We start from the raw sequence: 275,646 nt of genomic DNA on the forward strand, positions 1-275,646 counted from the left end.
TAATGGCGCACAAGCTCGGCCAGCGTGCCGTGGCTGCACGTGTCCCCCGAGACGAGGTAGCGCCGGTCGGGGAGCTGGTTGATGACAAAGTGCAGACAGCGGTCACTGCCCCTGCAACACAAGCACATGTGACCTGGGGCTGTGGGCCGGGAGGGCGCGGGGTGGGGGCTTCAGGGCAGGGACTCAGGGCCCCCGAGGGTGCGGGGCGGGGGCTCCAGCACAGACCGCCCAGCCTGGCAGGTGGCCTGCAGGGTCTGCACCCCTGGAGAGTGCCTGAGCCTGCTCCAGCAGCGGGGGGGGGGGGGGGGGGGGGGGCACTCACTGGGGTGCAGAATTTGAAGAGTCACCACAAAGCTCCGTAATCAAAATAACCAGTAAGGCAATATTCTAGAAAATTAAAATCAATACCAGAAGTTCTGTGATGGACAAAGTCTTAAAACAAGACAAGGTCCGATACTGGGCACACACACACTCAGCCTCACTTGTCCGTCCCCCCCCCTCCCATCCCCGCTGTAAAGATGGGGCTCCGGCCCCACCCCCAATCCAGCCTGTAAAACCCTGGCCCCCTCCTGTCCTCTTTCATGGAAGGATAATTCTACAGCGACACACACCCATGTCCCAACCGTGGGCAGCGACGGATTTCCACACATGAACACGCCCAAGGGACCGGCACCCAGAGCAAAACCGGAAACACGCCCAGCTCCCCAGAGACCCCCTCCTGCCCCCTTCCAGCCTGGGCCCCGACCCCGCCGTCAGAGATCAGTTTGCGGGTCGTAGAACTTCACATAAATGGAATCAGTTTTTCTTCTTTGACTCAACATGGTATCTTTGAGATTGATTCATGTCCGGGTGGAATTAGCTTCCTTCCTCCCCCACCGATGTGTAGTATTCCATTTAATGAAAAGATCCACAATCTACCCATTATGCTGGTGGACGTTTGGGTCCTTTCCAGATTGGGGGTGCTATACATACAGCTGCCGTGGACGTTGTTTTACGTGTGTTTTGGCGAACGTGTGCGCTCACTTATGCTGGGAACACACCAAGGAGTATGCTGGTGGGGCCAGCACCCCTGTCCTTCCCTTGTAGCCCTTCGTTGTGGGTTCCATTTGTATCTCCCTGTCACTGATGCTGCTGAATGCCGACACATTATGGTCCTTGGCGTATCCTCTTTTGTGAAGCGCCTGTCAAGTCTTTTGCCTTTATCATATTGTCTTCGTCTTATTGATTTGCGGGAGCTCTTGATATATTCCGGTACGAGTCCTTTGTTAGATACATGTAATACGATACATAACTTCTCCAACACCCTGGTTTGTCCCTTATTCACTTAACGACATCTTTTGATTAACAAAAGACTCAGTTTTAAAGAAATCTGATTTATCAACCTTCTCTTTTATGGTTAGTAGCTTTGTGTCTTAAGAATTGTTTGCCTTTCTCCAAGTCTTGAAAAAGTTTCCCGTTTTCTTTTAGGATCGTACTGTTTTGGGGCACCTGGGTGGCTCAGTCGGGTGAGCGTCCAACTCATGATTTGGGCTCAGGTCATGATCTCATGGTTTGTGAGTTTGAGCCCCATGTTGGGCTCTGTGTTGAAATCATGGAGCCTGCTTGGGATTCTCTCTCTCTCTCTCTCTGTCTCCCTCTCCCTCTGCCCCTCCCCTGCTCGCTCACACAAGCTCTTTCTCTCAAAATAAATAAATAAACTTACAAAAAAGAGAAGTGTACTATTTTGCTTTTCTCACCGGGATCTGTGATCCGTCTAGAATTAGTTTTTTGCATGCAGTGTGGGATGGGCGGGCCCTTGCTTTCTGGCTGGATATCTAGTTGCTTCCCCACCACTTACTGCCTTCCCCACAGAACTGCTGTACATCAGGTGACTGAATGTGTGGGACTGTTTCTGGACCGTGTGGTGCTCCGCGGATCGATCCATTCCCAGAGCTGAGTCCACCAAAGATCATGTTTGGAAAAAAGAGCCTTGATGCTAAAAAGACATTTGAAAACTGCTGAGCTCACGTGTTTCAAAGTACTTAGCGTAGTACTGGGCACGTAGAATAATAGTGTCTTAATAATGACTGATGTTTATTTAGTCCTTACGATGTTCCAAGCACTGTTCAACGTATAAACTCATCCAACACGTTCGGCAATCCTACAAAGAAGATACTACAATGTTCCCATTTTACAGATGAAGAAACAGAGGCGCAGAGGCAAGGTTAGGATCTGAGGTGCAGCGGTCTGAGCAGGCGATAATTTTGAATCTGATCCCAGGCCTCTGAGGTTGGCCCTGGAGCCCTGGCCCCCCTTCCTGACCGGGGGAGGGGACTTCTCTCTTCCTGCCTTCCCCCACCCAACCTCCTCTCCGGACCGGGTCTGATGTCACCATCTCCGCTCCATCCTGGCTGTCCTACCCCCTCTCCTGTACCGTAGCCCAGCCCTCATCATCTCACAGGGCGCTTGGGCCTCCCCGCGCAGGCTGGCCGGAGAGCCCTCGAACCGTGCGAGCCCCCCTCCACAGGAGCCTGCGCCCTGCCACCCCGGCCACCGCGCCTCCCCCAAGCCCGCAGTCTCCCCTGCCCCTGTACCTTTGCACGTGTGGCCCCATCGGCTGGAAAGGCCCTCCTGGACTCCCATCGTACCCTCTTTCATCCCTGGCAGATGGCTCAAGCTTCACTTCCGGGAAGCCCCCCAGCCCCCCCCCAGGGGACGCTCTCTCCTGCTCCCAGTCCGCTCCCTTTGAAGGCCGGGGCTGCCTCCTAGGGCCAGTGCTGCTCAGGAAACGTCCGCTGAGCCTGTGATCGGCGGACAGGGTGGGAGACCCGCGCCCAGGGAAAGCCGAGCCCTGTGGCCTGTCGGACCCCTGTGATTATCTGCATGGCCGCGTTGCGGGGGCCTCACAGACGGCTCCTCTCCTACCTGTAGGACAATATGTAGCTGGTGGCCCGGTCGCTGAGGCGGATGAGGAAGGAGCCCAGAGCTTTGTCCCCAAGCAGCTTCTCCGTCTGCCTGGGCAGAGGATGTGCAGTTAACCGGGGCCTGTGCCCTTCCGGCTGGCTGGCCCCGGGCCTGCCTCAGAGTCCCTGCTGGCCATGCCCTTGGGCTCCAGACCCAGCGCACACCCCTCCAACCCTCTGAAGAAGGCTCTCCCAGACCTTCGGCTGGGACTGAGCTCTGTCCCGGCTCAGTCAGGCAAACTCAAGACTTACTCTTGGGCTGGGTTGGAGTTCCGCCCCCACCGCCCCCACCGCCATGCACCACCCTCCACTGCAGCCTCACTGGCAGGCACAATAGCCGCTGACCCTGGCCACCCACTCTGCACCTGAATGGCTCTGTGGTAAGAATGAATCCATATAGCTAGAGATCTTTAGTTTCGGGGAGCTCCCTGCCACGGGACCACTCTGTACCGTTGTGCACGTTGTGCACTGCACAAGAAGTTTCTGCAGGGAGGAGGTGCTATTATGTCTGGAGCCTGGTCACAACAGCAACCCCTAGGTCCTCGTCTCCCCTGCATGTCCCTTCCAGCCCTAGGCAGCTCTGGGTATTCCTGAACGGTGCCAAGTATTTTGGAGACGTGGTGGAAAATTCCAGCTATCTTCTGTCTTGGCAGTAGGTAGACCATTGCTCCCCAGATACCGAGTACCTACTCTGTGAAGGCCTACTGCAGGTTTTACCCAGCCCAGCGCTGAAGGAAAATGCGGAGCCCCGGGGTGCCTGGGGGCTCCGTCAGTTAAGCATCCGACGTGCGCTCAGGTCACGATCTCGCGGTCCGTGAGTTCGAGCCCCGCGTCGGGCTCTGTGCGGACAGCTCGGAGCCTGGAGCCTGTTTCAGGTTCTGTGTCTCCCTCTCTCTGACCCTCCCCTGTTCATGCTCTGTCTCTCTCTCAAAAAATAAACGTTTAAAAAAATTAAAAAAGAGGGGCGCCTGGGTGGCGCAGTCGGTTAAGCGTCCGACTTCAGCCAGGTCACGATCTCGCGGTCCGTGAGTTCGAGCCCCGCGTCAGGCTCTGGGCTGATGGCTCGGAGCCTGGAGCCTGTTTCCGATTCTGTGTCTCCCTCTCTCTCAGACCCTCCCCCGTTCATGCTCTGTCTCTCTCTGTCTCAAAAATAAATAAACGTTAAAAAAAAAAAAAAAAAAAAAAAAAAAAAATTAAAAAAGAAAGCGTGGGTCCCCTTGCTCAAAAAGTAAGCATTTCAAGACGGGGACCGCAGAGGACTAAGTTGAGTCGGGACCCCCGAGGGCTGCTGCTGGCCGGTGTGTGCTGTGGGACGGCCAGGCTGGACTGCTGTCCCTCCTTTCCTGCTCTGGCAGCTTGCAGATCCCACACCGCAGCCTTTATTCCAGAGTGAGGGCACGTCCAGGTTTGCCCGGGACGACCCCCACCCCAGATGGCTCTGTCGGCCTCCTTATGAGCAGTGTTCTGGTTGGGGGACGGGTGACACGGCCCCCGGTCACTCACCCGGTTCTCTGGGCCCGGTCTGCACTCACCCTGCGCCTGCCTCTCGGTCAGAGTGGGGGCCGGCGTGCCCCCCGCCCTGCCCCCAGGAGCGGACCCAGGACCCAGGCTTGTCCCAGGGCCCCCAGACCACTCTAGTGGCCCCAAGCGCCTGTGGGTCTTGCTGGGCATGTGGACGGGGCAGCCTTACTTGCGGGTGACGAATCCGTGAAACCAGGGGGGCAGGGCTCCGTCGTGCAGCATGAGGGGTGCCTGCGTCTCCGTGAACCGCGTCCAGGCCAGCTCCTGCAGCTTGGCCAGGGCCTGGCTGTCCCCCACCTCTTTGGGCCCCTTCCCCTGGCCGGGCTGCTTCAGGCCGCCCTGCATCGTGGCCAGCACCCCCTGGGAGCAGAGTGCGGACCGCCCACACGCCCCTATGTCCGCGCGCCCCGCTCGTTTGCCTGAGTCCCTGCCCTCCCCGCCGCCCGCCGCACAGGAGCCCTACTGCCGCCTCTGGCCGGCTGTCCTTCCTGACTCTGGGGCGGACACCTGGTCGCATTAGTAGTGAGCGGGGGGGGGGGGGGGGGGGGGGGGGGGGTGGTGGATAGGGGAGGAGACCTCAGACTTCCCGGCCCCTCGCCCCCAACCTCCAGTCTCTGCCCTGGCCGACGTCCTCAGCCCAGCCACCATTATTAGCTGGGCAGTGGAACTAAATGTTAGTTCCCTCTCCCTCATGGAGGCCACTTGTGTTTTGGTGAAGTTCTGTGCTGATTAATCTCCTTCCACTCAAGATTTATTGAGTGTCTGCCGTGTGCACGAACCCTGGGCTGTGGGCATAAAGTCGTGCCCCAAACAGCATTTCACCCTCCTGGCACGTACGTTCTAGCAGGGGCGGGAGGGTGGGACGGAGACCTGAGGGGTCCACATAGAGAATGTGCTGCGGGGGGATAGTGTGCATTCCGACGACGAGGGAGAGGGAGGAGGGGCTCGCACTACTCAGATGGGGGTAGGGACAGGGGCGGGGGCCGCAGGAGCCTTGCCCGGGGGAGGCCCCGGAGCGGGCAGGTGCCCGGGGAGAGACGCTGCTCGCCAGCAGAGGGATGAGGAGGGTCTTTGCCGGAGGCTCATGTCAGGGAGCCGAGGGGCCTCTGGTGTAGACGGGCCCCCTGGAAGGGCCAGGAGGAGGTCAGGGTACAGGATACCTGCTCATCCGAGAATCCCTCGTGTGATCCTGAGCCCCACGGCGGAAACCCAGGCCTGGTCGACATCCGGGCAGCAGGTGCACAGGGCCAGCCCCAGGGAGAGGCTCCAGGTTGGGGGTCCTACCTCCACGAGACCCCAGGCCCTTCGCGACTACGTTGCTGCAGGGAGGGAGCTCCATTTCGTCGCGTGTAAAATGCGAGCAGAAGCAGCAGCCGCTCTTTGACTGCGGGGTCGTGAGGACAGACGGTTAAGGTGACACACGTGGACATTCAAATCCAGACGGCGCTGCAAGGTGGTGGCAGACGCGGGGACAGCGGCTGCCTGGGGGAGCTCGTGGCCAGGAGGCGCAAGGAGTGGCCAGGAGCCACTGGCATCCTTCCCTGGGTCTGGGCGCCGCGTGACCGCAACGTGTCCCCCTGTGGTTCCTGGAGCTCTGCACCCCGGGTCTGGCCCTCTGCCGTTTATGTTCCGGCCGTGGGACCCCGAGCAAGGGATTGACCTTCGCTGGGCTGCAGCGTTGCCTCTGCAGCAGGGCCAACGCTCCCGTGGCGGGAAGGTGGACGAGCAAAGTCCCAGTGATGGTGCTGGGAGTCTCGGAAAGAGACGGAACCAGCCGCTGCTTTGACCGTGAGCGTGCCCTGACCTCACGGCTCTGAATCGCGGTTGTTAGAGCTCCACGTGCTTATCCCAAGTCAAGATCAAAAGCCTCTGGCGGCCGTGTGACGCACACAGTCGTGAAACTCCCCACCCCCCCCATCTCGGAGTCTCCGTTTCCACGTCCACAGAAAGGGTGCCAGGCGGTCCAGTCGCCCCCCCAGGGACAGAGAGACATCCACAGGGCGTGTCCTCTTCCCAGGGACAGGCGCACCGGCCCCACCAAGTGCTTCCGGAGGGTCAGCTACTGGGCACATCGCCTTCAGGAACAGTTAATTTCCAGCCTTGATAGCGAGGCTCCAGCCAGGGGGCCCGGGACCGACACAGGCACGCAGGTAGTTCTAACCGGTCCTCCTGCCACAGATACAAGCCTGGAAAATACTGGGCTCAGAATGGAAATCCCAAGGACGAAAATTTTCTACATGGGGACGGGGGGCGGGGGGGGGGGGGCGGTGTGTGGATTATATCTTTATTTTCCCTAATCTCTAACTGAAATTCAGCAATTTCTCCCATGACTAGTGCAGAGAACAAGGCTCATTCGTGCTCACATCACCTGTGACTTTGTCACCAACAGAAATGACGAGACATTTGCATGTCCAGCTACTGCAGACATCTGGAGATGCTGGATTTTTCTCCTCGTTACGTCAAAATGATAGTAGTCGGACCCGACACCGGATCTTGTGTTTTAACACGCTAATAAAGAAACACGTCGTTTCTACACCACAGATATTTCACCAACCCTATTCCAGGGTAATTGATCTCCACCCTAATGCTACGTGTTTTACTACGCGTGTTTGAAGACACTTTTCCGAGAAGAAGCGTGCGGCCTTCACCGGACACCAAGGGGGCCCGGGGCTCAGCAAAGGTGAAGGAAGCTGGGGTTTACCGCCGGAGTGGACCCCTGCAAGTATTCAAATGCAAAGAAATGTGCCTCTATAATTTTCCATCAGGTTCTGTCTTCCCACCTCCCTTTCAGGCGGGACATCCTGGTGAGCAGAACCTGGTCGTTTGCATGAGAAGACAAAGGCGGTTTGTGACAGAGGGGCCGGGGCCAGGGTTCTCAAGTCAGGCAAACAGCTGGGAGCCTGTGTCTGTGCTCAGAGGAACCCCAGGCCCAGGTCTGGCGGCATCAGGAGCCCCCCCCGAAGGACTGGGGTGGGTGATCTCTGATGGTGCTTCGCACCCCACTGCTCAGCCTTGCCCCCCCCCCCCCACCCCGCCCTGACCTGTGCTTACCTTTGGGCCGGGCCAGGCACAGAGGTGACCCTGGCGTGGCCCTGCCCCTTACAGTCCCCCTCCCCGGGGTGCCCTGAGGGGCACAGGCTCTAGGGTCACAATGACGAGCCTAGAACCCTGGCCCCTTGCTGCCTCTGCGGCTTTGAGGGGGTGCTTAACCTCCCCGCTCGGCATCTCTATCAACGACGGAGGGGAGAAGCCCACCCAGCAGGGTTTGGGGACTCAGAAGCCGATCCAGGTGATAGGGCAGCAGGAAGGCAGCTGCATCTGTCGGCTGGGGAGTCTTCCAAAGCCACGTCTGTCTGTCTGATCAAAACCTCCCCGTGCTGGGCTCTCCTCCCCGGGTCATGCTCCTCCCATAGGACCCAGGGATGCTCATGGGCCATCCAGGAAGTGACTCCTGCCTGCGGGGGCCTAGCTCACCCTCCTGGGAGGCTACCCCCAGGTCTGCCCGGCCGTTCCACCTGAGGACCCCACACCAACCCTCCGTGAGTCCACGTACTGGGAACGGGATGCCAGCGAGGCCTTTCAGGGAATCCTCATCATGCGTGTGGCCGTTTTCACACCCTTGATATCCTGGCAGTGGGCACAGATTTGCTCCCTAACACGAGGGGGTGGAGAACAAACAGGCCGTTTTCTTTCTTCTCAAATTGTCCGCCTAAGTCTCCACTCTCCTCTGTGCCGAGAACGGGCCTGGCTACGGTTAGACGCTCAACGGGCATGTTTTTTTTTTTTTTTTTTTTTTAAATTTTTTTTTTCAACGCTTTTTATTTATTTTTGGGACAGAGAGAGACAGAGCATGAACGGGGGAGGGGCAGAGAGAGAGGGAGACACAGAATCGGAAACAGGCTCCGGCTCCGAGCTATCAGCCCAGGGCCTGACGCGGGGCTCGAACTCACGGGCCGTGAGATCGTGACCTGGCTGAAGTCGGACGCTTAACCGACTGCGCCACCCAGGCGCCCCTCAACGGGCATGTTTTAAATTATTATTCCGATGCATGATACACCCACATGCCTTTAAAAAATAAAAAAAATATTAAAAAGTTGGCATGCCTGGGTGGCTCAGGCGGTCGAGTGTCTGACTTCGGCTCGGGTTATGAGCCGGGGGCTCAGCTAGTCGGTTCGAGCCCCGCATCGGGTCCTGTGCTGACAGCTCGGAGCCTGGAGCCTGCTTCGGATTCTGTGTCTCCCTCTGTCTCTGCCCCTCCCCCTACTCACACTCTGTCTCTCACTGTCTCAAATATAAACATTGAAAAAAAATTTTTTTAAATATATTAAAAAGTATCCATAAAAACATTTCCCCCCCTAGCATTAAATGCCGTTGTGCCCGGGTCCTCCTCGACCCCAAAGGCGCTACCCTTTCCTGACCGTCCTTCCTGGGTTTCTCTGTGCGCGACCAAGTCTGTATGTATGTCTCCTCTCTTACATAAAGGGCAGGGTGTACACGGTGCTTAGTGTATGTCCAGAGGTTTGCTTTGTAAAACATGTTAATTCTGTACCTGGGAGCTTGGCTGCAAGAGGACTCGTGGGGCAGCTACAGTTTCCTCGCACTATAAGTTTTGTAACCCGCCCCCACAGGAGGCCATCTGGTGGTTTCTAAGGTGCTCCTATTTGCAGCACGGATGCCTTCCCGCCAGTGGGGTCCCTCCGTTCAGAGGGCGCTTGCATTTGGAGTGCTGATAGATGTCGCCAACTCGATTGCCTTCTTTGAGGGCTGGATTCGTTAACGCTTGGTAACGCTGAATGAACGGGTAGATGAATGGGTAATATTTTCAAGCTTAGTCATTGCGTGGCTGCTGGCTTGCAAGGAAAATTGGGGGAGGGGCTGCTGTGGATCCGGAGGGATCGCCACTGTCACTACGAGTTTTTCCGGCCCCTCGGTGCAGCTGAGCAAATTTCTTTCTGCACAGCTACTGGGGTGTGTGGGGGGGTACCCAGAGATGCCATTCCGGCCACTCTCCCACCCCACACGGGCAGCTCGGCTGTACCCACAGCACGCTGGCCGAGCACTGGGAACCTGACAAGGGCCTATAAAAACATCTGTAACCTGGGCGCCTGGGTGGCTCAGTCGGTTGAGCGTCCGACTGCGGCTCAGGTCATGATCTCACAGCTTGTGGGTTTGAGCCCCGTGTCAGGCTCTGTGCTGACAGCTGGGAGTCTGGAGCTGCTTCAGATTCTGTGTCTCCCTTTCTCTCTGCCCCTCCCCTGCTCATGCTCTGTCTCTCCCTGTCTCTCAAAAATGAATAAATGTTAAAAAAAATTTTTTTTAATTAAAACAAATTAAAAAAAAAAAAGCAAAAAAACCAAAAACGTCTGTGACCTGAATGAGGAAACACCTCTAACCCAAAACAGGCTCTGAAGTCCCAAGAGAAAGTTGTAAAGTCACAATGAATACGTGTGTGAGTAAATGTCTATGCGATGGAATATTCATGGAAGGTTCATCGCATTCGATGATGGTTTGGGGGTCAGATTATCTGACCCCACCAGAGTCCCCGAGTGTGTGGGAAAACTGCCAAGACATCATCACCAGTTGTCAGTTCAATGAATTCTCAAAGCCAAATCATTCCAAAGCAAATTCATAAACATAATATTTTCCCAAAAGCTCAAAGCAAAAGAAATATGTGTATATGTTTACACACAGTTTATCATGTAAAATGTGACTGCCATTACAAAATTAGACACATTTGCCATGAAGTGATATGAGGATTCCAAAGAGCGCCTTGGGCCTCCCACGGTCTTAAGGGCACGGCCAGCGCACCTGCTCCACAAGCCCCTGCTGTGGGCTCCTGACCACCGAGCTGTGGCCTCCTGACCACCCAGAGGGAAGGGAAACCCCCTCAGACCAGCGGGCTTCCCCGTCGACTGTCAGTTTTCACGGCAAAGACGAGTTAATTTCTCTATAGATTATCTGGCCTCCCCAGTGAGGAGTTGTGAGCCCGGCACAAAAATGAAAATCTGCAGGATTTGCATGCTGTGTGCTCGTGAGGCCTGAGTAAGGGACAGCCAGTGCGAGGCCAGCTTAGGGCCCACCGGCAAGAGCAGGGCTCTAAGAGCACATGTTAAGAACACTTGTTGGGGCGCCTGGGTGGCTCAGTCGGTTAGGCGTCTGACTTCAGCCCAGGTCACGATCTCGCAGTTCATGGGTTCAAGCCCTGCGTTGGGCTCTGTGCTGACAGCTCAGAGCCTGGAGCCTGCTTTGGATTCTGTGTCTCCCTTTCCGTCTGCACCTCCCCCTTTTATGTTCTGTCTCTCTCTCTCTAAAATAATTAAAACATTAAAAAAAAAAAAAAAACGATGGTGGGGCATCTGGGTGGCTCGGTCAGTTAAGCGTCTGACTTCGGCTCAGGTCATGATCTCGCAGTCCGTGAGTTCGAGCCCCACGTCGGGCTCTGTGCCGACAGCTCGGAGCCTGGAGCCTGCTTCGGATTCTGTGTGTCTCTCTCTCTCTCTGCCCCTTCACGCTCTGTCTGTTCTCTGTCTCAAAAATAAAAATAAAAACATTAAAAAAAAAAAAAAAGAACACTTGTGCTACTGCCTCGGAGGCCAGATGGCTGCCCTGGGGCCTGGCATACAGGACACCTGCCCCCTCCCCCACAGCTGGGACAACAGCCCGACAGTGGGTCTGTAAGGATGCTTGAGTCCCTACTGTGCGGCAGTCACGTCAAATACAAGCACACACGATTTCACGTTTGCCTCAGGCACTAGACGTGGACGACGGAGCCTGCTTGTCCCCACTGTGAAGACAGGAAACTGAGACCCGGGACTAGAGACAGACACGCTGCATCCGCCTGCCCACGCCCCCCCCCTTGCTCCCACCACTGCCCCCGCCCGGGGCTCTTGCCCTGCTGCTCAAATTCTGTGCGCACCTCAACAATGCATCGAATCAAAATTAATAGATATTTAGCCAATATTTCAAACTTCAAAATACAAAAGAAAGTCCAGATAGGCTCTTTCGGGGTCTCCTTACTGCCTGTCATCACACCCTGTCTTCAGGGGGCTCCCTCCCAGCTCCTGGCTCCTCAGTGCTTGGCTTGCGTGAGCATCTCTTAAACTCCTTTTGGAGGCCCCTTCACTGAATCAGGGCGGTGTCTGAACTCTGTTCGAACAGCCCCTCTTCGAGTGGTCACTTGAAATGCCCCCACCGCCCAGGCGGGCCTCACAGGCAGAGAATTCGGTGCCTAGAAGTTGTGTGAGGAGTGGGGTGGAATCTGAGGGCAGGGGGCCTGGGGAGAGGAGCCCCGAAGGCAGGTGGGCCCGGGTCCCGAGCACAGAGCCAGGCTGAGGAGCAGGACAGGAAACAGGAAGGACCCAGGGCCTCTGCCGGCAAGGCCTCCCTCCCTGCCCCACCGGGGTCCAGTCCTCACCTGCTCCCTGGGCTGTGTGACTCCCCCTAACTCCTGTGCAGGCCCCAGCCCCTGCCAACCCTCTGCCCTCCACGGGCTCCCGGGCCTCCGCCTGTCTGAGCCCTGGTGCCCTGGCCCCCCCGGGGGCTGGGAGGGTGGCCAGCGCCCCAGGTGCCCGCCCTCCGGGAAAGGGAACCACAATGTGTGGAGATTTGCCTGCCCATTTGGTAGGGAAACGAGGCCTCCTGGAAGCCAGAGTCTGCAAATCCGGGCTCAGAGGGTCCCTGGCGGGGCTTCTGTCTCTGCGACTCCCCCACCCGCCCCGGGGCCAGCACCCGTGGGAGGTGGAGGCAAGGAGCCGGGGCTGGAGACTTGTTGAAGTAGCCACCACCCTGGGGACTCACTGAGCACTGGATGCTGTGCCAAGCACTCCACGTTTGTTAACTTAAGCTGTACGACAGCTCTAGGAGGTAAACGCCACAGCTGGCCCCATCCTGCAGATGAGGAAACCAAGGCACAGGCAGGCGGGTGATACGCCCGGAGTCACACGGCCCCTCCCTTACTTTGGCCCCCTCCCACTGGCCCTATCAGGGCAGGAGGCACGAGACCTAGTGGGAGCATGTGGACAGCGGCCTTCTTCCCAGCGGGGGTGGGCTTCCCCACTTCCCTGTGGGGTGGGGAGGGGGCTGTTCCCTGGTCACTGCAGCCTCTGCTCTGCCGCCTGCCTGCCCCGTTCTTCCTGTTCCCTCTCCGGCACCGCCCCCTGGCCTGTGAGCTCCAGTCCCCTCCCCGACCAGGACAGCTTCCTCCAGACATGCTCTGGGGTTAACAAGGCCCTACAGAGACAGTGCCTGACCTCCAAATAATAGACCCATCTCTGTGCTCTATGCCTCAGGGACAGGGGTGCCCCATCTGTGCCGTCTGGCCCGGGGGGCTACGGGAGGAAGACCGCAGGCCTCACGGCTGTGCCTCGGGCCACCGATCATTTCCTAGCAGGCAGGACAGGGCCCCTCGTGGTACGGGTGGGAAACGTACCCGCAGCCCAGAGAGGGCACACACGTGTCTAAGGACACACAGCATGCCAGGTGGTGAAGCCTACTTTCCTTTCTGGACTCCCCACTGGACCACAAGCTCCTCCTGTGGCTGGCTGGCATCTCTGGGGTCTGAGAGGCGCAGAGGCTCTGCGTGGCTGGGCCTCTCACCCCATCCCTCTCGAAGGAAACGGGCCCAGGATGAATCACTGGCTGTGTGTTCTCCCGGGGCTTGCCCAGAGGCTGGCCATGTGGGAGCAAGTTCACTGCCCAAATTTCCCCTTTTCGGTAAACAGCAGCCACTTCCTCCTGGGCTGGCCACTTCCTCTGGTCACTGGGCTCCAAGAGGCACCAAGCACGCCTGTCCTACACACAGGGGAGGGATGCAGGCCGCGTAAGGCTGCCCCCTGCCCAACAGGACATTGATATGCAATCTCAGAGACTCTGGGAACTGCAAAATGTCCTTTCAAAAAAGGGCTCCAAGGGAGAAATCAGGAGCCAGCAGAGGTGAGGGGTGGGGGGTTTGGTGGTTAGAAAAGAAGGGAACTGGCCCCAGAGTCTCCGTGTAGGAAGGCCTTCGGAGGGGGGAGGGTCTGGTTCAGCATTTTACATAAACTGTAAAAACTGTGCACGTGGAGGGTGGGGGAGGTGCCGCGGGACGCGGGAGGGGCTCCATCCTGCAGCCCTTCAGCTTGAGGCCCTCAGGAACGAGGCCTGACACAACGCGGGGTTTGTTTGTGGAAAACCAGCATGGTAGAGGGGCCGTGAGACAGTGTGCAGGGCCAGTGGCCTGGGAAAGGTCTGGAGGGGGGGGACGTCGAGAGCGTGTTGGGGTTGGTCCTGGAGGCTCCGGCCACTTCCCCAGGGACTCTGCTGAGATGTTGTGGCCACTTGGCCCCTCAAGGGGATTCAGGGTGAGGCTGAGCACTCCCCACTCCCCGCACAGGGCCACATTCTGGGCCTGGACAGGGCACTTTGCTCCCTAGACTCTGCAGGCCCAGTGCCCGGCTCTGTGGCTTTCAAGGGGCCCACGAACTGTCTGTAGCCGAGGACAAATAAACCCGAGCTCCAAAACCCAAGAGGAGCAAAATCCAAATTAATAAACACTTCATTAGATGTCTACAAAGCGTGACATTATGTCAGCATCACAGTAATCATAAAAACGTCACTCCTGGGGCGCCTGGCCAGCTCAGCCGGTGGAGCGAGTCATTGTTGATCTTGGGGTCGTGAGTTTGAGCCCCGGGTTGGGTGTAGAGATGACTTAAAAAACTTTAAAAAATGTCATCCCCTTGGAAAACCATGTGTAGGCTGGATTTCTCTCACTCGCCAGGGTGCCCACACAGACACCACGATCGCCAAGAAATTGTTGGTCAAACATAAACTAAAATGGATTCCTCACGGTCAGACAACATCAAGATCACAATTATAAAAATTCCTTCAAAGGTTTTTAGAGCAAAGTTTATTATAGGACGTGGGGCATTTGAACATGTTCGCTGCGGTATGGGGTGTGGCCCCGCACAAGGAACAGGGCACCACTGCTCCCCCACGGGTGACGTGGGAGGGAGTGGAGGCTCTGGTGCGGGACGGTCACGCTCCGCGGGTCACAGAGGCCGACCGGGTCGGGTCCCGTCTGTCCGGCTGGGGGCTCAGCCCTGTTCCTGGGAGGGGGCCTTCCTCATGCTTCGCAGAACTCTGTCTCTGCCACAGGCCACGGCCACCCCACATTTGCAGAATTGGCCCACAGGGCTGAGGACAGTGGCTGTCCCCTGCTCTTCCCTGTGCCTCCTGCAGCCACACGGATCTAGTAGGATCCAGCACTCCCAGCTGGTCCCTTTCCCATAGGATTTCCTGGTCGCATCCCACACTGCCGCCTCACCCTGCAAGCCCATCAGTCACTGCCCCTCTCACCCATAGGGCGAGGCCCAGATGGAACTTGGTTCCCCGACTCCACAGTGTGGCCCATCCCACTCCTGCTCTCTCACCTCCCCCATGCTGGCTGGTCTGCTGCAGGACTGCCCTCTCAGACGCTGCTTAGGACAGTCGTGTTCACTATACAACGATAGTAATGACAGCTGGGACCTATGGAGGGCCTACTATGTGCTAGGCATGTGCTGAGCACTTTGCTGTGCATTTCTCCTGTAACCCTCACAAGGACAGTAGTACGAACTGTATTATCCCCATTCCCTGGGTGAAGAAGCTGAGACTCAGAGAGGTTAAGTAACTTGCCCAAGGTCACACCTCTGGTTAGTAGCAGAGCTAGAAGACGGATCCCATCAGTCTGGCTCCAGAGATCACCCTCAACACCTGTGTTTTGTGCTCAAAGAGAACCCAGGGCATGAAGGTGGGGGCCACGCCAGGCAGATCCTTGGGGTGGGGGTGGGGGGTGCCCACCAAAGCTATGTCCCGGAACAGTGAAGGTAGGGGGCATGTCTGGCTGGCTGAGCTCTCTCTTCCCGGAAACTGGTGGCGCCCTGCCCATCTCAGAAGGGTCAGCAGTCCGCCTTTTACTGAGTCTGTTAACGGACCTATGTAAAAAAACGCGGAAGGAAGACGGCGCGGTATTTGCTTTGAGTTGGCCCTTTCAGAAACTCGGCTATTACCTTCCTCTTTAAGCGGAAGTGCACTTGGCACACGTGCTCCACTGGTCTCAGGTGCACGACAGTGACCCGCCGGTGTCGCTACTACATCAGCACCGACTGTTCCCTGAGCTGCACCTGGAAGCCTGGACACCCCCATCCCCGCCCCCCTCCGGCGAGCGCCAGATTCTTCTCTGCTCCGACGTTGTGTCTCTGTGTGTTTTTCAGTTTGTACACGAGGGCCTTGGGTCCACGTTGTCGCCACCGGCAGGGTCTCGTCGTTTCTCACGCTTCCTCTCTTCTGGCGGCGGCCGGTCTGCACGGTCGTGGCCTCTGCCGGGCCGCCCCGCCTTCCGCGACCGTTCCCCAGGGCGCCCCCCCCCCCCCCCCCGCCCCAACTCCCGCGTCGGCCGCCTCCCCGCACCCCGGCCCCTCCCGCAGGTGCTGCGGGCCCTGGGCGAATGGCGCGCACAGGCGGCCCGGGGCAGGTGCCGCGGCCCTCGTGCCCCCGCGCAAGACGCGAGCTCCCCACAGGGCCGGGTCGGGGACCGCCACGCTCGCTGGGGCGGGAACGGAGTCGGCGGGGGCGGCGGGGGCGGCGAACTACAAGTCCCAGGCGGCCTTGCGCGCCCGCGGGCCGTGCGCAGCGGCGGGGCGGGGCGCGCGGGGGCGGCGCGGGGGCGCGCTGACGGGGGCGCGCGAAGCCGGGGCGGCGGCGGCGGCGGCGGCTGGGCGGCGATGCCGGGGCCCGGGGCGCGGGCCGAGGAGGAGGAGCGGGAGGGCGCGGCGGCGGGGCCGGCGCGGCTGTGCGGCTACCTGCAGAAGCTGTCGGGCAAGGGCCCGCTGCGCGGCTACCGCAGCCGCTGGTTCGTGTTCGACGCGCGCCGCTGCTACCTCTATTACTTCAAGAGCCCGCAGGACGCGCTGCCCCTCGGCCACCTAGACATCGCGGACGCCTGCTTCAGCTACCAGGGCCCCGACGACGCGGCCGAACCCGGCGCCGAGCCGCCCGCGCACTTCCAGGTGCACAGCGCGGGCGCCGTCACGGTGCTCAAGGTGGGAGTGCGCCCCCGCCCCTCCGGCACCCCGGTCGCTTCCCGGCCCCCGCCCCCGGCGTCCCCGTCCCTCCCTGGCGACCCCGGCGCGGGCGCCCCCGCCCCTCCCCTACGCCCGCCCGTCCCTGGAGTCCCCTCCCCTACCGCCCCCGTCCCGGGCGTCCCCGGCCCTCCCCGCCCCTGGCGCCCACGTCCCTCCCTTCCCCGCCCGCCCCGGGGCCCAGCGGACCCGGGCTTGGGGCTGCGGGCTGCGCAGTGCCCGGACCCGTCCTTCGCCCCCGCCGCTCTCTTGGGCTCCCCGCGCCCTCCCGGGAGTTCGCGACTGAGGGCTCCTTGACTGGCCTGGGTTACGACCCCTTTGTGCCTCCGCTGCCTCTCTTGTAACGTGGGGGTAACGGTGCGTCTCCCTCGTGGGGCGTGGGGTTGAGTGGGATCCGCCGGTTGCCCTCGCGCGGCACACAGTCGGGGGCGGCGGGGCCCCTAGAGGTCACTCACTGCAGCCCCTCCTGGCGGGCAGGGGCGCTCTGTCGGGCTCGCGCAGCCCGAAAGTGGCGGAGCCTGTTTTCTGGGGAGAGGTGGGAAGGGGTTGCTTTAACCGGGTCCGCCCGAGCAAGGTTTCTTTAATCTTGTAGCCGAGACGGGGTGGGAGACACACAGGCCTCCCCGCCCTCAGGTCCCGGGGGCCCTCCTGCTGAAGCCCGCATCTCCTTCCTGGCCTCGGCCCCCGCCCCCGCCCCCGAGCCCCCACCCTCAACCGGCTTCCGTGTCGCGGAGCAGCAGGGCTGCGCCCGGCCGGCCAAGTGCAGAGCGGCGGGGGCCTTGCGAGTCCCTGGGCCCGGTGAGCGCACAGCTGTTGCCGGACCTCCGAGCCGAGCCGGCAGCCGCTGGAGCCGGAGCTGGAGCCATTCTCAGAGCCGCCTCAGCTCAGCTGTTGCGGTTCAAGCAAGACTCTGCGTCCTGGGTTCTTCCAGGCCCTTCCACACCGCTCCAAGTGGGTGCAGACGGCCTGTTCCTCCAGAGGAAGCCAGGCAGGGCTGCAGTTCAGCTCAGGCTGACTTAGAAACCGTTTGTATAAACTTGGGAATGACTCCAGGAGCACCCGGACTTGTGCCAGAGAAAGGCTTGTCCTCACTGCGTGTGGACGGCCCTGCGTCAGATGCATTTACTGTGGGCTTGTTTGTTGAAGAACGAAATAGAGCATCCTCTTTCAGATTGTCTTAGAGGACTTCCGAGTCCTCTATGAGGTTTGTCATTTAGAAAAATGCGAATAAACGTTGGTGTGGACCTGAGTGGGGCTTTGAGGTTGAGCCTGAAGACTGTGGTGGGAGAGGTGAGTGGTCTGGAACTCGCCCGGGACTGCCGAGCGCTTGTGCTGGGCGGCTTACGCCACCCGTCTGTCCCAGTGTCCTTTTCAGTCCAGCGAGAGTCTCCCCTTCCTCGAGTTGTGAGCGTTCAGGAAATGTCGTGGGAAATGGCCGGCGCAGAGCGGGCACCACGCGGCCGCCACGTGAAACGAGCAGTGTCCGTGGCCAAATACGTGGTATGGTCATGAAACAGAGTATTATGCAGCAGTGAACGTAAAGAAACAGCTGTCGACACGCTTGGCTCGTGAAACTGAGCACGAAAGGGTTACAGAATGGTTGCACACAGACGGTACCGTTTACGGACTGGTTGAAAAGGTCACGCAGATGTCTGTGTGGTGAGTGGGGAGCCGCGTGGGGTGATGAGCCCCGGGCGCAGGATGGAGTTTACCCCTTGCCGTGCTTATGTCTAGGACGGGTGGTGGGTGCACCGTGCTTCTTACGGTATTCTGTCCACCTTTGTGTGCATTCAGAGTATTTTAAAGAAGGAAATGAGTTTTGATGTGGATTTCGTGTGGATCACCGACTGTGACGAATCTGTAGAGCTGAGGGTCTGCCTTACAAAACCAGTGGGAACGGAGACACAGGCAAGGCCGGGTTCCAGAGCAGGGGCTCACTTGGAGGAGGAATTTTGTTGTATAGTGATAACTTTTGAGCTGCGGGCGTAAGACTTCTGTGGTGGTAAAAGTGGAAATTAGTAATTTATGTTCCTCCCACTTTTCAGGTCCGAGAACTGACTCCTGTAAGTGCTGATGCTTCGTTTCAGGGTCCTCGGCCATGGGGGAGCCTCTGACTTGCAGAGGGGAGCCTCAGGTTAGTGAGGAGGCTTTGGCTTCGGCTGGTTGGGTATCATTGTACAGATACCATTTCTTTTGACAGATGAGTTGAGGAAAAGAAAAAATCAGCAGTTTGCTTACTGTGTTATCATGTGTTTCTTGTTCTAAAGCATCTGTCAGCCCTCTCTGGCAAAGCTGTGGTTTCACTGGCTTTTTCAGAATGTTTTACTGCTTGAGTCTTAATGAAAGCTGATACTGGAATTTCTTGCTAAACTTCTCTATTCCTGAATTCAGGGATCTGATCCAGCGGCTTATTTTACAGATTTTACAGGGAATGGAGGCCAGAGAGGGGCTGTGATTTGCCTGAGATTGGAAGCTAGACTCAGACCCTCTTTGAAAGTAGAGACTCCGGGCATAGTTGAGTGTTCAAAATGCAGAATATCTCATTGTGTTAACTGTTCTGACAAGTGTACCTTCTTTGACTTTGAATACCAGTCGTTCGGGATTAGATAAGGTGTCGTGGTTTTCCCTTTACCGCATTTGATTTCTGCCTTTTTCATGTAGTAAAAAGGCACCGGGAGCATTCTGCACTTGGAAGTTGGTACAGTGGTCAGGCAGAGGCCGATGCTTCTGGGGCCGGCGAGTCTGGTGTGCTGGAGGCTTCTCCCCGGTGCAGGGGACAGTTGTGGAGCGAGCTGGCGCGCAGGGAGGACTGACTGCGGGTAAAACAGCAGGAGCCCCTCTCCTCCGCCAGGTCTCTGCAGCCTGGGGCGCTCCGGGCATCACCAGACTGTCAGCAGATGCATCCCCTCCCTGGGCCCCTTTCTTGGAGCTATTTGGTGCTCAAACGGACGTGGTGTCGGTTTCTGAATCACACGCAACTACACAGGCATGCGTCCTTATTCTTAACCCACTTTTGTGGGAAGGATGCACATTTCTCTGGTGTTGAAACCGCTCTCAGCTTAATGACAGGCATGCGTTAGCTCGGGGGAGCCTGGTGTGTCCCACACAGAATGGAGGCGCTGAACCGGCCTTCTGGGCTGAATGGTTCTGCTCGGCTGTCGGGCCCTAGAGGTCCACTCGGCGGTCTTAAAGTGTCATTTAGCTGTTTTATCAAGACCTGACTTCTCATGGGTTCGTCTCGGTCTCCCAGTTAATAAGCTCCTAAGAAGCAGGTGCTGTGTCATCGTGTGATGTCACCGTAGCTTCCTCTGACCCACCGCCCACGGCGTGGCCTGCACCCCATTTCCTGATGTTTGTATCCTCACCTCGCGGACGCTGCCCGCAGAGTAGGTGCCCCGGCAGACGTCTGTGGAGTGAAAGCATAGAAGGGGATCACCTTCTGGTTTGGGGGCAGGCCTTGGCCCTCTGGAAGGGTGAGCCAGACCCCTCAGGCGAGCTGACTGTCGTGGCGTGCAGCACCCACGAATACAACAGGCGTCCGCTCTTCGGAGAGCCTCACCCCCGATTCCGGCTGGTCCCGATTTTCGGTCTGTTGTGTTTCATGTCCGTGGCTGGACTCTGAGGAGCTGGTGTAGTTGGAGGGGGAAGGTTTTAATGACAACGCCACAGAGTAAATATTTTAGGTCTCATAACCATGCTGTTTCTCTGACTGCTTCACTCTCATGGGACAGAAACAACCAAAAAGCAAGCATGGCAGCATTTCTATAATTTTTATCTGTGGACTGAGATTTGAATTTCATGTGATTTTCACATGTCGCAAAATATGTTCTTTCTGTCTTTTTCCCCAACCATTTAAAAGTGTAAAAACCATTCCCGGCTCATAGGTGTATGAAAATAGGCGGTGGGCTGGGGGTGGCCCTGGGCTGGGGTTGCTTGAACCTCCTGTTTTAGGAGGGCCTGGGGCACTTCTCGTCCACTCACTCGTTCCCTCTGCTTAGGCCCTGGGGGCTCAGCTCAACAAAACAAGTCCTGTCCCCGTGGGGCTTTCTGGATGGTGGGGAGATATGGATAACACCAACCAGTGCTGCACACTGTGGAGGGGACAGGGGTCCCAGTGTGTGTTTGGGGGGCGCTGGGAAAGACTTGCAGGGGTGGAGGGGGAAGGTAATGACGGGGGAATGCCAACGAGGGCCAGGTGTCAGCCAGGGAGATGGGGGGCACAGCTTTTGGCAGGGGAGGCCTTTGGGGCCGAGGCCACAGGAACCGGCAGTTTTCAGCAGGGGTTCAACCTTGTTTTTTCCTCTTCCACACTGGTGGTTGGGTCGTGTCTGATATTTTCATCTAGGTACGTTGGACGATTATCTAGTCTGCGTAGTAAGGGTTGAAGCGTTTATGTCCCACGCTGGCAGGAAGGTTTGAATTGTGAGGCTGGAGATACGGTTGCCCTGTGCTTCTTAAGCACCGCATTTTGGGGGCAGCGGGGTCTGGGAAGCTGCCCCACCCCGTGGACTGCCTTTGCTAGAACATTCCCAAATCCACCTTCACCAAATTCTCTCCTGTTCCACTTTATCTGCTCGTATGCACGTTACCAGTTTCCTTCCCCTTTGGACGTGGCCGTTTCCCCGAGAAGAGGAGGGCCGAACGCGTCCGGGGTTGAGGTGTGGACACCAAGTGCTCACGGAGGCTTCGGAGGGGCGGACAGGTGTCCTTGTTCGGGCGCCTTTACCCATCAGCCGCTGGGTTTCAGTCTTCCTGTCTGATCAGAGCGAAATCCCTCCAAGGAAAGCAAAGAACCCTGTTATTGTAGAAATGACTCTCGAAGTGGGGCTTAATTAGGAACCATCATTTCTCTTAGAGGTTTATGCGGTAGGGCCTGGGTGACACCGGGGTGGGCATCTGCCTACATCCCCGAGGTCCAGTCCTCAGCTGTCACAGAGTGAGCTCAGTATGGATGGCGACGCTTCTAACTCGCGCCCCTTAAGCCCCTAAATACTCGGCCTGCAGCGGTCGGTGACGTGCGAGGCCCCCTGGGTGGGAAGAGGCCAGGACCATCCCTGGGGAGCCTGCGGATCCCACAATTTCCCAGATAAGCTGTAGCTCACCGGGCCGCTCCGGAAACCCTGAGCAGACAGAGGTTCGGTGCTGTCGCTCCTGGAGGTGGGTATTGGAGTTCAGGTATTGGAGTGCCGATGCTGCGTCGGGTATTGGAGTGCCGATGCTGTGTCCTACCAGGGTACGTGGCCGTGGGCAGAGACTGTCTGGGAGCACTGCCTCCCCAGCATTCAGGGGAGTGAGGCGTGTCGCAGATGCTCAGTGTGACCGGATGCTCCTGTCGGAGTGTCTGTGTGGTCATCAGCGAGTATCTCAAGAGCATCTGCTGTACTATAAGGTTATGCTTTTCCTGCAGATGTGGCGATAGTTTTTCCATGCATTTAAGAAACTATAGTATCGGGACTTGAAAAATAGTCTAGCACCTGATGCCTTTGGAAAACCTTTGCAGAGAAGCCGTGTTTGGCTGCAGGATTCAGCACTGGGCGTGAAGGTGGGATGCCTGCCGGTGTCTTGATTCTGGGGGACGGGGGTGGCATCTTCCCAGAGTAAGCGAACAGGAGGGGTCCTGTATGTGCAGGACCGATTTGCATGTGGCCCGGAGCCCGACGTCTGTGGTCTGTGTGATAATCCTGTGACTACTGCAGCATTGGGGAGACCTTGTGACAGTCATTGAGGGCTCCCCGCAGGAGGTCGGCTGGGCAGTGGTTGGGTTTTGGTACGATGCGTAGCTGCTCACAGACGGAACTCTTCTTGGGCCAGCGGGACGTGTTCCCAGTCATTTGCTTACCTTTCCCAGGCTGATTTTGTGGGAGAACCGGAATCTGGTGGGGAGGGGTCCAGAGCCGAGTCCTTCAGACTTCTGGCCCTTCCCAGGCCCCCCAGAAGGGAGCAGTGCTCCGTGTGCGCTCGGTCCGCCCCTCAGAACGGGTCTGAGTGTCGGATGGCAGGCCTGGTGGTGGATGGGGGTGGGCAAGGCCGTGCCATCAGAGGTGTTCACCTTGCATTATAGGAATTATTTGTAGGCAGTGGGCCCGATTTTCCTGTCCCTTCAGCTCTGTCATGTCGAGGAAAGACTGTGCTTGCAGACAAGGTGGCCTGACTTTCCAGGAGTGACGCGGTCAGTCAGCCTTTCGCCTAACGGATCTTGTCGAGCGAGGCCACGATGGGCGCCTGGTGAGAGTCAGGCGCTGTCTCTGGCCTCGGGGAGCTTGTCCTGTCCTGTTCTGAGGTGTGATTGGGGCATTGTCCTCAGTGGCTCTGTGGGTCGGAGGAAGTCATGACGTGCTTTTGCTCTAAGGGTCATTTATCCCCGAGTCAGGATTGCTCGGGCCCTCAGAGGGCAGCGTGCCCTGACCCCGGGGGCCGAGTGAGGGATTGGGGTCCTGTAGGGGGGCGGCAGCCGCTTGGCCGCTAGAGTCTTCCCCAGACACACGAGGGATGCGTCATTATCTGAACCTAGCAGTTTGTGGCACTTGCTTCGTATTTCGACTTTAGTCCATTGGGAGGAAGTTAGGCTCACGTGTAGCGGGTGGTGCACAGACACCTGAACCGCCCTGTACCCAGTCCGTGCTGCAGCCTAGGCTTAAGAGGATCAGCCACGGGAGATTTGGAAGTGGACGGTGTGGACGATAAGCTTCCCCATGGGGCTGCCTTAGCAGTGAGTGAGGCGGTGGTGTCTCCCGGCAGGGACGAGGCGTGTGCCAGAGGGGGACAGACCTCTGCTGCCTGGGAGCCGTGCCCGGCGCCCCCGCGGACCCTGTCCCAGTGGTCTTTCTTTCAAGTCTGCTGTTTAAAGGAACCATCTTTTTCGGAACCGTGGTTCTCAAACTGCATGTAGGAAAGGAGCCTCCCGGGATCCTGTTCCTGCACACTGTCGGTCCTGCCCCAGCTATCCCGACTCGGTTGGTAGGCCGGAGTGCACCTCGGGAATCCGCATGTTTGTCCGTCACCCCGGCCCTCCCGCTGCAGCTCTGGGGGCCTCTCTTCGGGAACCACTGCCGTCCTCCAGATCATGCCTGAGCCTTCCCCCTGGCTGTGAAGTCCAGAGGGGCCGGGCTGCCGATGGTTTTCTGGAAGCAGTTGTGTGGACGGAGACCAGTGAGGCGTGAGCCCCTTACCCTCAGGTTGACGCCCTGCGGTTTCTGCCTGCACATCTGCTTTGCATTCTGAGTTTCTATGAGCAGTGGTTTGGGGCCTGGCACCCCGCCCCAATTCCCCCAGGCCCTGAGGTTTGTGTCTCCTGGGCCGGTAGTGCTGCCCAGCGTCCTGGGGGTATTTCTGGGGGGTGCGGTTTAGTGACCGACTCCACTGAGGAGCTCATAAGGACTTGTAGAGCCCCCAGATTCTCACCCAGCAAAGGGTGAGTAACAGAGTGACCTAGGGGAGCCATCCAACACTTTCCTGAGACACCAGCTCTGCCCAGAAGACTGTTAGAAATCATCATGCCTCCCAGATGGCTCGCAAACTCGCTTCAAGGGTAGGATCTCTGGTGCCACGTTCCCCTGACCGCCCCGGGTCTCTGGTGTGTGGGGCCTGGAGCCTCCCCTTCCCAAGCCCCAGTTCCTAAAACTTCATATTAAGTCATTCATTCCTGTGTCCTATTTTTTTTTTTTTAAGTTTATTTATTTTGAGAGAGAGCGTGGGGAGGGGGAGAGAGAGAATCCCAAGCAGGCTCTGTGCTGTCAGGACAGAACCAGATGCGGGGCTTGATCCCAAGAACCGTGAGATCAAGAGTCTGACTCTTGCGGCGCCTGGGTGGCTCAGTCGGTTAAGCGTTTGACTTCAGCTTAGGTCACGATCTCGCAGTCTGTGAGTTCGAGCCCCACATCAGGCTCTGTGCCGACAGCTCGGAACCTGGAGCCTGCTTTGGATTCTGTCTTCCTCTGTCTCTGCCCCTCCCCTGCTCATGCTCTGGTCTTTCTCTCTCAAAAATAAATAACCATTAAAAAAAAATTTTATAAAAAAGAGTCCGACACTTAACCGACTGAACCACTCATGTGCCCCTCCCGTGTCCTACTTTTAAGTTAAAAACTGAAGGCGGAACAGCGCAGTGCTGTGTGGTGTGTGGAAACATCATAGGCAGGGTGGTGCGGGGTTGTCCACGGGCTGCTGGCTGTGGCTGCAGTCTGCATTTCTCCTGAGTCCATAAAACCCTGGCTCTCCCTGATTGTGCAATAGCAGAGCTGATAGGGAGCCACAGGAATGCAACCCTGTGGCCACTGGGAGGCCACGTGCCCCTTTCTCTCTGAAACAGAAAGCGCCTTGGCGGGCTTCCGTACTTCCTGCGGGGAGAGCAGACTCAGAGAGTGGCCTTGCCCTTTTCTTGGCGAAGTCCATCACCTGGCCCGGCCCCCCACGATCCCTTATCTGTGGTGCCGCCTCGTCTGTGAGCGTGCATTTGCTTTGCCGCGTTCCTTGTCTGGGCCCTCCTTCCCTGACCTTTGCCCTCGGTTGCTCATCTCTGTGACATCGTTGAAGCTGGAAAGATGTCAGCTGACAGGTGGGTTTGTCTCAGGGGATTTGCTCTTTGAAAGAGGGTGCTCGAGTGGTGAAGGGGGAACCCTTCTGGTGTCTGTGTCCCCGAGTGGGTGGGAGGTGGGGTCTGGGTTCTTGCCCAGCCTTTGAACAGGATGGAGACCACAACTCATGTAAGTCTTTTCATAGCTAACGTGAAAATGCTCATTTCGAGTTAGCAAGTTTGAAAAGGTAGGAGGTATGTGCTCGTGGCACCCACCAGAGGACGAAGGTCGGTGCAGATGCGTCCGCTTTCCGGGGGCCGGAGGACCCGCACGGACGCCCTTCTCCGTGTCTGCCACTGGTGTGGACACAGGCTTCAGCACCCTCCCAGGGAACAACTACATCTGTTTCATTGGTACGGGGCCAGATGTCCTGAGATCCTGGCCAGGCTCGTGATTTCGAAACATTCAGAAGAAGATTTGGAACCTAAAGTTATTTATCAGATTTGGATTGTCGGTTTTTCCTCTGAGTCTTATATCATCAGACCACTCACAATATTCTTGTGCTTTTTATTCCTTATGGAAGAATTACCTTAGATGCGCCTTGGGGATCTAGGTCTTTTCCAGACTTAAGAAACAAGATTCCCTCGTGACAAAAAGACATCGTGTCCTTTTAAGCAACGTGGCCGGAGAGGTGCAGACCGAGTCCGTCCCTCTGGGCACCCTCCTTTCTGTGGCTCTTCGGAGACTGGTGATCACGCCGATTCTCCCCGCCCTGCAGACGTGGGTGGGCCCCGACCTTCTGGTGAGGAGCCCAGGGCCTGCACTCTGAGCGCGCGACCGACATGCTGTGTTGTCACATAGGGCAAGACGGGTTCTGCCAAGGACGGCAGGTGGGATGTCTGGACCGGGGCTTGAGGCGTGCATCGGAGTTCGCAGGTGGTTGGTGGGGCAGGCGGAGCGCGGGCTGTGGAAGCCGACTTGGGCTCTGCTTGCCTGTGGTGTGGGGAGGGCTGCCGTTCCGCGGAGTGGGGTGAGGCGTGGGCCGGTTAGCGTGTGCACTGCACGGGCCCGCGGAAGCCAGCAGAGTCTTGAAGCTTGGGGTGCGTGTGACCTCACCGGGTGGGCGTGAGAAGAGGCTTTGGGGCACGCTGCTGCCGCGGGGGGCCGAGGCGGATGAGCCAGGAGAATGCCAGGGAGCGCGAGCCGGGACCTGGACAGACCTTGACCTTGGAGAGCTGGCGACACCCTCAGGCTGGAGACTGGCTTCTGTCTTCCGCACCTCGTGCGTCGCGCACGGCGCTCCCGTCGTTCCCCGCAGTGGGTCCGCAAGTCGCGTGCTCAGCTCAGAGTCGTGGCTGAGAGCGTCCAGTAGACCCTGCGGACCGACGGCCGTGCTCCCTGGGACCCCGCTCTGTGTCGCCCCTGGCGCGGAAGCTACCTTTGGCGCGAACCGCTCCGGATTTTACGTTCACCGTGTCAGTATTCGGGAGGAGCCGCGGGGAGATGCGGAGATGGGCGCGGTCGTCCTCCTCCTCTTCGAGGGACAGACGTGGGGACAGACGCGGGCTGGAGCTCTGGCGGGGCCAGCCAGCGAGGTCTTGGGTGGCAGAGGGGACGCGGGTCGTGGCTGCCCAGGGAGCTTCTTGTGGGGCCCCGTTCTGAGCCGGGCGTGCGCGACCTCCTGTGACCCTCAGAGCCGGCTCAGCAGGTCGGTTCCTCCCTTCCCCGTCCCATCCGCCGGCCGGTTGCACACGTTGCCTAACAGCACACGGCACGGGGGTAGGAGGGGGTGGGGGGTGGGTGGACAGTGAGACTCCAGGCACCGTGCGCGAGCCCGGGCTCAGCGGGTGATACCGCCCTGGCCGCATGTGCCCAGGGTTCAGGTTGATGTCTGTCACGTGGCCCGTGCTCACGTGACAGCGCACCCCCCCCCCCCCCGTCACCCACGTGCACGTCACGTGGAGGTCCAACGTGTTCTTCCGGCGTTTGTTTACGCACGAGGAGCACGTGAGAGGACGCACCCCGCAAGGTCAAGTTCGTTTCCCTCTTTCTCTTCCTTTCCCACATTTTGCACAGCAAATGCGGATTGTTACTATTCTTTGAAATAAAAGTCTAGAAAGACAGATACCATATGTTTTCACTCTTATATGGATCCTGAGAAACTTAACAGAAGACCAGGGGGGAGGGGAAGGGGAAAAAAGGGAGGCAGGGAGCCAAACCGTAAGAGACTCTTGAAAACTGAGAACAATCTGAGGGTCGATGGGGGGTGGGAGGGAGGGGGGGGTGGGTGATGGGCATTGAGGAGGACACCTGTTGGGATGAGCACTGGGTGTTGTATGGAAACCAATTTGACAAATTTCATATTTAAAAAAATGAAAGTCTAAAGTACAATGTTTTTTTTAAATGTTTATTTTTGGGAGAGAGCATGAGTGGGGGAGGGGACGCGTAGCCGTTTCCTCTGCCTGCCTTCTCGGGACTAGAAAGGTCTCTGCGGTCCACGATTACGGGCATGTTGCAGTAGCCACGGCTCCTTTGTTGCCTGGACAGGAATCAGCCCCGTGACGCGCTCCGCCCGGGCGTCCGTCTGTCCCTGTGGCTCGCAGTCCGGGGCTCTTCCCTGGCGCGCAGGGCCCTCGGGGCCTCCCGGACACTTCGGGGGCGCGGCTCATGGCTCGGCAGGAACCTTCCCCGAATTCTTGCCGACGCTTGGTGGAGCCAAGTCAGCCCTTGCATCTACGAGGTTCCTGTCGCCAGAGGCAGAAAGAAACAAACTTGATTTTAATCCTTTAGGCATTTCCTGGTGACTTAAATGACTTTTGTTGTACATTCAAATCGTGAATCAAATTTGAATCCATTTTCTTCTCTTCCAAACTTTTAACCGGTTGTTTGTCCTGATGCCATCGCTCAATAACTAAGGTCTTTTCCCTGCTGATTTTCCTTGAAGTGCGACATTTGGTATCTGCTCTGTGTTCGATTTGCTGGCCGCGCGGGCCTTTGTCACGTGCTTCCCAGCCTCGTAGGGCACAGCCCCAGGCCTTGTGTTTTTTGTTCAGAATCTTGCAGGTTAAACTGCAGATGAATTTCAGAATTTCTGTGCTGTGCTTTGAAGAGCTCCTTTAGAATTTTGACCGGATTTTTGGGAAGTTTCTGTGATGCATGAGGATTTCTTCAACCAGGTATTTCGTAGTTTGATCGTAATTGTGAATCTGACTCTAGCTGGTTGTCGCTGCTGTAAAGGAGACAGCTCACTGGGAGTGTCTCGGGAGACCACGTCTCCCCCAGTTGTGTGCAAACGGCGACACCTGGCCCACGTTGGCGCTCGGTAACTATTTGTCAAGGGAATGAACAAACATTTGTGTGTGCGTGGCATCGTTCCCTTTTCCTTTTTTTGGATGGATAAGTCGAGATAGGTCTCCAGGAAGGTCGCGGAGTCCAAGCAGGTGAGGGTGTGCTTTGATGGGCAGGGACCCTTTACCAGGGAGCGAAGGGCTGGGATCCGGGGGTAGGGGAATGTGGCTGGGGGACAAGGCCTGAGACCCGCCCCTCCCCCAGTAGCACGCCCCCTGCCAGGAGCGTGGGCCCTGAGTGAGCACGTGTTGAAATGAATTCACTTGGACCGATTAATGCAGGACAGTTCTGAGCCCTGGGGACAGAGACAGGCTTGGTGGGGAGTGTCCCGGGGTCCAGGGGAAGGGACAGGTGGGGCCCTGCTCCGTCAGGCGTGGGGGCTTCTGGGTTTGGGGCTGGTGGAGGTCTGGGGACAGAGGCCCGCGGGAGCAGCTAGGGCAGACTAACGAGGGACACGAAAGGAGTGCGCCCGCCTCCGTGGGAAGCTCACCTCGGGTGCGTGCTGGTGTGAGCTCTGGAGGTAGCGTTTGCGCTGGGCTTTGAGGGACGTGTAGGAGTCACAGAGACCGGTGTTCTGGGAGACTCGGTGTGGCTCCCGTGAGTCTTCAGACAGATGGCGGTCACATGTCTCACACAGGCACCTTCTGTGTGCTGAGCCGAGCCTGGGCTCTGCCCCTTGCGGCATGATTGGAATGCCCGTGTGGCTCTCCAGAATTTGGGATCAGAGCATTTAAATTGGGGGTGGTGTGGGGCAGATACCCACTCTCTCCCAGTCCTGCTCCCCACCGCTCTGGCCGGTGGGTGCTTGGCAGATGTGGTGGTGATAGGCTTTAGCACCGACTGGCTCGTTTGTTACCAGCGGGGCTGGAGCTCGGCGGTGAGCTCCTGGTGACAGACTCGCTGGGGTGTTCTGTGACACCACGTCACTTGGGAGTCCTGCTGCCCCATCCAGGAAGGGCATCTGTGAGACAGCTGAGCCAGGCCTGTTGTTGTGGTCCCTGAAGAGTGTTGGCACCTCTGTAGGTAAAGAACTGAGAAGCCTTCTCAAGTCATAGTGTCCTCGGGAGGAGCAGTGGTGGCTGCCCCACACCCAGGAACCCACTGCCTTTGGCCTGCGTTTCAGTCCTTGAGGCCACTGCCCACCCCCTGGGTTTCTGCCAACCTTGGCTCTCAAAACGGACTGAATTTACTGTTACCTCTAGACCAGTGCTGTCAACACGAATACGGTACGAGCCATAACAGATGCTCGTACGTTTTCGGATACAGATGAGGTAGCTTTAATATGTTATTTAATCCACCGTGTCCAAAATTTTCAGTCGTGTGGCACCGGCCGCATTTCGCATGCTCAGCGGCCACTGTGCTGGACCTGGCCGATCGGGACCAACGTTACGTGTCAGACCCAGACTGGACCCGGGCGCCTGAGAGATTTCGTTTGGGATTCTGATTCAATCCGGGCTGAGTCAGGTCGGATCTCCGTTCAGTCCTCCGTGCGGGGAGACCAGAGGGAGGACACGGAGGCTGTGCTTCGACTGACGGGGCCGCCCTGCCTGCCAGCCTGCGCTTCTGTCTCTGGTCTGAGCGCCTGACGGCGGGGCCCTCGCAGTCTCCTGTCTCCCTGGTGGCAGCACGCGGGATCGAAGTCGGGGTGCTTTCAGTGATTTCTGGATCCTCTTGACGTATTTATGCTTGCTTGTTCATTATTTTGAGCGAGGGTGCGTGAGTGAGGGAGGGGCAGAGAGGGGGAGAGAGAGAATCCCAAGCAGGTTCCTCACAGTGCAGAGCCCGATGCGGGGCTCAAACCCACAGACTGTGAGACGATGACCTGAGCTGAAACCAAGAGTTAGATGCTCCCTGGCTGAGCCTCCCGGGCGCCCCAAAAGGGAAGGAGCCCCAGTCAGTCATTGCCTCGAGGTGGTTTTGCGTGCCTTCCCGACCAGGTTTTTGTAACACGAGTAGTAAGTCAGACGTTGAAAACATGTGACTTTAACGTTTGTTTTTGCCCAGGAATTTAGTGAGAGATACTCACGAGGTTACTGACTGTTCCCCCGTCAGATGTTTCCCTTTAAATCGGAGCATTCTCGCGCAAGCACCTCTTTTGCCGTGTCTGCAGGGGGTGGGAGAGAGGCTTGTGACGGGTTCGGTTGCCCTGTGCCCTTTCTGGCACTTGCCGTCCTCGGTGTTAAAAGTTTTAGCCATTGGACGTGCCGCCCGGTTTTCAGTCTGCAGAGGTATCTGTATGCTCTCCAGGTGCCAACAGTTGCAACTACTGTCGTTTGATGTGACGCGGCCAGGATGCGGCCACACGTGCGTGAGGTGTGAGTTCTTGAGACAGGACGTGTGTGTGTGCAGCGTGAAAGGGCGGCGAGACCATGCTGTCCTCCAGGCTCCCGTGGAGGCTGTCGTGTCATCTTGGGATGTGGGAAGATTCTCATCAGGGCCGGATTCCTGATGTTCGTGCTGTTTACTGGCCGGGTGAGCAAAGCCGCTCACCCTGGCGGGGAGATGTCCTTGGGCTGTTCTTCCTGACGCTCCCCTCGAGGGGCAGGGTGTGTGTCTGTCCTCGCAGGACGGGGTTTGTCCCGGCCCTCGGTCCCGTCGTTGGCCTTGACTCGCTCTCTCCTTCCTCCCGTAGGCTCCTAACCGCCAGCTCATGGCCTACTGGCTGCAGGAGCTCCAACAGAAGAGGTGGGAGTACTGCAACGGCCTGGACGCCGCCACGTGGGACAGCAGGGCCTCCCCGGCACCGGGGGACTTCTCGCAGGGTCTGGTGGCCAGAGACAACTCAGGTAAGTCAGAGGCGGGGGGCCGGTGGCACTTCCTTGGGCGTGGCCGCGTGACCGGGCAGGGCAGGACAGCGTAGAAGCCCGGAACGAAAGTAACGGCGATGACCCCTCCGATGGCACTCCTGGCGCCTGCGTGCTTCCTCGCGCAGAAACCCGTTCCACCCGATAACGACCTCGGGGCTCAGCGAGGTCCGTGCCCAGCACCCTGAGCAGATTGGCGATGGGGGTCTGCGGGCCGTGACCCCCGTCCTGACTGCAGGGCCAGACCCCGTGTCTGCCCCGCTGACGTGCTCGTGGCCCGAGGTCACCCGTGTTTGTGTGCGCTTGGTTCTCGACGTGCTTGGCCCGTGACACCGTCACGTCCCTGAGGGAGAGTGACCGTTAGATGCGATTCCGTATTCTAGGTCTGTGGCATCTCCACGACTCTGGGCGATTCGAAGTGTGGAGGTCACGTGGCTTTACGTTCAAATATCAGACTTACGGCTGCAGGGTCTTCTCAGGCCTGGTGGTGTGGAGGCCCTCACGGAACACAGCAGGTGGCCGTTACTCGCGGACCATCCCCGCAGAGACCGTGGGCGGGCCGTGTTCGTGGCTCCTGTCTCCCCGCGGCGTGGACGGCCGCCGGGAAGAAGCAGGCCGCCGAGGCCGTTGCGCCCGCGTGTCTTGACGATCAGAGACGCCGATGCCGAGCCTGGCCAGCGAGGGCCGCTTCTCACGCCCACGGAGACGTGTGGCCCGTGCTTCATGACGCCCGTGGGCCTGCTGGGTCCCCCGCCAGCCGCAGCCGGTCCCGGCATCCGCGCGGCCCTCGTTTCGGACACGGGTGCTGGGATTCCTCCGAGTCTTCCCCCTGCAAACCCGATGTCCTGCCTGCCACGTGTTCCCCGACCACAGTGTCTTCTGCAGCTCGGCTCCAGTCAGTGAGGCACGGCTGAACGTCGGCCACGCCTGTCCGGTGCGTGCTTCTCACGGACACGGACACCGACACGGACACCGACACCGAAGGGACGTCCCTGCATCTAGTGCCCAGTTCTGTGTCGGCTGGGGTGTTGGGAGCCGCCGTTCTAGGACTTTTGACGAGAAGAGGCTCCGTAGCTCGGCCTGGATGCCACGTGAGCATTGGAAACACCGCAGGGAAGCGGGCGGACTGGTGCCGCGGGTGCCTTGTGCCCCTGTTTCTTTGTTCAAGTTTATTATAATCTGTGCACCTAACACGGAGCTTGAACTCACAACCCCGAGATGAAGAGTCACAGGCCCCGCTGACCGAGCCAGCTAGGCACCGCCTGGTTCTTTGTCCTGAGGACGCAGTGGGTCTGACAGACGCAGGGCGCCAGACCGGAAGGAGTAGGTCTGTAACAAAAATCCTTCCTTTCTTGGAGCCACGTCTGTGGCCGGGGAGCCGAGGAAGCATCTGAAGCCCACGGCTGGTTCTCTTTATTTGGTTTGGGGCTGAGCGGGGCCTCTGACGTTTGCTTGTTTGTTCAGCAAGGTGGGCACGCAGGGTGGGCCTGGTCCCTCCTCTCGAGATGTTCCGGTCACGCTGTGTGAAGATAAAGTCAGGGAAGCGTGGGACAGGAGGTGTGGGTAGCAGGGGTGCATGGGACAGAACCCACAGCGGGTCCCCTCCACGGAAGCGGAGTCTAGGCCGGGGCCTGAGGATGACCTGGGGGGGGGGGGGGGGGAGTCCAGCGAGGCCCCCCGCGGCTGTCTTTGAGGAGCCAGAGGGGGCCGAGCGGGGTGTGGGGGCGGCGCGAGAGCGCCTCTCCCTGTGGGTTTGGCACTCGGGGCTGCATCCCCAGGGCAGTTCCGTGTGTAGACGTGACTCTCACTGCACACCTGGATTGTGGCACCTAAGGAAAGACAACGGGACTCTGGACCGCAGGGCGGTTGTGAGACTCTTGTCGTGTGGGGAGCCAAGAAGAGGCTGTAGTTTAGCCTTTTTATCATCACAGAGAGGGCTTGGTCAGAGGATGAAGTGCGTGAGGGCGGGATGGCGGGCGTGGGCAGGGCGCCCTGTGATGCCGCTGCAGCCACCGTTGTCTGTGACCCTGATCTGCACGAGGAATGACGCTGTCCCGCTCTGCCTCATCACCCGCCGTCCGGGGCGCTCCCAGGTGTCCAGCGCCACCCGGACCCGAGCTGCTGGGGGCGGCGTCATGGGCATGGACACCTCCCGTGGCAAGCAGTGGTGCATCTCGGGAGGCCACTACGTCGGGTGGGAGAAGCCCCAGAGCCCGGGCTCGTGTTGCGCCTCCAGGGTTTACGGCCCGAGTCCAGTCTCCTGCCGCGAGGTGTCTTCCTGGAGCCGCGGCTCATCTGGACATCACCTTTGGCGCTCGTGTACGAGAGTCAATCAGCAGCCAAGACCACGCGGCCCATGAGCCGATGATACTGCCACCTGGGCCTTCAGGAAGTTGGCCGACCTTGCTCTGGGGCCCCGGGCGCGTCTTTCCTTCGGAGCCTCTGTCTGCTCGTCTGGGGGACGCAGAGTGTGGTGTCGTCTCCTCCGGCAGCCTGTGCTCTGGGCAGTGCCGCAAACCTGCCATTTAGGGACCGTGGAGCCACGGCCTGTGTTCCTGAGGAGTCTGGGGCCCGGCGAGGCCAGGCCGGTTCAGAGGCACAGAGCTGGCCTCAGGAAGCGGAAGGCGCGGCCGTTTCGGGTGCCGGGTTCCGAGGCCAAGTGGGGGCAAGGGTGTCCCCGCCCCGAGAAAGCTGGACGGACAGTCAGGGGCCAGACCTGCGGTGGCTCGACAAGCAAGAGCACGGTGAGCCGTGGGTCAGACGTGCCAAGCGAGGAAGGGACCTGTAGGCCGGATGGGGGGCTGGGATCGGCCCGGAAACCACGGCGGTCACGGTGAGGGCTGTGGCAGAGCAGGTGGAAAGAGGTGGGCGGCGGGGAGAGCGTGGGGGAGGGGAGGCCCCCTTGCAGCTCTGTTACGCGGGTCAGATGGCAGGCTGCCTGGGGTGCAGATCGCGGCCAGCTGCGGTTGACAGGAAACCTCGCCAACAGGGACGTGTTTGCCTCGCGGTGGGCTGCTTCCCGGCACCGCCGCCCGGCATTCGCCGTCCTTACTGCATCCGCTTTCCTGCTCGGGGGCGGGGCGGGGGGGGGGGTGGCGCCCCCGTGTCAGGAGGGAGCCCTCCAACCGAGCCTCAGGAGCTGGGACGCTGCCACGTGGCCTCCCCTGGCCGGAAGCGAGGTGGGGAAGCGGGTGTTGGAGCTGAGCACGTGGCCCGATCAGAACCGGCGTCGGTAAGGAAGGGAAGGCCGCGGTGAGCTCGGAGAGGTGGTGCGCAGCGTCCCGCGATCGCCGAGGCTTGTTTTCTGGGGCTCCCGTCTTCCGGGTGAGAGTCTGTTCTCGTGCCTGGGGTCTGCAGCTTCAGGTCAGCCCGGCTGCGGGACGGGGGGACGGCCTGGCTGCCTCCGTCTCCTCTCCTGCCTCCACCCCGGGGCCTGGCCTCCGGAAGCGCGCCGTGCCTCAGGCACGGCTCTGCGCGTCTCTGTGCTCGCGCGACCGAGACCTAGTTTCAGCACGAAGGAATGCTTTGCGGAGACCTTCCCGGCCGTGGGGCGTGAGGCGGCTGGACCCGCAGGAGGCCCCACGAACAGCTGAGAGCTCGTGGCGAGCGGCGCTCCCGGCTCGTTCTCGCTTCTTTCCCGCGTAAACCGATCGGCAGACGAGCAGGGATGCCAAACTGTGTGCGGCCCGGTGCCTGTCTGCGGACGGGGGCGTACCTGGCGGAAAATGGCAGAACAGACGGGACCACACGTTTCCCTCTCGGAGGGGGCTCGTGGGGCGGGGCGGCCATCAAGCGGCTCGGAGGAGCCCCACAGCCTGTGCCACGGGCCCGGGCCGATGCGCCCCCGGCCCTGCGGAGCCACGCCAGGTCCACGTGCTCACTTAAGCTGTCCGCCCCGCGAGGTGACCCCAGCAGCGGTGATTCTCTGATCCCGTCCGCAGGATGCCACAAGTCGCGGTACTCCACGCCGTGTCTGAGAGGCAGCCTGTTCCTGCGGGGAAAGCCCTCAGGACTGAGGGTTGACGCGTCTGTGAACGGGATGCTTTCTGCGACTTCTGCTCTAAAGGGGATTCCTCGAATCAAATCGGGAAAGGGAGTGCGTGCCGGAGGTTGGGTTCCAGGTGTACCTGGGAGGAGCCTCCTTGGGGCTGCGGGCAGATGGGGTGCAGGTGGGCTGGGGTGGGTGTTTTTGGGGAGGGTGGGGGGAGGTGAGCTGGGGGGGGTGTTACTGTGGGGAGTGGGAGGTGGGTGTTGGGGAGGGTGGGTGAGGTGAGCTGGGGGGTGTTATTGTGGGGGTGGGTGTTGGTGGGAAGGGGGGAGGTGAGCTGGGGGAGTGTTGGCAGGGGAGTTGAGCTGGGGAGGTGAGCTGGGGGTTGTTACTGTGGGGGGTGGGAGGTGGGTGTTGGGGAGGGGGGGAGGTAAGCTGGGAGGGTGTTGGGGAGGGTGGGGGGAGGTGAGCTGGGGGCGTTACTGTGGGGGGTGGGAGGTGGGTGTTGGGGAGGGTGGGGGAGGTGAGCTGGGGGGTGTTTCTGTGGAGGGTGGGAGGTGAGTGTTGGGAAGGAGGGGGAGGTAAGCTGGAGGGGTGTTGGGGAGGGTGGGGGAGGTGAGCTGGGGGGGTGTTGGGGAGGGTGGGGTCTGAGCGTCTTGCAGGAGAGGGGAGGTGGTGCAGACCAGAGAGAGGAGCCATCAGCCAGGTGTGGGGCCTCCCCCTGCGACTCGGGTCTCTCAGAGGGAGGTGGCAGGACACGCAGGTCAGAGGGCAGGCGCGTGAGCCCCCAGGCCCTCCCGTGCCAGCTCTTCATCTGCCAGTCATTCACTTGTCGTTCATCTGGTTCCCAGTGGTTACTGGGCCCGTCTTCTCTACTGTTCACGAGACTTCTGTCCGCCGTGGGAGCAGCCAGGCCAGACGTGTGGACCAGCTCCCCCGGGGGCCCTGAGAGCCCCTCCTCATTGGTGCCTGGGTGGACACTCTGCTCTCAGGTCTTTCTGTGGCTTCCGACCGCCGCTGCACAGTCTGGAAGACTCGGTCGATGGCACGGGAAGAAGCTTTTCCTGTCAAGACCCCGCTGTCCCGCTCCCACAGAGATGTCTTTCCTGCAGTGTCTTCTCCGTCACCTGTGGGAATGGCCTTTTCCCATCGCTTTGCCCGCTTTCATGGACGGGGCAGCAGGCCAGGAGTGGGAGAGGAGGGCGGCCGCTGTCAGGACACGTCCGAGTGGCCCGTGGGCCCAGGGCTCCAGGTCCGGGAAGCCGGGGCCACCACGAAGGCGCATGGAAGTGTCCGAAAGGAGCAGAAAATGTCCGAACGTGCCGACCGCCCCTCCCAAGCGAAGCCACAGGATCCTGCACAAGCTGGTGGGTCTGCTCACTGCCATTCAGGACTAAATGCTGCTGTGACCTAGTTTGTGTCCTTGAGGCGGTTCCTGAATGCTGATGTGAGGACTCGTGTGGACGCAAAGCCAGCCGCTCGCTCTGAATTAAGTAAATCTCCTACTGTCTTCTAAACACTGAAAACAAGGCAAACTGACAAGAATAGCCAAAACTGGGAAATTGCTTCTTTTTCACGTTCAGTAATGACTTGCAGCGTCGGTCTGTTCTTCCAGTGCTCTCTCTGGACCCCGGCCCTTTGCTCCACCCGGGCCCCGGGGCCCAGAGCTCCTCGGGAAAGTTTCCAGTGTGGGCCAGGGGTGCTCTGCGCCCACAGGGGCTGCTCTCTCGCTCCCCCAGCCTGCACAGGAAGGAGAGGCAGCCAGCTCGTCATGGACATGGGCGCAGCGTGCTGTGTTCACCCCCTGGCCCGGCCTGTGGTGCCCTCCCCGAGCGTGTGTGGAAGCCCCCCCCACCATCAGGGGAGCCCAGGCTTCCGCGTCCCCCGCTCTGGAGGAACAGAGGTGCCTTCTCACAGCTGTGGTCGCTGCACCTGCTGTGTCCGTCTTCCAAGGGCACAGGCTACTTCTCTCCGGCCCTGGCTCTGGGCTCAGTGTCTTAATAGATGAGGCAGGTACAGGGGACTGGGCCCGATTAATAGTATTTGAACTTGTTTGTTTACTGGAACTCTTTCCAGGTGAAATCTTAGGGGGACTTCAGTCTATAAAGAGTGAAGAGGAAGGCGGCGGTTGGAGCCTAGGATGAGATCCTTCAGGAGTGCGTCTTTGGGGACCGTAGGGCCCTGGAGGCCAGGGGCTCAGTGCATCCTGCCTGATGTCTTGTTATTCTGTGTCTCTTTGCGAGATGGGTTCCCGTGGGGGGCAGGTGCTTGGTCTTGTCTGAGGTACCCTGAGCACGTGGCATTCGCCATGTGGCAGTAACTTGGAACCAAGAGGTGGGAATCCGTGGTCACTGGCAACTTCTGGCTGCCTTCCTGGAGTCTCGTAAGCCGTTGCCAGCCCACGTGTTTTCTGTCTCCCGACACCCCTCCTGCTTTGCCTGCTCAGAACCCTGCCCGAGCTGCGTGCTGACCCTCGGGGCCGAGCCACGTTCCCTGGAAGGGCACACAACCATCCTTCTTTATGTCACACTCGGAGCCCTTCTCAGGCTGCCGAGGTCAGTCAGGGAGCCGTCTGCACAGCAAGAGCCCAGGGTCTGCGGCCCCGCGTTCCCTGCTCGCGTGCTCAGTGCGCTCCACAGACACCCGGACCGAGCCTCTCCGGTCCTGCGCTCCTCTGACCAGAAGCAGCCTTTTCCTCAACGTCCATGTTCAGCAGGCCGTTCTGAGTTTGTTTTCACGGAGAAGAACGGTTGATAATGGCAGTGTGCAGGCGCTTCAGGAAAGGGCAGCATAGAGCCAACTGTATCCGGCTTGCTTCTGTTTGCAAACATGCCCCGATGCCCTCTTCTCAGGAAGAAGGGTGCCGTGTGGGAGAGTACAGAGTATTTGTAGTCGGGTACATTTTTGTCAGATCTTTAGAATAAGTTTTTATTGGGGCACCTCGGTGGCCCAGTCGTTTAAGCGTCTGACTCTTGACCTTGGCTCAGGTCATGATATCACGGTTTGTGAGTTTGAGCCCCATGTAGGGCTCTGCACTGACAGTGGGGAGCCTGCTTGGTTCCCTCTTTCTTTCTCAAAAGTAAATATGTGTTTAAAAGAAGATTCTTCAAAAAAATAAGTTTTTATTGGAATTTTTACACAAAGAGAGAATACTATAATATCATCCCCGTGTTTACTGGGTAATTCCCACAATTAATATTTCCTGGACCTGTGCTGGTTCATGGACAGCCCTGCCCGCTTTGTGTTATTTGAAGCAAATGTTATTATTTCTTAAATGACCAAATGTAGTTATTTTAAAGCAAATCCCAGACATCGTACTGTTTCAACCTTTAGTACTTCAGAAGCTTCCATTTTAAAGCTATTCTGAAATCTGGTCATGATTTAGCATCAGTGCTTCTGTGACTTTAGTGAGCCGCTCCCCTGGGAGGTGCACACCTGTTGTCTCAGGGTCACGATTGCAGATATTTAGCAAATGTGTGCGGGATACTCCTGTTCCCCTGTTTTCTCGGGGAGAGACTGGTAGTGTAAGCTGATCTGTACTTTGCTTTTTCACCCTACTGGCCTGTCCGGGGGTTGTTCCTTATCACTGCGGTGAGCGCGCTGGGCCACGGCTCTGTGCCAGCTTGCTGATCTGCAGGACCACGGAGGGGACCCTGGCTCTCCTGTCCTGGGCACGTGGTGCCTTGAGGCATGTCACAGCCTTTCTGTGACAAACACGGAAGTACTCTAGGCGACCGCGGCTGCACAAGCTGCACCCTGTCGTGCAGGTGACGTTACGAGTACCCTGTAGCATGCCGTGTCCCACGTGGGAGCTCTGAGGAACTGACGTTTGTTTGCCTGTCTTTCAGATGTAATTTACCCGCACCCAGATGCCTCTGCAGAAAAAGCCAGAAATGTCCTCGCTGTGGAAACCGCCCCCGGAGAGCTGGAGCAAGCAGCTCACCAGCCAGCCGCAGGGCACCCCAATTCCAGTAATTTCTCTTTCAAACAGTGGGGCACTGAGCTCAAGTGAGTCTTTGGAAAGCAACGTATGAAACTGAACGTGGGTTATTTCTGATGACGTGTTATAATTTTATATATGAAATTGCAAAGCTGCCTTACATTTACGAGGGTCTTTGTCAAGATCCTTTCAGGTACTTGGTTATTTTTCTAGCTTGTAGAAAGCGCCTGTCATGTGGCTCATACTGTGCCAAATGTTTTCACACCTGTGGTGTGTTTTAATTCGCTTGACTCTGTGAGGTCAGATGGTCGAGTTCTGCAGAAACAGACCGGCTCGGGAAGAGTCCTTGTCTGGGGTCTCCAGGCCCCCAGGCTGCCCGTCCAACAGTCTTCCCGGGGAGCCAGCCCCCTCCCCAGGCCCCCAGGGTTGCCCCAGGGTGCGGGCTCGAGGGAGGGAGAGGGGAGGGGAGGTGGGCTCGTGTGTGTTTGTGTTTTTAAGAAATGCTTTGTTGAGATACGACTCCTGGACCGTCCAACTCACCCATTTAAAATGTACAGCGCAGTGGTTTTTAGTGCATCCTCACGGTTGGACAGCCGTCACCGTGGTCAGTTACGGGGCAGTTCCGTCACCCCGAAAAGAAAGCCGCTAGCAACCTCTTCCCATTTCCCCGCGGCCCTGTGTCCACTAATTCACTTTTTGTGGCTGTGGGTTTGCCTGCCCTGGACGTTTCGTGTAAATGGCCTCCCGCGTGGGAGACTTGGTGCCTGCCTGGCTCCTTCCACCGAGCAGACGTTTTCCGGTCCGTCTGTGTTCTGGCAGCTGTTAGCACTTCGTTTCTCTTTATTGTGGAAAACGCTCCGTTGTTCGGAGAGACCACGTTCTGTGTGTCCGCTCTTCTGTTGACGCACATGTGGGCTGTTTCTCTTTGTGGTTGCTGTGAGCAGTGCTGCCAGGGCACCGGGTCCACGGGGGACGTGTGGTTGTCCCTGTTGGGTACGTACCCGGAGAGGAACTGCCGGGTCGTCTGGGGACTCTGGGTTTATGTGAGGACCTGCGGCGTGGTCCCCACATCCTCACCGGAGCCCGTTACCCTCCTTGTGGTTCTCGCCGTCGTTGGTGGTGAAGTACGGGCTCGTGGTTGTGACGTGCATTTCCCTGGTGACTAACGATATCAGGAAGCTTCATGTGCCTGTGGGCCACTTGGGAATCTTCGGAAAGACCTCTGCTCAGATCCTTTGTCCGCTTTTAACTGCGTTGTCTTTTTTTTTTTAATTTTTATTTAAATTTTTCGTTTTTAGGTATTTTATTTATTTTTGAGAGAGAGCACAAACCGGGGAGGGCAGAGAGAGGGAGACAGAGGATCCAAAACTTGGACGAACTGGGGCTTGAACTAACAAACCACCAGATCATGACCTGAGCTGGTCAGACACTCAACCCGGCCACCCAGGCGCCCTTTTTTTTTCAATACTTAATTTTTTAAGGGAGGCTTTAGGGTGACGGTAAACTTGAGAGGAAGCTAGAGATCTTTATACATCCCTTTCCCCACACGTGTGTACCCCCACCCCCATTATCACCAGAGAGGAACATCTTTTACCAAGGATGAGCCTGCGTTAATTGTAATGACCCAGAGTCCACGGCTTACGTTAGGGTCACTCTTGGTGGTGTGGGTTCTGTGTGTCTGGACACACGTATAATGACACACATCCAGCAGAGTATTATACAGAGTATTTTCTCTGGCCTAAAATTTCTCTATGCTCTTGCTTTGTCCGGAATGTCGATTTTGTTGGAATCATAGAGGGTTGGCCTTTTCAGATTGGCTTCTTGCACTGAGTAATACGCATTTAAGTTTCCTCCGTGTCTTTTGAGCCTGATGGCTCATTTGTTTTTAGTGCTGAGTCATATTCCGTTGTCTAGATGGAGACGGTTTATTAATCCACTCACCTGCTGAAGGACATCTTCGTTGCTCCCAAGTTTTGGCGATTATGAACAAAGCTGCTGTAGACATCCGCGTGCAGGTTTTCGTGTGGACGTGAGTTTTCAGCTCCTTTGGGTAAACGCCACGGAGCGTGATTGCCGGATTGTGTGTAAGAGTGTGTGCGCTTTTGTCAGAAACTGCCGACTGTCTTCCCAAGGGGCCGCCCCATGTTCCCGCCAGCGGAGAATGGGGGTTCCCGTCGCTGCACGTCTCCGTCCGCGTCTGGTGTTATTGTGGTTCCAGATTTTGGCCATTCTTCCAGATGCGTGGTGGTGGCTCCCCCACATTTTCGTTTGCGTTTCCCTGGTGACCTGTGACGTGGAACATCGCTCTGTACGCTTACGTGGCGTCGTATATCTTCCGCGGTGGGGCGTCTGTTAAGGTGTTTGGCCCACTTGTAATGGATTGTCCGTTTTCTTATCGTTGAGTTTTAAGAGTTCTTTGTGTGTTTTGCATAACAGTCCTTTGTCAGATGTGTCTCGTGCAAACGTTTTCTCCCGGTCTGTGGCTTGTCTTCTAATTTCTTGACTGTGTGTTTCACAGAGCGGATGGTTTTAATTTTAATGAAGTCCAGTGAAACGTTATTTCTTTCACGAGTTGTGTCTTTGGTGTTGTATCTAAAAAGGCATCACCACACCTAAGGTCATCGGGGTTTTCTCTTCCGTGATCTTCCGGGAGTTTTCTAGTTTTGCATTTTACATTTTGGTCTCTGGCCCATTTTGAGTGGATTTTTGCGAAGGGCGTAAGGTCCGCATCTAAATTCGTTAATCTGCACGTGGACGGCCAGCTGTTCCGGCACCATTTGTTGGAGAGACTGTCTTGGCTCCTTTGTACCCCCTTGGCTGCTCTGTCAAAGATTGATGGGTTGTATTCATGGGGGGTTATTTCTGAGCTCTTCACTCTGTTCCATCCACGTCTGTGTCTGTTCTTACTCTTGGTGTCACACAGTTTTGACGGCTGCAGCTCTACACTGTACTGAGTCTCCAAGTCAGGTAGTATTAGTCCTCCGGCTTTGGTCTTCTTCAGTATTGTGAAGAATTTGAGTCTTTTGCCTCTTCATTTAAACTTGAGAATCAGTTTGTTGATAGCCACAGAATAACTGGCTGGGATTTTGGTTGGGGTTTCACTGCGTCTATAGATCGATTTTGGAAGAACTGACCTCTGGACAATACTGAGTCTTGCTGCCCACGAACATGGACTATGTCCATAATTTTGTTCTTCTTTGATTTCATTAACCCGTTTTATAGTTTTCCTCACAGATCCTCTATACGTTTTTAGATTTATATCTAAGTATTTCATTTTCTTGGGTGCCAGTGTAAATGGTAATGTGTTTTTAATTTCAAATGCCACTTGGTCATTGTTGGTATTCGGGAAAACAGTTGATTTTTGTATATTAGTCTTATATCCTGTAACCTTGCTGTAATCACTTATTAATTTCAGGAGGTTTTTATTATTCTTTCAGAGTTTTAAAAATTAATTATTTTAATGTTTATTCATTTTTTGAGAGACAGAGAGTGCGAGTGGGGGAGGGGCAGAGAGAGAGGGAGACACAGAATCCGAAGCAGGCTCCAGGCTCCGAGCTGTCGGCACAGGGCCCGACGCGGGGCTCGAACCCACAAACAGTGAGATCATGACCTGAGCCAAAGTCAGATGCTCAACCAACTGAACCCCCCAGGTGCCCCTGGCTCCTTTCATTTCTGACCCAGGGTATCAAAGTCTCAGACTACAGTAGTTTGTTCTTCTATTTTTCCTGTGGTTTTATCGACACTGCTGATCGGGTATATGTGTTAAGAACTGTTGTCTTCTTGGAGACTTGACCTCTTCTCATTATGAAATGCCTTCTTTATCCCTCACGACTTCCTTTCTTTTGAAGTTGGCTCTGTCTGAAAATCATACAACTGCTTCTGCTTTCTTTTGATTAGCGTTAGCACAGTGTGTTTTTCTCCATTTACCTTTTTTTTAAAAAAATGCTTCTTTTTGAGAGAGAGACAGCGTATGAGCGGGGGAGGGGCAGAGAGAGAGGGAGACACAGAATCCAAAACAGGCTCCAGGCTCCGAGATGTCAGCACAGAGCCCGACACAGGGTGCAAACTCACGAACTATGAGATCATGACCAGAGCCAAATGAAGTCGGACGCTCAATAGGCTGAGCCGTCCAGGCACCCCTCCATTTACTTTTAATCTGTAAGTGCTTATATTTGAAGCGGGTTCCTGAAGACAACATGCAGTTAGGTCCTGTTTTTGTCTTCCACTCTTTTTCTGCATTTTGTGGGTTTATTTTATTTTATTTTTTTAAGTGATCTCAACACGCAACGTGGGGCTTGAAGTCACAACCTCGAGATCGAGAGTTGCGTGCTTCACCAACAGCCAGCCGGGCTCCTCTTCCTCTTGTGGTTTTCATCGAGCATCTTATAGCTTTCCATTTTCTCTCTTAACATATCAGCCTTACTTTTTTTTTTTTTTAAGTGTCTGTTCTGGAGTTTGCAACACACCTTTCCCGCTAATCCAGGTTCACTTTAAAGTCATGCTGTGCTGCTCCACAGGTGGGTGCGTGCCTTAGACAGCGAAGCCTTCTCACTTCCTGTGTCCGTCCCTGTGTCTCCACTGTCATCGTGTGGGGCACACAGAGCACGTGCACACAACACGCACACATCAGCGAACACGTCACTGGTGTTAGTATCTTGAACGAGCTGTTATCTGGTGGATCAATCAGAATACGAAAAATAAAGTTCTGTGTTTGACTTCCCCTGCCCCGTCTTCCGGGTCTGAGTTTCTTTTTTTTTTAATTTTTTTTTAAAATGTTTTTTAATTTATTTTTGAGACAGAGAGAGACAGAGCACGAACGGGGGAGGGTCAGAGAGAGGGAGACACAGAATCTGAAACAGGCTCCAGGCTCTGAGAGGCCAGCACAGAGCCCGACGCGGGGCTCGAACTCACGGACCGCGAGATCGTGACCTGAGCCGAAGTCGGCCGCTTAACCGACTGAGCCACCCAGGCGCCCCCGGGGTCTGAGTTTCTGACCTATATCGTTTTTTTTCTGCCTAAAGAACTTAACTTTCTTTTGCGAGGCAAGTCCCCTGGCAACAAGTTCCCGCCATTTCTGTTCATCTGAGAGAGTCCGTTTCTCCTTCGTTGTGAGGCTGATTTTGCAGAGGAGAGTTCGAGCTCGGTGGTTTTCTCTCCAGACCTCAAACATTTCCCTCCACTCACGTCTTGCTTGTGTGGTTTCTGAGGAGGCAGCGATGTGGGTCAGGTGTTTTCCTCGGGTTTCTCTCTGGATTTTTCCTTCACCTTCAGTTTGCTGTAATTTGGGAACATCCTGCCAAGTTACGGTTTCTTGGAGTTTATTTTGCTAGGTGTTCTCTGTGGTTTGGTGTCTGACTCTAATCTGGGGACATCCTGTCCTGTTTCTCTGTCGTCCCCTGGTGCACTTGCCCTCGCCCCGCAGATGGTCCGTTCTCCCGTCGACCCCAGTCTGCGGATGCGCCCTCCAGCTCCCAGGCTGTCTCCTCAGCCGTGTCCGTCCTACGAACAGGCCCTTTGGGAGCCTTTTCATTTCTCTCGTGGTGTTTTGTTTGTTTTTTTTAAATCTCTGTCATTTCTTTTTGGTTCTTCCTTGGGGCCTCCAGCTCTCTGCTCATGTTGCCCACCTGGCACCGCGTGCCGTGCTCTCTGCCCGTCAGAGCCCTGAGTTCTTTTAAATTTCGGTCAGAGTGTCCAGCATCCCTGCCTTGTCTGGTTCTGCTCACTCTCTTCACATCAGGCTGTTTGGCCTTCTGATTGGCCCCGTCACTGTTCTTGATGGCTGGTGTGCCATACGGGGTGACAGGAGCTGCGTCAGAGGCCCCTTGTGACGTAGTGATGCGGGGAGGGAGGAAGGGTCTTTGTCCTGTGACAGGCGAGCGCGGGCCCCTGTACCGTGGACCCACTTGCGTCTCTCTGTCCTTCCCTCCCCCGTAGGTGGACAGGATGGCGAGAGGGGCCAGAGCTGGGTGGGGGTCCCTTCTGATACCAGCCCAGCCTAGCCGGCTGGGCTCTGGCTGACCAGTTGACCCCAAGGGCAGGCCTTGTTAGGAGCAGGGCGTTCTGGAGTATTCAGAACGTTCCTTCCCATCTCCCTGCAAGAAGCCGAGGGCAGTTCTCCCATATTCTCTGTGGGACCCTGGTTGAGCTCTTGGAGGTTAAGTCACAGCCCTTTGGGGGGTCCCTGGGGTTGGTGCCCTCGGAGGGGGCTGCAAGAGCCTCCAGGGACCCCTGGTTCTGTTCAGGGTCCTGCCCCAGCTGCTCCAGGACACTGGGGCTCCCATGCTCTCCTGTCTTGGGGACAGCAGTGGCCCCACATCCCCTGTCCCTTGAGGATCCAAGGGGCAGTGTTTCTACTCATCAACTCGACCTTGGTGGTGGCCATGGACCCCTGGGGCCTGGGCACCTTGTGGAGGGTGGGGCTGCTGTGGGGCCCCCCGGGACCGCGTGCTGTTGGCCAGCTGCTCCCCCTGGGCTTTGAGGTGTGTGTGGGGAGAGCTGTCACAGGCACCACGTACGTGGGGGGACATGTTTCACCCGGTGGCCCCTTTTTACCTTTCTGGTTGGGTTCAGTATAAAAAGAAACCCCTTCTCAGTGTGTTGTCAGTTGCTGACACAAGGTTCACGTGGACAGTGAAGGGGGTGTGGCCACACACCGGGCCTGCAGGAGGCTCTCACCCCTGCTCTCCTCTTCCCCTGATGCTCCCGCTCCCCGGCCACAGGAGCCTTGTTGGTCTGCATGCGGTCGGCTCCCTAGGCCCCCGTGTCCCCGCCTGCTGACTCCCTGAGCCATGGAATGCAGCCACGGCACCTCGGTCCACTGGGACCTTCGCGCACGGTGCCCCCTCCGAGGCACCAGCTTGTCTGCCGACCCCCGGCAGGTGCTCCTGGAGAGGTGGTAGGGCCACCAAGAGACCGTCTCTCTGTTACAGGCAAAACAGTTGAGGCTTGGAGCAGGAAGGCGGCCTGTCCAAGGTCAGGCCAGCGTACGGTAGGATGCCCGGGGTCCCTCGGTAGGTCCCACTGTTCAGCATAAGGGCGTAATTTGGGAAACCGTTGGTTTTGCCGGATTTTCATGCCTGACCATTCTCGTCTGCCCTCACTTAGCAGCAGAACCAGGGGCGGCGGCCCGTAACCCCCCCGGTGCTCCCGTGTCCTTGCCTGAGGGCGGCTGGGCCTGGGGAAAGTGCTCTTGTCCCTCCTCGTGGTCACGACACTCGGCTCATCATCGTTTGGGGTCACTGTCCGCTGCCTGTACCTACACAGGGCGGCCTTGTCCATGTGGCAGTCCCAGCTCTGCGACCTCGGGGCCTCTGTTTCTCATTTGTGAAGCGGGGGTGGTGATCACATCCTGAGGGCCTGGCACCGGGAGGCCGTGTGACGGAGCCACCCCCGCTGAGTCCTAGACGCAGGGAGCCGGAGCCGGAGTGGGGGCGCAGCTGTGACAGAGCCGCCGTCCGCAGCGGCCCCTCCCGTAGAAACCGTAGGGGGTTGTGGTACTTATGGCTTGCTTCGTGAAGGTTCACGTGAAACGCTTTAGGGGCACGGAACGACTTTAACGACCACAGAAATCATATTCCTGTATTGGAAGCTAAAGCCTCAACAATTGCATGTACGTGTATGAATTCAAAACGGCGTTTTATTCAGAATGTAGTCAGGGTTTCCAGGGCAGACCCCACAAAGCGTCCCTTCCACCGGCTCCCAGTGAACGGCGTTTTAAGTCACAGGAGTGTGCAAGGCCGCCGCTGGCTTCCAGGACTTGCCTGGGTTTGCTCCTTGCCGGTCACTGCCTGTGTCCTTGTCTGTATCAGGGAAATACTTAATAAGCCTGTATGTATGAAAGGGAATTTTTTTTTTTTTTATCATTTATTTCTGAGACACACACACAGCCCAAGTGGGGGAGGGGCAGAGAGAGGGGGAGGGGCAGAGAGAGGGGGAGGCACAGAATCCGAAGCAGGCTCCAGGCTCCGAGCTGTCAGCACAGAGCCCGACGCGGGGCTTGAACCCCTGAGCCCTGAGATCATGACCTGAGCCGAAGTCAGACGCTCAACCAACTGAGCCACTCAGGCACCTTGGGAATTTTTTTTGTATGAAAAAGAAGCTGAACACTTGGGGGAGATTTGATAAAAGTGAGTCACTAAAATATTGCCCCCAGGACACGGGCAACATGTGCAGGGGGAGAAAATGGTGGAAAATCTGCAGATTGTAGGTTGTTTGAGGCTGTAAGTCCACGTTCCACACTTAGAAAGAATCACCAGACCTGGACGAGCTTGATGATGTCGTGTGGGTGCGGCTCATCGGGAGAGTCCAGGCTGGGGCCCAGACTCGGGAAGAGGCCTTGGCTGGCTGACCCCAGAACGCCACGCAGGTGCCCATACCTGGACAGGTGCATGCGTTGGCATGAAGTTACTTTTCGGTGGTTCCTGCTTTTACCAACTTTTTCATTACCCCCAACAGTTCAGATCACCTTCAGTAAGAGAGCTGGGTGTGCTCTGAAGTCCAGGCCGGTCCACGTGGGAGTCGGGGCTCAGGGCTGGGGGCTGGTCCGCGTGGGAGTGGGGGCTCAGGGCTGGGGGCTGGTCCGCGTGGGAGTTGGGGCTCAGGGCTCAGGGCTGGGGGCTGGTCCGTGTGGGAGTGGGGGCTCAGGGCTGGGGCTGGTCTGCGTGGAATCGGGGGCTCAGGGCTCAGGGCTGGGGCTGGTCCGCGTGGGAGCAGGGGCTCGGGGCTCAGGGCTGGGGCTGGTCCGCGTGGGAGCAGGGGCTCAGGGCTGGGGGCTGGGGGCTGGTCTGCATGGGAGCAGGGGCTTGGGGCTCAGGGCTGGGGCTGGTCCACGTGGGAGGGGGGGCTCAGGGCTCAGGGCCGGGGCTGGTCTGTGTGGGAGCAGGGGCTTGGGGCTCAGGGCTGGGGCTGGTCTGTGTGGGAGCAGGGGCTCGGGGCTCAGGGCTGGGGGCTGGTCCACGTGGGAGCGGGGGCTCAGGGCTGGGGGCTGGTCCACGTGGGAGCGGGGGTTTGGGGCTCAGGGTTGGGGGCTGGGCGTGTGGCATCGGGGGCTCAGGGCTGGGGGCTGTTCTGCGTGGGAGCGGGGTCTCGGTGCTGGGGGTGGGTTGTGGGCGGGACGGGGAGAGCGTAGGCCTGGGCATGTGGTAAATATGTGCTCCGGAGCTTGTGCAGGGTGTGAGGGAGACGGGTTTGTGCAGGTGGTGTCCGTGGGCCACCGCGGTGTCACAGGTTGTGTGACGACCGTGAGCAGTGCCTTGTGGCCTGGACGCAAGATCAGCTGTCAGGTGTTGAGCTCTCCCTTCATTGGCGCTCTGTACAGTCAGCCTGGTTACACGTTAGCTGTGTGGTGTTGAGACAGTCACCTAACCTCTGTGAGCTCTGTATTCTCCATTAGTAAATTGGGGTGTGTGTGTGTGTGTGTGTGTGTGTGTGTGTGTGTGTGTGTGTATGCATGCCCTCCCACCCTCCCACTGCGTGGGTGTGAATGTTCAGCGGTGGTGAAGTCACCCGGTCCTGCTGTGCTCTCCACGGTGTCTGTCGGGCCCCATCGGGGGGACGGTGGCCGTAGGGACCACGCTAGCGTGCGGCCCCGCCCGTGTCTGACGGGTCTCGTGCCCGGCCCTGCCCTGCTCCTTTGCTCTAGCTTCTCTCCTGACCTCGGGCCTGGTGGAAGTGGTCACCTGCGTGCCCAGCTGGTGATCTGGGGAGACCGTGCAGTCTTGGGGCCTAGGGCCGTGCCAGAGTGCCCGACTCCGGCACCCAGAGGCTTGGTGATTTGGGGAGGTGGCTGACCTGGCCGTGATGTGGAGTTAGGACGCGGTCTTCCTCATAGGCACAGCTCTGTCCACGTCGGGAGACAAGGTGCCAAAGCCCCAGTGCAGCATCTGAAAGTTCTTCACAAACTCTTCTGGTTTTGATGAATGTTTAGACGTAATAACGTACAACGAACGCACACAGGAATGAATAATACAGACTTCTACATAAACGCCTCAGACCTCAAAAAGGAAAGAGCACAAGGAGTATAGTCACACGGTTACTTTATTTAATAATTGTTTTGAGTTTATTTATTTTGACAGATACAGGTTGGTGAGTACAAGTTGGTGCAGGGTGGGGGGGGGGGGGGAGAGAGAGAGAGAGAGAGAGAGAGAGAGAGAGAGAGAGAGAGAAAGAGAGAGAGAGAGAAAGAGAAAGAGAGAATATGAGTATATCCCAGGCAGGCTCCATGCTGCCGGTACAGAGCCCGACAACGCAGGGCTTGAACTTAACGAACCGTATCATGACCTGAGCTGAAGTCAAGAGTTGGGTGCTGGCGGGGCCTGGGTGGCTCAGTCACTTAAGCATCCGACCTCTGCTCAGGTCATGGTCTCACAGTTTGTGAGTTCAAGCCCCGTGTCGGACAGCTCAGAGCCTGGAGCCTGCTTCAGATTTTGTGTCTCCCTCTCTCTCACTCTCCCCTGCTCATGCTCTCTCTCAAAAATCAGCATTTAGGGGCGCCTGGGTGGCGCAGTCGGTTAAGCGGCCGACTTCAGCCAGGTCACGATCTCCCGGTCCGTGAGTTCGAGCCCCGCGTTGGGCTCTGGGCTGATGGCTCGGAGCCTGGAGCCTGTTTCCGATTCTGTGTCTCCCTCTCTCTCTGCCCCTCCCCCGTTCATGCTCTGTCTCCCTCTGTCCCAAAAATAAATAAAAAACGTTGAAAAAAAAAATTTTAAAAAAACAGAGTATCTCTTAGAGATACATACTGAAATATTTATAGTGAAGTCATATAATGTCTGATATTTGTGTCAAAAGTAATCCTCAAGGGGCACCTGCGTGGCTTAATTGGTTAAGCATCTGAGGTTCGGCTCAGGTCATGATCTCAAGGTCCATGAGTTGGAGCCCCACATCAGGCTCTGTGCTGACAGCTCAGATCCTGGAGCTGTTTCCGATTCTGTGTCTCCCTCTCTCTCTGCCCCTCCCCCGTTCATGCTCTGTCTCCCTCTGTCCCAAAAATAAATAAACGTTGAAAAAAAAATAAAAATAAAAAAAATAAATAAAAAATAAAAAAAAATCAGCATTTAAACAAAATTTTTATAATAAAGAGTGGGAGGCTCAACCAACTGAGACCCCCAGGCACCCCCGCACTGACATTAGGACGGCACAAAGAAGGGGTACCTGGCCTCTGGCCCCCATGGGGTGCGGTGGTTGCGGGGTCTGAGGGGCTGGCAGCCCCCGGGGAGCATGAGGGCGTGTTCCACACATCATCCCGCAGCTGTCTCGACCTCGACTGTCCCCAAACTTCACTTTTGAGGCCACGCGTCACCAGGGCTGTGGCCGAGTGATGCCGCTCCCCAGAAACCACGGCGGCCACGAGAGGCTCCGGCCCGTCAGGCCCAGCTGGAAAGCGCACTCGGCCAGCTGCTGGCCGTGGGACAGGCTCAGAGGACGCCAGAGCCTCGTCCGGCGCCTCCCAGGCCGTGAGTGGCCCGTGTCTCCTGTTGTATTTGGCCCCGGGGGGTGGGAAGAGGACCCTGTCTGCATCGTGTGCTGGTCCTGGACCCTCCTGGTGCGGGGACCCCAGTCCCTGTGATCCCAAATCCCTCCCTCCTCCCTTCCTTCTCCTTGCCTCGGGCGCAAGGCCTTCCCTGTCCGCTGGGCTCCTCGCCTCCACCGCCGGCCTGCCTGGCTTCTGTCAGTTCTCCACCTGCTGGGTCTTGCCCCCGGGCCCCTCCTCAGGCTGTCCCCCTGCTGGGAGCCTTCTCTCTCCTGGGGACCCCCACCCCTGGGCTCCCCCACAGCCGTCGTGGCCGGAGCGCTTTGCCCCTGCACCTGCTGTGCTGGGTGTGAGTGGGTGTGAGCGGTGTCCACCTTTCTGCCCGGGAGCCACAGTGAAGGACGCACGCTTCTGTGTGGATGCGTGCCCTTTGTGAGCACGCAAAACCCGGACCAACTCCGGAGAACGTCAGCGTTAGGCAGTAAAGCTAAGTAGTATCTTTTCTTCTGGTGCGTTGGCAACGTGCTCCTCACGATCCTCAGAGTTCGGGGCTTGCTGCGGTTGCCGCCCACTCTGAGAAGCGGTCTCTGAAGGACCGCCCCAGCCGTGCAGCCCGGCGTCTGTCCCAGTCACCTTCGTGCCCTCCCGTGCCCTCTGCGTCTTGCCATCGAGCACCGTGCTGTCAGGGGAGGCTGGGGGCGGGTGGGGCGCAGGGGAGGGCTGTGCCGGCGGTCACCGCACCCCTGGCTACGCTTAGGGGTTGTGGGGAGGCCCTGTAGGACGGTGGGGGTTGACTTAGGTGTTGAAGTGCAAGGAGGCACGTGCAGGGGGGAAGGCGGTGAGGGCAGGGTTTCCTGAGTCCCCGGGTCCACGTGCCTGGAGCTCGGGCGCTGGGCGTGGGTGGCGCAGGGGTGGGTGCAGGTTCTGTGCGCTGGGCCGTGGGGATCTGGAGCGGCTCCGCCTGCCTGGGGTTCCACGATAGGAGCATTTCTCCTTTGATGGGGCTCTCAAGGCAGCACACATTGTGCTAGGTGCCATGGCGTGTGTGTGACGACGGTGTGCGCCTTGATCCACGTCAGGTGGCCGGGCCCTCTGCAGCACGCCTTCCTGACGACACCGCTTTGCCACGTCATCCCGTTGGCAGTAACTGCTTTCTGCCTGTAGACGTGGCGGCCCACGCTTGAGTGCCTGCTGAGGTTTGGCACGAGAAGTGTGGTGGGCGGGCAGGCGGATCGCCATAACAGGACCCAGGGGTCCAAGATCCGTGTCCCAAGGCCACCTTCAGGGCGTCCGAGGCTGGTTCCTCCCTGAGCCCCCGAGGGAGTCCGTCCGTGGCCTCTTCCGGCTCCTGGTGGCTGCGGCCACCCCGGGCCTGTGGCACGTCACCCGCCGTCCTCTGTGCTGGGCCCCCTCCTCCTCCCTCCCGTGTGGACACTGATGCGCCCCATCTTGAGGTCCCTAGTCGCATCCACAGGCCCCTTCTGGTCACTTCTGCCTTTTTCCTTTCAGATGGCATCTCCGGATACCCTCGTGTGTGTCCGTGTTCTTGGGACAGTCGGTCTGAGAATTGATCGGTACCAGAGGATGGGCTATGTCACTGTCACTGGGGGGGGGGGGGGGGCGGCGCAGCTGTCGGGTCCCCTCCGTTGGTGACCCTGAGGCGGCCTGTGTCCAGGGCGGGGAGCCTTCCTGCCGCTGGTGGAGATGGTGGAGCCCAGACCCGAACTGGCAGGGTGCTTCCCCGTGGTCCCATCACATCTGGAATCCTAGCTCGAATGAGTGTTGAATCAACTATTTCCCAGGGCACCCGGGTAGGTCGGTGTTAAGCATCGGACTTCGACTCAGGTCACGGTCTCACAGTTGATGGGTTCAGGCCCCATGTCAAGCTGTGTGCCGACAGCTCGGAGCCTGGAACCTGCTTCGGATTCTGTGTCTCCCTCCCTCTCAGTCCCTCCCCCGCTCACGCTCTGTCTCTCTCTCAAAAAAAAAAAACTATTTCTCTGTTGGATTGTAAACGTATGTGGAGAAGTCAGTCTGAAATATGTAAATTTGGAAACAAAGCTTTTCTTGTTGATTCTGGAGGGTGCTGGTGTTTACAGAAAGTTCAGGCTGAACGTGGCAGGTCTCAAGGTGCCGCTTGGCCTTCCTGGCGGCCTCTCACTGTCCGTGCCGGTTCATTTATTGAACAAAAGCGCGGGTACCTGGCAGAGTGCCTGGGGGACATGGAAGGCCGTCTCAGAGGTTTGTCAGTCGAGAGTGGGGTCTTCAAAGAGCAAGGGCTGCCTGGGGAGGGGCCTCGAACCTCCGCCAGGAGGCCCTGTGTAGACAGCTGCGAGCCGGGTAGCGTGTGCAAGCCAGGCCTCGTGTCGCAGTCACAGAACCTCTGAACCTCACGTGGGCTCTTTGCTGTTTTGGCTTGAGCTTCCGCTTTGAGCCTGATCCCGTTGCTTCCTTACCTGGGGCTGGGTAGGCGCGCGTCCCCGCGAGGGAGAACCCGGCTTTGTGCGAGCAGCCTCACCGAGGGTCGAGATGGGGAAACCCTGTGGGGTGTGTGTGCAAGGTCCAGGTTGTGTAAATAGCTGTTCTTTCCCCAGACCACCTCCTCCCGCCCTGCGCCTCCTTCCCGCGCTCTCCCCGTGAGAACCGGGGCTCAGCACTCCTCACTCCTCCCGTTGGGGGTGCTGGTGCCCACGCGCGGCGTGTCCGCGGCAGCCACGGCCGGGCCACTGAAACCGCTGTGTCGTGGGTCCGGCAGGGCCCGCACTCGGCCAAGTAACGAGCCAGTCGTTCCAAGAAATGAGCAGATTTTCTTTCTTTTTCTGTTTCTGTTTCTCTTTCTGAGCAGCTGCTCGGCAATGGCTTTTTCTGCGAACACGGCCACCCTTGTGAGAGGTCTTGCTGGGGCGATGGTGGGCACCCGTGCAGGCACCGCGGTCGCCGCCACCGGGATACACAGCACAGGGAAGACGCTGCCCGTGGTCCCGAGTAGACACAGCCTGTGAGCAGGTGTCCGTGCCCGGCTCCTGGGGCTGCTCGGTGGAGCTGGCGGGGTGGGGGTGGGGTGGGGGGGTGGGGGGGAGGTACGTGCTGATGCGGCGGCAGAAACCGAAGCGCATTAAGTAGTTTCTCTGCGTTCGTATTTTTAAAGCACTTTGATACGGTTCGTATCAGGGAAAGACCGTCATGCTTTAGAAACACCTAGAGCATTGAGACACGACTATTGTACGTGAGGGTGCCCTCCGTCTGCTCCCCACAGACGTGCGGCCACCGCTCCCGCCCCAGTGCCTTCAGCCACACGACACGTTTCTCCCTCCTCTGTAATTTAACCACCGTATCGGGTGGAATCTACCTACAATAAACTCACTTGTGTTAGGTGTACAGGCTGGTGGGTTTCAGGAACCGTACGTGGTTGTGTCAACCCCTCCGTGATGGAGGCTTGGAGCATTTCCGTCGCCCCCCCCCCCCCCCCCCAGCCCCCTGGGCCCCTTGCGCCGACCTCTCCCAAACCCTGGTCCCTGCAGTCCCTGGTCCATGCTCCGTCGTCGTCTCTGGTGAGTCACATGGACGAAGTCACACTGTGTGTATTCTTTTGTCCTCACCCTTCACTGAGCACGGTCTCTCTGGGACTCTTGCGCATTGGGGAGAGTTTCATATTTTGTTCCTTTTATCGCTGAACAGCATGTAGACTGTGTGGACGTGTCCGCTGGGTGACCCCCTTACCACGGATGCGCTTGGGGCTTGTACCCCGCTTGTGGCTGCTATGAATAAGGTCCGGTCCTGTGTGCAGACACGGTCTTGTTCCTGAAGGTGAACACCTGGGCTTGGGGTGAGTTGTGGGGTCGCTCAGCTCTGTGTCGATCCAGCGGTTTAAGCTGCCACCACACTGCGCGTCTTCGGCCCCGCACATGCCTCCTCGCCTTGACCTTCCCGCGGGCGACTGGTCACTTACAAGTCTTAACCACACGCGCACGTGCAGCATCTGTTACCACTATGACCTTGAAGATTTAAAATACGTCACTTTAGGGGCGCTTGGGGGGCTCAGTGGGTTAAGCGTCTGACTTCGACTCAGGTCATGATCTAACGGTTCGTGAGTTCGAGCCCGACCTCGGGCTCTGTGCTGACGGCTGAGCCTGGAGCCTGCTTCGGATTCTGTGCCTCCCCCTCTCTCTGCCCCTCCCCTGCTCATGCTCTGTCTCTTTCTGTCTCTCAAAAGCAAGTAAACGTTAGAAAGTTGTTGTTTCTTTCTTTCTTTATTTTTTTTTTAATTTTTTTTTCAACGTTTTTTATTTATTTTTGGACAGAGAGAGACAGAGCATGAACGGGGGAGGGGCAGAGAGAGAGGGAGACACAGAATCGGAAACAGGCTCCAGGCTCCGAGCCATCGGCCCAGAGCCTGACGCGGGGCTCGAACTCACAGACCGCGAGATCGTGACCTGGCTGAAGTCGGACGCTTAACCGACTGCGCCACCCAGGCGCCCCAAGTTGTTGTTTCTTTAATTTTAAAACATGTCACGTGTACACATCATTGTTCGATTTTCTTTCTTTTTTCACTCAGCTTTTAAAACACACTTGCCCTGTGCCACGTGTTGCTTCCTCTGGGGTACTCTGTGCCAGGACGGGAACGTGTCTCCGTCTCTGGTGGATCTTGGCACCTTGAGTGGTGGCCACGGGCACAAGCGAGCGTTTGCAGGGTGGACGCACTCCCGTTCCGCGGCGGTGTATTTACTGTGTCTGTTCTGGCAGCTGTCAGGCTCCCACCATCACGTTGTTGCCGGAATGAACGGTGCTGCCATGGGCACTCCCCTCCGTCTTCCTGCCCACGTCTGGGAACTTGGGAACTGCTGGGTCATGGGCTGGCAGCTCTTAAGCTGACCCGCGTGCTGCTGACTCCACGTGGGGACTGCCCCTCCCTCCGTTTCCTCTGTTCGTTTTCACAGTTGTCTACGTGAAGTTACATCTTGTTGTACAATTCTTTCAACAACACGCTTCCTCTTTCCTGACAGAAATTCAATGTCGTCTTTCCGTCCTGGGAGAGGACACAGTGAGAGTCGCAAGAGTGTGTTTTATACCAATGAAGAGTGGGAGCTTTTAGACCCGAACCCTAAGGACCTGGAGGAGTCAATGGTGCAGGAAGAGAGGAGGAAGCAGGCGCCCGAAGGAAACAAAGGTAGGACGGTCCCTGCTGCCTGACCCCCCCCCTCCGCCGGCCCCCAGGGGCGCGGGGACCCTTCCGTAGCAGGCGGTCCCAGAGGCAGGAGGCACAGGGATTTGCATCCTGTCTGTGGGAGATGAGTCGTGAGGGCCTGTGAAGTTAGGGACAGAACATCCGGGGGTCCTGGTGCTCTTTACAGATGTATTGATTTTTCTTTTAAACCTTGCGTTTACAGAATTCTGCAACAGACATGCAGGTGGAACGCACAAGGTCACGGATTCCGGTGTGGCCTCGTCTGACTTGTGCCGTTGTGAACTTAGGGCCTCTCTTTCTTCCCAGCCCCTTCCCCTCCCCGTGCTCCCCCGTCTTCATTTCAAAGTAAATTCTAGATGTCATTCCATCACATGTAAATATTTCATCTAGTGTGTATCTCTAGGAGATAACGACTCATCTTAAAGTTATGGCAGCGTGTTATTACACGTAGAAACAGTGAGTCTGATCTAATAGTCTAACCCTGCACTCGTTCCACAGCTGCGTGACCAGGAGGTGACGCCTGGGGACGAGGGCGCTCTGGGGCTGTGTACCCCTCTGGCCCCGTCGCTGTGTCCTGTTCCCGCGGGTTTGGGGCTGGATTTCTGTTTGGGGTTCGTCAGCCTGACCCCGTCTGTACAGCTGGTTGTGATGCTCTGTCCAGGGATCCACGAGGGAATGTTGATGTTTTCCTGTAAAGCGACAATAATATTGAAATTTTGCCTCATGCATGATTCTAGCGTGGGCTGGCAGGAGGAGGTGGGATTTTAGGAAATGTTTATGGGGGGGGGGGCAAGTATTTACTAAAGGAGAGACCTTTCCCATCCCCCGGGGAGGGTGGCCGAGACTTGCTTCTGTTCGCTGGGTCATCCTTTGGGGCCCTCAGTCCCACGTGACGCGGTGTGAGATGCGGCCAGACGGGCGTGCTGTGCTCCCCGGGGCCGGCTCGGTGGGTGCGACGCCAGAGGGGGGCCCACCTGAGCGGGAGCGCCTCCTGAGGAAGGGGACCTGGGTCCTGGCGGATGGGCCGCCTTGGCTCTGACTTCTGGTAGAGGCTCCTGGAGTGAAAAGGAAGGAGGGGTCAGCGAGGCTGAGCGGCCAGGTGGGCAGGAGACTCCCGGGGCCTGTGGGCACCTTCCTGACGGGAGTCGCCCTTGAGAGGCAGCGGGGTCTGCGGACCGGTCCTGTACCGGCTGTGAGTCAGCCCGCCAGGTTGTCGCCCTGTCGCTCGGGGCCGCCCAGCCGCTCTCCTTTGTGTTTGTTCCCCTGCTGTGTAGGTGGATTTCTTTTTTTCTTCTCAGGCTTTTACTAAAATCCAAGTTAGTTATATGTAGTCGGTAATAATGGCTTCAGGAGTAGAATCTAGTGATTCATCGCTTACATGCAGCACCCAGTGTTCATCCCAACAAGTCTCCCCTTAATGCCCATCCCCCATCCAACCCCCCCCCCCCCACCCCGAGAACCCTCGGTTTATTCTCTGTATTTAAGAGTCTCTTAGGGTTTGCTAAGTGGACTTTAAAAAAAAAAATTTTTAACGTTTATTTTTTTGAGAGAGAGCAAGCGGGGGAGGGACAGAGAGAGGGAGACACAGACTCTAAAGCAGCTCCAGGCTCCGAGCTGTCAGCACAGAGCCCGACAGGAGGCTCGAACTCCCAAACTGTGAGATCACAACCTGAGCCCAAGTTGGATGCCCAACTGACTGAGCCACCCAGGCGCCCCTGCTAAGTGGACTTTTTAATCGAAAGCATAACACACACAAAGTTCCCTGATTGCCAACGAGTACTCAGCGGATTTTCCCTGTGAGCACACACTTCAACAGACAGGACAAGACCGGACCCACCCAGTCACTGGCCCCTGTCCCAAAACAGCAGGGAGTCAGGGCCTTGTTTTCTAGCTTTAAGGGACCTGTGTGGTTTGTACTATTTCACATTGACTCCTTATAGCTTGAATATGTATTTGAATCCATTGATGCAGAAATGTATTTGGGTCCTTTAGTATTTTTAAGTACCCATTTTTTTAAAAACTTATTTTGAGAGAGTGTGAGCGGGGGAGGGGCAGAGAGAGAGGGAGACACAGAATCTGAAGCAGCTCCAGGCTCCGAGCTGTCGGCCCAGAGCCCGACGCGGGGCTCGAACCCACGGACTGCGAGTTCGTGACCTGAGCTCAACCGACTGAGCCCCCCAGGCGCCCCTTTAAATACCCTTTTTTTTAAGAAAGAGAAGGTAGTCATGTGTTCACAATTAAGAAAACGTACATTTAGGGAGGGGTTTTGTCTTGTTTCTATTTTGCTGGGAGCAGACGAGCAAAAGGAAGCCAGGGATCCCCGAGGGGTGGGAGTCCCACGGGGAACCCGCTGTCTGTGCAGGTGGGGACCCTGCAAGGACTTCAGCACCATATGCTCCTCCCTGGCCTGCTCTCTTCCTGTTCGGCCCTAAAAGTGGATGACATGGCAGAACGGTGCCGTGAACTGACCTTTTGGAAAAGGAACTTAGCGATGAGATGCGTCCTGAGAGAAGGTGCAGGGAAGCCTTGTCCTCGACCCGTTAGCGCCACCAGGCCTCATCTTAGAAGCTGAGCAAGCAGAGAGAGCGTTTTCTTTAGCAGTGATCATGTGACAAGTGTAATACGGAAGGATCCCGCTCCTTGAGTTTAGGCTTGGTCTTCATCAAGGAGGAGTCGGGCGAGAGGCACCCCCGCCTGTGTCCCCTGCGCGAGGGACGCACAGCTTTCTGGAGGATGACGGATGGGATGCGGATGCGTTCCACCGGACTTCCCAGAATGAGGATTTGTCCTGCACCTAAAAAAGTTTTGTTTTTACGTAGGAGGAACCAGCTCAGGATTTCCCTTTGATTTTGGACGTATTCCCTACAAAGGAAAGCGCCCTTTGAGAGACATGATCGGGTCCTACAAGAACCGTCACGTCAGTGGTGACCCTTCCGCCGAGGGGCCGCAGAGCAGCGGTGGCGTCAGCAGGCCGGCCCCCGAAACGCAGTTGCAGAGCCAGCAGGAGGAGCTGGAGCGGCTGAAGAAAGACCTGTCCAGTCAGAAGGTGACTTCCCTTCTGCGCGCGTGTGTCCCCCCACACCAGCCGCCGGGACCAGAGGGGCAAAGCCTGGCTTTCGTGGGTCTCTGGATGTTTTGTTCCCCGGGGGGGGCTCCCCTCGGGGTGTTACGTTGTGGGCACTCTGGTGCCCCAGGTCACGCGTTCAGACACGAGTACATCAGTCTCTCTCGACACAGCGCTGGCCCAGAGTCCCTTCCCGGTGGGAACAGTCTCCACGCGGTGTCAGACACCGTTTCTTCCGAAACTGAGTGCGCTTGATTGCTCCGACCAGAGCTGAGGCTTAAGGTTTCAGAGCCCCCGTTTTCTGAACACCGATGTGCGCTCACTCGGACCTGTTGCTGATCACAGTTCGCGTGTTTGTTTCCTATTACCGTTCCCTGCAGACCGGCTCCGCCGGCTAACGTCTCTTCCTCTCTGTTTCCGAGACCCCTCGAGAGGAGGTTCGCTTCGCTACTAACACGCTCCCGGTGGGGTTTCCGCATTCCCTCCGCCCCGCCTTGCCCCCCGCACCCGTTCACGGTCCCTGCTCTCCCCTCCGGCTCCAGGAGCTTGTGCGGCTGCTACAGCAGACGGTCCGGTCGTCCCAGTATGACAAGTACTTCGCCAGCAGCCGGCTCTCCGAGGGCGTCCCGAGGGACGCGCTCGACCTTCTGCACCGCAAGGATGACCAGATCCTGGGCCTCAGCGGCCAGCTGGAGAGGCTCACCCTGGAGAGGGAGAGTCTGCAGCAGGAAGTGAGGACGCTCAAGGGCAAGGTGGCCGAGCTCAGCGAGCAGCTGGGGATGCTGGTGGAGACCATCCAGGCCAAGGACGAGGTCATCGTGAAGCTCTCGCGCCAGCTCAGCGAGAGCGAGGACAGTACGTCGTCGCCCGCGGGGGTGCCCGGCCCCCCCGCCAGCAGGGAGCAGCTGGAGCTGGACAGGCTGAAAGTAAGTGGGGGGTGGGCGGGGTTCAGACGGGCGGCGCGGGCGGCCCCCCTCGATGTCGCGCGGCGGCGCCGGCCCGGCGCCTGGTGGGGGAGCGGAGCGTGGGGTCGGCTGCCCCACAGGCCCGCTCGGAGCCGGCGCCCCTGTGGCCCCGCTGGCCCTGGGGAGGGCGCCCCTTCCTGAACACGTCGGGTCTCTGGGTCGTCCCCAGGGTGCGGACCCGTCGGCAGGCCGGGGGAGCGCGCTGCTGTGGGAGGCAGGGGCGGTCTCCGCGCCTGCGGAGAAGCCTGCCAGCCCCCCTTCCCCCCCGAGAGCTGAAGGCCCGTGGTCTGTCCGTCAGGCCCCACAGGGACCCTGGGTGTGGTCCAGTCGACCCCACGCGTGGGGTCCAGCCACAGGTGTGTCCCGTCCCCGACGCGCTCCTCACCTGGCTACCCTCGTTGTGTAGACACCTTGGCACCGAGGGTGTCTGGCCCCTGAGTGTAGCGTATCCTCAGAGGCCAAGGTTCGCCACCTTGAGGTTGTTGGCGAGGCCCCGTTGTGTGCCCGGGAGCGCCTGCCCCCGTCAGTGCAGAGGATGGCAAGTGGCGGCGGGGGCGGGGGGGGGGGGGGGTCTCTCGCAGAGAATTCTAAAACAGGACTTCACACTGGGCTGACAGCAGCATCGCTGGGACATGTGCAGGGCCTCCGTCGTGATGGCTTCTCGGTGACATGTCTCAGTCAGCGTTGCCAGTGGGCCGCGCGGGTGATGTGCGTTTCACGCCACCTTGTTTAACGTGGACTAGAGCGTTAACGTTTTGTGAGCGTGCCTGTGTTTGCAGCGTCTGCCTGCTGGCCCCGCCGAGCATGCTCTGTGGGGACACACGCGGGCCCAGCCAGAGCACGTGCGGGATGGAGCAGCTTGTCCTGTGTCCACGCAGCTCCCTGTGGGGACCCACAGAGTTGACCCGGGTTAGGTTTCTCGCCCTTATTTACTCTCTTGTTTCTGTGGCACGGTCGGCAGGCTGGTTTCAGTCACTTGGTGATTTCGTGACCTTTTCCTCCAACATTTCTCCCCACTTTTTAAAGCCTGTGGCTCCAAAATCCACGAGAGCTCAAGAAGGAGGAAGGTTCTCTGGAGCCTCTGTGTGGCCCTGGGGTCCAGGCGGGATGGTCGGCCACCAGCCCCACACGCTCGCCCCTGCGCTGGCTCTCCACCCTCACATTGTCACCCCTGTGCTGGCTCTCCGGCCTCACATTGTCACCCCTGTGCTGGCTCTCCAGCCCCACATGCTCACCCTCACCCCTGCGCTGGCTCTCCGGCCCCACACCCTCACCCCTGCGCTGGCTCTCCGGCCCCACACCCTCACTCCTGCGCTGGCTCTCTGGCCCCACACCCTCTCCCCTGCGCTGGCTCTCCGGCCCCACACCCTCTCCCCTGCGCTGGCTCTCCGGCCCCACACCCTCACCCCTGCGCTGGCTCTCCGGCCCCACACCCTCACCCCTGTACTGGCTCTCCAGCCTTACACGCTCACCCCTGTGCTGGCTCTCCGGCCCCACACCCTCACCCCTGCGCTGGCTCTCCAGCCCCACACCCTCACCCCTGTACTGGCTCTCCAGTTCCACACCCTCACCCCTGCGCTGGCTCTCCGGCCCCACACGCTCACCCCTGTGCTGGCTCTCCGGCCCCACACCCTCACCCCTGCGCTGGCTCTCCAGCCCCACACCCTCACCCCTGTACTGGCTCTCCAGTTCCACACCCTCACCCCTGCGCTGGCTCTCCGGCCCCACACGCTCACCCCTGTGCTGGCTCTCCGGCCCCACACCCTCACTCCTGCGCTGGCTCTCCAGCCACACACCCTCTCCCCTGCGCTGGCTCTCCGGCCCCACACCCTCTCCCCTGCGCTGGCTCTCCGGCCCCACACCCTCTCCCCTGCGCTGGCTCTCCGGCCCCACACGCTCACCCCTGTGCTGGCTCTCCGGCCCCACACGCTCACCCCTGTACTGGCTCTCCAGCCCCACACCCTCACCCCTGCGCTGGCTCTCCAGCCTTACACGCTCACCCCTGTGCTGGCTCTCTGGCCCCACACCCTCACCCCTGTGCTGGCTCTCCAGCCCCACACTCTTACCCCTGTACTGGCTCTCCAGTTCCATACCCTCACCCCTGCGCTGGCTCTCCGGCCCCACACGCTCACCCCTGTGCTGGCTCTCCGGCCCCACACCCTCACTCCTGCGCTGGCTCTCCGGCCCCACACCCTCTCCCCTGCGCTGGCTCTCCGGCCCCACACGCTCACCCCTGTGCTGGCTCTCCGGCCCCACACCCTCACTCCTGCGCTGGCTCTCCGGCCCCACACCCTCTCCCCTGCGCTGGCTCTCCGGCCCCACACGCTCACCCCTGTGCTGGCTCTCCGGCCCCACACCCTCACTCCTGCTCTGGCTCTCCGGCCCCACACCCTCACTCCTGCGCTGGCTCTCCGGCCCCACACCCTCTCCCCTGCGCTGGCTCTCCGGCCCCACACGCTCACCCCTGCGCTGGCTCTCCGGCCCCACACCCTCACTCCTGCGCTGGCTCTCCGGCCCCACACCCTCTCCCCTGCGCTGGCTCTCCGGCCCCACACCCTCTCCCCTGCGCTGGCTCTCCGGCCCCACACGCTCACCTGCGCGGCTCTCCAGTGGCACTGCAGGAATGGAACGCAGCGTGAGGGGTTGTGGATGGAAGAAGGGACTTGCTGTCCTCTGTGTCCTCCAGCACTTAATGCTGCGTGGTTCCCACGCTGATTGCTTCCCTTGTCCCCGAGTTTAAACGTCCTTGTGGGGGACCGTCTGTGTGTGTCGGCGGCACTCTGTCATGTCACTGTCACCATCGTTTCCGGGTTTCTCAGTCAAGAGTCTGTGTCTGCAGCCTGCAGGTTTGTGCTGTTTGGAACCTGCGAGCTCTTCTCATTGGTCTGATACAGACAGGGTCACTTTCCGGGGTATTTTGAGGAGGGAGTAAACATTGGTCGTCATATCTTACCAGCCTAGAATTTAGGGACTTTATCTCTCTCATACTTCCTTCCAGACCTTTTCCGTAGCTCCGTAATTCCGTGCCCGGAGTAGGTCGATCCCTGCTTTGTCCGGCACCATAGCCTGGCTCGGTGGGCGCTGTCCTCGCTGTGACTTGGGGCTGCCCGTCCTGTGACTGTGTCCCCATCCCCTTGTGCCGCCCTGTCCTCCTTCCTGCGATTTGCTCCTTCCGCGTGGGCCTTCACGCTCGCGGCCTTGTTCGTTTGTCCGGCCACGTGCCGGGCTCTGCGCTCTGCTGGAAGCGCACGGTGTGTCCCTCCCCACCCCGCCCCCCGCCCCCGTGGCACCCAGTGTGGCTTGAAAGCAGAGACAGAGGCAGAACCACAGCTGCAGTGAGGGTGAGCAGCAGGGAAGAGACGTGGGCCGGCACTCGCGGTGGTCTAGACGCTGCTCTGGAGCCAGACCTGGCCTGTGTTCAAGCCCAGCTGTGGCGCCTGTGAGCCCCCCCACGGCGGGTTGGGCCCCTTCTCTGCCCAGTGTGTTCACCTGAGACCCAGCCCTCCCCTCGGGGGTCTCGCGGGGATCGGGCTCCTGGTGCCTCACGGGGCTTCCCTGCTGTGATCGTCACCGTAGGGAGACCGTCCTTGTGATGAACAGTCAGGCCCTCCCAAGGAAGACACCGTTAGTCTGCTCTCCTGCTGTCACCCACCCCCTTGTGTCACTCGGCCTCGGTCCGTCGGGCTCGGGCGTGTGCTGCGCTTGGCCCGGCACTCCCTCTCCTCCATCTGCCGCCAGCAGCTCTCACCCACTAGGAGGGCGAGACTGAGGCCGCGGAAGGGGATCGGGGCCTTCTGTGGGGCTAGATTTAGGTGTCTCGCGGGCCTGTCATGACATGTGGTCCCACGGACTCAGAAGGTGTGCGCGTATCAGTCAGGCGTGGCCAGTGGCCCAGAGTCCAGCGGCCTGGCTCTCAGAGGCCGGATCCCGGCCCCGAGGCTCCGTCTTCACCTGGGCAGCAGAGACCTGGGGACGGCTGCCCAGCAATTGTCGTGGTGCAGGCAGATCAGGAGTGTCATGCTGACCCATAATCCCCAGCAAGTGCCCCACAAATGTTAGCGATCGAAGGGATCATGGAAACGTCATTTTCTCTGTGGGTTTTAGGGTGGTTATGGGCCGCCAGCCCCACGGCGATGTCCAGCCTGGGGCACGTCTCGGGGAACGGCCCTGGCTTCTGTCCCGTGAGGGTCCAGGAGCCCGCGGCTTCCCTGGCCACTCCCAGCCGGCCCCCGAATTTTCCTGTGGCTGTGGCCAAGGCCGAGGGGCCAGAGTCTCCCCGGGAGCCCCGGCAGAGCGGGAGAAGCACACTGATGAAGGGCTGCGCTCGGCAGCACGTGTCCAAGCTCAGGCTTCCTGTCCTCGGGCTTCAAGGCCAGAGCCAAACGTGTCCCCACGTTTGGTAGAGCTTGTCACCGGCCCGTGAGGCCTCTTAAAACATGGCAGATGCAGCAAACATTAACCATTGGTGAATTTAGGTGAAGGGTATGTTGGGTTCGCTGTACTTCCCTTCCAGCTTGGCCAGAGTTTGACGTCTTGCACGTGGACGCGGGAGGGACGCGCTCTCCGGAGCGCCTCACCCACTGTCAGTTGCAGGTGTGGGTCTCTAGTTGAGGGCGTGTGGGGTGTGCAAAGTGGGTGAGTAAAAATGAGCACCCGCAGAAAGTGTGCTGTCTCTCTGCTTAGGAAAGAATGGAGCGTGAGGGACGTGAGTGCAGGTAGGCGTCTGCACAGAGCGGGGACGTGGGTCCTGGTGGCCGCGGCGGTGGTCGGGGTGTCGGCACTAATTCAGCGGGACCGTTTGATTGCAAGGGCGGAATATTAATTATGTAGAATAATCAGCCTTCAGCTGGTGTGAATCGACAGGTTTTCTCTTCCAACAGGACAGCCTCCAGGGGTATAAAACCCAGAATAAGTTTCTCAACAAGGAAATTCTGGAGCTCTCGGCGCTGCGGAGAAACGCAGAAAGGAGGGAGCGGGATCTGATGGCCAAGGTGGGTCGGGCGCGGCTCTGTGTCCTGGTGGCGGGGGACTCAGAGCCTTCCAGAAGCGGGTGCCCGCAATCCTGTCCTGCTGCCGGTGGGGGTGCGGTCACGACCCTGAATCGTGTCTGAAACGTTGGGAGCGCAGAGTGCTGGGTCTCATCTGAGGCGCCCTGGTGTGTCCCATCTGCACGTATGATGGGGTTCACAGAAAAGCTTAAATCCTATTCTGAGGCCCCCAGATGAAGGCTCCTTGGATTGTGATCTTAGCTGTTGTGGGGATCGATTTCCCACCTGTAAACGGGGAAGGGGGAGAACACCTCGCTGCCAGCCCAATGGTGGCGGTGTGAGAGTCTGATGGCATTGTGGCGGGAAGGGCAGCGTGAACGTGACAGCCGTCACCGCGTCCCCCGACCTGTGCTCGCGTGTTCTCCTTGGTGTCTGTCTGGTCTGAGGCGGCGGCGGACGGGAGCTGGTCCCAGGCACAGGGTCCTGGGAAAGTGTGGGTGCCACACGGGTGCCTGCTCACGGCCCACATGCCAGGGACACGACATGACCTCAGGAACCGGCTCGTGCTGCCGCTCCCTTCGGCCGTCCAGGACCCATGTGGGTGTTGGCATCGGGTCCTTGGTGCCGGAGCCCCGGAAGGGAGGGGACGTGACGGGTGGCCGGTGACATAAATTAATCTCTTGTCCTCCACACGGTCCCCCGCCTCTCCTCCTGGTAGTTGGGGGCTCGTCATTCGTTGGCCGCCTGACGTGCCTGAGGGTTGTGTATCCCGCGTCGGTCAGGACGGAGGTAACCCCCGTGCTGTCTGTAGTATTCCAGCCTGGAAGCCAAGCTCTGCCAGATAGAAAGCAAATACCTGATTCTGCTGCAAGAAATGAAGACGCCCGTGTGCTCGGAAGAGCAGGGGCCCTCCCGCGAGGTCATAGCCCAGCTGCTGGAGGACGCTCTGCAGGTGGAGGGCCCGGAGCAGCCTGAGCAGGCATTCGTGAAGCCTCGTCTCGTCAGGTGAAGGTGCTGGCGGGTGGTGGGACCCCCTCCCGAGGCCCCCTGCTGCAGCCACAGCGGCCGTTCGCGGGGAACGGGACATGAGGCCGTGTCCCGGGGAGTAGGCGCCCCGTCCCGAGACACAGCTGCACCCGATGGCATTGTGGCGGGAAAGGCAGCGTGAACATGACAGCCGTCACTGCGTCTGAGAGCACAGGGGCCCCCCGAGTGGGGAAAACGCTTGGGTGGCCTGGCTCGGCGGCCCAGCACCCACTGAGGCTCCGACGTGTGCCGTGGACACACTTGGACACGCACAGTGTCGCGCATGTTAGAAAATGGTGGAGTCTGGAAGCCCGTGCCGGCTCTCCCCCTGGGGTCCTTAAGTAGTAGTTTCTGAAAAATGAGATCCGTTGAGATGTTGGACGTGGAGAAACCGCAGATTCAGTCCCGTCTCCTCCTGTCTCCCCCGCTGGCCGCCCCGGGACGGCCCTGCTGCAGGGGCCTCGCACCTCCCGCCCCGGTGAAGCCTGGTCAGCACGGCCTCCCCGCGTCTGGGCTCAAGCGCGCGGCACCCGCACTGCCGAGGCCTGTGTGCCAGGAGCCGTGCGGGCTCTCGGCGAGGCGGGTGCGTGTGCCCTCGCGCCGCACAGGAGGCTGAGGCTGTGGGGGAGACGTGCTGGCCAAGGTCATGGTGCCTGGGGGCAAGGACAGGGCCCGCGGACAGCACCCCGGCTGGCGGCTCTGGAGACCCCCTCCTTCCTCCCTCGTGTGCCCCTGGGCCCTCGCTGTGTACATCGTACGTGTTCAAACCGCCTGTAACTAGAACGCTGACTGTACGCACGGACTCGTTTTTGCTTGATGAAAATTTCAAGCCTACAAAGTGACGGCCAGCAACACCCCGCGTGTACCGTCAGCAGTTACCAGTGTTTGGCCAGTCTGGTTTCGTCTTCCCCTCCCCCAAGGTTTTTTCCTGCAGTTACTTTAAGGCAAATGCCACACGTTTTGTCTTTTCACCTTAAAACACTCCAGGATGTGTTTCTAACTTCTAACTGATGGCCCTCTTTTGTAAGTGTATTTACTTGGAGAGAGGAAGTGTGTCTGGGTGTGCACATGCACCAGGGAGGGGCAGAGAGGGAGGGGGAGAGAGGGGATCCCAAGCAGGCTCCACGCTGTCAGCGCAGAGCACGACGCGGGGCTCAAACCCGCGAACCGCGAGATCACGACCTGAGCCAAAATCCAGAGTCAGATGCTCAACCGACCGAGCCACCCAGGCGCCCCTGATGACACTTTTTAATATGCGAATCCCACCGTGTTCTGTGTTTTCGCAACTGCCTGCCTTCAGTGTTAACTTCCTGAAATCGCACAGGGGGATACGTGTGGTTCCCGGGCATTTCGTTCTTGCCTTGTGTACCTTTCCGGTAGCGGGGGACGTGTGGTGCCCGGACCTCGGTGTCTTTATTCCTTCCCCTCGTGGTTCCTTCCGTGCTCCCTTTACCAGATGAGGCGGGCGAACACGTGGTTCGTGTGTCTGCCTGTCTGTGTGCGAGCTCCCGTCCTGCCGGGTGTAGACTGGAAGGGGGATCCCCGACCTGCAGGGAATACAGCTGCAGCCGCGCCAGGGCGGGTTTCCGGAGCAGCAGGGCACGGAAGGCCCGCGTGCTGGTTTTCCCGTGGCCGGCCTGGCGGGTCGCCACACGCTTCGTGGCTTCCAACGCCGCACTTAGGCTTCTGCCGGCGGCCGACGTGTCCTGGGCTGCACTCCTTCCCCGAGGCACATGGTCACGGGATTGTCGGCAGAACGCATTCTCCGGGCCGCCGGGCGTGGCGTTCAGCCCCTGCTTCTGGAGGTCGCTGCGCCCGTGGGCTCCGGCCCCCGCTTCCTTCCGCAGCCGGCGACAGTGGGCCACGCGGCCCCTCTCCTTTGACCCCCACCGTGAAGGGCTCCTGTGCACACGCTGGCCCCTGGAACACCCGGGGTGAGCTCCCCGCCGTGAATGCCTTTTGTGAGGTGACCTCGTCACGGGTGTGAGGCCCTGGGGTTTGACGTCCTTGGGGCCACTGTCCTGCCTTCCACGTCCCTGATATCCACACAGATGTTTTCTCCCTCGTCTTTCTGCTTTTTTAAATGACGCTTTTCCAACACAAAAGTTTCTCGTCCGTCCAGGTGTGATGTACACACACGCGTGCATCAGCGCGGCCGAATCTCCCAGTAACGTCGGGGTCTTCCGCTGTGCTCGGATTCCCTTTTTCTCTTGGTATCAAGAAGAGGTCTAGTCTAACTTGCCCCTGCGCAGACAGCCGGTCGTCCTGACCCCGTTTACGGAGAAGTTCAGTCTCTCCTGGACGCTCCAGCGCCGGGGCCCGGGTCACGGGGCCACGTGCACGGGGCTGGCTCTCTTTGCTGTTGTGCCGTTTTTGTGGAAGTCACGTCATTTTATCTTCCTCCTGTTTTCTCAACAGCGAGTACGACATCTACGGGTTCAGGACCGTCCCAGAGGACGACGAGGAGGAGAAGCTGGTGGCCAAGGTCCGCGCGCTGGACCTGAAGACGCTGCACCTCACAGAAAACCAGGAAGTGTCCACCGGCGTCAAGTGGGAAAACTACTTCGCGAGCACGATGAACAGGGAGATGGCCTGCTCTCCGGAGCTGAAGAACCTGATCCGGGCGGGCATCCCGCACGAGCACCGTTCCAAGGTGTGGAAGTGGTGCGTGGACCTCCACACCCGGAAGTTCAAGGGCAGCACCGAGCCCGGGTACTTCCAGACGCTGCTCCAGAAGGCGCTGGAGAAGCAGAACCCGGCCTCCAAGCAGATTGAGCTTGACCTGCTGCGGACCCTGCCCAACAACAAGCACTACTCCTCCCCCACCTCGGAGGGCATACAGAAGCTTCGCAACGTCCTGCTGGCCTTCTCCTGGCGCAACCCGGACATCGGCTACTGCCAGGGTCTGAATAGGTGGGTGTCGGCCCCACGCTGCTCCTGCGTGCCCCACCGGCCAGGACGGGCCCCTCCCCTGCGGGGACGTTGCAGTCAGCTAGGTCGAGTGACGCAGTGTCCCCTGGGGCGCCTGCCGGCTCGGTCCCTTGAGCAGCCGACTCTTGGTTTCGGCTCAGCTCGCCATCTCCCTGTTCGTGAGTTCAGGCCCCGTGTTGGGCTCTGTGCTGACCGCTCACAACCTATTCGGGATTCTCTCTCCATCTCTCTCTGCTCCTCCGTCGCTCGGGATCTCTCTCCGTCTCTCTCTTGAAATGAATAAACTTGAAAAAAGTAAAATACGAGAACAATACCGCTGCCAAATTCACGTTATCTGAAGCAACTACGTTTCTTGTTCTGGTTCCTCACGAGGTTCAGGGTTTGACCAGAAGTTTGATCTCACTATACTTTCAATTATAATTTTATACGATTTGACGCTCATAACGCACAAAGCGGATGCTGGTGGCCATTCCTCGTTCGTCCAGCGTCTTCGTGAGTTGAGAAGTTGCCCCAGATGGTTCTGCGGCTGGTTGGAACCTGGCACCTGTGGACGAGAGTCTGCAGGTCTCACGCACATCCCTGCTCCCATAGGCGGAGGACACTGGGAGGCCGCCCACCTCGTCGCTCCTCATTCGGAGCCGGGCTAGGGCGGGACGAGGCCACCGGAGGCCCCGGGGTCCGCGCCGCAGGGGGCTGCGTGCCGTGGCTGCTTGGTGCCTGGTGTCTGTGGCTGACGTGCTTTCTGCACTCGCTGGCCCTGCGCTCGTCCGGCGATGCTCTGTCCGTGCAGCGGGAGCGGGAGATACGTTGAAGCGTGAAGAAGCTGTGTGTGCTCGCGTTAGTTAGGAGTTTTGCCATAAGCCAAGCGCACGCGTTGAGTTGTGGATGCTGACGGTTAATTCTGGCCGCTCACAGGCCCTGACTCCCCCTCCGTGCCAGATACTGACCTCCAGTAAGGGCCGTGTGTTTATGTCTGAGTGGCCGTGCTGCAGAAGGAAGGTTTCAGCTGGCGTGTTCACACTAGGCAGTTCCCAGGAAGTCACCTGCCTCCGTGGTGGGGAGGACGGATATGCTGTCTGTGCCCTGAAAGTGATGGATTCGGCTGCCCCTTGGCACCCCCGTTAAAAAAAGCTGTAAACGGGATGCCGTGTAAGGAACGGTTTAATTCTCTTTGAATCCACGATTCACGTGGAACACCCGGTCTCACAGCTTCCGGAAGCCACAACCCTCTGAAGGCCAGCGGATCCCTCCGGCATGCCTGTTTGGGGGCAATGCTGGCGCCCCGTTCGTCTGGCGCTGCCGTGGAACCTCCTCTTCCACAGTAAAACTTCCAGACAATTGCCCCCATCATCTGCACCCCATCACCCTTAGGGCCTCTCAACTTTAACCGTTTTATTGGGGTTCCCCCCACATATTTTACATGTGCCTCCTGAGAACCCTCCAGGCCTGCCTTCTTGAAACTTGGTTAGGGTGACGCCCTGCGGGCTGTGCTGCCTGCAGACCCCTGGCCCCGCTCCCCACACCTTTGGGTGCTGGGGGCTTGCTGTCTCTCCCGTCCGTCCCTGCCGCGGCCAGCTTCCTGCGGCCCGTGCGGTCAGGCCTGCCCGAGGCATCCCCTTCCGCCGACCCCACGTCCCTCGTTTCAAGGTCTTAATTCGAGGTGAATCCATCGTAATTTTATGTGGGGAAGGAAAAGACCACAACCAGCCTCGGAGAAGTAGGATTAGGGTCTCCCGTAAGCGAGGCACAGAAGCCGTCAGAGCAGAGGCGCTTGGATTTCAGATGCAGAGAGAAGGGCTTTTTTTTCTCGTTGCTTTGTGTCCAGATCCTGCCTGAATGCCTACTGGGAGCCAAGCCTGGGATCACTGGACAGGTCCGTGACTGGGGACAGTGTAACGGCTGAACCCAGGTTTCCTTCACGAGCAAGCTAACCATTGTTCAGGCTCCTGCCCCCACGTGCACGCACACCGTGGCCGCGGCTCCTTCCGAAAGCCCGTCGGAGTGGTTGTCTGTAACCCATCGTACACTCCCCTCTGGACTTTCTGTGCACAAAAGAGTTAGCTGCATTAGCTAAGCATTTTTTTTTAATGAGGCTGCTTGATCATTGGGAAAGAATTTCAGCATCCTTAAACGAAAACCAAATGAGAGGGTTGGCGGGAGCAGTACCTTTGCTTCTCAAACATCATTTATCTTAGTGTTTATTTTGAGAGGGGGAAGGGGCAGAGGGAGAGAGAGAGAGAGAATCCCAAGCAGGCCCTGTGCTGTCAGCACAGAGCCCAACACGGGTCTCGAACCCATGAACCATGCAGTCATGACGTGAGCTGAAATCCAGAGTCGGACGTGCCTCACTTGGGGCACCCCGGCTGGCTCAGTTGGTGGAACACGTGACTCTTGATCTCGGGGTCGTGAGGTTGAGCCCCACATTGGGGGCAGAGAGGACTTAAAAAAGAAAGAAAAGGACAGATGTGTTGCTCATGCAGGAAGTTGCTTGTTCTTTGTTGGGGGACTGGAGATGGCCGCGGCTGCGTAAGCAGACTGCGCGTTGCGGCTGGCCAGCCGTGTAGCCCGGGCCCCGGTGTGCGGGGTGCTGGCCCTCACCTTGCTGTCCGTCTGTTTACAGGTTGGTGGCGGTGGCCCTCCTGTACCTGGAGCAAGAAGACGCGTTCTGGTGTCTGGTCACCATAGTGGAAGTTTTCATGCCTCGAGACTATTACACCAAGACGCTGCTGGGGTCCCAGGTACGGCTAGAAACACCGCGTGTCAGTCAGCGGCCTGGAGAGTCCAGCCGACACGTGGTGAATTAAACTTCGGTGGGGGAGGGGCTCCCGTGCGTGCTGAGCCTTGAAACAGACGTACGAGGAGGGCGTGCTGCAGACCCCGGGCCTGGCTGAGTGTGACCGGGCGGGGAAAGTCCCACCGGGCACAGCTGTCCCCGCCCCCCCCCCCCATCCCCTGCAGTCCTGCTGTCTCCCTCCCTGGGCACAGGTGTCCCCCCCCCCCCCATAGCCCTGCTCTCTCCCCAGCACAAGCTGTCCCCCCCCCCCCCCCCCCCGCCATAGCCATGCCCTCTCCCCGGTGCAGCCTTCCTGGGGAGTCCGGGGGCAGGAGTAGGCAAGCCAGAGATTTCTGAGGGGGGGGCACCTGCGAAGGACCAGGGAGGGAGCAGGGAGGCGGGGGAGCCCCCAGACCAGGGACAGGAAGGTGGCTCGAGTGGGACGGGTCCCAGATGGCTGTGTGGTTCTCAGGAAGTCTCGGCCACGCCAGCAGGGACCCCTGTGACAGACCTGTGTCTCGTGCCAACAGGCTGCATCGGGGCTCTGCCGTGGTCACTTCCTTCCTGGGAGCAGGCAGTGGGGCTGGCAGTCACCCCCCTGGCAGGAGACATGCCCACAACACCCGGCGCCCGAGGACGAAGGGGCGGGAGAGCCCAGGCTTGTCTCCTTGGGGGCAGTTCTGGCTCCAGAGCAGCCCGGGGCCCCTCCCCTGGGCCGGGCTGGGGCCGCCGTCCCTGCTCCCCAACTAGCAATCCTGCTCGTAGGCCTGACCTTCACGGCCCTGCGGAGGCCAGCAGAGGCACCGTCGGGGGATAGGCTGGTGGCAGGAGGGGACTGAGGGTAGTTCTCTCCCTGCTCATCACGGGCACCGCCCGTCAGTGGGTCTGACTCCTCCGCGGTGCCCACTCCTGTCTACTGTCCCCCCTCCCCGCCCCCGTGCGGGAGGGGCCTCCCTGTTCCAGTCTGGGGGTGACTTCCTGCCCTTGCCTCTGGGCCACCAGCAGCCGCCTGGCTTCTCAGCTTCTCTGTCACTGTGTGACTTTCCTGGGTAAAATCCCTCAGGGTCTCGGTTGTAAATACTGGGAGTAGGTTCTGTCCGCCTGGCTGGCCCCTGCCTGAGTTTTGCTTTAGATCTGCACGTCTGCCTTCAGACCGGGTCCTCGTCGTGGCCTCTGTCACTGCCTGCCCTCTGCGCCCGCTAGTCCACCAGCCTGGACTCTCCCTCATTTCTCGCCCCCTGCATCCCTGCGGTTAGCTTCTGGCCATTGCCGCCTGCCTGGTGGCTCTCATCCCTGCTCCCCCTTGACCCCTGACCCTTGTCAGGGTGCCCTGCCTTCCTGTATAACTGTCACTCTTGGGGTCAGCCGTGCCCCCTTGTGACGGAACACCTGCTCGCCGGTCACGCCCTGACCTCGGGTGAAGACGTGACTCCCTAGGTCACCGTTGCCCTGCCTGCATCCTGGGGAGCACCTGCTCTGAGCGCTGAGCACCGCTTCCTCGGTGCTGCTTCCTGCCCCTCTGGGGCCGCCCGCTGCTCTGGTCCGGGGCCTCGGGGACAGCGCTTGTCTGACGGGACCCTCCCCGTGTGCCTGCTGGTCCTGTAGCTGGTCAGCAGCCCTGACGTTCACTTCAATATCGCGGGCACGCGGCACGGTGAGCGCGGAGCGTGTGTGAGCGAGCTCTCCGGCCGGGGGCACTTAGCGAGCCCCCCTCCCATCTGCACAAAACCATCCGGATGCGGGCATCACGGTCCCCCTCCTCCTTGGGAGACAAGCGGAGCTCAGAGACGCTAAGCACCTTGCCCGAGGAGCTACCACCAAGGCCCAGTCTGGGGTCTGGACCTCTGTCCACTCCTCCTGGAAGGCCGGGGAGGAGAGCAGGACCTGGGCTCTGGGCCCAGTGATCCCAGGAGAGTCATCTGGTCCTCCGGTGACCGCCTCAGTCTGCTAAGCGACTGAGAGGCTGGTTTCGCCAGTGTGTAAACTGGGAAGTGAGCAGTTAACAGGCAGCAGTCACTGTTTTGTGGGAGTGAGGGGGCCAGTAAGTAACGTTCCGTGTATCACAGACACCTGGGAGCCGGCAGCTTCAGAGACTCAAAATCTCAGGTGACTGTGTTTCAGAAGAAGAAGGTCTTACTCCGAAACTTACTCCAGCGTCAGGAAGGAGCCTTTGTCTTGGTTCCCTTGAGCCGGGCCCTGCCCCCTGTGGGGCGTGGCCACGTTGCGGGGCGGCCCTGTGCCCCAGTTTCCACATCTGTAAGATGAGCGTCAGACTCCCCTCCTGTGGAGTGCTCGACGTCAGATTCAGACGATGCTTTAAGGGTCGGTCATAATGTTCAGAATTAAAAAAAACTCGCAGTTACAACAGGCAGAACGGAAAAACCTATCTTAAGTATGTGGATTTGAGATGAACTGTGCCCTCGTGTTGTCCCGGAAAGGGAATCGTAAACTGAAGAGACTGTCTCCCCAACTGAGAAAGTCGCAGAAGCTCCCGAGGAGCAAGCAGGTGACACAGAAAGACGGTAAGAGGAGGATGAAAACCGCGTTACTCTACCAGGGAGACCACGGTTGGCATTTTGAGGTGCTCCCTTTTTGCTCCTCCCCCACCTCCCCTTAGGTATGGGCGTTGGGGGCGTGAGGTGTCCTGTCTGCTTCGCGTCACGGCTCCGGCGAGTTGCCCCGTTCGGTGGCTGCTGCGTCCCGTCGGGGCAGTGCGTGCGTGGACTGTATGTGTCCTACAGGGGTCACCGCGTGGGCCGCCCTGAAGCGGGGACAGCTCGTGTGCCCCTCTGCCCCCACAGCACCCTGCTTCCCAAATCCCTGCCGGCTGCTCGCGCCTTCTCCATCGTTCCATCCGCTGTGCACCAGGACCCGGCCGGCGCCGAGGACCCCGTCCCCTGGTGTCCCCCGGTGTCCCCCGGTGTCCCCCGGCGCGTTCCTTCCCCCCCGCGCCCCGCCACCTCCCGAGCCGGCGGGGCCGGGGCTGAACACGGGTCGAGCGGTGCTTGCTGCCAGCTGCTCCGCACCGGGCCCTCTGCGCCTGGACAGCCTCGAGCGCGAGGTGCCGCCTGCCGCCTGACGGATACGGGGCGCTTCTCGTGCCGTGGGGGTGGCTTCTCGCCCCTCCTCTTCAGCCCAGTCCTACCCCTCCTGGCAGAAGGAGTCTGTTCCCGTCACTCATCCCGCGGTTCCTCGTTCTGGGGGCACTTGCCCTTCACTCGTCCCGTGGTCACTCATCCCGCGGTCCTTGTCCCGCATTCATCCCGTGGTCACTCGTTCCGTGGTCACTCATTCTGTGGTCACTCGTTCTGCAGTCACTCATTCTGGGGTCACTTGTGCCGTGGTCACTCATCCCGGGGTCGCTTATCCCGCGGTCACTCATTCCATGGTCACTTGTCCTGTGGTCACTCGTCCTGGGGGCACTTGTCCCGCAGACACTCGTTCTGGGGGCACTTGTCCTGCTCTCATCCCGTGGTCACTCGTTCCGTGGTCACTCGTCCCACGGTCACTCATTCTGGGGTCACTTGTCCCGTGGTCACTCGTCCCAGGGCCACTCATCCCGTGGGCACTCGTCCCTCAGACACTCATTCTGGGGGCGCTTGTCCCGCACTCATCTCATGGTCACTCACTCCGCGGTCACTCGTCCCGTGGACACTCGTCCTGGGGTCACTCGTCCCGCAGTCACTCGTTATGTGGTCACTTGTCCGGTGGTCACTCATCCCAGGGTCACGTCCCACAGTCTGCTGTCCTCCCTTGCCCACCTTCAGCCCCTGAAGGTGGCCAGCACTGGCCCGAGCCCCGGCCTCAGGCGCGTGCTGTCCCGGCGCCGTCGTTCAAATGCGCAGGCGCTGTCTTTAGCGGGTGGTGCTGACCCTGCCCACCGAGAGGGGCGAGGCTTCCGGGGAGACCCCTCTAGGGGAGCACGCACCGGCTGCATCACATGGCGCCCTCGCGTGCCCTGGAGCGGTCTGTGCAGGTGCCCTGGGGCGGCAGCCGCTGCGAGGTGCAGGCAGTGCTTCGCGCCCTGTGACATCTGTGGGACGGCTGTGCTGCTGTCACACTAACTCTTGGGCCTGGGACTCGGTTGTGACCCATATACCCTAGGTCTCGCGTGCAGCGGCCAGGCCGACTCTTCTCCCGGCTCAGTAGCGGATCATAGCGGCCTGTGTTCTTGGGTGTTTGGGGCACACGAGTGGGTTTCAGGCCCGGGGGTGGGCGCGCCTGCGGTGCGTGAGGTCCCCTGTGCGCGGCTCAGGCGGCGTGCCCGAGCGCACCCACTCCTCCGCCTCCGACCCCTCCCCAGGTGGACCAGCGGGTGTTCAGAGACCTCCTGAGCGAGAAGTTACCCCGTCTGCACAGCCACCTGGAACAGCACAAAGTCGACTACACCCTCATCACGTTCAACTGGTTTCTGGTGGTGTTTGTGGACAGCGTCGTGAGTGACATCCTCTTTAAGATCTGGGACTCCTTCCTCTATGAGGGACCAAAGGTGGGTCTGTTCGCCGGGTTTCTGGGCAGCACGGTGGTGGCCAGCTGCCCGGGTGCGTGAGGGGCCACCATGGGGCCGGGGTCACAGGAAGCAGCCGCCCCGGGGCCAGGTGTGCCTCTGCTCACAGGTGTCTCTGTCCCGCCCACAGGTCATTTTCCGCTTTGCCCTGGCTCTTTTTAAATACAAGGAGGAGGAGATCCTGAGGTTGCAGGACTCCATGTCCATTTTCAAGTATCTCCGTCACTTCACGCGCACTGTCCTCGACGCCAGGTGTGTCCTTGGGGGCGGGGGGCGTGGCGAGAGCGGGAGCGCTGGTCCCTGCTTCCCGAGGAAAGGGTGGGGACAGGCTGGGATCACCAGGTGGCCTCCAGTGATGGGGAGGGGCGGGGGGAGGATAGAGGACAGTTTATTTTTTCCCCGATGAACATCAGTCCCAGCAGCAAAGCAGCATTTTTATTTGTCCAACAAGCCTTTACTGAGCGTCCGGGGCACGGGGGCCACGGTGACCGAGGACGGACATCTCACGTGAAAAACCTAGGGGAGACCACTGGCGTGACAGGCTCAGGGCTGCCGTGGGGGGAGCCCAGATGGGACAAGTGCAGGGGAAAGGTGGGGGTGAGCGGGGCCGGAGGGACCCCAAGGAGAGGGTGTCCTGGGCAAAGGGATCCTGAGGAGTGGAGGTGAGAGGCAGCGGGTCTGGGGCCGTGGCGGAGCAGGATGGGCTTCATCCCCCGAGTGTCGGGAAGACAGGAGGGCTGGCACCGGAGAGGAGACCCGGGGCCTGGGGAAGGGGGGTGGGGGGCGGAGGGGGTAGACTAGAGCATAGAACAGGAAGTGGAGCTTGGGGAACCCTGGGCTTCTGGCCCGGGCCCCAGGCCTCAGCGGATCGTGTCCGTGTTGTGCGTGTGCCCCCGACCGCGTTTGGCGGCTGCCCTGGGGACTCGCCAGGGGCTCCCACGGCCAAGGTGGGGTACAGTTCACTGCTGCCCATGTGGTACAGGGCCGCCTTTCCCTGCACATGACCGTGTTCCATGTCAGGTTTGTCTACCCGTGAGGAAGCCATGAGTTTTTCCGCAGAGAAGTGTCTGTCTGTGGCTCACATACGTTTTCAGATTAGTTTTTAAATTATTTCTGAGAGAAAGAATGCAAGCCGGGGGAGGGGCAGAGGAAGAGAGAGAGGGTCCGAAGCAGGCTCCGCGGCGTCAGCGCAGAGCCCGATACAGGGCTCGAACTCACAGACTGCCAGATGGTGACCTGAGCCAAAGTTGGACGCTTAACCGACTGAGCCCCCCAGGCGCCCCTCAGACTTTTTGGACTGTAGCTCATAAGACCGTTTCATATCAGAACGTGAACTGCCCGTGCCAGAGTGTATAGAAGTGAAACGGTTTGTTGAAATGTTTGTGGTTCTTGCTGAAGGTCTGTGTTAGATGTTGAGGTTTCTAACTTCCTGTTACAAAACGCTTGTCATGATTCACCACGTGGGTTTCTCATCCACTGATGTGTCACAACCTGCTTGAAAGCCCGCAGGGCCCCCCAGTAAGCTGGCAGGTGCCCCTCTTCTTGGCTGGCCCCGCGAGAAGCCGCAGGCCCTCAGGGCACCGGCGCTGGGGGAGCCCGGCCGCAGGAGGGCTCTGGGGCAGGGGCTGGGCCCAGGTCCCGGGGAGGGGACCCTGTGAGCAAAGGGGCTGATGGCTGAGGCCACGCCCGACAGCCCAGAAGGCATCGCGGTTTGTAAGGATTTTCAGGCAGCTTGACGTATCGGCGGTAGTGGCCTCGGTTTCGCCAAATGAAAAGCCAGGGAGCAAAGCCTGAGAGAGAGCAGGCCGAGAGCGTACGCTACCCTTCCATCAGGTCAGGGTCCCCTAACCTCCCTTCGGGCCCAGGCTGCAGGATGTGCCCCCCCACCCTCCCGGCAGCGCCTCCCGCGAGCTCTGCAGCGCCACCTCGTGAGCGGCCTCGGGCACAGCCGCCCGGCCGTTGGCCTCAGAAACTCAGTCCCCGTGGCTGGGTGGCGACCCGGGTGTTTCACTCAGCTCCCCAGGCTGGCGGGTCCAGGGGAGCAATTCCACATAACCGAGCGGCTCTGTAAGAAAGGAGGGCGCGGGTGCTGAGTCCCGCGTGCTCAGGAGACAGCGGGTCAACGGATTAAACCAGTCTCGAGTCGGGGCCCCTGGGGCCTTCAGCCTGGGCTGACCATGGGATAGCTCTCATCTCCTGACCGGGCCGCAGAGCGGAGTGTTCTGCCCTGCCCGCTGGGCTAACAGGCCCCGGCAGCACGGTCCCACCAGAGGCTCTGTGAAAATAACCTAGTGTTGTTTGCCTCCCATAGAGGGGGCTGGAGGCCAGCTCTCAGGTGCGTGGAGTCTGCGACTCGTGGCTGTAGGAAAAGGAGCTGGTCGTGTGGCCCTGGGTCCCGGGTCTGGGCTCACGTTTCCGTTCACAGACCCCTGCGGCCCCGGCCGGCAGAGCCCAGTAGGAGGCACGGCTCTGTGGAGGCCTGTCCTGTTCTCCCACCTGTCCGTGTTCTAGAACAGCCTGGGAAGCTTGGCATTTGAAGGTGGCCTTCCTGACCTTCGACCTCACACAGGGAGTCCGCTGGAGTCCGGCTAAGGAGTAGGTGTTTGGAAATTCAGTAGGGAGAAATGCCAAAGGCTACACCCTCCCTTAACATTACACCTTCTAGAATAAACTTCTATCAAGGCAGCCCACGTGGGTGGATGGTGGCAGGCCACCCGTGGCCGCTGGCTCTGGTCCTCACAGCCTCTCCTGGGTCTGGAGGTGCGCCAGGGCCCTGTGGCTGGGAAGACAGGCCCCTGGACTGGATGAATCGGGGGCTGCACCCGGCCCCAGGCCCTGGGGCACCTTCTCATTCTGATCTTAGTAAACCACTGGCCAGCAGCTACAGCCCCGTTTCTGTGATTTTAAACCGTTTACTGTAAATCAGTGACTTGATCCCAGGATAGTAGGAAACCCATAGGGTCCACATCTGTCTGCAGACGTGTTCGAGCCTCGTTGTGTGGCTCCTGGGTATGACGGTGCCCGTCAGGTGGGCCTGGGTATCCGCTGCTCCCTGGTCAGGCCCGAGACAGCCCTCCGGGCCATCCTTCTGCTGGTCCCGAAGGCTCAGGCTCAGGCTCGCCGGCCCTGCAGTCACAGGCAAGTGCCAGGCGCCGTCCTTGTGTGCGTGTTGTGGTGGCAGCTCTGGTGACCCCAGACCTCAGGAAGGTCACTAACGTATCCCAGCCTATCGACGAGGAATCAGAAACCAGAAAGGGAAGGGACGTCACCTGCCCCACAACACAGCGAGCGCGTGTCTGAGTCCAGGCCGTGGCCCAGGGCCAGCCCCGTAGCCTGTGCGTGAGAAGGGCTGGCCTCCAGGCGATACACCTGCTGGGGTCCCATCCTGTGTCCTGCCCTGCTGACGCTCTGTCCCTGTCCTGTGTCCTTCCAGGAAACTGATCAGTATCTCCTTTGGGGACCTGAACCCGTTCCCCCTGCGCCAGATCCGGAACCGGCGCACCTACCACCTGGAGAAGGTCCGGCTGGAGCTGACGGAGCTGGAGGCCATCCGGGAGGACTTCCTGCGTGAACGGGATGCCAGCCCTGATAAGGGTGAGCTGGTCAGCGATGAGGAGGACACCTGAGTCCCCCGTCCCCACCCCCCACGATGCTGCTCTTGCCTTCACAACCAAAGTGTGCCAAAGGGTGACCGCAGAGACGTCTCTGCTCCTTTAAAAGCCCGAATGTAACGCCCGTGGTCTCTGGAGATCTGCCGGGCAGACATCCAGGGCCACACCGCACTTTCTCCTTTCCACTCGCGGTGGGGTTTGTCCCGTTTACAACTGTCTTCCATGCCGTGGCGCGTGGCTGCGTGCGCCCCCAGGTGAACTGGCTGGATGTTTTCCAGGCCCTGTTTACAGCACGTGTCAGCTGGGTTGGTCATTGGCTCGTGCCCTCGGGACCCCGTCCCAGGCGCCTCCCTGTCTCGCTCCTCCTGCACCCGGTGCAGCCGAGGGCCTCCGCCGAGCAGCCACACTGTGCTTCGCGCACTCCCGGGCCACAGTGTGGCTGCTCCAGGGGCACGAGGGTAGTGAAAAGGGGCCTTTCCTAGAAAAGCAAGTGCATCCCACGCTCAGAAGCGGCCTGTAGAAAACCCACACACCTTCCCTGCGGGCAAGCGGCCTTGCCTCAACTCTGGAACAGCACTGGCCCTTCCGTGCACAGCATTTCAAGCAGCGAAGGGCCTGGCTTTCCAGACAGCCCACACTCCCTCCTGGGCACCAGCTGGGCTCGCCTGCCCTCGGCCTGCCCTCTGCCTGGCGCAGATCTCTGTGAAATCCTTCTTTTTGGCTGGCTCCGAGTCACCGTCTGTGGAGTGGAGGGAGCCGTCCCGCAAAGCAGGCCCTGCCCTGGGGCCTCGGTAGAGGGGACAGAGCAGGGCCGTGGTGCAGGTTCCAGGTGACAGTCGAGGTCTCCTCCACCTGCTGGTGTGGGGGGAGGCAGCTGCCGGGGCTTGGGGCACCGCTCGGGTCCCCTCCCCAGTGCTGCCCACGGGCATCCGCTCTGGCGGCGTCCTTGTTCATCCCCGAGGCCGTGGGGGTCACACCGCCCAGGCCGCTCCGGAGACGGAGCGCTAGCTGTTTGAAGCCCCGGAGAGAGGCTTTGCCCAAGGAAGCGGACTTCTGCTTTATCACAGCGAGGACCGTCCCTGACGCGGACGTGTGACACCGTTTCCTGGCACAGTATTGCTCAAATAGGAAAGAAATGACTTCAAGTGGGATTTTTACACTACCTGGAGAAGTTGGAAACAGCCCTTAGTTGATGTGTTCGATGCAGCCTGAGTGCTGAACCGATGGAATTTGAAGCGCTTTTTTCCCAAGTAGGGATGTCCTGTCACCAGCGTTGAGCAGGGTCCAAGCCGGGTCCGCATCTCCACAGACTGAGTTTCCGTCCGTAGGTTGGTTGACTTGATTTTCGGGTATCAGACACGTTGCACCATTGTTCGTTTCCTGGGAGTGGCCGGTGGCGTCCTCACTGCCATTCGCGGACCCCCTGCCCTGGCCCCCACGCAGCTGCCGGCCTGGGGACAGCGGTGAGGATGTGCGGCCAGATCAGACCGTAGTTTCCGGATCGATTTCCCGGAGGTGACGGTGCTGCTGGTTTTGTCTGTCTTGCCCAGAAAGATGCATCTTAAAAACGTGGATCGGGCCCAGGTTCCCACTGTATGTGGCTGGAGTCGTGGTTTCAGGGAGCGGCTGGCCGGGCTGTGCTGCTGCCTCCAGGCAGTCATCCGAGGCCGGAAGTTGGTGTGAAAGCCGAGGGGTCGGGGGAACGGGCCAGGGGTGCTGGCTTCTGGGTGTCCGGACGGGACAGGATGGGGCCATCGCTCCAGAACCACAGGGCCCGGAACGGCCCCCTCTCCTGCCCCCTCCACCGGGCGGGCAGCGTCCCGATGGGGCAGCCTCAGCACCGGCCCAGGGCCCCTGCAGGCTGGGTCTCGTGGCGACACTTCTTGCCCAAACGCGTGTACCGTGGCCAAGGGGATTCCCTCAACGTGTTGGGGGGGGGGCACCTGCCAGCTTGCACGTGGATGTGTTTTTGTTTCATGGGTTGAACATGTTAATACTTTTGTATATTTTTTCACTACAGTTTATATTTTTATAGACTTTGTATCGAGGTTTTTCTAGATGACGTACATCTATTTTATATAACGAGTCTTGTGTACGGCTCCCTGTATTTGTGTATAAACCTGAGCACGACGTGGCTCCCCACTCCTGGGCCCCGGGCATCCCGCCTCTGGCTCATGCTGGGGCTGCTTCCCCGGGTAGCACCTCCCTGGTCACTTGCGGCCATGCGGACAGCTGTCCAGCACCCGCTGGGGCTGGACCGAGACTGGATTCTCCTCCATTGTATCAATATAGGAAATATTCTAGGCAGATAGCCAGCGCGTTTTCCTTTTTGAAGCTAAACGTGTGTATTGCACAAATGCCCACGCTTGGCTTTGTGCCGCGTGGTCTTCCCCGGGTGCCCTGGGCGGCGGCCAGCCTGGGGAGGTGGCGGGGGGGGGGGGGGGTGCCGGCAGGGGCGCTGCTGGCAGGTGACTTTCCTTCATGTCTCTGCAGCTTCTGTGCTCGTCTTCCAGTTAAACTTTGGAACGGTCCTACTAAAAAGCCAAATAAACTACTAATTTGTATAACATTGTGGTTTGAAATGTGGTTATAATCACTTGTGATGGGGCTCACCCCAGAGCTTAGGGGGGACAGGGGCTTCCCCGACCTGCCAGCAGGGTGTTTAGGTCCGTGCCCTTGGTTTGCTCTTTCGGGGTGTGTGGGACGAGACGCCTCGCCTCGGTCAGCAGTACAGCCCCGGGAGCCGAGGCCGAGCTGCCAAATGGGGGGCCTCGGCCGGGAGCCGCCCTGTGTCTGGAGCAGCCCCCCGGGTCACAGCTGTGCCGTGCCCCGCCTGAGTCATGGGTTGTTTGCCTCTCGTCTGGGCTGACCGCTCGGCTGCCACCGGGGACACCATCCCCCTCAGCCCCCATCATCGGAAAAACACACCACAATGATTAAGACCAAATGTCTTTCCACGGTGTGGGGGAGGGGGCTCCAGGGAGGGTTCCCGGACAGAGCAGACGAGGGCCCGCTGAGAGTCTCCAGGTCAGACTCTGTGAGGCTGGGGGTTCCTGCGGCCACAGCAGCGGGAGCAGAGCCGGCACTGGGACCCCCGTGCCGTGCCCTCTGGCTCTCGCCCCTGCTCAGTGTGGGTCAGGCGCCCGTACAGAGGCCGTCACAGAGCGTGGGTCCCCAGAGCTGCTGCAAACACAGGAAGGAAGCCTGCTGCCCCTCCCCCAGTGCAGGATCCTGGGACTCTCTCAAGCCCCCGTGACTCGCTTTCCTGAAGTGACCTCAGAGTGACTAGCTCTGCCAAAGCCGTCTTCCTGCTGGGGGCAGCCCAGAGCTCAGGTGGAAGGGGGCTTGGGCCAGACCCACGCAGAGCGGGCGGGGCTCTGCAGCCGGCGGCGGCGAAGGGGTGTTACCGGAAGGGTGCTGTTTGCGGAGAACGGGAAGCCGGGGAGCAGCTGGGCGCCTCTCCCTCCGTGTCTTCCACATAGGGACCAGTCCCCGTGACAGACGCCTGCTGGTGGCTTCAGCCTCTGGTGCACAAGTGGCCGCGTGGCCCTCGCTACCACGGCCTAAGGACCGCTGTGAACGGCACATGCCGTGGAACTGAATGTGGTGTCCCCCGGTGTGCACGGGGCGGGGGGCCGGGGCCTCTCTCAGCCTCGGTGTCCCCCACGTGAAGAAGGGGTCTACGCTCTCCAGGAGTAGGGCTTGTGAGCACCGTGTCAGAGGGTCAAGTTCAAGACTCCTAGCCAGAGGTAAGGGTTGGAGCCTACCCAGGCCACTTCCTGGAGGAGCAGCTAGGCCGCCCCCGCCTCCCCCTAGCCGCCTCATTCCTGGTTTGAGCCCAGAATACTCCCCAGAGCACCCGGTGCCCACCTGCCATCTGCTGTTCACGCCTGCCTCCATGGACCTAGGTCTGTCCGGCAAGAAGGGGGCTCTGGTGGGCAGGTGTTAGGTCACGGGTCAGCGTCACAGGAGCCCAGCAGCTGGGGTTGGCGGGGCAGGAACCCCCCCCAAATCTGTCTCTGAACATGGAGATGTGGGAAAGGGACAAGCAGGGACCAGGAAGGATGTGGCCGCCCATCTGCTCCTACCTGCACCCCGTCTCTCCCCCTGGTGCAGGTAACAGCTGAAGTGGCGAGGGCCAGGAACCAGACAGGGCGTCCCGGACCCCATCGCCATCATCCAGGAACCAGACAGGGTGTCCCGGACCCCATCGCGATCATCCCAGGGGACAGCCCCTGCTGGAGACCAGAGGGCCTTACTGCTCGAGGGAGGGTGTGACCCATTCACTGTGAAACACAGGTCTCTCCTGGAGTGGAGACATGGGGGGTGGGCGAGCGACTTGAAGGGGCAGAAAGAGCGTGGCCCAGGACCCCCGCCCCACCCCCGCCTTTGCCAAGCTGTACTCCTGCCAGAAGACCTCCCAAGGAGGCCACCAAGCACCTATTCTAGGGGTTCCCCGAGGAGCACGTGAAGGGTGGTGAGTCAGGAGGATAGAGACCAGGGGGTCTGACCTGAAATTCTCCCAATCCAAGAGGAAGTCACGCCATGCTCGAAACCATAGTGCTCATTTATGTATAACAATAATAACGTTCTGCAGACTGTTAAAAAAATACCTTTCTTGGGGTGAGAGATCCCTAGCCCGCCATCAGCGGGCCGGGTTAGCACCTTTGGGGTGCAGCCCGCACTGGGGCATGAGGTCCGTGCGTCTGGGACGGTCTGTTCGTGCAGCCTGGCCTGGCTGGAGTGGGTCAGCGGCGGGCGACACGCTGATGGCCGCGGGAGGGGACCCCGTGGCCTGGTAGGGGGCAGGAGCGGCAGCACTGGGTGCGGACGGCAGGCAGCTGGCAGCGGCCCAGCAGGCGGAGGGTCTCACAGAAGCCGAAGGACAGGCGATCCCGCTCACAGCCTGGAGTGGGGTGGGGTGGGGTGGGGTGGGGTCCTCAGGAGGAGCCACACCTGCTCCCTTCCCTCCTCCACCTGGGATGTCCCCAGGATCAGGGTGGCCAGGAGCCTCAGGGGCTTGGCGGCCACCCCCAAGGGCTTGAGCCCTCTGGGCCCGGAGGTGCCAGTCCCCAGTTGTTGCTGTGGCCCCATCCCACCTGCCCGCCCTCAGGTTTCCAGAAGAAAGGCCCCGAGATGCCACCCGTGACCATCTCAAAGGCTCCTGAGAAGGCAAAGAGCCTGCTGCCCCTCCCTATCCCTGGCGTGACCTGGGCCACACAGCCTCCCGAGGAGGGACGGAGGAACAGAGGGAGGAGGCAGACCGGGGCCTGGCTGGCCCTCCCGCCCTGTGCTTATCGGAGCTATTTCGGGAAGTGGTTTGCTTCCAGCCCTCCCGGCCTCGCCCCCGCTGCCACTGACGTCCCCCAGCTGCCCGGCTCAATGCCACAGACGCCCGGGTGCGGGAGGAGCAAGAAGGCAGCCACGCCGCGGGCCTGGGACATCCCCTGGGCCACACAGAGGGCACATGCAGCAGGCTGGCTCCTCCGCCCCCGCTCCTGGCCGTGGGCCTGAGCTACGGCATCTGTGGACCTGCATCCTGTTCCCACTGTGTGACCTCAAGCGAGCTTCTTCACTCCTGGGGGGGCAGTTCCCTTCTCTGCCAACAACCCCCACCTCCACAGGCAGGCGGATGTAGGCCACGCTATGTCAGCTGCCTCACCACGGTGACCGCACACCCTGGAGTTTCCAGGCTTTCTGAATGTCTTGCCTCACCACCCCACAAACCGTCAAAACATCCTGGGGCTCCAGGATCTCGGTGTCCAAGTAACCCCAGCTGGCCTCCACCCTCAACTACTCACTCGGTCAGGAAACACCTAGCCCCCCTCCCCCCATCGCCTCCTCGCAGCCCGCCCCCTGGCCCCCGGGACACCTGGCCAGCTTGGCTGTAGGCCCCAAGGCCTCTGTTCCTACCCTCTCCCCCAGCTGGCCCTCTCCTCCAGACAGCACGGCTGCCCAAGTGCCCCTGGCACTGAGCCCAAGCGTGAAGGGCAGGAAGGAGCTGGGGCCCGGGCTGCGTGCAGCAGGGGGCCGTGAGCTGCTGCTGAGCAGATGCTGGGGGTCGGGTCGGGTGGCGTCTCCGCTGGGCCTTGAGGCTGGGATTTGAGGAGGCGAGACCATCCCTCGCAGCGGCCTGGGCGGAACCGCCCAAGGAGGCAGCTGGGGTGGGGGGCACAGCCCGGAGGCCCTGAATGCCAGCCTGAGCACCGCACACTGTCCTATGTCCCGGGGGGGGGTGGGGTGGGGTGGGGTGGGGTGGGGGCGGGCAGCTGACGGGCACAGAAGCGGCTGGGCTCTCCTCCTGACCCCCCGGCTGCAGTGGCGACAGCGGCAGACGGGGACCGGGCAGCAGAGGGATAGGGCCACCCTCCCTGAGCACCTCCTGGGCCCTCCCCCGCCCGGGACCTGGCTTCTGCTCTACCCACCCCGTCCCCGAGCACGGGGGCCCTCGGCCCCTCTATGCGCCGGGAAGTGGGGCCTGAGGCCGCACAGCTGGTGAGGAGCCCGGTCTCCCGTGCTCGGCACGGCTCGGGCCGCCGGGGCTGCCGGAAGGCAGCTGTGCGCCCGCGTGTGTGCAGAGCCACCTCTGGCCGGGCCCTCCTCCAGCAGGACGCAGCTGGCCAGGAAGCAGCCAGCAGGACCCTGGAAGGGAGGCGGCTGTGTGTGGCTGCACCGCCCGCCCCCCTCCAGCCCGGAGCTGGGGTGGGGTGGGGTGGGGTGGGGCGGGGGGCTCAGCCAGAGCCGGGGCTCCACAGTCCCGGGGACGTCCCTGGCCTCACTCGGCAGGTGACCGAGACCCAGAGGAAGAAGGAGCTTGATCCAGGCCACAAGGCAACCTGGGGGCCAGGTCGGCCGCCGCCCCTCTTCCTGTGCCAGAGGGAGCCGCCCGCGGGGTGCGGTGGGCCGGACCCCCTTGCCTCCGACCCTGGCCTTGCCCCAGCTCCTGCCTGGTAACCCGCGGCCTCACCGTTCTCAGCCAGCCAGTGCTGTGGTGGCGGCAGCTGGACGGAGGGTCCCGTCTCCCTCGTGCCCCGTCGCGCCCCCGCCCCGCCCCGCCCCACCCCACCCCGGCACAGCCACCGCAAGGAAGCACTCACGTGGAGCCTCGCCGAGCTCACAGTCTTGGGTGCCGCATGGCCGGGAGCTCTCGGGCCAGGCCTCGTGGCCACACTGGTCACTGTCCTCCTCGGGCAGCCCAGTCTGGGTGTTGACACACCTGACCAGGCGTCTCTGCACACCGCCACCGCAGGGGGCCGAGCACTGTGGGGGGAGGAGGGGCAGAGGTGAGGGGATGAGCACTGTGGCGGGGGCAGAGGTGAGGGGGTGGGCACTGTGGGGGGGGGCAGAGGTGAGGGGGTGGGCACTGTGGGGGGGGCAGAGGTGAGGGGGTGGGCACTGTATGGGGGCAGAGGTGAGGGGGTGGGCACTGTGTGGGGGGCAGAGGTGAGGGGGTGGGCACTGTGTGGGGGGCAGAGGTGAGGGGGTGGGCACTGTGTGGGGGGCAGAGGTGAGGGGGTGGGCACTGTGGGGGGCAGAGGTGAGGGGGTGGGCACTGTGGGGGGCGCAGAGGTGAGGGGGTGGGCACTGTGGGGGGGGCAGAGGTGAGGGGGTGGGCACTGTGGGGGCGGCAGAGGTGAGGGGGTGGGCACTGTGGGGGGGGCAGAGGTGAGGGGGTAGGCACTGTGGGGGGGGCAGAGGTGAGGGGGTGGGCACTGGGGGGGGCAGAGGTGAGGGGGTGGGCACTGTGGGGGGGGCAGAGGTGAGGGGGTGGGCACTGTGGGGGGGGCAGAGGTGAGGGGGTGAGCACTGTGGGGGGGGAGGGGGCTGGGGGGAGGGGCCGAGCACTGTGGGGGGGCAGAGGTGAGGGGGTGAGCACTGTGGGGGGCAGAGGGGGCTGGGGGGAGGGGCCGAGCACTGTGGGGGGGCAGAGGTGAGGGGCTGAGCACTGTGGGGGGGGCAGAGGTGAGGGGGTGAGCACTGTGGGGGGGCAGAGGTGAGGGGGTGAGCACTGTGGGGGGCAGAGGGGGCTGGGGGGAGGGGCCGAGCACTGTGGGGGGGCAGAGGTGAGGGGGTGGGCACTGTGGGGGGGGCAGAGGTGAGGGGGTGGGCACTGTAGGGGGGGCAGAGGTGAGGGGGTGAGCACTGTGGGGGGGGAGGGGGCTGGGGGGAGGGGCCGAGCACTGTGGGGGGGCAGAGGTGAGGGGGTGGGCACTGTGGGGGGGCAGAGGTGAGGGGGTGGGCACTGTAGGGGGGGCAGAGGTGAGGGGGTGAGCACTGTGGGGGGGGCAGAGGTGAGGGGGTGGGCACTGTAGGGGGGGCAGAGGTGAGGGGGTGGGCACTGTGGGGGGGGCAGAGGTGAGGGGGTGGGCACTGTGGGGGGGGCAGAGGTGAGGGGGTAGGCACTGTGGGGGGGGCAGAGGTGAGGGGGTGGGCACTGGGGGGGGCAGAGGTGAGGGGGTGGGCACTGTGGGGGGGGCAGAGGTGAGGGGGTGGGCACTGTGGGGGGGGCAGAGGTGAGGGGGTGAGCACTGTGGGGGGGGAGGGGGCTGGGGGGAGGGGCCGAGCACTGTGGGGGGGCAGAGGTGAGGGGCTGAGCACTGTGGGGGGGGCAGAGGTGAGGGGGTGAGCACTGTGGGGGGGCAGAGGTGAGGGGGTGAGCACTGTGGGGGGCAGAGGGGGCTGGGGGGAGGGGCCGAGCACTGTGGGGGGGCAGAGGTGAGGGGCTGAGCACTGTGGGGGGGGCAGAGGTGAGGGGGTGAGCACTGTGGGGGGGCAGAGGTGAGGGGGTGAGCACTGTGGGGGGCAGAGGGGGCTGGGGGGAGGGGCCGAGCACTGTGGGGGGGCAGAGGTGAGGGGGTGGGCACTGTGGGGGGGGCAGAGGTGAGGGGGTGGGCACTGTAGGGGGGGCAGAGGTGAGGGGGTGAGCACTGTGGGGGGGGAGGGGGCTGGGGGGAGGGGCCGAGCACTGTGGGGGGGGCAGAGGTGAGGGGGTGGGCACTGTGGGGGGGGGCGTCACCTGGAGCCAGTCCCTGCACCTGACAGCACCCTCCCATGCCTCCTCAGAGCCCACCTGGCATTCACCTGCAGGAGGTACACCTGCGTGGAGGCCCAGGAGGCCCGAGACAGGGACAGGGACAGGGCCTGGAGGACCCACCACGGCCCCGGGGCAGCGCGGTGGGGGAGGGGGGGAGGCAGAAAGTTTCTCAAGGGAGCCCTCCGTCCGGAGTCAGGCTTTATTCTGATCCGTTAGGGTCTGAGGTTGTAAAAAACCCTCCAAACAGGTTTCATCTCTGACACTTGGTGCCAGGCCCTGGGCTGAGGGCCTCATCGTGTTAACCTTCACCCCCCGCTGTCAAAGACGAAGAAACAGCGGCCCAGCAAGGCAGAGCCACCGGCCCAGAGTCACTGGGCGGCCGGAGGTGCTGGAACCCCCGAGCCGGGGGGCCCCCCCGCCGGCCCCGCCTCCACCCCAGCTGCCGCCTAGGCCTCTGCTCGGGTCCCTGAAGATTCACGGCTTCCGTTCCCGCCCCCCTGCGTTGGGTGCTCCCCTCGGGCCTCACCCCCAGAGTCCTCTGCGCCAGAGAACCCGCCCGGTCCTCTTCCTCTCTCCCCAGCAGCAGGGTGGGGACCTTGTGTGGCCACCGCCCGCATCTGCGGTGACCAGAATGGACGCCTAGGGCGGAGGACCAAGCGGTGGCTGCCGGGCACCTGTCCCGCCCCTCCTCCGCGTGCGGCTCACCTGGCCCCAGGGCCCCACCACCCACTTGGTACAGGGCTGGGTGTTGCAGGACCGCGTGCTGTTGGGTCTCAGGGCCTCCTCGCAGAGGCCCGGCTCCGGGCAGGTCACCAGACGCCGCTGCTCGCCACCGCCACAAGCCTCTGAGCACTAGGAGGGCGCGACGGCAGGGAACGGGCTGAGGGCGCTTCTAGGGGCCGAGGCCACCCCCACCCCTGCCCCGCCCCGGCCCCCAGGCCTCACCTCTCTCCAGGAAGAGACGTACCAGCTGAGGCAGGGCTGGGTGCCGCAGGGACGGCGCGCCGGTGGCATGGCCGGCCCCGGCTGGCAGTGGAAGGGCCGCAGAGGCCGGAGGTCCTGCGTGTCCACGCACTGCACGTCCCGCGTCGAGGACCCTCCGCCACAGCTGCGGGAGCACTGCGGGCCGAGCAGCACGGGTGAGCGTACCCCACGCACAAGCGCGCGCGGCCTGCGGGACCCCATCCTCCGCCCGGCCCCGGGGCAGGTGGACAGAGTGCAACCTAGAGCGGGTGACGACGAGGTCCTGAGGGTGACGGCAGGTACGGGGGGGAGGGGGGCTGGGGCAGGTCACAGGGAACCGAGAAGGGACCAGGCAGGGGACCGGATGAGCACACGATGGCAGCCGGGAGCCTCCCACCCCAGGCCCGCGTACCTTACTCCAGTTGCCCGCGTGCCAGGCGGCACACGGCCTCAGGTGGCAGTGGCGGGCAGGCTGGGGCCGGCCCTCGGGGGCACAGTCGTCCTCCCGGCCCGAACTGCAGCGCACAGGCCTCCACACGGCACCCAGGCCGCAGGTGGTGGAACACTGGGGACCAGGGCACGGGCCGTGAGGGCGGGCAGATCCCCAGCCAGGGGCTGCCCATCCAGGTGGGGGGTGGGGACCCTGGTGGAGCCAGGGCCTCAGTCTCCCCCTCTGCAGAGGGGGCTCTCCACCCACCTCCCAAGACTGTGCGTGAGGACCAGAAATCACAAGCCGCTGTCTGTGCCCGCAGGGGACACAAGAGGTGACGCAGCCGTCGTGACCAGGCTCACTGCTCCCCAAAGTCACAGAGGAAGGGAGTCTGGATTCCTGTCTCTGCCTGTCCCTCCCCACCCAGGACGAGGAGTCTGAACAGAGTTGTACAGTGACACCGTGGGGGCACCTGCCAGCTTCTTCCTGTCAAGTTCAGACCCTCGCCAGCCTGAGCGGGGAGGGGCCGCTGGGGGCGGGGGGCTATGGCCGCCCCGTCCAGGGAGCTTGCCAGCCGGGTGTGAGGGACGCTGCCCCCATCTGTGCTACCTGCCCTCCCGGCGGACCCCTGTGCCACTGGGGGCCTCTGGGGACTCCAGGGATGGGCGCCTCCCTGGACACCTCACCACTCAGACAAGAAATGGGCCTGATAGGATGGACTGCCCCCAGGGGCACACGGAGAATGTGGCCTAGGGCAACATTCCCCCCCCCCCCCCCCCAGCACAGGCAGGGTTCGGTCCCCGGGTCCCAGAGGAGGAGACAGAGGTGGTGAGGCCCCTACCTCACTCCAGTTGCCCACTTCCCAGCTGGCATTCCCAGCAGGGCGCAGGTGCACGGCCAGGCTGGGGTCTGGCTGGGCCTCAGGGACGACGCTGCCATTGGCCAAGCCGTCCTGAGCTGGTGTGAACACCACGGAACCAGGGGACTCGGGGCCCACAAGTCCTGGGCCCGGGGCCGGCAGGAGGAAGGCTCCTGGTGCTGCCGGGGTCCAAGGGGTGGGAGGCCCCGGCTCCAGGGTGCTGTCCCCGTCCCGGGTCTCTGGCTGAGCGACCGGTGGAGGAGGAGGGGCAGGAGCCCCCCCAGTGCTGGGCCACAGCTCACTGTCCGCAGGCCCCAGGCCACCGTTCGGAGTTGGCTCCCAGGCCACAGTCCCAGCCGTCCACAGCGATCCTGCGTCGGGACTGGGGGAGGAATGGCTGGGGCCCGTGGCAGGTGAGGCGGGTGGGTTGGGGTGGGGCCCTTGGGGGGGGCCGGTACCCTCCTCCTCAGACAGCTCGTTGGTCCTCTCCCACCACGGAGGGGATGTCCAGCTCTGGCTGTCTTCCCCTCCCAGGACCCCGTTTTGGCTCCCAGGGGCAGCCGGTTTCTCCGTGCCACCAGCTAGAGTGGGGGGCTGGGGCAAGCTGGGGAGCCCAGAGTCTGGGGCCTCAACAGGGGTGTCTTCCTCAGGCAAGAAATTGACCAGCGGGTCCCCGGGGGTCTGCTCTGAGGGTGGGGGCGGGGAGAGGCCAGCCTGGCCGGGCCAAGGGGCAGGCGACCCGCCTCCTGGCGTCCCAGGAAGCTCTGAGGCCAGCAGGGGGGTGGCTGAGGGGGGCTCAGCGGGACTGCTCAGGGGCGGGGGTGTCCGGTCCCCCGCACCTGCCAGGTCTGGGGCGGGGTCCTCCAAGGGCCCGTAAGAGAGGTCCTCGTGGAAGTTAATGAAATTGTAGTCGTAGTAGAAATCGTCAACGAACACGGGCCCTGGCGGGCCCAGCCCAGGGTCCTCCTCGATGGCGTTGCCCACGCCGGTCGGCTCAGGTGACGAGGGGGACGGGGGGCGTGGGGCCAGGCGCGGGGGGATGAAGTCGATCTCGTTGAGGAACTCGTGGCTGGAGGAGGAGCCGCTGCCCGAGCCTTCGGGGCCCAGCACGTCCAGGGTCCGCGGACAGGGCGGCAGAGAGCAGGTAGCCTTTCCGGCCGGCCGCCGCACCTCGTCACAGGGGATGCCGGTGTCGTTGGTGCAGAGGACGCTCCGGAGCCGGGCGCCGTCCCCACACGTAGCCGAGCACTGGAGAGGAGGCCAGAGAGAGGGGCTCGGGCCATGGGAGGTCAGGGGCCAGGGGACGTCAGGGCCCGGGGCGCCCTGCCTGCTGGCCGAGGGCAGAGCGGGAGGCCTCGGCCAGCCGTCTCTGGGCCTGTCTAGCCCCAGACCATGGCGTGCGGTGGTGGCTCTCCAGGGCAGCCTAGTCCCCGAGGCTTCAGGGGACACCCCCACCGCCCTCCCACTGTGGGGCCCACCAGGAAGGGCCCCCTGAAGACCGATGGTGGAGCTGGGGGCGGGCCCCGCATCCTGACACTCACCTGAGACCAGTTCCCCACGGCCCAGGTGGCAGGGCAGGGCACCTCACGGTTACAAGGACTTTCGGCAGGGGGCCGGGGGAGGTGCTCACAGGCAGGCGGCTGCAGAGCCCTCTGCTCATCCGGCCCCACACCGCGGATGCAGAGCACAGAGCGGCGGGAGAGGCCCACAGACCCGCAGGAGTGGGAACACGCCTGCCACTCCCCTGCCCACCACCTGCGAGGCACACGGGCCACATCAGCGGAGCCTGGCCGCGCTCCCAGGCACTGGGGGTGCAGGCGGGGTGGGGTGGGTTGGGGCCCAGGGACAATCTCCCAGGCACTCGGGGCACAGGCGGGTCGGGTCAGGGCCCAGGGGACAATCTCCCAGGCACTCAAGGTGCAGGTGGGTCAGGACGCAGGAGACAATCTCCCAGGCACTCGGGGTACAGGCAGGTCGGGTCAGGGTCCAGGGACAATCTCCCAGGCACTCAGGGTGCAGGTGGGTCAGGACGCAGGGGACAATCTCCCAGGCATTCGGGGTGCAGGCAGGTCGGGTCAGGACGCAGGAGACAATCTCCCAGGCACTCGGGGGACAGGCGGGTCGGGTCAGGGTCCAGGGGACAATCTCCCAGGCACTCTGGGTGCAGGTGGGTCGGGTCAGGGCCCAGGGGACTATCTCCCAGGCACTCAGGGTGCAGGTGGGTCAGGACGCAGGGGACAATCTCCCAGGCACTCGGGGCGCAGGCGGGTCAGGTCAGAGCCCAGGAGACAATCTCCCAGGCACTTGGGGTGCAGGCGGGTCGGGTCAGGGCCCAGGGGACAATCTCCCAGGCACTTGGGGTGCAGGCGGGTCGGGTCAGGGCCCAGGGGACAATCTCCCAGGCACTCGGGGTGCAGGTGGGTCAGGACGCAGGGGACAATCTCCCAGGCACTTAGGGTGCAGGTGGGTCAGGACGCAGGGGACAATCTCCCAGGCACTCGGGGTGCAGGTGGGTCAGGTCAGGGCCCAGGGGACAATCTCCCAGGCACTCAGGGTGCAGGTGCGTCAGGACGCAGGGGACAATCTCCCAGGCACTCGGGGTGCAGGTGGGTCGGGTCGGATCAGGGCCCAGGGGACAATCTCCCAGGCACTTAGGGTGCAGGTGGGTCAGGACGCAGGGGACAATCTCCCAGGCACTCAGGGTGCAGGTGGGTTGGGTCAGGGCCCAGGGGACAATCTCCCAGGCACTCGGGGCGCAGGTGGGTCAGGATGCAGGGGACAATCTCCCAGGCACTCGGGGTGCAGGTGGGTCGGGTCGGATCAGGGCCCAGGGGACAATCTCCCAGGCACTTAGGGTGCAGGTGGGTCAGGACGCAGGGGACAATCTCCCAGGCACTCAGGGTGCAGGTGGGTTGGGTCAGGGCCCAGGGGACAATCTCCCAGGCACTCGGGGCGCAGGTGGGTCAGGATGCAGGGGACAATCTCCCAGGCACTCGGGGTGCAGGTGGGTCGGGTCAGGTCAGGGCCCAGGGGACAATCTCCCAGGCACTTAGGGTGCAGGTGGGTCAGGACGCAGGGGACAATCTCCCAGAGCTGCAAGCCCCGAAGCCCAGTGACAGGACCTCCCCGGGGGGCTGGGCAAGACCCAAACCCTAGTGACCAGGGACATCCTAGGCCAGCTGCTCCAGGCTGGGGTGGTGGTGGCCACGACCTGGGCCTTTAGCCCCACTCCCTTAGCCCCTCCCGTGGGCCCAGGATGTGGGGTGTGTGGCAGGGCCAGGAGCGGTCAGGGCGGGCTCACCGGGCAGGGCACGGCTCCTCGCTGCACTGCCTCTGGCGGTCATCAGGCCGGACCAGGGGGTCACAGTGTCTCTCATCCACGGGCCCCACCTGTCGCTCGGTACAGTGCACAGTCTGCCTCTGCATACCTGGGGGGCCGCGGGGGCTCAGCCTGGGCCCGGCACCCAGGGTGCCCCCTGCCCGGGCTGCCCCGCACCCAGAGACAAGGCCACACCCGCTCCTCTAGAACCCTCCCAGAACAAGGCCTCCGCCTCCACCCCTAGAGCGTGGAGGTTCGTGGCGTTGAGGGCCCAGCCCCTTGGCGTCCTAGCTGGGAGGCTTGGGCGGCTCACCTGGCCTCTCTGAACCTCCGTGTATTTATCTGTAAGTGGGAGGAACAGTAACACCTGCCTCGAAGCCAGGGTGTGAGGACAACACGTGGTCGTGCAAACCCAGCCTCCCCTCCCAGCAGGGTCAGCGCTCAGAAAAGGCGGAGCGAGGCCACTCGCCAGACCCCCGAACAGACACTCCTCTCCAGCCCGCCTTTGTCACTGTTTCTGTCCCCCAACCACCACCTGCCTCTGGGCCTTTGCATGACCGCGCTTCTCCCCTTGGACACGTACCCCACACTGTCTCCGGTGGCAGGACCGTCCAGCAGGCCCTGCCTTCCCCTGCTTCCCTCACAGGCCAGAAGACCAGGTCTCCTTGGCCTGAGCCTTCCGTCCTGTCCACTCCTCCTCCCCTAACAGAATTCTGGTTCTCTGCGAGGGCCTGCTGAGAACACTCCCCATGGGAGTTCCCATGCGCGAGGGAAGGACACAGGGAGAAAAGGACACGAGTCCCTCCCCTGGGGGTCAGCCCCTCGCCCCTTCCTTCTTCCTGGCTGGACCCCAAGAAGGGGGAGGGCAGGGCTACCTTGACACACGTGAGGGGAACACTCGGATGGGGAGGGAGTCCTGGGTCCCTAAGGCCACCCCGAGCCACCTGCACTGGTGCTCCAGCTGGCACCCCACGACCTGTAGCGCCACACGCCCCTCAGCCGCCCACCTGTGAAGCGGCCGTCCGCTGACCCCCAGGGCCCGGTCTAACGGGTTTGCGGTCATGTTTGTAAACGTAAAGACGCTCTATGGGACAGGATACTTTTTAACAGCTTTTGAAAATTTCTGCCAGGTTTCCGTGTGTCGGTTTCCACTTTATCACCACACGAGGGTGTTAAGGAACGTTTGAGGGGTGCCTGGGTGGCTGAGTCGATGAAGTGTCCAAGTTTTTATTCGCCTCAGGTCGTGATCTCGTGGTTCATGGGTTTGAGCCCCGAGTCAGGCTCTGTGCTGACAGCGCGGACCCTGCTTGGGATTCTCCCTCTCCCCCCACCCCCTCCCTGCCCCTCCCTGACTCGCGCTGTCTCTCAAAATAAAAAACTAAAAACTAAAAAGGAACGCGCAGACGTCTGTCCCAGACTCCTGATGCTGAGATCCCTGGACACTGAGGGGCACTGGGGGTGACGAGCCCCGGGGAACAGGGAGTCAGCGACACTGTTACACGTCTCCTACAGTTGGAAGAAATGAGTGCGTGTGGGGAACGGGCCCCTGGGCCCAGAGGCTCAGAGCGGGGGTGGGGACACGCTGGTGGTCCTGGCTCCCTCCTCCCCACCTCTCCTCCTCCTCCCCATCCCCCCTGCGAAGCCCCTCCTGGGGCGGCAGCCAGGGAGCACCAGGCTCTGGGCCGCCCAGGAAGGAGCCGCAAAGCCCATCTGCAGCAGGAGGTGGAGGAAGGAGCCCACGGAAGACTGCGAGGACGAGGGTCCGGTGTCCGGCGTGGGACAGAAGCGCCGGTGAGGGGCCTGCTGAGCAGTGAGAACGAAGGAAGGGGCAGCCGGCGCGTCTCTGGGGACAGAGTGCCAGCAGCTGAGACACACCGGGCGCTCAGCACGTGTCCAGTCCTGTGCCGGCCTCTCCCCGAAGGACCCAGGGGCAGGGCTGCCGGCGGCCCCGCTCTGGACACGGGGGCCCGAGAGCCGCATGTAAGCAGCCAGCCGGAGGCTGAAGCCGGGCACCGCGCCCACCCCTTTCCTCACCTGTGCCACAGGTGACCGTGCACGGGCTCCAGGGCCCATAGCTCCAGGAGAACTCGGGCGGCTGGCCGTGGCCGTGGCCATCCTCCTCCCTGTGGATGGTGTACTCGTAGCGCACCCCGGGGTTGCTCTCCTGGAAGAGCAGCTAAGGCGGGTGGGCAAGGGGCCCCGTGAGCACGAGGCGTCCCCACCGCCCACCCAGGGCCCCACGAGCACGAGGTGTCCCCACCACCCACCTGGGGCCACGAGCACGAGGCTTCCCCACCGCCCACCCAGGGCCACGAGCACGAGGTGTCCCCACCACCCACCTGGGGCCATGAGCACAAGGCATCCCCACTGCCCACCCAGGGCCCCACGAGCGTGAGGCGTCCCCACCACCCACCTGGGGCCACGAGCACGAGGCTTCCCCACCGCCCACCCGGGGCCATGAGCACGAGGCGTCCCCACCGCCCACCCAGGGCCATGAGCACAAGGCATCCCCACGAGCATGAGGTGGCCCCACGAGCACGAGGCGTCCTGCCACCTGCCCAGAGTGATCACTGGAAGGGACCCAGCCCCAGCCACCTCTGGGACCTGGGGCTACACCGTGGGGCTGTCCTAGAGACGGGGGAAGGGAGGCAGAGGCCCGGGGCCCTGTCTCACCGTGGGGCAGGGGGTGCTGGACCCCCGGGGCCCAACTCTGCCCCCCACCCTGGGCCTTGGGAGGCAGGCACCTGGATCCAGACGGGCTCGTCGGTGGGGCCGGGGGCCGTGAGGTTCTCCCAGTTGCCTGTGCGCGCGTACGTGAAGGTGGTGCCCGCCACCGGGTAGTCCCCGCCCCACTGGATGGTCCAGCCCCCGTTGAGGAAGTACTTGTGGGGGTCCTCGCTCCGCAGGGCCAGGAAGTTGGCGGCCTCAGCCACCTCCTCGATGCGGATCTCGCGGGCGCCAGCCGGGATCAGCCCCACGTCCACGTACCCTGTTGGCCAGGGGGTGTGCAGACGCTAAGAGGCTGACCGTCCCCTTCCCTCGCCCCCCTTCCCACTCCACCCGGCCTGCTGACGGCAAAGGTCCCACCACCAGCCCGGGGCCCAAGCTCCTCCAGAAGGCAGAGGGTCCCATGTGTCCTAGATCACCTAAACCTAAAGGGAACCCTCAAATCCTGCCCCCGTGACCCATGCCCCTTCACGCCTCTCCTGGATGCCTAGGTTGGCTAGGCCCTTCCCGGGGACACCCTCCGTGCTGCCCACACAGCCCGTTCCCGTTCCTTCACTGACTCTATGCGCTTTACCCAGTGATGCAGGGGCTGCCGTCACCCCCATCTGACCGGTGAGGAAACTGAGGCCCAGACAGATTAAGTAACATGCCCGAGGGTCCTGCTGGGGTATGAATGGGACTCCAGGGTCCGAGCGTCCTGGCCCAGCGCCCGAGGCCCCGCTCCTTATGGGTGCCTGCACAGAGATGCACCCGGGCCTTGGGGACACAGCTCTTTCCTGCGTGAAATGCTCCTCCCATCTCACCTGGGTCTTTCATGCACCAGCTAAACTCCCCCCTCCTCCAGGAAGTCTCCCCTCACCTCCCCGGGTCAGGACCTCCTTCCTCACAGCCTGCTGGGTCCCCCACAACTGCACCTGCCACACTGAAAGCTTTCGTCACCTGTCGCTGTGAGCTCCTCACCTTCAAGCCCCCCTCACCCAGCACACGCAGCCGGCACTCACACAGCTGAGGGGGTGGAGTTGGGGGGGGGGAGGCTCTCTGAAGCCTCACAAGAAGGCGGTAGCCTCTGAAGGGGCTGGCGCCACCCATAAGCCTCATCAGCCAACCCGGGGTCCCCGGGGCAGGAGGACTCCCCTGACAGGAGGACTCCCCTGAGTACACGTCTCTGTGTCTGGGCCAAGGTGCCCGACGCCCGAGAGGACCCAGCGGGGTGGTTTCCCTGCCTCCGGTCTCTAGCCCGGGCGGGACCCCGGGGATCAGGCAGGGCTGCCGAGTTAGGAGGACCCCCCCCGCCCACCGCGTACCCAGGCCCTCAGACTCCTCGAAGGTCCCGCTCACGGTGTGGCAGGTGGAGCCGTTGCCGTGGCACACGCCACAGCGGTCCTCGACAGCACCCGAGTCAATCTCGAAGTCACAGCCCACGTTCTGGAACACAAGGGAGGGAGACCCCAGTGCCTGGCCACCAGCTGGCAGCCCTCCCTGGCCCCTGCCGCCAGGGTCCACCGGGGTGGGAGCAGGCCCCCACTCCGCCTGTCCCCGGGTGTGACACAGGGGGATCCACGCGTGCAGTGAGGCCATGCTGAGGGGTCACGAGGTACGGGGCGGGGGGAGGGCCTTTCACAAAGAGCTACAGCAGGTGGGGCACTGGCACCCCAGGGGCTCCCCAGCGTGGACGAAAGTTTCCCGGAAACAGGAATCTGTATCAGAGGCCCCGGGCAAGAGCGTCCCTGCCACTCTGGGCCCCAGTGCTTCGGGTGGGGGACAGTGGCTGGGACACGGGTGGGGAAGAGGCCGGGGCTGACGCCAGAAACGAGCATACACGCTGCCGGCGTTACTGATGCTCATCTGCCAGGTTCGGGGCCCTGCATGTCCCTGCAGTGACGTCACCGAACCTGGTGACAGGGGTGCAGAACCGGCCACTTTCTCTCTCAGAGGACACCACTGCCCGGGGTCATTCGGCCAGCAGGAGGCTGACCCGGGCTCTGCCTTCCCAGCAGGGGCTGTGCACGTGCGGGCCGAGCTTCAGAGGCTCAGACAGCAGGCAGGGAGGAGGGGAGGAGGGCCACGGTGCAGGGGCTGGGGGTACAAGGTCCGCCTGTGAGGGGCTCCAGTGCTGGTGGGGGCGGTGGCCTTTGCTGACGGGGGCCAGAGGGGGACCAGGAGGGAACCCGGGGCAGCTGCTGTGGGAGATGCCCCTCCTGTCAGGCATACCTTGCAGATGCCATTGATGCAGAGGTCGTGGCCGGGCCGGCCCTGGTGGCAGGGGGTGCCATCCACCACAGCGTCCCTGAGCTTCTCAGCAAAGTACTCGCTCGAAGGCCGGCAGTGCAGCTCACAGGGGCTGGCTGGGGGCCCAAGGGGAGAGCCATGAGGGACAGCCAGGGCGGGCGTCGCACTGTGTGTCAGGGACGGGCTGGAGGCTCCGGGGACGGCACGGCCCCCCTGGGGTGGGGTCCCGGCTCCTGCCACCCACCCCCCGGCCCCTCCCCGAGGGCCGCAGGACTCACCGTCGTTGAGCACCGGCACCCAGGTGTGTAGCTGGCCCTTGTAGAGCATGGCGTCGAAGTGGCTGCACTGGACGTGGCGGAACGAGGGGCGGCCGGGGGGGCAGGCCTGCAGGTTGCACAGACGGAAGCGCTTCCGCTCGCCCACACAGTACTTGCCCTTGTACTTGGGCCTGTTGGCGGGGGGGGGGGGGGGGGGGGGGGGGGGGGAGGCAGAGTGAGCGCACGGTGAGCGCGGTGCCACCGCGTCCCTGGGTGGCCCCAGCCCCACACTCACACAGGCTGCGTGCACTGCCGTTCAGCACTCTGCACGCCCACACCACAGCTCCGCGAGCAGACGGACCAGGCGCTCCAGCCCGACCAGCCGCCGTCCACAGCCTCAGGCCGGAAGCCGACAGGAACACACTCCCCGTTCAGACACCACTACCGAGACAGCCGACCAGGTGGAGACGCGCACCCAGGCCAGTCAGCCATCCCCGCCCTGGTGACACTGTGGCAGCTGGGGGGCCGGGGCAGGCAGAGGACAAGACCTCTCAGGAGAGAGGAGGCTCCTCCCAGTGGTGGAGGCACACAGGAACGACAGAGCCCAGGTGCCGACTTCCTGGTCCAGCGCGCAGGCGGGACAGGGCAGAGAGGCTGGGCTCCGAGAGCCTGAGCCAAGGCTGCCTGCAGAGCAGAGGCATGCTGGGAGCCCCACCCCTCCCCCCCCCACCTGACACTGCCCCCTACCTTTGCTCTCCCCACACCTGGTGCCATCCACAGCTGCATCCAGCTTGGAGTGACAGGTGGTCCCCACGGAGCACCAGAGTGTGTGGCACACATTCTGCAGGGAGGACACAGGCCATGCCCTGACCCCTCCCTGCTGCCTCCACCCGCCCACCCCTCACCACCCTGCGTGGGGCTGGCACAGGGTGGGGGTCTGCAAATGGGATTCCCAGAGGGCCCTTCCCATCTTCTCCCAAACAAGAGGCGCTGGGGGCAGCCGGCACTGGGGCTTGTTCGGAACGGCCCCCAGCCCCGCCCCCTCCCCAGCCTCCCGCCCACCTCTCCAAGCCCTGCCCATACATCTCCCAGCCCCGCCTACTCCCCCGCCCAGCCTCCCGCCCACAGCTCTCGCAGCCCCGCCCACACCTCTCCCATCTCCACCCCCTCCCCGCCCTTACCTCTCCCAGCCCCGCCTACTCCCCCTCCCAGCCTCCCGCCCACACCTCACAGCCCCACCCCCTCCCCACACTTACCTCTCCCAGCCCCACCCACTCCCTTAGAAAGACCCTCACCCCCACCAAACCCGGGGTCTCTAACAAGGCTACGAAGGCCTTCACTTCGGGCAGGTCTCCCCCAGGGAGGGGGGGTCTCCCCCAGGGTTTTATTTTGCCTCTTCTAACCCAGCCCTGGGAGGTGACGGTCTCGCCCAAAGCCGCAGTTGGCAAATGGTCCACCCAGAATTCAGAGCTGGGTGTGTAGCCCCCCAGCCGGAGGCGGATCCCACAGGCCGAGTCCCCCAGCATCACGTGTGGGATGTGGGCCGGGCGCAGGCGCTGCAGGCTGCGGAGGGTAGCCCCGCCCCCACCTGTGCCCACACTCACGTCCATGTCCTCACAGAAGGCCGAATAGGCCCCATACTGGAGGCGGCACTGGTGGCCCACGTCGTAGAGGACCCCGGGCGGCACCGAGGGGAAGTCGATGACATCCTTGGTGGGAGCATCGTCCAAGCACAGGCCCCACCCCCGGCTGCAGAGATGGAACAGGGGACAGAGCAAGGGGGACAGCCTGAGAGACCCATCAGGGAGGCCTCGGAGAGGCGGGGCAGGGCGGGGCGAGGGCGGGGCGAGGGCGGGGCGCGGCGGAGAGGGAAAGCACTAAACCTGTAGGAAAACTGCAGCCTCCTCGCTCACCCCAGCCTCCCCTCCGACCTCCAGCCCAGACCCCCGGCCCAGCATTCAGGCCTTCCTGCTCCCTCCGGGTCTCCGTGTCTCCGGACACACTCAGGCTCCCTAACCAACTGGCCCCACCCCCAGGGCCATGGTTCCCACCCACGGTGCTCTAGCACTCTCCTGTGAGGACTGTCTCCTGGATCCCCTGCCCAAAGGCCCGGCCTCAGAAGCCTCCAGACCACCAATCCCCCTCCTGGCCCTGCGCCTGCCCGCGCCCCCCCCTCCGCCCCCCCCCCCCCCCGCATGGGGCCACAGCCGGCCACGTCAGTGAGGGATCTGGAGAGCATCAGGCCACAGCTGATACAGCAGCCAGCGCCTCTGACACCCCACCCCAGGCTGAGATCTAGGGTCTCTGTGGGGGACCACAGCCTGGGAGAGCCTGGGGCAGCCCTTCCTGCCCATCACTCCCTCATTTACTCCTGCCTTCCCCCTGGAAGCACAGGGAACCCTGATCGGCAGGCAGGGAGCACAGAGACAGAAGGTATCCCAGGCCCAGCTCGGGCCCACTTATGCCAGCGCATCTCTCCACGGGCACCTTGTGCACAGCTACCGCCTCTGGGGGCCAGTGACCATCCTGCTGCCCTTGCCAGGCCCACATGTTGACCAACGAGCCCAGGGCTCACTGCCATCATGCAGGAGTCAGAAAGGTGTCCGGGGGCCTCCCTCCCTCCCTCGGGGCGGCAGTGGCTGGGGAGAACTGAGGTCGGGGGGTGATGGGTAGCCGGCCCGGGCAGCACGGACACCCCGGCCAGGCAGGGCAGGGGGAGGCAGAAGCCCACCGGTATTCCAGCCTGAGGTGAGGGGCACCAGATGAGTGGAGGGTCCTGCTTAGGGTCGGAAGGCTGGAGGGGGTGGGTGCTGGGGTCTGGTGGGGAGGCACAGAGGAGACACCACAGGATGGGGACAGGCTGGGAGATGGACTCAGGCCAGCGCACAGGCGGGTGTGGGGAGAGGCCGGGGGCCGTCAGCCCCTGGGACCGCGGGTGAGATGGGGTGGGGGTCTGGGGTCTCCTAAGTCCCCCAGCTGGTGGCAGGCCCCAAGCTCCACCCAGAGCTGCAGTGAACACTGAGCCCGGACTCCCGCTGAGGGTCCTGAGGACCCCTCCCCCCAAATCACCTGGACCATCTGTGCTAGCAGAAAACAGACCCTGTCAGCTGGGCGTTGGCAAAAGAGCAGCTGTGGGACCCAGCCCTCTGCCCCAGGTGACCACAGGCCAGGTCCTGGCTTGCTCCTCAAACACCCTGGGCAGAATCTAATCCCCTTCTCACACACACAGGGCCCCCAGGGCAGAACGTCACTGGCCCTGGGTCACACCGGAGAGCGGTAACGTCAGAGTCTGAGGCCAGGCCCAAGCCGCCAGTGGCCACACGCGTCCACTTGCTGGGCTGCCCGGTGCACAGCTCCTCCCCTCCGTCCATAAGCCTGACCTCAAATACTTCACCCCAGTGCAAGTTCAAATCCATGGCAGCTGAGCCCTGGCAGAGATAAAACAGTGTTCTGACTGCTGACCTCGGTCTGGGGCTCCCTGGGCCTGTGCCCTGGGGCAAAGCGTCAGCAGGACCCTGGGACTCCTTCTGTCCTGCAATTCAGGATATGGGCTAGGAGGGCTCACCGCCTGGGGGGAGCTCAGACCCAGCCTGGGGGCTCCTCCAACCTGCAGTCTAATTCACCCCAATGCCACACCGGGGCCACCCCCGGGCTGTTTCCTGGCTGGAACCTGCCACGTGTCAGGTCCTGTGGGCGGGGCGGCTGGAGTGACAACAGCCCATCTGGTCCATTCTGTGTGTGCGCGAGAGGCTGGGGGCGTCGGGGGACCCTCCAGCACCCAACACCAGAATCAGGGCCACGTTCGGGCCCAAGTGCTGATTGGGAGTCGGAGCCCCGAGTGTGGCTCCCCACCCAGCTCCAGATGTCGCGTGGCCTGGGCCGTCCCTCACCTTCCCTGGGCCTTCACACAGGAGAATGAGGCTGCCTGTAGGACCGAAACCACAGAGGTATAAAAAGCCGCACCAGCCCTCCGGCCAGCTCACCGCCAGGTTCCTCACACGGGGGACACACACCCACGGCTACAGGTGGGGGCCAAGAAGCGTCCAGTCCGGGGGGGAGACCCAGGGGGCCCGTGGGCGCCGTGGGGCCTCCCCCAAACCCAGGGAACACTGCCTCACCCCATTCGGCACCGTCTGTGCGTCCTTTCGTTGTGCCCCGCTCCCCGAGGGCGGAGCTCGTCCCAGCCCCCAGCAAGGACACGGCGGGCAGAGGGGCTGAGGACGGGCTGGTCCACGCCTGCCACGTGAGCCCCCCCTCCTTCCAGCTTTCCTGGGCCTCCAGGCTGGGGAGGCAGGCGCGGGGGCCGGCCTGAGGAGAAGAGCCTCCACTGCGGGAACGCCTCTCACTGGCCACCGCCCCCCTGCAGCCCTCCTCAGTGCCCCGGCCAGCCCAGGCCCCGGCCTGCTCACCCCACCCCTCGCTCCAGGCCCCAAGCCAAGTCCCTCACGCATTCCAGCAGCTGAAAGCGAGCACAGAGACCCCTGTGTGTCTGTGGGTCCTGGGGGCAGGGCGCGGGGGTGGGGCGCTCCCTGGGTGGGGACCGCTGGGAACAGCCCTGGGGGAGCTACGGGGAGGGGAGCGCATCTTCCAGCCTGGCCCCTTATTCTCTGCCCCCAAGTGGGGCAGGAGACACACCCCTGGGGTGTTTTTCAGGCCTGACCCACATGCCCAGGCTGCTGCCCTGGTTCAGGTCCATATTCCCTGTGGCTTACAAGTGGTGATAACAGTTAGAAGCCCTGAGCACTAACCACGTGCATGGCCACGTGCTGGACACTGACGTGTCTGCGGGCCAAACCTTCACAGCCACCCAAGAGGCAGGCCCATCACGAGCCCCATGGAACACGTCTGTCAACACAAGGAAAAGCCGGGGCCAGAGTCCAGGCCCTAACCATCATCCACGACCCCTCTCTGCCTCCTCCCTCACCCCAGCAATGCCTCCTCCGTCGGGGGCCAGCACCCCCCCACACACACACATTTAAACCCCACACTGAGCGACTTCTAGAAGAACATGGCAGACTGATCTCCACTCCCTCCCTGCAGCCCAGGACAGTAAAGGAGTAAAGGAGGCAGAGGTCCACAAGGACAAAAGGCGAGGGAGAGGTGACGACGGCACGTGGAACAGGTTAGCAAAACCCGGGAGGCTGGAAAGCAGCCGGTCAAGCAGTGGCTGACCTGGTCGGGCAGTGAGAGTCAAAAGCCAAGTCCAATGGGGAGAAACCACCCAGAGGCAGAACCCCAGAAAGGCTCAGGCTTAGGGCCCCAGGGAGCCATGGAGGCTGGAGCACCAGCAAGACTGGGGACAGGAGACCTCAGACCCCACACCTGCTCCCAACCCCGTGTGGCCACCTGCTGAGGGTGGGGACCACTTTCTGAAGAGGGTGAACCAGAGGATCTGGCCCAGGGTGACCTACAGACAGACCGACAGAGATGAGGACAAATTTAAGTCTACAAGCTGCCAAGCCCCTTCCCCACCTTACGCGCCACCCCCCACCCCCCCCACCCCTCCAGCCTAGGTGCCAGAAGCCACAGCCAGACCTACACGCCCAGGACAAGAAGAGAGAGTTCCTCCCTGAGGAAACAGACCCGCTCCATAAAAGGGCTCTAGACACTGGTATGTGACAACCTACCGAGGACACAGCCCCATCTCGCCCAGTCCCCCGCACGGACTCAGAAACACCTGACAACCAGTGTCCCTGTGCCTCCCCCTGTGTGTGACAGGACCTCAGATAGTTTAAAACCTCTAATATGAAAGTTTTGGTTTAGTTTTGTTTTTTAGAGAGAGAGAGCAGGGGAGGGGCAGAGAGAGAGAGGGAAAGAGAGAATCCCAAGCAGTCTCTGAGCTGTCAGCACAGAGCCCAACACAGGCCTCGAACTCACAAACCATGAGATCATGACCTGAGCTGAAATCAAGAGTCAGACGCTTAACTGACTGAGCCTGCCAGGTGCCCCAAATGTGACAGATTTTTTAAAATTAAAGAAAGATAATGCAGGGAGAAGAAAATAACTAAATCCATACAAAGAATAACCTCAGGAAGAAAAAAACAGGAAACAAGTATGGAAACGTGACAATAAGAAGGAGGAAGTCAGGAAGTTAAAAGTACAGTACAAAAAACTTAATAGAAGGGTGAACATGTGGATGCTGTCCAGAAAACAGGTAAAAGCCAGTAAAAAAGTAAAAACTCACAACATGAGAGAGCAGCTGAAGGTCAAAGAGCTCCCGAAGGAGAAAACGAAATTACCAAATGACACAAGAGCATTTCCAGGGGCTGAAGGACAGGCAGTTGTAGGTTAAAAGCATCTGCCAGGTCTAAAGCAGCATGAAAAAGCTCAACCTTACATGTAAAGGAGCCAGAAGAAGAACAAACAAAACCCTGAACCAGCAGAAGGAAGGAAAGAATAAAGATTAGACAAGAAATAAATATGAGAAACATAAAAAAAAAAAAAACAACACACAGTAATACAGATCAGGTTCTTTGAAAAGATCAATAAAATTGATATACCTTTAGCTGGACTCATCAAACCAGTGAGAGAGAATGAGACAGAGACAGGGAGGGGGAGAGAGAGAGGGAGAGAGGGAGAGAGAGGGAGAGGTGGGGGAGGGAGAAGAGAGACAAAAGGCGGGGGGGGGGGGGGAGGAGGGAGGAGAGGAAAGAAAAGACCCAAATGAACAAAATCAGAAATGAAAGGAGAAATACAGCAGACTCCAAAGTACAAAGGGTTATAATTACAAAAAAACAAATGCCCACATTGAACAACACAGAAAAAATGAATTCCTAGAAACATATAACCTCCCAAAAAGAAATCAGCAATAAATAGAAAACTTGACCAGACCAGACACTGGCAGTGAAACTGAATCAGTCATCAAAAACTCCCAACATCTGGTCCAGGACCAGATGGCTTCACAGGTGAATTCTACCAACATTTAAAGAGTTAACGTCTTTTCTTCTCAAATTGTTCCAAAAAATTAAAAAGGAAGGAAAACTTCCAAATTCATTCTACGAAGTGAGCATTACCTCGATACCAAAACCAAAGACGCCACAAGAAAACAGAACTACAGGCCAGTATCTCTGACGAGCACGGGCGCAGAAATTCTCAGTAAAATACTTGCAAACGGAATCCAGCAATACGTTTATAACATCATTCGCTACAATCAAGTGGGATTTATTTCTGGGTTGCACGATTCACAAATCAATCAACATGATATATCACATGAATACAAGAAAGGATAAAAACCCCACGAACCTTCCAACAGGCGTAGAAAAAGCATTGGACAAAGTACAACATCCATTCATGATAAGAACTCTCAACAAAGTAGGTGTAGAGGGAACGTTCCTTAACTTAATAAAGGCCGTATATGAAAAATCCACAGCTAGCATCATCCTCAATGATAAAGCGCTAAGAGCTTTTCCTCTCAGATCAGGAACGAGACAAGGATGTCCACTCTCACCAGTTTCATCCAACACAGTACACAGTACTGGAAGTCCTAGCCATAGCAATCAGATAAGAAAAAGAAATGGAAAGAATCCAGGTTGGCCAGGAAGACGTAAAACTTTCCGTATCTGCAGATGACATAATACTGTACGTAGAGGACCCGAAAGAGTCCACCAAAAATCTACTGGAACTGTATGTGAATTCAGTAAATCTCAGGGCACAAAATCAATATATAGAAATCTGTTGCATTTCTGTGTACTAATAATGAAGTAGAAAAAGAGAAATTAAGAAAACAACCCCATTTACAATTGCACCAAAAACAAAGTACCGAGGAATCAACTTCATCGAGGTAACGACCTGCACTCTGGAAACTATAAAACACGGATGAAGAAAACTGAAGAGAACGCACAAAAATGGAAAGATTTCCACGCTCATGAATTAGAACAACACATATTGTTAAAATGTCTCTACTCCTCAAAGCAGTCTACACATTTAATGCAATCCCTGTCAAAACACCACCAGCAGTTCTCACAGAGCAAAAACAAACCATCCTAAAACATGGACGGAACCACAAAAGACCCCAAATAGCCAAAACAACCTCGAAAACAAAGAACAAAACTGGACGCATCACAATGTCAGACTTCAAGATACGTTACAAAGCTGTAATGATCAAAACATTGTGGTACTGGCACAAAAACAGATCAACGAAGCAGGGCAAAAAGCCCAGGAACAAACCCACGGTCATATGGACAACTCACCTTGGACAAAGGAGGCAAGAATACACAATATGAAAAAGACAGTCTCTTCAACAAACAGTGTTGGGAAAACTGGACAGCAACATGCAGAACAACGAACGTGGACCACTTTCAGGGCACCTGGGTGGCCCCGTCGGTTAAGCGACCAACTCTCGGCTCAGGTCATGATCTCACGGTTTGTGAGTTCGAGCCCCGAGTTGGGCTGTATCTATACTGACAGTACAGAGCCTCCTTGGGGTTCTGTCTCCCTCTCTCTTTGCCCCTCCCCGCCTGCTCTCTCTCTGAACAATAAACTTAAAAAAATTTCTTCAATTAAAAAAAAAAAAATTGGGCCACTTTCTTAACACCATACACAAAAATAAGTTTAAAATGGATTAAACTCCCTACACACGAGACCTGAAACCATAAAAATCCCAGAGAAGAAAGAACACGGGTAGTGATCTGACATCAGCCATGGCAACTCTTTTCTAGGTATGTCCTGAGGCAATGGAAACAAAAGCAAAAATAGAGAACTGGGACCTCGTCAAGGTAAAAAACTTCCGCACAGCAAAACGATAAAACGCTGATGAAAAGAACTGGGGAGAACACACAGAAACGGAAAGACATCCCATGCTCATGGAAGAACAATAAAGGGAGGAACACGGAGAGAAGAAGAGAGGGAGAGAGGGAATCCCAAGCAGGCTCCCTGCTGTCAGCACAGAGCCCAAAGTGGGGCTCGAACTCACAAACCATGAGATCACAAGCTGAGCTGAAATCAAGAGTCGGAGGCTCAACCCACTGAGCTGCGCAGGAGCCCGGGAACAAAGCCTCTCAACACTGACGGAGAGCGACACAGCCCAAAGCTGATACCAAATCAAATGATCGATCAGGTGTGAGGGTAGAATAAAGACACTTCAAACCCCTTACCTCCACGCACCTTTTCTCAGAACCTACTCCACCAGAACAAAGAAGCACCCCCTCTAAAGTCAGCAGCAGGAGGACCCCATGGGACAATTTTAGGGCAGGCCCAGAAGGCACCCGGTCTAGATAGGAACGGGAACAGAGGCCACACTGCCTGCTGGAATCAGCACGTGCTTCAAATGTGGACAGAAGGCAGTGACGTGTTAAGAACCGCGAACGACCCAGAAACCCTGTCATCCCGTGTTATCGGCGTTACCTCCCTGTCCCGGCCATCCACACGCCAGGAGGGAGGATGCAGAGGGGGCCACGGGCCGAACCCCAGACCCTTTTCCCTTCAGACCCCGCTTACTGGCCAGCGTAAGCCGAGGGCGGGGAATGGTGCCAGAGCAGCCACATGTTAAGAAGTGGAATAAAAAATGGGGCACCCGGGGGGCTCAGTCGGTTGAGCGTCCGACTTCGGCTCAGGTCGTGATCTCGCGGTCCGTGGGTTCGAGCCCCGCGTTGGGCTCTGGGCTGATGGCTCGGAGGCTGGAGCCTGCTTCAGATTCTGTGTCTCCCTCTCTCTCTGCCCCTCCCCTGTTCATGCTCTGTCTCTCTCTCTCAAAAATAAATAAAAACATTAAAAAAAAAAAAAAAAGGAAGTGGAATAAAACCCACCCAGTTCCTTTCGTACACACTTCTGCTGTTCTGGTCAAGGGAGCTACGGGTATGGGCCGTGTCATTTGGGGCCTTGCACCCGAGGTCCGTTCTCCTACTTACACTTAAAACTGGCACCATGAAAAATTCTGTGCTAATAACTTACATCTTTAAATTTTCCTTAGCCGAGAACAACGTTAAAGAGCAAATAAAAAACACGGTCACCAGTTAAGAGGATCAGAAAGAGGGGACAGGCTTTAGCTTCGGTGCCTCCTGCGGCACTTTCCCCAGGACTCTGTGGCCAAGCGGCCGGGGCCGTGCCCCATCGGGTCTCCGTCCCGTCCCAAACCCAGGGCTCGACCCCAGCCCCATCCCTAGGTCCCCACGACCCCTCTCCCTCCTGTGGGGTTGCAGGACACGGAGATGGCCTCGGGGACCTCTCGGTCCAGCCCGGGCGGACCGGCCCGTGCCTCTCTGACACCGGGCGGCCCCCCACGGGCCCAGTGGACTTACTCCAGGAACCTGGTGATGTACTCGCGGCTGCAGCGGGACCAGGTGAGGGGGGCGGTGTCGTACAGGAGCTGTGGAGACATGATGGAAGGCCGTTTCCCCACGGGCTCGCAGTCATTGCCGCTTCCGTCGTGCTGAATCCCAAAACTGCGTGAGAGCACAGGCCCCGGGGGCCGGTGAGCTGCGGGGCCGCCGGGCGGCTCTGCCTCCAGACCGCCATGGGGCCTCGGGAGGCCGACCCCTCTCGGAGCCTCAGCCTCCCCGGTCCAGAGCATGGACGGGCGGGGGCGGTGGTGGGGGGCAGCCTACTGAGCCTGAGGGGCACCCACAGTGACGAGCCACGGCCCCCCCGTGGGGATGTGGGGATGTCCCCACATCCACACTGGTCCCCAGCAGGGAATGACACGGGTCCCTCCGTGCCCTGGATTTAAGGGAGTTTGAGCTGCCCTGTCACAGAGAAACTCTCGAGACGCCATCCTGGGGAAGGAGACAAGAATGATTGTCTTTGCTCAGACTTACTACGTGCCAGGCGCCGTGCTAAGCGCTTTCAGAAACCCCACCTTGCTCAGTTCTCGGAACTGCCCAGAGAGGCCCAGGAACTAGCCAAGGTAACACGGCCAGAGAACAGCAGATTTGGGGCAGAGCGCTCTCGACCACCACGGGTGGCTTCGAGGCCCTGCACGCGTGGCTGTCACTCAAGGAACCCAGAGCAGGTGAATGATGATGCCGACATCTCTGACCACCAGGCCTCTCTGTGGCCCACACACCTCGCGCAGAGGGGCCGGCTGGAGGAGCCCGGAGCATCAGTGAGTCCAACCCCCTCGAGCAACAAGGGGCACACCAAGGTCCAGAGAGGGCAGGGCACTTGCCTGGGGTCACAGAGCAATCAGACAGGCAGGTGTGGGGGACCGAGAGTCAACACGCAAGCAGTGAGCGCACCGCGGAGGGACAGCTAAAGACACTGGTGACTTTCCGGTCGTCTCAACCCCACACTGACCGGGACTCGGTCCGAGCCAGGCCCACAGGCACCCGCGTGGGCCTCCCCACATCTCACAGGGAAGCAGCCCGGTGTGGGTGGGGACATCGCAGGGACAACGTGCGGCCACGGCCAGGCCCGCGTCCCTGGGATCCTGTGGCCCGTGGGCCCAGCTGCCTGGTGCCCCCGGGTTGGCAGGGGAAGCTGGGGCGTTAGTGCGGGAACGGGAGCAGGTGCGGTACCTGTGTCCGAGCTCGTGGGCCACCGTGAAGGCCAGCGGCAGGCCCGTGTCCTCGTTGATGTTGCAGCTGCGGTGCGGCTGGCACATGCCCGCCACGTGGGACAGGCCCAGGGTCTCACAGGGCCTGTTCATGGCCGCACACAGGTCCTTCCTGCGTTCAGAGAGAAAGGATCCTCAGGCTGACCTGACCAGGTGCCAGGTGGAACTAAGCCCAGAAGGCCAGATGCTGGGCATGAGGGAGAGAGTAGGCGAGGAGGTGGGAGGGAGTGGGTGAGGTGGGAGTGGGTGAGGTGGGAGTGGGTGAGGTGGTGATGGGTGGGGGTGGGGCGAGAGAAAGAGGAAGGGGGAGGGGGGGAGGGGGAGGGGGAAGTGAGGGGGGAGGGGGAGGGGGAGGGGGGAGGGGGAAGTGAGGGGGGAGGGGGGGCGAGGGGGGGTGAGGAGGTGCCCCCCACTCGGACATCGTGCCGCAGCAGCATTCACAGGGGACACCTACTTGTGCCTGGGGAGCAGCCCCGTGCACGATTTTGGTTACTGTCCCCGTGAGGAGCGCAGGGACAGACCCTGAACAGACCTGGACCCCAGTGGGGGAGGGGCCCCGGCTGTAAAACCAGGCCGAGAGCTCCTTCAAGGGACCACTTCTGTCTCCAGACTGTGGAGGTGGAGGCAGGATCGCACACGTGTGGCAGAAGCGTATAAGCTACACACGCACGCTCGTGCACACTCAGGGACAGGGACAGCGGGTAAAACGTGAGCAAGTCTGCGGACTGCACGGGCGTCCACGTCCTGGTCGTGGTCTCCCGCTATATTATCTCGGATGCCGGCACCGGGGGCACCGGGGGCACCGGGGGCACGGGGCCTGCTTCGGACGGTTCTGGGAAAACCCACAAGAGCTCCCCAAGTGCTGATGGAACCCAGGGTGCAGCCAAAGGTGCGTGCGCTCCCCTAACACGGGCTCCGGGGGCAGGCCCGTGTCCGCACCCCGCCGGGCTCAGGCAGCACCGCCCTCCAGAGCAGGCCCCTGCTGGCCACGCTGCCCCCCCCCAACAGCTGGCGGCCCCCCTGGCCGTGTCGCGCCCCCCAACAGCTGGCGGCACCTGGTGAGCAGGATGGCGGTGTCGTGGTGCAGCGGGTGCGTGTCCCCCTTCATGTTGATGCTCTTTTGCCACTTGCAGAAGCTGCGAAGGGTGTTGTCCGCGTGGTGCGTAACCTTCAGGTCTTCCTGGGGGCAGAGAGGGCAGCGCGGGTCCCTCCCCTGAGCGCCGGAGGGCCAAGCCCCATTCTCCTCCAAAGGCAGGAGACAGAGGCCTGGGCCAGCCTCCAGGGACCACCCCTCCCCACAGGCCCATCCTGGGGGGCACCCGATGGAGGGCCGGCCGGGGACCCGGGGGCGACGGAGGACACCGCCCGGGCGACGGAGGACACCGCCCGGGCCACGGAGGCCCGCCGTGCCCTTCCACACGGGGCCCCTCGGGTGGCAGACCAGGAGGGCTCTGGCGGCCGATGCCCATCGCTGGGCAGCCCGCGGCCACGTGACCTCTCACCTCCTCATCCTCCAGCAGGACGAGGCGCACGATGGTAATGTGGATGGGGTTCCCGATGCTGGGGTCGTGAAACAGGCCGGCCACCTGCCCGAGAAAAGCGGGGGGGGGGGGGTCAGCCCACCAGCCTGCAGAGAGGTACCAGACAGCCACCGCCTACCTCCGACCACCCACGTCCTCACACGGGGGAGCTCACGCAGCACACCCACACGGGAATGTGCCCGCACCTGCACACACACCGCAGAGTCTGGACAAAAGGCCGGCCCAGACCCAGGCCCGTTCTGGGCACCAGTGTGGGATCTGCTCACCCAGCTCACCCACCCCAAGGCCCTAGTTTGCCTCCTCTGTCTTGGGCTGGGAGGCCCCGCAGCCTCTTCCTGCCCTGGGTTCACCAGGACCAGCATCCCAGGACTGAGTCCTCCCACGAGGCAGGAGACACAGGCCGGGACTAGAGAGGGGGCTCGGGCAGGCACAGGCCCCCAGAGTCTCCCCACTGCCCCACACTCAAGTTCTCCATGGGGTACAGCCGTGGGGCCAAGACGGCAGGCGCAAGCTCTCGGAGGCCCCACGGCTGCACGGGGGCTCCCCACCCAGTCCCAGGAAAGGCCGCCCCCAAAGACGGAAGGTACGCGAAGGTGCAGGGAGATGGGTGGGGGAAGCTCCCTCAGAACAAGAAAGAGGTCAGCCTGCGACAGGCATCAGGTTCCCAGCTGGCAGAGACGGCGGGACAGGCCAGTCATGAGTTGGCTTCCAGCAGCTTCGTCAAGAAAAAAGATATTTTGATAGAAACGGACAAAACACACACTATCAAGAGGACACAAAAGCCCATGAACAGGATACGTTGTTTTTTGAGAACCCAAGGTGCCTCCGTCCACCTCCATGCACCGCCCCCTCCCCAGCATCATCCGTGCACTGCGCCTGTCCCCAGCATCAACCAATTCCACCTCCTGGATGCTCCCTACATCCACCTCCAAGGCCCCCGCCCAGCCTGAGGCAACAGCCTCTCATCTGGCCAGCTGGAAAGGTCTCCTCCAGCCTCACAGTCACCTGCCACTGAAATGCAAACCCAGTAACCGTGCCCTTGCTTAAAGCAGCAAGTGGGTCTTCCTGTCCACAGGGTGAAGACAAAAGTCCCAGTCCCGCCCCACATGCTGACGGCCCCTCCGTCCTCACTCCCTGGTCCAACCACTCTGGCTCTTTCAGAAGCCCTTGATTCTCCATACCACAGGGCCTTTGCAGATGCTGTGCCCTCGGCCTGGAATGCTCTCCCTCTCGTCTTTCCCAAGTTCTGTCCTCCCGTCTCCAGCTCTCAACCCTTGAGCACATCTTCGGGGAGCCTTTCTTCTGCCAGACACTCCCAAAGCACATGAATGTGTCCTTCCTAGCAGCCCCTCTGCTGGCCTTCAGATTCCTCAAGATGACGGTTTAGCTGACATTGGTCTCCTCGGCCCCGCGGGGTCTGTGTGGGCCCTCTTTCAGCCCAGTGACCCATCTAGCACCTGGCGTGACGGGCATTCAGGAGCTTTTTGAACAAAGGAATGAATCTTGGGCACCTGCTAAAAATTTCTGACGCCTTGTCTCATTCCAAAGAATTCGTAGAAGATGAGAAAAGCACTTTGAAGGAAGTCAGGAGTCTTCCCTAGACCACAGGCAGCAGGTCCCAGCAGAGGGGCCTGGAGGGCAAGAAGCCCCTAAGCTTCTGCCAAGACCGTCCCGACAGCTGGCCTCCCGTGTCCCAAGTCAGGGCTGCGGGCAGCTCCGGCCACCACCAGGTCCTTCCCTTGGCACGTATGACGCCTCTGCCCCCCAAGAGGTATAGACCCCAGATAGAGGCAGAGAAGTATAGACACAGAGCAACAACGGCAGGACCGGAGGGAGGCAGTTGTCACGGGCCGACCCACTCAGCCAGTGAGTGTCTGCGATGGCCTGAGGTCAGTACCGGTGTTTCAACCGGATAAACGATCCCCAGGAGGTCCAGCCCAGCTCTGCTGCGGGCTCGGAGAGCAAGCCTGGGTGGACTGTGGAAGATCTGGGGGTTACAGGTGACCACAAGCTTCCAGTGAGCTGACGGTATGACACAAGCCATTCAGAAAGGGGCAGGCGGGGAACTTGGCTTGCGATGCTTGGAGCAGACCCACCCGAGCTCCCACACACAGCTCTGGGTCTGGCACAGAGGGCACACTGACAAACCGGGGCCCGCAGGAGGCCTGAGTAAACAGTGCGGCTGCCCTGAAGGTGGCTGTGGGGCTGAAGGGCAGGTGCTACAGCAGCCACACCAGCAGCAGCGGACACGTGCCAAGCCCAACGTGTACAGTCCTTGTACTGAGAGCCTACCTGCAGTATATTGCTTAATCGTCTTACTTCTAAAGTAGGCATGACCGTCCCCATTTACAGGTAGAGCAACTGAGGCTCTAAGACAGGGTTCACCTGGGCTCAGAACCCAAGTTTGTCCCAAAGCCCCTGCTCTTAACTTCGGAAAATTCTCAACACATATTAGCTTTGAAGGCTCTGAGAAGTCCCGCAGTAAACAGGTCTGTGTTCCTTTCTGTTAACCCTTGTTGCCAAACTTCTTCAACCGTGGCACCTTTTTTTCACAGAACACTTATCAGCATCTCAGAATAAGTCCTCCCTGGAATACGCTTTGCAACATGCTACAAAGAGGCAGAGTTTCCCGGAAGGGAACCTGTTCTCGTGCACCCGTCACTTTATCTGGGGTAGAGCTGGCACTCTGCACAGCAGCGCTAAATAAACAAACACCTGCTCCAGAGAGAAAAGGGAGGGAAGTTCTCCCCACCTCCGCCACGGCTACCCCATCCTTCTGGCAAGCTCTGGCCACCACAGCCATCTCTGGACCCAGAGGCACAGACCTGAGCCCCAGCCCCATCCGTGTGACTGTGACCATGTCCCTTGGCCTCTCTGAGCCTTTCTTCCCTCACCTATGAGATGGGGGTGAGGCTCAGACAGGGCAGTGACTACAGAAGACCGAACAAACCGGTGTTCCCAAGGCTGCAGCCATCACCCACGGTCCAGCCCTTCTCAGAGGCTGCTGTATGCCCCCCCGTGTCCCTGCCAGCCCCTGCAGCCTCCCCAGGTGACTGGCGCTAATGGACTCATAGGGGTCCCCTCTCTGTCCCGACCAGTGCTTGAGCTGATCAAAGGCCAGTGAGCATGAGGGCCAGACCCCCCTCTAGGATGGGGCTCACACAGTGGATGCCTGTGTCCTGTGAGCCTGCACAGGGAGGCAGGAAGGAGCCAGGCCCTGGGCCAAATGGCGACCCTTCACCCAGGAGATGTCCACCAGCCACTAATGGACCCGACAGCCTGGGGTCCGCCCTCCCACTGCCTACAACACCCCCACCGCCCCCAGCTGCCTGGCCCCCCCCCCCCGACCGCACCCCCAGCTGCCCGGGCCCCCCGACCGCCGCCGCCCCCCCCCCCCCGCTGCCCCGCCGCCCCCCCCCCGACCGCACCCCCATAGCCCCGCACCTGCCCGCCCCCCCGACCGCACCCCCCGCCGCCCCCCAGCTGCCCGGCCCCCCTGACCGCCCCCCCCCCGCCGCCCCCCAGCTGCCCGGCCCCCCGACCGCGCCCCCCCCCCGCCCCCCAGCTGCCCGGCCCCCCGACCGCCCCCCAGCTGCCCGGCCCCCACACGCCCGCCGCCCTCTGCAGCCTCACCATGTTCATGATGGTCAGCACGTAGCTCTCGACCTGCGGCTGCCCGTGGTACTCCACCATCTTGGTGTCCGCGACCACCAGGGTCTCCACCCACTTCTCCCTGCTGACCGAGCGCTGATGCAGACGCCTCGGGCGCTGCCGACGCCACTGCTGCCGCTGCTCCCAACGCTCTCGCCGGGCCTCCGGCTCCGTGGACGCTGTGGGCCCCAGGCCGGGTGGGGGTGGGGGTTAGCTGCCAGCAGGCTGGCCCAGGCCGTGCCTCTCCGGGGCCTCCCCTCAGCGCTGGGGCTACAGGCAGCAGCCTGGACTCCCCTCTGTGGCTCTGCCCGGGACCTGTGCCGTGTGACCCTGACCCGGTCACTTCCCCTCTCTGACCCTGAGCATCCCCGCCTACAAACAGGAATCAGCCGAACAGCCACAGAAGCTGACCTCGGAGCGGGGGTGGGGTGGGGGGGGCCATGAAACGGGGGACAGGAACACACAGTGAGGCAGCTCCTGGGCCCCAAGCCCCAGGGGGCTGGTGCATCCCAGCACACACGGTCCCCAGGGCCCAGCCCGCTGCCTGGGAGACCCACTGCACTGTCCCAGGCTGACCCGGATCAGAAGAGACAGCACATCTACGAAGCAGGAAAACCAAGGCCCAGAAGCACGGCCGGGTATCTGTTCCAACCAGTGGAGTCCCTGAGCGGCGGCACCTTCCGAGGCTGGCGTGCCGGCCAAGCAGTCCCCCAACCCGGCAGCCCACGGTAGGCGGCTCCCTACCTGGACTGGCCAGCACCGTGGCCGTTCTGAAGAAGAAGGGCTGGAGCTAGGTCCCCAGGGACAGAGAGGAGTTATTCTGGGCGGGGACCAGTGTGGGGAAGGGCGGGAGGTTCCTGGCTAGCTGCCCTGGTGGGCCTGGCCAGGCAGTGGGGGAGGAGGTGGTGAGAGGGGTCAGCCCAGGGCATCAGCTGGGGCAGGCCTGGCAGGCAGAGGCCTCAGGCCGGAGGCACATTTGGAAGGCACGGGCTGTGGTGATGTGTCTGTCTGTCTGCGTCCCTTTGGTCCGAGGGGAGGTGTGCATGGAGATGTCGAGAGAGGCTTCTGGAAAGAAGCTCGGTGCTTCCAGGCCCATCCCCTTCCCCAGGCAGGAGAGGACCATACCTGCTACCCCGCAGGTGCCGGTGCCGGGAGCTCTGGAGCCCCCCAGCTCCGCCCCCTTCTCTGGGGCTTGGCGCTTATAGACCACGTGGGGCTGGGCGTGGCCAGGACGAGCGGGCACACCCTCCAGGGGCTCGATGAAGTAGTCCTCGTTGGAGAGCCGAAACACACCTGTCTGGGAAGAAGTGCAGGCTCACACGGAGCGGATGAGCACTCCCATCCCCACCGGTCCCGGAGGCCGTGCTGCCCGCCGAGCCCACGCTGCTCCCAGCACCCGGCTGACCCCGAGCGCGCGTGCGTCTCCCGCTCTGGGCCTTTGTTCACTCCGGACCCTCCGCCTGGCACGTCCTTCCCGGCCGTTTCACACAGCCAAGGGCCTGGGGGCTGAGCCCCGGAGCCACCAGCCTCCGAAGATGCCACACACGCCCACCTCGCCCCCCCCCCCCCGCCCTGTTGGGAGGAGACGGGAGCACCCTAGATCTGAGATGGCATCTTCCGCGCGGTCCCAGACGGCCGTCTTGAGTCGGGCGGCCCCAGGGCCAGCACCCAGACCATTTCCCAAACGGCTGTCTTGAGTCGGGCGCCCGGTACACCCAGGCCACTATCCATCTCCCCTGCGTGCCAGCCATTGTGTCGTCTCAAAGCTGGCCTGCAGCCCACTCTCCCGGAGGTGATGAATCACTCCAAGTGCAGCTCTCCCCACACCCCAGCCACGGAGATGCTCAGTCACCAGGACATCCTACTCCCCGGCCCCAAGGCCTTCGGAGAAGGGAAGACACGCCGGCAGGCGTGTCTTGGGCACATCCGCCGCATTCAGAGAGGCCCTAAGAGGGAGGGATTTGGGGAAGTGTCTTTGGGCAGCCGGCCACCTCCTGAGGAAGCTCAGGGCTCCGGCAGGGAAGAGGGTTTCACCCCCCCACTGCCCCACCCCGCAGCTCCCTCCACGGCACCAAGTGTGCCCCTGGGGCTGTGCAGGGTCGAGGTGAGCCCCGCGTGCCAGAGAGTGCCCCCCCCCCCCCAGAGGGGCTGCAGACCCGGGTGTGAATGCGGACTGCAGCACCGGCTAACTGGGTGGCCCTGGGCCAGTCCGTCTCCCGGCCTGCTTCCTCATCTGTTAATGGGAATGACACCCGTATGAACAGCTGCTGCGGATCCAAGGAGATTAGCAAGAAAGGGCAGGAGCCTAGGGCCTGATGTGTGGCAGCTGTAGCGTGGGCTCTCATTAGGCGGGTCCTGCTACTGCCCGTGGCTCCTCCTGAGCGACCTCAGCTGAGGACCCGGGGGAGGGCAGAGCCGGTCACCTAGCCCAGAGCACTGGGGGTCCCCGTGCACCCCAGCAAAGGGAGGCGACCACGTCCACCCAAAGGCCTGCTCCCCCGGGGGGTGAAGGTGAGGCTGCCTGTCCAGGAGAAGCACAGCCCAAGCGGCTGTGGGGGAGCAGTCCTAACTGAGGCCGCCAAGGAGCAAGGACTGCGCGGTTCGAGGAGCTACCTGGCCTGCACAGGGATTCTCCAAGTCCGCTCTCTGCACCGGCAGAAACGGAGGCTTCGGACACTCACCCCCACCCTCCGAGGCTCCGTCCTAACAAGGCCTGCGGGCGCTCTGGCTCCGTTCAGGATTGAGCCCCGCCATCCCGGAGGACCGGCCGGGACTCCCGCGCTCACTCACCAGCCCGTCGCAGGCGCTGATGGCCGCCAGGCCGCCCTCCAGCTCGGGGTCCTGCACCTCGCCGAGCAGGTGGCAGGCGGGCGCGCGGGCGCGGATGTGCGCGCGCCCCAGGCCGCCGCGCCGCCGCGTCTCGCTCACGAAGCCGGGCGCCAGCAGGTGCGCGTTGGCCGTCAGGTTGAAGCGCAGCTCGCGCCCGCGGTACTGCAGCTCGTAGAAGGCGGGCGCGGCGCGGCGCGCTGACACGTCCCGCTTGCGCAGCGCGCGCGGCCACAGCTCGTACGACAGGAAGGCGCCGCCTGCGTCCACGCGCACCGGGTGCACCACGTCCAGCGCCGCGCGGCCGTCGGCGCCGCTCCCTGCGGGGAGAAAACCGGCTGCGGTCGGGGCTGCGGGGCACCTGCCCGGCCCGCTCCTCCACCCGGGTCACCGCGACGACCTCCCGCGGGCCCCCTCCCCTCGTCTGCGTGCGGCGCAGCGGCCAGAGGAGGCCCGCCTCCGCCCCAAACCCTGCAGTGGCCGCCTCCGAAAAAGGCAGAGCTCTGGCCAGTGTGGCCCCGGGCAAGGTTATTCCTCAGTCTCACCTTGGCTACACCTGCCTCCCTGCGGTTCCCGCCCCACCCCCGCCCCCATGCCGCACTGCCGCCCCCTCCGGGTGGAACACGCTGCCCTGCCCGCTGCCTGTTGTGCAGGTTGTGCAGCAAGACAGAGCCTCGCCTCGAAGCCGCGCCTTCGAGCCCCCGCTCAAAGGTCTCACTGCCGCCTCCCCTGACCACTTTGTTTTAAAAAGGCAACTCCCTGCCCCCCTCTGTCCCTGCTTCCCCCCCCCCCCCCGCCTTTTTCCCCACAGCACGCAGGGAATACCATACGCCTTGTTTCAATTTTTTTTCTATTTTCTCCCAATGCAAACTCCAGGAGGGCAAGAAGCTCTCCAGTCTTTGTTGAAGACTTCACGGGCCCAGAGTGTCCTAGGACTCTGAGCAGTTAAGACTTAGTTTCTCAGTGAGTGAGTGAATCTGTAGATGGGAGTAATAACCATTTGCACCCTTAGGGCTGTTGGGAGGGTTAGTGATCTGAACCACTTGAACCACCCCACACAGCAGTGCCTGGCCCGATGACCACGCCTGCCAGCAATTACGATTAGGGGGGATTGTATAGCCTGGTGGACTTTAACATGTGCCCTCAGGTGCTGGAGGGTTCTGCACGTCCCTCCAGGCCTCCTGCGAAGGAGAGATGGAGGAAGACCACGCAGATGGGTGGCCCCCATTTGAGCAGAGCAGCTCTGGTTCATTTTTGAAGAGAAGGTTCCAGACCTGGAAGACATCTGTCCTCTCCGATTTCCCGCTAACACCAGATTCCTAGCCTTTTTTGCCACACACCCCTTCTCAGAATGTTTTCAAATGCATCAGGTACAGATGAGTACCAAGGAAACCGATCATATTGAAACACAGTTATCAGAATAATTTTAGAAGTGGGATATAGAATTACGTGCTCCTTTGTGAACGCGTTAAACAAGATCTACGGGCAACTTATATGGTGATTTTGAAGTGACGAGTATCAACCTTATCAAGATACCTGCAACTGTAATGAGACAGAAAAGTGTTTTGGTTGTTTGCCTCGTTTGGTTGTTTGCCTCGGTAACAAAGCCACAGGTGCTGCTAATGCCATTGTACTTTGGTGCTAATATGCATAATTGAAGGAAATGCAAACGGAGGTAAAAAGCTTGAAGATATAGTCTCTTCCCATCCAAGTTCATGGATCCTTTCCATTTTGCCCATGTCCCTGGGGCCGCAGATTCCAGGAGGGCACCTGCAGTAAAGTCTCCAGGCTGCTTCTGAAGAAAGCAAAGGGAGGTTCAGAGAAGCGCACAACCGGCCTGAAGCCACACAGCCAGAGTCATCGAGCCGGGACTGGGCTCCAGGTCTCCCAGATGGCTTGTCTCTTCAGGAACACTGTTCTACCTTCTCAGCGGTCTGTCCCCTCCTGGGCCTCTTTCCTCATCACTAACATGAAGGAGTTGTGCTACATCAAGTTGTTCAAACTTCTTTAGCTACCAGACCTAATCTGCAAAAGAAATCTCGTGTGGACACATGGACACAGCAGAATGGCGCCATGGCAGGTGGGGGGCAGGGACGTGGGGCTGAGGCTCTTGTCCTCTTTTGGCTCTCTGCAGTTTCCAGGCTCGGAGGAACAGTCAGGAAAGTGGCCCACCGGAGTGTGTCTCAGGCCTACGTCCTGCTCTGACCAACCGGGCGTATGCCCAGCTCCCCAGAATCCCAGCTGCTCAGGACAATGACCCCTAGGGCCACAGGCATGCCCAGACACCCTGCAGATGTCCCACCAAGGCTCCCTCTGTGGCTGCCGGGGAACCCAGCCCAGAGCCGCATCCCGGCCAGGCTGCAGAAACCCTCTCGCCCGGGTCCTGCCAGACCACGTGCAGAGTGCCCCGCACACACACCGGCAGTGTGCCCCTGCAGAGGACATGCCCCACTGCCCACAACCGCCAGGCGGCCGGCCCTCAGGGTGCAGCCCAAGAGCACATGCTCAGGCGAGAGGCGGACGCGCCGGGTGACCCTGTGTGGTTCCGGGCAAATCTTCCCTCCCCGATTCCCTGGAGGACACTCGTGCAAGGATTTTCCAGACTTCTCGGGTAAGAATTTGTTAGACACGAATTCCCAGGCCCGTCCCAGACCCACTGAATCAGCATCTCCAGGAAATGCGACTAGGAAGCTGGGTTTTCCCCCAGAGCCTCGGGGGACTGCCATCGTCAGGGAAGTTGGACGACCCTGCACCGGGAGTGCACTTGGTCTAACAGCGGCCACACCTGGAGAGCTTGGAAAGACTGAAGAGTGCAGAGGCTGGGACGGCCCAGAGACCGATTCCATAGGCCCAGAGCTCTGGACCCCTCACTCTGCGTTTTCCTCATTTTCCCGGGCCTTCCAGGGACTCTGACGTAACTCATCTCGGAGGCTGACCTTCGGAAGCCCGGGGTCGGCACTTTGAGGAGGGAGACTCCTTCTCTGACGTCCAACGAGGGCCTTTGGGACTAGAGCTTCCCAACCACCGCCTGCAGACTTGTTTTCTGTTGGTTTATTGATCTTGGTCGTTCATTTTGGCTTCCACAAATATTGGAAATATTTAATCAGTTGCCTATGTTTAAAAGTTACGCGATACTGCACAAAGTCTCAGTTATCAGCTTTCCTGGAAAAGCCTGGCCATCTATCCCCATCAGGCCTAAATCCCCACGTGGCAGAAGTGGCTGGAGTCGAGCAGGGAGCCCCCCTGGGAGAGGGCCCGTACCCCTCCAGCGGCCTGCCCCATGGCCCCCTGCTGTGTCCCCAACTGTAAAGGTAGGGTCCTCTGGCCTCACGGTTACGCTGCCTCTCAATGACCAAAGAACTGAATTTCTAACAACAACGGGAAAACAAGAGAGAGCCCGCCCACCGTGTTTGCTCACTTGCCCTAGTGCGTGGCATTTGGGGTGGCGCCACTGCTCATTGCGAGGGAGCGGCGGGTGCTCCAAAGTCCAGGAAAATGCAGAGGACACCGTCCTCCCCCTCAAAACAGAGACCCGGCAGAGGGCACTCGTCCTCACCCCCGGCCCCGTGCTGAGATGGGCCCCAGGCAGGGGAGGGGACGCCTCATGGGCGGACGGAGGAGGAAAAGTCTCATTGGAGAGGGCAACATATGAGGTGGACCCACGGAGGGTCGTGGTAGTGGGCGCCGTGTGACGGACCCCGAGAGTACAAGGTGCCACGGGTGTGGGCAACACAAGACGGGAAGCTCAGCCACGCACGCGTTTTGTACAATGGGACGATGGAGTGAAAAAATCGTGCACGGCCAAGAACGCAGCTTGGAGCACAGAAAGGTTCAGGCCGCAAGCCGGCCGCTTGGTGGCCGTGTGACCGGGGCAGTCGCCATCGTGCTGAGGCTGGCCTGGCCCTGCTCACCGGCGCGGAGAACCCAGGTCGGGAACGGAGGGAGGGGCGCGGGACAAAGGTGGGCAACGAGACAACTACATGCCAAGGTCTGAAGCGGCTCCCGGGCTCGGGCAGTCACGGCCAAGGCCACGAACGACCGGCTGGAGGTGCAGGTGCGCGGTGCCGGCCTGACGCGCTCACTGCCCCACGGAACCGCAGCCGCACTGCACACCCGCAGACGTCCGGAGCTCGCATGTGATGGGGGAGTCTGAAGCAGTGCGGAGAAATGGCCCCAAGGACTCCAAACAAGTGTCCCTGGGGAGGGAGGATCCGTGTGCCCTGGGATGTGCGGTCCCGTTAAGAATCCCTGCTCTAGACCGTGGGCAAACACCGCAGGACAGAAATTCAAGGTGAGTTATACAGAAGCAGTCTGTTAAGTTCGAAACTGCGACAGGGACCAAGCAGAGAGGCACGCAGGTAACCGGCTCGAGGGTCAGCGTGCGCCAGACCCAGACGCCACCCGCGGCTGTTAGCCCACGGGGGAGACACTCCAGCATCAGGTCTGTTTCTCCATCTGCGAAATGGGTATGATAATCGTCACACCTGCTCTCTCTGCCTGTGGGAGAGTCCCCTGGGCTCACACGCAGGTGCTGAGAACGGGACGTGGCACACACAGAAAACAGAGCTAAGTTGTAACTGAAAATTAGCAAGAGACGCTCTGAAGCATACTCCGCAGAGAGAGAGGGAGACACAGAATCGGAAGCAGGCTCCAGGCTCCCAGCTGTCAGCACAGAGCCCGACGCGGGGCTGGAACTCACCGACCGTGAGATCATGACCTCAGCTGAAGTCGGATGCTCAACCGACTGGGCCACCCAGGCACCCCAAGAAAATACTTTTTAATCAAAAAAAAAAATAGGGGCTCCTGGGTGGCTCAGTGGATTGAGCATCGGACTCTTGGTTTCAGCTCAGATCATGATCTCGTGGTTCTTGAGTTCGAGCACCATGTTCTCGGCACCAGTAGTGTGGTCACTGCTCGGGAGTCTCTCCCTCTCTGCCCCTCCCCTGCTCACGCTCAAGCTCGCACTCTCTCTCTCTCTCTCAAAATAAACTTTAAAAAAAAAAAGCAAAAAGAAAAATATTTCTAGGAAGCTATCACTTTGGCATAATTTTTATCTTCTTCTTTTGTTCTGCATAATTATTTTTGTAATTAACTTTATTGTTTTGCCATTAAAATATGTCATAAAGGGGGCAAAGTGTTTTATAAAACAAATAACTCTCTCACGGTCTCCTAAAGCCGACCCCTGGCAGAGACCTGGTGGCTGAAGCAAGCAGCACCCAGTGCCAGCAAGGGGAAATTGCGGGGTCCAGTCTTAGAAGGCATGCGGGTGCACGGGCACTGGGCAAGGGGATGGGTGTGGGCACTGTGCAGGAAGACGGACGGCCAGTGGTTCACGGCCAAGTCCCTCCTGCCAGGTCAGGAGCTCTGTTCAGGGTGTTACATACTTTGAATACCATCCCTAGGTGACAGAACTGTCACTTTGCAGCTTCTACCAGAGAAATGCCAACGCGGTGTTTGCCATCACCTCTCTCTCAGGAACCAGAGTGACGGTCCAGCCCTTCAAACGACCTGACCCGAAGCTCAGGCCAAAGATAACAAATAACCAAGGTGTGTGGTGTGCGTGTGGATGTGGGGGAGACAGATGCCGTCCTCCTCAGGTCGGCCTGCGTGTGCCCGGCACGCACGCACGTACACGCACACACAGCCCACGTGTGCAATTCAGCGTGCTGGTGGGGACATTACCAGGCCCCAGTCCCACCAACCCCAACAAATCCCTTAATTTGTCACAGGAGAAACAATCAGCTTCCTAGAAGTGTGTCCAGGATATGCCCTCTGGTCTCAAAGAAGGTCGTGTGCCGCCGGGAGAGTCTAGGACCTCTGGACAGCTCCAACGACAGTGAGACGGCCCAGCTCGGCAGCCCAGCGCTCAGGCACCCCGAGTGGGGGCGGAACAGGGAGGCCCCCTGTCATGTACCCGCGGGGACACCAGAATAGACATTCCACCCAGGGGTGGGGGGACACATTGGGTGGGAGAAGCTACCTGCCCTGCGTCCACTGCCAAACGGCAGGTCCAAAGCACAGGACCCACCAAGGTCTCCCCGGTCTTCCTGGGTCTCTGTGACATTAGCGAAAATGGCCACCACACGGTAGTCAGTCACTCTGCCCTGTGCTAAGCAACTGACATTCAGCATCTCAGTCCTGCCAAGAACCGGGGGAGGCAGACACCACTGTCCCCACTTAACTACAGCCCGGGAGGGGCAGGAGGCTGGCCAAGTTCATCCATGGGTCTGGCTTCCAGTGCAAGTGGAGAACGTTCCGACTCCCCACTCCTCTCACAGCTGCCAGGGTCCTGGACCCAAGTTCCCTGGGCCAAGGGGGTCCGTGTTGCCTCATCCCCATCATCTGGTCAGTTCCCATGGGCCCCCGCTCTGAGCAGGGGGGTAAAGGACTCACGCAGTAGCTAAAGGGCCAGACTGGCAGGCCACCCTCCTCTCTGAGCCTGTCCTGCATTGTCACCTGCCTTGCAGCACTCTTGCAGGACTGATGAGAATTAAGAACCTCATTAAATATTTGCTCCCTCTACACTCCACACGCGCTGCTAGAGGGAACCTCCCTGAAACCCTGCTTTCATGAGCTACTCCCCTCAACGGCTCCCCAAAACTTCTAAGATCTGATTGAAATGCCTCCTCCTGCACTCCGGCCCCGGACGCTTTTCCAAGGCTGCGGCATCCCCAGCACGCAGGCCCCATGCAGCCCACGCCCCGCCGCGGGGACGCCCCCCCCCCCCACCCCCCCAGCCCCGACCCGAAGTTCATCCATCCCCAGTCCCTCCGGGCTCTGGCCTCTCCTCCCCTACAAAGCCCTTCCGACCGCTTGGCCCGCATGGCTCTCTCCCGGCTATCCGACCGGCCCGCATCAGCGCTCCCTGGGCACACGGCCAGGGGTCCCCTAGACCCTCGGCTCCGAAACTTCCAGGCCGGCTGCCTCGGACGCCTGGAGCTCCGCGGCCGAGCAAGGACCTGGACTCTGGCCAGAGGCTCGTCGGAGGCAAGCCGGGCGGGGCAGGGAGAGCCGAGCCCAGGGCCGGGAGAGAAGCTCCCCTCCGCTCCCCTCCGCTGCGCCCGGGCGCCTGCACTCGGGGGAGGGGAGGCAGGAAGTGCTGGGGGCGCGCGAGCTGGGACCCCGCGCCACCGACCCCGCGCCCCGGCCCGCTGCGTGTCGGCGGGGTGCTCCGCGCACCAGGCGCCGACGAGGCTCCACGCCGGGCCCTCCGCGAGCTGACCAGACGGGGTTGGGGGGGGGCCGCGCCGTGCGCCCGAGGGCAGAGGGGCTTCCTCCGGGCACGGGCGGGGGGCCGCCGGCTGCGCGGCCGTAGAGGGCGCCCAACGGCGCGGCTTGGCCCCCCGACCTCCCGGGGGTGCCGAACACCCGGGCCGCGAGGAGAGGGGGGCGCGGGGCCGGCCGGCGGGGAGGGGCGGCCACCCACCTGGTGCGGGTCCGGGGTCGCCGGGCGCCACGGCGCAGAGCAGCAGGAGCAGGGGGCGCAGCCGCGGCGCGGGGCTGGGGCGGCCGGGCATGGCCGGGGCGGGCGGCGCCAAGGGGGGGCCCCGCGCGCGCGCTCTCGTCCGTCCCGTCCGCTCGCTGCCCGGTCCCGGTCCGGCTCAGGACATGCCGGGCCCGCGCGCCGCTCCCGCGTCGGGACCCGGCCTGCGGCAACAAAGGCTGCAGGGCCCGCCCCCTCAGCGGCGCAGGAGGCTCCAGGGACCCAGAGCCCGACGGCTAGAAGGAAAGAAAGAAAGAAAGAAAGAGCGGAGCGGAGCGAGGGAGGGAGGGCGGGAGGGGGCCGCGCGGCCGGCCGCCCCGCCCCGCCCTCGGCCCCGCCCCTCCCGGCCCGGCCCCGCCCCCGCCGCCCCGCGGGCCCCGCAGGCGGCTGTTTGGGGGCGGGCCCGGGGCCGGACGCGCGCGGCGCCCCCCGACGGCCCCGACCGCCCCGCCGGGTCGCATGCGCCCTCTGGCGGCGGAGCTCAGCCGGGCCTCTTGGCCGCGACCCTCCAAGCCCCCCAGAAACTGGAATTTCCGGAATGTGTCTTCCCTGAACTGCGCTCCCTGCGCCCGGTAGGGCGGCCCCCTCTACGAAAAGGGGTACAGAGGCCTTCCGGGGACCCCAAGGTGGACGCTGCTCCAAAGCAGGCTCAGGAGAGAGGCCCGGCCAGAGAGCGGCGGCTCCCAGGCGGGGCTGGTCCCGCAGCCCTAGTCTCCAGGCTCTCTGCTGCACGTCTGTTAGGTTAGCGCGGGGCACAGCAGTGCCCCCCACCCCGAGCCTGGAGGCCGGCCGGCCGCGGGCGAGGGCCCAGCCGTCTGCCCTCGGTGACCGCGGCCCTTCCTCGTGTGCGGGCAGGAGCCCGCTCCCAGGAACACTCCTGCCTTCGCTAAACCTGGTCCTGCTCAGGGACCTCCTCCTGTTCCTGGGGACGACGGGTCGTGGTCAGCTGCCCTGCCCTGCCCAGCCCTGGCGAAGACCCGTCCCCTCCAAGGCCCACATGCCTCCTCACTGCCCATCTCCCGCGCTCCGTCCCTCATTCCTGGAAGCTCCCTCCTGACTCCTGCACCCTTAGCCCTGCTGTCCTCAAGGGGACCCCGGTAGCACATGGCCTTGACGTCCTCATTTCCATCGACGTTTCATTCCACCTGTGCCACCAGCTCCCAGGGCCACAACCTAGGCTGTCTCAGCCCCACCTGCCCCACCTCTGAAACCTGAGGATCAGATGCCTGACCTTCAGATGGGATCCTGCGACTTTCCCCACCCTCCCCAAACCCACATCACACTATGTGTTTTCTTCCTGTGGTCCCTTGTCACCTTCTTCCTCTCCCCACCTACCAGCCCCTCCGGACTTCACCTGCCTCCCTTCCTAGCCACATGCACTGTTTGACCCCTGCGCCCCCAACTACCTCCCATTCCCCCCCCCACTACCACACCCTGCCACACACCTCACCTGAGCACCAAGCACCTGCGAAGTCCCCTCCCTCTGCACAGTGGGACAGCATGAAATCCCTGCCCTCTGCACACAGTGGGACAGCATGAAGTCCCTGCCTTCTGCACACAGTGGGGTGGCAGGAAGTCCCGGCACTCTGCGCACAGTGGGATGGCAGGTCACTCCAGCAGTGGGAGACAAATGCTTCTGCCATTTTTGTGCCCTCCCCTCCTGCTTCCCGAAGGACCTTGCTCTGGGTGCCCCCTCTTAGCTTGGTCCCTACAGCTGGTGACCCTCCATCTACAGCATTCTGCTCTGCCTCCTTGAAAGGCACTGACACTACTCCTCCACGGCCTGGGTGCCCCTCTGCTCCCCTTCACCGTCCCACTTCTCCAGGGGCATCTAGACTTCTCCCCTGCTGGTGCCCCAGGCTCACCCCTCCTGCAGCCTCCATTCTGGCGCAAGGGCGGTCTTCCTCCCGCCCTGCCCTGAGCTTTCCAGAGGCGCCCCCACCCCACTGCACCCCTCCACCCTCACCCGCCAGTCATGTCACCGACCACAAGGAATGACCGCGGTCTGCTCCCGGGGTCCATCAACCCCGCCCCCTGCGAGCGGTCAAGTCGGGTCTTACTCGCCTTTGCGACCCGGCCCCCAGCACAGTAAACCTGAGAGACCAAGAGGATCTGGCGAGGGGACGCACAGCACCCCCTGGCGGGCACCACCGCCTGCTGTCCCTGCTCCTATGGCCAGCCACTGAGACCAAGACCGGTTAGAGGCCTCCTGAAAGGCAGCCCTGGCGCGTGCGTCTTGGAGCCTCGGGCGGACAGGAGTCCACACCTGCTTCGGTTCCAGGCCACCGCCTGCCTTCGTTCGGTGCGCACCCTGCTGGGCACCGTCTCCGTGCCCCTCCTCACAAGCATGCTGGACACACACACACAAGATACACACACAATGACGAGGCTTAGTCCCGCCCTAATGACATTAGTAATAACCCAGCCGAAGAACCCTGCACATTCTGGGGGGCCAGGAGTACATTGTGGAAGGCAGCTGTGCTCGCCACTTAGAACCCACGCTGCACACAAGTCCATTTTGAACAAAGCAAGGGATCTGGTTTTGTAGCATGTTTGATGTCATTGTGATTGTAATTGTGCAGTTAAAGAGTCCTCCTCCTAAATCTTGACAGAGATCATTTGAAAAAAATTTTAATGTTTTATTTATTTTTTGAGGGGGGGAGGGGCAGAGTAGAGGGAGACACAGAATCCGAAGCAGACTCCAGGCTCTGAGCTGTCGGCACAGAGCCCGACACGGGGGTGGAACTCATGGACAGCGAGGTCATGACCTGAGCCGAAGTCAGACGCTCAGCCGACTGAGCCGTCCAGGCGCCCCGAGATTAAATGATCACTGTGCAAAGCAGCCCAGACATCTCCAGTGAGATTTGCCTTAGCTGAAACGTTACCAGAAACTGATCAAACTAAATGAAAAACTAGATGTATTCTGCTTCTATATATCCATTCGTATATTGATAGATTATTTTTTAAGTTTTATTTATTTATTTTGAGAGAGAGAGAGTACAATGAGGGAGGGGCACAGAGGGAGAGGGGGCGAGAGAGAGAGAGAGAGGGACAGAGAGCGAATCCCAAGCAGGCTCTGCGCTATCAGCACAGAGCCTGATGCAGGGCTTGAACTCACATCCCTGGGATCATGACCTGAGCTGAAATCCAGAGACAGACACTCAACTGACTGAGCCACCCAGGCGCCCCACCCCTATCGATAGGTTGTTTAAAAGGTAGCAAGTACAGTAGGGTATTGTCCATTTAAGACTATAAACGAATAGGTAACAATAATAAAATGAGGCTCACAATTTTTAAAAATTTAATAAAAACTCTGGGCTTCAACTTTCTTATCGCTTAATGGAAACGGCTGCCCTATTTCACGTGTTTCCTAGAGCAATCCTTCTCAGCCAGGGGTGACTTCACCTCCATGGAATTTTGCTATGTCTGGAGACATTTTTGGTGGTCACAGCCAAGGGGGGAAGTGCCACCAAGGTGGGTAGAGGGTAGGGACACCGCTAACCTCCTACAAGGCACAGGACGGTCCCCAACACAAATGATTGTCCAGCCCTGAATGTCACTCGTGCCCAGGCTGAAAAACTGCTCTGGTGGATTACCTAGTTTGAAGGCACACGGCAAAGTAAGAGGCCTTATGTTTCAGTGACTTGTTTCACTTTGCGTTGTTTGGTAAGGCGGGCGCAGGGTAAACATTCAAAGTTCACAAACAGTGAAAAGTAACTCTTCCTCCCAAAGCTGGTCCCTGGTCCCTCAGTGCTCCTTCCCAGGGGCCGAGTCTGACTGAGTTTCTCACGAATCCTTCCAGGAAATGTGTCCGCAGACAACACAGCGACGTTTCACACGCAGGGCAGCACACATCTCGCTCTGTCCGCTCCTGGCTTTTTTTACTTAACAATGCAGCTTAGAGATGGTTCCATAGCCTGGCTTGTGAATCTGCCCCAGCCTTGAATGGGCTCCCAGCACATGGGATGCAAACCAGAACGAATTCCACCAGGGCAGGAAACCTTGTTTTACCCGTTGATGTATTGTAAGGACCAGTGTTTTGCTGAGACTGTCCTCTGTGCATTAGGGCGAGAAAGTCTGTAAGAAAAGTCCGGCACCGGGGTTGCTGTTGACAGCGTGTGCATTTGGAACTTTGACAGATAGGTGTTGCCAAACTAAAGACACTATTTATGGTGAGTTCCTTCCCCCCACCACACCCCCTGAGCAAACTGCGAGAGTTACAAAAATAATTTTAAATTCTAGTGTAGGGGGCAGATTGTTAAACAAGAATGCCCCCCAAAAGCCCCCTCAGAGGGTCAGGAACTGGGCCAAGAGCCGGCCTTGGGAATGCCTGAGACGGCTGACTGGGAGGGGAAGCTGAGCCCACAGGCCTGACTGGCCGTTGCTCTGGAAGCCCTGGAGACCTGGGTGTCCTCAGCGTAGCCCCATCTCTGAAGCATGGTGGCCTTCACCTGCGAACCCCGGGGGCCCTGGAGGGCGGTCCACCCGTGGAGCCCTGAGCCATCGTCAGCTGGACAGAGGCCAGGTGTGACACGGAAGGAGCAATGAATCCCGCTATGCCTCCCCTGCCATGGCTCGCATCATCGTCCTCCCCAAGTGAAGCAGGGTCACCACCGTCGTCACACAGGCGGAGAAGCTGCCGCGTGCACGGGCTGCCATCTGCCGAAGGTCCCAGATGTGGAGGCATCAGGGGCCGGACAGGCCTGCCTGTGGCACCCGGGTCCCTGACCACGGCGCACCCCAGTCCCCAGATGGCCAGTTCGGGCTTGTCCTCGAAGGGTCTGTGCTGTGGCTCCTGCTTCAGGAGCCGTCTCTGTCACACGCTCGCTGCGCGGGAAACGGGCCTCCTCCCTGGGCCCGGGCTTCCATTTACCAGCGCCTCCCAAGGGCCGGTGCCCAGAGCGGTGCCGACTCCGGAGGGACCCCGGTGACAGCCGCTGTGCTGTCGCCTGTGGTCAGCTCTCACCTTCGCCCCAAGCCCGGGAGCCCCCAGAGAGCCAGGGCCAGGTGTCAGGGGCTGGCGCCCCCCAGGACCCCAGGAGGGGCCGCTGCCTGCAAGTCTAAGCAGCTCTGGAAGTGAGCCGCACACCCAGCCTGAGCCCACAGCCGGCCTCGCTCGGGGCTCTCACCGCCTCGTCACCTCCGTGATTTCTTCTCTGTGAATTGCCTTTGCCTTCTCTGCCGTGGCCTCCCTTCAGCAATGTCCGCTCCGTATCCCTGTGTCTAGAAATAACTGGAAAAGTTTCAACGCTCTTCTGTTGCCTTATACCGAGGGCCTGGGAGCTCGTTTATCCTTTAACATTTTTTCGTGTATTTTATTAATGTTTGTAAAGGAAATATTTGTTTCAACATTTAAAAACCAGCACCTTGGGGCACCCGGCTGGCTCAGTCTCTTGACTTCGGGGTTGTCAGTTCAAGCCCCACGGTGGGTGTCAAGATTACTTAAAAATAAAATCTAAAAAAATAACAAAGAAAGAAAGAAAGAAAGAAAAAGAAAAAAAGAAAGAAAGAGAGAAAGAGAGAAAGAGAGAAAGAGAGAAAGAGAGAAAGAGAGAAAGAAAGAAAGAAAGAAAGAAAGAAAGAAAGAAAGAAAGAAAGAAAGAAAGAAAGAAAGAAAGAAACCAGAATCTTTGCTGGTAATAAAACCCTGTATAAGATAGATTATATGGGTCGTTTTTCCTTTGCTTTTTTTAAATCAATAAAATCATTTCTCTCCTTCATTTACCCGACAAATAGTCACACGTGCTGCCTGCAGTGGGGCCTAGATGAATAAAAACAGCACGAACCTCATTCTGAAATTGCTCTCGCCAACATTAAAAATGGAGCTGGTTATATAATCGGGGGGTTGGGAACAATACTTTAAAGATGAAATCAACAGCAAAATCTGTAGGGGAGAAAAAGTGAATAGCCGTGCCTACGTGAAAAGCGAAAGTTCCCCAGATGATCGAACTCCATACATCCAGCATCCACAAAACGGGAGACCGGGAAAGATCAGAGAAACCGGAGAAGACCATTAAGTAAATGGCACAAGGGCCCTCCTCGGAACGGAAGCACATAAGCTTCCAGATTGGAAACGTTTACTGGCATCCGGCGTGGTGGACAAAACACAGAAAGCTGCACCAGAGCACAACCTCACCGTGTCCCATGTGCCAACCCCTGGGTTCTAAAGACAGTCATTTCTGGGGCGCCTGGGTGGCGCAGTCGGTTAAGCGTCCGACTTCAGCCAGGTCACGATCTCGCGGTCCGTGAGTTCGAGCCCCGCGTCAGGCTCTGGGCTGATGGCTCGGAGCCTGGAGCCTGTTTCCGATTCTGTGTCTCCCTCTCTCTCTGCCCCTCCCCCGTTCATGCTGTGTCTCTCTCTGTCTCAAAAAAAAAAAAAATAAAATAAAAATAAAAAATAAAGACAGTCATTTCTGGAGTTTCCAGAGAAGGGGCAATGGTCACAAAGACTGCGGTCCAAATGGCACCGGAATCCTGTCCGGCGGCTCCAGAGGTTAGGAGGCCACCTTCAGAGTTCCGAGGAAGTGGTTTCTGACCTAGTGCTCAGGTCCCCGCTCTCCGTCCCCGTTGTTGTGACGGGAGGAAACACAATCAAAGAGATAAACCCAAATCTGAGTGCAAAGGGGGAGCTGTTGCCTCTGAAAAGTGGGCGAATGTTCTGGAGAGACCACGGAGAGCTGCCCAGAATCGGAGGGGCGTAAGGCAGGCTCTGGGCGGCGGGGACAGCAAGTCCCCAGCTACCCTGATGGGCCCTGCACCTCCCCCAGGCCCTCCGCCCTGCTCACAGCTGCTGCTCTTATTCCGGAACTAACAGAGGCTCCTAGGAACGTTCTAGTTAACCCTTGAGCAGCCCTACGAGGTGAGAGTTACTCTCCAATTCACGGGCCAGAAAAACGGAGCTTCAGTCACAGGCACGGGGCCATACGGTAACCGAGGAGCAGATTTGAAAGCGGCCGTGTCTGCGCCCCGGGGCCAGGCTCCCACATCGCGCGTTCCCGGCCACAGAGCCCAGAGTGTACACAAAATCCGCGCGGCGCGTCAACACCGGAGAAATGCTCGCCCTCCCCGAAAGTACAGGAACGCAGACCCCGACACGCGGCGCACGTCTCACCCGCCACGTTGGCAAAGGTTTTGGGGTTTTGCTGATGAATTTGCACATAGAGCCAAGTAATCCACGGTCACGGAGTAAAGAGGCAAGTGGTGCTACAGTCACAGAATCTGGAAACCCCACCGCCCCCAGTGCACGCACACCGCCCGCGCACGCACACCGCGCACGCACAGTACAGGCACACCGCACGTGCACACCGCGCACGCACACGCACGCCCTGTGGGAGGAGGGGATGCGGCTGGAAGGCGCCCCTGAGCTAGTCCTGTTCGTGGCCTTGGCTACTGCCCCCTGCTTCCCAGCCGCACTTCCTGCGGGCTCCCCAGAGCCTCTGGGGACCTTGTCACCGAGAGCTTCCTAGCACCGCAGAGCAGAACAGGGGCCCTGGGAGGACAAGGAGGACCCGGAGGGGCTGCCGGGCAAGAACCCAGAAGGCCCCATGCCCTGTGACCCGGCCACCTGAAACCGCTCTGCGGGGAATGATCCCAATGGTCACGTCACTTGTGGAAAACGATCTACGGAAGCGCTATTTTTTCATTACAGTAACAATAATCAAGAGACTTTTTTTTTTAGTTTTTCAATGTTTCTTCATTTTTGAGAGAGAGAGAGACAGAACACAAGCCACGAGCAGAGGAAGGGCAGAGAGGGACACAGAGTCCAAAGCAGGCTCCAGGCTCGGAGCTGTCAGCCCAGAGCCCGACGTGGGGCTCCAACCCACGAACCGTGAGATCGTGACCTGAGCCGAAATTGGAAGCTCAGCCGACTGAGCCACCCAGGCGCCCCTCAAGGGACTGTTTTTAGAAAAGAAATTTGGGGCGCCTGAGTGGCTCAGTCAGTTAAGCCTCTGACTTTGGCTCAGGTCATGAGTCTCATGGCTTATGGTCTGAGCCCCGAGATGGGCTTGGTGCTGACAGCTCAGAGCCTGGAGCTGCTTCAAATTCTGTGTCTCCCCCGCTCTCTCTTCCCCTCCCCCACTCATGCTCCATCTCTTTCCCTCTCTCAAAAATAAATACAGGTTAGGGGCGCCTGGGTGGCGCCGTCGGTTAGGCGTCCGACCTCAGCCAGGTCACGATCTCGCGGTCCGTGAGTTCGAGCCCCGCGTCAGGCTCTGGGCTGATGGCTCGGAGCCTGTTTCCGATTCTGTGTCTCCCTCTCTCTCTGCCCCTCCCCCATTCATGCTCTGTCTCTCTCTGTCCCAAAAATAAATAAAAATAAATAAATAAATAAATAAATAAATAAATACAGGTTAAAAAAAATTTTAAAGGAAAGAAAACGAAATGTACGCCCAGCCTGCAACTGCTTCCTCTTGCTTTCGTGCCGTGGTCCTTTGCTGACCCCCCCGTCCTGCTCTGCTTCTCGATGTGGGTGCTGGTTGCATGGGTGTGTTGGGCCTGTGGAAATCCATCGTCTGTATGCTTGTGACACGTGGGCATGTGTGTGGACGTTGCGTTTCATTTAGAAGTTTGGTTTGGGGTGACTCAGTCAGTTGAGTGCCTGACTCTTGATTTCAGCTCAGGTCATGATGCCAGGGTCACGGGATGGAGCCCCACACCAGGCTCCCCACTGAGCATGGATCCTGCTGAAGACACCCCTCTCTCTCTCTCTCTCTCTCTCTGTGCCCCTTTTTTCTGCTTGTGCCCTCTCCCAAAAATATATATATCTATTTATCCCAGGGTGATGAGGGAGTGACCTGAGGTGGGGTGGGGCTTGGGGATAAAGGCAGTGTGAGTGGTCAGGGAGGACTTCTCAGAGGAGGCAACATGTGACCCGAGACCTGCGGGAGAAGAAAGAGCCAGTCTTGGCACCAGCTGGGTACAGCACCCCAAGCAGAGGGCCTGGCAAGTGCAAGAACAGGTTTGGTGCTCTGAAACCAAGCAGAGGCTGGTGTATGTAGCTGGGTCTCAGCACGGAGCGGGTGGGGTTAGAGGGTGAGATCAGAAGAGGAGAGCAGGCACCAGGTCAGACCAGGCCTCGTAGCCAGGTGAGGTGTGAGGAGTCCGTTCTGAATGGGACGGGAGGTCACGGAGGGTTTCGGCCGGGGGTTTGCTGTGATCTGACTCGCCTTCCGAACGCAGAGGGGAGAAGGGATCCAGCCTGTCTCTGACTATGAGACTACAAGGGGCCTCCCCATTGTACAGGGAAGAGAACAGGGACCGGAGAGGACTAGTCACTTGCCCCAAATCACACAGCAAGTTAGTGGCCAGGGGAGAGACTAGAACCCAGGTCCCCCAACGTGCAGCGACACCTCCCACGAGAGGAAGAAGACCCGAGGCCCCCAGGGTCCCCTGGAAGGAAACCCTGTGAAAGTATGGTCTGATTCTGCAAACTTTCTATCAGATTACTAGTTCCCCCAGGCACTGGCCCAGACTAGAGTTGGGTAATTGGGTTAACTTTCCCTTTTCTGACCACTGGGCAGAGAATCCCATTTGTCACTTATTCTCCTTCTCCTAGGCAAGGGAGGCAGAGCCCTGGAAGCAGGTCTGGCTGTGGGGACTGATGGGGGACAAGAGACATGAGGAAAACCACCTGCTGCCTCCTGGTGGCAGCCTTGCAGGGGCTCCTGGTGAAGGCAGGGAGGAAGGAAAGAGCTCTTGAGGGTGGAAGCTCCAGACTAGGGCCAGTAGGGGACTGTCCACCACAGAGAAGAGCCTGTGAACAATAGAAAGGAGGAGGAGGAGGGGGGAGAGGTGGGGGAGGACAGAGGAAGGAGGGGAAGGAGAGCAGGTAGAGGAGGAGGAGGTGGAGGGGGAAGGGAGGAGGAGAGGAGGAGGGGGAGGAGGGGAAAAGAGAAGGAGGAGGGAGAAGGGGAGGGAGGAGGAGGAAGGGAAGGAGAGTAGGTAGAAGGGAGGAGGGGGGAGGAGAGAGAGGAGGGAGGAGGGGGGAAGGGAGGAGGGAGGCAGCATGGAGGTGGGGAGCAAGGCCCCATAGCAGCCAAATGTAAGGCATTTACCCCAGTGGCTCTGCTAATTCTCCCATGACCCTGGCAAGGAGTTATCCTCCTTTCCAGAGGTTCAAGGTTAATCGGTTAATCCCAGGACACACAGCTGGTCAGCGACACAAAGGGGACTATGGGCTTCTCCCCTGGGGGCCCTCCCATTCTTCAGCCCATCCCAGCTTCCTGGAGCCTCCCGCCTGGTCACTCACTGCCTTACGTGGCTGTTTTGTTTGTCGCCCACTCCCTCGTATGAGCTCGGCGTCTGGTTACCTGTCAGCTCCGCTCCGGGTGCGCTGCTGCCCCGCTAGCGCTCAGCCAGGTGCTCCGGGCGCTGAAGGTGCGCACTGCATACCTTGGGACGTAAAGAAGGGGGTGGTTGAGGGAAGGCTTTTCCGTCGGAGCAGGTGGCTCTCGAGCTGAGGCCTGAGTGCTGAGAAGGGGCGGCGGGAAAACCCAAAGAAGGGCCGGGATGGATGTGTTCGAGGAAGTTCAGGCTAGTGTGACTGGAGTGAAGCGAGCCAGCTTCAGAGCGGCAGGAGACAAGGCCTAGGAAGTGGGCAGGCAGAACAGAGATTGTCGACGCTGGCATACACTGGAATCGCTTGGGGCATCTTTAAAAATACCAGGCCTCGGATTCTACCCCAGACTTCCGGGGTGTGGAATTCGTTTATCGATTTTCATTTAAGCCCTGGTTGAGGGTCTCTGTCGTGAGGCCTTGTAGGTCAAAGCAGGAAATCTAGATTTTATCCTAATTGCAAGAGGAAGCCACTGGAGTGCGCTAAGCCAAGGGAGTATTGTGATCAGCTCACAGCCACCTCCTCTGAGAAGCCTTGCCTGCTTTCCCCGGCTTTGGGCCCCTGCTCCGAGCAAGCTCAGCAGGGCGCCGCCCGCGAGTCAACCGTCGGTTCTCCTACCCTGGCTGCCCCTGGCTTAGTCACCTCTCAGTGTCCAGCCGAGGTGCGGCAGGCCTGTTGGCCTTGGGGACGAGGTCCCGGGCGCGTGAACAGACCAAAATGGGGTTGGGGACCGGGGGTGCCCAGAGGGGCCGTGCGGGGTTAGCACCTTTATCTGGAGAGGGGTGTTCGAAAGCGCTGGGCTGAAGGCGGAGGGACGCAGGGGCACGCACGTGTCAGTTCCCGCGCCCGAGGCCTCTCGCGAGGAGTCTCTGAGGAGCGGCCAATAGAAACACGCTCTGGATGCTCTGGGGGCGGGCTTGGCTGCCGCCGGCCAATCGCCTCTCGGAACGGGCGGCGGCGGGTCCGGCTGCGGGAGCGGCGGGCGGAGCGGGTCACGGGGCGGGAGGCGGGCTGGGACCCCGCCGTCAGGCTGCGCTCTCGCACGCTGGCTGCGCCCTGACACCTCGGGGGCGGCGGACCACAGCCTGGACGGTCCGCAGGTGGCGCGGCCGGCGCGGCGCGGGACGGGTCCCTGCGCCGTTCCAGCCGCGCGCGGCGGACGGCTTGCCCTGTGTCAGGTGCGGACGGTACCCGTCTGCTCAGTGCACGGGGTGCGTGACCGCAGGTGGCCCTCTCGGGTTCCGCTCCAGGGGAGGAGGACGCGGTTTCTTCCGCGCGCTGCCCGCGCGTGTCGCCTGCTCCCGGCCACGCGGCCAGCGTGGGGGGCGGACGCCTGTGTCCGCCGCGCTTCCCTGACGCCGGGCCCGCTGGCTGCCCTCCGCGGTTTGCTGGAGTTCACGGCCTTCGTGCTGCCGCGGGCCACGGTGGGCGCCTGCTGCTGCTGCCGCCGCCCCTGCGCGGGTCTGTGTGCTGCCGGCCCTGGGGCCCTGCCGGCTGCCCGGTGGAGCCCCCACGCCCCGGAGGTGCTGACCAAGCTGACTGCGGAGCCCCCCACCCCCACCCCTTCCCCGGCTCCGTGTGCCCTGCCCACTCCCAACAGCTGCCTCAGCCCGCTGCCCTGCTGTCTGCGGCGCCCCGAATTCTGCCCGGGCCCCAGCAGCCGCACCTCCAAGCAGGCCTGAGCCCCGAGAAACGCCCGTCTCAGTAAGAGAGTGTCAGTACTGAGAGTGATGGGGCAGAGTATCGTTTAGAGGGAGTGATGATGTCAAGAAGCAGTGTCTAGTTTCAGGGCCGGTGTTCTGAGGTCTCCCAGGAGGGCCGTGGATTTTACTCACGGCTGAGAGCTCCCCAAGAACCTGTGTGACTCGGGGGGGATGAGTCCCTTCCTGCCCCGCCTCGGTGTCCTCGGTCATCCAAGAAGACTCGAGAACCCCACCAGGCCTGACACTTGGGTCTCCTGCCACAGCGTCTGTGCACAGTGTCCTCCACTCCCACTCCTTGCCTATTAAAGGATGTACTCCAGCCCCCCACTTACGTGACCCCTTTATGCGTATAAGAAGCTTTGATGGCTGGAGGTTCTGAGCTCTCATCCAGGAGGCCTGCCTGCTACATGTCCTGTCTGGACCCTGGGCTGCTCTGACTGATCTGCGTCACCAATTCAGCAAAGCGCTGGCTGTTGCAGGAAAAGGGGCAGCAGGCAGAAGGGCTGAGGTGGACATAACGGAGAGGGAGCAGCAGAGGGGGCGCAGCAGTGGCCTGGGTGGCCACAGAGGGTGCAACTGTGACCTGTGGGAGAGGAGTCTCGGGAAGTAGATTTTGATCCCTAGTTATGACAGACCTTTCCCATTTTTGAGCACCTTAGAATCATCAGGTAGTGAGCTCCCTGTCCTTGGAGGTATCCCAGCAGATGCTAGATGGTCCCAAAGATGCAGACCGAGTGAGGCATCACATGGGGGTGTGGAGTTGCGGGATAATGGACGATTTCAGCAAGCCCTTTAGCCTCCACGGGGGGGCGTATCTTCAGTATTTGCTTAGAGTAGGCCTTAGGTGGGGGGATCAGCGCCCCTGCTCCCCACATCCGGCCCCAAAGGTAAATCAAACTCCCTTCTCTGGTAGCCAGCAGCTGATTCTCATACTGACGCAGGGCCTCTGTAAAGGATTCCCAGTACACGTCACCCGACAAGAAGGGGTCAGAGCTCGGAGCTCTAGATTTGCACCCTTGCAAAGACCTGTTCGTACATTTCATGCCTGGTGCTTCCTATGGAGGAAGGCTTGATGCTTGAACGTAGAAAAACCCATTCCTCCTCACGGGGTCCAGGCCAGGAGCCCACCAGCCTTGGGTTAGCCTAGATGTCCAAGTGTCCTACCCAAGCTGGTGCCCGACAGAATGCTCCCATTCCTTTAAAGCACCACGATTTGGGACAATCTTAGTGTCTCGGAGAACTTGTCCACTTACAAAGCAATACGTGTTTGGAAAGTAAAGCAATGGTTCATTGGTAGCACCAAACCGTGATTGTTTCACTTGGTGTTAGTTTTATAAAAAAAAATTTTTTTTATTACTTATTTTTGTGTGAGAGACAGAGCACAAGCGGGGGAGGGGCAGAGAGAGAGGGAGACACAGTCAAAAGCAGGCTCCAGGCTCCAAGCTGTCAGCACAGAGCCCGACGTGGGGCTCAAACTCATGGACCATGAGGTCACGACCTGAGCCGAAGTTGGACGCTCAGCCGACTGAGCCACCCAGGCACCCTGGTGTTAATTTTAAAAGTGGGTCTTTGCAGCTCATTTCTCCCTTGTGTACAGGGGAATGTTTTGTGGGAGCAGCAGGATGGAGAAGGCACCCCTACTGTGGTTTCTACCTGTCTTCCTGTAGCCCAGGCCCCAGGTGTCCACGGGACCGCCTTGGGAGCTAACGTGGAACACAGGGTGCTTTCCCAAGGGAACGTGACACTGGGAGTCACAAGTGCTCTAAATCAGAAATAATAGCTTATGACGTAGAGCTTGAGGGCAATGGTCATTTCTACAATCATTCTGTTTAAAGAATATCGTAAGAAGTTACACTCACCAGTCCATAAATACCATACTGGGATACCGACCAAGGTGTGGGAGGGAAAGACATTCAATTTGGAGTCAGCTTGGTCAGAGGCCCCTGCTCTGTGCTGCTGTGTGACCCTGACCAAGTCACATTCCCTCTCTGAGCCCGTTTCTTACTCCATGAAATGAAGGGGTTAATAATTCAGTCATTAATTTGTATGCCCTCTGTGTTCTTTTCTAATTGCTCTTCACATGCAAACTATCTTTAGGGTCATTTCTTGACACAAGGCACAGATCCTGGGGCACCCAAGAGGCTCTGTCGGTGAACATCCGACACTTGATTTCAGCTCAGGTCATGATCTCGTGGTTCGTGAGATCGAGCCCTGCGTCCAGCTCTGTGCTGAAGGCATGAAGCCTGCTTGGGATTCTCTCTCTCCCTCTGCCTTCCCCTGAGCTCACTCTCTCTCTCTCTCTCTCTCTCTCAAAATAAATAAGCATTAAAAAAACAAAACAGAGATCCTATACATTATCACAGTTCACTTGACTCCCAGTTCTTGTGAACTGTTTCCTTTATGGAGCCCAGGGCGACTTTTACTGGCTCTTGTCATAGGAGGTGAGGTTGCTCGCCCAGAAACGGGCTGTGGATCTCAAGGAGGTACTGGCAATCACGGCCTGAGCCCAGCTCTGAGCCGGCACTCAGGAGGCTTCTCTGGGAACGGCCTTGCATGTGGAAACGGGCCCCTGGTGTGGTCCAGAAAGACAGTCACCGGTCAAGGGCGCAGCGGCAGGGACCCGTGTCTGGGGCGGAGGGGACGGCGCACTCTGAGAAGGAATGGTCAGTGGACACAGATGAGAGGGCGCAGAAGCGCAGCCCACGAGAGATTCCCGAAGGAAGGAGCAAACTCGAGGCCTGTGGGGCAGGAAGAGCAGTGAGCTGGCAGTAACCGCACATGTACGAAGGAGGCGGATAAATGCTCGGAGAGGATGGATTGGTGAGAACTTATGTCCTAGACACAGAGGTGCGGAGGAGGCAACAGGTCTGAGGGAATGGAGGCCAGGCTGAGCAGGTGTCAGGTGCTACAGTGGGGGGATGGGCAGGGGGTGGTGGCCTGAGTGGCCATGGGTGCATCTGATGCTGTCCTTCATCCTGGTGTGTGCACGTCCCCCAGTGGCGTATAGGGGAGAGGCTGAGGGGGCTCTCAAGCTCCCGGAGCCCCTCCAAGGAGGTGAAGGTGTAAGGCCGTCAACTCTGTTGACAGGGAGAAGGGGTGGCTGGAAGAGGCCCTCCAGCTTGCACAGGTGGCCCATTGCCCTGCGGCCTCTGCCGAACCCCCACCACGCTTCCCTGCACCCCTGACCCCCAGCCGCACAGCCCAGCTGGTCTGGGGGTCCCCCAGACGCTGGCACCTTGTCTTTTCCCCCTCAGGATGGTGGTGGGGGGCAGCGGAGCCCTCTCCCATCACCTGCACGGAGGCTTCCAGATGCTGGGACCCCCGCCAGAAGTGTTCTAGACCCTGCCACAATGCCAGCCTACACCCTGCAGAAGCTTCTGGGACCCCCCGCGTGTGTCCTGAGCCCTGCCTCTGCCTCCGTTTTGGCTCTTGGTGGTCCGTACTGCTGGCCAGCCCCCCTGCAGCGCCTCTGGCCTGCCTTGGGGGACAAGGACCAGGCCTGTCGTGGCCCTCCACACACTGCTCCGCCCTCGGAGGATGGCACACTGCATGCTAAGTACGGTTTTCTTTCTTCTCCATGATTATAAACTGTAAATACCTGTGTTCGGTGGTCACTCGTATGGCTTATACAGTGGGCCCTCAGTAAGTGTCTGCTGGATGAACGAACACAGCTGCGTGCGTCCTCACTGTCCTGGCCGCCTGCACATCACATGGTCTCTGGTCCCCTTCACCCTTCTCTTCGCCCGAGCAGGGTTCCCTGGACACCCTCCCCAAGTTCCAGAGACAGCTCCTGAAATGCAGGCTGCGGTAGGGCCAGGCCAGCTGGCGGGGGCCTCGTCCGGGCCCCCGCTTCACGCAGCCCAGGACGCTCCCTCCTCTGTGTTGTCAGCACCCTCGGGACCCAAATCACACTATGCTCACTCCACGGAGGAGCACCCTGCAGCTGCCGGAGGGCAGTGTCACACCGTCCGGGCCCACCAGCCGTCCGGGCCTCTAATCGGAGTCGTCAGACTGGGTTAATGGAGACAAATGATGCGGGGGAATGTGGGGGTGGCTCAGGGCCCCTTACCTGCCACAGCCGCTTTGTCTTAGGAAGAGCTGGAGGCCCTCACAGATGTGAGGGCTGCCCGGGGTGGGGGTGGGGGGTGCGGGTGCGGGGGGGGGGGGGTGGCCTCAGGCAAACGCAGGGACTTCCAGATACTGGGAGCTGGGTCTGAGCATGGACCTCTATGAGGCTACCCCTGGCTGAATGCCCACATCCTGGGAAATCCTGGAGAGCTGGACAGGGAGGGCCAGATTCTGGAGGAAAAGGTGGGAGGGTGCCCAGGGACACAGCTCTCGCCAAGTGGCCCCTGGCGGGTGAGCGCGGGATGCCGGGTGGTGAGGGCGGGCGGGTGGTGGTTCCCCAGGTGCTGGCAAGGAAGGAGCCAGCAGACCCAGAGGGCCGCGCCTGGGAGCGAGAGTGTGAGGGAGGTGCCAGCGTCCCGGACGGAAGAGGCCGTCCTGTGGGGCAGGGGTGGCTGAGTGCGACCCCAGGCCCTGGGGATGTGGCCTGATTTGGAAACAGGGTCCCTGTTCCAACCCTACAGGTTGATTGGATTAAGGCTGGGCTTGGCCCTGAATCCAGCGCTGGCGTCCTCGCAACACGGCCGAGTGAAGACAGGGCCCATGATAGCTATGAAGACGCAAACGGGCCCGAGATCAGCCAAGGCCAGCAGGCACCCTGGGCGCGGAGGCGTCGGGAGGCGCTTCCCAGGGGAGCACGGCCTTGTAGCTCCAGACCCGAGACCACGGAGCCCCGGAATCCCGTTGTTCTAAGCCGCCCCCTCGGGCTCATGTGTTAGGGCGGCCTGTGCTGGGGACCCGACACTGCTGTCCTGCGGGCAGGCCCCCTAGCTAGAGTCGGCAGCCCCCAGGCCGTCCTTCCCTGCCGCCGCCCCGAGGCCGGACAGCTTCCAAGAATGGGCCGAAGCCCACGAGGTCTAACAAGGAGGCTCCGGGAACTGGCGCCCGGGGGGAAGCGGGGTACGCAGGGGTCCGGCCGCACTTCCGGGCTGACTGAGCCCTGAGCGGGTCACGTGACCTCGCTGGGCCTCCACCCCCTCGCGTGTAAGCGAGACCTGGTTCCCCGCAGGACACGGCCTCCGCGTGCGATCCACCTGCTAGCGTGTGTCTTCCTTCTCCTCGTGGCGATCAAGTCTCATCCCGCAGACGTTTCCTGCAGGCTGGCTGTGCGCCAGGCTCCTGCCGCCCCTGGACAAGGACGTGCGCGCACGCGCACGCACACACGCACACGCACACGCACGCTACGATGCCCAGAGAGTGTCCCGCTGGATTTGAAAAAACGAGCCCACGGCTTTGTTGTGTTTACACAGATACAACCAAACACAAGGGCACAAGCCGGCTGATCTGAACCCAGGCAAATGGGAACGGTGGAGCCGTGCTGATGCGGAAGCAGGCGGCCCAGGGCATAAAGGCGTTATGCCGGGTAGACAAGGCCAGCGTGTAACAGTATGAGATGACAATTCTCCAGCAAGATCCTTGAAAATGTTCAGCTTATGTTCACAAAATGGAAGAGCTTCAAGCTATAGGATGCAAAAACCGGGATAATTATAAAGGAGAAATGGACAAATCCATGATCGTGGCCGCAGATTTTTAACTCGTCTCTCAGTAATGGATAGTTCAACAGATTAAAAAGCAGGGTGTAGAAAATCTCAACAACGCAATTAACAAGTTTGGTCAAAGGAATAAGTGTGAAACCCTGTACCCAACAGGCAGGATACACTTTTCCTGCCAAGTGTTCGGGGAATACTTTTTATTTTTTTTAAGTTTATTTCTTTATATTGGGCGAGGGAGAGGGACAGAGATGGAGAGGGAGGGAGGGGTAGAGAGAGAATTCCAAGCAGGCTCTGCACTGTCCACACAGAGCCTGACATGGAGCATGAACTCATGAACCCTCAGACCCCTGCACAGACCCTGCAGGGGTGGGGGTGGGGGTGTGCGTGGGGGAGAGGTGGAGGGGTGGGGCGGGGCGGGATGGGGGTGGGGTATGGGGGCAGGGTAGGGGTGGGCTCCACTTGTGGTTAGGATGAATAATCACTGGTAACTGACACTCTTGACGAATGTGGGGGTGGGGGATCCGTCCTGCAGGGACCCAGCTGCCACCTTGGGTTATCCTAGTTGGTTTCTCAGTGACGCCCCAAGGGAGGTGGCCGCGTGGAGACCTGAAGCTGCCTTTAGTTTGATCAGCAAGACACAGATGCGTAAACGGAGGGATGGAGAAACCAGAGGCAGCCTGGGAGCTTTGGGCCAAGCCCCTGCTTTAGAGATGGGGAAACTGAGGTCCAGGGAGGCGAGGCCACTGCCAAGGTCACACAGGGAACCCATGTCACGGCCTGCCTCCCTCTGTCTGAAAGGCCCCAGGAGGAAGGCAGGCCAGCCCTGACTCGAGGTGAGCAGCCCTCAGGTTTGCCTGGGCCCGGTTTCCTGGCACCTGGGCCGCCCCGTGCCCTGCCTGGACAAGCCTGGATGGGGGTCACGCTGGCGCATGGGTCACGGTTTCTCTCTTGCCTGTCTTAAGGTCTCCCAGACAAGTTCAGAGGGCAGAGATAGCCGAGGCCCTGCCCATCACCTGGCCCCTCCTGGCCGGGCCTGGCAGTGGGGCGGGCAGGGGCTCTAACACTGCCCTGACCCTGCCTTGCCGGGCACACACTCCCCCCAGGACTCTAGCTCAGCCAGTCTCCGACTGATTCACTCTCGTGTGTAAGAGACAGTTTAAAAGCTCCCTTGGAGACGTTGGCTTTGATCTCCATAAACATTGCCTTTGATAAATACCAGGATCCACAGAGCAGCTATTTTGAAAGACCCTATGTAGCAATGTGCTGGCATGTCTCTGTTACTTTGCAGGTTAAGGAGACCCAGACAGCCCTCTCCCTAACTCTCTGTGTCACCTTGAGCAAATCCTCACACCTTTTCAAAAAATAATTATTTTTCCTAAAATTTTAATTCTGGTGTAGTTAGCATACGATGTTATATTAGTTTCCCGTGTACCACATTGTCATTCGACACCTCTGTGTTACTCACCAAGCCCACACCTCCTTGAGCCTCCGTTTCCCCATCTTCGGAGGGGGAGATGTTTATCTCTACTTCGTTGAGTTGCTCCAGGAAGTAAAGGAGAAACACCAGCCTGGCACATAGTTCCACTCATCGAGAGGTGAGGTCTGTTATCTCTGCTGTTATCTCTGATTCCTGATGGCTCCCAGGCCCGGCTACGCCTTCCTCCAGGATTCGGGAAAGTCAGCACGGGTTCGGTGAAGACTCGGGACTCCCTAGGGATGGAAATTTATGATTTATGATCTCCTGGCCCCTGCCGGTCCAAAATTCAACTCTGCTGTTGAACATCCACCAGTATCTTTTTCAAGATTGCTCTGGCTGTTTGGGGAGAAAAAGGAACCCTCGTGCACTGCTGGTGGGAACGCAAACTAGTGTAGCCACTTTGGCAACAGTATGGAGGTTCCTCAAAAAGTTAAAAATAGGGGCGCCTGGGTGGCCCAGCTGGTTAAGCATGAGACTCTTGATTTAGGCTCAGGTCATGATCTCACAGTTCGTGGGATCAAGACCCAAGTTGGGCTCTGCACTGACACTGAGGAGCCTGCTTGGGATTCTGTCTCTCTCCCTCTCTCTCTGCCCCTCCCCCACTCATGCGCACTCTCTCTTTGTCTCTCTCAAAGTAAATACACATGACACAATTCTGAATGAAAAGAACGTTAAAAGTAGAACTACCCTACAATCCAGCAACTGTGCTACTAGGTATTTACTCAAAGAACACAGAAATACAGATTCGATGGGTCACATGCACCCCGGTGTTTACAGCAGCACTATCGACAATAGCCAAATTATGGAAAGAGCCCAAGTGTCCACCGACTGATGGATGGATAAAGATGTGGTGTATATATACAATGGAATCGTATCATCCATCGAAAAGAATGAAATCTTGCCATTTGCAATGCCATGGATGGAGCTAGAGTATATAATGCTAAGTGAGATAAATCTGTCAGGGAAAGACAAATACCTTATGATCTAACTCGTCAGTCGAATTTAAGAAAGAAAACAAATGAACAAAGGGGAAAAAGAGAGACGAGCCAAGAAACAGACATTTGACTCTAGAGAACACAGCGCTGGCCCCCAGAGGGGAGAGGGATGGGGGGACAGTCGGAGGGGATGAAGGAGGGCGCTGGTGGTGAGGAGGGCGCTTGGGGTCCCCTTCCCCAAGATTCCAGCTTCCTCCCAGGTGCTTTATGCGGAGCCAGGAGCCCGCATGCTTGCTGCCGTCCTCAACTCGCCCGGCTCCTGAAGCGCCTGCAGGGTTGACACGTTGTTGGGGGCAGTGGGGAGGGGGCTCCGATAAGAGGTGTACTGACTCTTTGTGCTGCTCCAGAAAACACAGAGCATGGCACTTACCACCTAAACCGTGGGTCAGAGCATGACTGGGTGACGGAAACACATCGGCGGGCGCATGACTATCAGAACTGTCTGGCCCGGAAATTCCGTCCTCAGTAAGCGATACCTCTCCCTTCCCCTGGCCCCCGGTCACCTCTGTGACCGTTCTACATGCCATCTCTGTGCATCTGACGGTTCTAAGCACCTCACGTAAGTGAAATCATGCAGTATTTACACTATCCATCCTTCTGTGTCTGGCTCATTTCACCAATCACAGTTTTTTAAGGCCCACCTGTGTTGTAGAATATATCACAATTTCATGCCTTCTGTGACTCATACTCTGTCGAATGCGTACATGGATTGTGTTTATCCATTGACCTGTTGGTAGACGATTCAGTTGCTTCCACCTTTAGGCTATTGTGAATCACCTGCTGGGGACATTAGCATACCAGTATCTGTTCAAGTCTGAGATTATAAAATGGCCCAGTGGCGGGGCGCCTGGGTGGCGCAGTCGGTTAAGCGTCCGACTTCAGCCAGGTCACGATCTCGCGGTCTGTGAGTTCGAGCCCCGCGTCAGGCTCTGGGCTGATGGCTCGGAGCCTGGAGCCTGTTTCCGATTCTGTGTCTCCCTCTCTCTCTGCCCCTCCCCCGTTCATGCTCTGTCTCTCTCTGTCCCAAAAATAAATAAAAAACGTTGAAAAAAAAAAATTTAAAAAATAAAAAAAATAAAATGGCCCAGTGGGGACCTGTTTCCTCCTTTGTAAAATGAGCAGTTGTGTGACTTCCAGCTCTAAGAGTCCATGAAGTGAATTGGCTTCCAAATAAACCAAGGGGTCTCTCAGGTCAAAGGTCCACATGTGCCAGCTGCCTACCCTCCAGAACATCAGGGTTCATCAGGCATCCACGGCCTCAGGACCCAGGGCAGCCAGGGAAGACGTGCTTACACTGAGCCCTGCACCTGCTCTGAGCCGGGATCAGTTGCTAATCCCCGGAGGACCCCCACCCCCCACCCCCAGCTACCGGGCAGGAGGTTCCAGCCAGGGGCTGGGTCCAGAGGGTATTCTCTGGTGGAGAAGCGTGGGGCACCTGCTCTCACGCTTGGTGGCAGGACCCTCAGACCTCAGCTGATCCCCACCGTGCCTGAGATGGCAGGAGGGCAGGAGGCCTGACTCTACAGCCGAACGAACGAGTGCTGGGGGGGGGGGGGTGGGGGGGTGGAGGGGGCAGTCCAGTCACCACCACTGCCCCTCCCCCCCCGCCCCCCCCCCCACTGCAGAGGGTGAAGACCAGCCACCTGCATGTTACGTGCCACCCATGGGCAGGTATGTTCAGCTGGCATAGTGCCAGCATTAAAAAATATTTGGTTGGGGCGCCTGGGTGGCTCAGTCGGTTGAGCGTCGGACTTCAGCTCAGGTCACGATCTCGCAGTCCGTGAGTTCGAGCCCCGCGTCAGGCTCTGGGCTGATGGCTCAGAGCCTGGAGCCTGCTTCCGATTCTGTGTCTCCCTCTCTCTCTGCCCCTCCCCTGTTCATGCTCTGTCTCTCTCTGTCTCAAAAATAAATAAACGTTAAAAAAAATTAAAAAAAAATATTTGGTTGGTGAGATTTAAAAATCAGGAGTTTTTAGGGGCATCTGGCGGCTCAGTCGGTTAAGCGTCTGACTCTTGATTTCGGCTCAGGTCATGATCTCACGGTTTGTGAGTTCGAGCTCATCAGGCTCTGTGCTGACAGTGCAGAGCTTGCTTGGGATTCTGTCTCCCTCTCTCTCTGCCCCTCCCTTTCTGCCTTTCAAAGTAAATCAACTTTAAAAATGTTGTAAAAATTAGGAGTTTTTAGTTAAAATCCAGGTTTCTGGGTCCTTTTTAAACAGTAGAGGAACTGCTGGTGCCACATGGCCGGCAGTGGCTCTTTGGCTCCAGACTCACAGGCGTCCCTTGCCCGTCCTCTGCCCAGCCCCGTGGTCCAGTCAGCGGCAGGCCCGGACACTGGAGCCAGTTCAAGCATACTTAAATCCCTTTCAGCCCAGCAAGAAACACTTTATGAGCTCCAGAAAGTGAAAGGTCAGATTTAAGAACTTATTAGCTGACTGTGGCACAATGGCCGAAGCAGGGTGCTGGGGCTAGCCGGCCTCCTCCGTGTTTCGGCTCTATTGTTCATTAGTCATGTGACCTTGAGCAAGTTACTTAACCTCTCTGTGCCTCAGTTTCCTGATCCTTATGATGGTAATGACAACACTTTGCTCCCAGGATTGCTAGGAGTCTTGAAAGAGCTCACATACACAGAGTGCTCAGGAAAAGAGCCTGAGTTGTGGAAAGTGAGAAGGGGGGTGCAGAGCAAATGATCATGGGATGCCCAGCAGGAGGCCTTGAAGGTGCCCAGGCACCAGCTCGCAGCACAAGTGTGTGAAGCCCAGCCCTGCAACCTGTTAGCTGTGTGCTCTCGGACAAGCTTTTATTTATTTCTTAAATTTTTTTCTTTAGAGTTTTGGATCTTCGTCTGTCTCTTTCTTTCTTTCTTTCTTTCTTTCTTTCTTTCTTTCTTTCTTTCTTTCTTTTTTTGAGAGAGACAGAGACAGCACAAGTGGGGGAGGGGCTGAGAGAGAGAGAGAGAGAGAGAGAGAGAGAGAGAGAATCCTAAGCAGGCTCTGCATGGTCAGCACAGAGCCCAATGCAGGGCTCAAACTCACAAACTGTGACATCATGACCTGAGCCAAAATCAAGAGTCAGACGCTTAACCGACAGAGCCCCTCCCTGGCCCCCCTGAAGGTGCTGTTAGCTCATGGGGGTGCTTCACAGGGCGGGGACCCCACAAACGACAGCTACTGCTGTGAAGTGCTCGGCGAATGCTCTCGGCCCCTGCCCACAGCTTCTCTGGGCGCGGCCCAGCCCTCCCAGGGCTGCAGAGTGGACCTCGATCTGAGGCTGGAGACTGAACTGAAAAGAACAAAGAGGCTCTTCGGGGCACAATGGCAGCATTGTGAGCACACGGGGCTCACAGTTTCCTTTCTGTCCTCAACCTGCAGAGATGCCCTGTGGGGCCTGGGTGGGAAGGCGTGGGAGCCCTTCCAGAATCTGCCAGCTAGTCTCAGAGAAGGTCAAAGAGGAGGCACAGGGCCTGCTGGACCCTTGTGTGGGTGTCCTTGTTATGTAGATGAACAATATGGGGCGCAGAGTGGGAGACAGACTTGCCTGACGTCACAAAAGCAAGTTGAGGGCCGCAGCCCCTGCTCCAGACCTCACCTCCCCCGGGGTTTTCTTAGACTTTAGACATTTGACCTTTTCTCCAAATGAAGTTGTATATCCTGTCATTAAACACACGGACAAGATGCAAAAAAGTAAACGTTTATCTGGCAACTTAAATATTTAGAGTATGTCTAAACTCTTATCCTGTTTTGGCATTTTTTCCTTCTTTTTTAAAACAATAGTTTATTGAGATATACTTTACATAGTATAAAACTCATTTTTAAATTTTTTTAAATGTTTACTTACTTTTGAGAGAGAGAGAGAGAGAGACAGAATTCGAGCAGGGGAGGGACAGAGAGAGAGGGGGACACAGAAGCAGAAGCAGGCTCCAGGCTACGAGCTGCCAGCACGGAGCCCGACACGGGGCTCGAACCCATGAGCGGTGAGATCGTGACCTGAGCCGAAGTCTGGCGCTTCTGCTGAGCCACCCAGGCGCCCTAAAACTCACTTTTGAAACTGTGTGATTCAGTGGGTTTCAGCGTGTGGCTGTAGAATTATCACTGTGGGAGGCGGGCATCAGTCTCCTCCCTCTGAGGACTCGTGGATTCTAGACAATCAGTGCAGACGCGATCCTACGCTGTGGTCTCTTCTGACTGGCTTGTGTCACTTAGCGTAAGCCTTTCCGGGAACATCTACACGCAGCCTGTGCGAGCACTTCACCCCTTTCATGGCCAGAGACCTTGGGCATCTGGATGTGCCACGTCTTACTCGTTCACCCCCAGGTGGTAGACACGTGGCTAGTTTCCACTTTCCGGCTCTCATGAACAGCCCTGCTGTGGACACTGGGTACCACTCTTTGTGTGGACGCGTTTTCGTTTCTCCCGGCACCTACGTAGGAGCTGAACTACTGGGTCGGACAGTGACTGTGCAGAACCTTCCGAGGACTCGGCAGACCGTTTCCAGCATTTTCCAGCGGTTGCTATGTTGCCCCAGCACGTGTAGGGGGTTCCCTTATCTCTACATCCTCAGCGGTACTTGTGATCACCCCTCTGCTTCCCTGCAGCCGCCCAGCCGGCTTGGACCTCCAGGACACCTGGTCCCCACCCGCAGGATGCCCGGGGATGCCCCGGGGCTACTCCCCTACATCAGGGCCCGCATGGTCTATAATCCTGCCTCCTTGATACGAATGCCGTCATCGGCGGAGGGCATGTGGCGTGGTGCTCCTCACTGAAGGGGCACCCACTGAGGGTGGGAAACAGGGACCTCATCCAGCCGAACTCCCCGCCTCGCGAGGAGGGCACTCAGCACCCTGGGGAGCAGGGGGCAGGCGGCCCGCACATCCAGCACGCACGTCTGCCTGGCACCCCGGAGGTGCTTTGCGAACCGCTAGGCTGCATGGGTGGCCCAGTGGGCATTTGAACGTAGGTGGTCTCAGGCCAGCACCCCAGTGCCCGCTTTCCACACACTTGGCAGAGGGACATCGTTGAGTCAGAGGGAGTGTAGTCGAGCCTGGCTGTACAAAGAACCCGCTCACCATCTGGGGAGCAGTAAAGACTTCCTGGGGAAGGGGCCTCCTGACTGAGCTCTGCCAGGATGGAGCTGAGAAAGGAGAGTGGGGAGGAGACTCCCGGCCAAGGGCAAGGGCCCTAGGCAGCCTTCAGGTGCATGGCTCTTCCCCTCCCAGAGCGGTGGGGCTGGGGCAGCAGGCAAGGGGTGAGGGCGGGGGCGTCGGGCACCCAGGTGAAGCCAGGCCCAGCAAGACCAGGCAGGTGTGCTGATGGGGCTCAGACTTCGGACTTCACCCAGAGGCGGTGGACCAGCCTGCAGAGTTTTCGGGGAAGTACCCGAAAGACGGTGCCGGCTCAAGAGATCTCCCCAGATCACCAAGGAGTCTGGTTTAGGGGCGGCTGGTACCCGGAGGGGAGAAGGAAGGCGACCAGAGAGGCTCTCTTTTCTGCCGTCTCCATGGTGACACTGGAAGACGGTACAGGTCCTTTGAATGAAATTTCCTTAGTGAAATTTCAGGTGTTTTTGCGTTTCAGGCTGGCCTAGACCTTGGCATCACCCCCTTCTCTGTGACAGAGGGGCAGGGAATGCAGGGCTGAGGTGGCCTGAGGCAGAGGGACGCAGACGTGCTGCCAGCCCATGCAAACTTGGCCACCCGTCCTCCCTCCCTCCCTCCTCCTTCCCTCCTCCTTCCTCCCTCCCTCCCTCCATCCTCCCCCCAGGTCTCCCAGGCCCAGCACCTAATGGAAACCAAGTCTGTGCCTCCTGGGAAGAGCTTCTCTCCTTGCACTCACTCGGTGACGTTCCACAGAGGGCACCAGCACTTCTATCCAGGGGCGTGGATGGTCACCAGTTCGCGAGCTCCTTAGGGACCTCCTTAAGCCCTCCCTCTGTCACCCCCCCCCCATCATAGTTTGCCCTTGAGGAAAAGGAGGCCTACATTAGGGAAATGACTCACATGAAAGTTAAAATCGCAAAATAACTTCCTCAAAAAATTGAACTTAGAGTTTCCGTACCACCCAGAAATCCAATCTCTGGATACACAACTGAAAGAACTGAAAGCAGGGATTGGAACAGATCCTCGTGCACCAGCACTCAGAGCATCGTTCACAACAGCCGGAAGGCGGAGTAACCCGCATGTCCATGGGCAGATGAAGAGGTAAACACAATGCGGCCTACGCATGCAATGGAATACTATTCGGCCTTAAAAGGGAAGGACGTTCTGACACCTGCCACAACGTGGATGAACCGTGAAGACAATATGCTCAGTGAAATAATCCAGTCACGAAAAGACAAATATTGTATAATGTCACTTACATAAGGTACCTAGAGAGATCGTATTTATAGACAGAGTAGAATGGTGGGTCCCTGGGCTGGGGAGGCGGGTGGGGGGCTAGTGTCTCATGAGGACAGAGTGTCAGTCTGGGAAGATGAAATCGTTCTGGAGACAGAGGGTGGGGGATAGTTGTACTAAGTAGGAATGCATTAATGGCACTGAACTGCATTTATTTTTTAACAGGTTTTTCTTAAATGCTTATTTCTTTGTTTTTGAGAGAGAGCAAGTGCACACAGGCAGGGGAGGGGCAGAGAGAAAGGGAGACAAAGAATCTGAAGCAGGCTGCAGGTTCCGAGCCATTAGCGCAGAGCCTGACGTGGGGCTCGAACCCACAGACCTGGATCGTGACCTGAGCCGGAATTGGATGCTCAACCGACTGAGCCACCCAGGCAGCCCTGTGAGGGTCCCATTTTAAAGTCTTACTTTTGCTTTACTTTTTTTCTTTCTCATCTATTGTTTAAAAAAATAACCTTTTTGTGATCACACAAGTTTATATATGCATTTTAGGAAGCTAGAGAATAAAGGCAAGCAAAAGTTCAAAAAGTAAGACTGAGAATTCCTATTCCCCAAGGGTCACCATTAATACCTTAATATATGGCCTTCTTTTAACTGAAACGAGAGATTACATTTTATCTGCAATCAGCTTTTTCTCCTTTTCTATTACAGTAAGTCAGCCACCCCACCTTTCCATTACAGTAAATGTTCATCTCATCTAATATTCAAATTACATCGGATTTCCTCAGAGGATCCCCAGATCTTTTTAATAGCTGGTGTATCCAGAACAGTGTCCGGTCTAGGATCATCTAGTGCATCTGATCAGTATGGCCCTTCTGCCTCTTCATGTGGCAAAAGTCATATCTAGAAATATAATACAGTTGAAGACACTGGGCCCATCATCCTGCAGAACTTCCCACCTTCTGATTTGGTGTTATTGCTTCCGTGTGCCGTCATTCATCTGGTTCCTCACACGTCTTCATTTCCTGTAAACTGGAATTAATATACAAAACATTTTTGGGATAGAATAAATAATTACCACTGATCTGTGTGTTTCACATCACATCACTGGCTTGCTGAGGGATAGTCAAATCACTGGCAAAACTCGGATTAATTTCTAGTTAGGGTGGTGACAGCAGGACCCCTCCCTCAGGCAGCTGGATTACCCCTCCTGCACCCGGAAGTAACAGGTGCAGTGTTACTTGGCCCCTGTGTGACTCTTCAGGTCCCCACCAACTGTTAACATAGTGGTTTAGCTACAATTTGATAATCCTTGTTTGTAACGGTTTGAAAAGGATGCTTTTTCTAATCCTACACGTTTGTGCGGTTTTTCTCCCTACAAAGCAGAGCACTCCCTCATCCACTGGGACTAGTTGGTGACTGGGAACTACAGTGCCCGCTGGAGAAGCAAAATAAGTCTTTCATTTTTCAGTTTTAGTGGGGACGAAGCTTGAAGTAGTGTCCCTTCCCACACTGAGGTGTTGCCAGTCTATAGGAAAGAGGTCTTCGCCTTTTAGATCTGCGTGGGAGCAAACGCTGCGTATTTTCAATTAATTTCGGAGACTGCGTTGGCTTTTCCATAACCTCCTATTGTGTGAACAGTGTGGCATGGCTTTGCTGAAAAATCCCATAAAACCTCGGAAAAATTCCAGAAACCTCAAACGCACAGGGGGTCGCGAGAGGCCAGCTACCTCTACTACCGTGCCTTGGGCTCTGAGCTTTTCCGCAGGGTTTTCGGGCCATTCCCCGGGGAGCCTGCTTTGTGCGCGTCCGGCACCTCGTAGGTCCCCTGCGTCGGGACGAGCGGTGCCCCGGGGTCTCCGGCACCTCCGCGGCCCCGCCCCCACATTCGCTCGGGTGTCCAGGCCCGAGCGGGGGTCGCCGGCGTGGCCAACTCACCGCCGACCGCTAGAGGGCCGTTTCCACGTTTTATTAGGCAATAAAAGTTTGCGTGCGCAGAATCAGAAACGAACTGCAGTGGTGGCAGTAATGAAAAACTTTACCCCCAGAAGTGTGAGAAAAAAAGAAAAGAGAAGTGGTGCACGACGTTAAAATAACCTTATACCTTTGAAGAGCCTCGGAAAAGGCGCTGCTTCCGCCTGCCCGGCTAGCTCAGTCGGTAGAGCATGGGACTCTTAATCCCAGGGTCGTGGGTTCGAGCCCCACGTTGGGCGGCTGTGGTTTTGCTTTCCCGACGGGCCCCATCTCCCTTCCCCAACCCTCTCCCCCAGCTCTTGCCTTCACCCGTTCGACCGCCGACTCGGAGCTTACTGTTTTCATCTTCTGAGTGCACAGGTGAAGGTTACCTGATGCGGAGAGACACAGGTCCTGACCGCCCCCTGCGAAGGCCTGGGACTCGACTGCGAGGTTCGAGAAGACTCCAACAGTAATGAAACGGTGGCGTTCTGCCAATACGTTTGAGATGTGTGGGCCTTGATTAATATTTCATTAATTAGTATCTAATGGAATGCTGTGTGGTATTGATTAGTTTGGAGACCAGCTGTGACTCACGGGATTTTTTATGCATATTAATTTCCTGTTCTTAAATCCCTTAGAGTGAATCAACTTGCTTTTTGCGTGTGGGAAGGGCTATGGGGCCGCTTCAGGGATCAGTTACTCGCTGTCAACACACCAGTTAGGACTGTTTTCACCTTTCCCCCGCTAAGTTAGCGATTCAAATAGAGTATTTTTCCGTCCCCCATTTGGGAGTCTGAAAACGTATCTCAAAAGTGACAAAGACTTTTTTTTTTTTTTTTCCCCCCTGCATAGGTTTTCCTAAAAGAACCCAATTTCTTAGAGGGCAAAACTTGGCCTTTATGTTGACAGCTGCAAATGTTTTCCTTAGGATTTAAATCCTTTCCATGGTTCGCAGCAATTCCCAAACATTCTCCACAGCTACCAGATGCTCTTATCAATTCGGGATACAATTTCAGACTTTGGAAGGAAGGCACAGAAAATTTCAGCATCAGAAATGAAGATCCCTAAATACCTCTATCATTACAGCACTTAAAAAAATCTCTAGGTGATGGGAGGTGATGAAGAATTTTTCAAAAGGCAAAACCTTGTTGGAGAAAAGGCAAACTGGTGAATTGACAAGAAGTCAATGAAGTGGCACACATCTATTGATTGATTGGTTGATTTTTAATTTTTAGTTCCGGTGTGGTTAACATAGTGTTATGTCAGTATCAGGTGTTCAATACGGTGATTCAATAATTCTGTACACTACTCAGTGTTCATTATGCTAAGTGCACTCTTTTCCCCAGAAGTCTTCATCATGCATCTGTTTAAAAACTTTTTTAATGTTTTATCTATTTTTGAGAGAGAGAGAGAAAGAGAGAGACAGAGTGTGAGCAGGGGAGGGTCAAAGAGAGAGGGGAAGACACAGAACCCAAAGCAGGCTCTGGGCTCTGAGCAGTGGGCACAGAGCCCAGTACAGGGGCTCAAACCCATGAACCGTGAGGTCATGACCTGAGCTGAAGTCAGTTGCTTAACCAACTAAGCCCCCCAGGTGCCCCCATCATGCATCCATTTGAAACCGAACATTGTTCGAACAGTGTTACGGGGCGAATTGTGTTCCCATAACACGCGTGTGTTGAGGCCCTGACCCTTGTACCCCAGAACGTGGCCTTATTCGGAAATAGGGTTTTGTAGATGTAATTAGTCAAAATGAGGGTGTACTGGAGTCGAATGGGCTCTTACCCCCGCATAACTGGTGTCTTTATGAAAAGGGGGAATGTGGACACAGACGCACACCCAGAAATGCACATTTGGACACAAGGGGGAAGGGCCGCGTGAAGACACATGGTGATCAGAGCTGCCCTTTCTCCAGCCTGAATGGCGCCAGCGTTCCTAGTAAACCACCAGAGCTACAGAGAGTCGAAAAGCAGGCTCCCCCTACCCGCCTCGGGAGGAACCAGCACCTGGATCTCAGACCTCTGGGCTCCGGACTGTGAGACAGCAAATGTCTGTTGTTAAAGCCACTCTGTGGCACCCGTTATGGTAGCCCCAGGACACTAATATAATCCGTGTTCTATTAGGAGGTGATTTTGATTAAAAAAAAGATTTTTTATGCTTGGCATTAAGTAATTGCGGTCCGTTTCATTTTATTTCATCTGATCTCATTTCATTTCAAAAGTGTTGGGAAAAGCAATGGTTTGATTGGGTGTGGACCTACATTTAGCTCCGGCGAGGGCGTTAGGGTCACAGCTCCTTGAGAACTAACATTTAAAAATGACCTTGATCTCAAGGTATATTTTCTTCTTGCTGGCTGGGATTGATTATGTTGACTAACGATTTATTACTAGTTTTACTGAAAGGATGTATTCAAAGATATATCAAATCAAACACGCTTGAGTCTTTCATGGAACTCATATTTGAAGCCTGTATTCAATTATTCTATGAATGATTCATTTTAAGAAAGCTTGCTAATTCTCTGTGGTTCAGTTTCCTTAACAAGTAAAGGACAAGAAAAAGAGATAACTCAATCAAATGAGATGCAAAGAATTGTGTGAACCGTGTTAGGATCCTGATTTGAACCCATCAATTATAAAAACATGTATGACACCATCTGGAGAATCTGAACGTTGACCGTATACTTGAAGATATGAAGAAGTTATTTATTTACTTATTTATTTATAACTTTTATTTTAGAGAGAGATGGAGTGCAAGTGGTGGAGGGGGGCAGACAGAGAGAATCCTAAGCAGGTTCCACACTGAGCATGGAGCCTGATGTGGGGCTCGATCCCAGGACCCCAGGATCATGACCTGAGCCAAAATCAAGAGTCAGATGCCTGACCCACCGAGCCCTCCAGGCGCCCCAGAACTTACTTATTTTTAACTTAATAACGGTATTGTGTTTAAAGAGAGCACTCATCTTTTATTTTTTTTTTATTTTTTTATTTTTTTTTCAACGTTTTTTATTTATTTTTGGGACAGAGAGAGACATAGCATGAATGGGGGAGGGGCAGAGAGAGAGGGAGACACAGAATCGGAAACAGGCTCCAGGCTCTGAGCCATCAGCCCAGAGCCTGACGCGGGGCTCGAACTCACGGACCGCGAGATCGTGACCTGGCTGAAGTCGGATGCTTAACCGACTGCGCCACCCAGGCGCCCCAGCACTCATCTTTTAGAGACACATACTAACTTGTTTATGGTTGAGATAGATGTGATACCTGGGATTCGTGTTGTGGATTTTGGTGGAGGGAGGAATGCTCGTACCACCACCGGAACAAGATGGGCCACGTCAATACCTGCAGGGGCTGAGTGGTGGCTACACCCTGGTTCGTTGTGCTATCCCCTCTACTTTTGTACATGTTTTTAAATCTTCATACATTTAAATGCTATTTGATTATGCGAAAACAAACTTGTCTTAACCTCCTTAGCCCAGTGATCAAATTGAACATCACTGATGAGACAGCTAGACATCACGTGTGTCTTGATGTGACAACGCTGAGAAGTGCACAGCATCGCCTCTAAGATATTCTTTTCCGAGACCCTCAACTTAGGTGTGATCAAGGCTTTAGACCTAACTTCAAGCTTATCAAAAACATAAGGAGAAGTGAGTTAAGGAACACCGTGAGTGACCAATCTGACAAATCCAGGATGCCAGACATTCAAAAAGGCTCGGGTTCTTCAGAAAGCAAATGTCACGAACACACGCTAATACCACTGATAATTCAGCATGTGTGTGGGTGGACCGTTTCGTGCCAAGGGCTCCCTCCCACCCTGCGGCAGGCTAGTGAGGTCAATGAGCTCTTTTCAGAGTGATTTTAAATGTATGAAACAAAACCACATAGGACGATAAAGGAAAACAATTATATTGAAGTACAGTTATCGAAATATCCTAAAATATGCCATGGTAATGTACATGCTTCATTTCTAATCTAACGCTCTAGCAGCAGGTCTGGTAAGTACAGCGATTTCAAAATAATGCTGGATGTAAATGATAGCTTAGAGATATATACAAGAACTACAGTGTGACATGAAAACAGCCAGTTTATCTTGCGGCAAAGCCACGGGTGCGGTTACTGTAGCTTGTTTCCTTCATTTACAATGAAGGGAAATGCTAAATTTCATTCTGAATGTGATGAAAGTAAAGATGTAATTTTTCACCTATCCAAGTCCATGGACCCTTTGAATTCTATCCATAGATTCCTGTCTTGAGAACTTCTGGCCTAGATTTTAAAAAAGATTTTTTTTAAAAGTTTATTTTATTTACATTGAAAGAGAAAGCGCGAGCAGGGGAGGGGCGGAGAGAGAGAGAGAGAGAGAGAGAGAGAGAGAGAGAGAGAATCCCAAGCAGGCGCCGCGCTGTCAGCCCAGAGCCTGACGTGGGGCTCGAAGTCACGAACCGCGAGACCACGACCTGAGCCAAATTCAACACTCTTGATTTCAGCTCAGGTCATGATTCCAGGGTGGTGGCGTCGAGTCCTGTGTCGAGCCCCGAGTTGAGTGTGGAGCCTGCTTAAGATTCTCTCTCTCTCTCTCTCTCTCTCTCTCTCTCCCCCATTCATGGTTTCTCTCTCACTAAATAATAATAATAATTAATAGTAATAATGATAATAATAAAATACAAATGCATTTTTAAAAAAGATTTATGTGCGCCTGGGTGTCTCAGTCATTAAGATCTGACTTCAGCTCAGGTGATGATCTCGTGGTTCGTGAATTCAAGCCCCACACTGGGTGAGCTTGAGTCCCACTGCTTTCTCTTTCTTTGCCCCTCGTGGGATTCTGTCTGTCTCTGTCTCTTGCTCTCTCTCTGTCCCTCACTCACTTTCGCCCTCTCTCAAAAAAAAAGAAATCTAAAAAACAAGTAAATAAAAGACTTAAGAGATTTACCAACCAAACCCCAAATGTCATTTAATGCGTTCCGCTTTGAGAAAACAAGCCACAAGCATTCAAATATAAAAACATTTTAGGAACAAGTGAGGGAAGGTGAAGTGGGAATTACATGATTTTAGGGAATCATTGTTAATTGTGCTGTGTGTGATAATGGTATTGTGGCATGTAAGAGAATGCCTTTCTATTTTAGAAGTACAGAATGAGGAAATCAGGCATGGTAGGTAACATATTATTCTTTCCAGTTCTTTTTTCTTAATTTTTTTCATGTTTATTTATTTTTGACAGAGACAGAGCATGAGTGGGGAAGGGGCAGAGAGAGAGGGAGATGCAGAATGGGAAGCAGGCTCCCGGCTCCCAGCTGTCAGCACAGAGCCCAATGTGAGATCATGACCTGAGCGGAAGTCAGATGCTCAACTGACTGAGCCATCCAGGCACCCCTTTCTAGTTCTTTATGTTTGAAAATTTCACAATATCTAAAAGAAAGTGACTTGTAACGATATTTTTATTAGGGTATACGGTAGGTAGGGTAAAATGCATCACTCCTAACTGCACAACGTGATGAATCTGTACGTATGTAAACACCATGTAGCCGCACCAAAGATATAGAGCACATCCGGCCTCCCCCAAAGTTCCCTCGAGCCCCCGTCCACTACCCTGATTGCTGGAGGAAATTCTGTTTGGTGTCTGGTTTCCTTTGCACAACCTGACTTCCCCCTGTATTAAGACCAGGTTGCAGGGCTGATGACACCATGGTTGGCAAGGATGCGGGAAAGCAGGCTCGCTTAAATTGCTGGTTGAAATGTAAACTGATGAGGCTTCCATAAGGCTGTTTTAAATGCCCACAGCCTTTGACTTAGTAATTCTACATCTCGGGTCTTAAAAAAAGAAAAGAAAAAGAAAAAGAAAAAAACCCCCAATGTGTGCAGTGGTTTAGGTGGAAAGACATGCGTGTTTTTCTGTTTGTTTGTTTTTACAGTGAAAAGTTGAAAGCAACCTAAATGTCCGGCAACAGAAGCAAGGTCAGATAAACTAGGGTCTGGTTATACCGAGGTACCTCCTGAGATGGACAGATGTGACTGGAGTCATCTCTAGGCCACACCGTTAAGTTTAAAAAGAAGCCACAGAACACCATGTACAGTGTGTCTACGGGGAACGAAGAACCCACAGGGAGCGAAGGGAAACGATGCGGAGGTAAATGAGGGTAAGTAAGAGGATTGCTAACGGCGTGCGCTGTGTTTACACTTCCGGCTGCCGGGTCAGAACAAGCCAAATATTCAAGTATGAGTTGTGTAGTTAACACAAAGGCAACAACCGCAACTTCGCTATGAATGGAGAAGGCAGAGAGGGTGCCGGGGTGCAGGCAGCGCAGGACGCGCGCACAGATGGGGCTGTGGTCACCTGTGTTGGGGGCGGCAGGTGAGGGGCTGAGGCGGGAACAGGGCTCACATTCAACCACTGAATTACTCTGACGCAGGCGACACTGAGGCAGCGCAAATGGAGGGCGGTGGGCAGGCTCACAAAGAGACCCCAGCCCCCGCGGGAGCCCTGACCAGAGGACCCTTCCCCCGGCCTCCCTCCCCTCCCCCTCCCCCTCCCCGCCCGCGCAGCCTCCTCCCCCCCACCCCCCCCCCTCCGAACTACGGCTCCCGGCGTGCCCCGGGGCGGCGCGGGCGCAGCGGCGCGTGCGCGGCGTGCGGCCGTTGGCTGGGGCGGCGGCTGCGCGGTCGCGGCGCGGTGAGGTCTGCGGGCGCTGGCAAATCGGGCCCGGGATGTAGAGCTGGCGGTGCCTGACGGCGCGTCTGACGCGGAGCTGGGTGGGGTAGAGAGTAGGGGGCGGTAGTCGGGGGTGGTGGGAGAAGGAGGAGGAGGCGGCGGCGAATCACTTATAAATGGCGCCGAAACAGGACCCGAAGCCCAAATTCCAGGAGGGTGAGTCCGGGCCCCCGGGGAGAGGCGGCCGGCGGCGCGGGAGCGGCGGGCCCGGCTGGGCGGCGGGGGCTCGGGGGCCGGGGGCGGCGCGGGCCGCGCCCGCGGGGCTGGCGGGCAGGGCTTTGTGCGGAAGGCGCATTGCGGCGGCGGGCCTCGGCGCGGGCGGGACGGCCGCGGGCGAGGCCGAGGAGCGCCGGGCGCGGCGGGGCCTGGGCGTGCCGGCCGCCCCGGGAGGGAAGCGGGCGCGGGCGGCCGCCCATTGTGGGGAGGCGGCGGGCGCGCCATGGCGGCGGCCGGGCGGTGATGTGGCGTGGGGGAGGGGAGGCGGCGCTCGCGCCGGGGGACCGCGCGGCCCGGGCGGCCCCCGGCCGGCGCCCCAGCCGCCTGCCGCCGAGGGGGCTGCGCCCGGCGGCGCGGCGGGGCCTGGCCGGGCCTCGCGTCTGTGGCGGGAGAGGCGCGCTGCTGCGAAATGGCCGCTGCGAGGTGGCCGCGCCATCATGGCCGCCGGCGCCCGGCGCGGGCCGCGCGCGCAGCGCCCCCTCCCGGCGGCCGCGCGCTTCGGGGCGGGCGGTGCGGGGCGCGCAGCCGGGATCCGGGGTGGGGCGGGGCCGAAGGGGCGCGCGGGGCTTTGTGCCGCCCGCATCCTCCGCCGTGCGGGCGCGCTCCCTGTGCGGAGACCCGGTCCCGGTGCGCCCGCGGTCCCCCCACCCCCACCCCCGCCCCGAGGCTGAGTGCAGCGACGCTGGACGTGCGGGGACTCGGACGCTGGCTTCCTTTGGCTTATTAATTGGCGCTTTCTTTTCTTCTTTTCTTTTTCTTTTCTTTTTTTTTTTTCTTTTTGTTTTTCTTTTGTGAATACGCCTTGGCTGACGGTAGAACCAGACTTTGTTGGGAGATCTTTAGTGTTTACGGTTAACGCGTCTGTTCGCGTACATCAGAGTGGGGGCTTCACGATAAAGTAAAACAGAAGTAACGTTTCCTAGCCGAGCAGGGACACCTTCACGGACCGTTCATCGCGGTCGGTGGAGCTGCTAGTCACCATAGACGTCCAGGCGTCTGCCAAAAACACTTGTCGTTGCGGGGATTTTCAAACTTGTAGACCCTTTACCCCCACACCAAGCATGCTGTCACTTTCCGGACTATTTAAGAAGTTATCAAGGGTATTTTTTATAAGGACTGGCTCAGTACCTGCTTTCTCCTACCGTGAAAAGTTGCGACTACCTCCTATGGGTTAAGGTTTATGTTTTTTTAATCCAGATGGTTTAGGTCAGGGATTTTTAGTCTAGAAGTTAGTGGGTAGAATATAGGTCTATCTGAAAGGAAGAGGTTTTTTGTTGTTGTTGTTTTTTTCTTTTTTGTGTCCAAGTGAGATTTTGTCTTTCAATTACGAATCCATCCTCCTCTTAACCCCCCTCCCCGCCCCCCTGCACAGTAGTGTTGGCAGTGCAGCGTGGAACATGTATTCAGCTGCTCAGTCAAAATTATGGTAGCTGTTGGATTGACCAAGAGTTTGCTCCATCAGTTAAGGAGGTCCTGTAACATCAGAACGTGACAGTTAAAATGCTTCGATAACCATCTCAGTATAATTGGTTTCCTCTGTAATACCACGTGTTTCAGGTAGTTACAAAAACATTCTGGGAAATGACCCATAGGCTTCGCCGATGGCGCAGAAAGTGCATCCCTGCTGTAGGACATGGAAGGAATATCACTGAGGTTTGGAACAGTCAAGGGTGGCTTTCTGGAGAAAGTGCTTCAGTTGTGAACTAGAGGGAGGAGGGAGCCAGTAGGCGGATAACCACCCAGGAGAAGCCACGTGCTGCTGTGGTGCTGAATCAGACAGGAGTAGGAACCAAGGTGCCCGTAGTAAGGTTGGAAAGCTGCTCACCAGAGTGTTGGCCCTTACTTACCATCACTTTCCAGATGTGTTTTCTACTCTCGTGTTAACGCTGAATTGCCGGGCCATCTTTAAGAAGTTATTTGGGGGCACGTGGGTGGCTCAGTCGGTTAAGCACCGGACTCGATTTCATTTCGGGTCCTGATCTCATGGCCTTGGGTTTGAGCCCCACGTCAAGCTCCAAGCTCAACATGGCTTGGAGTTCTCTCTGCCCCTCCCCTTTTGCACACGCTTACTCTTTTTTTTTTTTAAATAAACTTTTAAATGTTGTTTATAAGATGTGTTCAGGGAATGCCTTGAAAGGAAAAAGTACTACCCTGTTGGTGGTAACAGAATTGAATTAAGACACTGCAGAAGAATTGAGCGTATGTGATGGTGGAAATAAGAATTATCAGAAATAGTACTTCTTTCATGATTCCCTTACACTTGGAGGTTTTTCTCATTTAATAATGCTCAGCATATGTTAGATAAGTGGTTTTTAAGCGTGCTGACTATTTTGTACTGGACTCGATCCTCTCTTTCAAATTCTCTTCCAGCACATGGTAAAGAAAACTGTTTAGGCCCTGTCAGGAATTCACAGGCTGGTGGTAGCTTCTTAGTGTTCCTGGTGAGCATAGACCAGTGGGAGGATGGCGCCTTGGAATCTCAACCTTGAATTTGAGAGCATTGGGTAGAATTACTTTCGTCTAAGGATACTAGAAGCATTAAGAGTGGAGAAAGGCGGCAAAAGCCTGATAACCATGGTTTGCTCTCTTCCCCAATTACCAGTCTTTTTCTGCAGTTTTATTATGAGAAGTAGGCCATAGGCGTTTGTTATCCTGGTGAGTCAAATGCCTCCAAGCAGGCTGCCATCCGTCAGTGCACTAGTAGCTGCAGTGGAGGTCAGAAGGGCCCCAGTACAGTTGTCTTTGGAGGCGGCCAGGAAGACGGAGGAATAAGGCCCTTTCCACGGTGTCTTTACTTTTTTTTTTTTTTTTTTTTTTTAATGTTTTTTATTCATTTTTGAGACAGAGAGAGACAGAGCATGAGCAGGGGAGGGGCAGAGAGAGAGAGACACAGAATCCACAGCAGGCTCCAGGCTCTGAGCTGTCAGCACAGAGCCCGACGCGGGGCTCGAACTCACAGACCGTGAGATCATGACCTGAGCTGAAGCCGGACACTTAACCGACTGAGCCACCCAGGCGCCCCTCCACGGTGTCTTTAAAATGTACCTGAAGAGTGAGGTTAGGAGACACAGGTCCAATCTTTGCTGCTGCTGTTTGTTTGCTACACCTTATTCATGTCCCCAGGGTCTCAGTATTCAGTGGTGGCTCCACTTTGGATGGGCCGTAGCCACTGGAACACACTCCAAAGCTGGTCTAAACCCCCTCCTTCCAGTTCCTGTTTTGGTTAATATTCCCACCAGCCTGGAAGTCAGTTTAAACTTTCTGTTTTTGCTTGGTTGTCCTTAATTTCTCACTGCTTTTGGTTCAGATCTATTTCTTCCCATGGACTGCTGGCACAAGTCTTTGGTTCGTTTCCCTATTTCCAGTCTCCATTGAAGCTCTGCACAGGCCCATCTTCTGGCACGTTCTTCAGAGGGGAACCACTGCACGGGAATTACAGAGAACTTTGAGCAGAGTAACATTACTCACCCTGCTCGGGAGGTTCTAATACAGGTCTCTGGTGAAGCTTGAGAATCTGTAGTTTTATTATTTTTTAAATTTATTTATTTATTTTTGAGAGAGAGCCAGCTGGGGCGTGGGGGGGAAGGGAGAGGGACAATCCCAAGCAGGCTCTGAGCTGTCGGCGCGGAGCCTGACTCAGGGCTCAGTCTCCCAAAACGTGAGATCATGACTTGCGCCAAGGTTAGAGAGTCAACACTTAACTGACTGAGCCACCCAGGCGCCCCAAAAATCTGTAGTTTTAAAAACTCCAAGACATTCTTGGTCAGATTTGGGAGTTCTTACAGGATGAAGTCCACACTTCATTACATGACACAGAAGGCAGGCCCACCATGATCTGTTTAACATTGATTTCTACTTTTACGTGTTTATCTTGTGCTCCAGTGATAGTGAGCTATTTATATTCAAATGGTAAGGAGTGTGATAGTGTCACCTTGTCATGTTTCTGTGCTGCTGTACCCATTGTTTCCTTAGTAGCTCATCACTCCTATTGCATGTGAAGATAAAAATATGAAATCCAGCGAATTGTGCAAAAACTATTTGCTTCCATATCTGTGTCCCCCATTGATCTGATGGTGCTCAAACCGGTACAGGAAAGACTGGGTATAAATATGTTGAAAATGAACGTACGGATTTGCTTTAGGATAACTTTTTTTTTTTTTTAACATTTAGTTTTGAGACAGCATGAGCGGGGAAGGGGCTGAGAGAGGGAGGGAGAATCTCAAAGCAGACTCCCCACTGTTAGCACAGAGCTGGACGCAGGGCTTGAACTCATGAACCATGACTTGAGCTGAAATCAAGAGTCCGACGCTTAACCAACTGAACCACCTGGCTGCCCCACAGTTGTCAGTTTTTGAAACTTACAAGCAGCAGTTATTTTTTAAAATAGTGAAAAAATCTTGGGGCGCCTGGGTGGCTCAGTCGGTTAAGCGGCCGACTTCGGCTCGGGTCACGATCTCGCGGTCCGCGAGTTCGAGCCCCGCGTCGGGCTCTGTGCTGACAGCTGAGAGCCTGGAGCCTGTTTCGGATTCTGTGTCTCCCTCTCTCTCCGACCCTCCCCCGTTCATGCTCTGTCTCTCTCTCAAAAATGAATAAACGTTAAAAAATAAAATAGTGAAAATCTTATTGCTGTCTAGTTTCTTCAAGGTTGAGCTAGTAGGTTGTTTTCGTGGTTTTAGGGCTAAAAGAGCTAACTGTGGCGGAGTACTTTTGTTACCTCTGGGTCTGGTGAGGCCCAAGTAGACTGAAAATAATGTGCAAGAGATTGGTTTCTACTGTAATCGAATGTAATTTTCAGGTACTGTCAGGAATTACCTGCTTGATTTGTCTGATGAGCAGTCGGCTTCCAGGTCATCCTCTCGTCCCTTCCATTTAGTTATTCTTGCAAGTCTGAAGGGTAGCTTCAACATAGAGTGTGATTTCCAAAAGTTAGAATTTTGTCTGTCTTACTTGCCCGGGAAAAGGTTTGGAACCAGAGATAATAGGTAGAGCATAAGGTCCTCATTTTGGAAATACTTTAAAAATCTTATTTTCAGATGCACATTGAAACACCCAGTCCTACCAGTAGGTAGTTACTGTAGATTTTATTGGCTTAGTAGGTGGTAGACTATCTGATGATCCAAATAGATTGATAGTCTAATACATTGATTTTTGCTGTTCACATCACGTCCTAAGGTGTTTTCTGTTGTAGGGAACTGTTGAAGTTTGACCTGAAGTGTTTTTCTGTACGTAGCCTTACTCTTCCGGTTTTGCGAGCAGTAACTACAGCTGTGATGGTCCTCACGTGCGACTCTTAGATACGAAGATCAATGAAAATTAACTCCCTTTTTTTCTTTCTTTTTTTTTACTTCTACAGGTGAGCGAGTGCTGTGCTTTCATGGGCCTCTTCTGTATGAAGCAAAGGTATGAAACCTGTTTTCCTTTGACAAGCGAGCTAAAATTATTGGTTAGATGACTTGAGTCATAAGAGAGTTAGTTGCTTTGTTCCAGCATTTGTGATTCATAGAGCCCCTCATGTTCTCTTTCTGGGTGTCTGACTGCTTGCTGAGTGGGCCAGACAAAGCATTGCCACCTTGCTGTTGTCTCAGTGACCCGCGGAAGGCCCAGTGGTTGGAGTATTTGAGGGGAGGTAAAAGGTTTGTGGGAGCAAGTTGCGTTGTGTTGTTAATGACTTGTGAGGACATCTGGCCAGTCACTTCCATGTGTAAGTGGTTGTTGAGTAAGCACTGAGGGATCTATTACCTTAAGGATAAAACCTAACGGTAAAAATGTGAGGACGTTTAACTTCTTTCTGTTGGCTCGTCTGTCAGAGTTTGAATCGCGGGGGGCTTCCTTTCCTCTGTCAGTGTCATCCCAATTGTGAAAACTGGTTTTACATTTAGCCAGAGGCAAATGAAATAGTGAATTCCCAAGTAAAAAGTGTTTTTATTTTTAGTATTTTGTTTCTGGTAATTTTTAGCGTAGATATTTATGGTGTGACTGTTTTTAACAGCGGTTTTAAAAACGGTCTGCATAGCAATACAGCCTTTAGTTACATGCAATTTCTGCAGCATTCTTGGGGGGCAGTTTATGCGTGTCTGTGAAAACGGTCTTAACAATTTTGAAGTGTGTCTCCAAATGATAACCAGTTTCACTACTTTCCAGTTGTTTTGAATACATAGATGTGTGTTTTTAAAGTTCTAAAATGGCTGAATTTGGATTCATGGAGAATCCGGTCAGGAACGTCATGTGGACGTACATATGTCCTCGTGATGTAATCCTAATACAGTTTTAAGTAAGTTGTGAGTCCTCTTGATCATTTATATCCCGGAGTGTTATTTTCGTTGCATCAACTGTGGCACCCTCCACTTTTCTCCTCTGACAGCTGAAACTCCAGGGAACAAGTTTTAAATGGTGGTTGGAATAACTTAAATTGTCACGATCCTCTTGGTTGTCTCAGATAAAGACTTTTAGTCCATGACGGAGAGTCGTCACTTTCACTTGTCATAGTTAATACCTTTAATGATTTGTTCTAATTTGTTTGGCTGCTTTTAAGAAGAACATAAAATGGTTTTCATCTGTCACTTTGCTGGTTGCTGATATTTTGCAGCAAAACAGTTTGCCTTCCATAAGTTAATGGCGCTTTCTCATAATAGAAAGGCACTGTCTAAATAATTTTCTTTAGCTGAATTTGGTTTTTGAAATAAGTACTAGTTTCTGGCTGGCTAGACTTGGAGAAAGTGCAAAAATGACTTTCATTAGCTGTTCTCAGGGCTACTCCAGCCCATTGAGTTAAGGGCCGGGGGATCTTTTATTACAGTTTTTCAGCTTTGCTGGGCCGACTTCCACAGATTGTGACTCTAAGGCAGCTGCAGGATGGCAGTGTGTGCAAGTAACCCGAGATCCTGGATGATTTTCTGTTTGGCAGTCCTGCTCTCTTGTGCTCGTTTTGGTCCCCAAGGTTTGAGTGGAGTGTCTGAAAGATCGCATACTTGAAAATCATCCAGGTAGTTGTCGCCTTTTTCAAAAACGATTTCTGAGTGAATTTTCTCTTTTTTATTTCAGTGTGTAAAGGTTGCCATAAAGGACAAACAAGTGAAGTACTTTATACATTACAGTGGTTGGAATAAAAAGTGAGTATTAGTATTAGATCTTTAAAAGCAATTGTATCTCTTAACAAGGTAGCTTGTGTCGTGTGTGTCACAAACCCATGCTGCTTTCTTTTTTTTTAATTTTTATTAAAAACATTTTTGTAACATCTTTTAAGTTGGTTTATTTATTTTGAGAAAGAGATGAAGTGCCAGTGGGGGAGGGTCAGAGGAAGGGTGGGTAGAATCCCAAGTAGGCTCTGTGCCGTCAGCACACAGGTTGGTGCGGGGCTCGAACTCATGAACCGTGAGATCGTGACCTGAGCTGAAGTCGGATGCTTAAGCAACTGAGCCATTCGGGTGCCCTGCACACCCATGCCTCTTAATTTTTGGATGGTTTTACTACATATTGAAGCAAGGGTGAAGCATTTATGGTATGATGAAAATAATAGAAATAAGGGTACCCACCATTTCATTTTAAAGTCTTTGGATGATTTCTTGTGTTCTAGTGTAATGTCTAATCGTTAGTCAACCAACTACTCTTTTTTTTCTGGTTTTGGTTCATTTTAGGACAGCTTGAGTTTTTTTGCCTTAGCACCCACGCAGTTACGTATATATGTTACTGCAATTAGTTATATTCAGAGCTAGTTGGATTATTCTACTTGGAAAAGGAAAAAGGTTGCCTCATTAGGAAGTAGTGACGAACTTGTATTCTGAATTTTGGTAACATAAATGTTGGCAGAGAGTGATTTCCTGTGGTTCATTTTTTAGAATATGGTTTAATACAGATACAGAGATTTAATTGCCTAATTAAACTTAAGTTTTTCACTTTGAAGAGTTAGACTTTTCTTTTAAAGGAGTGGTGTATTGGTCCGTTATGGCGAGTAGACAGTGGTCACAGATTGAACACGTTCTAGAATATCAAGCCAGTGGGGAGCTCTTTTTCAGCGATGGGTCTTTCTTCTTGGGACCCACAGATACGGCACATCTAATAATTTACTCATTTCTGATGCCTGAAATGGAATATCCTGTAATTTGTACTATGAGAGGTTTTAAATTACTTTTATTAGTGTGTTTTGTCCTTCAAAAATTGCCAGAAAGTAGTTTTTTGGGGGTTGTTTTCTGGCACCTTTGAAGGCTTTGCGTCCCTTGAGCTGTGCTCTGGTACCGAGTTCTCTGTGTGAACAGGCTGTCAGGTTGGAGGATTACTCTGTTGCTAGGGAAGGAGCTATTGTCTATGACTTTTACTGGCCCTGTGACTTTGGTCTTGTTTCATGTGGTCCCTTACCAGGTGATCCAGCCCAGTTTTATTTGTTAGAAGAATTTTTTTTCACAAAATGCTGTTAGCTGAGAAGAAATACCAGACCCTTTTTTTCCATTAGTATAGTTGTAGAAAGGTGGAAATCTAAAATGTGTCAAAGTACATTCCTGACAACTTGTAATTTTTTCCCATTTAATAATTAAACTACTTCTAATAATGGCGGGTAAGGTTTTAAATATTGAGAAATTGGGGAAATAATGGAGAAAATTATCGTTTTGGGTTTTTTTGTTTGTTTTGAGAGAGGGACAGCATGAGTGGGGGAGGGGCAGAGAGAGAATCCCAAGTAGGCTCTGCTCTGTCAGCCCAGAGTCTGACTCTGAGAGAGCCTGACCTGAGCTGAAACCAAGAGCTGGATGCTTAAAACTCCCAGGCGTCCCCAAAACTATCCTTTTGTCTTGGAGAAGTAAACTGTGATTTTTAAATGTGGTTTCAGTATTAATGCTAAATTATTTCTAACATCCAGGAGAGTTTACCATATGGCTCCTAGTGTATGTTGTAGTTTCCTATTGAGAAAATGTTTAAGCTCTAGTTCAGTCTTGTAATAGACTTACTTTACATACTGATACTATGTCAACATTGGTAAGGTTCAGAGTATTACCATGTGATAAGAGTCTCCATTCTCTACAGGTAATAGAATGTTGACTTTATGCATGTTACGTATAGGAAAGTTAAAGTTCATCCAGGAAATCAAAGAAAAACAAATAGTAAATTCATGGCATAGGTTTGCCCTCATCCCCATTTAAATAATTGTTTTAGGATTTGTGTTTTAATTCTTTTATGTATAATAATTTGTATAAAATTACATGTAGATGTGTATGGCTTTAAGACTGGATTTTGAGTGGCATTTGTGGCTTATGAGAAATTGAAAGTGCCAAATGATTGTATTTCCTGATTTTATAGCTTTAAAATAATGTTTTTGCCTTTGTTAGAGTTCAGTAACACAGGTAAATGATAGACTGCATAGATTTTGTTTTGCTCTTTGTAAAGCTAATTTTATATATTCCTTGGAAAAAGAATTTAAAAATGGCACTCAACATTGGAGATATTTCATATCTTCATAGGTGTAAAATTGAGGATATTAATGAACAAAGGTAGGTGTGTTTTTTGTAGTTGATTTGGAACATAGATAAATAGACCATAATGTTGGAAAGTTTGATTTTTTTTTTGTGAGTAGAGAAGCCTTGAAGCCCATTTTGAAATGGGAGCAGTTATTCAGCAGCCCAGCAAGTGTGTTATGTGTGTGTGTTTTGTTTTGTTGGTTTTTTTTTAGTGCTGTGTAAGCAGTGTCACCGGTCATTGTGATGGTGGGGGTTAGTGACAAGCTACCTTTAGAAAATTCTGAACTTGTTTAATGTTTGTGACCTATAAAAATTTCTGAGTGTTTGGCTTTCAGTTACTATCCTAGTAGTGATGTTCCTCAGAACAAAAAATGTCATTTAATTTTCCCGTGGTTCGGCAAGGGTTTTAGCTTCTGATACATAAAGGAAACAAGGATTGATTTGGTCTTTACTTTTTCATTAAAATTTTTTTTTTTTTTTTTTTTTTTTTTTTTTAGTAAACCCTGTGCCTACCATGGGGCTCAGACTCACAAACCTGAGATCAGGAGTCGCATGCTTTACCTTCTGAGCCTGCCAGGGGCCCCTTGATTTGGTTTTTAGATCAAAGTTATTTTAGATGCATTTTTTATCAGAGGGGGAAGGGATTTGCCGGGAACTACAATGGAGTTAGGTGGTAAATAAAAATTTTCCAGCTCTGCCTAATTCCGAGAGAGTTGGAATAGATAGAAGTAGATGTATAAGTAAAAATCAGATTCTCGTTTTGAAAATGGTTTGTAAGATTCTCTTAGAAAGTCATACAACAAAAGCCCAATCTGCAAATTGGAATTTTTAAAACTTTAGTTAAGTACATACTTTTTTCAAACGCACAGTAGATAACATATTTTCTAAATTTTCAAAAACCTTACCGGAACTCGTTGACACAGACATTTAAATATTCCATCGGTAAATAAATCTTAATAAAGCTTAAGCTAAATTCTGCACCTAGTTACTGAGATTACTTTGTACTATGCTGTCTGTATCAGAAGTGCTGTGAGGCCCAGGCGCTCTGAAAAAACTTTGAAGACACGTGAGGATATTGTAGCCCTTTTTCCTGTTCCTGAAGGAGCTCCCTCAGTACACCACCCCCTCCTGACCTCTAGGTAAATGCATGTTTTAAAGTTTTCTCTAGGAAATCATGTTGAGGATTGCTTTTTAATTATTTATTCTTCTTTTGGTTATCTTATGTAAGAGGTCAGAGGTGGGAAATCATTTGCTTTGGATACATCTATTTGTGTCACTAAAGGAGCTCCCTCAGCAGGAGAAAAGAAGCACTTTGCATGAATAGTTAAGCATTCCCTAAAAAATACCTTCTTTTTGTTTTCCCCTTTGGAAAAAAACACATCAGAAATCTTTTTTTGTGGTTAAAAAGGTTTTTTTAGTATTTATTTTTGAGAGAGCGAGAGAGAGCACCCACGCGCGCAAGCGGGGAAGGGGCGGGTGGTGGGGGGACAGAGGATCAGAAGCAGGCTTTGCATGGACAGCAGTGAGCCTGATGTGAGGCTCGAACTCAACAACCGCAAGACCGTGACCTGAGCCGACGTCGGACACTCAAGTGACTGAGCCCCCCAGGTGCCCCGACACTCGGACATCTTGAAGGAAGGAGCTTTTCTAATTGCCAGAATGCTTATTTAAAGAGTGGTCGGTTCTTCCTTTTGATGTTTAGGAAGCCATCTCTGGTTCTGTGCGTTCATGAGTGAGTGAAGGTTGAGGATGATGTAGTCTGATAAACCATTGTAATCATTTGATTTACAGTATTTGCTGAGTTGGTGTGGATGATATTTGTGATAGACCTGGTAGATTTCTGACAGACCTTGAGTGCTTTTTCTGGTTCGGACTCTGAACTGTTTTACATGTATTATTTCTCATAACGATACTGTAAGGGTAGGCACCGTTATCTCCCATTTTATAGGTGATGAAAGTGAGGCACAGCTAGTTCTGTAACTTTGCTGTTACATAGTTAGCTAACTAGCTGATCAATTTTCCTTCTTTAAGATGGCAGCTTCTTGTGGACTCCCATGCTTCATTTTTTTTTGGAAGTTAAAATTCTTAAGATCTCTTTATTCTGTAAGGATAATTACTTAAGGACTCTTTTTTTTTTTTCTCTTTAGAGAGAGAGGGCGCAGGGCACAAGTGAGCCAGGGGCAGAGAGAAGGATCAGAGAGAGAAGCAGGGCTCACCCAAAGTGGGATTCGAGGTCGCCTGAAGCGGGGCTCGAGCTCATGAACTGTGAGATCAGGACCTGAGCAGAAGTCAGATGCTTAGGGACTGAGCCACCCAGGCGTCTCTGCTTAGGGACTCTTAATGTTAAGTGCTATACTGTACTCATTTTAAGAAAGGATTTGAATAATCTGTTTTTGGAATCTGGCAGTTAAGGTTTAGGGTGCTGCTTTTGAGGATATAGTTTCTTTCTCTTACAGCACAGATTTTCACTGGATTTTCATTTCAGTTGAGAACGAATTTGTAGTCCCAATTAATTAAATCTCAGAGAAATCCAGAGTCTTGCCTCTTGGATCTCTACAAGTAATTGGAGGCAGGGTCTGAATAGTAGTAAAAATGTCTTTGAATGATAATTTAACTTTTGTCTTTTACAGTTGGGATGAATGGGTTCCAGAAAGCAGAGTACTCAAGTACGTGGACACCAATCTGCAGAAACAGCGAGAACTTCAAAAAGCCAATCAGTAAGTTTGTTTTGGCAACATGAGTAGGAAGAGAAATGTCTGTACATTAGTTCTGGGAAGTGGAATGAATAGTAGAAATCCTGTGGCCTGCCTGCCAAAAAAAATGATTCTTGGTACCTGTCAGCTGCCGTGTTGTGGCTTTGACTTCAATCACAGAAGCCTTTCCTAGAAAAAAGGAAGGAGTAGCAGACCAGTCATTTCTAGTCTGTCCATAGAGTTAGGTAGGAAGCAGCAGGATGTTGGAAATTTCTGTAGTTGGAAATGCACTGTGATCTTGTTGGCTCCCGGACTCTGTGGGAGTTCTACTTGGGAAGGGCACAGGGATCTCAGTTTGACTATAAATTTCAAAATGGGATCAAGCTGGCACAACTATTTTTCCACGTAAGTACTCATTTGATGACAACTTCATTGGAATTCTCTTTGAAGGGAGCAGTATGCAGAGGGGAAGATGAGAGGTGCTGCCCCAGGGAAGAAGACCGCCGGCCTGCAGCAGAAAAGTGTTGAAGTGTAAGCAGACCTGTTTTAATTTGGCGTATCGTTATGGAAGTGATCGTTCTAGAAGTGAGCTTCAAGCTCCATATACCCATTGTCCTGTATTAGAGTTCATTGAAAATGGAACCTGGAACATTTCAACTTGAAAAATGCCAAAGAGCACTCCTTTCTCAAGCGTTCAGTTGTTTGAAAATACATAATAATTACATATCCCTTAATTTCCCTTAGCAGGTTTTCTACCCTCCTCCCCGTTTGTTTTATGGTGAAATATACATAACATAAAGTTTACCTCTAACTCATTTTTAGGTGTATAATTCAGCAGCATTGAATACACTCACAACCCTTTTTTTTTTTTTTTTTTTTAAGGAAGAGTCTATTAAAGAATTGCTTTATTAATACAAAACGTACAAACTATTAGGTGCTAAGAAATTCAGATATCTAAGTCCTAGCAAAACAGGTGGCAATTCAACATCCAGGGTCGACAGAACGCTTGGAGACTGCCACAGATTAGACTCCCATGGTTGAGAGGGCATCTTCAGAGGTGAAGGGGGGCCCAGGTGTAACAGCTTTTCAAGTTCCCTCTCCTCATCAAGGATCATGAGAGGCACTCCATTCAAGGGGAGGTGTGCAATCTGGTGCTCTGCAAGCAGGTCAAAACTCTCAAAATCTAAAGGATTGAAGGGAAGGAATTTTTCTATTTCAGGATAGGTGTCATCCGAGGCTGGAACAGTGCTTTTTGCTTTAACAGTCTTCTCAGTTACCTTTTTGGCAGAGAAGGGCTTGGAGAAAGGACTGCAAACAACACCAGCAGTTTATTATGTGAAATCTGCTGCATAGGTTGAGAAATTAGCTTGCTTATTAACATAAGCAAGAAGGTTGAAACAAGAATGTCAGAGTCTGTTGTTGGGATTCATTCAAGTATAGTTTATAGATGTTAAGAGTTAGGGTTAGTTGTCCGTGTTTTTTCGTTGTTTTTATGGTAGAATGAGTGGGTCAGGAATGTGTGTGTAAAAGCTCTTGGTCGCTCTTGGTCCTCACATGTTCGTTCGTTTTTTTTGTTTTTTTTTTTTTTTTTTTTAATGCTTATTTTTGAGAGAGACAGAGTGCGAACAGGGGAGGGGCAGAGAGAGAGGGAGACACAGAATCTGAAGCAGGCTCTGGGCTCCCAGTTGTCAGCACAGAGCCGGACGCAGGGCTCAAACTCATGAACGGTGAGATCATGGCCTGAGCCGAAGTCGGACGCTTGACCGACTGAGCCACCCAGGCGCCCCGGTCCTCACATGTTCTTGACATCAGTTAAGTAAAAGTTCATAGTTTAGTCTGACCCAGAAATACTGTTCAGACTGAACACAGATACTTGTGTTCCAGAAGTTAAACTTAGAGAAACAGGAAAAAACCTGTACTTTCAGATAGATGGCCAGCTTTTTGTATTTGTAACGGAACATAAGTTAATTTGAGTTGTAAAATGAACCTTCTGCTCTAAATTAGATAAGTACAGTTAATAACTTATAAATACTTAAAAAAAATTTTTTTTTAATGTTTATTTTATTTTAGAGAGAGACAGAGCACGAGTAGGGGAGGGGCAGAGAGAGAGGGAGACACAGAACCTGAAGCAGGAAGCAGGCTCCAGGCTCCGAGCGGTCAGCACAGAGCCGGACGCAGGGCTCAATCTCCTGAACCACGAGGTCATGACCTGAGCCAAAGTCAGTTGCTTAACCAACTGAGCCACCCAGGTGCCCCTATAAATACTTTCTAAAGCTGTAGAAGGGTCAGCATACTCCAGTGTTACGGTTGGGTCTCACCAGATAGAGTCCATAACCTTGGGCTTTTTGCAAACCATTTCCTTGCATTCTGTAAGTAGTTGTATGTGGAATTAAAATGAGTAGTTTACTGTTTGCCGGTTGGTAAATAAACGAGTGAAGTTGCTATTGGAGATGATGACTAAGAGGAAGGAGACATTGGTTTCAGAAGGAAAGAGCTTATTAGGTGTCAAAAAGGAAGGACTATGTACTAGGGAGAAATAGGGTGGAACATTGTGGGCCAGTGAGGGTGGAACATACACATTTACCAGTTCATTGAACATACACATTCACCCGTTTACTGAAGTAACGGCGAATGTTGACTTTTGGAACTTGGATTTTGTGGAACTAGTAGGGTAACATAAACTACAGTATGGTTATAACTTACATGCTGTGAGCTTATAAATTAAGAGTATAATCTTAGAAGTCTCCCGATGTGGTTTTGGTTTATTTTTCTGTTATATGGAGGGAGGTGTGAATTTAGCCAACTGTCACTGAAAATTCTTAATGTCTGAGCAGGGAAACTATGTTTACAGCCTGATCTTCCCATCCAAGGCAGTGTTTCTCTATGAACTTAACCCTGGTAAAAGGGAACGTATGGGGGCGGGTGTACTAGCAGTAATCACATGTTTTTCTTTTTTTTTTCCTTCTCCTTTTAGGAAAACCAAAAAGAACAAACAGAAAAGTAAGAATATTAACTTGGTTAAAAATAATTATTTTACCTTCATAACATTTACATTTTGAAATCAGTGTTAAGCTTTAAGAGTTACAAAGTTTTGAGAGTAAGCTTATCATGTTTGGTGATCTCAAAGATGAGTCACAACAGTGTACATAGTTAGGTACATAGTAGTAGAGAGCCAACTTTGAGAATTCTTTTTACAACGGAAGAACCTTGTAAGCGTTTATTATTTTCATGTTCTTTAGTCTTAGTCATTGGGAACATAGTATTTTTTAATAAATGTAAGATAATGTTGCTAAATGTTATTTATTTATTTTTTTGATGTTTATTTTTGAGAGAGACAGAATGCGAGTGGGTTGGGGCAGGGAGAGAGAGGGTGGCACAGAATCTGAAGCAGGCTGCGGGCTCCGAGCTGTCAGCACAGAGCCTGACGCGGGGCTCGAACTCACGAGCTGTGAGATCATGACTTGACCCAAAGTCGGACGCTCAACCGACTGAGCCACCCAGGCGCCCCACTAAATGTTACTTAATGCTAAATGATAGAACAATTTATAAAAGTTGTATTTTTGGTAGGACTACAATTCTTTAGATTCAGGTAACACCTGTGTAATGGAAAAATAAGAAAGAGGGTTTATCGGGAAACTATTTTCCTTAAGAGTGTCTCCTGTATTAAGCCAATAACCTCCTGTCCTTGTCCTGCATGTGTCTAGCACCTGGAAATGGAGATGGTGGCAGTACCAGCGAGACACCTCAGCCTCCTCGCAAGAAAAGGGCCCGAGTGGATCCTACCGTTGAGAATGTGAGTTTTTAACATTACGAATAGCGTGTTAGTGTTTCTAGTCTGTGTGATAAAATAGTCAGAACTTCAGTCTTGAAAACATTGTTAACATGGTTACTGCGATGAAAACATTCCTCTTTTTTGGATTAAGGATTTTTTTTTTTTAATACATCTTCTGTTTTACATGTAGCTCTGCATGTGTCCCTGCTGTGTATGTCCTCCCCAGCTCATCATCAAATATTTGTCTGTAAGCTCTATGTTCATGTACAGGACTAAATATTTCATTGGTATTCGACTGTATAGACTTACGAGTTCACGTTAAATGGTTTAGTATGTCCCAAGATAATTTAATAAGCCCATAACAGATGCCACAGAAGCTTTATCTAGCCTGCATATATGTGTGTGTGTGAATATGAGTTTAGAATTCTTAAGTGATAAAATGTCTTGTTTGTGATTTCCAAAATTAGGAATTTGGAAGTGTGGTTTTAATTTTCAACTGACAGTTATATTTCTGAACCTGAGGTTAGGAAGCAATGGTATACTCCTAAAGAGTGTATGTTTTGAAAATAGGCAACTTCAGGCAGTTATTGAAGACTTCATTAGAAGTCAGGACACTTAATTTTATGTATAAAGAAGTAACTTTAATCTGTATGGGATAGTCCTTGGCTCTTAAGAGAAGCTTCTTTTCTCCCAGCAGCTTAGCTGTAGGGATTTTTCATTTACGATTTTTGAAATGCCAACTCTGGCAGTCCATTTGAGTACTTGAACTAATTCAGGGGAGCCTGGGTGGGCTCAGTTGGTTGAGCGTCCAACTCTTGATTTCAGCTCAGGTCATGATCCCAGCCCAGGGTTGTGGGATCAAGGCCCAAGCTGGGCTTCAGATTAGGCTCCAAGCTGACAGTGCAGAGGCCGCCCTGCTTGGGATTCCCTTCCTCCCTCTCCCTCCCTCCCTCCCTCCCTTGTTCCCTTCCTCTTCTCCTGCTCCTTCTGTGTGCGCTTACTCGCTCTCTCTGTAAAATTAAAAAATAAAACATAACATATACGTATGTACTTGGTGCCTCTAAATATTGAGAAAAACCCTGAATTTTGGTGTTGCTATTGAGCGAGAAAAGACAGATTTTTAATGCCCTTCCCTTTTCTGTTCAGGAGGAAACATTCATGAACAGAGTTGAAGTGAAAGTAAAGATTCCTGAAGAATTAAAACCGTGGCTTGTTGACGATTGGGACTTAATTACCCGGCAAAAACAGGTACCTTGAAAGCTACACAGATTGTAACCTGTAGGGTATGTTCTTGCTGATGTGGAAACAAATTTTAAGGAAAAAATTGTATAGACTTGGCTCTTGAAGGGGTGTGATTGATGAATATTCTTTTAATTCAGAGACTGAATAGTTTGATCATCAGAAGGCATGTCTTGGAAAGGATAGAAGAAATCCGTGAGTTTTTAGCGAGAATAGGTGGCAATAACTCGGTTTTGGAGCTTTCTAGGATAGGAAGCCCCGAAAACTGGTAAAGATGAAGTAGCACGTGGTTTCTGTTCTGTCACTGAAAATGGGGTGTCCTCACGTGGTGCTGCTGCTGCTAGGCTGTAGGAAGCACACAGTTCTCTGCCAAGTATTCATGGCCTCCCAGACAACCTGAGTGTTCTGGCCGAGACGTGTGGTTACTAGTGGAAAGGAAATCGGGGCTTTGTGAGGTACGTGTGTGACATTGCAAGAGTGCGGTCCTAGACCTCAAGTGGAGAACTTTATAGGACAGATGCACCAAGTACTTAGAATGAGCAGCATGGGCGGGAGTAGGGGTGTGAAGATTTGGGGATAAGGAGACTTATGAGACCTCCATCATGTACAAATGTGGACTCCGTTTGGTTCTTGATTCGGTTCTGGAGCTGAACTACTGTGTTCAGACCTTGGCTTTACCACTTAGAGTTTGGACAAGTTACTCGGCCTCGGTAGGTCTCTGCCTCACACTAAAGATGTGAGCACGACCTCAGAGTTTACGTATGCTTCAAGCGGGGTGTGGCACATGGTACACACAGGGTACATAATGACGGTGTCTTGGAGGTACATTTCTGCGTGGTGCATTCCCTCTGTAGTGAATGGTGTGTGTGTGTGTGTGTGTGTGTGTGTGTCCGACAGATGCCAGTCTTTAGAGCTGTGGTGTCCAGTACGGCAGCTGCTGGTCACATTTGGCTCCTTCCTTGAAATTAATAAAAATTTTTAGTTCCTTAGCCACATTACCCATGTTTTAAGTGCTGGAGAGTGCCATTTCCTGTTTTGTAATACTGTTAGGTGGTCTTTTATTGCCTTAAGACTTTTCCGTTGTAATTTTCCTGTAAAAAGAACACGAGTATTCAGGTGTATTTTTTTTCCACAGCTGTTTTATCTTCCTGCCAAGAAGAACGTGGATTCCATTCTAGAGGATTATGCAAATTACAAGAAATCTCGAGGAAACACAGATAATAAGTAAGAATATACAAATCTTTCAAGTGCATAGAAAGACATTAAGTATTCTTCTTTCCAAATCTTAATCTTTTGAAATGTCCACTTCCTCTAAATGCCATCAGAAACTAGCAAAATAGAATTTCATTGGTTTGACCTGGAGTTTGGTTGGCAAACTTTTTCCTTAAAGGGCAGATGGCAAACATTTAGGTAAAAGTGAAGCTATTACGTGTTAAGTGCATAATATAACCATTTAAAATACAGTTGTTTGAAAATGTAAAAGCCATTCTCAGCCTGAAGGCTGTGGTTTACTTAGCACCGGTTTGTTTTTGGAATTGATTTCTCTTGTGCTTTTGTTTAAATCTCTTGTTTAAAAAAACCTGTTGGGTAAAAATTCATCATCATTAGTTCAGCCTTCAACTCCGGTCCCTTGCTCCTGTATGGGTTGAATTAATCCCCGTTTCTCAGTTGTCCGTGACCTGCTTCGCAAGTACACGTCTCTGTGTTTGTCAGGGAGTACGCCGTGAATGAGGTGGTGGCCGGCATAAAGGAGTACTTCAACGTGATGCTGGGGACTCAGCTGCTCTACAAATTTGAGAGGCCGCAGTACGCGGAGATTCTCGCAGACCACCCGGACGCGCCCATGTCCCAGGTGTACGGGGCGCCACATCTACTGAGATTGTTCGGTAATGTGCCATTGAGAAAAAAACTTTTTTCTTTGGGTTTTTGGTAGTTTTGTCTTTCCTAATGAATCTGAAGTGGTTACAGAAAATAACATTCTAAAATACTCCATTTCAATTTGAGCTTTTTATTGAAAATGTTATCTAAATCTGTTTGAAAGTTAGCATCTCTGAGATCATGTATTTTAAAAGAATCTGTGATGGGGGCGCCTGGGGGGCTCAGTCGGTTGAGCGTCTGACTTCGGCTCAAGTCCTGATCTCGCGGTTCGTGGGTCTGGGCCCCGCGTCGGGCTCTGTGCTGACAGCTCGGAGCCTGGAACCTGCTTCCGATTCTGTGTCTCCCTCTCTCTCTCTGCCCCTCCCCTACTCGTACTCTGTCTCTCAAAATAAATGTTAAAAAAAAAATTTAAAGGCATCTGTGATGATTGTGTTAGGTCACGTAATGCCCGTGGTGCTCCCTTGGATGTAATTTTGACTACATTATTTTATCTCCACAGTACGAATTGGAGCCATGTTGGCCTATACTCCTCTGGACGAGAAGAGTCTTGCATTGTTGCTGAATTATCTTCATGATTTCCTAAAGTAAGTGTAACAGTATGCCTGAAATTGGAAACATGAATTAGTACAGTGCCCCGAAACTGGCTTTGACCTGTCAGCACTGTAGATCATAGCACGTGGGAAGACACGAGTAAACGGGACAGAGCGGTACAGGAGTGAGTAGAGATGTCCGTGGGACACGAGTGCGATGTGGACCACCGCGCATGGTGGAGCAGTGCCTTGGAGCCGTTGGGGAAAGACGGGGACCACTGGCTAGTGTTCTGGAAGGAAACCATCAGATCCACACTTTCTGTCATGTCAGGCAGTGAAATTCTAGATGAATCACAAGTTTAAGTCTAACATTGAAACTGTTAAGATCAAGAAGAGTGGTAATATTTTTGTTATTTTTATAGTGAGAAAAGTCTTTGTAAATAGTAAAATCGGGGTTTGGCTGGCTCAGTCGGTTAAGTGTCTGACGCTTGATCTCAGCTCAGGTCATGATCCCAGGGTCATCCAGGGTTGGGAGTTGGAGCCCCGCGTCATTGGGCTCTGTGCTGACAGTGTGGAGCCTGCTTGAGATTCTCGCTCTCCCTCTCTCCCCCACTTCCCAACTTTTTGCACACCCATGTCCTCTGTCTCTCTCTCAAAAGAAATAAACTTCAACAAAACAAATATTAAACTCTATATAGGAGGGGCACCTGGGTGGCTCAGTTGGTTGAGCATCCGACTTCGGCTCAGGTCATGATCTCATAGTTCATGAGTTCGAATCCTGCGTCGGGCTCTGTGCTGACAGCCTGGGGCCTGGAGCCTGCTTCGGATTCTGTGTCTCCCTCTCTCTCTGTTCCTCCCCTGCTCACACTCTGTCTCTCAAGGATAAATAAAGATTTAAAAAAAATTTCTTTTAACTCAATATAGGAAATTACATAAAAAGTTAAAATTCTGTGATAAAGTAGTAACACACGAAGAAGAATTTTTAATAAAGATGATCAGACCAGTGAAAAGTAGGACATTGGGATTTCACAGAACTGGCAATAGGGGGGCTGTCAGAAATGCGTTCAGTGTCCGACGATCCAAATAGCTGTGTCTCGGTGGCTACGATTGAACGTACTGAGGAAAAGGGCCGTCCTGGTTTCTTCACCTTTTTAGAGGGCATTTTGGCAGTGCCTGTTGAAAGTTCAAGTGGGAACTTAGCTGGTAGAAATGCTTAAGTGCACAAAGATTTCCAAATTCGTGAGGCTTTAAAATGTATGTGTATAACAAAAATTTTTAAGTGTTTGCTTATTTTGAGAGCCACGTGAGCAGTGGAGGGGCAGAGAGAGAGAGGGAGAGAGAATCTCAAGCGGGCTCCGGACTGCAGGTGCGGAACCCGATAAAGGGGTCAAAGCCAGGAACCATGACATCATGCGTGACCTGAGCTGAGATCAAGAGTCAGATGCTTAACTGATTGAGCCACCCAGGCGCCCCTAGACTCTGTGTGTATAATAATGAAGAATTCTAAACAGCCAAGCTGCTGTTGAAGGCATGTCGGTCCGATCAGGGAAGATTCCCATGTCGTGTCCACTTACGAAAATCAAGTTGCTCTGAAGAGTATTTGTGTGGTACGATTCTCGTTCATGGAGAAACATCCTTAGTGTTTGGAAAAGACCTAGAAAAGTGTGGATCATACCAAAAAGTGGGTTATTTCTTGGGCATAGTTTTGGGAGGGAAGGTCATGTGTTTCTGTATTTGAATTTTCTTAAAATGATACCATGTATTTTATAATTCTAAAACCGCAGCACATGCTCGCAAATCTATAGTCCTTGCTCTATTAGTGAGACGTAGAGTCCTCTCTTTGCCTCGGTTTCTTTGTGAAATAAACGTACTATTTACTTGATACTTCATTTCAGGTCCCTTTGATTTTTATGGTGTTCATTTCAAATTTAAACTCGAAAGTGTCACTTTCTGAATCTGTATTTAATGTAATGAATTTCAAAGAGCTAGGGAAAACATCTAGACGTTCTTTTTTCTTTCAATGTTTATTTTTGGAGGGGGTAGGGTGGAGGAGGGGCGGGGGGGCGGGGGACACAATCTGAAGCCACTCCAGGCTCTGAGCTGTCCTCACAGAGCCCACCGTAGGGCTCGAACTCACGAACTGTGAGATCATGATCTGAGCAGAAGTCAGACACTTAACCCACTGAGCCACCCAGGCGCCCCTAGATGTTGTTTTAGGATACATTTGTGGGGCGCCTGGGTGGCTCAGTGGGTTAAGCATCTGACTCTTGATTTTAGCTCAGGTCGTGATCTCCCGATTCAGGAGTTCAAGCCCCACATCAGGCTTTGTGCTGACGGCACGGAGACTGCTTGGGATTCATTCTCTCTCTCTCTCTTTCTCTCTGTCTCTCTGTCTCTCTCTCTCTCTCTCTCTCTCTCTCTCTCTCTCTGTCTCCCTTTCCCCCCGCCCCCCCTCCCCTACGCTCCCTTCTCACTTTCAATAAATAAACTTAAAAAAGAAAAAAGGATACAACATTTGTTTTGAGAAGATAGTCCAAGCTGCCAAGTTGGTATTCTGAAGACAGCCAGCTATTCCTGTTTTGAAATGGGAGAGCAACTCTGGACCTTTATGCATTGTTGTTTGGTCCATAACCCTGACTGAATTGTAACTCTGGTTTCACTGTGAGGTTGCCATTATTTTAGTATATTTTAAGAGAAATTGTTTTGTGCAGCTCTGTGCCTTGATTTGGATCAAGGTGTACGATTCTTTTTCGTCTCCGTAATGAATAATGTTTTATTTTTAGATACCTGGCAAAGAATTCTGCAACCTTGTTTAGTGCCAGCGATTATGAAGTCGCCCCGCCTGAGTACCATCGGAAAGCTGTGTGAGGCGAGGCGCTGACGCTGTTTGGATTTCTGTAAACACAGTTTTGTTTAGTCCTCCTCTTGTACAAATGATGTACTTTGCAAATGTTAGTGTATAACAAGATTGATGTTTGTTTTCTGTTTGATCTTAAACAGAGAAAATAAAAGGGGTTATAGCTCCTTTTTCCTTTTCTTTTTTTTTCATTTCAAAGTCGCTACCAGTGTATTCAGTGATGGACGACGAGAGACATACTGTAGAGTGTTTTATTGCCTAGTCGACAAAGCTGCTTTTGAATGCTGGTGGTTCTATCCCTTTGACACTCCGCACTTTTATAATATGTGTTAATGCTGTATGACAAACTGCTCTGATTCCTAGTGCCAAAGGTTCGATTCAGTGTATATACCTGAACACGCTCATCCGTCTGTGCTCCTTTTTTTATGGTGCTTAAAGTAAAGAGCCCATCCTACAGGCCGTCCATGCTGTTCCTTAGGCATCGTCCCTTTGCTCCGATTGTTGAAGAATGGTGGCTTGTTTCATGGTTTTGTATTTGTGTCTAATGCACGTGTTAACATGATAGACGCAATGCGTTGTGTAGCTACAGTTTTCTGGAAAAGCCAATCTTTTAGGAATTGTTTTTCAGATCTTCAATAAATTTTTTCTTTAAATTTCAAAGAGCAATGTGCTTGTGTGGGTACATTTTGAGACCTCTGTACTGTGTATCCCTTTTCACGTCTAGGCAGTGGTACTTCAGGGAGCAGGGAGGTGTTCGATTTTCTTGTTTGGCCTTTTATGGAAGGAGGTGGTTGGCTGCAGCATCTCCCTCTAATCCACGGAAGCTTTGGCAATTTGCTCTCGAGTTCTCGCGGAGGAGTTAGAGAGCCACAGGACCGTTTCTCTGCTTTTCGTAGACTCTCGTTAATCTTGAGCAGTAAGGGAAGTTTTACAACTGTGACATCTTGCTTTCTCATTATTTTAAGATGTTCACTGACATTCACAGGGCCTAAAATCCAGGGTTTTTTTTTATCAGACATTAACTTCTCCCCACCCATGTAAATGGAGTGGAAGAACGGAGCAGCAAAGGGTGCCTGGGTGCCTCTGGGTCCAGCGTGGATCACGATCTCCCCGTTTGTGAGTCTGAGCCCTGCTTCAGGCTCTGGGCTCCGTGCTGGGATCCTTTCTCCCCAGCCCCTCCCCTGCTTGTGCTCTTTCTCCCAAAATAAACTTAAAAAGGAGCAGAGCATTGATAGGTCTACCTGGTGACACTACAGGCAGTAATGTTGCCTGGACATTAACTCTGTTAAGCATTTTGAGTAGGTTTTCATTTACTAGTTGTTGTTTTTTGTTGTTTTTTTTTTAAAGTAAGCTTCACTCACGCCCAGCACAGGAGCCCAAGGTGGGGCTTGAACTCACCACCCTGAGATCATGACCTGAGCTGAGACCAAAAGTCAGAGGCTCAACTGAGTCACCCAGGTGCCCCCATATGCTAGTAATTCTTAAGGTGGTTCCAGAACATGATGTGCAGTGGTCAGAGGAGCTCGAATAAAATCTAATCAAGATGATCCTGAACTGATAGTTATTAATTGATGCTTACCGAAAAACGAAAGTGTTCATGTTAAAATCTTTTTTTTTAGTTGAAGTACAATTGACCTGTTAGTTTTACATGTACAACACAGTGATTTTGTATTTGTATACATTGTGAAGTGATCACCACAGTTAGGTCTAGTTAACATCCACCATACGTGTTTATACAAACTTTTTAAAAACATTTTGTTCTAATAGTTTTTTAAACCTAGGTCTTTGTTTCCAAATGTCTGTGCGCCCCCGCCGTGGAGACTTCTGGACCAGCTTCCCTCGCGAGGCAGTCTAGAATCCCTTAGTCTTAAGTGTGTTCCTTGAACTAGGAACTGAACCCACTGGCAGGACAGGAGCAGGCCTTGTCGCTTTCACTTCCTCTCCCTCGTTCCTGCCGTGACTTCGGTGTTCGGGACTCTTTATAAGTAGCGCATCACTTCTTAAAGGCAGCAGTTTCCAAGTCGTTGGTGAAACGGCAGGTTTTGGTCCTACATTGGCACGGTCTTCGGACCTGACGGACGTGTGTGTGTAAGACCGCGCCCGTGGAGCGATGGGCTCTGGTCGTGTGCCGGCCCCGGGGCTGCGTCGTCTGGCTGTGACCGCGTCCCCGGCGCCCAGTGCAGCAGTGTTGGCGGCACCTTGTTCACGGGTTCGCGCTTTGACTTGTATCTGTCTTCTCGTGGTGGGATTGCCCAGGTTTTGACATTGTTTCCTCAGAATGGAGAAACTTTGCTCCTTCTTACCACTCACCACCCCTCACCCCGTCTTTGCCTTTATGGAGCATGATTTTTGTGCAGCCCCGTCCTGCCGTGTCTCCTGGGCATTCGTTCATAATAGCTGCTCCCGTTTAGTGTCTGTTGCAAACAGGAAGTGAAGGTTCTGCAGGGGAAGGAACTTGCCCAACACCCCCCACCCCCAGGCCACCCCCCACTTCCCCACCAGGCATGCCTCTGTTGGCCGATGGCATCGGTTACCACATGCTCCCCACACACCGTGTGCCTTTCCCACGGGCCTCTTTGCTGTCGGGTTACAGAGCGTGTTTTCCATGGTGTCCTGGCCTTAACCCGCCACCACCAGTCTCTGCCCCTGCACGGGTCCCTTCTCCTGCCGCTTCCTTCCTTAGCACTAGTGTTCTCCTGTTCGGTAGTGATTGAGTTTCCGACGTGCGGTCAGGTTGGGTTAAGGGCCAAGCTCTGGAGACAACCCCTTCCCTTGCCGTGCTCTGCTTCAGCCACTTCGAAAATTCTTCTGACCTTGCTGTGACGTTCGGCAGCTGAATAAAAGAGCGAGTGGAGAAGAGTATCACGGCAGATCAGCGGGTGTTGCAGTGCAGTAGCCGGCGATCTGAAATTGCTCTCGCCGCAGACCCCGCAGATCCCTAGAAACGCAAGGTGAAATAAAACCCTAAAAATCATAGGTGAGCACAAAAAGGAGAGGCACAAGGCTGAGTGTCCAGAGTTTGCCCCCAGTGTAGTTCGCACAGAGAAACCACGTAGGAGATACCTTTAGTGATAGTTAGAGAAACAGTTGTGAACACGAGAAAAGGAACAAGGTAGACATTTAAAGAGCCCAGTAGAAAGCGACACAGTTGGTGATGGAGGCGGCTTCCCGCTGGGGGTTCTTGGAAACCACCTCTGAGGGCCTGGGCCCAGCAGGCGGGGGGGGGGGGGGGGCTCGAGGGGCCAGCCCCCTGAGGGGGACGGTCCGGCGGGTGCTTGGAAGCCCGAGTGAAGGCCTGCTCTTGTCCTGCAGGTGCTTGTCCGGGGCGGGGGGCGGGGTGGGCTTGACAGTCTTGGGCCGAGGAATGTGACTTGTAGTCTGGGTCTGCCAAGAATCAGGGCCCCGCGAGGTTATACCTTACGGTTCTGGTAGGAGACATAACTGTTTCTTGTAAATAACACGTGCAATGCATCATTACCTGAGAGAATGAAGAATAAAAAAAGCATCGTGGGGCGCCTGGGGTGGCTCAGTCGGTTGAGCATCCGACTTCGGTTCGGGTCATGATCTCGTGGTTCGTGAGTTCGAGCCCTGCATTGGTCTCACTGCTGTTGGCCTGTCAGCACAGAGCCTGCTTCGGATTCTCTGTCCCCCTCTCTTTGCCCCTCCCCCACGTGTGTGCTCCCAAAGATAAATGTTAAAAAAAGAAACAAAAAACATTGAGAAAACTCAGGGTATGAGCTCTTGGATTCAGTTTCCTTTTCACAAAGAACAAGCACCCTGAGGCCGATTCACAAGACTCCTGCAGACGTGGGAGTCACCAAGACACTTGAACTATACCTTCAGAGAGAGAGGAGTTGCGATCTTCAGAGGGGGGTTTCGGTTGAGTCCAGCAGAGGACCTAAAATAACTAGATGAGAGTTCGAGAACCGAGGCTTGCAATAGCTGAAGCAGGGGCTTAATTGGGGGGGGGGGGGGGTGGTCTCAGACTGGACACAGATGATGATGCCAAGCGAATTGGAAGTCGGCTTCAGATCCTGTCTCTTTCTCTTTGCCTGTCCCTCCCCCCCACCCCCGCTCTCAAAAATAAAGATTAAAGAAACAAAAATTTCAGACAAAACCAGAAAAATACGTCAAAATTTACCAGCAACCCAAACAGGGGACAAAATTCCCATGTTTAGTACGGGAAGTGGGACTTGCGTGGAGCAGTGAAGGCCAGTGAAGGAGATGACAACGGGGGCGTTGCCACCACCACGCCGTCCTGTCCACACGTGAAATCCCATCCCGCGGCGACCAGGGCCTACAAGTTTTCCTGTTGTTAAGGAACAAGGCACACAGTGGAATGCAGACAGAAAATGGGTTAATTTTTTAAATGTAAGGGAGAATAGGGGCGCCTGGGTGGCTCGTCGGTTGAGCGTCCGACTTCGGCTCAGGTCATGACCTCACAGTCTGTGGGTTCGAGCCCCGCGTCGGGCTCTGTGCTGACGGCTCAGAGCCTGGAGCCTGCTTCCGATTCTGTGTCTCCCTCTCTCTCTGGCCCTCCCCTGCTCATGTTCTCTCTCTGTCACAAAAATAAATACAAACATTAAAAAAAAAAAAATTTTTTTTAAATGTAAGGGAGAATAAATAGTAAGGTATTTTCAGACCTTAATATAATTATAATATAATTAATAATTGCAAATGGCTAAACACTTCTTAAAAGATCGTGGCAGTGGTTAAAGGAACAGACCTGACTCTGCTGTCACAAGGGATGCAGCTGACACGCTGGATGGCACTCGAGAAGGAGGTAGGTTGTGGGTTTCCCACCGTAGGTTGTGACGGGAGTGATGTCTCCTCGTGCCTCGGGCCTTGCTGGGCTCGGCTGGGGTCACTTGAGCCAGAGGGGAGATCACCCCATGGAAATCCAGGGGCCGGCCACCTCGGCAACGTGTTTGGGGGTGCGGTGGTGCGGGCCGTGTTGGAATGTCACGGTCAAGGTGAAGGCCAACTGACACCTTACTTGCACCTTGCACTGCCCACCGAGGCGCCTGGTGCAGGAGGCGCTGGCCGCGGGCCTGTGTGTTTGGAGCCCTGGACCGCATCTGAAGGTCCTTTGCTCACGCGGTTAGGGAGCAACCCAGAAACACGGGTGCCCCTCTTGTTCTCGTGGAGGGTTCCAGAAGGCTTGCTTATGTGGAGTATATGTACTGCTATCTACCATCTTGGAAATTAAGTTGAGAACTTCAAAAATTACTCATGAGAAAACATTGTTACCATATTTCTAAGTAATTATTCTCCAAAAGAAATGTGAGAACAATGGCATTGTTTTACAGTTTTGCAAATAATAGACAACCCGTTCTCAGACGTCCTGCATTCGGTCTGTGTGCCTTGTTCTGCTTGAGCTCCATGAAGAAAATCCAATCTCACACAGCAAAGGGAGTGTTTTAATAGTTGTTTCAGAGAATTGTGCATATTTTCTGAGACGATACCAAGCTCGACAGGTGGTTGTTTTTGTTTGTAATCGGCCATTTGCATTTCTTTTCTATTTTATTACCGAAGCATAGCTAACATGCAGTGTCCTGTTCAGGCGTCGGGCACAGCAGTCTGGCGGGGCCCAGCGGTGCTTTCCTCCCCTTACACTTAGCGTGTAACTGGAAGTTTGTGCCTCTTACTCCCCTCCGCCTGCTTCGTCTGTCTCCAGCACACCCCCCATCTCTGGCGACCAACCCGTTCCTCCTCTGTATTTAAGAATCAGTTCGCTCACTTCTTTTGTTCTTTAGATTCCTATACGTGAAATTACAGTATTTGTCTCTCTGTCTGATTTCACTTGGCCTGATTCCCTCTAGGTCCATCCATGTCACAAATGACGAGATTTCATTCTTTTCGATGGTATATATATACACATACGGAGTAGACTATTCCTCAACCATCGAAAAGAATGAGATATATATATATATATATATATATATATATATATATAGCACATGTTCTTGGTCCATTCATCTGTCCACGGACACTGTCTCTCTCCATACCTTGGCTGTTGTTAATAATGCTGCAATAAACACAAGGGTGCGTATATCTTTTCTAATTAGTGTCTTCATTTTATTTGGGTAAATACACAGTAGTGGGATTACTGGATGATAGGATGTTTCTATTTTTAATTACTTTTTGAAGTTTATTTGTTTTCAGGGAGAGCACGCGAGTGAAGGAGGGGCAGAGAGAAAGGGAGAGAAAGAATCCCAAGCAGGCTCCACGCTTTGAGTGCCCGAGCCCGATGCGGGACTTGAACCCACCAACTGAGATCATAACCTGAGCTGAGACCAAGAGTCAGATGCTCAACCGGCAGAGCCACCTAGGCACCCCTCCTTTTTCACTTTTCGAGGACCCTCCACCCTGTTCTCCAGGGTGGCTGGCCAGCCTGCGTTCCCACCAACAGCGCATGAACGTTCCCCTTTCTCCACAGCCTCGCCAACGCTTACTTCTTGTGGTGTTGATTTTAGCCGTTCTGACAGGTGTGAGGTGGTATCTCGTGGTTCTGATTTGCGCTTCCCTGATGACGAGCGAGGTCGAGCGCCTTTTCACGTGTCTGTTGGCATCTGGATGTCTTTGGAGAAATGTGTATTCGGGTCTTCTGCCCGGTTTTTAAACGTATCGCGTTTTTGGTGTTGAGTTGTACAAGTTCTGAATAGATTCTGGATATTGACCTCTGGTAAGTCATTGGTAAATACCTTCTACTTGTAGGTTGCCTTTTCGTTTTATTGATGGCTCCCCTCCCTGTGCAAAAGCCGTTTACTTTGATGCAGTCCCCGTAATTTATTTTTGCTTTTCTGAGGAGACGTACTTACAAATATGTCGCTAAGGCCGACGTCCAGGAGACGACCGCCAGTGTTCTCTTAGGATTTTTATGGTTTCAGGACTCCCGTGTAGGTCTTCAGTCCGTCTTGAATCTATTTTTGTGTAAGAAAGTGATCTTGTTTTGCTTGTTTTTTGCATGTGGCTGTCCAGTTTTCCCAGCACCATTTCTTGAAGAGACTGTCTGTTCCCCACTGGATGTTCCTTCCTGCTGTGTCATAGAGTAATTGACTATGAATGTGGGTTTATTTCTGGTCCGGCGCCCTGTTCGGTTCTGCTGATCTACGTGTCTTTTTGTGCCGGAACCATACTGTCTGGATCGCTACAGCTTGGTCCACCTTGGAGTCCGGGCTGGTGACACCTCTCGTCTCGTTCTTTCTTGGGACTGCTTTGGCTATTTTGAGGTCTTTTGTGGTTCCATACACACTTTACGATTATTTATTCTAGGTCTGTGAAAAGAAGCAGTGGTACTTTTCTAAAGGTTAATTTCAAAGTGGAATGTGAAACTATATAAGATTTTTTTTTTACTTTTACTACATTAAAACCCTTTAGTCTTTGTTTCTTGTTTTTGATTTGATTTGATTTTTTAATTTTTTTTTAATGTTTATTTATTTTTGACAGAGAGAGACAGAGCATGAGCAGGGGAGGGGCAGAGAGAGAGGGAGACACAGAATCAGAAGCAGGCTCCAGGCTCCCAGCTATCAGCACAGAGCCCAATGCGGGGCTCGAACTCACGGACCACAAGATCGTGACCTGAGCCGAAGTCGGATGCTCAACCGACTGAGCCACCCAGGCGCCCCTCTTGTTTTTGATTTTAAATCCTTTCGTCTTTGAACGGATACTGTGCTCCTGCATAGTTTTTTTTTCAGTGGGCACCGGTCGTTTGGAAAGCATTGTTTCGCTGAGTTTACGCAAGTTTTCCCGATGTTAAGCAGCTCTTTCCACAACGTGGAGGTGAGTTATGTAGATGCTCCTCTGAATAGGCCCGGAGCGAAGGTGTTTGCGTCTGTGGAGGTGGCAGGGGGCTTCCCTGACAGACGAGGCTCCCCCGTGCCGTCCCGGCCACATGGAGACGGAGCGTGGTGCCCCGGCCACTGTCCCAGCGAAGGTCCTCGCGGCCCTCGAGCCTTCCCAGCCGAGCTGTCCCTTGCACCCGCTCCTGCCCGAATTGCAGGTTGTGAGCGGAGGACAGGTTCACAAAAGACTCCCGCCACTCCGTGCCGGCGTGGTGTGCGAGGACGGGTGCCCTGGGCACCTGGCTACTTGCTGCTGCTGGTCGTGGCGTCTGCCCCCTGCTGAGACCGCATTCCCGGGTGTCGTCTGGCCACCTGGTGACCGGCCTGGGTCCCTCCCGTCATCGAGGGGACACCAGTCTGTCCGTGCTGGATACCGAGACCTGGGCTGGCCTTCCCTGCCGCCCTTTTGCCAGCGTGTGGCCGGTGGACTCAGAGACCTGAGTCTCCTGTCCCTGCGTTAAGCACCGTGTGCTCGCAGCCTGCCCGGGCCTGGGTCTCCGCCGTGGGAGCCAAGGGGCCTCTCACACCACGTGCCCGGTGTCTGCACCCCCCATTCCCGCAGCCCTGGGTCCTGCCGATCCGGGGAACTTTATCCAGAGCGTGTGACGCGTGAGCGCCCGCGCTGTGGGAGGCTGGAGCTGGGCAGGTGCGTGCCTCCCCTTGGTGCCGTCTCTGAGCAGGCGTGGGACTGTTCATGCCTCGAGGCTGACCCACGGCAGTGACCTTTCTGTCCGGATCTGAACCGTGGGTTCGGCGAAAGGGGGGCCCAGTGACAGCAAAGAAGCCCTCAGGCCTGTCAACAGGGAGTCGGTGTAGGCCGGGCTTCTGGGCCCAGGCTGAGAAATGAGCTCGCTTACTGGGTGTTAGTTGATTTCAGAACGTCTGTGGCAGGCCGCTGCGTGCCAGGCGTTAGGCAGGGGTTGTGGACACAAATGCAGGTGTGGCCCCTTCGATGTAAACCGGAGGCAGGTGGCAGAGACAGGCTGCCCGGAGGACATCCCCACCCTAGTCTAAAGCACAGCGGTGTCTGAGTTAGTACGCACCACAGCACAGGCTCCGGAGCAGGAGGGAGTGCAGGCATCTGGGGTCCCAGAACCCGGCGGGCACGGAGAGGACCGAGGGGCCCGGCTGGGAGGGGAGTGCGGGACCTTGTGTTCTGTTCATTCCAGGAGCTGGGGGGGACCGGGTGACTTAGGTGAGCGGAGGCAGGGAGGGCGCATGATCCGACTCGTACCCTGAGCAGTTTCCTCTGCCTGCAGGGTGAGCAGTGGGCCTGGAGGAGGGGTGGTGGTTGAAGGGGCGTATGGGGAGGGGCGTGGGGGGTCCAGCAGTGGCATGTGTCAGCTTGGGGAAGAGGGAGGGGAGGGGTGTGTGCTGGTCCGGAGGTGTGGGTGTGGGGACAGGGGCATCGGTGCGGGGTAACAGGGGTCCAGACCCTTGTCAGCCGAGGTCGTGGCGCCCTCTGCTGGAAGGGGCCTCAGAGGCCCAGGGGGACTGGCCGGCGGGGCTCCATGAGGTCCGCTGTGGCTCCCGTGTGGCTCCCCTGGCCGACCGCGGTCTCAGGAAGGGGTGTAGGGGCACGCCCTGGGCCACGAGGCCTGGAGAGCTGGGCTCGGCCCTTCCCCGGCCGCGGCTTCACCCCTGTGACCCTCAGTCTCCCCGTCGGAGGAGCAAGGGCCGCAGGAGGAGTGTCACACAGGGACGGTCGTCACGGGCTGTCGACATGTGTAATGTGATGAGACAACAGCTCTGGAAGGTTCTGTCCTCCTCTCCCGCCGAGCCGGCCGGGAGCAGGCGGGCAGTTGCACTTAGCCAGAAGGAGGTGTCTGCCCCTCTGCACCACCCCCCCCCACCTCCCCCCGTGTGCGGCAGGAGGCGTCCCCCAGACGCCTGCGTGTTCCCGGCGCCCACTCGGACCGGCAGGGCCTTCGGGGGCAGGTCCTGTGTCCTGTGACCCATGTGGGAGTCTAGGGGCTCCGCGCGCAGGGGGCGGGCGGGTAGCGGGCGGCAGCCACGGAGAGAGCGAGCCCGCAAGTCTGTCAGCTCCTCTTCTTCGCGCCCGCTCCAGTTACTGCCAGTGGTGGCGCAGGTCCTTCCAGAACTTTCCTGCGGGCGCTGCCGCTGGAGTCCCACTGGGGCCGGGCAGGGGAGAGCCCGGAGCCGGAGCACAGCCAGCGCGTGGGCGCGAGCACGGACGGGTGCTGTGGCGCGGGCGCGCCCAGTTGTGTGCAGGGCAGGGACCCGCGCCCCTGGGTCCCGGCGCCTCCGGGACGGTGGGGGTGGGGCGGCTGCAGAAACGAAACCAGAGTCAAGCGGCCCTTGTGCGTGTGGCTCTGTGGCCCGTCTGCATCGTGACCCCGAGGATGCTGGCAGAGTGAGAAAAACAGGAACCCAGGCACCTGGATGGCTCGGTCGGCGGAGCGTGCGGCTCTCGACCTCGGGTTGTGAGGTGACAAAAAATAAAATCTTAAGAAGGAAAAGGGAATTGAAAATGAGAAAGAAGATGTGAGACATGGGGCGGATGGTTTCAGGAGAGCGGATCAGCCTTGCAAGGCAGCCCTGAGCGGGCGGGCGTGGGCGCCGGGGGACACGCCTCCGAGGGTGCGAGGGAAGGAGGGAAGCCCCTGGGGGAGGCTGGCCCGTGTCACCAGCATGGGGCCTGCTGTCCCAGTGGTCGCTCCCGCCTCTACTCCCACGAGGGAGGGGCGTTTTCCCGAGACCAGCCTCCGGGCCATCCAAGAATTCCAGAGGTCCGCCCTCCCTCCGAGGCCGGACTGCGGGGCCCCAAAGTCAGCGTGTGCGCTGACGGGTTGTGGCAACCACAGGTCCCCGCGGAGCACGGGGCCGGGCCCACTCTGGGGACGCCTGCACAGGGCCACGCCTGCACCCCAACTTGCCTGAATGGCTCCTTCTCGGCCACCATGTGTTCAGCCCTCATCAGTCAGTCTTTCCTGGTGTGGGGACTGTCCCGGGAGCCCTTAGACTTTGAACTTGGGTCAGCTGCCAGCACCTCTTCCCTTCCCCTGGGGGGGGGGGGTCCCCTGCTTTCCCCTGTAAGCCTGCCTCAGGGCCACCCGGGCCACCTCAATGGCCATCCCTGCCTCTGTCCTCTGGCCCACCGTCACCTGGCGAGGCCCTCCGAGGCCCACACACGGCAAGGCTCGTCTACCCGCGGCCCCGGCGCAGAAAGCGTGGGAGGCTGCCCCAGGGCCTTTCCCCGACTGTCCGCCGTCTGTCTGTTCTTTGTCCCCAGACCCGCCGTAAGTTCTCCACTTCTTCAAAACACGCCAGGGACTGGGCAAAATAGGCACCCACTAACGTTCCCCCCCAGCCACGCCCCGGTGGCAGCCAGGGACCCAGCAGGGGAAGGACATGCGGGTCCAGAACCACAGACAAGGGGAGGAGCCGGGTCGGTGGTGCCCGCGACCAACTGACCGTCTGGCCCTGAGGGCACATTCCATCGCTCCGGATTCCTCCCCAAGGTTGGGAGATTCCTGAGGATGGTCTGCGGAGGCGGGGGAGGGGGAGCACCGAGAGCTGGCATGACAGCCGCGCTGTGTCGCCTCCTGACTCTGTCATTTGGGGCGTGTTGCTCAACCAGGCGGCTCCTCAGTTTCCTCCTCTGAAAATGGGGTCATAACCGCGTCCAGGTCACGGGGTGCCTTTCGTTGGGAGGGGCAGTCTGGCCGGTGACAGTGGCAGCAGAGCGCGCCGGGGCGTCGAGCTAAGCTGCCTGTCCCCCGAAGGGAGCCCCCCACCCTTGGCGCGGCCCTCAGGGCCCCGCGGGGGCTATAGGGGCAGGGTCACTCGTCCTCCCACCGGACGTGCGGGGCCAGGGGCTCCACCAGGACTCGCCTGCGGTAGTGGACTCCCTCCCTGCCGGTCCCCCTCGGTGGCCGTTCCCCAGGGGCCCCTGGCCCTCTGGCCCTGAGCTGCTCCATCAGTCCCTGTGACAGACAGACGCAGCCTCCGGCCGAAACTCGTGGGGGCATTTACACTCTGCTGCCCCAGTAGGCCTTGGGAGCTCGGCCTCACCTGCCGCCCTCGTGGGGCGGCTGTGAGCGTCGGGCCACGAGTGTGACGCAGCTCCGTCCGGCGCGGCACACAGCTGTAGGCGTCCCTTCCCGCCCGAGGAGTCAGGTAAACAGAGGCCGGGCTGGAATTCGGGGCACTCGCAAAGCATGGGGACTCAGACGGGGTCTCCCCGATCACGCGCTCGGCAAGCCAGACCCGCCCGCCCGTTCTCCGGGGAATGCCGCGACTTCAGCACTAAACATCCCCGGTCTCGGGAGGAGCCTGAGTGCCGGGCGGGGCAGGGCAAGCCCGGGCCGAGTTCTTCGGTGGCAGGCGGGAAGCTGCTTGTACTTCTGTGTGCACGCACGTTTGTGACACTTCCCAGAACAGGAGCCTGCCCTTTCCTGCCCACGCACACCGCATCTGAGCAGGGGAGAGGCTTGACGTTTTCAGGTTTGGGGGCTGCCGAAGGGCTCCATGCCTGTCCCCCCAGAAGGGTGGCTTGCGTGCGTGGACGCTGCTCTCCGGAGGCGGCTGGACCCAGAGGAGGGGCACCCCCCACCCCCCACTCTGGAGGAGGGGTGTCCTCACCCAGGAGCCCGAGCGCTCGTGCAGGTGGCGCCTGGCCTGAAGGGGACGTTCCTGGGCTGGTGGGTGCGGCCCTTCCCACGGCGCCCGGCGGGCAGAGTGGGCGCATCAGCCTGGTTCCTTTCCCGCGACCACCCGCTGGGACCACGGGCCCCCAGCCTCAGCTTCCTCTGCGGACGTCGCGGTGACCCCCGCGCCTTCCAACACGCCTCTCCCTTAACTGTCCTTTAGCGAGGCCCACTCGTCCCTCAGAGCTCAGCTCCGACGGCCTCCGCCTGCGGGGCCCCGTCTCCTGGGCACAGAGCCCGGTGGCGTCCCGCACGAACCCGCAAGGGGCTCACCCTGGACTTTTTTTTTTTTTTTAGGTACAATTCACATACCGTAAACTTCCCACTTTCAAAGTGTGCCACGCAGGGGCGCCTGGCGGGCTCAGTGGGTTAAGCGTCCGACTCTTGATTTCAGCTCAGGTCGTGATCTCACGGTTTGTGAGTTTGAGCCCCGCATCGGGCTCTGCGCGGACAGTGTGGAGCCTGCGTGGGATTCTCTCTCCCTCTCTCTGCCCCTCCCCTGCCTGTGCTCTGTCTCAGAAATAAACGTTAAAAAAAAGGCTTATTAAAAAAGACTACGTTCTGGGTGAAGATTTAGGTTAAATTGTTTTTCCAACTGGGTGTCCAGTCTAGCACCTTTTATCGAGTGGTAAAGACTAATGTGTCCATATGCTACTCACAGACCGGATTCTCCTTCTGGAGACTCTGGGTGGTAGATCTGTTTGTTCTTGGCTGGTGCACCTTCCAGTGTTGACATGCATTCCCTTCACTCATTCATAAAATCTTAGCACATCTCGGCCTTGTTTCCCTTCAGGTAAACAGAAAACTGTCAAGCAGTTTTTTTGAGGGTTGAGTTGGAAACGTACCAAATCCGTGTTTTTATTCTGGGCAAGAGTTTGCTCATTTATGTTGATGGAGAAGGTGGTTACTGCTCAGTTTACCCAAGCCCTGCTTTTGCTTCTAATAATTTTGTCATTTTCTTGTATCTAGAACTTCTGTTACTTTTTTTTAATCTTTATTTTTGAGAGGGAGAGAGGGAGACACGGAATCCGAAGCGGGCTCCAGGCTCCGAGCCATCAGCACGGAGCCGGACGCGGGGCTCGAACCCACAAACCCTGACCTCATGACCTGAGCCGACGCCGGATGCTTAACCCACTGAGCCACCCAGGTGCCCCCATACTGGTATCTTCTAAATAAGCCTCGTTGTCAACCCCCTCCCCCCCACTTCCCCCCAAATATCCTCAAGCCTTTAGCTCTCCAGGAGGCCCAAATGACACGAAAGGCTTCACGGTAAGGAAACCATAAACTGCAGGACAGAGAGCAGAGCCCCAGCTCCTCCCGTGGACCCGGCTCCCTGAGGCCAAGGGCCACAGCAGTGAGTCCGTGGCCGCCTTCTGAACGGAGACCGGGAGCTCTCAACGGGGAAGGGGTGGTGTGGGGCTGGCAGGAGCGTCAGGCAGGTTGAGGGGCAGGGCTGGGGGTGGGGGGGGGGTGGGACAGTCCTGGGGGGAGGCCAGTGGCTGGGGAGGGAGGCCACTGAGAGGGGCAGACAGGCTTCCGGGCCAACGCCGGGGATCTGAGTGCCGACTCTGCCAAGCCCGGCATGTTTTCGCACCTCCCCGCCGGGGACAACCTGTCTCAAAGCCAGGCTGTGACAGTGACACCTGTGCCCTCACCGTCCTCCCGGTCAGGCAGCCCCTCGGGGCCTCCCTCTGGGGGGACGTGTCCCTGGACAGACCGGGGCCGCCCCGTGTGTGGCCCCAGCACACAGCACAAGCCCGCACGGGGAGGCTTCGCCAAGTGTTTATTGAACAAAGACCTCAGGGAAGACCGTCACGGGCGCTCTCCACACGTGAGAAGCGGCCCTGTGGGAGATAAAGAATGTTCGCGGCCACATGGGTTGGAGTTCGTTACAGGCACAGGGCTGGTGGCCACCTTTATGTCAGAGGACGTGGGTGGGACTCCTCTTCCTCAGGCCTGCAGGCAGGGCCCGGTGGGGAGGCCCCAGGCGGTGTCCCTGCCACCTCGCCCAGGGCAGGACTCCCTCCGTCTGTCCGTCCCTCCGTCCAGGCTCACACCAGCGGGATAGGGTAGGAGGCACAGGCCGCCAGCCCACACATGTTCTTTCCGCGCTCGATGAGGAAGTACCTGGGCAGACAGGGTGGGCGGGGGCCTGGCTGGAGCTTCCTCAACACAGACCTTTCTGGAAGGTTTTACCGCTCACCAAGATCTGGCTCCGGGGGTGAGGGCGTCTGAATTTACTCATAAAACAGGAGCTCTAGGCTTACTTTATCGTCAGAAAACCTGACCTGACTTGACTTTGCGAAGACCTTTTCCTTGTCTCTCTTCGGCTGACATATTGTGTCCACACCCCACCTTCCCCAGAATTTTCCGGGGCTCCTTCTCAGCCCTGACCCAGGCCCTCACATAGTTATGTATGGTCTCTGTCCCCGCCCCACCCTGCCCTAGGACGCAGACTCTGGTGGGGGACAGGACAGAGTCCCCTCAGGGCATGTACCCAGGGCACCTGGTGCCAGCCCCTGGCTGTTAATGGTCAGGGATAAGCTCGTTGCCTTGGTAACCTGCCCTCCCAGCCCGGTTCCCTCCCAGCAGGGCTCTATGCTGGTTCTGGTTCCGACCACAGATTCCCCCTGAGACAATGTTCCCGTTCCTGACACACGACTGTCAAGATCTGGGGCTCAGGGCAGGTGGGGGCTGCCAGGGACGTCTCCGGGGTGCGTGGGTCACAGTCTCAGGCCCCTCCCCGGGGGCCTGCACGGGGTCTCGGCCAACTGGCCCGCCAACTGGCCCCTGCTCAGAAGCCACACACTCTACGGACGCGGCGGCGACCCCTCCAGGGCCCCCAGACCCGAGCAATCACGCCCTTCCCAGCTGCTTACCCTTTCATCCCCCACTGGGGACCCCAAGAGTTTTTCACGATCCAGTAGGGAATCCCATCTTTTTCTCCATACCCAACAGCCAGTACTGCGTGGTTTACTTTATCTGGAGTTTTATGACAGGAAGTGCTGGAGAACGAAAATAAAAAAGGCGTGAACACACAGGAAGGACGAAAGCATCCGACGGCTCAGCCCCCGTCCCGCGGCGGTCCTTGGAGGCTCCAAAGCAGTGTTTCTCAATGCGGGCACCGGACCCACGTAAGGAGAACTAACTCCGCTCACGGTGCGAGACACGCAGTCCCTCCAGTCCTCTCGGTTCCGTTCACACAAAGGAGCGCACGAGGGGTGCTGGCCCAGCTACAGGCCCGGACGCTCTCTGACGCCCAACTCACAGCAAGGAGAGATCACCCTCCAGCTGCACCTGCCGTTTCTACTGCACCTGTGCACCTGTGCACTTGCCTTCCCTGCGCCCCTCCCATACCCGCGCACCCGTGCGCCCGCGCCCCTCCCGCACCCGTGCACCTGCGCCCCTCCCATACCCGCGCACCCGTGCGCCCGCGCCCCTCCCGCACCCGTGCACCCGCGCCCCTCCCATACCCGCGCACCCGTGCGCCCGCGCCCCTTCCGCACCCGTGCACCTGCGCCCCTCCCATACCCGCGCACCCGTGCGCCCGCGCCCCTCCTGCACCCGTGCACCCGCGCCCCTCCCATACCCGCGCACCCGTGCGCCCGCGCCCCTTCCGCACCCGTGCACCTGCGCCCCTCCCATACCCGCGCCCCCGTGCGCCCGCGCCCCTCCCGCACCCGTGCACCTGCGCCCCTCCCATACCCGCGCACCCGTGCGCCCGCGCCCCTTCCGCACCCGTGCACCTGCGCCCCTCCCATACCCGCGCACCCGTGCGCCCGCGCCCCTCCTGCACCCGTGCACCTGCGCCCCTCCCATACCCGCGCACCCGTGCGCCCGCGCCCCTCCCGCACCCGTGCACCTGCGCCCCTCCCATACCCGCGCACCCGTGCGCCCGCGCCCCTCCCGCACCCGTGCGCCCGCGCCCCTCCCGCACCCGTGCACCTGCGCCCCTCCCATACCCGCGCACCCGTGCGCCCGCGCCCCTCCCGCACCCGCGCACCCGTGCGCCCGCGCCCCTCCCGCACCCGTGCACCTGCGCCCCTCCCATACCCGCGCACCCGTGCGCCCGCGCCCCTCCCGCACCCGTGCACCTGCGCCCCTCCCATACCCGTGCACGCAACAGTATCTGGGGTGTTGCTTTGTTGCCACTGAATTTATTTTTAAGACTACCTGTACTTGGGGCAAACGCACAGGTTTTCCGTGGACAACGGGGAACCAGTTTCCACAAGGAAATCCTAAGAAACTCAAGAGGACAAGAGGCGGTGCTGACTCGTCACTGGGCTGACGCCTGACTGGGTTCCGGCTCTGGGACAGGCCAGGGCGGGTGGCGGTGCACCTGCAGGGCCCGCAGCTCTGCTCCCGTCCCAGGGAAGCTTCGCTTGGCAGGAGGCCCCTGCCGGATGGCGACCCAGGGCTGAGGAGCCCGAGAAAGGCAGGCCTGAAGCCACAACCCCTCAATGTGGCTGGGGTGGGGCGCGAGGGCCGAATGGGGACCACGCGGCAGATGAGCTCAGAGAAAGAAGGGCCAGATCGCCGGGGTCCCCCAGCCCAGCCGACCCTGGACCATGGAGGGGTACACCGAGGAGGCGGAGGCTGGCGTGGCCAGAGAGCGCTCCGCAAGGTGGACTCTGGCTCTGGGCGGAGGGCGGCCCCCTGGTGGGGCACAAGGACATGTGGGTCAGAGCACATTTCTGGGCAGCGTTATGAGGGTGGGGAGGAGACGTGTCGGATCTGAGGTCCCCACGGGCCACCTGCTTGAGCTGGCCGGACGGCCGTGGGTCCTGTGGGTCTGCTCATGACGTGGGACAGGCGGGTGGCCAGAGGCAAGGGTGAGGTGAGCCCCGTCCCAGAAACGCTCGGTTTTCTGAAGAGCGGTATAGGGAGACTCCCGGCGCGGGGTCCCGAGAGCGGCCGCTTTCTCCTCCCTCTCTCGCAGCTTCCCACCCTGAACGCGGGTGTTTTCGGCCGCGGGCAATTCTTCCACCGACACAGAGCAAGCACTGTCGCCAAGCGGCCCGGTCTGTCCTCCTCCCCACTCCTCGCCACGCCAGACTCCACGCCCGGAGCCGCGGGGCCCGAGTGGGCCGCGGGAAACGCCAAGCCCGCGGCGCCCTCAAGCAACGGCCTGGCCAGGAGTCGGGGACGCCCGCCCGGCCCCGGCCCTGTGGCTGCGGGCCCGCTCACCTGGAGTAGACGCCCTTTCTGTACATCATGAAGTCGCTGGTGACCTCGAAGGCAAAGCTCACGGGGTTGTACAGGGCCACCGCCTCCACCATCGCCCCCTCGTCATTCTGTGGACACACAGTCTCTGTCACCTCTGACCCTGTTCAAAACGTGCTCCTTCGTCCCAGGGTAGGGACGGAGGCTGGGGGCTGGGTGGGTGCACGAGGAAGGAAGAGAAGACTGCGTTGGGCCAAAAAGCCACTAAGGGACGGAGGCTGCACCCTCCACCCAGCAGACGGTGGGGGTTTTGCCTGAATGGCCCGGTTCCTGCCCTTTTTTATTTGGCTTACAGGCCGCTCCCCTGAAACCTCGGCTCCCCTGTGACCCTCCTTCCCTTTGCTGGGCCGGTCTGCTGGCGATCTCCCTTCCTAAGAAGGAAACCCTCAGGGTGGGGGACATGGGTGCAGGTGGGCCGGCTCGTTCCGTCACTGCGGTCCCCCTACAGTCCCTCCATGACGCCCCCTCCCCTGCCCACGGGACCCCTGCCCTCACAAAGCCAGCAAAATCAACCACCTCTCCCCCTGCCTGCGTCCTGGCGTGAAGCCAGCCGCGGGCACTTCACGTTGTGGGGTTGTTTGTTACGGCAGCATAACCTGGCTTATCCTGACTGAAGCACATTCATACTCGGCGAATCTGCATTCAGTCTCTCGTGCACACGCTGATGGCACTCACGCACGCACACCCCGTGTTGCGGGATGGGAGTCGCTGCCCGCAACTTACGGAGGAGGACGCGGAGACAAGGCTGGAGCCCTGCACAGACCCAGGTCAGAGCCCCCGCGCCTGATGCTAGTCCCACGCTCTGCCCCTCCCGCCTCCCTCCCACCCTCTGCCGCCACGGTGACTGGGCACAATGATAAGACCTTCTAGGCAAAGTGCTAGGAGAGGAGGCTGCGCGCTGTGCCCCGGCCCCCTCGTGAGAACACAGTCCCCGTCGGAGGGAAGGGTCCGGTACTCACGATTGTGATGTTGGCTACGTCCTTCACGAAGGCAATGGCCTTGCTGGGCTGGAATTTGCAGTCCCCGTCCTGTTCAGGCAAACGGTGTGGAACACGGGTGAGGGAGGCTCGGCCCCAGGCTGGGACTTCAGGCCTCCCCCGAGCCGGCTGATGACGTCTGCGGGGCCAACGCCCCGTGTGCCGGGGCCGGGTGATGGGGTCACTTAAAAGGGAGTCAGAGGCGTCCTTGTTCTCAAGGAGCTCACAGGGGCGGGACGGCCCGGCACTGGCTTCGGCAGAGGTGGGCTCACGGGCACTCGGCGGGACGGAGGTGAGCGCGAGCCTGCCTGGCCGGGGAAGGGAGGGAAGACTCAGCGGGTGGACTGAAGGAGCGGCTGTGTGACCTCCGATGGCTGGAAGGCGGACTCGAGTGAGGGTCTAGGGTGGGGACGGTCCCCAGACAGCCCACCGGTGGCCGGCAGGTTTTCAGGGGGCTGGTGCCGCTCACCGGTGAGGGGACACCGGTGGCAGGCGGAGCCACACACAGGTCTGGGGGAAGGACAGGGCTGTGGACAGGGAGGACCCGGCCCGGTGACCCGTGGCGTGTTCAGCAGGCCTTGGGAAAGAGGGTGCGGGTGCTGGAGGGCGTGCTCTGGCACCGATAGCAGACGGGGGGAGCAGCCGAGGCTGGCGCTGGGGCGGGGGGTGGGGGGGACCCGGAGCGGCGGGAGGGCAGTGCTGCAGCCTGGAGGGGAGGAGGAGGTGCTCCCCGAGGCTGAGGGGTCGGCGCCGCGCAGCCCAGGCCACGAGGCCGTGCCACCCAGGGTTACCTGGCCCTTGTAGGGGTAGGTGTCTTCACCCATGATGCCTTTGTTGTACCGGATGTACTCGAACGCCTGGCTGGGGAGGCCCCTGTGAGAAGCACGAGTGGAGGTGTCTACCTGAACCGGCCCCGCCACCGGCGGCCCCTGCAGGCGCTGGACCTCGACCGGGGCAGGGCCCAGCCGCAGGGGAGCTCTCTGGGCGCGGGAGGGGCTGGCAGGGCCGCCCCAGCTCCCTGGCCCCGGGACAGACACCCGGAGTCCGAGGACGGTCAAACAAGTGTCAGGGGCACAGAGAGCCCTTGGGGGTCTCAGGGACCCCGGGCCCAGGCCCTTCTGCCAGGAAGAGCAAGCAGTCCCACCGGATGGCAGAAGGGACCCGCCCACGGCCTGCTCTGGCCGCCGCCATGCCCGCTGGGCCCCCAAGCGCAAGGCGCTTTGCAAACATGACCGCCCAGCTCCTCCCGTGAACCCCATGTGGCCCACACTGTTATCCCTTGGGGCTCAAAGACGCTGAACAAGCTCCCAGGGACCCCTCAGCCACAGCCATGGAAAGAGGGCGGATGGTGGAACCAGACAGGCCTGGGCTCGGATCCCAGCTCTGCCGAATTCCGGCTAAGGGACCTTGGGCATATGACCGTCCCCTCCATGAAGCCGGGACGACTCTGCTCCCACCGCTGACCCAACAGAAGCGGTCGTGGGAAACGAGGGGGGCTCTGGGCCCCCGGGCAGGGACGCACCCTTGGCAGCCATGATTGTTGAAGTTCTGGGCGCAGTCGACCAGCTGCTGTTCCGCCTGCAGGAAGGGGCGAGCGCGGTGAGCGAGCGCGGTGAGGGAGGGCTGGCGCACACCCCTGTGGCCTCATCGGCGCTGTGTCAAGGCCGGTTACAAGCACCCAGGGTGGGGACAGCAGGTGTGCGGGGGCAGGCCAGGGCCGGCGGGCGAGGGCGGGTGGCCGCTGGGTGCTGCCCGTAGGTGTGCACGGCGAGGCCCGTGTGCCCACGGTGGCAGGCCTCACTTGGAGACCCCGCTCCGCCCTCCGGGCCCTGCCCCTCGCCCCGCTTGCCCTGGGGTCACGGGGTCAGCAGTCGGGGTCAGCAGTCGCACACACAGGCCCCGGTCTTCCCTCCCGTTGACAGCCACGGCAGTCGGAAGGGCATGGCTCCTAGAGGTGCCCCACCCCGTGGGCGCTGCTTTCTGAAGTCCCCTCAGGCCGCCAAGACCAGCGCCACCTGGGCGCCACCCGGAACGGGCCCTTGGCTGTGTCCTGGGGAAACCTCATTCCTTTCCGGCAAAATGTGCACGGAGACTCCCAGGCCGAACGTCCACAAGGCTGGGGGCCCGGTGCCTGCTGGGGCAGCATCGCCACCAAGCCCCGAAGGAGCCTGAAGGCCCACCTGGCCCTCCTGCCAGGCCCTGGGGCCAAGCCACGACCTCTGTGGGTGGCCCCAGAGGCGGGCTGCTTACCAAAGACAGCAGTTTCCCGGTTTTGATGGCGATGGCGGACTCCAGGGCCCCCGTGGTGGAGAAGGTCCAGCAACTGCCACAGCCGCCCTAGAGAGGCCGGGGTGGGGATCAGTCACGGGGACCCCAGGAGGCAGGCTCCCGCGCCCTCGGGCCCTCGCGGGGTCCCTCCTGTTACAGGTGGGGTGCCCGAGGCCTGCAGAGGAGCAGGAGCGGCTGCCAGCCACGGGTGCCTCCTAGCCCCGGCCCCTCACTGACCAGGCCCCACGGCCCCACGAGGGCCGGAGCCCCCGTCTCTGGATTTCCTCCTCCTTCTGAATCTTACGCTCCTCCTCCGTTCCCCACGGTTTCTCAGCAGGACTCGCCCAAGTCTCGTTTCCAGAACCTTCTCTGTCACGTCTCCACCTCCAACCTCACCCCACCCACTGTCCTCACGAGCAAGCTAACAACTCCCCAAACCCTGTGTCGGCCCTGACCTCCATCGGGGCCCAGATGGTCCCGCCCCACCTCGCCCACCTGCCACAGTCACGGACTGCCTCGGGGCGCCATGCGGGTCAGGCGCCACAGCTTGGCTGCCTGTGTGTCACCGCTGTGCCAGCCGGGGGTCACCTCCGTCCCGTCAACTGTAAAACGGGGCCGGTGCGCCTGCCTCGCGGGGCTGTGAGCGGCACAGACACGGTCCTGTGGCTCAGGCCTCATGCCTCTTCCTCCCTGACTGGTCGGCCCCTGAACACCCCTCTCATCACCCCTCACCGCCCAGGGGTCAGTCCTCCGGCCTTGCCGTCCCGCAGAGGGCCTTCCTGCTGGCCTCTTCCTCCCTCCGTTCGGGGAGGACCCCATCCGGTCAAGAAGACCTTGTCATGGACAAGGAGAAAATGTTTCTCAGCGAGAGTCTCAACGGAAGGCCAGTGTTCCTCGGGGGGTGGGGACTTCCCCTCATACTCTCTGGAGGTGAGGGGGTGGTGTTCTGGAGAAGGCCACCGAAGGCCGCTGCACTGTGACTTCTGGGGGAGGGACATCGTGGGCAGAGGGGACAGCAGGAGGCAGGGGCAGACTCCCCGGAACACGGGGTCACTGCAGGGGGCGGCCGGCCAGAGTGTGCCTGGTGGGCGGGCTGCACGCCGCGAGCTGACCGCCTGCAGCCACCCAGCGGGAGAGGCTGGCCAGGCCTCGCTGGGCGGATGGAGGGTGGGAAGAAACGACACGGGGTGGCAGGAACGGGGTCCTGGGGTCCCGTCTCCGAAGGGCGCAGAGAATACGATGTTCAGAGGGACTTTGTAGGAGACCTGGGACACATGGGGAACCCTGGGTGTGGGGGGCACAGCTGAGCTTCAGTCTAACAAGGAGGGACTTTGTCTCCCTCCAGAGCAGCCCCCAGCATCACCTCACAGCCTCCCAGAGGCGGGGGGACGGGGGACAGACACAGATCTGGGGACACCTGCCATGCTCTGGGTTCTTCTGGGAATACTGTCTGCGAATGTGGTGATTTGGAGGCGGGGGGGGGGGGGTGCCACGCATACCTGATTTTTCACCGGTGAGACATACTTCCCCTTTGTGCGCCAGTCCACAAACGGTGGGTAGGGACCAGTGCCCCGCAGGTAGTTACCTCTGGTGGCTGAGCAGTTCTGCAACAGCCAAACACAATGTTTTCAGGGGAAAAGCGTGCAGTTAAAACAGAATCACCGAGAGAGGAGAAAGAACCATCCCGCCCCCAGCGACTGGGTCCAAACGCTAACAGACGCGTGCCTTTCAGAGCCCCGGCCGGAGAACCACGTTCGGCAAATAAAAATGCAGTTCCTGCAGTTAAATTTGAACCTGACGTGAACGATGAATAACTCTGTTATTCGGCCTAAGTACGCCCTGTGCACGTTTATGACATATTTACACCAAAAAGTCACGTGCTGTTTGCATGAAATTGAGTTTTAGCTGCGCATCTGTATTTTCTAGGGCAACCCTAAGTCTGGGGTCCACAAGGCTGAGGCCACAGGTGTGGATGGAGGAACTGCTCCGAGCGGCCACTCTGACTCCCCAGGAACCCCGGTGAGGGGGTGGGGCGGGCTCTGCTGGGAAAGGAGGGCAAAGGTCTGAGCGGAAGGAGTCCGATCTGGTGACAACACACAACACCTACCTGAGGCTCCGACCAAAGATACTTGTGTTTTATTTCGGCAAAGCTCATGTCCGAAAACTGGTTCAGTGCCACTGAAAAAGAGAAGGAAAAACAAAAAACCCAAAGAAAGAGGGGCTCCTAAGTCACTAAGACACAGAAAAAACAAAGAGACCCACGTTAACCTGCGTCCCAAGTCTGCAGCAGCCAGTGCCCTCACGTGTTCTGAACGTGACGTGACCTAACACGCCAAGGTCAGGCGTGCCTGTGCCTCCGAACCGCCCGGGGAGCGTCTCAGCTGTGCGCGCGTGGGCTGCGTGGCAGGGATGTGGGTGCGGTTAGTGTGGGGGGCGGGGCCTGGGCACCCAGCCCCTGACACCCGGCCAGGAGAGCCCGACGGCCGTCCAGGTGAAGAGCCTTCCACTGGCCGTCACCGCCGCACGGGGCGGGGAGCACTCCCATCTCCCCCACAGCCCAGTGAAGCATCAGAGGCGTCGACGAGCTCCCCCAGGACAGCACAGCCAGTGTGGGCAGAAACGAGAGCCACGCACAGCTTTCCCGTATTACGCCTGCTGCCCACGCTACGGTCAGCTGGCCCTGCCGTGGTTTCTGAGGCCCTGGATAGACCGTGTGCACGTGCTTCTCGTGACGCCACCCCGGAGGGAAGGCGGACGTCCCTAGAGGCTGCTCCTGAGTGCAGAGCACCGAAGGGGGGGCTGCTGGCCAGCACTCCAAGGGCAGGGCTCAGCATCGGGACAGACCCTCGGCTGGCAGGAGCGGGCAAGAGAGGGCAGGGCTCCTACACGGTCTCCTATAGACCTCACGACCGGCGGAGGGGCCCGGTACCGTCCCGCATCCCAGAGACTCTCGGAGCCCAGCAGAGCCGGAATCCGGGGTCTGCTAAGTACGGCTGCAGAGCCGGGCTCGGGACGTGCCCGCACCCTAACTCCCGGCGCGCCTTCCACCCTCGGGCGCCCCTAGTGCGCGTGTGTCCGGCCCTGAGACGCGGCCCCGGGAGCCTGGCGGGAAGGCGGCCCCGCGGTACTTTTAAAGGTGTGGTTCCCAGCGTTGTGGGCACTTATCCTCCTCCAGTTGCCGACAAAGGTCTGCAGCCTGCGCTGGTACTCCTCTGAGCTGTATCTCTTTTGGTGCTAAAACAAAACACATCAGGCGTAAGTCACGGAGACAAGCGGCGGCTCGCCAGAAGGAGACGGTTCGTTTCCTAAGAGGAGGGCTGGAGCTCTCCTTTCCGCCTCGACCCTCGAGGGAGCCGTGCCAGTGGGCGGGCGCCGCTGAGGCGTCTGCTGAGGAAGTCAGGAGGTGGCCAAGCGCGGCCCTGCCTCCGGGGACCTGTGGCCGGAGCGAAGGCGAGGGGCCGGGTCCCGGAGGCCCCGGGAGACACGGGCCACGTGCAGGTCCTCCGCGGACGCACAGCCACTGCCGGGTCAGGTGTCTGTCACACATCACCATCTCTCGGAAGCACCTGCACTCGTGTCGTCCAAACTGCCCCACAGCCGGCAGGCATCGCACGGCGACTGGGACGGAACACACACCTCGGAGGTGAACGCGCTCACGTCGCTGAATCTTTCCCGCTTTGGCCAGCTCCCTGTCCGGAAGGCCCCAGGGGCAGGGGGCTGGAAAATCCCTCCCCGTCGCCTCAAATCGGGCACAGCAGGGCATGAGAACAGGCAACAGAGAGGGGAAGAGCGGCGGAAAGAAGTTGGGCACTGACCTGGACCATCCATGACTTAAAGTGAACTTTCTCTGTAGAAAGGAAAAAAAAAAAACAACAGATTAGGCCCCTGGTTCCTGGCCATGATGCTGGCCCGCAGCCAGGCAGGGCACTTTAGAACTGATTTGCATTTCAGGAAACTAGGCTAAATTCAAAGCACCGAAAATGGTGTTGTGTCGCACAGAATGCCAAAAAGCCCTTGAACTCTCACTGCTGCTGCGGCTGCGGGAGCGAAACGGCCGGTGGGTGTCCTTGGGGCGGCGCCCAGATGACAGACGGGGCCCCCGGTACTCTTTTACCCCGTGTGGGTGCCGGCTGTGCATCTGTGTTTATGTGGACCCCAAGCGTCAACAGATTTCTTCTTCAAGGGACAGATAACAGATATCTCGGTCTCTGCAGTGTCCTGTGGTCTCCGTCACCGCCACCCCGCTCTGCCCCTGCCATGTGACCACGCTCCGGTAAAGCGCGAGTCACAAACGCTGCCCCGCAGTGCCTGTACGCGGGGTTTTGTGTTGTCTGCAATTTCGCGTTACATTTCAGTGGCCGCGAAGGACGCATTCCAGCTTATTGTAAATACTGGCATTTTAAAATGAGACGGCCACATCGTGCTCTCAGAGTTAGCCAGGGAATCCATGTGCAACACCGCGGTGGGAAAGTCGCCATCCGCAACAGAAGGGAGCGGGGCATGTGTTCACACTCGATGCCTGACCATCCTTTCAGGCGACGAGGACGGAAAGTATGCATTTAAGTTATTTTTACTTCCTGTGACTCACACATCCCTGAACATTACACAAATGTATTCTGGATTGAATAATCATCATTAACACCCCAACTGATTAAACTATTTCAGGGGTGCCTGGGCGGCTCAGTCGGTTAAGCGTCCGACTTCGGCTCAGGTCGTGATCTCGCGGTCCGTGAGTTCAAGCCCCGCATCAGGCTCTGTGCCGACAGCTCAGAGCCTGGAGCCTGCTTTGGATTCTGTGTCTCCCTCTCTCTCTGCCCCTTCCCCGCTTGCATTCTCTCTCTCTCTCTCTCTCAAAAATAAATAAGCATTAAAAAAGATTTAAAAGTATTCCAAATATACGCTATGAAAAATAATCATTAAACACGAAAAACAAACTTGTATCAGAAGTGTACCCCTCACGAGATAAACAGGACTTTACTAACAACATCCGCTCGTGGATTTATAGATTCATGAGTGAATATTTCCTATTTTTTTGAACGGGTCAGCGTTAATTCTAGGAATAAATCAAAGGACTAAGAAATCCTGCTAAGTAAGCAGATCTTAACCGCCGATTGCTTCTGGGAATGGAAGGCAATTTTTAGAGCAAAGGCTCTCAATTCCTCTGTTCCTAATCACATGATGCTCTACAACCCCATCAGCTGATACCTCTGTGAGGCCCTCTCTTCCATCTCTGTTTCCTTGAAGAACCAGCCACAGCCTTGAAGAAGGATTTGTTACCATCTGTCTTTGCTGCCTCCGAGGTGTTTATGACCACAAGGCCCAGACTTAGGACAAGTGAGAGGCACTCTCTCCCGGAAGATCAGTGTCAGGAAAGAGGATGTTTGGAAGTAAAGGGGCTGGATGCTGACCCCTTATCTGTGCCCAAATCACTGGGAATTTCTCTGTGTTCCTCCAGGGACTGCCATCCCTCCCCGTCCCTCCCCGTCCCTCCCCACCCCTCACCCCCACCTTGAAATTCCCCCGGTTAAAGAGCACTGCTTCTCAGCATTCTGGCTTCCCTGTGTGGGTCACACGCCTATTCAGAAACCAAGTTGTTGCCACTTTCCCTGGGAAAGAAATGCCCGTTTCTCCAGTACAGTCTGGTGAAAGGTTTCAGAGGGTTCCCAGTCCTGGTTTTAGGGCCCTGTGCAGCAGATGGCTTCAGAAGAAGACAGACCTCAACTCAGGACCAGGGTTTGAGGCCAGATGCAGTTTAGGAAAACTGACTGGCCTCTTTGCCTCTGGGCGATTTCAAAATCAGCAAGCAGGTGTGACGAGCCTGGCCTATTCCTCATTCGCTGGAGGTCAGTGGGAGAAAAAGCCAGAGATGCTCTTGGGGCTGGGCCGGAAGGACCTGCTGGTGAGCCCAGAGTCCCAACCTCGGACAGACCCATTTCAAACCCACTGTGACTTTTGGAGGGGGCATCTTTACGTCTGCCCTGTCTGGGAGACTGTGCACGGGACAGCAAGAGCAGGGGTCAGCAAACTATGGCAAGCTGGAAAATGTTTGTTTTACACTTTCGAAGCATTGAAAAACATATACAACATTTTGTAAGACCTGAGAATCATCTGAGTTCAAATTTCAGAGTCCAGAAATAAAGGTTTATGGGAACACAGCCCCGCTCACTCATGTACACACCGTCTACGGTTACCCTCACCAGCAGAGTTAAGTAGTCGCTACACGCGGTGTGACCCACAAAGCCTAAAATATTTCCTATCTGGCCCTTACCGAAAGAGCTTGAGGGGCCCGGCTCTGGAGTTAGTACGGGTGCCTGTGCGACCGTCCACACAGCCACACAGCCGGGGCAGAGCACAGCCCTGGCCCCGGGGGAACTGGGTTCTCCTCAGCTTGGGGCTGACCTGCAGCTGGCCCCCTCGCCCCCACCCAGGTTTGCAAGACCGAGGGGCTTTCTAGCACAAATGTGCACACAGGAACGGGGCAAGATTCTGAGCCAACAAGATTCAGCCTCCGTGATCTCTGTCCCGTCCCAAGGCTGTCCCTTGGCAATCCTCTGGGTGCAGGGCGAGTGGGGCGGCAGCAGGGAGGGCGGCAGGCTCGCAGGGAAGAGCCCTCAGCCTGGGGAGGTGCCCGGGGCCGCAGCAGCAGCAGAAGGGGTGCACGAACAGAGTGCCCCTGGCCTAAAGGGCAGCCCTGGGGCCTGACCGTCCACCAAAGCGCTTGGAGCAGCGCCCTCAGGCTTCAAGGGCTAGAATAGGTCGCTCCTGCAAAGCCCATTCTACAGGACTCTCAGGGCAACTGTGGAGATCCCCAGGAAGTTGCCAGAAAGGCTGGAAAGTTCCTGCTCATCCCCGCAGGGGCACAGCCAATCCTCTACGTCCCCCCGCGGGACGTGGAGGCAGCGGCTTCTCCGGGGCTCCAGGCCCTGCAGGCGCCTGGGCCAGTGGGGCCTTGGACGCCCAGCCCACCCGCTCCTCCGGTCACGCAAGACGCCCTCTCAGCCTCCCCCTCCTCCCGGCCCCCTCCCCTAACGCAGTTCACCCCTCCCGGGTCCTGGGGCCGGGGAGAGGCCCTGCCTCACCGCCCCCAGCCAGGTGCTCCCCACCCCCGCCCGAGCCGGCCCGGCCTGGGCCCTCTCCCGCGGCGCCCCCTCCCCGTACCTAAGGAGCTCACGTAGAGGTCGGCGGCGCCGCAGGCCGGGGGTCCTAGGAGCCCCGCGCCCGCGCAGAGCAGCGACAACACGGCCCACATCGTAGCGGCTTGACCCGCGGACTGGCTCCGAGGGCCCAGGAGCGCGGCGGAGGCGGCTCCGGGGCGGGGGCGGGGGCACCGGGATGGGGCGGGGCTCCGGGGGCGGGGCGGGGCTCCAGGCGGGGACGGGGGCGGGGGCACCGGGGGGCGGGGCTCCATGGGGGAGGGGCACCGGGGATGGGGCGGGGCTCCAGGCGGGGGCGGGGCTCCAGGCGGGGGCGGGGCTCCGGGGGCGGGGCTCCGGGGGCGGGGCTCCGGGACACCCTGCGCCCGATGAGGAGACGCACCTGTGGTGCGCGCTCTGCCGCCTCTTCCTCCTACGGTGCAAGGAAGGCCTTCGCGGGCAGGGGTTGCTGCGGGGCAGTCACAGCGTGACCTCGTCTCCCTGCCCGCCCCCACCCCCGGATGCCCCTATCTCCACCGTCCGCCCCCAACCCCCGCAACCCCCCATCTCCCCCACCGGCCCCCACCCCCCGCAGCCCCTCATCTCCCTGCCTGCCCCCCTGTCCCGCAGTCCCCCCTCTCCCCCGCCTGCCCCGCAGCCCCCCATCTCTCCCGCCCGCCCCCGCCCCCTGAACTCCCATCTCTGGTCCTCATTAACCACGTTGGAATGAACTTACAAGTCATATATAGTCTTCCTTCTTTCTGCAGATTTGCCAAATGCAGAAAATGGCCCTGAAGCTGCTAATAGGACTTGTTTTGTGAGGCTCCCCCCGCCCCCGCCCACGTTGGGGGCCATGTTCTTCACCTTTGTACTTGCCACAGGTTGTTCACCCCCCACCCACACTCCCATTTTATGGATGGGGAAACTGAGGCCCCAGAGTTTGTGGTAACTGTCCCAGGAAGCGTGTGTTGGGAATCTGAACCCAGGTTTGATCTACTGCAGTCTGTCATTCTCCATTTTTGCAGCCAGAGGCAATTTGGGGTGCGGTCAGGGCCTGTGGGGCCGTTCTGTCTCAGCTCCCACCTCTCTCCCCAGGGCTTTTCTCTCCCAAAGTTCTCAGCCCAGGCTGTGCTCTGAGGCCCCAGGGGACCAGGTTGGTGGGGGGGGGGGGGGATGAGGGTTGTCTCCTAGGATGTGGCTGGTGGGTAGGGGCCCAGGAACGTGCACGGAAGGGGCCTAAGGGTGATCTCTTGCGGCGTGTGGACACTGACTCTGCAGGAGAACCGGCATCGGTGCCTGCAGACTCTGTCCTGGCAGATAAAGTGGATCTTTGTCAGTTTGTGACTTTGCTCCCGTCTGGATGTCCCTCTGGTGCACTTTGAGGCAAAGATCTCGGATACTGCCCTGCAGTGAGGTTTGGTAAGTCCCCGGCCTCAGGAGGACGCACAGCTGGCCTCTCCCGCAGCAGGAAACACGGCACCTGCCCATCCCAGGCGCCTCTGACCTCTGACCCAAGACCTGCCCCCTGGGCTGGGGCCCCGGTGACCCTGTGGTGTGGATCAGGAGGGTGTGAGATGCAGTGAGGAAGGCGGTGGCTTGGTCAGCTGGAGACCAGTGTCTGGGTCTGGTCCCACTGAGGATTCACGGTGCGACCCGGGCAAGTGGTTTGCACCATAAAAGTGACTCGCCCCAGATACGGGCTCAGTCGTGTGCCCTGTGTCCTTTGCTGCCTACACTCGTTTTCATGGTGGGTTTGTCTGCACGTCTGGCTCCCTCTGGGAATCACCTCTGGGATGGCCTCTCCGTGCTTCCGGTCCTCTGTACCTCTACAGAGGTGGCACTGGCAGCACAGCCCTGCTGGGCCCTCGGGCGGCGGCCCGAAAGTTCCGTCCTGGGTTATTTGTTCAGACACAGTCCAAGCACTGCTGTGAAGGGACTTTGCAGACGAAATCAAGGCTTTCAGCCAGCTGACGTTAACGGATTGCCCAAGGGCCCCAGGACAATCACGTGGGCCCTTCAAAGCAGAAGAGGAAGAGGCAGGGAGATGCGCCCGTCACCTCCAGGGGAGGCAGGGGAGCCCGTCACCTCCACATGGACTTCTGACCTTGAGAACTATGAGATGATGTCTGTGTTGTCCTGAGCCCCTACCTGTGCGGTGATTCGTCACGCAGCAGGAGGAAACTCACCCAGCAGGTGAGACGTTCAGGTTAACTGGTGCCTCTGGTGGCAGGTGGTGGGCACGTTCTCAGGCTCCCGGGCATGCAGAGGCTGGCACGAGTTTGCGCTTCTGGGGTCTGGGGGCTAAGAGAGGAGTCGTTACCTCCCTTATGGATGTGTTAGACCCAGTTCCGAGGGCTTTACGTGAACAAACTTTCTCATCCTCACTATTGATCCCCATTTTACAGATGAAATGATCGAGGCACTTAAGCGATCGCCTAAGGCCACACAGATAAGTGATGGAGCTGGGGTTCGAACCGCTGGCCGGCTGAACCCACAATTCTATGAAGTAGATATCGTCCTCTCGGGAGCAGGTCAATGACAGCGAGCCCCAGGCCTGCCCTCCTTTCTAATTAGCCATCAGCAGGGGTCGGGCACCAACCAAACCACAGCTCCTGATTCCTCGGGGATCACCCGCAGCCTGCCCCGCCTCCCCGGCTGTGGTCACCTGTCAGAGTCCACCTCTTAGCAGACAAGCTGAGGGCTCACCAGATTCATTTTTGCACCCCGCCTCTGGCGTCTTGTGATAGTAGGAACTGCATTAACAATGTAATATGACATAGTAGCTGCCACCGACGTGGATTTGCCTATTTAATGCCTATAAACCCTGTGAGGTTTGTAGGAGCATACAGGTACCCACTTCCCAGATAAAGCAGCTGAGACGTGGGGAAGTTCAGTAGGCCTTCTGGCAAGTGATGGAGCTTTTTCCACAGCTACGTGCTGACTTTGTGTAGCGGGAAGATAGGGCGTTGGTTAAGTGGTCGGGTGGACAACTGTCTGTAGAGGGGCCTGTATGGTGGAGTGGATAGAAGGAGCAATGGCTGGCTGGAGGGAGGGAAGGAGGGAAGGAAAGGAGGGAGGGAGGGGATGGAAGTATAGAAGGATGCATGGATGGATGGTTGGATGGATGAATGGATGGATGGTTGATTGGATGGATGGATAGATGAGTGGATAGAAGGAAGGAAGGATGGATGGATGGATGGATGGATGGATGGATGGATGGGAGGGAGGGAGGAGATGGATGGATGGTTGGATGGATGGATGGTTGGATGGATGAATGGATGGATGGTTGATTGGATGGATGGAAAGATGAGTGGATGGAAGGAAGGAAGGATGGATGGATGGATGGATGGATGGATGGATGGGTGGATGAATGGATGGATGGATAGATGAGTGGATAGAAGGAAGGAAGGAAGGATGGATCGATGGATGGATGGGAGAGAGGAAGGGAGGGAGGGAGGAAGGAGATGGGTGGATGATGGGTAGATACAGAGGTGAGTGACTGAAGAGCTTGTCAAACGGGAAAGGTAAGGAATGCAGGAGGGAGTAAGTCTGCATCCGGGAGATTCATAGGAACTCGGGTCTTGTGCTGGCTCTGTCATCCACCGGGAGACCCTCTGTCAACTTGGTCCCTTCCTGTGCTGTGGATCAGAGAAGTTGTCCTGGAGATGTCCTCCAACTACGAGAGAGGCCACAAGTTAGCGAGCACCCTTGGTGAAGATACTGCATCTGCAGCCAGAAGAAGGGCGAAGGCTTCCAGAAAAGTCCGGAAGCCGCGTTTCATCAAGGCCGCCAGGACTGGGACGAAGGCAGTACATCATGTACAAGGGAAGAGTTAGAGCCCGTCATTGTTTTAGTTTTTAAAGTTTGACACTTTGTTCATCACGGGGTTTTTTTTTTTTGCATTAATATTTGATTTTTAAAAACATTGCCCTAAAATATTATTTATCTTGGTTACTCCAGCTTTTGGGCGCTCGCTTACATTTTGTGCCTGAGGGGTATGTGTCGCTTCATTCGCCCTCGTCTTGGCCCCTTGAGGGAACCAGCAGTTTCTGGAATCTTCCGCAAGCCCCCACACTTCTGTGCAACTTACTCCTGCTTAGTTCGTTTTGCTCTTGCGTCTGGGGGAGGCAGGAGCTGGGGGGCCAGAGCCCAGAGCATGTCTGCCTCCACTCATCTGTCCTCCAGAGCCCCCTTCAGTCTCCTGTTGTGCACAGATTCTCACCGCCGACCCTGTCACGCAGGGTCACCTCCTGTGAGACGTCCGTCCACCCGCACCGCGCTCCGCACCATGCACAGGCGAGCTCCCCGTCCTGCACATCCCCCAGCTCCCTCCCTACTCTCCTCGCTTGTCCTCTCTCCCTTACAGAAACTTCCCCTTCCAGAACCCCCCAATTAATAGTCTGCATCCTTTACCGTTCGTGAGAGCGCCTTGTGGAACTGAGCGATTTTCAGCCGGTTTGCACCTGTTTGGCTGCTAGTCTGAGGGATCAGTGCCCAAGCCGTCCTGGTGGCTAAGTGTTTTGAAAGTCGGGTTTCCTGTATCTTGCCCTCGGCGGTGAAATGAAGATAAAAATGCTGGGGTGTTGGAGCTCAAGCCCTGGGCCCGGCATACAGCAAGCACAGCACGAATGTAGCACTAGAAATAGTTGGCCTCACTTATTCGGGGTCAGATGGTGACAGGCTCGGGCGTTACAAGTGACACCTGAGGGGCGTCTGGCTGAGGGAGGTTTGGAGGTGCTGTGCCCACCCCCCGAAGTGGCTTGCCCTTGCCGTGAGAGGAACAAGCACGGACGTCAGGGTTTGTGGTCGGGCGCGAGGCTCGTTGGGAACCAGGGGGCAGGAAGCCGCAGGTGGGGCCGTGCAGGGGCCCCCGACCCAGAAGAGGACCAGTAGCTTTGCCCTGCCCCGGCCGTGCGAGCGGGACATTCCTGACCTCCCTTCCCGGCAAGGAGGAGTGGCCTTGCCTCGTGGGGGGCGTGAGTCAACTGGGCCTGAGTGTGGGTGACAGTTACACGGCAAACACTCGCAGTCGCAGGTGGCGAGATGAGGGCCGACGGGGAGCCGGCCGGGTGCCCGGACTGGCGAGACGGTAGCCGTGCTTGGTGCACCCGGGCGACCCCTGGCCAGCCTCACGGGGCGGGGGGGCCCAGGCGCCTCTCCTGCCCCTGCCTGGTCCCCGTCCCGCCAGCGGTCACTCAGACCCTTCCTCCTCGGACACCCGGCCCCTCCTCTCCTCCCAGCCAGAAACCTGGGGTTTCCACCCCTTGGAGGTCCCGTGGGAGACACGGCCCCCCCCCGAGAGCTCTCTCTGGCCCGACCCCTTCCTCTTGTTCCGTTTTCTAACCACCGTGAGGTCTGTGCAGCGCACGACCCACCGTTTTCGAGTGACCACGCAGAGGCAGGCCACGAACAGATCTAAACCGCTTCTGACCTCGGCTGCCGCGCTTTTCTCCCGACACCGGCGCTCAGTTTCTTTGTGTCTCTCTCTCTCTTGTTTGTACCGAAATTCAAATAAAATGAAGTGAGCCATTTCGGTGGCACTTGGGAGTTCATAGGGTTATGCAACCACCACGTGGGCCGAGTTTCAAAACTTTGTTATCTCCACGGAACAGCCCACGCCCATTAAGTAACCACTCCCGGCTTCCTCCACCCCAAATTCCCCAGCAGCCACTAACCTGTTTTCTGCCTGCAAACATTTGCCTGCTCTGGACACTTGGCATAAAAGGAATTCTATGCCGTGTGACATTTACCGGGTGACGTTTCGTAATTGCCTTCTTTGGCTTAGCATCATGGTCTCGAGGTCCATCCGAACCGTAGCACGTATCGATCGATGCCTTTTCGGGTCACCTGTACCCCCAGCGCGGGGCTGGAACTCCCCACCCTGAGATCAAGAGCCGGCCGGGGGCCCCGATGTTTGTTTAAGGCCGAGGGACGGTCCCTGCGTGGAGACGCCACGCTTCGTCTGTTCCACCGTCCACCCGTGGACACGTGCGTGGTCTTCGCTTCGGGGTTATCGTGGAGGCTGCTGCTGGCAACGTCCGCGCACAGGTTTCTGTGCGAACACGTGTTTTTTTTCCCCCGGGGGTGGGGTCCTGGCAGGGGCATCACGGCGTAGCGCTGTCTGACTCCCCGAGGACCCGCCAGACCGTTTTCCCCACAGAGGCTGTGTGTCATGTTTCAGTCCCACCAGCGGTGAACGCGGGTCTGCACTTGTCTCGCAGGGACTCGTGATTTTCTGGGGGTTTGGGATGTGACCGCAGACCTCGCAGTGGGCGTGAAGCCGCGTGGCGGTTGTGATTTGCATTTCCTTCATGACTCGTACTGTTGAGCATTGTCTCAGGTGCTCGGTGGCCGTCCGTCCGGCTTTTTTTTTTTTTTTTTTTTAAATTTTGTTTGAGGGCGGGGAGGGGCAGAGAGAGAGGGAGAGGGAGCATCCCAGGTGGGTTCCGGGTGGGGACCCCGGGTGGGGTCTCGTGGGAGGCGGTGACACAGGTCTGCGGCATGACACAGAGGTCACCCCGAGATGGGACAGATGAAGCCCGGGACTGGAGAGAATTAAGGAAGATTTCCCGGAGAGAAGGGCATTGCCAGAGGGTGGGGTCTGGGGAGGCAGGAAGGGGACGCCAAGGGTGGTGCTCCAGGAGGAGGGGAGAGCGTGACGGGGGCCGGGAGGTGGCCCAGGGCCGAGGGCTGCAGAGCTGACGTCAGACCCCGCGCTGGCAGTCACTGTATACCCGGGGCACACTGCCGTGGGACAGTCGGGGTTCCTTCCCTGTGCAGCGGGGGTGATGGCGCCCCTGGGACTCGCACAGCGGGTCGGGCGTGGCGGGTGCTTGTAGAAGCTTCCCGTCGCTGCCGTAGCAACTTATCACGCCCTTAGGGGCTCAAAACAACACAAACGTATCTTCTTCCATCCTGGAGGTCCGTGGTTCTGGGGGACGTGGCCCATCCCCCTGGGCTGGTCTCAAGACCAGAGTCAGGGGGTCCGTGGGCCTGGGCTTTTATCTAGAGGTTCTGGGGGAGAATCTTCCCCCAACTCATTCAGACTCAGGCAGAATTTACTTCCTGCAGTTGTGGGGCTGAGGGCCCCGGGTCCTTGCTGGCCGTCAGCACAAGGCCACCTGCGTCTCCGTCACCGTCTTCCAGCCAGTGGGGGCAGGGAGTCCTCCTTCTCACACTTACAACTCTCTGACTTCACCTCTGCACCGTCTCTCTGCCTCCAGCTGGAGAAAGCTCTCTACTTGTTTTCTTTTTATTCTGAGAGAGAAAGACAGCAGGGGCTGGGGAGGAGCAGAGAGAGAGGGAGAGAGAGCATCCCCCAGAGCCTGACGCAGGGCTCGATCCCACACTGTGAGATCATGGCCTGAGTCGAAATCCAGAGTTGGACGTTCAACTGACTGAGCCACCCGGGTGTCCCTGAAAGTGCTCTACCTTTAAGGACGTGTGAGATTAGACTGGGCCACGTGATAAGGCTAATCTTCCTATTTTAAAGCCTATAACCTTAATTAACTCTGCAAAGCCCCTCTGGCCAACATACTATATTCACAGGATCCAGGGGTTGGGGGGTGGACACCTTCGGGGGCACATCTGCCCGCCACCGTCCCATAACTGAGGCCAGCCAATGGCGCGGCCCGGTGGGCACATGCGGGGCTAGGGGGTGATGAGGTCACGGAAGTGAACGTGGCCGTGTCCAGGGGCCGGGTGGACCTCTGCTCACGTGTGCCTGGTGAGGCTTGGGCACGTTATTCCCCGGGCCCGGCTTCTGAAACAACCCTCCTGGAGGTGTTGAAACTCGACCCTGATTCAGGAGGCCTGGGGCGGACCCAGATCCCACATTCGTGATCAGGTCCCAGGTGATGCTGACGTTGCGGGTTTAGGGGGCACATTTTGAATGGCAGGATGTGGTCCATTTACTCAGCAAGCAGCCCTGTGGACCGCGCTGGGCGGTGGCTGATGCAGGACTGCGTTTCCACCCTCTTGCACACTGACAACTGTGTAATGAAGGGAGAGACGACTGTCAGACGAACGCTGGCACACTGGCCGTTCTCTGGTTTTCACGAGCGTAGAGTTTTCCAGACGCCACATCGTGTGTGACACATCGAACACGGAAGCAGACACGGGAATCCTGCGTTTTTGCTTCGGCCAGACACGAAAGAGATTTGCAAAAATGTAAAACAATGCCATTTTTCTCACTGAGTTATTTTTGGGGGGGCGGAATTCAGTGAGTTTTCATTAACAAACGAGCTCTTTATGTCTGTTGAGAAACGACAGTCAACCGAGTAAGTGTGGAGGTGTAATTGGTTTTATGAAACAATTCACGGATAGGGCCGCAAGCAGAGTGTGGTCCCCAGTGGGAGGTTTTATAGGAAGGAGGCGGGAAGTCCCCAAGGGAGGGACGAATGTCCAGGGCCTGGCAGGGGGTCACCCACATGACCCCCGCAGCGCTGGTCTGGGAATTTCAGCTGCTTATAAGGTGACATTCTTGTCTGAGAAGTAAGCAGGTGAGCCCGTAAGAAAGCGAGTCGAGGGGACAGAAACGCGGAAAGGCCCCGCCCTGCCTGGACACAGAGGTGATTTTGGGCACCACCGCCCCCACTGGTAAACTGGCCCTCGTTTCGTGTCCCCAGAACCTCACCCCACAGGTGGCCCGCATGCCCTTGACGGAAAGCTGGTTGTCACTGTGCTGCAGTCCGTTTCTGTCTCTCCATCTCCCCAGTGGCTCTGGTGACAGTCTGGGGACATCCATGTCTCCCCGCCTCTGTCTCTCTGTCCCCCCACCCCCAGTGGCTCTGGTGACAGTCTGGGGACACCCATGTCTCCCCGCTTCTGTCTCTCTGTCCCCCCACCCCCAGTGGCTCTGGTGACAGTCTGGGGACACCCATGTCTCCCCATTTCTGTCTCTCTGTTCCCCCACCCCCAGTGGCTCCGGTGACAGTCTGGGGACAGCCCATGTCTCCCCGCCTCTGTCTCTCTGTCTCCCCACCCCCAGTGGCTCTGGTGACAGTCTGGTGACACCCATGTCTCCCCGCTTCTGTCTCTCTGTCCCCCCACCCCCAGTGGCTCTGGTGACAGTCTGGGGACAGCCCATGTCTCCCTGCCTCTGTCTCTCTGTCCCCCCACCCCCAGCGTCTCGCCCCGGCTTTCGCAGCCCGCCAGGCGCCACGTGAGCGTTAGACCCCGGGTTGTTCATTTCTTAGTTCCTTTAGCCAGGTGGAAACAGAAGGTTCGGGGAAATGTTCCTGAGTGTACATCGTTTGGACAAAACAGCACCGAGTGCCGGTGAAGGTCAGCCTTTACCTCAATGGTGTTTCAGGTCAAATTTTGAGTTCCGTGTAATCAGGCCGTGTGACTTAGAGTACAAGGGCACCGCCATGTTGGCGAGATGGCAAGCTCAGTGATGCTTATTACCACGGCACAGAGAGCCTTTGAGTCTAAACAAGATGACCAACGCTCGCTTGGCCTGGGGCTCATACGACGTCACTCCGTAGGATGGTGTTACCACCTAGTGAGAGCCTGTCCCGTCAGAGCTGCTCCTTTGTTACAGGAGTCCGAACAGCATGGCTGTGTTGTTAGGTTATGAGGACAAATACTTTTTAGAATAAGGCTCATCTGTCTGGAGCAAAGACAAGGGCGCATCCATATGTCGGGAGCACGGTCCCACGCGCCTTGAGCGATCCAGGGAGACAGACGTCGCAGGGGGCGGGGTCACGGTCCCCAAAAGATACCAGGGCCTGGTCCCTGGAACCCAACAGACTTGCCTGGGGCTCGGGCTCCAGGGTCAATGTGTGGGCCAGTCCCTTTCTGTCGTTCAAGTCAAAACCAAAGGTGAAGTTCTCGGGAAAGGATGGAAGGGAGTCAAGCCTCGGGGGTGATGATTTGGGCTAGTTTCTGTTTTAACACGTCGGCACGTAATACGTTTGTTGCTGTCTGATGAGATCTTATAAACTGTGGTAAGACATGTACAAATGCAGAATTTGCCATCCTAACTCTCGAGAGCTCAGTGGTTTAAGTACACGCACGCCGTCTGTAGCCAGCCCTGCTGTCTGTCCCCTGGACTCTCTTCATCTTGCGACGCTGAGGCTCTGTCCCCACCGAACACCAGCTCCCCCGCTCCCACGCCCGGCCCAGCCCCCATGCACCGAAACCCCCAGTCCCCGCCCTCCCCCCCCCCCCCCCGTCCCCAGCCTCCCCACCTCAGCCCCCGGCCCACCCCCACGCACCGAGCTCCCCCCAGTCCACCGATGGATCCAGCCGGGCGCCCCTACACTTCCTCTTTAAGGCTGAATTGTGTGTGCAGACCGCACACGTCTATCTGTCCGTCCATCAGTGGGCACTCGGGTGGCCCGCTCCTTCTGGCTGGGTGAAGAATGCTGCTGTGAACAGCGGTGCACAGTTAACCCTTGGGGAACCTGCTCTCTGCTCCCTGGGTGCGTGGCCGGAAGTAGGGTGCTGATGTTACTGCTGTTTTTCAAAGAATGGACGTAATTGTTCAAACACTTCCCCGAAGTTTTAGTTTTGCATACACTCATCAGTAAGTACCATTATAGTGGCTGATCTAACACACTTATGTGGGTTTTTGGGGGAGTCCTCAACAGCTTGCAAGCATGCAGAGGGCAGCTGTACTTGGGGAACGGCTGGCCCCAGGTGAGAAGCTGCCACCTGCCTGGGAACGGACTCAGGAGGTTGACACGGACCCGCGACCCCCTGCAGGTGGGTCAGGGGTGACCCCTGGTTTCTGGCTGGCACAATCGGGTGGGGTGCGGAGATCGGTCTGGTCCAGTGGAGTCGAGGTGGCCGTGGGGCAACCCCGTGGAGACGGCTTCTAGATGTTTGGCCGTAGGGTCTGGAGCCTAGAAGGAGGGGTGGCTGTAGCTAGAAACTCAGGGGTCATTAGCTGGGTGGGTCTCCTGTCCCCAGCTGGGTCTGGAGTTCCAGGAGGCCAGGGATGGGGTGGGATGCACATTACCTGGAGGTGGGAGCCCCATCAATACCTGGAGGGCGTGTGGGTCCGGGTGACACCGCCATAACCTTGTGGCAACAACCGGCCCCTGTTGGGAAGGAGGTCACGGTCGTGAAGCACAGGGCTGGTGGGAGTGGCTGCTGGGGCGGCCAGGGGCCCGGGCAGCTCTGTTCGCCTTGGTGAGACCCACTTACAGCACAGGACCCTCAAGGACCAGGGCAGCCTTCCTCTGCCTACTGACCTTAACAAGCTCCCCTGTGGGCTTGGGGGCGCACAGCTTACAGCTGTGCCCACAGCCCCGCCCACAGCCCCAAGAGCCCCCCCATGGCCCTGCCCACAGCCCCATAGGCTCCCCGGCAACCCGCCCCCCACAGCTCCTCGAGCCCACCTGCAACCCACCCGAGGCAAAGCCGTGTCCCTTCTTGAGCCAGCTCCACTGTCACCCACCTACAAAAGGGGCCAGAAGCCGTGCCCAGCTGCACACGAGCCCGAGGCCGAAGGAAAAGTCAGTACCACTGACCCTGTCTGTACCTCGAATGCTCATATTTTGGTCACCATGCATGCTTCCGTTAATTTTGAATTTTTACTTTTTATTTTATAAATACAAAATATTAATTAAACATAAAATAAAATAAATTAAGTTTATTTATTTTTGAGAGAGAGAGAGAGAGAGAGAGAGAGAGAGAGAGTGGGGGAGGGGCAGAGAGAGAAGGAGACACAGAACCCGAAGCAGGCTCCAGGCTCCAGGCTCTGAGCTGTCAGCACAGAGCCCGACGCGGGGCTCTGACGGTGAGATCACGACCTGAGCCAAAGTTGGACCCTTAGCTAACTGAGCCACCCAGGTGCCCCAATTTTGGCTTTTTAAAAGCATTAGAATGTCACCTTAATGACAGAGATCTTTTGGCAGCCTCTTAAATTTGACATGGGGGTGGCATGTGTTTCTCTGGCCTCACTTTTCCTGTCCTGGAAAAGCCCGAGAGCTGCCTGGCACCTCACCCGATCCGCAGCACGTGTGCCTGCGTTCAGGTGACCGGTGGCCTCGTGGCCTCTGTAATGGTGACATCACGGTTTTGCATTCTCCGGGTTTCAGCTCAGACGTGCCAGCCTCAGGTGGCCTGCACACCACGACCCTGCCCCCGGTATTTGCAAAAATCGCCCGCTGCCCGCCGTCCAGCAGAAGGCGGCTTTGTGGGGACAGGGACCCTGACGGCGTGGCTCGTAACCGAGTCCGCAGTGGCCGGGGTGGCCTGACGCTGAGCATCCTGTAAATGTGTCATGAAGGAACAATAGCCAGTGGTCGTCCAGTGCTCGCCGTGCGCCAGTCCCCCGGCCGATCTTCACGGGAACCTTCACTGTCGTTGTAGACCCCATTTCACAGAAGGGGACACTGAGCCAAAGGGCAGACGTAGAAGTTGCCTAAGGCCCTACAGCAGGTGAGCGGCGAAGCGGGGAGCAGACGCTGGGCCACCTGGCTCACAGCGGGACATTTGGGGCCAGCCCGTGCACTCTTAGCTGCTGTCCCACGTCCACCTGTCTCCCTGACTAATCGTGATGACCCGCAGACGTCCCCTGGGGAGGGAGCAAAGTAGCCGCAATGCTGCCTCCCGTCGGGAACAGAGGAAGAAACACGTTGAGCTCCGGTCCGGTGCACCTGCCGCCTCGGGGTCTGCTCGTGGTGGGGAAAAGGGCGCGGGGGTCCCCATCCTGAAGGACGCGGACACCCAGTTGTGGTTTCCTCCTTCCCTCCAGGACCTCAGAGGAGGGGACAGCACTCAGCACACGCCTGGGCCTCGGGGACTTGGGCTGGTGGGCGGGGCCCACGGAGCCCCAGCTCGGCCTTTACTCCAGACGGTAACAGCTGCTGCCGTGGCTTACCAAGAGAGATCTTTCTGGGACCCTGTCATGTGCTGCCCCCACCATCAGCCGTTGCTTCCGTGCCGAGCGCTTTAGCTGTATTAGCTCATTTAATTCTATTCTGCGAAGTATCCCCACCCCTGTGGTTCAGTCACTTGCTGGGCCCCCCGCAGGCGAGTGGTGAAGCTGGCTGTCCAAACCAGGCCCTGTCCCTGTAGAGGCGCCCCCGCTTGGGTCACAGTAGAAGTGGGATAAAAAGGGTCTGGGGGACCTGGAGAGCAGGTCCCAGGGGCCGTGGCCCTGGGAGGTTCCGGAAGTGGGTCCCGCCTTACCTCAGGTTCCGTGCCTGTACCTGAGGGCAGCGTTCTGGGCCCAGGTTCCACGAGTGACCGTGAGGAGGCATTGGGGGTGGACCCGGGGCGGGGTGCACTCCCTCTCACCTTCCTGTCGCCCTTGGAGGCGCTGGTGGGGGGGCGGGGTCATGTCCCAGCCACAAGGCAGGTCCTAGGCCTCAACTGGCCCCACCCGGGAGCTGCCCTCCCCTCCGGGAATTCTCTTCTCCCGGCTTCCCACCATCTGCTTTCCTCCGCATCACTTCCACCCCTGTGCTGCCCCTCATGCCAGCTGCTGCCCGGACGAGGACACGCGCTCATGCTTCTGGGCTTTCGCTAACCTCCCTGCTTGGGGTGCGCTCCCTCCCTGCCTGCCTGGCGGGTCGCCCCTGCTCGCAGCCCCCTCCATCTCTGCGGGGCTTCTCTGAACCCTCCCCCACGTCCTCTCCTCCGCTGCCCCCCAAGGCCCTTCCTGTCCCCTCCTGTGATGGCTGAAGTGGCCTGTCTCTCTAGTGACTTGAAGAAGCTGCAAATCCTCTGTTCCCGCAGCTCGATCCCCTGGTGACCCAGCGGGCCTTGGGGACGGCGTGGGATCAATAGAACACTGCGGGAGCTCTGAGGCTGGGTCGCAAGTAGCCCTTCAGCTTTTCCCCAGCCTCCTGGAAGGTGGCTCTGGGACCGGGAGGAACCCAGCCACACGCAGAGGCCCGGTGTGGGTGGCGGGGGCAGGGGGACAGCCCAGCTCGGCCCCCAGCCAGCACCACCTTCCCGCCACGGAGAGCGCTGTCCCAGACCCCGCGTCCAGTCGAGCCTTCAGATGACCCCCCCCAGCCCCAGCTGCCGTGACCGTGACCTCACGAGAGAGACTCCAGCTGGACCCCGTCGGCCCCCCAGACTCTGAAGTGTAACAGAAACTGTTTCAAGCCATTAAATTTCGGCGCGATTGTTCCGGGGCAGCGGATAACTGGACTGCGGACCGCGTGTCCCCGAGGGCAGGGCTTGTGTCCCTCCTGTCCCTCCGGTCCCTGCCCGGGCTCCAGTGAGGACCGAGCGCTCCTCAGATTCCCCTTGAGTGCACGAATGAAACCCGTCGAGACTCACTGTTCACCCTGAGATAGAAGAAATTTATTAGCAAGAGGTAATCAGGAAACATATATTTTTACAAAAATGGAAATTTCTTTTTTCCAAACAAGCTGTAAGTGGAAATATTTTAGGACTAGGAATAGAATTCTCATACCACTAAGGTATTGCTTACAGCAGGAGCAGCCTGTGTGCCGTCCTGGGGCATGCCAGCCGCGCGGAGCTGACTGTGCTCTCCCCGCCGCACGGCGTCACAGCACGTGGGGGTATTCGCGGAACGGGTGCTGCCGGACTCCTGCTGGAAGGCGCTCGGACGGGACTGCGGTGTGTGCAACACAGACACTCACTGATTTCCTAGCTCTACGGCGTGGCACTATTTTCACAAAGCGAACAGACTCGGAGCATCTCAACGTAAGCTGGCGGTGACCGTTAGGCGGCTACGAGACGAGTGACATTCTCTGGGTCCCCGACTTGCAGCGGATGCCGGGCAGCGGCCGACAGAAGTCGATGCGACTCTGTGTCGTGACTCCGTTCCCCTGGGGACGCTCCAGGGCCTCGGCCGGGTTCACGGAGACCCTGGTGTGGTTCCCAGAGCAGGGAGCACGTGGGGCCTGCACAAGGTGGTGTGCTGGTGTCGCGGGGCGTGGTTCTCAGCGGAGAGGACCCCCTCCGTCCAGGTTACCGGGAGACGGAGAGTTCTGACCCCTGTGGTTTTGGCTGAAAAAGCTGCTTTGGAAACTGGCATCGCCGTCAGCGGGAAGATCCGTGGATGACTGGACTTCAGGGTGCGGTCCCCGCCCGCCTCCCCCCACCCCCCCACCCCCCCCCCGTTACGACGACTACATGGAACATGCTGGGAGGGCACCCGGGGGGGGGGGGCCGCCTCAGCCCGGGGAGAGGGGGAGGCCTGGGCCGCGGAAGGACAGAAGCAGGGTGGCGCCCAGGCTGGCGTCTGCACGGGCTCCGTCTCCCCGTCCGAGAGAGTGGGGGGCTGGGAAGGCTACGGACGCGGCTGGAAAGAAACAGGCGCTGCGGGGGGGCGGGGGCTGGGGGGGGGGCGAAGTCTCACACGGAGCGGAGGCTCCTGTTCCGGTTCTACGGGGTTCTAAGAACGAGAACGGATTTGTATTCTTGGAGAAGCACATACTAAAGAGGAGAATCCAGGAACCAGACAATTATGTACACATCACACCGCGTGTGTCCGTGGGGCGCCGGGGCCGGGCCGGGCCGGCTTCAGGTGGGGAGTTTGGGCTCCATTCGCAGGGAAGACTCATAGAGGCTCTCCTCGTCCATGACGAAGGACTGGTCCAGCAGGTACTGGGTCACCTGGCGAGAGGAAGGCGAGGGGCAAGTGGCAGGCGGTGGGGACACGGGGCCCCCGCGGGGGTGGGGCGAACGCGTCTGAGCCAGCGCTCCGTCTTCACGTGGGCCGGCTATTATTACTGACTGCCGCCTGACGGGGATATGAAGTCATGTGTGGCCAACGTCACCCTTGGCTGAACTCTAGGTGAAGCATTTTGGGCTCGTACTTTGGAAAAAACCCTCTAAGATGTCAGTCGTAGGACCTAGGTGGCGAGTGGGTCACGTGTTCTTTCAGCGTTTATGCCGAATACACATCAGGCTGAGCGACATTCACCCCGAGAGGAGAAAGGGGAAACCGAGGCTGCGCTTCCGGCCTCGCACGGCTCGCTCCGGGGCGAGATCGCGGAGTGGACAGAATCACCCTTCCGTCCGCCCTCCCGCGTCACCTGCTGGATTCCTACAAGTAAAGGTGCCTCGAGGGGCAGCTCCCAAGCCGCACGGGCAGCCCCGCTTCGCCAAGTTCTCCTCGAGGCTCTTTCAGTTGTCGCTTTATTATTATTATTATTATTTTGCTCTGAAACCCAGGGCAGAAGGAAAACCACACCACAAACGGCTGCACTCGGCCGGGGGACTTTCCACCGTGAGCCCTTCCCAGCTCTGAACTTTGTAACTAGGGGGCGTCACTTTCCAAAAAGATGTTGTAAACGCTGCCTCTCTTGGCTGGGAGGGGGCCCAGACGTGACCTCCAGCCGTCCCGGGGCAGGTGAAAATCAGACGGGAGCAGCAAGCTCAGCACCAGCCGTGGAGCGGGGAGAACTCACCGCTGGTCGGGGCGGAGGGAAGGCTTCTTGGAAAAGCTGGCGTTTGAGCGGGGCCCCGGGGGGTCGGGGGAGGAGAGGGGCTGGGTGTGCAGGGAGGGGTGCGGACTGGCGGAGGGAGCGCGTGCCCGAGGGACAGCCCCGGTGACGGGGAAAGTGCCTCCGGCTTACCTTCACCTGGTGTTCTATTTTATAGGCAGTTTGCTGGAACTGGCGAATCTCTCGGATGATGTGAGATATCTGCGAGGACGAGGACAGTTTAAGAAGACGGTTTGCTCTCTCGGGCTCCCCCAGCCCCTCCGCTCCGCGGCGCGGACGGGGCACCGACAGCCGAGCCCGAGGTCGGTCTCTCGGCTCACACACACACACACGCCGCCTCCCGAGAGCCCCCATGGAGGCGCGTGGCCTCCTTCGCCCCGGCGATCTGCGTCCGGGGGGACACCAGTAAAGAGTCTACAGGTCGATTACGTGACAGAAAAAGCACCATTCGGTCGGAGAGGGCAGGCTGTCCGACATCCCCAAACGGTGCCCACCTCTGAGCAGAAGCCGGGCACCCGCCACGTTCCGCGTGCCCCCTGTGCGTGGGTGCCGGGGCCCCGTGCTGTCACCAGGACGGTGCTTGTGGCTTGCGGGTGGCAGAGAAGCCCTCCTAGGGAGCCCCGTGTCGACTGGAAACCGCGTCACACGGAAGCCCTTCGAGGCTGTCGTGCGGGCGGGCGGGGGAGCCACGGCACCGGCCCCGGCTCCCTCCTCCTGCTCGGCAGGGGCCGCCTACGGATTCTGTCTGCCACTGGCTTCACGTGGCCGGCTCTGCCCCTCCCCCGCGGGGTGACCTCGGGCGGGCCACGGAGCCCCGCCAGCCCCGGGCCGCTCTTCTGTGAGCCAGCTCCAGGCTGCCGGGTGCGCGTGCTCAACCGCGGGCCCGGCGGTGCCGGGACTCGGCCCGCGCTGCGACGCGCCCCTGCCCGGCCCCCCTCTGCCCCGGGGGGCTCACCATCCTCATCTTGGAGAAGTTGACCAGGCCGTCCTGCGTGCAATCGGGCGTCCCCTCTTCGATAAAGGCCAGGTCAGCGAGGTACATCCCCAGGTAGGGGACGCACGGCGGGTCGCAACTTCGAAGCAAATGGCATCAGACAAACGTTTTTCATTTGAAAACACGGGCGTCCACGGACACAGAACGCCCCGCGTGCGCGTGCCGGAGGCCCGGGGTTGCCAGCCGCCTCAGCGTCAGCCCTCTGGGGCCGCGGGCCCCGGGCTCCACGGCCGGCCGCCTCCCAGCCCCCTCGCCTGACTGCCCCGCGAAACCCTCCGCGCAGCCCTGCCCTAGACCCACCCCCCAGGGGACCTGCCAGCCCCCACCCCCTTCCGCCAGCCACGCTACCCAGCCCCCCCCCCCCCCCCCCCCCCAGTGTCGTTCCGCTCCTTGACACTCCTCCTCTGCCTCGACCGGCCGCTCGCCCCACGGGGATCTCCTGCCCACCTGAGCACCGGGGTCCCGGAGCAGGCAAACCCCAGCCCTCGAGGTCCCCTTCCACAAGTGGCTTCTAAGCAGGGGGCTGGGGGCCAGCGTCCCTAACAAGTGACCTCCTGGGGAGGGAGCATTTTGGGAGACACGACCCAGCAGTGGTGGACCACGCCGCTCCCACTTGGGGGGCTGCTGCTACAGTTTCATCACAGGGGGTCGCCCTGGAGCCTCTGGGCGGGGCCCCAGCAAGGGGCCCGATTTTGCGTGGGTCCGGCGGCCACCGTGCTCTGGCAGAGCTCCGGGTCGTGCCCTCAGGGGACCCCTGATGGCGCCCCGCAGCCTCCTCTCAGCGCAGCGCAGCACGCAGACACGGCCAGTCTGGCCGCGCGCACTTGCGGGGGGCAGGCGACCCCCGCTCCTCGACCTCTGACCTTGTCTCCTCGAGGCCACGCGGCAACCCGCCACTCCGGAAGAAGGAGAGGCAGGGAGGTCTGTGGGGCAAGAACAGAAACCCGGCCTCTGCCCCTCGCCTGCTAGGCGTGTGACCCTTGACCCGAGGGTCCAGCCGCCCTCACACGACGGGGCCGATTGCCCAGACAGGTCTAGGAGGTCAGGCTAGGTGATGCGCCCACGCTACATGAAGTAGCACGGATGCACGAGGGGAAAAACACATCCGGTTTTCGTCCGGCGGTCGTACGGCTTTGACGCCTTCTGACACTGGCCATTGTCCTCCCCTGTTGCTTTCTTTTTTGGACAAATGGCAACAGGTCTCAGGATGGGTGTTGACAAATACCAGGATCCCTGCCAGAAGCGAGAAACCGCTTTGTTTTCACCGGGTCTGTTTATCGTGGCAACCTCGTATTCGTGGTTCCCCGTTTACTGTTCTGACACGCTTTTCCTTCTTACTTCAATTTACCTCGGGGAAAACGTGAGTTAATTATAAGGAAGCTACGGAGAGCGGATCCCGCCGGCACATGAGCAGCAAAGCCGGGATGGAGGTGGGCCCGGGGGTGAGGGAGACCGTGGCCAGAGTTGTTTTCTGACCTGTAGGTCTTGACTCTTTCTTGGGTGGTGAAAATACGTTAAGCGTTGATCAGCTTTTTAAAGAACGAAAACAACAACAACCCAGAAGTAGAATAAAAGAAAATATCTGAGTTGGTTACGCGGGCCAAAAGCACATGTTGTTTTGTGAAACTTTTGTTGCTGTTTCCGTGTATGTATTTGTGGGAAAAAAAAAAGTGTTCTTACTGGGTTGTGATTTAAAAAAACAAACAAGACACACAGGGTCCTGCGGGACCACACGGTCTGTGACTGTCACAGGTCAGGCTCTCCGACCCCGCCCATCATCCTCCAAGTCTGGGCGGCAGGTGGGACTTAGTCGGGAGACGGAGAAGCAACTCTGTAGCCAGCGCTGGGGGGGGCGGGGGGGGGGGGTTCGCTGGCCAGCGGCTTCCGAGAGGGGCTTCCCTGCTCGCCCGCTATTTCTGCTCTTGACGGTGACTAGGAACGCGGAGGGCCGGAAGGACCCCCTGTCTTGGGGGGAGGGGAGGGGGGACCGGGGCCGCAGGGAAGGAACACGCAGAGTGTTCCCGGAGGCCGTACAGGGTCTCCGACTGCCGGAGCAGTGGGAAGTCAGGGGTTCCTCTGATCGTGGACGTGTATTCCCCTGATGCGTTTACCGGGCTCAGGAGCCCTCTGTAGGACGGTGGCGGGTGGGCACCTGGAGTCACAGCCCCATTACCGCTCTGTCCCTGGTCACCGCCTTCCGGGTGAGGCGCCTGGAAGGAGGGGCCCAGGGAAGCGCACACACGGTTAGTGCACGCGCGTGCACACGGCAAGTCCATCCGCGTAACCAAACAACCGGCCCGGACCCAGAGCCGTGCTGGTCAGCGTGTGGGGCTGCCGACGTGGCGCTGGACGCTGGGGGCAGGCGTGGGGAGCACGGGGCTGTGGAGGGTCCCGGAAGGCTGCCACTGTGTGGGGACCCAGCGGGAGCGCCTGAACGAAAGGGACACACGCAGAGGGCTCCTTGTAGGCCACGCCCCTGTGACCCCTGGCCGGCTCTGGACTCCCCGTGTGGGCATTTTCATCCCCCTCGGGCGGGGTCCGGCCCTGCCCTGGCTCAGGGCGGATGCGGGGCGGCTTCCTCTCCTCACAGACCCCTCACCCGCCTGTAACCTGCTGTTTTAGGGAAGAGACAAAAACGCCCCGCTTCCCATTCTAAACACGGCCTCTGGTTTTCCAGGCAGCGCCTGGATGCGGGAAGCCGCCTCCTGGTGACACTGGCATCTAGGCCTTGCCTGGGATTGTCTGGGGTCCCCCACCATCTTCCAAGAAATTCCTGATGACGTCATGTGGGAGGGGAGATCACGTGGTCCCAGCAGCTGAAAGCTCCGTGTGGCTGCCTGACGGGCTGGCCACCAAGGGGTCAGCCCTTCCTCCTCCGCCCTGCCCCAGCGTGGGGAGTTCAGCTCTCCCCCCTCGGCCCTGCCCCAGCCTGGGGAGTGGCCCTCTCTCTCACACGCCTCGCTGCCCCTGTTTAGGGATCTCCTCTCCCTCCCAAGAGGGTGTGAGGGGCCCTCGGGCTGGCCACGTGGGCTGGAGCCCCAGTTCTGGCATGCAGTGCGAGAAATGAGGTGCTCAGATTTTGGGGGAAAAATTGCAGTGGGGCCAGGAGTGGGGGTGGGGGTCGCAGTCCACTGTCGTTTTGCCACCAGGGCACCCACTGCTCTGTGGTCTCGGCAGGAGACTAGGCTCTGCTGTGTGGTCACGAGCAGAAAATACAGGTGGAAATGAGTGTGTGGCCTGGTGGCCACCCCTGGGCCCCTCGCATCCACACGGATGGATTTTGTCCCTTGCGAAGGGCGGGTGGCGACGGGCTGGTGGTCAGCGAGCCGCCCGGGTCCCCCACAGCCCTCTGCTCAGGGCGGCCGCAGCCCGCGGGGAGCGTGGCCCCGCGTTCCTCCAAACGAGGGCTTCCCATCAAAGCAGAGCCCGAGTACAGATTTGCCAACGTGTGCTGGGTTCAGATTAGGCCGGTGGGCAATCCCAGAATTGACCCCAGCGGGGCTGGTGACCAAATGCTACTGAGGACTTGACTTCCTGGCCACGTTTTGCTGCACGGAACCGGAAGGGTGGTCTCTGGGCTCGGGGAATGAGGAGGGCAGACGGGGGCATGCTCGGGGGCCCTGGGCAGGGGACTGGGGGTGCACAGGGCACGCGCTGTCGGTGGGCCCGGGGGGATTTAAGAGTGTGGCTGAGGGGAGGGGAGTAGGACGTAGGGGTGAAGTCTCGGCCGGGAAAGGCCATTCACTAGCCTGCGTGCGGGCACGAAACCTTTCCAGCGATGGGCTACACAGGAGGCCCCGTCCGGGCAGGCCACCGGCTGTGCTCAAGACTGACCTCTCCCTTCCTTCCTGTGACCACTGTCTCCCCCTCTGCTGAGACAAGACCCCGGGGTTCACACAGCACAGCTCTACGGTGCCTCTGGAGAAGGGGTGCAGGACACATTCGCCCCACGTCCCCCGTCTCTCCTTCCCCTGCAGGGCGTGGCCTCCGTGTGCATAAAGCGATAACCCGGTTTGCATAAAGGTCTCAGCTCCTGAATGCCTGAGGTCCCCCACCCCCTTGCAGCCTGGAGCAGAGGCGTCTGGGACAGGCTGACCGGAGCCCCCGGGAAAGAGGGAAGACGGGGGGGGGGGTGGGGGGGGGGAGGGGGCGGTTACCGAGACAGACCCAGGCCACAGAGGCGACGGCAGACAAGGAAGCCATGGGCGGGAGGCGGATGGAAGGGTGCCCGGCAGACGGACAGGTGGGTGAATGCGCGGTGAGGCGGCCCGCACAAGCACAGCCCACGGGCTCCGGGGGGCCCGGGCGCGACAGAGACAGCACAGATGGCGGGACATCTGAGGACGAACGCGGTGCAGATGAACGCAGCAATGGCACACGGAGGTGGCGGAGGACGGCCCGCGTGCGGCGGGAGGGAAATGAGGGCACACGGGCGGGGCGCGGGTGTGCCAAGGGCTGGACGCGGTCCCCGGGCCCCGGGGGCAGTGGCCGCGTGACTCCGCACGACAGGCGGGAGAGGCGCTCTGCAGGGAGCCGGGACTGGGGGCGGCCCCGGGGTCTCGCCAAGGACGGCAGGGACTAACGCAGAGGCTGCGGGCGCACAGCGAGCGAGCGAGCGAGCGAGCGGGGGTGACCCCAGAGCCCTCGCGCGTGAGCCTGTGGCCGCCGTGCGCCCCAAGGGGCTGAGGCCGATGCGCTGGGAGGGCCCGGGCCCTCGGGCGAACCGCAGAGCACTGGCCTTGCAGGCCGCCTGGGCCAGGGCCTGGCTCTGTCACCGCGGCCACACGGCTCTGTGACGGCCACTAGCGCCTCAGTGTCCTTGTCTGGAGGAACGGGACGGGAGGACCCGCCTCATGGTGGCGGGCCTCCTCGGGGGCGACTGCCTCTCCCGGGGACTTGGCAACGTCTGGGGGCATCTCTGGTCGTCAGGACTTGGGGAAGGCACTGGCATCTGGTGGGCAGGGGCCGGGGCTGCCGCTCAACAGCCCACGTGGCACGAGACGGCCCCTCAGCGTGGCGTGGTCCTGCTCTAGTGATGACCTGCCCGCCTTGCCAGCGGTCAGGTGCGACATCGGCAAATCTGTGTTCTCCGATTCCCAGATGCCGTTTGTGCAAACCGCACCTGTTCCCATGACTAATTCTCAACGAAAACGGGAAAACGCGATCCCATTAAGTAAACACCTTGACCTCACAACCTTCCCTGATGTCGGAAACACTGAACTGTGGGGATGTGTGTGCGTCAGCGTCGAGGCGTCTGGGGCCACGGCCGTCCCGCGTGCTGGGACTCGGGCGTGCTGCCCCTCCCCTCGCCCGGAACTGCCGCGGAGACTGGGATGGCTTTAGCAGACAGTGGAGGACCAAGCCGACCCACCCTAGAGGTCTGGGGAGCCCAGGGGCCGCGTGGGCAGACGGACGGACAGACAGACACAAGGACCTCCTGCTGCAGCCAGACGGGGCGCGTGGAGGCCTCCGCAATGCGGTTCTACGATTTGAAAAATAACGGTGACAAAATGGCACACACTTACTTTTTCAGAGCTTCTCTGAGATTCTTAAATCTGCCCTCTGATGACACAAGCTTTTGGAGCTTGTCAATCAAAGCTTTTGTCTAGAAAGAATCAGAAGCATTTACCAACGCGCGGCTCGCAGGGGCCCGAGGCACCGGCCCACGGTCCACGGGCCGCCCTCGGGCTCCGGGGCCGCCCCTGCTCTGCCTCCTCGCAGGGCAGGGCGTTTCTGGGGACCGCCCCCCAACTCCTGAAGAGTCAGCCACGGACCCTTGTCCTCTCACCCTTCAGAAGCACGGGGGTGGCGATGCGGGGGATCTGAGTGCCGGTCTCACCCCTGCAAACACGGACCCGGACACCGGGGTGGGGGTGGGACCGGGTAACTGCAAGGGGCCCTCCGGAGCAGAGCGCAGCAGTGGCCGTGGCTTCACTTCCGTGGCCTTTCCTGTGCCCTCAACCCCAGGGATGCGGCCAAGGGTGCGGGCACAGAACCACACCTGTGTATCTCAGGATGCCGCACTAACGTAAGAGTCAGGAGAAAAGATGGCAGGTGAACTGATCACCTAGAAGACAAGACCGTGATGGGGAAGAGTGAGCCCCCAGCTGAGGGTCCCGTTTGTCTGCAGGGAGCAGACGGGAGCCACGGAGGCTGCCCAGGGTCTGGCTTTGCGGTCCTTTCCCTGCCGGCCGGGGGTCCCTTGGTCTTGGCGGTCCCCGGGTCCCTCACTTATGCAACAGCGACGTGGCTTAGCGACCCCACCTCTCCAGCTCCCGCCCTCAAAATCCAGGCCGTAACCGAGAACGGGCGCTGGAGGCCAGCTGTGCGCACGTGGCCTGGAGGGGACGCTGGTCACACGGGCCGAGCACACCCCTCAGCTTTGGGCCAGACGTTCCTGAGAAATCTGCCTGCAGAAAGCGACACTGAGACTTGATTCAGATGGGAGAAGGGACCGGGGTGCGGTCCTCGAGGGGCCCATCCAGTCTGCTTCCTCCTGGATGGGGAGCCGTCACCTGGTCCTGACCAGCCCTGCTCAAAGCAGAAATGCGTGTGGACCTGGTGGCGGAGACACAGCCACGGGCCGTGATTCTGTGCCCCTGACGCAGCCGCCCTCAGGTACCGGCCCGCAGCCTGGTGCCGACGTCAACCGCGGCCCCGGGCCTCCGCTTCTCCTGTACTTTCTAGACTTCTCTCTCCAGAGCTGGGCCCGCCCCCTCCTCCTCCCCACTCGCCTGCAGAGGAATGGCCCCGAGGCAGCCGGAGACCAGATGTGGGGGCCCAGTGTCCTGGCCCTGGGGCCACAGCAGCTCTGCACACACCCTCCGCAAGCCCACAGACACCGCTCCTGTTCCATGGCTGGCCTCCACTTTCAGTCTGGAAAATGGGAGGGTAGGCCCCGCTGGCCACTTAGCTCCGGATGAAGTACCACCATGCTAGCAGTCCTGAGGATACATGGGGGATATTCTGATGTGTGTGGGGGACTGGGTAGACACTTGGGACCGATCTGTGGCTCTGAGATGGGCACGCTTAGACTCCTTCCACATCTGTGCTCCTCTGGGGTGTCCCGCTGTCCACGAAGGAGCTTTGCAGCCTGGGAGGCCCCTGGATACTCCCGCCGCCGCCGCTTACAAAGTGAGTTCCAGCTTGAAGCGGCCGGGCCAGGAGTTTCCGTCCTTTGGTGCTCAATGGGACCCAGGCCCCTGGGATTCTGGGCATCTCTGCCGGGAGGGTGGAAACAAGGGAGCCCTTGGAACATGTCGCTGAAACCAGAGACCGAGCAAGGGGCCGGCCTTGTTGTGTTGAGAAGGAAGGTGGTCACAGAACCTCCTGAAGGAAGATCCCATCTTCCCTCTTCACCAAACAGAATGCTTCCTGACGGCCAAGGCTGCTCCCTCGCAGAGGAGCCCCAGAGTACTGGCAGCCGAGGAGAGATTTCTGTCCCTACTGAGACTCAACTGTCCTCCAGAGAGGAGACACGCAGATCCGGCAGTCACCTGCGCCGCCCCATGGAGGGGCGCCATCCGTCCTCTCCTGGAGGGGGACACCCTTTCAGAGAGGCTGGGGGAGGGAAGGAGAGAACAGGGAAACGGACCCAGAAGTCCCTGACTGAGCCTGACTGCTCGGCTCCAGCCAAGGGCTGGCCTGGACTGGACAGAATGCTTTTCTGCTTCAGGCACATGCGAGCCAATGATAACAACTACCTGCTGGGGCTGCACCTCACGCCTCTAAGACACGTGGCCGTTCCAGGGGCCTGGGGGTGGGGGTCACAAGTATCCACGGGATACCTGCAGAGACGCAGCAATCCTTCCCGGGCCGGTGCGGGCCAGGCGCCGTGCAGACGTGCAAGCTGAGGGCTGGGCGAGGCCGCCACAGGGCGTGTGAGCCCGATGTGCTTTCCGAGGCATCGCCGATGCCCGGGTCCTGAATGACATCCGAGAACGCAGGCCTGGCCGTTACTCTTGATCTCTAACTGCCCTCCCTGTGCACCCTCTTGAGACAGCGGGAGACTTCGGGATGGTTAAGGAGGTTCCCTCCCAACTCTACAATAAGGGTGATGCTGAAGAATGAGGCCAAGAGTTACGGAGCCCCCACTGTGGTGGGAGCCTCCGGAGAAGACAGCACCGTTCTGAAGAACGGGCAGAAGAAAGACACGGGCCTGGAATGGCCATCAGACCCGCCGACAGACCCGTCTGCTCCCTGACAGGCCGAGTCGGCTCAGATGAGTTGGGGGTTCTGCAGCGGCCCGCTCAGGAATTCACAGCACTGTGGCCACGAGCGGCCAGATGTGCCTGCGGCCTGAGTCCCTGTGCGTCCAGGCTCTGTTCTTTCCAGGAGCCCACTAACAAGCTGGCACCTTCCGTTGCCCGTCCCAGCCCTGGCATCTCTGTGTGTTAGGAGGCAAGAGGCCTGGCGTCACGGGGGGCAGGAGGCACCCTGCAGTCACGCCGTCATCTGGGGCCAGAGTGACCGCACTGCAGGGAGGGCAGCATCCCAGGGCTTCCTGAGTTTGGCTGCTTTTCTAGGGAGGAGGGATGTATGGACCCGATGCCTGCTCGTGGGGGCGGAATCATGACCTGTCGTGGGCGTGAGGATGGTAAGAGGGCAGGCAATAAAGAGAACAGCGAGGCGGGCACCGTATGTAAATCCAGAGGAGACAGGCACCCTGGAGACCCTGGGCCCCACACGGCCCACCCAGTCGTAGGACCAGACGCTGTGGCCAAGTCACTGGTATCTTTGGAGGCTTACCCTGCCCTCGGTGGCACCCATCCAGCCTCCTGCACACGTGCAGGCTGGGGTCCGGGCATACACCATGTGCACCAAGGAGGGGGCCCAAGTGCCCCACTGACCCTCCTCTTAGGGCCTCGGTGACCTCCTCGTGACCTCAGTGTAGGGAACTTCATTCCCAGGGAAGAATCATGTTCTGAGTGAATAAGGATCAAGCTCCCATTTAAGGTCACCAACTACCCATGGGTAACAGGGACCAGCGGACTCCCTGGCGGCCAGAAGGGCCAGAGAAATCAGAGACCCGGGAAGGGATCTGCAAGTTCGTCCGGCCCCGTCCCGGCGACCCTGCAGATCCAGAGTGGCATCCACCCTTCTGTCCCAACCCAAGGACAAGAGTATCGGGACCAGTAATCACTCTTCCACCTTTGTCTTTGGAGTATGAATTCTCAAGTGGGAATTAAAGTCTCATGGGTCCCAGCACCACATATGCGGGCCTGATACCTGGTCTCAGGTGATACAGGAGAAGAGGTTCTCCCGGAAGAGGGCTTACAAGGAAGCGCTGGCCTCCACCCTGTCCTCCGCCCGCCTCCGGATGTCCGGAGGCCAGCACTCTGGCGCCCCGGCCCCAGCCCGGCCCCAGGCAGGCGATGGCGCCGGCTTCCCGCCGCACCTGCTTGGAGACTTTGAGCCACGTCTTTTTCAGCCGGAATATTGCGCTGCGGTTCATGGACGAGGTGATCTCCAGGACGGCGTTGTAGTTGTGCAGACAGCGGCATATGTCGGCCACGGCCACCCACTTCTCGATGGCGCTCACTCTCGCGTTGATGTCCTCGTTGCGGATGATCTCTGAAGCAATCAAGTTACTGATCTTTAAGCCCATGCAATGAGACAAGAAAAAATAAGAGGCTAAGTATTGCAGAGATGATAAATCACCATTGCTTGCAGATTATATGACTGCCCGTTTGAAAATCCCAAAAGGATACACTGGAAAACTACCAGGACAACTAACAGAGCTCATGAGGGTGGCTGGTTAAACACTCGACACGTAATAACGAGTTTTCCTATAACACCGGCAATACCAACTGGAAAACACCATGGAAAATATTCTCAAAATTCCAATGGGAATGTGTAAACTACCTAAGAACTTAAATATCTGAGGATTTCCGAAGACGCTGCATGAAAACAACTGACCAAAGGTTATAAAGGTTTGGATTACGAAGAACAAGATCCAATTCCCAAAGGAGAATATAAATATGCCATTTTTCTAAACTAATACGTGACTTCAACGTGACCCAATAAAACACACAATGAGAGCTCTCTTGAGGGCCTGACAAAGTGATCGCACGGTTCGCCTGGAAGAATAAGGAGGAGCCCAGCTCCGAGACCGTCTCCCCCACACGGCTGGGGCTTGGAGGGGACCCACACCTTGTGTCATCACTGGGCTCACATATAAAGTGGCAGAGGTCCCCCTGCCCTCAGTGAACACACACACACGCACACACACACACGCACAAATCAGATGTGGGCGGGACCTGGGGAGTCAGGGAGCAAGAAACACACGGAGCTGGGGCAGCAGCTGGCTCACCCTGTGCTCTTCTCTGAAACTTCCTATGAATTTATAATTATTAAAAAAAAGTAAAAAAGAAGACTACTTGTTACAAACAATTAAGACAAGGACACGTGGGGCGCCCGGGTGGCGCCGTCGGTTGAGCGTCCGACTTCAGCCAGGTCACGATCTCGCGGTCCGTGAGTTCGAGCCCCGCGTCAGGCTCTGGGCTGATGGCTCGGAGCCTGGAGCCTGTTTCCGATTCTGTGTCTCCCTCTCTCTCTGCCCCTCCCCCGTTCATGCTCCGTCTCTTTCCCTCTCTCAAAAATAAATACAGGTTAGGGGCGCCCGGGTGGCGCCGTCGGTTGAGCGTCCGACTTCAGCCGGGTCACGATCTCGCAGTCCGTGAGTTCGAGCCCCGCGTCGGGCTCTGGGCCGACGGCTCGGAGCCTGGAGCCTGTTTCCGGTTCTGTGTCTCCCTCTCTCTCTGCCCCTCCCCCGTTCATGCTCTGTCTCTCTCTGTCCCAAAAATAAATAAAAAACGTTGAAAAAAAAAAAATTTTTTTAAAATAAAATCTTAAAAGGGGCGCCTGGGTGGCTCAGTCGGTTGAGCGTCCGACTTCAGCCAGGTCACGATCTCGCGGTCTGTTGAGTTCGAGCCCCGCGTCAGGCTCTGGGCCGATGGCTCGGAGCCTGGAGCCTGTTTCCGATTCTGTGTCTCCCTCTCTCTCTGCCCCTCGCCCGTTCATGCTCTGTCTCTCTCTGTCCCAAAAATAAATAAAAAACGTTGAAAAAAAAAATTAAAAAAAAAAAAAAAGACAAGGACACGTGCAGGTGAATGAAAACTGTAGGCCTTTACTGCCAAGAAGTCTTCTCAAATATAATTTCTGAAGGATGTATGTCCAAAGGATGGCTTGTAAAACTATTTAAGAATGGAAAACCACTGAAGAGAATTAGGGAGGAACGAAAACATGAAATAGTACATATGTTGTAACTCTTGAAAACAATTTTAAGATTTACTAATTTTGAGAGAGAAAGAGAAAGAGAGAGGGATAGAGATAGAAAGAGAGAGCGGGGGAGGGGCAGAGAGAGAGGGAGACACAGAATCCGAAGCAGGTTCCGGCTCCGAGCTGTCAGCGCAGAGCCCGACGTGCATCTCGAACCCACGAACCACGAGATCATGACCTGAGCTGAAGTCGGACGCTTAACCAACTGAGCTGCCCAGGTGCCCCAAGTTATACTAATTTTTTAAAGGAGTACCTCTGTGAAACCTTCCAGAAAATAGAAAAAAAAAAAAAGAGTATCTCACAACGTACTCCATGAAGATAGTATAACCTTGATACCAAAAGCAGATGCAGATGACACGAGAAGGAAAATCACACATCCACCTGTCTGCCGTGCCACGACCAGGTTAGGTCTGTCCCCGGAACGAAAGGAAGGGCGAACATTAGAGAAAAATCTGTAACCGTCGTTCACCACATCAACAGTTTAAAGGAGGTAAGCCGTGACCATCTCAATAGATGCGCGCAATTTTGATAACATTCAGTACCGATCTGTGGCAAATACCGTCAGCAAACAAGAAGAGAAAAGAATTTCTTTAACTTGATAAAGAAACAAACATTATCCTCGACGGGGAAAAATGAGAAGCTTTCTCTTCAGAACCAACACCAAGATTCACCATCGATGTTTGCACTCAAGTCTGCCGCAAGGGGGCCGCGGGCAGCAGGGGTGCCCCCCGACTCTGCCCTCGCCCTGATCCCGGAGAGCCTGGTCAGTGCCGCTCAGTAAGACAACGGCGTGGGAAGCTGCAGACCCAGCCGGGGAGAGATCTAGAAACAGCCACGGGCCGTGATGGTCACCACCACGGAGGTGCACATTCTGTGTCTGAGGGACAGGGCGGATTCTAAGAGAGATGGCCAGACGCCAGGTGGTGATGAGGGCGGCCCTCGGAGGCAGGCTGTCTTGCCGTGTGATGTTGGGGATGAAACTGACCCCCCTTGGGCCTCAGTTTCCCCATTCACAAAGTGAGAATAACAGGGGTAAATGAGACCATGCTTGCAAAGCCCTGGGCACAGTGCCTGGCATGCCGCACACGGGCAGCAAACACTGGTTTCATGCCCCGCCCTTGGCTCACTTCGGTCCTGGGCGCACATGGGAGCCGGGGGGAGGGCGAGGGGCCGGGTTTTGCCACCCGGGGCTGCCGCGCGTTCCCAGGACCTGCCCACCTGCTTCGCGCACTGTCTCTAGCTGGACGTGTGGCCTGGGTTCTGTCTGTTGCTGGGTGCCCTGCGGGGGTCCTGACCCCAAGCTGCAGTGTGGCCGTGTCTCTCTTTTCCTCCCGCTGCCGCAGACCCTCCCTGATGCGGGTGTTGACCAGGGAGCCTGGCCAGGAGGTCAGGACTAGAGGAATCGTGTGCAGCTCCTTCCTCAAGGGCCTTCCCTTGGGGGGGATGACTCAGCTCAGGGGAACTTAGAGGCCAACGCAGGTGCCCTCGGGGCTCTTTCCAGGCTGGGTGCAAGGGCCTGTGGTTCAGGGGCTGGGGCAGGGCTGCGTGCCGGGGGAGGACTTTTCCTTGCTTCCCAGACATGACTCAGGAGCCCCCAGGGCAAGGGCCCTGAGAGCCCGGCTTTCCTTAGACCAACGTAGGGGTAACAGCCCCCGTCCTTTAGGGCTCGTGGGGTCACGATGCACACAAAGTGCAGACGGTCAGGCGCTAGCCTCGCGGGGAACCTGTCCTCCACCTGGCACCCTGAGGGGCCTGCGGAAGGAAAACCCGGGACAGAAGGGCACCGCCTCCCCCCCCACCCCCTCCACCGTACTCACGTCGTTGAAATGCTTCGTGGTTTTCATGATGTAAGGGGTCCGCTCATTCTTCTCTAGCTTCATCCAGCCTTGTCCAAAGAACTCCCTGAGGGAAGGAAGGACACCGGGCGGGTGATGTTGCTTTCTCTGCCTTTGGAGGCTCCAATTTCTGAGGGAGAAACTTTCTGGACGGGACCCTGGGCTCGCGGCCTCAGTTCCCTCATCTGTGAAACGGGATCAGTGACTATTTTGTTCACGGGGCTGTCGTGAGGCCGACACGAGGAGGGAAGTGGGAGTGAGCGCGCGGTCACGGCTGAGTCCGCTCTGCACCCTGCTTGTGACGGAGAACTCGTGCAGAAGCTGTCTGCAGGACAGGGACAGAGGCGCGACACGGGCCGAGTGGAAGGACAGAGGGGCCTGCAGGCCAAGCCGGCTGTGTGTTCCGGGATGGCGACCTCACGGGCCCCCCCCACACGGCCCGAGCCTCCCAGGGAAGCTCTGGGCTTGGCTGTGACCGTGGGGGACCCGGGCAGGGCGCCGTGGGCAGGAGGGGAGTGAGCTGTGTTTCAGAAATCTGCTGCTCCTCCCACAGGGAGCCTTTCGGGAGTGACACCTGCTTCGCATCCAGGGTAAGAGGCGGGTTCCCACCCTCCATGCTCGCGAGCGAGGGCCTTGGGGAGTTTCAGGCGGGGCCGCCTTTCTGGAAAGCAGGGACCAGAAGCCTCAGACCCAGAGACGCCAATCTCGGGAAGCTCTTCTCAGGCCCTTGGCAGGAACTCACGGCAACAGTGACTCACAAGGAGGTTTGCCCCCAGTTCAGACATAAACGTGAAAACTGAAAACCAGGGCAGGTGCGCCAGACCACGGGGCTGTCCCCACGCTCTGCTCCCAGGGGGGGAGCACACACACACTCCTTTCCCAGACCTGCAGAGTAAGAATGCGGAGTTGGAGATGCTTTTGGAAAAGCACTCACGTGTGTGCGCGTGCAGCTCACAGTAAGGTGGGCCCTTGGGGCCGGCAAAGAGAACCCTCCCTCGTGCCTGCCGACACACGCATTTACACATTTCTGTTCCTCCTGCGGAGAATTCACGCGGCTCTGGGAGCCTCCTGCGTGTGTTCCCGGGGCACAGCCAAAGCCGACTCCCGGGGAGGAGGAGGGAGGGCCCGCACCCGCACCCACTCACTCGTAAGGGATCTTCTTGAAGACGAGGTGGTCCAGCAAGGTCAGCTGCTCGGCGATCTCCAGGGCTGAGTGGTTTTCAAAGGGCTCTGCCTTCACGCCTTCTGCCTGAGGGAGCAAGTCCTGAGTCAGGCCCTTCCCGATTTCTGGCCACTTCCCCGCTGTGACCCCTGGTGAGCGGGTGGCTGGCGGGTGCAGGGAGGGAGAGGAGGAAAGGGCAAAGGGAGCCGGGACCTCGCGGTGCCCCGAGTGTGCACCCGTGCTCCTGAGTCACCGCTTCCCCTGCAACGGGTCCACCTTGCCCCAGAGCATGAATGAGACAAGAGAGGCTCCCGAGGATCACGACTGGGTCACTGGCTGGGCCTGGGGCCTGTGACCTCCCAGCGACCCGTCTCCTCCTTCAGATTCTGTCTGGACCCATACCCACTTCTGTAACCTTTCCTTTTAAAACTCATCAGCAGGTGTGGGCTCACAGGTGTGACAGCCTCCTGGGGCAGTGTTCCTGTCCTGGGCCCAGAAGGTGGCTGTCTGGCCTTTGTCTTGGGGTTCTCGTGTCTCTGGGGGCTTCCATGGACACTACCCTTACAGGTGCCACCACCTGGGCCCCTTGGCCACGGGAAACACTTGCGAGGGGTCCAAGGTCCCCGTGGCAGGGATTTGATAAGAGGTGGACATGGGGAGGCCTCATGGAAGATCTGCTGGCTCCGGGGGCGCGGTGGCAGTGGAAGGGAGGGGAGGGAGTCTGCTGGCCTTGGGAGGGGCCTGTGTCCACTGGCAGAAGAACCAGCAGCAAGGATCACCCCGACCTCCAACTAGGCCGCGTGGGACGAAGGGGCCAGCTACTCTCCCCAGGGGCCCCCGGGGCTGGGCTGAGCCCCCCAGAGCTGCACTCATCACAAGGGCATGGGGTCCATCCCGTTTCAAGGGGGGGAAGCCATCCCTGCGAGACAGTCTCCCTCCCTCCCTCTTTCCCACTCCCTGAGCAGCGTCACTGAGGGTCACACTGCCAGGTCCTTGCCAGACACTGGGACAGAAGGACCAGAGACACAGGACCAGGCAGAGACAGAATGCAGGGAGGCAGAGGAACTCACTCTCTCGTCTGCGTGTGCACGTGTGTGCGTGTGCACGTGTGCGTGCTGGGGTAGCCATGCGTCCCCCTGGCACAGTCACCCCAGGCCAGAAGCCTGTGTGCAGGAGTGTGGGGACATGAAGCCATCAGGGATGACAAGTCCTCAGGAAGGCGGTGGGGACTCGGGGACAGCAGCCATAGATGCCACCCAGGGTGCGGTGTTTTGGGGGAAGGACCCTCATGTGGGGGAGCCCCCGGCAGGCAGGTGGGCAGCCCAGCCCACTTCCGAAGGCCCAGGATAGCTGATCCATCAGGGCTGAGGGCCAGTGGCTGGCCTCCGCTGGGGAGAGGCCTGTGGGGGTCGGCCCAGGGGCAGAGAGACTTGGCCAGAAGATTTGCTCAGCAAGTGGACCCTGTTCCCTCTTGGTCACCCAGGAAAGAAGGGGACCCTGAACCAGAGCTCAGACCTCCACCTTCCTCCACCTGTCACGGGGCCTGTCAAAGTTTCACTGCAAAAGTCCTTGGGCTCTCTGGTGAGGCCATGGGGGCCTCGTCCACACAGACTGTGCCCCCACAGGCTCTCAGGGCACTGGGAGCAAGTCAGGGCAGGGCTGAGGGCGGCTCAGCGGTGCTCTGTTCCCAAGAGCTGCAGGCTGCTCGCCGGGAACAAGGGCTCTCCCGCTCCTGAAGGCAAACATTCTGGTCCGGTGGGAAACAGGACGAGTGCGGTCTAGCCCCTGCAGAGAGGCGCCAGGATGGAGCCAGTGTCTCCCAGGGTTCACCCAGCATCCTGGCCCCAAGGGTCGATCTGGTGACTGTACATGAACAACTTCCCTGCCCGGGGGCACCAGCCGGAGTGCGCTCGGGGGGCAGGATGTGGGCCCCATGTAGGCAGGTGCTCCCCCATGGGGGGCCTCACCCATGCCCAGGGCCTGGAGTCAGGAGGTGGGGGGTAGCAGTGGGCCCAGAGCCCCAAGTCCTGAGTCCCCACACTGAGTGCAGAAAGCACAGGAGGTCAGTCAGCCAGTTTGAGAGGTGAGGCAGCATGGGGGGGGGGTGCCGCCTCTACCTGAGGGGGGGCGGTGAAAACCAGTCTGCCTTGAGCTTCCTTGGCCACCGTGGTGGCAGGGGCCCAGGACTCTGGGGTGGCTCACGGTGGCATGCTGGGGGGCACGCGGGGCACATCCCTGACCCGGAGAAGGCAGTGGGCCCGGCCAGGCCCTGGGAGCACGCGAGACCATCATTCCCCTCCACGGCGTGGAACACCATCAGCCCCCTATTCCTTGTGGGAAGCACCGAGCTCCCCTGGGCTCCCCCGTTTCCGGGCAGGGCGAGTTACACCTGCCTCTCAGGGATGAGGCGGTGAGGTGTGTGAACCAGCGCCCACTTTGGAGTTCCCTCTGAGCTGACACCGTGACCTCGGGTGAGGCCCGTCACCTCCCCCACCCTCAGCCGCCTCGTCATGAACGCGGTGAGGATGCGAACTCGCTGCCGTAGGGAAGAGCACCTCGCGTCTCAGTCTAGCACGCACCGACCACTGCCTGACCTCTGACCTGCCCCCTCCAGGGACAGGTGAGCAGAGAAGGAGCTGAGGGGCTGGGGTGGGGGCAGAGGTGAAGAGAGGAGGGGCGGGAGTGTCACGGGCCGAATTTCCTCCCTCCGAAACAGAGGTGCTGCTAACCCCTGGCATCTGGGACGCGACCTCATTTGGACACAAGGTCTTCGTAGATGTGCCCGGGTGAGATGAGGACACGGGGTGGGGGACTGATCCAACAGCACTGGCATCTGTAAGAGGGAGCAGTGTGGACACAGGGACAGACGTGTGGAGGAAAGACAGGGAGGAGGCAGGCATCAGAGACCCACGGCCACAAGCCGAGGACTGTGGGGCCATCAGGAGCTGGAAGAGGCGGGAAGGACCGTCCCCCGGGCCCCAGCCGCCACCTTCCTCGCGGGCTCCTGGCCCCCAGCACTCTGAGAACTGGTCTCTGTTGCCCCGAGTCATCTGCCTGTGTGCTCTGGGACGCCCGCCCTGGGGAGCCGGCACAGGACAGGACTGGGCGCCATCAGGGGGCCCGGCTCACCATCTGTGTGATCTCCTCCAGCGTGACCTGGTTGTCACCCGGGTCGTCCTGGGTCAGAGTCCTAGGGGGCGAGACAGCACGGTGAGCCCCGTGCGGCCCCTACCCCCCTCACCTCTAGGGCGCCCCACCCCATCGCCACGGGGTGAGCGCCCCGTAGATCCCCCACTTTACCCCTCCCCCCGCCTCTGCTCTGTGGTTCCCGTGCCGTGAGCCCACCATGCCACAACCTCCCCGATGGCCTGTCCTCCAGGACTCCGTTGTCTGACCCTCCCGGGCTCCGTCAGCCCCAGGCCCCTGTGCTCTCAGCCCCCGGTGTCCTGGTGTTGGGAAGGCTGTGGGCCACCCCCGGCCAGGAGCCCGAGGGCGGGGTGGTATCTGATGCGTCCACCCCACAGCTCTGGCCCCGGCCCCGGCCCAGGGCGGGCCTGCAGCCAGGCTCTCGCGGAGAGCCGTGGAATGACAGGATGAATGTGGGGAAGGAGCTCCAGGCCCCGAGGACAGAGCGGGCAGGAGAGCTGCGGAGCCCTTCGGACAGAGGGACAGAGGCGGCCGGGGATGGCGGAGTGGGCATCGGGCCCTGGTGGGGAGCCAGGGTGGATCGAGTCAGGCCTAAGTGCTTTGTTCCCACCGTGACGGCATTGTGACCGCCGGGGGCAGAGGATGACACCAGGGACCCGCGGGCCGTGGGCAGACAGACTCGGACCGACTGGATGTCCGCCCCACAGAAGGCATTTTACGTAAACTTCTAGCCCGGGAGGCCATCGCACAGAGAACGTGTGGCCTGTGCACGTGCCATTCCCAGCAGCGCCACCGACGCCGGCCAGGTCATCTCGCTGCACCCGAGGCGGAGGGGGCTCTGGTCAGCGGGCTCAGGGGCCCAGCGCACTCCCACGCAGAAGAGAGGCCAAGAGCCTGGGGGCCGACTGCGCGGGTGTGGGTGACACGGGTGCAGGTGTGGTGTAGGTGCGGATGCGGGTGCAGGGGCTGCTGAGGGTGAGAGAAGCCTGAAAGACCCTGTGGGACTTCAAACCCTGGGAAGCGACGGCACAGCCCCGGGCAAGCAAGGTGGATGGTGTGGGAGGAGGAGGGCAGGAGACTCCGGGCTCAGGCAGGTGGCTGCAAGTGGGGATCAGAGACCGAGACCTCAGGCAGAGAAGGCAGGAAGTGGGGAGGAGGAACCTGACCCTGAGCCCTGAGCCCTGGCCCCCTGGCAGGGCTGGGGGTGGACCAGGTCAGCCAGACGAGCAGCATGACACCCACCGGTGACCTGCAGAAGTGATAGCGTGACCTCACCCCTGCCTCACCACAGCCCTCGGAGTGCGTGCTGCTCACCCATTTTACAGGAAGGAAACGAGGCCGAGGGAGGGGTCCGTCCGAGGCCACAGCGAGTCACCGGCTTCGCCGGCTCAGACAGGCTGCCTGACTCCCGACTGCCCAGCAGGAGAGGCCGGCGGGGGGGGGGGGGGGGCTCGAGGGCAAAACTCTGTTTGACCTTGACTAAGACTTCACAGCCCCGTACCCCCAGGGGCTGCCGTAAAAGGGAGCTCAGACCAGACAGGACTTGGCAGGTGTGGATGCAGAGCGGCCTGGCTCCTGCCACAAGGGGATCCCGGGCCTGGCGGGAGAGGGGGTCAAGGACACACGGACCCCGGGTGGCCTGGATGCAGAAGCCGGGTGCCTACCCCCCGGCAGCCCAGGGATGCTCCCCTGCACACCGGATGGAGGCCACCGTGCCCGGGAAGGGCCCCGCCCAGCCCCCACCCCCTGCCGGCCACGTGCAGGCGGTGCTCGGCCGGGGCCGCGACCGCCCTACCTGATGATGTTGGCCGCAGCCTTCCTCTCTTGGGTCAGGAGCTCGGGGTCGTGCATGACCTCCTCCAGGAAGCTGATCACCTTGCCTCTGAGCTCATTGTTGGTCTCAAAGTCCTGTGGGGGGAGACGGGCCACGGCTCTGGCCACTGCTCTAGCGCTGCCCTGCCGTGGCCCCTGACCAGCCCGAGCTGTGTTTCTGCCCCGCCTCCCTTTTCCCTGGAGGCTGCACCCCGGGGCCGGGACCTGGGGTGCAGACCGACTTGGTATCCCTGCTGCAGACAGAGGTGGGGCGACCCAGGTCCCCGTCCCCTGGTGTCCCTGCTGCCCTCCCCGCTGCTCGAAGAGGCCAGTGCCGGGGCCCCCCTCCCCCACCTGAGAGTGTTTGGAGACCCAGTGGCGGAGCACGTTCAGGACCCGGTTGGTGGCCGCTCTGCGGATCACAAACTCCTTGTCTCCGTTCCGCTGGTCGGGGGGAAACCCTGGTGGCAGGCGTGACGGAGGGTCAGAGGGGACGTGAGGACGAGACGCACACCTTGGCTCTCGTCTGGGTTCAACAGCCACGTGTGGCTAAGCCAGGCCGCTCTGTGGCTGGTGGGTGGATGGCGTGGGGGCAGCGGCAGGAAGACACCAAACAACCCGCCCGGGTTTGTGGCCAGAGAGACTGGAGCCCACGCAGTCTCAGTGGATACAGGGCACACACCCACCTCTGCCCGGGCTGCCGGAAGCTCTGATCTCCCGGCCGCGCTCCACCTCTGCCACGGGACCAGTGCCGTGAGGGTGGGGCATCGGCTTTACTGGGTCCAAGTCTCCCAGGGGGTGGGGCCAGATGGGCGGAGCCAGGGCCCTCCGAGCCGGGAGCCAGGAGGGTCGGCACCAGCCAAGGCCCTGGGGCGGCGAGCTGCGCACAGGCAAAGGGGGACAGCTCCTGGGGCCGTGGTGGCCACTGCTGCCCCCAGAGCCGCCCCCACGCACCTGCGCTGGCCAGGGACATCCTGCGGTACTTGTCCTTGCTTGGGGTGCCCTCGTTGGCTCCCGCCGTTGCTATGGCAAAGGCAGAGGCCGCGGACAGGGCACTGCGGTTGTTGTCCAGTTCCCGACACGAGGTCATGACCACCCCGTTGTTGTAGGAAAAGAGGGGGAACTCTGTGGAGGGAAGAAGGCCAGTCCTCAGCCTTTGCCGGTCCGGCTCTCGGCGGTTAGAAAACCAGGGTCCCCAGCCGGAGCAGCCTCGGGACGGGTGGGCTGCCTTCATGGCCCCCGAGCAGGTGCTGGTGGGGGTGCGGCTGCTGACATCCCCCGAGGAGGGGGCAGGCCACCCTCAGGGCCGGCTTGGGGCGGGAAAGGCCCCGCCAGCTGCCCGGCCCTCCTCTCTGCTGCTCTGTCACCTCTTAGGCTCAGCAGGGCCCAGGCCGCTGGAGGACTGTGTCGTGAGCGTTCTCACCCTCGCAGGCTATTTGGGATGAACGCGTCACCCATCCCAAGTCTGACATCAGTCGTTCATACTGACGGGCTCACTGGTGGGGTGCAGCGAGCCCCGTGCTCTGAGTCCTTGCCCTGCCAGCTGTGTGGCCTCGGTGAACTGCTTAACCTCTCTGGGTCTCAGTGATCTCCGGACAATAAGGCCATTAGTCCCTGCTTCAAATAGTGGTCAAGGGTAGAGGAGAGAACGCATGCAAGTCCGTGGTTTTAGGTGAGATGCTACGTGTGTGCCAGTGAAACTCGGCACTCAGGTTTTAGCCATGACAGCAGCAACCGTGACTCTGGAAACTCCTCCAGGTCTCGAGACGGCACCCCGTCTTCGGGATAGAGCACGGAGCTCCTGCCCTGCGGGGCACATGCTTTATCTCGAAAACTCAAAGCTTATTTCTGAGATGTGCGCTCTGGCGAATCTGCTGGGGCCGTGGCGTCCACAACCCGGTGGCTCAGAGACTTGGGGGAGGCCTGGACGGTTGGGGTGCTCGGGGCTCAGGCTCACCCCATTGCAGGGCTGGAGGCGGGAGGGGAGGCGAGGCGGGAGTGCCTCGTGGGCAGTGCCTCATGGGGACAGGAAGCCCTCGGGATTGTGGGTCCTTGAGGCTTGGGCAGGGGCGGTTCCACCTGCGGGGACTCTGCTCCCTCATCCGGTAACTGGGCACGACCTCACTGCACGAGGCTGCCCGACCGCGACAGGACCCGGCCCACGGCTCGGCCGACACCTGAACCTGGGTCCCCCGTGAACGCACCGGTGCCGGCCCCTCCTGCCCGCCCGTGTCAGGGTGACCGTGCAGACGGGGAGGAGCAGCCCGTGTCCCCGCCCTGCAGTGGCCCCAGGGGCTGCGACACGGCGGCCGGCACTCGGGTCGTGTGTCTCGTGAGACACGGCGTGTCTCACGTCTCGTGAGACGGCGTGACCTGCCGTCCCCTCCCCGCCTGGGCCGCTCGTCCCCCGGAAGCCGTCCGTGGCTCTGGAATGCTCAACTGTACCTGAGGGATTTTTGCTTTTGACCGACTTTGGCGTCGTTGGGGATTTGGTCGGCGACGCCTCCGTGTCCCCGTCCTCACTCTGGTCCTCGTCGTTATCCGACTCTTCCCTCACGGAGACTTCTGAGCCTGGGGAGAGGGGGGACGAGGCCGCGTTTCTCCCACAGTCGTCCACCATCAGCTTTGGGCCTCCAGGCACTAAAGCGGAGCTGCGCAGGTCTGCATTTACCCGCCGAGGACCTTTCCTTACGCCAGCGGGGTCGTGGGTCTCCACCATGGCCTTCCAAGTGGGCTTCTCAGACCCTGACACCCACGCCCGGGGGCCTCACGACGGTGCCGGTGCTGACCCGGAGGTCAGGGTGGGCCCGGAGGGTCGCCCCGTTAACATGCTCCAGGGGGATGCCCCGGGGCTGGTCACGGACCACGCCGAGCATCGAGGTGCCGTGTCCCAGCCTTGTGCGCGTGCGTGTGTGTGCATGTGCGTGAGCACACGTGTGTGCATGTGAAGCATCTTGGGGACACCATCCGCCCTGCGTTGCCCAGAAAGCCCTGCTTGGCCCCTGTCATCCCATGCCTTTGGTCACTATCAAAGCATCCCGGTTTGGTGCAAAGTTCGTCTCCCAAGACTCAGGGCGCTCCAGGGTTACACACTTTGGGGAAAAGGGATGAAGTGTATTAAAGTCCAGCTGAGGAACAGCCATCATGGTAAGTACCCTCGCCTCTCTGGTCCTCGGTCTCCCCAGCTGCAGTGAGCGAGACCTTGGGGAGGGGAGGCCCTGGAGACACCGAGTCAGCTACAGACCCTAAGAAAACGTACACACACACACACACACACACACACACACAAACACAGACACTTTAGTACACACTTAAGTTCTGGGGCCCCTCTGTCACTGGTCAGGAATGAGATCACCTTTCAGGACTGTTTTATGTTAAGTTTCCAAATGCGAGAGGCCTGAACTCGCTGAGGGTTGATGTCAGATGGTCACCCTGTCCTCTGCCCCCACAGGATGGCATCTGGGGCTTTCTAGCAGGCTGTCCCTCGGTTACAGACCTTCGGACGCACCCATCAGCCATTTACTGTATGTATCACGGTAAATGTCACTTGGTGACTGAGCCTTCCGGGAGCTTCCCTCCCCAGCTGTGTCCCTGCCAGGGCCGCTCCCTGCCTCCCCCTTCTTGATGCACAGGAGAGGAATCCGGACCACCCTCAGCGTCTTTCTCAAAGGCCCCTTCCTCGGGGCCTAGGGGACCGGCCAGCCCTGGGGTGTGCGCGTGCATGCCTGTTTTATGTTAAATTTCCAAATGTGACAGGCACAAACGTGCTCACCAAGACAGCGCTGGGGGCGCTGAGCTGAACCGGACCAGCCACCCAAACAGATGCCTTCCAGAATGGTCCGGAGGGCTCTAAGAGGAAGGGGCTGCCAGCCTGTGCCCCTGGTCTCTGTGCTGCCCCCACACCCAGCGTCCCAGCTGTGCTGGGCTCAGGCTGTTCCTGAGCACACAATGCTTTTCCTCGCTTAGTCCTGTCCACTGCATCCCCTTGCCTAGACCGTGCCCCCTCCTCCCGGTCAAAGTCTAGACATCGTGGGCCTTCCAGAAAGCCTTCTCTGACTCTCCAGACGGCGTCCCCAGCCCACTCCCTGTGCCCCTCGAATATCTCTCCAGCACAACACATCAGGTGCACACATCTCCGCGTGGGGTCCTGTTCCTCAGCTCGCTGTGGACCCCAGGGGACGGGAGCCGGGTCCGGTGACTCCTTCCTTACTGGGCCCTGACGGAGGCCCGAGATCCGGGACCCGCCTGCAGACAGACGCAAGATGAAGCCACGCCCTGGGGGGTTTCTGCCTGCCTGTCTGCCGGCTTCCTCCTGCCCAGACTCTGCCCGCCTCCAGTATCTGGCCGGGACCCCCAAGTCCCTCCCGCCCTGGGGGAGCCCGCACGTCCACTCACTCTGCTTGCTGAGAACCGAGGGCTCTTCGGGCTTCTCAGCGGCCGTGTCGCCTTCATCCGGAATCTTGTTGGCGAAGCCGCTGGACACGTAGAGCTTGCTGGTGTCCAGCGAGGCCTTGCTGAAGGGCGACACGGCTGAGTACAGGCTGCTGTAGCCATTGGGGTTGCAGCTGAGGGCGGCCAGGTCCAGGGCCTTGCCACCCGTGATGATGGGGATGTTCAGGGACAGCTTCCGCCGGCGGCCGGGTGACGACGTCTTGGCGATGGACAGGGGGGGAGGTGAGGAGAACTTGCGCGTGGCACGCGGGGACTTGGGGGGGTCGCCGTACAGAAGCTTGCTGTTCTGGCCACTGGCAAACAAGAGCTCCAGGGACCTGGGCGGGCGAGGGATGGAAGCAGACGGTCAGAGCGGGCCCGGCTGACTTCCTAGGTCTGGGGTCTCCCGGCCTCCGGGGCGCCCGGCACCTCTCTTCTGGGGACACGCCTCCCAGAACCACCTGCGAGGCGCTGAAATGGTGGGACACACCCTGGGACGTCACGATTTCAAGGGAGGAGAAGGGAGGGACAGATAGACGCTGCCGGGCAGGGGACAGTGTCGTCTCGGGGATGATAAGTCGCTGGCACAAGTCCCGGTGCTGGTTTGGACGGAGGGACGGGCCTGACGCACATTCCTGACTTGTGTTGGCAGGATTTAAGCCCCCGGGAGCACCCACGCCAGGATCACCAGGAGCGGAATCGAGGGTGCCAGACCCTGCCGGCCTTGGGACGCCACTCGGCTCTGGCCTGAGCTCTGGTGGCTCCCAACAACTTTGCCCCGATTCGGTGCTCAAGTCTGCCCCAGGTGAGCCCCAGCCCGTGAACGTGCGTGTGCCCTCCGCCTAAAACTTCTCAGTATTTTTGTGGGGGGCACACAGTGTTGGGACACACCCTTGCTGTTCTCGCTCCTTGTTTTGAGGAAAACCCTTCCCTTTCCCACTCCTTGGCTGTGTGTGTCCTTTGGCTGAGGCCCCCAGAGGCAAAGCCAGTTTCGGGAGACACCCTCGGGACCCCTGACACACGGGCCAATCCCCCGAGCAGGTGCACTTGCATGGACACGGGCCAAGGGGCGGTGTGACGAAACGGGCTGTGGACAGATATGCGCGTGTGCAAGCATCCCGTCTCGTGGTCCGGGCAGGGGTGTGCACTTCCATGGCACGGTGGGTCTACGGGCGCCCCTCGCGCCTTCCCTCTGGTCACCAGCACGGTCTGAGGTGAGGTGCTGTCCACCAGGGCCTGGTGACCCCTCGTGCTCTGACCTCACCCTCACACAGGTCCTGAGGGGGTTAGGGATGGAGAGGCTGAGGCTCAGAGACAGGATGAGGCTCCAAACCCCGTGTCCTCTGTGCCCCACCAGGGCGTTCGGCCAGCCTTGGGGCAAACCCGGGGCAGGATGTGGAAAGGGGGTCTCCCAGCAATCCTGGTCGTGCCTCTACGCTTCAGGGCCAGGCTGGAAGCGGGTGACACACGCGTGGAATGTATCTGCTCTGTGCTCTGCACAGGACAGACCTCCGGGCCCCCAGGAATGACCTCCTCAGCTCGTGGACGTGTCCCAGCCTGGACAGGGTGGCTTGTCTGGCTTTCCCGGGGCCCCTGGAAGCTGACTGCTAGGGTTCTGGAAGTTCAGAGTGGAGAGGCGAGCCCAGCCCTGAGGGCAGGGGCAGGTGGTCAGTGAGGAGGGTGAGGGCAGCACGGGCACTGCGGCCGCGGGTGCTCTCTGGGAGGTCGGCTGCCCTGGTGGCAGACGTGTGGGGTGGCGGGGGGATGGGTAGGGCCTCCAGGCCTCACAGCCCCTCCTCACGTCCTGGGCTCTCATTTGGGACCGGCTGGGCCTCCCGGTGGCCCTGGGAAGTTGGTGGGACACAGCATCTCCCCAGAGTTGAGGCTCTGGCCCCAAGTGTCACCCAGGGGGTGAGGGGCATTCAGAGGGACCTGCTGGTCCCTCCCATTTCCTGACGGGTCCCCCTGAACCAGTGAGGTCCCTCAGGGGCCCGGGTCCGGTCCCTGAACTTGGTCTACGGCAGGGCAGGCCCATCACTCTGCCTCGGTTTCCCTGTGTTGCGTGAAGACTGCTAACTACCTTCCCCACGCACCCCCTTCTGGGCCGCAGGCGCACTGGGGTCGCCCCCGGCCGCGCCCCGCCCAGTACTGCCCCGGACCGGTAACCGTTCGGCGACATGGGAGTGGAGGTTTCCGTTCAGCTAAGAGGCCGGGTGTCCAGCAGCAGGACCGGTCTGCCCGTCAGCGAAGCCCCGTGACCGCGGTTCCGAGGCCGGCTCTTCCGGCAAGGGCTGACCCTGTGACCCAGGCTGTGCTTGCCCTCAGGGTCCTCCCCCGGCAGGGACCCGGGGCTCACGGTGCCAGCGGGTAGACCAGGGCAGGGCAGAGGAGGGAAAGGCAGGCCCCCTGCCTGCTACGCAGACTCACACAGACACGGTCACAGGCATCCCTAAGAAGCCCAAGGCCCTGGGTTCGGGCCCCCACTCAGCCCTGTGCTTCTAGGGGCTCTGGGGCGAGTCTCCCGGCCTCTCTGGGTCCCGGTGGGCTGAGCTGGGGGCGGGAGGGTGGCCTGCCTTCTGCGTGCTGCGCCAGCCCAAGTGTGCCCCCTCCCTCCAGAGCAGGTCCTGGCAGGGACGGGCCAGGAGTCTCTGCCTGTCCGCCTCCTTCCACTGCCCTGACCCTCGTTATTCTTCCCGTTCCCTTTCTTTCTGAAACAGGAAGGTGGGGAGCACCGGCTTTTCCAGAGAGGCGGCCCTGTGCTTCCAGGAGGGCAGTGCAGAGGTGTGGGCAGGGAGCAGAGAGCAACGTGTGCCCTTGAGTCTCCCCAGGGTGGGGGAGAGACAGCTGGGGGGGCCGGTCAGCCCCCTTAGTTTGGGGGAGAGACAGCTGGGGGGCGGTCAGCCCCCCAGTTTGGGGGAGAGACAGCTGGGGGGGGCGGTCAGCCCCCCAGGGCGGGGGAGAGACAGCTGGGGGGGGCGGTCAGCCCCCCAGGGCGGGGGAGAGACAGCTGGGGGGGCCGGTCAGCCCCCCAGTGCGGGGGAGAGACAGCTGGGGGGGGCGGTCAGCCCCCCAGTTTGGGGGAGAGACAGCTGGGGGGGGCGGTCAGCCCCCCAGGGCGGGGGAGAGACAGCTGGGGGGGCCGGTCAGCCCCCCAGTTTGGGGGAGAGACAGCTGGGGGGGCCGGTCAGCCCCCCAGTTTGGGGGAGAGACAGCTGGGGGGGGCGGTCAGCCCCCCAGGGTCGGGGAGAGACAGCTGGGGGGGCGGTCAGCCCCCCAGGGCGGGGGAGAGACAGCTGGGGGGGGGCGGTCAGCCCCCCAGGGCGGGGGAGAGACAGCTGGGGGGGGCGGTCAGCCCCCCAGTGCGGGGGAGAGACAGCTGGGGGGGGCGGTCAGCCCCCCAGTGCGGGGGAGAGACAGCTGGGGGGGGCGGTCAGCCCCCCAGGGCGGGGGAGAGACAGCTGGGGGGGCGGTCAGCCCCCCAGTGCGGGGGAGAGACAGCTGGGGGGGGCGGTCAGCCCCCCAGGGCGGGGGAGAGACAGCTGGGGGGGGAGCGGTCAGCCCCCCAGGGCGGGGGAGAGACAGCTGGGGGGGGCGGTCAGCCCCCCAGTGTGGGGGAGAGACAGCTGGGGGGGGCGGTCAGCCCCCCAGGGCGGGGGAGAGACAGCTGGGGGGGGAGCGGTCAGCCCCCCAGGGCGGGGGAGAGACAGCTGGGGGGGCGGTCAGCCCCCCAGGGCGAGGGAGAGACAGCCCCCCGGCGCCGGGAGGTGCCCACGCGCACCCAGCAGGTCACGTCTGCCGTCCCCCCGACGTCCCCGGGGGCGGCCTACGCACCTGGCGGGGATAGCGCTGATGGGCTTTCTGTAGATGGTGATGAGCTTGTCCAGGACCACGACGGCCGTGGTGAAGACTCGGTAGGAGTGCAGGAAGGTGTTGAGGAAGTCGATGCTCAGGAAGCGCAGGTCCGTCAGCCTCTCGAGCAGCCGGCCCACGCTGGCGTAGCGGATCTGCAGCACTTTGCAGGAGTTCATGGTTTTGCTGAAGCGGATGTCCACGTCATCGCAGTACAGGGAGGCGTCCGACCTGCGGGGCGAGGGAGGACCGCGGGGAGACGGGGTCTGAACTCGGGAGCCCACCCGGCACCGTCTCCCCAACGTGCAACGGCCGAGGGCGGGCGGACGGGGCGCCGAAGGACCGCGGGCCTCCTGTGCGGAGGACGACCCCCCGGAAGATGTCGCCTCCTCCGGACGGCATCCCACATGCCCGACGTCAGGAAAACTCCCAGACGCACTGGACGCCCCGTGGCCAGCTTACAAAGCACGTGTCGCTGAGCTCACAAGATAAAAGGGAAATCTGTTCACACAGAAACCTGTCCACCAGCGTTCACAGCTCCGCTCTTCAAACCGCCCCGGACGGGAAACAACACGCGGTCTGCCAGCCGGCGACGGAACAAGCCAGTGGAGTCTGTCCGCACGGAGCATCCCTCGGCTGCGAGAAGGAGTGGCGTCCTGACAGGTGCTCCCGCGCGGCGGGGTCTGGACAGGCCGAGTGCACGAATCCAGAAACAGAGTCCGCGTATCGTAGGGCTTCGTTTATGGGAAGTGTGCCAGATGGCCACGTCCAGACACGGAGCACAGGTTGCTGGCCGCCAGGGGTGGGGGTGGCAGAGACCGGAGCGGCCCTCAGCACGCATGGGGTTTGCTGAGGGATGACGGGCACATTCTGCGATGGGGCGGTACCGAAGCTCGCGCAACTTAGTGAGTGCACTAAAACCCGCTAAACTGCAGGGCGGAAATGCTGACTTGCGTGTTACGTGAATTACATCTCAGTAAAAACCAAATAAGCGCAAAAAAGCTAGAAGGGGGATTCCCAGAGGTCAACACTGGAGAGAAATCTGGAAACCAGTTGATGGCTTATGTGCCTTTGGGGCATCGGCTGCTCGTAGATACCGAGCGTCTTGGGTTTCTGTAGGGAAGGGAGCCGGAGTGAGACCCCCACGAAGGCTGAGACCCTGGAAGGTGGCCTCGAAAAATCTACCCAAAAGCTATCGAAGGGTGGTTCCCCGTTTTAACCCAGGCTCTGGGGGAGGGGAGCTCAGCACCCCCGAGAACACACTACTTGCTCTCCAAGGGGCTCCGGAACGCAAGCAAGTGCCACTGCTGTGGTCTGGGGACCCCAGACAGGGGATACAGAGCTGTCACAGGCTGTGGTTCTCCACCAGGCCCTACGAGATCTTCACAGATACATCCCTCCAGAAAATGAACTCACAAATCAAAATCAGGGGCCATACGGCCCCCAATGAGCCCCCGTGAGCCAGAGTCCACACACGTAAACAAACCACTGATTATGTCCCCAAGAGTCTGATTTTTTTCTGTCTGAAAATCCTGCTTCTTTTCCTACCAGTGATCTCTCCCGGCAGCAGGCACGGCCTCTCTCTCCCCCCTTGGCTCCTGAGAGCCACGAAAGATGAAGCCTGAACCCCAGCCTGGGGGCTTCTTAGCAGCTCTGTCTCTCAGGGCAGGTCACAGCCTCCCTGACTTCCCGCCCGGCTGCCTATTAAAGTATCAAGGTCAGTCCCTAGCCAGCAGCAGATGGCTGGACTTCAGGTACTTCCCTAAAAGTAAGACCCGCAGGGCTGGGCAGGTGTCCTGGACCAGACCTTCCGGAGTCCTGCACCCCTGGCTGAAGTGATTTCTGCTTGGCAGGGAATCTGAGTTGAAGCAATTCCACTCTTCTTCTGGGACCTTCCGCATTGGATCTGGAGGCAGCACGGCTCAGTCCTCGGGCAGGTGTCAGGTGCAGCCGACCAGGCCGTGGGGGCCTGAGGGCAGGGACCTGAGGTTGGGGCGGCGGGGGCCCGAGGCCAGCGGCCTCTCCCGGGGCGGTGGCAGCCAGCAGCGCCCTTGGGTGCCGAGGCCACAGGAGGGCGCTCTCTCGCTCTTCCAGTGCATTTCCATTACGACCGCCCCGGGGCAGCAGTGGTTTCCACTTCTGGACACCGCGAATCTCTGTACCCACACTTTCCTTTCTGTCAAGGCCGCGAGACACCTGGGATCAGGTGTACTGCTCGCTCCAGCAGGGACACATTAAGTGCATTTACCGCCGGGCCTCCTAGGTTTCCTTCCTCACGTTTTGTTTGCCCTAAGTCCTTCCGCACTGGTGACCGTATCTTATCTGGTCGCTCTTATACACGGGAAGCAGGCTGCCTAAGTGGCCTGTGTTCTGGTGGGATATGATCGGAAGGGTACCTAAACGAGCAAATTCATACGTGACATTGCTAAAAGGATAAGCCTGGGAATCTTATCGAAATGGGCTTCCGCAAAAAAAAAAATCTGAAGAAATACGAATGCAGCTCATAAAGGTTGTCACGGCCAGAACACGTCACACAACAGGGGAAGACACGAGGCTTGGAATCAAATGACACCTGTCAGCCCTGTTTCCTGTGTGGCATCAGACCAGGTATTCAGTCTCCAGGCCTCAGTCTCGTCATCTGTAAAATGGAAATATGAAGATTCACCTCACAGCGCTTTTGCAAATATTTAATGAAGTCCGTGCCTCGTGGGCCCAGAATGCTGTGCGGTGCCCAGCTCATTCGGGAGGTGATCGAGCGTCCCCATGGATGTCACGGGCACTCCTGGGGGCCTTTCCGTCAGGGGTGCAGACGCTGTCCTTTAAGGGCCTTCTTTGGAAATGCCCTTGGGGTTGGAAATATCCACGGGTAAGCAAACCACCTTTATCGAGTGGGGACTGCTTCTCAGGACGAGAAAACATGGGAAACCCACAGAGCCTGGAAAGGCAACGTGGTTTGGAGACCTTCCTGAAGACGCATGAAGGGGACCCTCCAAGGAAACTTTCTCGAAAGACAGACGCTTTATAAAATCTTGGGTGGGGTTTCGCCACGACTCAGGAAAATGCATGATAATCCAAGATGAGAAAGATTTCCTGGAAGCAAGAGAGAAGACTGCTGAGTCCAAGGAGAGAGCAGACTGGGTGCTCGAAAATCAGCCAAGCGAGGCGCCTGGTCTCTCCCGGCTCAGACCACTGCTAAGGGCTAAAGCGGCGAGAGAGGGTGTCAGGCACACGAGTGGACAGAGAGGCACCTGGCTCGGAAGGAGGGAAGACGCGGACAGGAGACCGTGTCTGCAGGTGGGAAGGGCTCAGCCTGGGGCTGGGGGGCTCCTGCACGGCTGGCCGACACCTCACGCGTCCCGGAGTGCCTAGCACAGGCCTGGCACCCTAACGGGGGCTGCCGGGCCCCTCGGGCAGCTGTTTGCTTCTAGCACTTTCTTTCTGGGCTCCTTCTGCCACCGGATGGGTAGAGAAGGCTAGAAGCCCCCTCCCTTCCCTCTTCTCCTCTGAAACTGGCCATCGCTGCTGGTTACAGGGTCTCTGTTCACCCTGACTTCAGCTCCCCATCTGTAAAGTGGGCGAGTCCGGTAAAGACGCACCGGTTCTGACGATCCCCTTGCAGGCCATGTGCCAGATGTCTGCCCCTGTGAGAAGGGGTCTTCGCCCCTCCCAGCGTGAGCACGTCCTGACCTCGCACCCCACACTTCTTGGTGAGACCCCAGAGCATCACCCCCCTTCCCGGGAGGGCGCTCACCTCGACCCCACCCATCCTGGAGGCCACCTGCTGGGGCCGAGCTGTAGTGCCCGGGAGCCGGGGCCAAAGCAGTGGGACCCCTCAGCTCTCTGCGTGGCTGTGGACCCTCCTCTCCCGTGTCCACCAGCAGCCACACACCAGAGGGCCCGAACTTCCTGCCTCTTTGTCCCGCAGACCCCAAGTCAGGACCCTCCTGACTCACGGTCCGATGTGGGGACCGTGCCAGAAACTCAGGCTTGTGTGGGACATACACGGGGGCTGTCCCCTGGCCATCACGGATCCCCACTCGCTTCCTGCCAGAGCGGCAGCTGGGGGAGTCTGTCCCCACCCGGGGCAGCCCTAAGAGCCACAGAGGAAATCCCGACTCCGCCTGTCACCTCGCCCCACCATTCACGGGCGCACGGCACCGTGTTGTTTACGAAAACCCACCTGTGCTGGAAAACATGAGAAAACACGCGAGGAGGGCAGGCGAACGAGCAAACAGCGTGCAACATGGTGGACATGTGCTCGCGGAGGACGGAAGGACCGAGCGGGCACCAGACGCTCACGACACAGTCCGCACGAGGCACAGGAACACTCAGTGTGAACGCCTGGCCACGCCCACTCTGGCTCTTCCCGCCCCCACCCCCCCCCCCCCCAACCCCCCGGCCTGGAAACACAGGGTGCCGGACACAGCTCGCGCTCTGCTGGCCCAGGACCCCGCTGTGGGGCCACCTGGGCCGGCTTGTCGCCGACCCGTCGGCAGGGAAGGCTGCTGGGGCCAGGGCAGGACGGGGACACCCTGTAAACCAGGTGCCACACCAGTGGCTCACCGTGTTCATGTATTTTTTCATTTAGGAAATTAAAAGTAAATGTTTAGAGACAGAGCGTGAGCAAAGGAGGGGCAGAGAGAGAGGGAGACGCAGCACCCGAGGCAGCTCCGGGCTCCGAGCCGTCAGCACAGAGCCCGACGCGGGGCTCGAACCCATGAGCCTCGAGATCGTGACCTGAGCCAAAGTCGGACGCTTCACTGACGGAGACCCCAGGTGCCCCCGTGTCTCACTGGGCTTAGAACAGACGCGCTGCACCATTTGACTGGCTGTGAACACAGCCGCCACTCCTGTGCAGGCTGCCACCTCCACGACGCGCCCTCTCGCCCCCCCCTCAGCCCCACGGGGTAATTTATCGTCACCAACACACACGAGCCTTCCTGCCTCTGCACCTTTGCTCATGCTGTTCCCTCCTCCCAGAGTGCCCTTCCCCGCCACCACCCTCAGGGGTCAGCTCTGATGTCCCCTCTCAGGGGCGTCTTGCCCACCGCACCAGGTGACATCGCCACTAGACGTCTGGCCCCTCCAGCGCCACCCCGACTCCGTCTCTGACTCACGGCGGTGTTTCATCACTTCCTGCACGTGTCTCTCACTGCAGGGTGAGCACAGAGCACGTTTGATCGCCGCTGCTCCCACGTTCTCGCAGGACCGCCCACCGTGGCCGCTCCTCCTGGAGCCTGGGGGCTGTGTGCCCTCGGCACGTCCCTTCCGTTTGGACGTTCCCTTCACTCTGTCACTATTTTCACCTTCACAGGCGACACCTCGCTCGCTTCTGCAGCCTCAAGAGGCGTCCTGGGCAGACGAGTGGGCTTCCGCCCTACGTTCAGCCTTAATTCCGCGTGATTTTAATTTGCTCGTGAAAACAGCCCTTTTGTCTCGTCGCATCAGAGAGCACAGGTTGGGTCAGCAAGCTGCTGCGCTGGGCCCTCCGAGAGCGGGCTGACGGGGAACGCGGCTCAGGACGCAGGCTCAGGCACATCTGAGCTTCCCCGAGCGGGTCGTCGGAGGCGTCTACACTCACTGCAGGACCACCACCAGCTCTCTGCACGTGAAGGATAAACACGCACCTCCTCGGACCCCCAACAACACAAATCCAGGAGGCATCGCCATCTCCCGCTTGCGAGAAGCCCGAGCTCGGAAACGTGACGTCACCGTCCGTCGTGACACCCGGAGCCAGGGCTGGGGACCGGGATGCTGCCCTCACGTTCACACCTTCCTTGGGCTCCGCCAGCCCCCGCTGTGCCGTCACAGAGCTGAACGCCACCTCCTGGGGTCGCCCGGACGCTCAGCAGACCTTGTGCACACGACCCTGCCTGGGCTTCCCCGGCCCCGTGCGCACAGAGGCGCCTTCACGCCGGGGCTGAAGCTCACGCCTGAGGCCCCCGGAGCGTCAGGGACCCGCGGGCCGCCGCCAGGACGGGGCAGGAGGAGGGCGAGGCCAGGGGCCGGGGGAGGAGCAGGCCCGGTGGCCAGGGAGGTCGGACGGTGTGGCCTGCGGCCCCCTCGCCCCTGCACCTGCTGAGACAAACACCGCGGCCCCGCGGCCCGTGTTTCTGCAGTGTTCTCGTTTTGTAATTAGAAGAAGAAAAATAGCCACTTGAGAAAAAAAAAGGCAGCACAAAGCTTCACCCGTGCCGTCGTTTAAACAGCCTGCCGCAAAAATCCACGTTTTATGAAACAGAAACTAAGCCAAAGCCCTCGTCCAAACAGACGTTAAGTCAAAACCAACAAGCAGGCAGACAGCCCCAAACCGCACAGACGCGGCCCAGCACCCCGGCGAGGCCCAGTGGCCGGCCGGCCCGGTGCCCCTGCTGCTGCCCGGGCCTCGAGCAGGCTCTGGCGGGCACTTACTTGATCATCTGCGGCACGGTGACCTTGGAATTCTCCTCAAATGCGTTCATCATGAGGCCGTTGCAGCGAATGTTGTCCACACACTGGAATCAGGGAGGCCCAGGGTCAGAGCCCGGCCACCGCCGAGGGGGCGGCCGGCGTGCCCAGCCTGACGCGGGGTCCTCGCGCGCCTGAGGGTGTCGTCCAGGCAAGGGCGGGTGGGGCGCAGCCTTCCTTCGCCGCGTCTGGAGGTCAGCTCCCCTTCCGTGACCTTTGGGGGTTTGCCTGACCTCGCTGGGCCTCCTGTCCCTGACTTCAAAGTGGGGACAATGACTCCTATGCAGCCAGATTGTTCGCAAGAGGAGGCGCCTGACCTGGAGGGTCTGTCGCTGACCTCTGGGGTCTAGCGTGAAGGGCGAGGTCAGAGCCACGGTCGTCGGGGTCCCCCTGCCGGAGGCTGGCCCCCTACGCCCCTGAGTGCACATGCTGTCCTGCACCCCGGGTCCTCCATCCACCCTCGGCCAACGCTCTGAGGCTGCGGGCGGTTCCGTGGCCAAGCTCCCACCTCGGGCAGGGGGTGGTTAGGCTGCCTGCACAGGGGAAGACGCACTGACCTTTCAGCCTCCAGAAAATTCAAATTCATATTCTGTTTCGAAGAAGCAGCCCCCACCCAAATGAAAACATCTTTTTTCCGGGGGCGGGGGGGCGGGGAGGACTTTTTCCCTTCTCACTGCCCCCCTCCCCGAAACCTTCACATCTTTGCCATGGGAGGGTTTCCTCTCGGTTCAGAATCTCCTGGTTTTGAGGATGTGTGTGTTGAGGGGGCTCAAAGTCACCAGAAAGTTGGGAGAGGCTGGCACAACAGGGACAGCCCTGCCCCATGTGCTGGGGGCCAGTGTCCGGTCAAGGCTGGGCCCCCCGATCTTTGGGGGGACTTTTATTTTTTAAAGTTTTAAATATTTATTTATTTTTGGGAGAGAAAACAGCGCGCGAGCAGGGGAGGGGCAGAGAGAGAGGGAGACGCAGAATCCGGAGCGGGCTCCCGGCTCTGAGCTGTCGGCACAGAGCCGGATGTGGGGCTCGAACCCATGAACCAGGAGATCATGACCCGAGCCGAAGTCGGAGGCTTAACTAATTGCGCCTCCGGGAGGTGGGGGGGGGGGCGGGACTTTCAGAGGAAGGTTCCTGTTCCCTGCACTGCCCAGCCCAGTGTCTCCGCCCCGCTGCTCTTAGGCTGTCTTCAGCTCACCAGCAACGCCAAAACTCGGAGCGCCTGGCTGTGGACAGAGCTCCCCAGAGGCATGAGGGGCCCCGGGGATGGGCTGGGGGCCCTGACGCCTGCTGGGATCAGCACTCTTTCCTAGCGTCTGGTTTTCCGGGCTTCTCTGGGGCACACTGCGCTCCCGGAAAGACCACACATCTACCACACGGTACCCTGTCCTGCCTCGTTCTTCCGGCATTTCTGGACGGGCAGCGGGCCAGGGAGCTGGGGGAGTGGGCGGTCGGGGGCGGGGGGCCCAGCATGAAAGAGAGCGGATCCCCCGCTTTGCCGTCCGCTGCTCCCTCACCCCACGGAGGGCAGGCCACAGGCAGACGGCGGGCAAGGGGTTCCCGGCTGCGGGCGGAGGGGCTGTACTAACCCACCGCCTGTCCTGGAGCCCAGGGCGCTGACAGCCTCTTCCAGACTCCCATGTCCCAGACTCCCTGTCTGACTTCCAGACAGATTCTGCCTGGTCTCACAGGAGTCCGCGGCTTGCTGGCTCTGCTCACCCCTCCCTGGAAAGCCTGCGCTTTCCCTGCCTGCTGTGCTCACGGCCCTAACGCTTGGGCAGGCCCGATGGAGGCCGAGGTGCTCTGTCTGTGTAGCTGACCCGAGGCCGTGTGGGGCCTTTCCCCTCTCTCTGAGCTCTGTGGTCTCCAGCACCCCTGGGCTTAGGATGCTCAGACTTTTCTGTACTTACCAATGGCCTGCCGCATGTGCTAAAATGCACTTGTATCTGGTAAGTCTGCTGGGGCCTGGGGGCAGCTCAAAAACCCGGACTTTTAAAAATCATTGTAGCATGAGATCCAGGTGCCAAGTGTTCTCCTCCCCCTCTGCCAACCTGAGGGCAGCGCTTGGAGGGAACTTGTGTCTTTTCCTGGAGCACATGGAGCCCGTCCCCACCACACCCCCCCCCCCCCCGCCACTCCCAGGAACAGGTGACCCTGCTCACCTGGCTGATGTCACTGGTCCACGCTGCCTTCTCCTGTCTGGACGAGGCCACGAGGATGACCGTGAAAGGCGGGGAATCCTTGGGCTCCACTCCGATCTTAAAATCCAAGTGGTCTATGTCTTGGCTGGACCCTTTGGCTTCCGGTTGGCAAAACACAGAGTTAGCATGAGTGGGGCCTCTCTGAGTAGGGAAACCTCTGACAAGGCCCTGTCTGTCTTACCCCCGGGAGGACAGTGGTGGTGGGGGGAGTGGGCACCTGGCCACTCGCTGTATCAGACATTCTCCCCTGCACTCCCGGGGGGAGGGGAGCCCCCTCGAGACGGACAAAGCAAGGACCTGGGCTGAGAAGAAGCTTACGACACGTGGGCGGTCCGGCAACAGAGCTGTGGGCACCCCCCTGCCCTTGTCACATCTCGGGGTAGCTGAGGTCACGAGCGACAACATCCTGGAGACCCCCCGCAGGGCAGCAGCGAGGCCAGGACGAGAACGGCCTTGGGGCCGGGCCCTCCCGCCATCCCAGGGTGGTCCCAGGCCGGGCTGGATGGGGAACTTCAGATCTCGCACTTTTGCGGCCCCGACCAGACACTGAGCTCAGTGTGGGCCTCCCCAAGAGCAAAGCGCCTTCTCTGCATTTTCGTTACTGTTCTCCACCTGGGAGCTTCCTTCAAGTCTTGGGAGCTGGAAGACCGAGCTCACAGTTTAGGATGCCTTCACTGTGCCCTCGTAAACCGGGGAACCACCTGGTGGAACGACGCAGAAGCCCGGCTCTGTCTTGCGGTCGCTACGTGGCCGTGGGGGGCGCCCTTCCCACCCTAGCCGCAGACGCCCCCGTGCACGTCCAGAGACCATGTGGCGTCTCTGGGGCCCCCGCCCCTTCCAGTTGGGACCCTCCAGGATTTCAGGGTTTCCTGCTGGGCACAGGGGAGCCTGTTCCGTGTGGTGACGCGGGGAGGGGATGCCGGCGGGTCCTCTGAGAAGCGGGGTGCCCGCCTGTGAGCGAGGGTCCTGAGGGGGGCTGCACAGCGCAGGGTCTCTACCTCCCTTGGCCCCGGAGGGAAAGTGGCTTTGGGGCCTGAGCACTGCACTGAAGGCTGGGCTTTCCCGTGGCCCAGCCGAGGCCACGGCTGGAGAAGGTTCCGCGGCCAAGGACGCTCCAGACAGACCGAGCCTATGCTTCCCGTGGGGGTTGCCTGGCTCGGCTCCAGTGGACGTGCAGGGAAGGCACAGAGCCCTGCCACCGGGGCTGACCGGGGGCACGGGCCTGAGTGTGTGTGGACGAGGCTCCCGGCGCCTGGCAGACCCCCAGCCTGAGCCCCGGGCCCGGACCAGGATCCAAGGTGGCTCAGCCCTGTTCCGGGGCACCCCAGTCTGGGGAAGGGCAAAGACACAGGGTCCTGTGCCCCGGGGGGGAGGGAGGGGCAGTAAAGAAGGGACAGGAGGACCAACCTTAGCCCAATCAAGTGACACTAGTGACCCCACCCCGTAACTGAAAACAATGACCCCGTCCCCCAGGGATGCCGGGGAGGGAAATCCCACAGAGCCCTTCCCCCACTGCCGGGGCCACCCCCCTTGCGTCCCCCCCTGCTGGTGTCACATGTCCTCGCGCTTCCCACTGGAGGACAGAGCAGGCCGAGGGCCTCTCCGGCCTCTCGTGCGTGGCGCCCAGGACCTGTGCGTGGGGGTGCTGGGCGGACCCGTGCGTGGCACCTGTGGACGTGCTCAGTAGAGCGCAGTGACCCCAGACTGAACGGCGCCAACCACTCAGGGGGCCCGGAGAGTGTGGGAGGAACAGGGAAGCGGACCAAGGCCCTCCCACTGTGGGCCCGGCTTCCCTGGGTCCGAGAGCGGGACGTCCCCCGCGACCCGGCGGGTCTGGGGTGGGTGAGAGTCTGTGGGGGCGGCCGTGCGCACGGGCACGCATGCGGCCCCCAGCCCTACCTTCTTCCTCCGTGCTCTCTGGGTCCTCCAGCAAGGTGCAGTCGATGAGGGAGATGACCCCGTTCTGAAAGACAGCAGGGCCACCTCGAGTCACCAGGACACGGGCCGGTGAAGGGCCCCGGGACTGGGGCGTGGCGCAGCCGTACATGCGCGGGGGTGTGTGCGTCACGTTCCGCGTGGGCACTCTGGTTCCCACGTGGAAGGACGTGCTCTTCGAATCGGGGCCGCCACGAAGCAGATCAGGCGGGACTGTCTCGGGGGCTTTCCAGGGACGAGGGTCAAGGGTGGGTGGGGCGGGGGGCTGCGGAGTCCCCGATTCCGGGCTGAGACTCCACGTCTGCAGCCTGGACACGGGTTTACCGGACTCCGCACACGTCTCGTTCTGATTTTACAGATGAGGACACGAGATCGGAGACGGGGATCACACCTGAGGTCACCCGGACCCTTAGAGCTGGGGCCGCAACCTACTGGTTGCCCGTTATCGGGGGCATCTGGGTCCCTGAGAGTGGGAGCACCTCCGGGCATCGGATGCCCCGGCACCGTGGTGAACAGGGACCACAGCCGCGGGTGCAGGATGCCGACGCCCCCTCCCCGAGCTGAGGTCCACTCCCCTCCCTGCCAAGTGTGGGCCAGACTCGGTCACCTGTGTCTCAGATGCTGTGCGCCTGTGGGAGCCACAGCCCCCTGCTTGCTCTGTGGGGGTCCCTGGGACCACGTGTTCTGGGGGAGCCACAGCAGGAAGGCTGGTACAGCGGGAGAGCTCGGCCTGGACGCCAGCTCGAGAGACCCCGGGCCCCACCCGCCCAGCCGGGGGCTCCAGGCCTCCTCACTCAGAAGCTGAGACCTTGGATGTGGGTAATCGGTCCCACGGGGCGGAGAAGTGGGTAAGTAACGTAATAACTGATGGCGACGGAGACGCTGGCCACACATTCAATCTACACACAGGTGTTTGCAGGGACGGCAGCCCGGGGGGCAGGGGGACTGGAGGGGGCATCGGGGTGTCCCCGATCCTGGGTTCTGCTTCTCGCTTTGCTGCTCGGTGGCCTCGGGCGAGCCCCGGGCTTGATCATCTGTAAAGCCCCATCTAGCTCTGACGTTCTCTTCCTTCTGGAAGACCTTAGGGTAGTTTTACAGCTTGACTTTGAGCCTGTAGTTCAAGGACACAGACTCTGGAGCCAGACTGCCTGCCCGGGACCAAATCCCCGCTCTGCCGCTCGCGGGCTTCTAGACGCCTCAGGCCCTTTATCCGTAAGACGGGGAAGTAACCGTATCGGCTTCAGCGGGTCGTTCCAGGAGCTGAGTGTGCGCACTTGGGGGAGTGCCTGGCCCACGGTAAAGCTTACGCAAGGGCTCGCTACCACGAGTATCGTTACAAGTTCACGACCACGTAACTGAAAGTGACGACGACAGTTACCCGCCGAGCAGGTACTGCGTCCCAGGCACCACGCCACGCCCTTGCTTCACGCTCACGGCATCCCCGAGGGACGTGTTTTCACCCCCATCGCGCAGATGGATTAACCGAGGCCTGGTGAGGCGCCTGCTGGCAGGAGCGGGTGCGGGGACTTGACGGGCATCTCCGTGTTCTTTATGAGAAAAACTTTAAAAGCCCGAACAAACACCCCCAACCAAAACACGACAAAGGTAAAGACACGTGCTTTCAGGCAGCGTCTCCAGTTTGACCTGCCCCGCTGACCCCCGCCTGCAGGAAACGTCCCCCCAGCCCGACAGAGATCCTCAGCAGACTCCAGAGCTAATGAATACAGAGAGCTCTCCCTGACCCGGAATTCGATCGAAACTGGAGCGTTTGCCGTAAGCTGACTTCCCCTCGTGCAGCCAAACGGCCGATTTGTGCACGTGTCAACATAAGCGGTGCGTTCCCCGCAGCCACAGCGTCTCGTAGCATCTCTGTGTGTTCTGGGCCAGGCATCCCGGGTCTGGAAGAGCGGCTTGCCCGAGGCTCTGGCTTAATCGAGGGCACCTTCCGGCCTTTTCTAGGCCGCCACCGCGTGTTCGGACCCGAGACCCTCCGAAGCGCGCTTCCCTAGGAGACCGCGGTTCACAGGTGCTCTGCCTCGACCAGGAAGATGCGCCCCCACCGCCAGCTGCTTGCGCCTCTGCAGGGCCTCTGGTGAGGATGGTCACCCCTGCTTTGCAGACAGGGAACTGAGGGAGAGACGGGCAGGGGCACTTCTGGGCTGTTCCAGGCTCTCGTGCGTGTGAGAGACTGAGTCGGGGCCAGGTCCTGAACTCGGGGCAGTGAGATAAGCAATGTGCCAAGCTGGGCGCAGGCTGACAGCAGGTGGCACCTGAGTAGCCACGAAGGACAGGAAGGCGGTCTTCCAGGGGAGAAAGAAGGGACAGTATGAGCCAAGGCCCTGTGGTCTGTGAAGGAGCAGGAGGCGTTTGAGGTGCTGATTCCCCGTCACCTTTGTCCTCTGTGACTACTTAATTGTCCCAGGGAGGCGGAGTGCAGTCCCCCACGACCACAAATTACGCTGTCGAGTTCCCCACGTTTGGGGAAATCGCAGGGTCAGCACATCCGTGTGGTGGGTAAGTCTCCCCCTGGGAGAACCACCTCCGCGATCACGGCATCCCTCTGCCAGCGAGCGTTCCCCCTTGCTTTGGGGACGGGCCGATCAGCAGACTGTGTGGGGTCTCCTGCAGGGCCGTGGGGTCCTGAGGACGGCCCTTCGTGTCTGCTCTCCTGCTGGCACGTCGAGCCTGGGATGCCCCGCGAGCCGCTGCGCGAGCTCCTCCTGAGCGGAGGCTCTGGGCGCTGCTCCGGCCTCAGCAGGTGCCGTCCTCCACCCGGCCCCTCACACACACACGCGCACACACACGCGCGCCTCTCAGCGGTTTGTCTAGACCCCACCCCCGGGCCCTCTGCCCTGGCACCAGCGGTTGGGGGCTCCTCTGGGGGTCCTGACACGCGCTCCGTGTTCCCCATGATTTCTCCAGCAGAAAACCCGGCTGTGTCCAGCTCTCTCCGACCCGCCTGTCAGACCAGCACACACGTGTGCACTCTCATGTGTCTGATTCCCGGCCCGCCGTCTGGGCCCCAGGTCAGGGTCAGCCGGGCCCCCGTGGTGGTGCCTGCCACGAGCCTCTGCAGCCCCCGCAGCCCTCACCTTGGTCAGGTGCAGTTTCCCGCCAGAGCCCCTGGTGCAGATGATGAGATGCTTGGAAAACAGGAAACACTGTCGCTCGCCTTCTTTCTTCAGGGACAGAGACCCCAGACGGCCCCTGGTGATCTTGCCCTTCTCAGACATGGGCACCTGGATGAGGGAGCCTGTGGGTGGAGGGCAGACCCTGAGCCCACCTCCCAGAGCCACGCCCGCCGCCGGCCAGCTCTCAGGTGGGTCACGATGCCAGGAGGGGGGAGTCCCGGGTCCTGGTAGCAGGTGCACCCCAGACGCTCTCTCAGCCCCGTCAGCCAGTCCCTGCAGGACCCCTCGGCCCCCTGCCGGGGCCCCGGCAAGTGGAGGAGCCTCCAGGACAGGTCCCCCGTGGCAGGAATGCAGGGCTGGGTGGGGGTGGGGGCAGCACACGTGGGGAGCCGGCTCTAGAGCAGAAGGGGCAGCACCAGGCACGGCTCCGCGGCCACAGCAGACACGACTGCTCAGGCACAGCATGCCAGCCCCGTCCCTGACACCGTGTGCGGGAGGCCACTCCCGGGCAGGGCCATCCGAGAGAAGTCACCTGCTGCCCCTGCTCCCGCCCCACACGCCCCTCCTCCTCCTCCTCCCCCTGGACCTTCCGTCGGTCAGGCACCTGCCCGGCCCTCTTCTGCGCTCCCTCCTCGCTCAGCTCGTTACCTGTGGCTCCGAGTGACGCTCCTTGGCGGGAAAGCCCTTCCTTTCCACCTCGTGAACTCCTATTTGTGCTTCCCTCCCAGGAAGGCCTGCCCGACTCCCCTCACCCTGCCTCCCGCCCCGTCCGGCACTGCCTGGAGCCCTGTCCTGCGTCTGTCTCCTCAGGATCCCCTACACTGTCCGCTCCTGGAGGGGGGACCGGCCTACTCCCCCCGCCTGGTTCCAGGTCCAGCACAGCCCCACGGGAGAGGAGGAAGCACTTTGATCGGGGAACAGAGCAGATTCCTGGTCTGCGGGGACGCTGCCTGTGCCAAGAGGGGCCGCTCTTTGACCACCGCAGCGTGGGCCCGGCGCCACCCAACTCAGGCAGGGTGGACGGGGGAAGGGCACGGGGGTCACACGGGGGGGCTTAGAGTAAAACTCCAAGCTGAGGACACCTGCAGGGCCAGCTGCCCAGGCTGCAGGAGGTGTGGGCAGCTCTCCCTCTGGCCAGAGAGGCCCAGGGCCGGACGGAGGGACCTCTGATGCGGGCGAGCACAAGCCGGTCCCCACGGGACGTGCGCTCTGGATGGGACAACCCTCAGAAGCACCGAGGCCCCAACGTCCTGGCACCAGCAGCCAGCCCCCCGCCCCGCTGGCCCTCAGTGGGGCTGCACCTCCCAGGCCAGGAAAGGGAGCCACTGTGAACGTGACCGTCCCTGAGAGGCCGAGGACACGGGCACTGAGCCACACCGCCTTCCTCGGGGCTGGGAACGCTAGATTCAGGCCTGTCCGCACCTGCCCTCGTCCTCTGCTCCCTACTCTCTCCCCAGAACGTGGTGTCCGTGTTCACGGGGACACACGACAGACCGGGCCGCCTGGGAAGGAGTGTGTTCCCCTCTGGGGAAAAGGAGCCCGGAGGCCAACGGTGTCTGCGTCTGCAGGTGTGGGTACGACGTCCACAGGCCTCCAGCGGCCCCGAGACACTCAGCAGACATGCCATTTGGAGGTGTCCCTGGGGCTGCCTGGGGCGGGGGAGGGCAGGGCACAGGGGACGTACCTTGTCTCACGAAAGTCTGGCTGGTGTCCAGCAGGATTTCACAGCCTTCGATAATCATGCGCTCGATGGCTAGATTTTTCCGGATGTTCTCTGTCTCGCTCACTTCGTCATGCATTATCCTGCAGGGACAGGAAATAAGTCAGAGGCAGAAGGAGGCAATGGCCAGGCCTTTGGCAGTCCTAGCAGGAAAGGCCGGCCCCTGGATTCTCTGAGCCTGCAGTCACGAAGGGGGAGAGGGCACGCATTTATCAAGTGCCCGCTCGACAGGCACGATCTCATTTTATTCTTCTGGAAACCCAAGGAGGCAAATGTTCTTATTTCAGAGAAAAGGAAATGGAGATTAACAATTAGGAAGCAAGTGTGTCTGATCTAAAAGTCTGACCCATGTGGAACAGACAGCAGAATGTGGAGGAAGATGGGAGCATAGCAAACGTCCCTTGTTCACTATTCTGGCCCATGTGCCCCTGCTGGCCTTATTTCCATCCACAGAACAAACCGTGTTCACCTCTGCCTCAGGGCCTTGGCACTTGCTAGTCTTTCCTTTAATGCTCTTTATATGGTTGTTTGCTTAATGTTGTTTGGGTTCTGAACTTAGTTTTGGGGTGCCAGCAACCCAGCTGGCTCAGGGGAAGCCTGACTTGAGTCCACAGGCTCCAGCCCATCGGGGAGGGAAGCAGGACAAGCCGGCCATTATTCTGAGGCTCAGGGCGTCTCTCTTGTTTGTCCTGTTCTGACCGCGGTGGCACCCGTCCTCTCCAGGAGGTGGCGCCATTTACCTGCTTTTAAATAAGCTTTGCAGAAAGGGGGCCGTGAGTTTCCGGGGGGTCAGGAGGTCACGGGTAAGTTTGGGGAGGGGTCTGGAAAAAGCGCCCACGTACTCCAGGAGAGGCACAAAGCCCCGTTTTGTCTGATTCCACAACTAGGAAGCCAAGAGGGAAGGTCAGTGCGTGTGGTTTACAAAGTCCGAACCCAAGACAGCAGGAGGGGCAGCCCGTGGAAGCTGCATGGTGCTGAGCGGTGAGTCCACGCCTCTGTCCTGAGCCGGCCGGAGGGGAGGACCCTGGGGCGAGGACGGGGGATGATGCACTCCACGTGCTGACCCTGTGTCTGGCTCACGGCCCGCACTTCAGCAAAGGGCAGCGGTCACTGACCACAGGTCCCTGAACGCGTATTTCTATCCGTTTCTTCTTCTGGTTATCAGACGGGGCATGTGGCCGGGCCTCGGTGTCCCCGCGATGCTGTCCTCAGAGCCCAGGCCCTAGCCCTCCTCCAGGAGGGACCGGTCGGGCTGTGCTGGCGCCCTGGAAGGGATTCAGCAGCCAAGGGTAACGGGAACCTTTTTTTTTTTTTTTTTCTGAGGGTGCGGATTCTCCTGGGAAAGGGCTGTATTTAGTAAAAAATAAGGGGTGATAACCAAGTAGCGAAACTGGTTTTTTCGTCAGATAAATGCGAGGTGCAGCTGATCGGACCGTGCCAGCCCGGGGCCGGGGTCTGCGTCCGGGCGCAGGGGGCGCTTGGGGAAGGGCCGGGGTCTGCGTCCGGGTGCAGGGGGCGCTTGGGGAAGGGCTGGGGGTGCGTCCGGGCACAGGGGGCGCTTGGGGAAGGGCCGGGGTCTGTGTCTGGGCGCAGGCTGCACACGGCTGGAGGTGGTGCCTGCTTCTCTGTGAGCCCAGCCAGTGAGGGCAGGGCCAGTCCTGAGGAGGGGTCTGTGAGCACAGCTCAGGGGGGCTGGAAGCTCTCCTCAGGGCCCCAGGCAGGGTGGGGGTGACAGGGCTGTTGCCATGGAGACAGGAAAGCTCCCTCCTGTGCGGTTAGGGCCTCGCTCAGGGCCCAGGTGCAGGTCACTGGCTGGGACAGAGGAAGAGCCGGCCAAGTGCTCAGGACACCGGGGGAAGGGAATCGGGGTCTCGGCCCAAACACCTTGACCTGCACGTGCCCCCTGGACCCCTGCCTGCACAGGCCGGGGTGCCCAGCAGTGACAAGGAGCCTCGCTGCCTCACGGGGGCCCCAAGGCTTCTCCTGGGGGAGGAATGTGCAGGGACAGCTCCCTGGGACTTGAAAGGACGGGGTGCCCACTCCCCAGTGGTTTTGTTTGTCTGAAATCACGCCCTGAGAACACCCTCACCCCGCCCTGGACCAGCCCGTCCTCCCTCTGCCCAGGTGGGAGCTGTGGCCCGGCCGGCGGCCCCTCGTCAGCCTGGGGAAGCCTCTCAGGGCACGAGTGGTTGATGGGGCCCAGGCAGGACGGGGGGTCCACACCCTGCGGGCCGAGCCTCCTTTGCAGGGTTCAGGGCCCCTTCGGTCTGGGCTCCACGTGGTGCAGCCCCTGGGGCTCAGCCCTCATCCCTGGTGGTCTCACCAGCCTCCTGACAGGCCCGTCTCTGAGCTGGTGACCTCTGACCCCCAGACACAAATGCCCTGCCCCCTCCTGTGGCTGCCTCTGTGCCATCCATCTGTCTCAGGTCCAGCCCAGCCCCAGGCAGATTCCAAGGAACAGGAAGGACTCCCCTCCAAACCGCCCTCTGCAGTCTCCGTCCTGGCCAACAGCAGCCCCGGCCTCCAGTCCCTGCGGCTGCGCCTAACTCGCCAGAGACACCTGCTGGTTCCGCCTTCAAAATGCACCTGGAATCTGAGCCTCACCCCCACCCCCACGGCCACCACCTGCCACCAGCCACCATCTCCTGCCTGGGTGCAGGGGCATATGGGAGCCAAGGCGTTTGGCCTGAGACCGACGCCCAGGGTCCCGGAAGAGGGGTCAGCCCGCTCCTCCACACTGGCCCCTTGGCTTCTGCCCGTGCAGAAGGCGGGCTCGCCGGCTTTGGAGATGGGGCACGGGGGGAGGGGGGAGGGGAGGGCCAGGTGTGGGGTCGCTGCCCAGAGTCTCAGGCACGTGAAGCCACGGGGCTGACACATTTACGCTGGAGGACAGAGCAAACGGCCCCTGTGGGTGCCCTTCCCCGGACCATCCACGCCGGGGACACACGGGCCACGCCATCCTGCCCGGTGCCCGCTCAGGCGTGAGCGTTGAACCGTCAG

General features: G+C 58.7%; 7 protein-coding genes, 1 long non-coding RNA gene and 1 other non-coding gene across 23 annotated transcripts in view; 3 read left to right on the top strand and 6 right to left on the bottom strand.

The window, feature by feature from the left end:
- The window catches only part of SH2D7 (SH2 domain containing 7), a 9,313-nt gene extending 4,453 nt beyond the window's left edge, over nt 1-4,860 (bottom strand). The window contains 3 exon segments of the mRNA XM_058736309.1: nt 1-111; nt 2,905-2,994; nt 4,633-4,860. The exon segment at nt 1-111 is cut by the window's left edge and continues 55 nt beyond it. Of these exon segments, the coding sequence (XP_058592292.1) occupies nt 1-111; nt 2,905-2,994; nt 4,633-4,808 (377 nt within the window). The 5' untranslated portion in view covers nt 4,809-4,860.
- An 11,299-nt stretch (nt 4,861-16,159) lies between these two features.
- TBC1D2B (TBC1 domain family member 2B) lies at nt 16,160-82,234 on the top strand. Of its 8 annotated transcripts, XM_058736305.1 has the most exons (14): nt 16,160-16,519; nt 31,049-31,202; nt 39,057-39,216; nt 55,619-55,782; nt 58,620-58,846; nt 59,407-59,790; nt 64,710-64,820; nt 65,629-65,822; nt 68,262-68,756; nt 71,395-71,512; nt 75,851-76,036; nt 76,185-76,306; nt 79,488-79,648; nt 82,159-82,234. In XM_058736305.1, the coding sequence occupies exons 1-14, from the start codon at nt 16,202-16,204 to the stop codon at nt 82,221-82,223; spliced, it is 2,859 nt and encodes a 952-aa protein (XP_058592288.1). In that variant the 5' UTR covers nt 16,160-16,201; the 3' UTR covers nt 82,224-82,234. The 8 variants fall into 8 exon arrangements, with proteins under 8 accessions (XP_058592288.1, XP_058592281.1, XP_058592282.1 ...); XM_058736298.1 differs by having other exon boundaries at nt 79,488-82,234; XM_058736299.1 differs by having other exon boundaries at nt 58,671-58,846; nt 79,488-82,234.
- ADAMTS7 (ADAM metallopeptidase with thrombospondin type 1 motif 7) lies at nt 76,475-126,786 on the bottom strand. Of its 3 annotated transcripts, none has more exons than XM_058736296.1 (25): nt 126,416-126,784; nt 118,954-119,309; nt 117,289-117,460; nt 116,146-116,342; nt 112,474-112,557; nt 112,027-112,151; nt 110,934-111,083; nt 109,719-109,862; nt 101,088-101,232; nt 100,233-100,324; nt 99,779-99,925; nt 99,505-99,674; nt 99,209-99,342; nt 98,302-98,422; nt 97,015-97,259; nt 96,305-96,434; nt 94,253-94,379; nt 92,493-92,706; nt 90,934-92,199; nt 90,075-90,227; nt 89,645-89,818; nt 89,405-89,551; nt 86,763-86,925; nt 83,536-84,571; nt 76,475-77,167 (listed from the first exon to the last, which is right to left on the bottom strand). In XM_058736296.1, the coding sequence occupies exons 1-24, from the start codon at nt 126,504-126,506 to the stop codon at nt 84,414-84,416; spliced, it is 4,905 nt and encodes a 1,634-aa protein (XP_058592279.1). In that variant the 5' UTR covers nt 126,507-126,784; the 3' UTR covers nt 76,475-77,167; nt 83,536-84,413. The 3 variants fall into 3 exon arrangements, with proteins under 3 accessions (XP_058592279.1, XP_058592278.1, XP_058592280.1); XM_058736295.1 differs by having other exon boundaries at nt 96,305-96,446; XM_058736297.1 differs by lacking the exons at nt 76,475-77,167; nt 83,536-84,571; nt 86,763-86,925 and having other exon boundaries at nt 89,438-89,551; nt 89,667-89,818; nt 96,305-96,446; nt 126,416-126,786.
- A 28,282-nt stretch (nt 126,787-155,068) lies between these two features.
- Nucleotides 155,069-155,141, top strand: TRNAK-CUU (transfer RNA lysine (anticodon CUU)). Its single transcript has one exon. It is a non-coding gene; the product is annotated as a tRNA-Lys (tRNA).
- Nucleotides 155,142-161,512: 6,371 nt separating this feature from the next.
- MORF4L1 (mortality factor 4 like 1) lies at nt 161,513-184,376 on the top strand. 3 transcript variants are annotated; one of them, XM_058736320.1, is made up of 13 exons: nt 161,513-161,736; nt 167,150-167,196; nt 168,838-168,905; nt 172,265-172,378; nt 173,870-173,956; nt 174,383-174,463; nt 176,907-176,932; nt 177,637-177,725; nt 178,851-178,952; nt 180,079-180,167; nt 180,657-180,829; nt 181,321-181,405; nt 184,135-184,376. In XM_058736320.1, exons 1-13 carry the CDS (start codon nt 161,697-161,699, stop codon nt 184,217-184,219), a joined length of 1,086 nt encoding a protein of 361 aa, XP_058592303.1. In that variant the 5' UTR covers nt 161,513-161,696; the 3' UTR covers nt 184,220-184,376. The 3 variants fall into 3 exon arrangements, with proteins under 3 accessions (XP_058592303.1, XP_058592302.1, XP_058592304.1); XM_058736319.1 differs by having other exon boundaries at nt 161,514-161,736; nt 172,262-172,378; XM_058736321.1 differs by lacking the exon at nt 172,265-172,378 and having other exon boundaries at nt 161,519-161,736.
- LOC131518113 (securin-like) lies at nt 174,841-176,264 on the bottom strand. Its single transcript, XM_058740743.1, has 2 exons — nt 176,251-176,264; nt 174,841-175,240 (listed from the first exon to the last, which is right to left on the bottom strand). The coding sequence occupies exons 1-2, from the start codon at nt 176,262-176,264 to the stop codon at nt 174,841-174,843; spliced, it is 414 nt and encodes a 137-aa protein (XP_058596726.1).
- A 5,888-nt stretch (nt 184,377-190,264) lies between the features above and the next one.
- On the bottom strand, nt 190,265-212,506 carry CTSH (cathepsin H). Of its 3 annotated transcripts, XR_009263731.1 has the most exons (13): nt 212,349-212,506; nt 209,006-209,037; nt 208,319-208,424; nt 207,298-207,368; nt 206,690-206,794; nt 205,173-205,259; nt 204,445-204,500; nt 203,714-203,795; nt 202,905-202,973; nt 201,910-202,016; nt 199,602-199,727; nt 197,386-197,509; nt 190,265-191,485 (listed from the first exon to the last, which is right to left on the bottom strand). XR_009263731.1 is itself a non-coding variant. In XM_058736323.1 (12 exons), exons 1-12 carry the CDS (start codon nt 212,437-212,439, stop codon nt 197,476-197,478), a joined length of 966 nt encoding a protein of 321 aa, XP_058592306.1. In that variant the 5' UTR covers nt 212,440-212,506; the 3' UTR covers nt 197,247-197,475. The 3 variants fall into 3 exon arrangements, 2 of the variants coding, with proteins under 2 accessions (XP_058592306.1, XP_058592305.1); XM_058736323.1 differs by lacking the exon at nt 190,265-191,485 and having other exon boundaries at nt 197,247-197,509; XM_058736322.1 differs by lacking the exons at nt 190,265-191,485; nt 197,386-197,509 and adding an exon at nt 198,489-198,849.
- A 680-nt stretch (nt 212,507-213,186) lies between these two features.
- On the bottom strand, nt 213,187-218,576 carry LOC131515896 (uncharacterized). The gene is made up of 3 exons (XR_009263732.1): nt 216,737-218,576; nt 215,181-215,999; nt 213,187-214,624 (listed from the first exon to the last, which is right to left on the bottom strand). It is a non-coding gene; the product is annotated as an uncharacterized LOC131515896 (long non-coding RNA).
- A 7,996-nt stretch (nt 218,577-226,572) lies between these two features.
- The window catches only part of RASGRF1 (Ras protein specific guanine nucleotide releasing factor 1), a 100,886-nt gene continuing 51,812 nt past the window's right edge, over nt 226,573-275,646 (bottom strand). For both annotated transcript variants that reach the window (XM_058736318.1, XM_058736316.1), the window contains exons 9-27: nt 272,611-272,729; nt 270,888-271,048; nt 267,760-267,823; nt 265,822-265,958; nt 263,630-263,712; nt 257,201-257,449; nt 253,334-253,707; nt 251,384-251,509; nt 249,893-250,063; nt 249,293-249,399; nt 248,922-249,034; nt 247,109-247,169; nt 243,963-244,066; nt 242,800-242,884; nt 239,100-239,297; nt 235,228-235,307; nt 229,664-229,781; nt 228,841-228,909; nt 226,573-227,875 (exon numbers count right to left, since the gene is read on the bottom strand). In XM_058736318.1, the coding sequence (XP_058592301.1) occupies nt 227,783-227,875; nt 228,841-228,909; nt 229,664-229,781; nt 235,228-235,307; nt 239,100-239,297; nt 242,800-242,884; nt 243,963-244,066; nt 247,109-247,169; nt 248,922-249,034; nt 249,293-249,399; nt 249,893-250,063; nt 251,384-251,509; nt 253,334-253,707; nt 257,201-257,449; nt 263,630-263,712; nt 265,822-265,958; nt 267,760-267,823; nt 270,888-271,048; nt 272,611-272,729 (2,512 nt within the window). In that variant the 3' untranslated portion in view covers nt 226,573-227,782. The remainder of the gene's footprint in view (nt 227,876-228,840; nt 228,910-229,663; nt 229,782-235,227; nt 235,308-239,099; nt 239,298-242,799; nt 242,885-243,962; nt 244,067-247,108; nt 247,170-248,921; nt 249,035-249,292; nt 249,400-249,892; nt 250,064-251,383; nt 251,510-253,333; nt 253,708-257,200; nt 257,450-263,629; nt 263,713-265,821; nt 265,959-267,759; nt 267,824-270,887; nt 271,049-272,610; nt 272,730-275,646) is intronic.

Source organism: Neofelis nebulosa, chromosome 7 (genome assembly GCF_028018385.1).
Source record: "Neofelis nebulosa isolate mNeoNeb1 chromosome 7, mNeoNeb1.pri, whole genome shotgun sequence".
NCBI lineage: Eukaryota > Metazoa > Chordata > Mammalia > Carnivora > Felidae > Neofelis > Neofelis nebulosa.

Excerpts from the sequence above, each read along its gene's own strand:
- TBC1D2B (XM_058736305.1), top strand. The coding sequence starts at position 16,202 with ATGCCGGGGCCCGGGGCGCGGGCCGAGGAGGAGGAGCGGGAGGGCGCG. Across the intron at positions 16,520-31,048 it reads GCGCCGTCACGGTGCTCAAG|GCTCCTAACCGCCAGCTCAT; the intron begins GTGGGAGTGCGC and ends TTCCTCCCGTAG. Across the intron at positions 71,513-75,850 it reads AGACGCTGCTGGGGTCCCAG|GTGGACCAGCGGGTGTTCAG; the intron begins GTACGGCTAGAA and ends ACCCCTCCCCAG.
- ADAMTS7 (XM_058736295.1), bottom strand. The coding sequence starts at position 126,506 with ATGCCCGGCCGCCCCAGCCCCGCGCCGCGGCTGCGCCCCCTGCTCCTG. Across the intron at positions 99,926-100,232 it reads ACCAGGTGTGGGGAGAGCAA|GTGGTGTCTGAACGGGGAGT; the intron begins AGGTAGGGGGCA and ends GCTGTCTCGGTA. Across the intron at positions 84,572-86,762 it reads TGAGCTCGGCGAGGCTCCAC|GCTGTGAGCGGGATCGCCTG; the intron begins GTGAGTGCTTCC and ends ACCCCACTCCAG.
- MORF4L1 (XM_058736319.1), top strand. The coding sequence starts at position 161,697 with ATGGCGCCGAAACAGGACCCGAAGCCCAAATTCCAGGAGG. Across the intron at positions 173,957-174,382 it reads GAACTTCAAAAAGCCAATCA|GGAGCAGTATGCAGAGGGGA; the intron begins GTAAGTTTGTTT and ends TTCTCTTTGAAG. Across the intron at positions 176,933-177,636 it reads CAAAAAGAACAAACAGAAAA|CACCTGGAAATGGAGATGGT; the intron begins GTAAGAATATTA and ends GCATGTGTCTAG.
- CTSH (XM_058736322.1), bottom strand. The coding sequence starts at position 212,439 with ATGTGGGCCGTGTTGTCGCTGCTCTGCGCGGGCGCGGGGCTCCTAGGA. Across the intron at positions 204,501-205,172 it reads CCGGGAAACTGCTGTCTTTG|GCGGAACAGCAGCTGGTCGA; the intron begins GTAAGCAGCCCG and ends CCCTTCCTGCAG. Across the intron at positions 203,796-204,444 it reads AACAATCATGGCTGCCAAGG|GGGCCTCCCCAGCCAGGCGT; the intron begins GTGCGTCCCTGC and ends TGCTTCTCACAG.